General features: G+C 40.7%; 1 protein-coding gene and 2 long non-coding RNA genes across 9 annotated transcripts; all 3 read right to left on the reverse strand.

The window, feature by feature from the left end:
• Window positions 20711-153520, reverse strand: LOC110259442. The gene is made up of 4 exons (XR_002341852.1): window positions 147614-153520; window positions 70228-70382; window positions 60405-60514; window positions 20711-20828 (listed from the first exon to the last, which is right to left on the reverse strand). It is a non-coding gene; the product is annotated as an uncharacterized LOC110259442 (long non-coding RNA).
• On the reverse strand, window positions 154360-202349 carry TRIM36 (tripartite motif containing 36). 6 transcript variants are annotated; one of them, XM_021084641.1, is made up of 11 exons: window positions 202045-202275; window positions 188516-188750; window positions 185433-185462; window positions 181179-181504; window positions 177580-177726; window positions 173067-173162; window positions 169753-170006; window positions 169375-169499; window positions 164193-164483; window positions 160305-160602; window positions 154360-158645 (listed from the first exon to the last, which is right to left on the reverse strand). In XM_021084641.1, the coding sequence occupies exons 1-11, from the start codon at window positions 202105-202107 to the stop codon at window positions 158291-158293; spliced, it is 2220 nt and encodes a 739-aa protein (XP_020940300.1). In that variant the 5' UTR covers window positions 202108-202275; the 3' UTR covers window positions 154360-158290. The 6 variants fall into 6 exon arrangements, with proteins under 6 accessions (XP_020940300.1, XP_020940301.1, XP_013850491.1 ...); XM_021084642.1 differs by lacking the exon at window positions 185433-185462 and adding an exon at window positions 182289-182309 and having other exon boundaries at window positions 156546-158645; XM_013995037.2 differs by lacking the exons at window positions 185433-185462; window positions 202045-202275 and adding exons at window positions 182289-182309; window positions 190695-191030 and having other exon boundaries at window positions 156546-158645.
• On the reverse strand, window positions 218788-230277 carry LOC110259443. 2 transcript variants are annotated; one of them, XR_002341853.1, is made up of 3 exons: window positions 228435-230277; window positions 224561-224692; window positions 218788-220402 (listed from the first exon to the last, which is right to left on the reverse strand). It is a non-coding gene; the product is annotated as an uncharacterized LOC110259443 (long non-coding RNA). The 2 variants fall into 2 exon arrangements; XR_002341854.1 differs by lacking the exon at window positions 218788-220402 and adding an exon at window positions 220416-221957.

Here is a 235260-nt window from a genome sequence, read left to right on the forward strand (position 1 = left end):
AACTTCAGCCCTACTGAATCAGAACATCTGGGGATGGGCCCAGGAGTCTTCACTATAACAATTTCTTAAGCATGCCAAAGCTGAGAAGCACTGGTCCAAACCATCAGAGGCTACTCCAGGCTCCAGAGTGTTTAAGTCAGACAAACAGAATGACAGCTAAATATATATTAGAGAGAAATGAGAAAAATGTCTAAGTCATAACAAGTACAATCACAGATGACCCAAGGAACCAGGAAGCTCCTTCCTGGAGGAATTGATTAGAATGCTAGAGAAGACATTCAACATCCCATGACTGGTAAAGTTCCTTCTAACCCTGAAGATTTTTTTTTTTTTTTTTTTTTTTGTCTTTTTGCTATTTCTTTGGGCCACTCCCGCAGCATATGGAGATTCCCAGGCTAGGGGTCGAATCGGAGCTGTAGCCACCGGCCTACGCCAGAGCCACAGCAATGCGGGATCCAAGCTGCGTCTGCAACCTACACCACAGCTCACGGCAACGCCGGATCGTTAACCCACTGAGCAAGGGCAGGGACTGAACCCGCAACCTCATGGCTCCTAGTCGGATTCGTTAACCACTGTGCCACAACGCTAACCTGAAGATTTTGACCATGACTCACATTTTTTTTTCTTTTTTTTTTTTTTTTGCTTTCTTTTAGGGCTGCACTCGTGGCATATGGAGGTTCCCAGGCTAGGGTCGAATCAGAGCTATAGCCACCAGCCTACATCACTGCTACAGCAATGCCAGATGCGAGCTGCCTCTGGGACCTGCACCACAGCTCTTGGCAATGCTGGATGCTTAACTCACTGAGCAAGGCCAGGGATCGAACCTCTGTCCTCATGAATACTAGTCAGATTTGTTTCTGCTGAGCCATGACAGGAAATCCCTTGGCCATGACTCACTTTAAATATCTACTGATCTCTGATTATAAAATAGAATCCATCTAGAGAGACTATAACTTGTCTTTGAATTGTCTGAATAGTGAGACCCTGTCCAGCCCAAAGAGAACACAGAAGGGCTCATGCTCCCACATCCCAGTGGCAAGAGAGGATTTTTTCTTTTTTGATGTTTGCAGCTGCCTTGGCCACTCTTAGACCTCCCTAGAAAGCCAGGGAGCATTGGATGGGCAGCCTAAGAAGAAGCATGGACTTGGATTTTTCTAAGGGGGCACAGGGTATCAGCTGCTTGCCCTAATAAAAGTTCTCTTTCATGGTCCCACATCCAATGATTTACTTCATCAGATCCACCAAGGTTGTCCAAATTATGAGCTGGATCACAGAACCCAAAAACCAAACCAAACATATAAATATTTAATGGACAGGTAAAGAAAAATCAAAAACTAAAATAAAAATAATCACATATGAACATCAGCATGAGTTCTTTTTTGGACAGGATAGCATTTCTCCCAAACAAAAAAAGACTCTGGAGAATGTAGAAAGGAAATAAACATTTCTCTTTGATCTCTGTGCTTGGCTACAAGGATAACTCGTAGAATATTTTCCAGTGACTCAATTGGGAAATCCTTTTTCACAGAAATAACACGTTACTTCAAAAGAGTTTCTAAATCATTTGATGAGAGTGACCTTTCATAAAAAGCAAAATCAATCCTGATGTTTCTCATTCTCTCAAAATGATTGGCATTGCCTGCAAGCACTGAAATGATTTGTTTCCCCTTGCTTCTGCTTAAATCCAATGATAGAAAAAAGCAATAAAATGCCACTGACAAAACAGCTGTACAACTCTCAGTTCTTATGGAAGGGCAATTTTCACTCATAAAGTAGTTTTATTTTCATTTAGACCCATAAATGTACACACTGGCTGTTAGAGGATGACTGTTAATTTCCAAGTTTGTTCATAAATGTTCTGAATGAAGAAGTGTGAAGAGTAAGTGATAGGATGTAATAGGCCTTCGCAAAGCTTGCCTGATTCAGCATTTTTTTTTTTTTTTTTTTTGTCTTTTTGCCTTTTCTAGGGCCGCTCTCAAGGCAAATGGAGGTTCCCAGGCTAGGGGTTGAATTGGAGCTGTAGCCACCGGCCTACGCCCGAGCCACAGCAACGCGGGATCCGAGCCACATCTGCAACCTACACCACAGCTCACGGCAGCGCCAGATGCTTAACCCACTGAGCGAGGCCAGGGATAGAACACACACCTTCATGGTTCCTAGTCAGATTCGTTAACCACTGAGCCACAACAGGAACTCCTGCTTCAGCTTTTTCATTCTTGACGGACATATTAAATTGTAAACACCTAAATGCTGGCTTTATTTCTCTTCTGCCAAAAATAACTCCTGAGTCTTGGAAAGTTTAAAATCTGTTTGGTAAGCATATAATCATCCAATTTTATAAAGCACGGGCCTTATTTAAAACTAATGTAGAATTTGTCCATTTCTTCTAGGTTTTCCATTTTATTGGCATATAGTTGCATATAGTAGTCTCTTATGATCCCTTGTATTTCTGTGATGTCCGTTGTTACTTCTCCTTTTTCATTTCTAATTTTATTGATTTGAGTCCTCTCTCTTTTTTTCTTGATAAGTTGGCTAGGGGTTTATCAATTTTGTTGATCTTTTCAAAGAACCAGCTTTTCATTTCATTGATCTTTTCTATTGTTTTCTTTGTTTCTAGTTCATTGATTTCTGCTCTGATCTTTATGATTTCCTTCCTTCTATTAACTTTAGGTCTTGTCTGTTCTTCTCTCTCGAGCTGCTTTAGATGTAAAGTTAGCTTGTTTATTTGGGCATTTTCTTGTTTCCTGAGGTGGCCTTGTACTGCTATAAACTTTCTTCTTAGAATGGCCTTTGCTGCATCCCATAGGTTTTGGAGTGTCATATCTTCATTGTCATTTGCTGCTAGGTATTTTTTTAATTTCCTCTTTGATTTCTTCAGTGGTCCATTGGTTGTTTAGTATCATGTTGTTGAGTCTCCACATGTTTGTGTTTTTTGCAGATTTTTTCTTGTTGTTGATTTCCAGTCGGATAGTGTTGAGGTCAGAAAAGATGCTTGATAGGATTTCAATTTTCTTAAAGTTACTGAGGTTGGATTTGTAGCCCAAGATATGATCAGTCTTAGAGAATGTTCCATGTGCACTTGAGAAGAATGTGTATTCTGTTGCTTTTGGATGGAATGTCCTATAAATATCTATTAGGTCCATCTGGTTTAATGCATCATTCAGGGCCTGTGTTTCTTTATTGATTTTCTGTCTGGTTGATCTGTCCATTGCTGTAAGTGGGGGGTTAAAGGCCCCCACTATTATTGTGTTATTGTCAATTTCTCCTTTTAAGGTTGTTAGCAGTTGCCTTATAAATTGTGGTGAACCTGTGTAGGGTGCATAGATATTTACAGTTGTTATACCTTCTTTTTGGATTGATCCTTTGATTATTATGTAATGTCCTTCTTTGTCCCTTAAAATATTCTTCATTTCAAAGTCTATTTTGTCTGATATGAGTATTGCTACTCCAGCTTTCTTTCGATCCCTGTTTGCATGAAATATTTTCCTCCATCCTCTCACTTTCAATTTGTATGTGTCCCTAGAAGTGAAGTGGGTCTCTTGAAGACAGCATATATATGGGTCTTGTTTTGGTATCTATTCAGCCAGTCTATGACTTTTGGCTGGGTCATTTAGTCCATTCACATTTAAGGTAATTATTGATATGTATGTTCTTATTGCCATTTTATTAATTGCTTTGGATTTGCTTTTGCTGCTCTTGTTCCTTTCCTTCTTCTCTTGTTTTTTTCTGCCTAGAGAAGTTACTTTAGTATTTGTTGTAAGGCTGGTTTAGTGGTGCTGAATTCTCTCAGCTTTTGCTTATCTGTGAAGGTTTTGATTTCTCCTTCAAATCTGAATGAGAGCCTTGCTGGGTAGAGTATTCTTGGTTGGAGGTTTTTTCCTTTCATCATGTGGAGTATATCATGCCACTCCCTTCTGGCCTTCAGAGTTTCTGTTGAAAAATCTGCCAATAGCTTTATCAGGGTTCCCTTGTATGTTATTTGTTTCCTTTCCCTAGCTGCATTCAAGATTTTCTCTTTAAAAAAAAAAAAAAAAAAAAAAAAAGGAGTTCCCGTCGTGGTGCAGTGGTTAATGAATCCGACTAGGAACCATGAGGTTGCGGGTTCAGTCCCTGCCCTTGCTCAGTGGGTTAACAATCCGGTGTTGCCGTGAACTGTGGTGTAGGTTGCAGATGTGGCTCAGATCCCGCGTTGCTGTGGCTCTGGCGTAGGCCAGTGGCTACAGCTCTGCTTCGACCCCTAGCCTGGGAACCTCCATATGCTGCGGGAGTGGCCCAAAGAAATAGCAAAAAGACCAAAAAAAAAAAAGATTTTCTCTTTGTCTTTAATTTTGGTCAGTTTGATTAGTATGTGTTTCGGGGTGTTCCTCCTTGGGTTTATTTTATATGGTACTCGTTGTGCTTCCTGGATTTGAGTGAGTGATTTCTTCCCCACATTAGGGAAGTTTTTGGCTATTATCTCTTGGAATATTTTTTCTGTCTCCTTCTCTCTCTCTTCTCCTTCTGGCAGCCCTATGATACGGATGTTGGTGCATTTCACATTGTCACAGGGTTCTCTGAAACTCTCTTCATTTGTTTTCAATCTTTTTTCTCTTTTCTGTTCTGCATCCGTAGAAATGGACACATTGTTTGAAAAGTACAATCTTCCAAGACTAAACCAAGATGAAATAGAAAAGATGAATGGACCCATCAAAAGAACTGAAATTGAAACTGTGATTAGAAAACTTCCAACAAACAAAAGTCCAGGGCCAGATGGCTTCACAGGCGAATTCTATCAAACATTTAACACCTCTTCTTCTGAAACTATTTCAAAAAATTTCAGAGGAAGGGATACTCCTAACCTCATTCTATGAGGCCACCATCACCCTGGTACCAAAACCAGGAAAAGATTCCACAAAAAAAGAAAATTATAGGCCAATTTCACTGATGAACCTCAATTCAAAAATCCTCAACAAAATACTAACAATACATTAAAAGGACTGCACATCATGATCAAGTGGGACTTATCCCAGGGAGGCAAGGGTTCTTCAATATCCAAAAATCCATCAGTGTGATACACCACATTAACAAACTGAAGAATAAAAACCATATGATCCTCTCAATAGAGGTGGAAAAAGCCTTTGACAAAATCCAACACCCATTTCTGATAAAAACCCTTCAGAAAGTGGGCATAACAGGAACCTACCACAACATGATAAAGGCCACATATGACAAACCCACAGCAAACATCATTCTTAATGGTGAGAAGCTGAAAGAATTCCCACTGAGATCAGGAACAAGACAAGGATGCCTGCTCTTGCCACTACTCTTCAACATAGTTCTGGAAGTCCTAGCCACAGCAATCAGAGAAGTAAAAGAAATAAAAGGAATCCAAATTGGAAAGGAAGAAGTAAAACTATTACTATCTGCAGGTGACATGATACTGTACCCTAGAGAATCCTAAAGATTCTACCAGAAAACGGTTAGAGCTCATCCATGAATTTGGCAAAGTCACAGGATACAAAATCAATACACAGAAATCAACAGTGTTTCTATATACTAACAATGAAAAAGCAGAAAAGGAAATTAGGGAAGCAATCCCATTTACCATCGCATCCAAAAGAGTAAAATACCTAGGAGCAAACCTACCTAAAGAAACAAAAGACCTATACTCTGAGAACTACAAGCCACTGATGAAAGAAATCAAAGATGACACAAATAGATGGAAAGATATACCATGCTCATGGACTGGAAGAGTTAATATTATCAAAATGACTATACTACCCAAGGCAATCTACAGAGTCAATGCAATCCCTATCAAATTACCAAGGACATTTTTCACAGAACTCAAACAAAATATTTTAAAGTTTGTTTGGAAGCACAACACACCCAGAATAGCCAAAGACATCCTAAAAAAGAAAAATGGAGCTGGAGGAACCAGGCTCCCAGACTTCAGACTATACTACAAAGCAACAGTCATCAAAACTACATGGTACTGGCACAAAGACAGAAATATAGATCAATGGAACAGGTAAGAAAGCCCAGAATTAAACCCATGCACCTACAGCCAACTAATCTAAGACAATGGAGGCAAGGATATGCAATGGAGAAGAGACAGCTTGTTCAATAAGTGGTGCTGGGAAAACTGGACAGCCACATGGAAAAGAATGAAATTAGAACACTCCCTAATACCATACACAAAAATAAACTCCAAATGGATTAAAGACCTAGACAGAGGCCCAGACACTATCAAACTCCTAGAGGAAAACATAGGCCAAACACTCTCTGACAGAAACGACAGCAACATCTTCTCAGACCCACCTATCAGGGTATTGACAACAAAAAGAAAAATAAAGAAATGGGACCTACTCAAACTTCAAAGTTTCTGCCCAGCAAAGGGAACCCTAAACAACACAAAAAGACAACCCACAGAATGGGAGAAAATCTTTGCAAGTGAATCGCCTGACAAGGGATTAAGCTCCAAAATTTATAAACACCTTCTGCAGCTCCATACCAAAAAAACAAACAACCCCATCAAAAAATGGGCAGAAGATCTAAACAGACAGTTCTCCAAAGAAGACATACAGATTGCCGAGAAACACATGAAAAGATGTTCAACGTCACTCATTATTAGAGAGATGCAAATCAAAACCACTCTGAGGTACCACCTTACACCAGCCAGAATGGCCATCATCCAAAAGTCTACAAACAATAAGTGCTGGAGAGGGCATGGAGAAAAAGGAACACTAGTACACTGTTGGTGGGATTGTAAATTGGTGCAACCACTGTGGAAAGCAGTATGGAGATTCCTCAGAAAACTAAACATAGAACTACCATTTGATCCAGAAATCACACTCCTGGGCATCTATCCAGAGAAAACCACAACTCACAAAGACACATGTACTCCAGTGTTCATTGCAGCACTATTTACAATAGCCAAGATATGGAAACAACCTAAATGTCCATCGACAGAGGAGTGGATCCAGAAGATGTGGTACATATACACAATGCAATATTGCTCAGCCATTAAAAAGAATGAAATACCAGCATTTTTTGCAACATGGATGGACCTAGAAACTATCATGCTAAGTGAAGTCAGCCATACAATGAGACACCAACGTCAAATGTTTTCACTGGCATGTGGACTCTGAAAAAAGGACAGACTGAACTTCTTTGCAGAACAGACGCTGACTCACAGACATTGAAAAACTTATGGTCTCCAGAGGAGACTGTTTGGGGGGTTGAGGATGTGCTTGGGCTGTGGGATGGAAATCCTGTGAAATTGGCTTGTTATGATCATTACACAACTACAGATGTGATAAATTCATTTGAGTAATAAAAAAATGAAAAAAAATAAAACTAACGTAGAATGTTTAAATGGGAAAAAAACTAGATATAAAGGGAAATAATTTGCTGGAAAGAAATCATTTCAGTTGATATTTTTTTTAAGAGAGGAATTAATCATGACTTTTTGCTTGACTGATTTATTGTCATTTAGCTTTTTTCCTATAAAAAGGGATGGCTATATTATTTTTAAAGTGGCAACAAAGGATTTTATACATTCACCATCTGGGAACATAAACAAGGTAATTCATTGAGTCAACACAGTATCAACTGATGTGGTCTGGTCTCCTCACTGATTCCAGAATTGTATCTCTAAACACTGGTTAGGACAGGTCACTCCCACTGTCACTTCCCATCAAGCTCAGGAGAAAATTCAAACACAGCTGCGTAGCATTCAAGGGCGTACTTGACAATCTGGCCCCATCAGCTTTCTGTCTTCCTCCTGTGCCATTCCCCTTCTCCCCACACACAATTTGCACCCCAGTCACATTAAACCATTCTCTGTTTTCAAACATGTGCATCATCCCTATATTTACCACTCACTCTGCCTGAATTACACTTCTTCCTTCAGAATTTGCTCATCTTGTATCTCAAGAGTAAAGTGTAACTAAGATTCTTTCTTGGTTCTCATACTGGATATCACATGCAGAGGTTTCTTCATAAATCTCTCTCTCACCAAACTCTGAGCTTGAAGGACAGAGCCAATTGTTCTTCTTCCTCTTTTTCTTTGTAATTTCAATATCATCTGCCAGGTAAATGTCTCAATAAATGTGTGTTAAATGAATGTGTAATTAAATAAATGAAAGAATCAGCTATGAGTGCATTACTAGAGGCCCCTAAAATGTATAAACACAATAGGCCAGCCTAGAAACTAGATGACTTACCAGTAAATTCAACAGAACAGGAATACTTAGGAAAAAACCTACTACTAAGTATTTCTTATGATGACCATATTATTAATGGCAAATGTCAACAGACTTTTCAAATAACAAATATCCACTGCTATGACAGATACACACACAAAAATTAAGTAACATGATCCCTGTCCTTAAAGTCTCTTCAGAACACTATCTTATAAACTTTACTGTATGAAAATAAATCTTTCAAAATTGTAACATAGGTCCACTTTCAGCCCTTAAGTTTTCCCTGGTGAATTATTAAAATTCATGTCTTCCTGGGACTCCAAAGAAAATAATATAAAATAGACAAGGGCCTGAGTAAGAGGTCCCGTACTTGTCAACTTGCTATTTTGTACCTTCCTACAGAAGTAAACGGTTCACTTCAGACCTGAAGGATGAAATTAAGTTGGAGAAAGAGTTAAGACAAAAGCATTCCAAGGATATGGAATAGCAGAATGAAAATCCTTTTTTTTTTTGTCTTTTTGTCTTTTTGCCATTTCTTGGGGAGCTCCCAAGGCATACGGAGGTTCCCAGGCTAGGAGTTGAATCGGAGCTATAGCTGGCAGCCTATGCCCGAGCCACAGCAACACAGGATCTGAGCCACATCTGCAACCCACACCACAGCTCATGGCAACACCAGATCCTTAACTCACTGAGCAAGGCCAGGAATCGAACCTGCATCCTCATGGTTCCTAGTCAGATTCATTAACCACTGAGCCACGATGGGAACTCCCCGGAATGAAAATCTTAAGGTTAGAAAGGTTGGTCTCTTTGAGGCCCGGAGAGAAGGCAGTATGAGCGGAATAGAGTAAGAAAAGATCCAATGACCAGAGATAATTAATGTCAGAGATCAAACCACAGATCCAGGAAGCTCAGAGAACACTAAACAGGATAAATGCCAAGAAAAATATACCTAGGCATATCATATTCAAGCTTCAGAAGATCAAAGATTTTCTTTAAATCTTGCATAAACCAAAGTATAAAAATACTATGAGCTAGGGAGTTCCCTTGTGGTACAGCTGGTTAAGGATCTGGAATTGCCACTGCTGTGGCAAGGGTTAGATGCTTGGCCCAGGAGTTTTCATATGGGTGCAGCCAGAAAAAAAAAAATTACATCTTTACCTAGATAGGAGCAAAGATAAGAATTACATCCAACTTCTCTTCAAAAATCATGCAAGCAAGAAGACAGTGGAGTACAATATTTAAGATGTTGAGAGGAAAAAAACCCACCGACCTAGACTTTTGTATCCAGAGAAATCATCAAAAGTTAAGGAGAAATAAAGATTTTCTCTGACCAAAGAAACAAAGTGTTAAAACAGCATGATGTGACTAAGACAAGAAATTAATATTCAGATATCTAAAAATTCCAACAACTCAACAACAACAACATCCCAATTAAAAAATGGGCAAAGGACTTGGACATTTTCTGAAGATTTATTTATTTATTTATTTATTTATTTATACTTTGATGACTTTATTCTCAAGAGAGTGCTCACCCCTAAAAGTCTAGTTTCCATCCTTCACCATACAGTTGATCCTCTTTATCCATTTTGTCTTCCCTCCACACCCCTTCTCCTTTGGTAACCACCAATCTGTTCTCTGTATCTATTTGCGTGTGCTTATTTATTTATTTATTTAAAATAGTCCACATATGAGTGAAATTATACAGGATTGTCTTTCTGTGTGTGACCTATTCACTTGGCATGATACCCTCAAGTCCCTCCATGTTAGGGCAGTGGCAAAATTTAATTTTTTTTTTAAGTTTTGGTTCTTATATTAATCAGCTTTTGCTTCATAACAATCACAATCTTTTGTGTATGAGAGAGAAGATTACGACAGATTAGGTAACTGTTCAGCAGATATTTACTTCTTGGTTTCAACTTGCTTTGGCCAAAAGAACTTGAGCAGAAGTGACAGTGCACCAGCTTTGAGCCTAGGCCTTAAAAGGCATTAAGTATTTCCACTAGCCACTCTGGGAGTTTCCAATATTTGCATAATAAAACTTGTCCTAAGCATCTGTTGGCCACCATCAGAACCCCAGGTAGAAAAACATGAAGAAACAGCCTGAAGCAGAATTACCCTAATGGATCTAAAGAATTTATTTATAAGTGAGAAACATATGCTTATTTTTTTATGTTAGTGAGATTTTGTGTTTGCTTGTTTTGCAGGGAAAAGTTAATTTAATATGGATACCAAGAAGTGGGGTGCTGCTATAACAAAAACTTAAAACACGTGTCATTGGCTTTGGGACTGGGGTGGTAGTTAGCAGGAGGAGGCTGGAAGAGGAAGGTAGACATTTTATATAGTAGCAAAACATCTGATAAAACTTTTTTTACATTACCTGCCTATTAGAATTTTTGTTATTGTTATTATTTTTTAATAGTTATTTCCCAATAGAATTTTTTTTCTACTGTACAGCATGGTGACCCATTTACACATACATGTACGCATTCTATTTTCACACATATCATGCTCCATCATAACTGACTAGACATAGTTCCCAGTGCTACACAGCAGGATCTCATTGCTAATCCATTCAAAGGCAATAGTTTGCATTAACCCCAAGCTCCCCAACTACCCCACTCCCTCCCCCTCCCCCTGGGCAACCACAAATCTATTCTCCAAGTCCATAATTTTCTTTTCTGTGGAAAGGTTCATTTGTGCCATATATTAGATTCCAGATATAAGTGATATCATATGGTATTTGTCTTTCTCTTGCTGACTTACTTCACTCAGGATGAGAGTCTCTAGTTCCATCATGTTGCTGCAAATGGCATTATTTTGTTCTTTTTTATGGCTGAGTAATTATTCCATTGCGTGTATATACCACATCTTCCTGATCCAATCATCTGTTGATGGATATTTGGGTTGTTTCCATGTCTTGGCTATTGTGAATAGAGCTGCAATGAACATGCGGGTACATGTGTCTTTTTCAAGATAAGTTTTGTCCGGATACACGCCCAAGAGTGGAGATGCTGGGTCAGTGGTAGTTCTATGTATAGATTTCCAAGGTACCTCCATACTGTTCTCCATAGTGGTTGTACCAGTTTACATTCCCACCAACAGTGGAAGAGGGTTCCCTTTTCTCCACACCCCCTCCAGCATTTTGTTATTTGTGACTTATTAATGATGGCCATTCTGACTGGTGTGAAGTGGTATCTCGTGGTAGTATTGATTTGCATTTCTCTAATAATCAGTGATGGTGAGCATTTTTTAATGTGCTTGTTGGCCATCTGTACATCTCAAAAAAGATTTATTAAATGGTGAGTAAACACATGAAAAGATTCTCAACATCACTAATCCTCACAGAAATGCAAATCAAAATCACAAGATACCACCTCATACTCATTAGGATGGCTACTAAAATAAAAAAGAAGACAAAGAACAAAGAAAAGGAAAGAATAAGTGTTGGTCATGATATGGAAAAATTGAAACCTTTTGTACACAAAAAAATGCCATTAAGGAAAAATGAAAAATAGTATGCCATTATTGAAAAGAGTATGGCAATTGTTCAAAAAATCAAACAGGTAATTCCACTTTTGTGTATATGCCCAAAAGATCCTATGACCCCACTTTTGTATATAAGTCCAAAAGAACTGAAATCAAGGAATATGAGAGCTATTTTATACCCATATTCACAACTGACAAAATGTGGAAGCAATCCAAGTATCCATCAACAAATGAATAGATCAGAGATATGGTATACACATACAATGGAATATTATTCAGCCTTAACAAGGGGGGAAATTATGACACATACTACGACATGGGATGAACCTTAAAGACATTATGCTAAGTGAATATAATAGAAAATACTGTATGATTCCACTAATATGAAGTACCTAGAATAGTCAGACTCATGAAGACAATAAGTAGAATGGTGGCTACCTGGGGCTGAGGAGAGAGGGGGAATGTGAGTCTTTGTTTAATGAGGTTTTGTTTTGTATAGAGTTTCAGTTTTACAAGATAAAAAGACGTGTGCAGATGAATCAGGGTAATAGTAACACAACAATGTAAGTATACATAATACCACTGAAGAGTGTGCTTAAAAATGGCTAAAATGGATGATTTTATCTTATGTATATTTTACCACTATAAAAAAATCCTAAAAAGTAAATGCATAAAAATAAAAATGTATAAAGATAAAATCATGTGTATAGGATGATTTAAATAACATAGACTAAAAAAGTTAAAATCCTAGGGGCAAATGCCCAAAATCTTGACAGCCCATCTTCTTAAGGAGTAGAGTTAAAGCTACTCTTTTAAAAACTCCATTTATGTACTTTCTAAATGGTTTCTAATAAATTTTATTACTTTTATAGTAAAACAAAGAGGAAAATTATGCACTTAATGGACTACCCACTTAGCAGAAACATATATTCAACATAAGGCAGAAACTGAGGAGATGCTCATAAAGAGCTAAAGGGCAGTGAGGAAAACAATATGGACATTAACCTGAAATTGATGAGGTAACTCAAGTCTCTCTCTTTGAGCTGCATATATACAAACATAAACATCATTCTGGGTGTAATAAGACTCTCAGACCTATTAAAGTCAGGGGCAGAGGGAAAAAAACCAAGGTCACCAACATGACTTGGGTTGTTGGAGATAAGAAAACTCAAGACCAAATGCACAAAAAGGGAGACCTACTTTTTTCTTCCTTGTATTTTAAAGAAGGCCTGTACGTTTACCATCATGCTGTTTCTAAGAAGTCATTAAAGTTGAAAACTTTAATGTCATTAAAGCAGTGAAAACTATATATAGCAGCCTAGGACCCCCAGCAGTAAGTCAGCAAACTCATTACTTATGATGAAATGCCAGAGGATCAACAAGAGAAAAATGATTCAATGAAGAAAAAGAGCCCAAGCTGACCAATAGGAAGGTGAGTTATGAGACTGGGAGGCAATCTTCTCAAGGTATGTAACGACTACACTGTTTGAAAGCAGGCTAGGAAACAAATCAAATTACTTTTTTAATATCTGGTAAGCATTTTTATAACAGCCTGAGTAATAGCAAATTCAATATTCCTCTTTCTATTTATAAATTCAAGGTCCTGTACCAGGCAGGAGAACTGGTTGGTGGACACTCCTTTGTACAACAGTTTATCCTCAGACACCCTAGCTTAGAGCACAGCTCTGGTGAACTATGACGGATATCTTCCTTTTGCTGGGAGGTGACGGGGAAAGACAAGGCAAGGAAGCACTCCCAAAGCTCTGATGCTCTATCCTTAATATCTATCAAATTCCTAAATATACTCAACCTTTGACCCAGCACCTCTACTCCTAGGACTACATCCTAAAGAATGTAGCCATTACATTAGTGGACGAGTGTTGTTCATGGCAGGATTTGTAGTAAAGGCAAACACTTGAAGTCAACCTAAATGCCCATCACTTTGAGAATGGTTAAAGAAAACATGAACTGTTCAAATTAGGAATACTACACAGTCATTAAACAAAATCAACTATATTTATATATTCTTTTTTTTCTTTTTTTCTCTTTATGGCCACACCCACAGCATATGGAAGGACGTTCCTGGGCTAGGAGTCAAATCAGAGCTGCAGCTGCCACAGCCACAGCAATGCCAGATCCAAGCTGCATCCTGAGTAAGGCCAGGGATTGAACTTGCACTCTCATGTATACTATGTCAGGTTCTTAATGCACAGAGCCACAATGGAAATTCCTTTTATATTTATATATTCCTACATGAAAGGACGTCCATGGCAGTTGTTGAATTAAAAACTAAATTTTTAATAACATATACAATGTAATCTCATGCATTTAAAAAAGTATACATGTGTGTGTATTTAAACATGGATATAATTGTGTGTGTGTATATGTATCTGTGTATATATGACTGAACAGAAAAAAGTAATAAAAATAATAGCAAATACTTATAGCTTTAGCAATAACAAATTATTAGCAATAACACTCAGGGGAGTCATTATGGGTAAGAAAGGATGGGGAGAGGCTACCCACGTTTAATTTATAACCTTACGTATTGATTAAAAACTTTTTCCAATTCTGAAAAATTTAAATGTTTCAAACATAATTAATTATTTTAAGTTTAGCTCTTCTAAAATTTCCTAACAATGTTCAGAAGTAAAGCTTAGGAGTTCCCGTGGTGGCGCAGTGGTTAACGAATCCAACTAGGAACCATGAGGTTGCGGGTTCGATCCCTGCCCTTGCTCAGTGGGTTAAAGATCCAGCGTTGCCGTGAGCTGTGGTGTAGGTCTCAGACGCGGCTTGGATCCCGCGTTGCTGTGGCTCTGGCGTAGGCCAGTGGCTACAGCTCCGATTAGACCCCTAGCCTGGGAACCTCCATATGCCGCGGGAGCGGCCCAAGAAATAGCAACAACAACAACAACAGCAACAACAACAAAAAAAAGACCAAAAAAAAAAAAAAAAAAAAGAAGAAGAAGTAAAGCTTAGAAGACAAGCCTATTACAAAATTAAGAAATCATAAAGAACCATATTATTCTACAAAAAGTCTACAAACAATAAATGCTGGAGAGGGCATGGAGAAAAAGGAACACTAGTACACTGTTGGTGGGAATGTAAATTGGTGCAACCACTGTGGAAAAACAGTATGGAGATTCTTCAGAAAACTAAAAATAGAATTACCATTTGATCCAGCAATCTCACTCCTGGGCATCTATCCAGAGAAAACCATGACTTGCAAAGATGTATGTACTCCACTGTTCATTGCAGCACTATTTACAATAGCCAAGACATGGAAACAACTTAAATGTCCATCGACAGAGGAGTGGATCAAGAAGATGTGGTACATATACACAGTGGAATATTATTCAGACATTAAAAGGAAAGAAATAACATCATTTGCAGCAACATGGATGGACCTAGAAATTATCATGCTAAGTGAAGTCAGCCAGTCAGTGAGACACCAACATCATATGCTATCACTTATATGTGGACTCTAAAAAGGACAGAATGAACTTCTTTGCAGAACAGACAGGGACTCACAGACTTTGAAAAACTTATGGTTTCCACAGGAGACAGGTTGGGGATGGGGGCATGCTCTGTGGTTTGGGGATGGAAATGCTATAAAATTGGGTTGCGATGATCATTGTACAACTTTAAATTTAATAAAATTCACTGAGTAATTAAAATAAATAAATAGGGAGTTCCGTCGTGGCAGAGCAGAAACAAATATGACTAGGAACCATGAGGTTGGGGGTTCGATCCCTGGCCTCGTTCAGTAGATTAAGGATCCATCATTGCTGTGAGCTGTGATGTAGGCCACAGATGTGGCTCAGATCTGGCATCTCTGTGGCTCTGGCATAGGCTGGCAGCTACAGCTCCAAATAGACCTCTAGCCTGGGAATTTCCATATGCTGCGGGTATGGCCCTAAAGGGACAAAAGACCAAAAATAAATAAAATAAAATAAAAGTAAAGGAGGCCCAAGTCTTAGAGAGGAACTTAGAGAAAAACTCTGTATACACACAGCGAGATCTCAATGAATAATGTGTTTAATAAATGGGTGGATGGGCAAGTGAATAGAAAATATACATTTATAAACTTGATGCTCTTTAGAGTAAGTTTGGAATAAAAGAAAATAACCAATAAAAAAGAACCATATTATTCTAATATATGTAATGTATGAGAACACTTGAGCTCATTATGAAAAAAGTCTTCTAGATAACTATTGCTTTTATTAAGTCTTCCAAGACCTTTAAAAACCTGCAGAATCTTTACCCAAAAGGGGAGCATAAGTTAAATAGCAGTTTCGTGTTTATGTAGCAGAGCCCCCCTATAAAGCAGGTCCTGGTCTGAGCTAGCTCACGATTTCTCTGAAAGAAGGAAGAAAATTTACCCACATTTTCCTAGTGCTGACAATAGCCACAATAAACTACCTATGATTAGTGAAGAATGCCATAGTTACAAGCACTGTGCCTACAAATGATCAGCCCTCAAACATTTATGGACTGGAAAAGTGAGTTGATTAATGAATGAAAGAACAAACAGATACCAGTTCCGCTCAGAGACTGCTGGCCTCCCTCATGTTCGAGCCCAACACATTAGATTTGACTTGTTTGTCGGGTATGACCCAAACATCAATCTCAAGTTCGGTTGCATTTATAAAGTACAGTGGATAGGTCATTATGGCTTATGCAAGAAAGAAAACAAGTCTTCACAGACTCCCTACATAAGCTTCTCTAGTTTATCAGATGTTCGAAGGCAAGTATCTGAATTTAAGAGCAAAATCAGGAAACTTACTTGTAGGAAAAAAGACAGGTGGTACATAAGCCTATTGGGTCAAAGCAGGAAAGGCCAGTTGTGATTGTCTACAAGTAACCATAGCAGTCCAGTCCCAGGAAGACTGCTTCGGCACCAGGAGATCTAATCATTTGCAGGCCTTGGTTACTAGACATGAGATCAACATGACAGGATGAAGCATGTTCCTGATGAAGGAGAGGCCCTTCATTAGTCATGGTCCCTGATATTAGGAGGAAAGCAGAAACATGACAAAGATGATAAAGACCAACTTGATTTGCAGAAACTTGGGAGAGTTCATGGCCCTTATGATGCCAATAGGCAAGGGCTAGGGATCAAAGCCATTTTAAAGAAGAATATTTTGACAAATTATGTGTCATTTTAGAAAAAAAGTTTCTGTTATCAACATATTACATTCTGTTCCAATTTCAAGCACCATAACAACGTGCATCTTATGAAGAGCAGAGAGCTATTATTAGCAGAAAGAACAGCATCCCAAATTCAGATATGCCTAGCTGCTTTTTGAAAGCTCTCATTTTTCCTGCACTTATACTAATCATGGAAATCTTCAAATCTAGAAAAATAAAAACTCCAAAGGAAATGCTTTGGAGGTGTGCAAATAAAATTAGAATGTATTTTAAAGTAATAAATATATCAGTTAATTCATGTGCCAGATAAAATAAATCAATAATACAAGGGAGGAGTTCCCTTGTGGTCTAGTGTTGTCACTGCTGTGGTGCAGGTTAGATCCCTGGCCCAGGACCTTCCACATGCCATGGGCATGGCCAAAAAAAGATAAAATAACACTAATACAAGGGGGGAAAGTACTTCTAAATACCCCCCAAAATTGTTCTTTTTTCCCAATGAAATCTATATTTATTGAACACCCATAAATTTGCTAGGTAGTGCCCTAGACTATGAAATGGAGAGTAAAACACATTAGCAACAAAGATGGGGGGTTAGAAAAATAACAAAACTTCTATAGATACATAGGCAAAGGAGACAGGCAATTCCCAAAAGAATGCATAGCCTAAAAAAAAAAATACAAAAAACCTGATCAAGTAGTGATCAGAGATATAAATTAAAATCATAAGGAGATTGTTTTGGTTACAAAATTAATAAGGATTAAAAATGACAAACATCTTTGTTCTTAATTTTACTCTGAAAATAGCTTTGGGCATCTGTATTTCATTTATTCAATTTGCTAAAATCAACATATTTCAAATTTTAGCTAGGTACTTAATTATCATTGGTAATTGCTTCTGATTAATTACTATTGAATTTTCTAACAAAGCACTGAATTTACTTAATCTGATTCTGTCTTACTTTCCAAACCAAATAATCTTTTGCTGTGTTGTTTTTAATATACAGAAGCTGCTTTTTTCCAGAATGCTCAAACACATCCCACTCTTTGACCTCCTAGATAAATCTCTCTCTCCGTGGACTTTAAACAGTGTGCCTTTCTTGAGCTACAGCTAACTCAACTCCCTTCAGTAACTCAGAACCCTTCTCACCTTGAATTATCCCCTTTATAGATAGAGTTAAGCAATTTAACATAACTGCTATAAATTAAAGCACATCCATATTCAAATAAGCATAGCCCATGAGAATATTCTTGGGTACTGTTTATAGATCTAGAAATAAAGTCGCAGGGGCTACATTTTCATTAATGCAATGGAATTACACTCAAAGGAATGGGAGTGCCAGACGCTGGGTGGGAGGCTGGAGAAAAGGAGATCAGATCAGAACGCATCTGTCTTTCAGGCCTTGAGCAGCTTGATAGGGAGACGCACACGCTCACTCCAGAAAAATCTGTTTTAAGTTTCAGAAGTTCCTGATATGGCAAAGTAGATCATGTCATAGATTTTCAAAGTTCTTTCTCTTAGTCTAGAGCATAATTCTCCAGGTGCATGTGGGTGGGACACTCCTAAGGGTGGTGGTATGAGCTACAATGATGGGGTGAGGAGAACATGTAGCTTGAAAAAGCATGTGATACACCTTCTAAAGTAGAAAAGATGGGGGCAGAGCTGCAGCAAATGACTCATAACCCAAGGTGTGCTTTGTCTAAGGGGCAGCCTATGTGCAGAGGAGCAAAAGAGCTGAGGAACAGAGCTCTTGATAGTTAAGATTGTCTAATTAGGACGTTTACCTAGGTAGATATTGGAAATATGCCATCCCCAAGCAAAGAGTTCTGATTTTTCAGAACCTTTTTCTGAGTTATCAGCCCCATTAGATCATTCAGGCCACAGCTGAGCCTAGGCACAGTTGTAAAGTGTGGCTTTGGTACAATCCCACCTCTTCTATTAGGGATCATTTCAGTCCACTAGGGGCCTTGTCTCTTCCTTCTCTGGTATGTAGCTGAGCTTAACATAGAATGATATTCTAAGATAAAAGTGATTTGAAATATGATAGTTAACAAAGATGAGTACCTAGATAAGTGAATTTTTGGGTCTATATATGTTGACATAGGGTGTAAAATTGTAAGACACTGTCATAGCAATACATAGGGAAACAAAAAGCACAAAAGATACAGGAAAAATATTTTTTTTTTTGTCTTTTGTCTTTTTTGTTGTTGTTGTTGTTGTTGTTATTGTTGCTATTTCTTGGGCCGCTCCCGCGGCATATGGAGGTTCCCAGGTTAGGGGTTGAATCAGAGCTGTAGCCACCGGCCTACGCCAGAGCCACAGCAACACGGGATCCGAGCCGCATCTGCAACCTACACCACAGCTCACGGCAACGCCGGATCGTTAACCCACTGAGCAAGGGCAGGGACCGAACCCTCAACCTCATGGTTCCTAGTCAGATTCGTTAACCACTGCGCCACGACGGGAACTCCGGAAAAATATTTAAAGAAGTTTCTTGCACAAGAGAAGCAGAGATGATCATCCACTACAGAGTTAAACTATATATTCCATAGCCCAAACGAGGCCAATATTGATTTGCAAAATATTTATACCAACACTCATCCCAACTAGGTATTTATGGCAGGCTTTATTTACCTAAAAGTTCATAAAGCATCAAACTTTCTGGCTTGCCTATTACTAGTTGACCATCCTTCCACAATTTTTCATCATCATTCTGCCATAGTTTCCTCATCTGTAAAAGCTGAGTTGACAATAACATCCACCACAACTATTTTTCATGATGACTAAGTATTAGTAAAGGCAAAGAACTAAGTACTATATCTAGCTCATAGTAAGCACTCAATAACTGCTAGCCATTACTACAGCCAACGCTGGAAGTACCCTCAATTTTTGTATCTTTACAACTCTTTGAGCTTCTCAATTCAATTTTATTGTTATCTTAATATGCGTTTGCTTTAAAAATATAATTGACTTTTATATGTATTAGCCATTTATTATTTTTATATTGGAAATTATTCACTTCCTGTCATTGTCCTCCTTTGTCTTTAAAAAAAAAACAAAACTGGTGTATATATATTTTCCTAAGTTTGAAATCTAAATTTTTAGATACAAAAAATTATTTTTAAAGTATCATCTCATAAAAAAGAATTCAAACAATACCTTTTTCAGATATGAAATCTATTTGAAGTTATCCCAAGACACGTAAGGTATTTTAAATATAAAGAAACTGAAGGCCAAGGCCTTATGGCTATAAAATAAAATCTGAAAAATACATACATATCCTTAATGGGATTTTGTTAGAAAATACTTTCAAGTTGTTTTTACAGAACTCCTATCAATAAGGGCCTGGAAGTATGTATTTCACGATTACAGGATGCTGTAGAAATGCGTAGTATCACATTACCCCTTCATACTCAGCTCAGGTTTTCTTTAACAAGACTAGGTCTTCTTTAAGAAGACTCCTCTCTATGTGAAATGCCACAAGACTCTCTATTTCAAAGCAAATGCACATTCTCCAAAGTGCCTGGCACACAGACAGCATTAGAACAGTCCATTATAGCCTCGTTCTGGTAGTTCACAGAGCAAGAGCACCCAGAAATTTGCATGCTCTATAAATAACTTCAGAGGAGCTGTTTCTTCCTTTATTTTTTATAATTACAAAAGAAAGGCAGAATCTCAATTTAAACAATGCTAGATAGGACTTTATCTTAAATCAATAAATATCAATAAAGCTAATGTACCCATCAAGCTCAGTTTCCAATAAGGTTTTGAAGCTTCTAGTTAATAGTCCATAAAAACCCTATCATTATTTTTACTATTTCTCAATAAAATATAAAGTGTTTTGACATTACACACAATAAAAGCAAGGGCCAGACAGAATCAATTACCTTCAAGCTCTAGCATCCATCTGTCAGCATAAAGATACTTAGATGTCCTCAGTAATCCTTTGTAATTTCATTCAGTACTTGCTGTTGACCCAAATAGTTAATGATTGCCTTCTACGTGCTGAGACTGGAAATACACAATAAATAAGATAGTTATCATCTATACCAGTCATGGAATTGAGGGGCTTGCAGGGGAGGCTGGCAATGATAACACAGTAAGAGAAGTTAGGAGGAGTTTCCACCCAGCTCCTCAGAGAAGTAAACTCCAAGCTGAGATCTTAGGAATATAAAGAAAAGTCAGCAAAGGGAGAAAGAAATTTCAAGTACAGGGAAATGCAATTGCAAAGGTGGTGAAAAGAAAAACTAAAGCTTTTTCAATTTTATGTCTCAATACAACTGGATAAAAAAAAAAAAGGGCAAGAAACAAAGCACTCTCCTTACCCTGAGGAGTTTATAGTCCAGGTGGAAAAAAAGTCGAGAAATCAGGTTATACCAATCAGTAAATCATTCACAAGTTATGATCTATGTAAAGCTCTCCAAGAGAAGGAAGTGTGTGTGTGTGTGTGTGTGTGTGTGTGTGTGTGTGTGTGTGTGTGTGTGTGTGTGTGTGTGTGTGTGACATATATGTCAATGCTTTTTAAGATCACTTAATAATAATTGAGTTTTGGTGAAGTGAAACCATAAACTTTGGAACTGGACCACCTGAGTTAAAATTCCTGTCCCACACACTCAAGATTCAGCAACCTAGGGAAATTTCTTCCTTCTTCCCTTAGCTCCTTCCACAGGTATAGAATGAGAGCCTCAATGGGTCTCCCTGGAGGAGGTCCTGGAATAATACACTGAACAAGATGTGCTTCCCAGGCTTCAAAGATCTCACAGTTTTGTTGATAATAAATCCAGGCAACTTCGATTTGTTTAGCTACTTACTAAACATGAAGCAAACTGGATGCAGCGAAATCAAATAATAACAACATAAAACAAGATAAAAAGAACTTAAGCTTAGGGACAAAAAAAGCTGGTAGCGTTATTAAGTAGCAAGAGATAAAAAAGAAATTATATCAAAGGGCTCAGGAAAGAGCTCTTAGCTTTAGACACTTTTTGAAGCTTCAGGATAGATTAAGATTTACCGGGAGTTCCTGTCGTGGTGCAGTGGTTAACGAATCTGACTAGGAACCATGAGGTTGCGGGTTCGATCCCTGCCCTTGCTCAGTGGGTTAATGATCTGGCATTGCAGAGAGCTGTGGTGTAGGTTGCAGACGCGGCTCAGATCCCACGTTGCTGTGGCTCTGGCGTAGGCTGGTGACTACAGCTCCGATTCGACCCCTAAGCTGAGAACCTCCATATGCCGTGGGAGCGGCCCAAGAAATAGCAAAAAGACAAAAAAAAAAAAAAAAAGATTTACCGATAGTAAAAAGAGACAAGGGTCTAGGACAGTATACAAAAGTGCAGATTTTAAGCAACGGACAAAGGAAAAGACACCCACAAAGAAACCTGAGAAAGAAGAAAGGGGGGAGGAAAGAGAGAGAATGAGCACTAAGAATATGGTATTACAGAATCCAGGAAAAGATGGAGAGTTACTGCTTGATATATACAGAGTTTCTGTTAGAAGTAGTGAGAAACTTTGGAAATTGATGGTGGTGAAAGCAATGCAAATGTAGTTAATGTCATGGAATTGTACACTTTAAAATAGTTTAAATGGAAAATTTTATGTTACATAAATTTTAATACTATGAAAAATAGCAACAAAAAAATCTGAGGAAAAGAGTGTTACAAGGATACTGGTCAAATGTTGTTGCTCTTACAAGTTTTAATAAGATAAGGAATAAAAACCACCCTTTTTTTTTTTTTTTTTTTTTGGTCTATTTTAGGGCCGTACCCACTGCACATGGAAATTCCTAGGCAGGGGTCAAATCAGAGCTGTAAGCTGCCAGCCTACACTATACCCACAGCAACATCAGATCTGAGCCATGTCTGCAACCTACACCACAGCTCACAGCAACGCCGGATCCTTAACCCACTGAGAAAGACCAGGGATCAAACCTGCATTCTCATGGATACTAGTCAGATTCATTTCCAATGAGCCATGACCGGAACTCTCCTAAGTGGATACACTTATGAGAGTGTCATCAATAATGTTGGTCTATGTTTCAGAGAGGATGGGAGAGGAGTCAGGATGCAGTGGGTAGAGGAATAAATGGAGAAGTAAGGTCGACAAACATAGACAAATCTTTAAAGAGTTTTGCCTGAAAAGAGAAGAAAGATGGAATGGCAACTCAAGTGGACCCTCAATTAAAAGATTTTTATTTCATTTGTAAGATTAAAGTGGTTGAGCATGTCCTTTACTGTAATGTATTCTTACATAAAACTCTTACCTCTAGGAGTATATTTGAGTAGAAAGGTGGATAAAAATTCCTTATTGAGAAAACCATCAATTCCAAAAACACAAAAGAGTTAAGAGTGAGGCTAGGATAAGCAACGAGATCCTGCTGTATAGCACTGGGAACTATATCTAGCCACTTATGATGCAGCATGATGGAGGATAATGTGAGAAAAAGAATGTATATATGTATGTGTGACTGGGTCTCTTTGCTGTACAGTAGAAAACTGAAAACTGTAAACCAACTATAACGAAAAAAAAAAAAGTGAGGCTAGTTTATCAACTGCCTTTACTCCAGATAAATAGTTGTCTCTTCCATTCCTAAAGGATCTCCAAATAAGATTCATCAGCCCTTCCCATTAGTCTGTCCAATGGTGTAGTCATCCATAAAGATAAGACCCTCCTTTATCAAACAGAAATCTCTACATGCAGTTTCACTCCACTTTCTCTGGCTCTGATCTGCACAGTGGTATATTAAGGACATTTGTTAAATGACACCTCAGTCATTGACTCTCAGATTAAATAAGCCCAGCATATCAGTTCTTTCTTCCGGACTTTATCTCTAACCTATTTTTCAACTCTCCTTCCAGGCTTCGTCCAATTTCTCAACAATGCTCTTGTTAAATCAATACCCGTCTTTTTATTTCTGCTTCCCTTCTTTTCTCTGAAACATCTGTCAAATTCAATGTTTGATTATGTTTCAATCAATCACTTAGGAGTTGCTGAGAGAAGCTTCCCAACCAGTTTCTTGCCTATGTAACCTGTTTTTGGGGAAATTTTAAAACTTGGTTCTCATTGAATTTCTTCCTTCAGCAAATTTTGCAGCATATGTCTCCTGGTCATGCTCTAGTCTCAAATACACATTATGAATCCATCCATTTATTCAGAAAATATTTAGGGAGGCCATTCTATGTGCCAGAAGCCCTAACAGGCACTGCTTTTACAAGAAAGAACAAAACAGACACAGAACATGCCCTATACTCTAATGAAAGAAATCAAATGTTAACCCAATTACCACACAAGTACCTATAAAATTGTAACTTTGGTAAATGGAATGATGAAGAGTTGAGGCAGTAGGAGAACTGAAAATAAGAGAATTGGACCTAGTTATTGAAGTAAAATAGCCTTCCCTAAGAGGCAGTGATTGTGCTGAAACATGAAAGAGGAGTAGGAGGTAATAGGCCTAAAGAATGCATGAAAGAGAGAGTTAGAAGGGAGAGGAATCAGTATGCAAAAAGACCCTGTAACCAGACAGAGTGTGAGGCACAAAAGAGATTGAGAGAGGCCAGTAGTTGTGAAAGAAGACTCTAGGGAAAAAATGCCATGTGAATTGGACTAGAGGTGCAGGAGGGTGTTGTTAAGAATTTTGTTCTTTGAAATTGGCACTCTGGTTGCAGTGTTTAGGGCTGAATGAAGGTGACTGAAACACCATTGAACACCAGTCAGGGGACAATTGCAGTAGCCTCGGGCTGACGTAATGTTATTTCAAATTAGGATGGATGGAAAGAGGTAAAATTTTAGGAGGTGGAATTGATAAGACTTGACAACATAGTGGAGGTAGAAAGTGTGATGGAGGGGTAGAATGATTCCTGGGTTTCTAAACTGAGCAGCTGAATGGAGAATGGTGCTGTTCTTTGAGATAAGAAACATGGGAGAGTTTGATGTGGAAGATGGGATTGGTACAGTCAGAGTTGGAAGCTTAGCTTGAGTACCTCGCAGAAACTCGGAGATGACGGTGAAGAGATGGAGAAGACAAGTTTGGTATGCTTTCCTCTGGAGGCTCACAAGGTCATTTTAGGCCATATACACATTTTATGTTTATAGCTATATATTTAATTTAATGTGTTGTGACAAATGATTTCAGAACTATCAAGTAGAATTTTATGAGTCCATTTAAAGTCAATTTTTTTTATTTATTTATTTATTTTTTTTTTTTGTCTTTTGTCTTTTGTTGTTGTTGTTGTTGCTATTTCTTGGGCCATTCCAGCGGCATATGGAGGTTCCCAGGCTAGGGGTGAATCGGAGCTGTAGCCACCGGCTACACCAGAGCCACAGCAACGCGGGATCCGAGCCGCATCTGCAACCTACACCACAGCTCACGGCAACGCCGGATCGTTAACCCACTGAGCAAGGGCAGGGACCGAACCCGCAACCTCATGGTTCCTAGTCGGATTCGTTAACCACTGAGCCACGACGGGAACTCCTAAAGTCAATTTTAAATTAAAATAATGATAGTAGAGGTAACACAGGATTGGAGAAATATTGTATGGTATACAAATATCATACAAGTAAAGTTTGGAAGCTATAGCAGGATGAAACACCACCCTTAATTTAATGAGCCACTTTAGAAAAATAACAGTAATTCATCTCACTGAAAGTTTAGACATGTTTCTAAAATATGTGTACAGACACTTATAAAAATAAGAGAAAAAATTCAGGGCATTAGAAGAGAAAGAAAGGTTTATATACCCTTAACACATTTCCAAAATTTTTCCATTTACAAAGAATCTCACCAAAACTTCTCCAATAATCCATAACTACAAATTTGAAGGTAACTGCTCTAGTCTCACATAAAGAGACTGCTTTTATCTTATAAAAATAGCTAAGTAGTTGAATGGCATTTCAGTCAAAGGAAGGTGAAGAGAATTGCCCTGCCTGGACCTTACAGAATAACTGCCTTTCAGAAGATGGAGCACATAAGTTAATTCTGTGTGTTTAGTGGTATGTGTCCCAGTCCTACTACTGTAGCTGAATGGAGAACTATATACTTGGGCTTCGAAAAGGCTAGAGTGGCACAGGTAACAAAAATAAAAACACAAATGGGACTACCTCAAGTTTTAAAAGTTTATATATTAAAGAAAACAAGCAACAGAGTGAAAAGGCAACCTACAAAATGGGAGAATATATTTGTAAATCATATATCTAGTAGAGATTAATATACAGTATACCTAAGCTCCTACAACTCAACAGTAAAAGCACCCAACACATACCTAATTAAAATATAGCAAAGGATATGAATGGATATTTCTCAAAAAAAGGGTACACAAATTACCAACAAGCATTTGAAAAGATGCTCGACACTACTAATCATTAGAGAAGTGAAAATTAAAATTACAATAAGACATGATCTCACATCCATTATATGGACATTATTTTTAAAAAAAGAAGAAAGACACTGAAGTGAGGTCAGTACTACGGTAGCAAGGAATGTCTTTTTTTTAATCCATCCCTAAAACAACAAAAATTTGAGATTCATCCACTAATAAAAGTGCCTCTTTGGGGAGTTCCCATCGTGGTGCAGTGGTTAACGAATCTGACTAGGAGCCATGAGGTTGTGGGTTTGGTCCTGCCCTTGCTCAGTGGTTGAGGATCCGGCGTTGCCGTGAGCTGCGGTGTAGGTTGCAGACGCGGCTCGGATCCCTCATTGCTGTGGCTCTGGCGTGGGCCGGGGCTACAGCTCCAGTTCAACCCCTAGCCTGGGAACCTCCATATGCTGTGGGAGTGGCCCAAAAAATAGCAAAAAGACAAAAAAAAAAAAAAAAGTGCCTCTTTGGGAGTTGGTGGCACCATATACCAAGGAACTCTGGAGGACTCTCACCCACCTGTGTATCAATAGGCAGAGAGAGACCTCCATGACTGTGATCCCTGCAGTGGCCTGTGAAGCACTTCCAGCTCCTCTCAGCCTGTACAGGAAGTAAGAAAATTAATTTGGGCAGTCATTCACAGGCAAGAGAGCCTTTGTAGAAATCTAGGTTTCCAGAGAGGTTCCAGCAATCCATGGGGGAAAAAGTATGAATTTGGAATAGATAAAAGAAAAACAGCTTTACTTTGCATGTATCACGCCTCCCTCAAGTCATCAAAGCTTAGAATTAGGTAAGATTTTCTTGCTCTGTAATTTTTCCTGTGAAGGATAAAAGGAGAGCAGATGAGTGAATACTTGGCTTTCCCAGCTGTTTAGATAGCTGTCAAAGAGATACATTTCTCTCTTGCAGCTCAGATGTTCCATGACTGGGACTGGGGGAGAAGATTAAAGAGCGGTAGATAAATTCTCAGAGGACATTAAAGAAACATGTTTCCTGCTGACTGCATTGTGGACTCCACCAGGAAGCCAGCCCACAAGCCACTGGGCAATCATCACCTATGGGTTCCCCCAACCAGTAAGTGAGTACACCCAGTGCTCCTCATGCCTTACCCACATTGTGTACCAGTTCCCTGTGCACACTCCCAAGGGTGGCACCAAGAGTGAGCTTTGGAAGACAGCTAGGAAGCATGCGCAAAATGTTGGCCAGGGTTTATAGGCCAGGGAGAAACTGCAAACTTTAGCTATAGTGTCACCTTTAAGAAAGAAAATAGAAAAGATCAGCAGCTAGATATAGGTGTGTTGTAGGATCAAGACATACAAGTTTAAGAATTCTGCCAAAACAGGGAGCAGGAGGCTGAAGCAGGTATGTCTATACAATGGCTGAGAAACCTTCAAAATCTCAAATAGATTGATAGAAAGTATTTCTCCCCTAATGTCAGTTAGTAAAGATTATAGGAGGTGAATACTATTTCAAATGTAAAGACAGCAATGCAAAATTCCAAGGAACATGAAAAATCCAAGAAACATGACATAACCAAAGGATTGCAATAATCATCCAATAACTGAAACTAAAGTCTTAGTGAGCTATCATTTACCTGATAAAGAATTCAAAATAGCTGTTTTTTAAGGAAACTCAGTGAGCTACAAGAAAACGCAGAAGGACAATTCAATAAAATCAAGTAAATAATACACCAAAAAAAGTTAATAAAGAGATAGAAATCATAAAAAAAAGAACCAAATAGGAATTCTGGAGCTGAATAATTCAACAAATAGATGAAAGCTGAAAGAGAGAAAATCAATAACATAATAGACCAAACAGAAGAATCTGTAAGTTAGAAGTTACAAAATTTGAGATTACCCAGTTAGAGGATAATAACAACAATAAAGAATTAAAAAGAATAAATAAAGTCTACAAGACACCACCAAGAACTAACATATGAATAATATGAGCTCCAGAAGGAGAAGAGAAAGAGAAGGTGGCAGAAAGTTTATTCCAGTAAATAATTACTGAAAACACAGAGAAATGTTTGGACACCCAAGTTTATGAGGCCATGTCACCCCCTCATTTCAATCAAAAATGATCCTCTCCAAACACATTGTAATAAAACTATCAATAATGAAAGACAAATAGAGACTCCTAAAAGCCAAGAGAAAAAAGAAGATTGCAACCTACAAAGAAACCCCACTTAAGGCTATCAGTGAATTTCTCAACAGAAACTTTACAGGCCAAGAAAGACTGGGAATAGTGCATTCAAAGTGCTGAAAGAAAAAAACTGCCAGCCAAGAATATTCTATCTAGCAAGGTTATCCTTCAAAAATGAAGGAAAAAATAAAGATTTTCCCAGACAACAAAAACTGAGGAAATTTATCACCACTAGACCTTTCTTACAAAAAAATGCTGAAGTTAAAGAAGACTAATTAGTAAGATGAAAATATATGAAAATATAAAACACACTGGTAAAGGTAAATATATAGTCAAATTCAGACTATTCTAACACTCTAATATCATTACAGTAGTTATTATGGTTAGTCATTTAACTATAGTATAAGTTTAAAGGACCAAGAGTATAAAAAATAATTACTATATTTTATATTTACTATCAATTATAGCTGTTCTAATTTGTTAACAATACACAAATTTAAAAAGAGGTAAATTGTTGGAGTTCCCATCGTGGTGCAGTGGTTAACGAATCCGACTAGGAACCATGAGGTTGCGGGTTCGATCCCTGCCCTTGCTTAGTGGGTTAACGATCCGGCGTTGCCATGATCTGTGGTGTAGGTTGCAGATGCGGCTCGGATCCTGCATTGCTGTGGCTCTGGCGTAGGCAGGTGGCTACAGTCCGATTCAACCCCTAGCCTGGGAACCTCCATATGGAGGAGTACCCAAGAAATAGCAAAAAGAGAAAAATAAATAAATAAATAAATAAATAAAATAAAAAGAGGTAAATTGTGACATTATAAAAGTGGGGGAAGAATAGAGTTTTTATGTACGATCAAAGTCAATTTATAATCAGTGCACATATATTATTATATCTTATGTTTTATATAAGCCTCATGATAACCACAAAGCAAAAAACTTTGTAGATTCACAAAAAAAAGAAAGAGAAGGGAATCAGAACATATAACTACAAAAGTGATTTTTTACCAAGGAAAGCAGCAAAAGAGGAAAGAAACTGCCAAACAGCCAATAAATAAATAAATAAATAAGATGGCATCGGGAAGTTCTTAACTACCAAAATTACTCTAAATGTAAATGGATCAAATTCACCAATCCAAAGGCACAGATGGATAAAAAAATAATGAGATTCAACTATATCCTGCCTACAAAAGACTCACTACAGCTTTAAGGACATGCATAGGCTCAGTGTGAAGAGATGGGAAAAGATATCCTATGCAAGTGGGACCCAAAAATGGGTAGAGGTAGCTATGCTTGTCAGGCAAAGAAAAAAAAATGGTAATAAGAGACCAAAATAAAAAGTCATTACATAATAAATAATAAAGGAGTCAATTTATCAAGATATAACAATCATAAACACACACACACCAAATACTGGAGAACCTAATTATAGAAAGCAAATACTAACAGGTCTCAAGGGAGAAGTAGAAAACAATGTAATAATAATAGAAGACTTTGATGTCCCACTTTCAATAATAGGATACCAAAATCTTAGAGATTTAAAGGATTTTACCACAATCTGTAAACAGAGAGAATTCAGGATATGACGCAAAGGAGGCTCTTGTTCATGGAGGAAATACAGAGCTCATGTTGTTAGGGGAAGGAGCCAGAATGGGAGGATCAAATCAAGAGTAAAGATAATGCTTGGGTCCTCTAACCATAGGGGATCAAGAAGATAGAAACCTCAGGTAGGCTGAGAGGGAAGCCAATATCAGTAGGATTCTGAGTTCAAATTTCCCTTGTGAAGGCAGCCCAGAAGAGTAGAAAGGAAAGTGGTGCCCCCAAGACTCCCTGGCTTCTAGGTTATATAAAGGGAAATTAAAGTTCCCTTAATACTCCAAATGGAAGAAGTGGAAGAGCACAAAGAAGATGGCTAAGGCTAGAAACTGAGAGCTTGTTAAGGTGAAGGTTGTAATGTCCACACAGCAAAGGGTGCAGGAGTCATAATCTAGAGGAGTCAAGATTTGGAGGAGTCATAAATAGATCTTGGGGGTTGCACATCCCTGGAAAAAGCTAAGATGATGCCTATTCTGTAGAAAGAGCTATTTGAGCTCCTAAGCTATGATCATCATACATACTCTAAGCAAGATCAAATACTACCCATTGTATACACAATAGAAGTGATTACAGAAGTCAATTCCTAGAAACCGAGTGAGACAAACTGATGTCAGTAGGAGCCAAGAGAGAGAGACAGTCCTTAGATCAGACTCACTGTGCCATGCCCCTCTAATCCAATAGGTTAAATAAATTCCACCTGTGTCCTGATCTTCATGAAAAGAAATAAAAAGAAAGGGCAGGGGAGTTCCCGTCGTGGCACAGTGGTTAACGAATCCGACTAGGAACCATGAGGTTGCAGGTTCAATCCCTGGCCTTGCTCAGTGGGTTAAGGACCCGGCGTTGCGTAGCTGTGGTGTAGGTTCAGACATGGCTCGATCCCTTTGCTGTGGCTGTGGCACTGGCCAGCGGCTATAGCTCCGATTCGACCCCTAGCCTGGGAACGTCCATATGCCGCGGGAGCGGCCCAAAGAAATAGTAAAAAGACAAAAAAAAAAAGAGAGAAAGGGCAGGGAGGAAAGCTCTGAAAAGCTAACGAGGTACCCCAAAGAGACTAAGTGTACCTAAAAGAGACTATTTTGAACTGAAAGAAATGGCAACATTTAAATGGCAAGTTTACTCTCACCTTCCACCCCAGCTGGTAGAGAATACGGTGTTTTAGAGCAAGATTCATTTTAGAATTTAAAGAGATTTATTTTCTGTTTGTTTGCTTGCTTGCTTGGTTGTATGTCTGGATTGGCCCTACTACATCTGTTCTTGTTTACTGATATTTTCCCAGCAACCACAGTCAAATGCCAGGTGTTGAGTAGGGGCTAAATAGAAATTGGGTGAATGAATGAAGAGAATGCCCTTATCTCACTTTTCATCAAAAACTCACTTCATGCATCACCTTCTTGAGAAAGCTACCTTGACCCTTTCATGTGCTCTCCTGGCTGGAGGAAGCCCCTTTCCTCTGCATATTCATGGTATTCTGTGAATACCTGGGACATAGCATGTATCTCCTTGAAGTACAGTTGTTTTTCTCCTCCTCTAGACTGTAAACTTCCTGTTTCATTTCTCTGTCTCCTCCTGATATCATTAAAACATAACTTTGTTAATTCACTAATTTACGAGTGAATTCCCTGTGACTGGAGCAACAGGCTCAGGAGATGAACAATCATGGTTAAAATAAAAGAAGGGAGGAAGAACTGATCAGTGGCCATGACTGGAGATGGGGCTTTTCACTGTATGGTCCCACCACACCAAGATAACCATAGCGTCATCTAGCCCATCTTCAGAGCATCCCAGAGTCCTCTGGCAAGTTCTAGGACATGAGGAGCATGGCATGATCCCACCTTGGATACTCACATCATCCTAGACAATATAGAAATGGGCCAAGGGCAATCACAGAACTCAGGAAGATAAAGCACCTACAAAAAGAGATGATACCTACACACATGCTCATATACAATGAGACAAGGCAAGTTCACAACATCATTATTATTCTCCAGCTACCGCTCACCTGGCAGTTCTCACACCTCTTTGGCAAGGGTGGAGCAAACAGACACTGCTCTGAAAGGAAAGATATTGTGTCAAAAGGCTGCCTTTTCTTCTACATTTCTTGCATTTCGCTCATTATTTTAAAATTCTGACATTTATTATTAATCAGTTTCATCCAGTTTGAGATCCACATGACTAAGCTCTTATTCAAGCCAATTTGAATTAATTTGGCAAGTATAACTTCACCAAGCATGTGCTGAACAAAATCTAAATATATCAGCCAAGGAGATAAGCAGTCATAGCTCTTTAGCTGTAAAGACATGTGACTGTGATTGCATTTGGGAGTGGGGAGACACTCGATAAAGCCCTATCCAGGTTTCTACTGCTGTTTGAAGACGGATATATTTTGGATTGCCATTTTTTTTCTAGAGAGTGACACTGTCATATTTTTCAAGATAAGCAGTTCTCAAAAGGTGCTTCTTCATTCCTCACAAATGTAATATGGTCTTTGCTTTACCCCAACCTGCTGCCTTCCTGAGTTATCTTATGCTACATTCATTTTCTGTGATTTTTTTATAACATGTATGGTTTTCGTGATGACCACGCAGTGTTCTGAACAAGATGTGTGGTCATGAGTTTGCTTCAGACTTCCTTAACTCTCCCTTGTTTTTGATTTTCACCAGATTGTACACAGTTTCATGGCATTTGCACTGTGGGGATGGTGAGACTGTACATATTTGCTATGGAAAGCTCCTCCCACAGATGTCCCCTGAGAATCCACTAAGTAGGAGCTCGTGTTCTCTCAGAAAACCATCTTGGATGCCAGGGAGTTACTGTGAAATATTTGTCACTGCCTCCCAAGTTCTTCCTGTTCAACTAAGAAATTCATGCCTGCACAATACTTTGCATTTGCTGGGGTGTCACAAAAGCTGGAGAACAGAAGGGAAGCTCTGAAACCACATATTCCCTTGGATCCTTTGCTGGGAAGGGAAACACTTTAGACAAAAACAAGCCCTTCATGCTTCTCACACTCCCCTGTGCAGACAGATCTTATGAATCTTCGGATTCTCCCTGCTGTCACCTTGGCTCTTATCAAACCCAACATTCTCCCTGGTGGACGCATTTTTAATGACTCTTCAGCACTGCAGCCTCTTTTCCATTTCCTTATACTCTGCTGCATTCAAAACCCTCAAGAAGTTTCTCAACCCTGTAGTTTCATCCTGCCACTGGTTTTGAAAAATGGAAGATCAAATCTTTCCTGCAGAACCTGAGATACCAGCAATTAATTCTACTCCCAAAATAGCCCCAAACCCTATAATCAATCAGCAGTACTACCAGGCACTGTGAGAAACACAAAAGGAACATAAAACATAGTTCCATCTTCTAAGAATTTATAGTTTATCTGAAGAGGTAAATAAGAAACAAGGGAGAAGGTATGGCAGCCAGTACTCAGCGATGTAAACTGTGGGTACAATAGTTAGAGAGAACATGGGAAAACCTGCGCCTCTGGGGATGCTGGAACTGGAGCTGCCTTCATGGTGACAAGTCTTTTTTAAGCTTGAAGAGATGGGGTATTGGACTGAGCAGAGAAGATGGGGAGAACACCTGAGATGCTAAGAACTATGAGAACAGAGGCCTGGAAGCAGGGGAGAGCATCACCTTGGGAAGATGAAGGGGTCAGCTGGACTAAACTTACATTTGTGTACGACCATCTGGTTTTCCTTAGTGGGCATTTTCCTGCATTTTTGAACTCATAATTTTGTGCATTTTTGCCTTTCAGGGATATTGTAACCTATGGGTTTTCAAAACAGAAAAACCCTGGACTCAGATCCTGGCTCTATCCATTACTAACTGTGTGACCTTGGTTAAGTTAATTTAAGCAATGTTTTTATTTTCCTAGCAGTTCAATGGAGATAAGAAAGGCATGTTTTTCAAAAGGTTATTGGGAAAGTTAAGTTATAAGCTTATCAACAACTTCACACAGACCCACCACACAGTGAGGGCTCAAAAATATTCGCTATTTTACTAATGAATTAACTTTAGTGTTTGCTGCTAGTTTTCAGATTAAGGACCCTGTTGTAGTTCATTTATTCTTACTGGATAAAAAACAATGCATCCTCTGTGACCCTTTCATTGGTCCTCTGAGCAAAAATAGCTTCTCGCTTCTGAATTTTCATAGCATTTTTCCTATACCTTTATGGTTCTGATGATCAGATTTGGGGATGCTCACAACAAGGTTTTATCTTGCCACTGCTAGCCTCCAAGTTCCCTGACTGCATGATTGAAACAAAATGCTCTTGGCTTTTCCAGAAGCACTTAGTCCAGTACCCACTTGCGCATAGTGGGCACATTATGTGGCACCTAATAAGCTTTGAGACCCAAATTCAATAGTGAATATTGTTGAGCCAGATAACAGTCTTCTCAGAAATTCCAAAGAGCAGAAAATGATTGTGTGTTTTCTCCTTCTTTCACTTTTTCTTTCAAATGAGGCTTTGCTGACTTTGATATTTCCAGACAGCTAGAGAACAGTGAGGTTAAAGAGTTCCTGGAGAAACTTGATACCTGTTCCCTAGATTTGAGAAGGGGGTGCACATCAGATACTGGTGCCTGGCTATGTCCTGAGAGTCTGCTGGAAAGGCTGGATGTCTTGTCAGTGCTGTTGCCTTGGACTAAGTGGATCCCAAGAGAATAACTGGGCTTGAATCATCTTAAGAGGAGATCACCCAGGAGGACCACATGCTGGGAAGTGTTGTCCTAAGAAGAAAAAAGACTAGCTATAAGGATAGTATTTTATATACTTACTACCAGTAAGACACTAGCACCCAACAATTAGTATGGTCTCCAGTGAATGATGAAATATGCAGTACAGATTCACACTGGCTAAATATTAATCTGGCCAGAAATATTATCTAGGGAACAATAACTGGGAAGGTGAGGGTGGATTTTAAGAGTCAGCTACTAGAAAAAGTCTTGGTATAGGAATCCATAGTGGGAAGGTAGTAAAATAGCCAACCAAAGTGCCCCAAGAGACAGCCAGCATTTGGGCAATGCAATGAAGACTGTATTCTCCCCTGTCTGCTCTCCCTTTGTACTTGCCAGCCACAAGAAGGAGAAATTGTAGAGTGAGGAGAATAAATGAATGAACTACATGTAGTCTTTCTTTTGTGCTGGTTGGGGAAAGTCTGAGTCACAGCCTACGCTGGAGAGGGGCAGGGAACTTTTGAATATATCAGGTGATGACCTTCTGATGTTCATTTCATATGAGACAATTCAAAAGTTGCTAAAAAAAAAAAAAAAAACTCTGGAAACCACCCAAGATACTATCTAGAAAAGAAGGGAGATGGCCTTAAAAGTGGGAGTCAGAAAAATTAAGTGATTTCCTAAGTGCACGCTTTTGCATCCAACCTTTTCAAAAATCTGATTACAAAGCAGCAAGCCTTTCAGGAGGTGTCATGTAAGAATTTGGCACTAAAAAATCAACTGTTTTTCATCTCTTTGTTGATACTTTGGCCAATCAAATAGCAGTCCAAGAGTGTATCTCTGGCATTTACTACAGGACAGATGAGAGGAGTACATTTTCCAACGTTATAGAGAGCAGGTTATAATGTGCATGAAGTGGGAAGAATAATTACTCTCTTTACAGTGTCTGAGCCAGAGATGAATATTGACATCAGTTCTTGGATATACTTAATTACCCTCTCTGATACCTAATTTCCACTGTGTGGAGAATACTTTTGGTCAGTGCTGAGGTGGAGGCAGAAGGGCAAAGCCAAACAGCATTCCTGTTTTAATAAAACCATTGGCTTCCCCAGAGCAGCCATCCCTGATTCTCTGAGAGAAGAAAAAGAATGGATATGATGTAGAAGAAAACAGGGAAAGAGAAAAATGATAAGGTAATTTCCAGTTACTTCATTGCATTTAGCATGACCAGGGTCAAAATTAAAAATTTCAAGTAAATTTTGAACAAGAGATAAGATCAACAAAATCACTAATACTGGCATTTTTATTTGGAAAGATTAGTTTATATTCAGTTCTTCAAGTGATGACAGTTCTTCAAGATATTTTTCCTCCCAACAGGAGTGTGACATTGTACAATCAGGCATCCAAAGTCAGAAACTGATTAAATCTATCTCCTCATGATGGCTCTTCCCTCCTCCTGCCAGTAACTATATAAAAACTAATTCAAAACATCATTATATGACAAATACTCTAGAACACTTAAATAAGATGTAAATCATATATACTATGGCTCAAGCAGACCAAAATTTCTAGAACAATCTTTAAAATATACTGATGGAATTTGGCTGGGAGAAGTGAATTCTCCATAAAAGAAGAGTGAATCACTTTAGGGCCTCAATGTCCTTGTTCAACATTCCTCACATATTAATCCTGTTGGCACACTAGGTGAAGTCCTGATACAGCTAAAAGGGAAACTGTCTTATTATTATAAATGAAAAGTTGCGGTAACCATAGTAATGACCTATGCATAAGAGTAACTCCCCAAAATGTCCACATCGTAATTCCTGGAACCTTTGAATGTGTTATATTACATGGCAGAGGAATTAAGGTTGCTAATCAGTTGGCCTGGAAGGGGGAGAAGAGCAGCCTGGATTATCTAGGTGGGCCCAATCTAATCACCTAAGCCTGTAAAAGTGGAGCAACTTTCCTTGCTGTGCTGAGAGTAAGATGTGAGGATGAAAGAAGGGTCAGAAAGATGCAAAGCTCCCAGCTTCAAAGACTGAAGAAGAGGTTACAAACAAAGAATATGGTGGCCTCCAGAAACTGGACTAAGCCAGGAAAGATTTTTCCTTACAGCTTCCAAAAAAAAAAAAAAAATATATATATATATATATATACATATGCAGACCCACCAACACCTCAACTTTAGCTCAGGCATCAATGTTTTAGCCTAAGACCTGTGTTGGACTTCTGATCTTCAGATCCCTCATTGCTTTGTCTGTGATGTAGGCCAGCCCAGCTGCAGTTCTGATTGAACCCCTAGTCTGGGAACCTCCATATGCCACAGGTGCAGACCTAAAAGCAAAAAAAAAAAAAAAAAGTTGATTTTGGTCAAATTTAGGTCTCTAAGCAAAATAGAAAAAAAAAAAAGAAGAAGAAGAAATGGGTCAAAAAGGAAGTGAAAATCAAAGGAAAAGAAGTATAAACAAAATAAGATTCCATGATAACGGGTATGTGGTGTAATTATAATTTAATGCCTTTCCTCTCACTTTTCTCTCTCATTCTCTAGCTGTCTCTGGTTCTGTCTTTTATGTATATTACTTCTATCTATCCTCTTTTACTTAACTAATTCTATAACCGAGAATTAAAATACACTTGTGCTATAAGTTGCATTTATCAGATTTATCCTATTTCTCCTATTTTTAATTCTTCAGGTGGATTATGGAACTTTTCTTTCTTCCCATGAATGTAGCCCTCAATCCATTTTCCCTGGGAGTTGAGGTTCCTCACCCACGTGCTACTTCCTAAGGGAAATCAATACAAAGGGCACATGGTGTCACCCAGAGTGACCACAGGCTGGTTACACAGAAAACCATTTGAGTATTGCCTTACTTGTATTTTCCAGAGAACAGAAGGTGACAAATTTATTCGGTAACTGATTTGCCTGGATATCTTTCAACTACATATTCTCAAAGGGAAGATATTCTAAGGGAAACAGGAGACACGGAAACCCTTTCCTTCCCACCACCAACCCCCACAAGCAGAAAGTCATGAAAGCTCAGTCAGTTGCCGGGTCTCAGCTGCACTGCCATCATTTCAGATCAACCCCATCAATACCAGATGGACCACCCGGATACATGCTCATTAGTCATATGTTTTAAAATGAGCCCAGCTCTCACACCCACCCGATGGTGGCAACGGAAACGATTACTCTGGGCACCATGACTGTGACTGTGAAAGCAACTGTTTGGTGTTAAGTGATTTGCATAGTGGTGGAGAACTCCCAGAGTCCTGTTTTGGGGAAGTCTTTCCTGTTACTGCAAGTTCCACATGTAGTGCTAGTTCCTAAGTGATGGGGAGCCATAGAGTGAAGCAGGTCACCCTGCCTATTTGAGGGAACAGTGTCTCTCGTCACCCTGAACCCCTCCATTTAGTCATGTGAGCTCTTAAAAGCAGAAGGACTAGCTGCTCTGGAAGTTTTCATGTCATGGGTGATGTAATCAGACCCCAGGACAAGATCTGAGTACCCACTCAACTCCAAGAGACGTATGAGAACAATATGACTGAAGAAACATCCCTACACTCTAGGTGCAATGCCTTGGCTGCAGTGTACAGGGATTGGAGGGGGGCCATATGGACAAAGGAGACCAGTCAGGTGGCTGATGGACTCTTCCCAAAGAGGCACAATCAGGGCCTGAGGAGGGCCATGGGTTTGAGTAGACCAGATACAGCTGACTATATAATGGCAGGATGGTTGGCAGAGTGATGGCCCAAAGATGTCCTTGTCCTAATACCCAAAATCTGTGAATGTCACCTTCTTCGGCAAAAGGGACTTTGCAAATATGATTCAGCTAAAGATGCTGAGAAGGGGACATTATCCTGGATCACCCAAAGGAGCCCAACCTAAGCTCAAAGGTCTTTGTGTGAGGAGGCAGGAGAGCCAAGATCAGGGAAGGTGATCACAAAAACAGAGGTTGGATTGGTCAGGGGCACAAGCTGAGGAATGAGGGCAGCTTGGAGCAGCCAGAAAATGCAAGGAGCACATTCTTTCCTGGAACCTGCAGAAAGAATGCAGCTCTGCCCACACTTGATTTTGGACCCATTTAAGACTTCTGAGCAGAACTCTAAAATGATAAACTTGAGTTGTTTCAAACAAAAGAAAATAAAAATGTCCCTATAGCTTCAAAGTGAAAAAAAAATAAAAATAAAAATACAGTTTTTTCCCTTCCTTCTACCCAGTAGGCAAGCAATGTTTTTTTATCTTCCACACTTAATTCTTGAAAAGAATGGAGCTATTTGTTTTAAAATTCTTTGAACATGGGAAGGAACAGTTAAAAAAAGGTTTTCTTCAACTTCATGGTACAAAGTATTTTGTGAAGATACAAAGGATTGAAAGGAAGGTAGGTTCTGCCAGTGGCATAGATCAGTGCACCAAACCTTTTCAAAGCTCCAAAAGTCCCTAGTACCTTCTCATAAAACTAGGTGTGGATTCCCAGGTATGGGACCTGGAGATACAAGCTAGAAGTTCATGGTCACATTTCAGAAGGTAAACTTGGGGTGAAACAAATAGACTCTTTTAAGCAAATAACTACCGGGCTTCAAATGTAACACCATTTGGACAATAATCAGTTTATCAGCAACAGTTATACTAGAGAGTTCAGAAAGGCCTCCCCAACACCTTGCATAGTATAAGAAAACTTCCATTTTGTATATAACCCATGAAAGTAAAAGGGGACCACCAAACATGCCTAAAATTCAATTTCTTATCAGATAATTAAAGACTCAGAGCCAAGTATGACTTAATAGAGAAAAATAAATATTAAATTTCTTGCACTGAATTATAGTGAAACAAATTCCTGCCCTTTTAGAAAAAGATCAGGATAATCCTATCCTGACTCAAATCCCAGTACAACACTCCCCAGTTACTTTTACTGAAACCCTTACATTCATTCTGTTCTGTCTATCCCATCTGAACCAATCTCCCTTTGATCCCCTTTGTCCTAGAGCCTTTCACTCAAGCTGATGATTAGCAAACAATTCTACATACTGAATTTCTTCTTGGAATAACTCTTCCACCTTCTCATTTAATTGAAATCTGATTCTCTCTTGAGAACAAAGCATCCCTGGGTAGCCTTCCTGATACAAGCTGTTCTTAAGTCTCATGTCGTAGTGGGCAGGTTGTCCTTCCCGCTTCTCAATGCCAAGTCCATTCTGTTGCACCTGCCATCCTCTTACAAAGCCCCTACTCTATAAGCTATTCTATGTCATCCCACTTACATACCACCTTGTTCCTGCCTTACAAAGTCCTTTGCATCCCAACTCCTTTTATCATTTTTAACAACACGCAAAAAGAGGGCCTCACTGATATGCTAGGGCACTCAATTTCTTGACTTCCTTATTTTGTGATATGACTTTATTTCAGCCTCCTATTCTCAGGGTCAAACCATGATTGGATCTTGTCATCACCAGAAACTGTACAACTTAGACATCATGAATGCAAACATTTCACTCTCTAGACAGGTTCCTCTCCTGCTAGCCCACTTCCTTAAGTACCACCATTTTTCTTTTCTTTTCTTTTTTTTTGAGTACTACCATTTTTCAATGTGTCAACCCCATTATGACATAAAACCCATTGGTCCAGTAATTATTTTTCTCTATCCAGAGCCTCACCTTCCATTCACTTTCCTCCTTTTTCAGCCTAGATGACATGCTCCGTCATTACAGTCATACCATAATTGGTGTTGGCAAACACCATGCAACCATGCATTTCCTTGTCCCCTCTCTCCCTCCATCATACCCACCTGGAAAAACCCCATTCTGGACACAAAGCAACCATTCATCTTTCTGTGCATGCACCCAAATAATATTGCCAAAGAAATTTAAATAAACAACCAGGAAGCATGGTTTCACTTTAAATTCATATTCTCACATGCAAAAAAATTTCTCAGCTCCCCAGAAATTCTACTCTTTCCTACAGTAAACTTGAGTTCTGATTCTCTAAGATTACTCTTTCACATGTTCACCTGTCTCCCCAAATTTCAACTCCGCTCTCTCAGCCTCAGATGTTGACCTTGCCTCATACTTGATGATGCTTCCTCATTGTTACACCACCAGATCTACAAATCTTTGCCACGTGCACACATCTTCTCCAAATGCCTCTGTTTCAATTAAGGACATGACTTAGTCTTCTTTAAGATTATCCCAATGTTTTCGCAAGGGCTTTGGTTACCATCATTATCCAGCAATGTCACTCTTTCTCCCTCTACTGAGGATTTCCGGTAGTATACAAAATGCTCCAATAGTTCTCCTTCAAGAGCAAGGAGGAGGAGGAGGAAGAATCAAGAAAACTACCCTCCTTGACATACCCTGCCAGCCACTGCTTGTCTTCATATGCAAAATTCACTAAAGAACTGCCTGTACACATAGTCTTTACAACCTGCTTCCTGTTCACTCAGTTTTCTTCCACCTGGCATCTTGACCACTCCCTCATATGGTCTACTTGTTAATCATGTATAGGAAAGCTGTGGGTTTTTGTACCTTCATTTTGATTTACTCTCTTGGAAGTACAATTCTCATGTCACCAGATTCTGTTTCAGTTTGCCTAGAAAAACACAACATCTGCATATATATGTGATTTTTCTTCTTTCCAATATAATTCATATTATCCATTTTGTTGTCCTTATTGCATACATTAAGGTTTCTAGTACAAAGTAGAATGGCAGTAATAAAAGCAATTAGAGGGCAGGCACCACTGACTTATTTCTGACTATAAAGAGAATGCGTTTTGTGTGAATTTTTAAGTGTTTATTTTGAAATAATTTCAGATTTTAAAAACATATATATATTTTTATATATAAAATAAATATGGTATATTTCCACCCCATTCTCATCCTCTATACAGTTCTGTTTCACCAGGCCTTCCTATGTTTTTTGTGTGTGAGTATTTTTTTGGTGTGTGCCAATGAGCAGATACACAGATATTATCTTATTTCCTCTTTTTTACATGAAAGGTAGCATACTATAGATACTCTTCTGCCTTTTATATTTTTCACTTAACAATATACCCCCAGAAATCATTCATACTTTTATTCACAGAGATTCTCCCCATTAACTCTCCATTGTGTGGAGTTCATTTGATTTACTCAATCACTCTTCTACATATGGATATTTAAGTTGTTTCCTTAAGTTGTATTTAAAATTTTTTTAATGCTGTCATAAATAGCCACATGCATATGTGTATTTTGAGCTCTGGGGAGGTATGTCTTCAGGTAAATTTCTATAAGTGGGATTGCTGAGTCAGAAGGTAAGTAAGTGCACATATAATTTTCTTAGATTTTGCTCAATTCCATTCCAAATAGGATGTACCAGAGTGCATTTTCACCAATATGAAAGTGGCTGTTTCTTACAGCCTCATCAACAGTATTTTTAGTCATACATTTTCAATTTTCACAAATAAGGTTAAGGTGAGAAATGGTATTCACAGTATAGTTTTAATTTGCATTTCTATAATTATGACTGAAGTTGTAGAGCTTTTCATTAATTTGAGGGTGATTTTTATTTAAAAAATCAGTTTAATATCTGATTTAATAGCTCACTTTCCTATCAAATTTTTGTATTTATTCTCTCAGTTTTTCAGAGCTCTATATTTAATACGATATTACCCTTCAACTACAACATATGTTGAAATATTTTTTTTTCAGTTTGTCATATGGCTTTCGACTTCATGGTGCTTTTGACATATCAATTTTTATATTTCTATGGTGAAATTTATCAATTTTTTCTTTTACAGCCTCTGGATTTTGAATCATAGTTAGAAAATCTTCCCTTATAGCCAAGTTATAGCTTCATTTTTTCTTCTTAAAACTTGCATTCATTTGGAGTTTATTTCCATGTGTGGTGTGAGTGAATGACCTAATTTTATTTTTTCCAAAAAGAGTAAATAGTTTGTTAAGCACTATTAATTAAAAAGTAGTTCTTTGACTTGGTCATTTGAGAGGTCACCATTCTCATATGCTTAATTTCTTTATATACTTGAGTCTTTTTCTGAAGTTTTTAATGTTCTTTCACGACTCCCATTTGTTTATTTATGTACTAGTATCACGCTGCCTTAATTACAGAGGCTTTATATATGCTTTAATGTCTGATAAGATTAGTTTCCCTCATGGTTTTTCTTTTTTGTTGCTTTCCGAGATATGAGATATTCGTGTATGTTTGTTTTTCCAAATGATATTTAGAAACTGTCTAGCTCCAGAAAAAAACATTGGTATTCCTATAAGGATTGTTTTAAACTTATACATGAATTCAGAGAGTCATCCTATTCAAGATTACAGTGTGTCTGTCATTATGTTCAAGGACACTTGAGTTTTCCAAGAGGATGTTGAAGTTCCCTCAAATAAAGTTTGCACGTTTCTTCCAGATATTTAGTCTTCTCTGTTCCTATTGTATATTGGGTTTTCTCTACCTTTATAACCTCTAACTTATTTTTTATATGTGTGGATATGAAGACCAGCTCTTCCTGTATATTAATTTTGTAACCTGGCACTTTACTACATTTTTATTGAGTTAATTTTAACACTGATTCTTTAGGGTTTTCCATGTATGCAATGATATTGTTGGAAAATTGAAATAGTTTTACTTCTCCTTTACCAATACTTATTCCCTCACTGATTTTGCTTATCTGATTACATTAGTCAATATCTCCAGTATACTGTTGAATAGTAGTGGAGATAATGGGAATTCCCTACATTGCTCTCTATTTAAAGTTGTTTACTAATAATCTTTGGTACTTGAAGGATAGCTTGGCTAAATGTAAATTTTTAGTTCACATTTTCACACTGTTGAAAATGCTGCTCCATACATGCCTTGTTTTTTGAGAAATTTGATGCCAGTCTCACTCCTTGGCTTTTGTTATTTGATCCTTATGCCTGGATGCCTTGAGGTTGTTTCACCTCTAAGTCTAGTTTTTTTTCTCAATTACATCTTTTGGGGGGGCACACCCACCACATATGGTGGGTTAGAGGTCAAATCAGAGCTGTAGCTGCCAGCGCACACCACAGCCTCAGCAACCGGGATCCAAGCCACATCTGCGACCTACACCACAGCTCACAGCAACGCCAGATCCTTAACCCACTGATCGAGGTCAGGGATTGAACCTGCATTCTTATGGATACTAGTCAGGTTCATTACCACTGAGCTATGATGGGAACTCCAGATATGTCTTGGAGTTAATTTTTCTGGGTTAATGTCTACATATATCCAGTGAGCTTTTTAAATATGCAGATCTAGATCTTTTTTATTTCTAAAAAGTTTTCTTTAATTAAGGTTTAGATGTCAGTTTGTTTTGTTACTTTGTTTCTCCTTCAAGGGCTTTAATCAAACATTTGTTATTTCTTCTTTTTCTGCTGTTTGTACCACTTCCTCTCTGACCCTTTTTGCTTCTAGCTTTATCCCATTTTTATTCTCTTGTTATTTTCCATCTTTCTTGAATGCTTCTCGTTAAATTTCCTTTTGAGTCTATTCTCCTTTGGGCAACTTGTAATTTATACTTCATTTGTGAGATGATTTGATCTTTTTTCTTCTATTTCTTTCATGAGTTTAATCAACTCTCTTTTCATTTCTTCCTTTGATTTTGACTATTTCTGTTTTTAAGATTTGTATTTCTGACTCAAGATAGGCTATCATAATCCCCCAATTCTTGTTTAAGCACATTTCATCAGTTTGGAAAGATGCCTTATAGTTCTCCTACACTTCTTGGTTACTTTGTTTGAACAGGGGAACAGTCATCAGCTGAGGTGACTGATTCTCATTTTTTCTCATTCATTCTGCTTTTTCCTCTTCGTTTTTCAGATTTGAGGTGGTTTTCTAGGTTCCTAACTCAAAAGCACTATCTTCTATAAGTGAGCAAAGTCCAGTTTCTATAGTAGATGGGTTCATTGTTTTTGTTTATTATTTTTATTTTGGATTTTAGGTTTACAGAAAAGTTACAAAGAGTTCAGAGAGCTCCTGCATACCCCTCAGCCAATTTCATTTTCCCCAATATTAACTGTAAAAACTAAGAAAAAAATTGGTATGTTACTACTAACTAAACTCTGAACTTCATTTGAATTTCACCAGGGTTTCAACTCTTATGTTTTTCTGTTCCAAATTCATGCAGGTTACCACATGACCTTAAGGTCTGCAGCAACTTAAAAAAGTTTCATTTACTCATAGTTTCTTAGTATTTGTTTAAATGGATCATTATTCTTACCAAATGTTTTCCACACTTAGTGAGGTGATAAAAGAGATGGTCAATTAATATTTCTTCGTAAGTTCTTTAATAGAGTGATCACATCAATAGATTTTTTAAGTGGGACCTTCTTCCATTACTATAATAACAGCTATGTAGATCACAGTACATTGGTCTTTTAATTCACTGCTAAGATACGCTTGTAAGTAATTCATTTCAGATTTGTATACCTATGTAAAATAAAGTATTAGGTTCCTCAAATAAGTTGAGTATCATGCCATGTTTTTCTCTGTTCTAGAACATGAAGACTATCCTCACCTTGAAGTTTTGGAAGACTTTTGAAGCTGCCTGAGCCTTAAGAAGATATTACACATTTTAAATGCTATCTTTGATTTCATACTTAGGTTTTCTACTACTTCTTTATCCAATTTTAGTATTTTGTATTTTCAAAACTATTTTTAATTTATTTAATGTTCAAATTTATTGGTAATATTATACATACTTGTAATTTTTAAAAAATTTTTGTTATATCTATAATTATGTCCTTTTTTTTTTTTTTTTTTTTTTTTTTCTTTTTGCTATTTCTTTGGGCCGCTCCTGCGGCATATAGAGGTTCCCAGGCTAGGGGTCTAATCGGAGCTGTAGCCACCGGCCTATGCCAGAGCCACAGCAACGCGGGATCCGAGCTGCGTCTGCAACCTACACCACAGCTCAGGGCAACGCCGGATCCTTAACCCACTGAGCAAGGGCAGGGACTGAACCTGCAACCTCATGGTTCCTAGTCGGATTCGTTAACCACTGCGCCACGACAGGAACTTCCCAATAATTATGTCCCCTTTATATCCTTATTGTTGTTATATTTGTGTCATCTCTCTATTTTCTATATTAAAAAAAAAAAAAACTAAAGAAAGTAACTGGCTGGGTTTTTTGTTGTTACTGATCTGCTCCTGTGAATTTGTTTTTGCATCTGTTTTCTATTCTGTTTGGTTTTTATTTTTCTCCTTATCTGATATGACCCAGCAATTCCACTTCTGGGCATATATCCAGATAAAACGTTCCTTGAAAAAGACAAATGCACTGTATATTCATTGCAGCACTATTCACAATAACCAAGACATGGAAGCAACCTAAATGTCCATCGACAGATGAAGGGATTAAGAAGATGTGGCATGGAGTTCCCCTTGTGGCACAGTGGTTAACGAATCCGACTAGGAACCATGAGGTTGCAGGTTCGGTCCCTGGCCTCGCCCAGTGGGTTAAGGATCCGGTGTTGCCATGAGCTGTGGTGTAGGTTGCAGACACGGCTCAGATCCCACATTTCTGTGGCTCTGGTGTAGGCCAGTGGCTACAGCTCTGATTCGACCCCTAGCCTGGGAATCTCCATATGCCACGGGAGTGGCCCAAGAAATGGCAAAAAGACAAAAAAAATAAAATAAAAATAAAGAAGATGTGGCATATATACACAACGGAATACTACGCAACCATGAAAAAGAATAAAACAATGCCATTTGGAGGAACATGGATGGAACTAGAGGCTCTCATACTAAGTGAAGTCAGAAAGGGAAAGACAAATACCATATGATATCACTTATATCCGGAATCTAATATATGGCACAAATGAACCTTTCCACAGAAAAGAAAATCATGGACTTGGAGAAACAGACTTGTGGTTGCCAAGGGGGAGAGGGAGGGGAAAGGAGTAGGATGGACTGGGAATCTGGGGTTAATAGATGCAAACCACTGCATTTGGAATGGATAAGCAATAAGATCCTGCTGTATAGCACTGAGAACTATATCTAGTCACTTGTGATGGAGCAAGAAGAGGATAATGTGAGAAAAATAATGTATGTATGTGTGTGTGTGAGAGAGAGAGACTGGGTCACTTTGCTGTACAGCAGAAAACTGACACAACACTGTAAACCAACTATAAGAGAAAAATGAAAATATTACTAAAAACATTTTTTCTAATTTATTTTGCTTTCTCTAACTTCTTACATTGAACACGGTTCAACTAATTTCTATTTCTCTCATTTGCTAATATATGTTAAACATTTTCTTCTGCTTACCATTTGATCATATCCCAAAGCAAAAAATTTTAGATATACTGCATTCAGTATTGTTCATTTTTAAATACTTGGTCATTTTATTTTTATAATCTCATAAACCAAAAATCATTTTAAAGGGTTTTTATAAAGATTTTTGGGGATAGGACCTAATTTTGTTGAGAATGTCTACTTTGATTGTGTTGGAGACAGAGAATACAGATTGTGTGATTTTTTCCCTTTTTTACATTGGTTTAAGTTTCCTTTATGGCCTAATACATGATCTGTTTGATAATGTTTCACACTAGAAGTATATACATATGCTGGTCATCAAAGCTGTTTCCTCTTCTTTCTATACACACAGTCATATTATACTTCCCAGCATCCTGTCCAGGCATATAAGGCCAAAGAATGAGGAAGAAAGAATTTTTTCCACTTCCAAGTCTTTTGCACTTTGAATCTACTGGGTTCATTTCTCTTAAGGCTTGAGCTGATGAACACAGAGACCTTAGAAGTCAGACATTGAAAGGGACAGAGCCACAAGAAACGAGTCAGATCCCTACTTCACCTCTTGGAGGAGAGCCACCAGTCGATCATAAACACCCACTTTGAATCTTACATGAAAAAGAAATAAAATTCTATTCTGTGAAACCACTGAGAGTTTGGGGGTTAAGTGTTACAATCTATGCAATATACTGACTAAAAAGATGCTGTCTCTTATTGCTAAGGTTTGAGGTTGGTATTGGCTAGAGCATGTCAGCTTGATCAAAGCTCCCAATTCCTTCCCCTGTAGTCTTTATATTTACAACCTGTTAATTGCCTTCTTGGCATTCGTCATAATGTGTTCTATTGCATGTCAATCTCTCCTGATGGATTACACCTAATATGGGGTTCACAGGAGTTCATCCCCAAAAGGCAAAGGATATCCTATGTTATATACAAGTCTATATCCAGTTCACTGCCTTGTACCTTGTAGATGTTCAATAAACATTTCCTGATGGATGAATGAAGGAACAATGACTGCTAGACCAAGTCTTGTGTGGAAATCTGTGTTACTTCTCTGGTGGCTCCTAGGAAGTCAAATTTATACATTTGTGCTTAAGTGTACACTAAAAGGATCAACAGTTAGAGGTTTAGGGGATGTCTACAGTGGGAAAAGAAAGAATTCCAACCAGATTGTTAAAATGGTCATTTAAATGCACAGTGAATCTTTACCACTTCAAATATCTGCCTTTGCCACAATTCTCTCCACAGAAAAGTCTGGAGAGAGACAGGGGAGCCATCCTTTCCAAACCTTAATTTCCAAAAATAGAACAGAGACTAAGCACCAGGGACCATTTGCAAATGCATCACCCACTCCTCAAAACCAAGTGAAGCAGGACTAGCCTTCAATTACTTAAAAAACCAATCCAGATAATAAGGGCCTCTGACATATGGACTCTTCACTGTCTCTCTTATTATACTTTAATGATGACTACTCTGCAAACAAAAATATACTTCTCTCTCCTAGCTTTGTATCTTCATGCCTTGCTCCTGCTTTTTCCTCAGTCTGGAATGTCCCACCATCCCCACACCTTTATACTTCTGTCTTCTGATTTCCTATCTGTTCTTCAAGGTCAGGAGTTCTTTCTCCAATTCTCCCAGCCGGAAATGAACTTCTCTCTTCTGCTTACTCAGATCAGTTACTTTATTATTTGGCTCAGATATGGGGAGTTATTAAAGACATCAGTATTTAATATGTGACAGTATGGATGATATTAAAATGGGAGTCCTGTGCTATATAGTTACAAGAGTCCAAAAAATTGTAGGGAAATTTTATAGCAAATATGTGTACTTAAAAGTATGTATAGTGGTTTTAAATCTGTTATACATAAAAATTTGGCAAAAGACTTGAACAGACATTTCTCCAAGGAAGATATACAGATGGCCAACAAGCACATGAAAAATGCTCAAATCACTGATTATTAGAGAAATGCAAATCAAAACTACCATGAGATACCACCTCACGCCAGTCAGAATGGCCATCATTAATAAGTCACAAATAACAAACGCTGGCGAGGGTGTGGAGAAAAGGGAACCCTCCTGCCTGGTGGTGGGAATGTAAACTGGTACAACCACTATGGAGAACAGCATGGAGGTACCTTAGAAATCTATACAAGAAATACCATATGACCCAGCAATCCAACTCTTGGGCATATATCTAGACAAAACTTTCCTTGAAAAAGACATATGCACCCATGTGCTTACTGCAGCTCTATTCACAACACCCAAGACATGGAAACAACCCAAATGTCCATTGACAGATGATTATATTAGGCAGATGAGGTATGTAGACACAATGGAATACTACTAGGCCATAAAAAGAACAAAATAATGCCATTTGCAGCAACATGGATGAACAGAGACTCTCATACTGAATGAAGTAAGTCAGCAAGAGAAAGACAAATACCATATGATATCACTTATAGCTGGAATCCAATATACAGCACAAATGAACCGTACTACAGAAAGAAAATCATGGACTTGGAGAACAGACTTGTGGTTGTCACGGGGGAGGGGGAAGGAGTGGTATTTGGGGTTAATAGATGTAAACTATTGCCTTTGGAATGGATTAGCAATGAGATCCTGCTGTATAGCCCTGGGACTATGTCTAGTCACTTATGATGGAGCATGATAATGTGAGAAAAAAGAACATATACATGTATGTGTAACTGGGTCACTACACTGAACAGTAAAAAACTGACAGAACACTGTAAACCAGCTATAATGGAAAAAATAAAAACCAGTATATTAAAAAAAATGAAACCTCATTTAGTTTGAAAAAAAAATATTTCTCACCACATGCTCAGAGAAAATTTTTGAAAACATAGTCCAGATATAGGGAAAAATTTACAAATGGTTAATGATCAAATAAGAGGAATGTGAAAATGGGATTGGTGGTGGCCTTGAAGGAAGATTTCCAAACTTAGGGAGGGAAAGTAAGCAAATAGTAATATAGTTGAAAGAAGGTTTAAAATAAAAGCAGAGAATCATGTGAGGAACGAGTAAGAGATGGGAGCTGTCAGCACTACTAAAGAGGATTATGAATTCTCGGGAATTATGCCCAGATGTAGGGGGTTGAAAGGAGTTGACAATTGACTTCTTCCAGAATTGGAGATGTATGTGGAGCTGCTATACAGCTGGATCCTTAAGGCATACTTGGGTCAAATGTGAACAAATTACTCCTGAGAGACATCACCACTTTTTTTCTTACATTGTCCTCAAGGCCACAGCCAAGTCATCTCACCTAACAGTCAGGACTAAATCAGTCTAATTTGAATCATGGTGATAAAGCTCTCTTAATCAGAGTTATTTGTGTGTCTCCTCTCTTTCCTTAAGAAACTCTTTTTCATCCCTCTACCCATCACAATACATACGTATCTGTGTAACACTTGAAGTAAGTCAATTAATGTTGCCCTTGGAGTGTTTAGATATTGCTCACATGACTTCAGCAGACACTGCAGGAACGCTTTAAGAACTTACATTATAGAGAGATTAAATTTTAACACTGGAAGTAATAGTAGACATGTTCAAGGTCTGGGATGCAAAAAGTGATTTTTATCATTATTCCCAACGGTGACTGACTGCTCCTGACTGCTTGGCATTCTGCTTGAGAAGAACCCTAAGGTAATTTCCTGTGGAAAGAGTGCTGCAATGTATTAGGGATGCCTGCTAGGGAAAAGAGTAGCTTCCATGCTGTGTGTATGCCATTCCTTATATCTAGGATAATACCTCACTTTACAGATATGAGTTTTAGAGAATATGTGTTCAAAGCCCAATAGCTACTTAATGTCAAAGCCAAGAAAACCCAGGTCTCCTGTATCAGTGCATATATTTCATTTTTTAATACTGGGACTAAGTTTTTTATTTGTTTTTTTTTTCCCCCTCATGGACAATTCAATTTTCCCACAGTATTAACCTCATTGTTTGGACTTTTAAAAAAGATTGATGAAGAGAATAGTGGAAATCCTGAACTAAATAAAGATTTAGGCGTACTACTATGTCCACATACCTAAACACAAAGCTACTTTTTTTTCGGGCCATGCCTACCTACAGCATGCAGAAGTTCCAGGGATAGACCAGGGATATCCAGACCAGGGATAGTCCCAGCACTTCAGCAGAGACCCTAACTGCTACAATGACAATGCCAGATCCTTAACCCACTGCACCACCAGGGAACTCTGCAAGCTGCTTATTTTAAAAGACAGCTATAAAAGATGTTAACCTAGAAAGGAGTGTCATTCTTCCCAAAAACTAATGTATATTAGTTATCCATGGTTCTGTAATTAATCAATCCAAAACATAATGGATTAAAACAACAATAATCATTTATTAACTCTCATGTTTCCATGGGTCAAAAATTTGGGAGTTGCTTGGCGGGGAAGTTGAGCTCACTCTTAAGTGAGTTGCAATCAAACAGCGGTTGAAACTGGATCATATCAAAGCTGGGGTTATCTAAACAGAGATGTGAATAGTTGGGGCTGGAATACCTGGATTCCTTAGGTATCTTCTCTGTCTCTATGTGGCCTCTCTACACCATCTCTCCAGCTGGGTGGCTTTAGGGTACCAAACTTCATAATGTCAGCCAGGGCTCTCGAGGCATGTGTACTGAGAAAAAGAAAACCTACTGGAAATTGTCCTACTTTTAATAATCCAGCTTCAGGAATCAAATAATGTCACTCCCACCACACTCTGTCAAGGCAGTTACAAAGTCCACCCAGACTCCAATTCTCAAAGACAATGTGGGATGGGACATATAATCTGCCATGAAGGATTAGTAAGAGTCCACTCTGCATTTCAGGGAAGAGTTCAAAGCAACCATAAAGTTATATTCTGGGAATCAAGATAAGATTGTTAGTTATCTCAAATTGGAGTTGCCACAGGGCAAACAGTAAATTTGAACTTCAGATGGACAGTGAGTAACTTTTAGGTATCAACCACGCCCCATGCAATATTTAGGACATACTTATTCCTCCAAATCATTCATTGTTTATCTGAAATTCAAATTTAGGTAAATATCCTGCATTTTTATTTGTTCAATGTTGTAAGCCTGTCCCAGATTGACTCAAACAGTCAAGGAACGATATTTTTCTATCAATGTGTTCAGACTAGAAGTGAGACAATCTTATCATCAGTGTCATCATTATTTTCCCAATTTGTCTGGATATGGTGACAAAAGTGCCTTATCTGAAGCTGCTTTCATCTGTAGGATGGAACACTGACTTCTATGTTCCAAGACTACTGTGAATTTGGGATCATTGTCTTTTTAGCTCTCTGATTTCCCAGAGTTTTCTGTTTCAATATTTCAGCTGTGCATAAGCTGATCTCCTGGCACCGGTTTTGTTTCCTGACAGGCAACATTAATTCATTTTCACATTCACACTAAAATCACTTCTCTCTCTAACAACAACAATAATGGTGAAAGCCCATTTGGAAAACAGCTTGATGGAACAGCTGCTTCATACTCATTATGAGTCTAACACTTTCTCTAATTTGGGGGAAGGGATGCCCACAACTAAAAGTATATTGAAGTTCAGGTATCCAGTAAATACTGCACTTCTTTTTCTCATGTATTTTTCTACTCATGCAGTTAATATACAAACTGTTCAGTTTTCATACTATCTTAAGTAACTTCCTAAAATTTTCACTACAATTCCAGGCCTATCCAATCAGAATGTCTTGCCTTGTCTCCCCCATTATTCCCTAAGTTCGGAAGCTGCCTTGCATTTCCAAAGTCATCCAAAGACAGGTTTAAATGTTTCCCTTTCTATAGTATCATTAGCTCTTGTGCAATTCATTCTGTGTCGCCAAATTAAGATTTGAGACTTGATATATTCACTAACAAACTAAAAAACGAATTTGGCATCATGTTCTTCCTTTGCCCTATACAAGTACAAATCGTGATGACTCACCTGATTTTATGTTGTCATGGGAACTATCAGAGTGATATACTACCGCTTGTAGGAAAAGGTCTTGGAAGCAAGTAATACTGCAATGGGAGTTCCTGTCATGGCTCAGCAGTTAACAACCTGACTAGTAACCATGAGGTTGCAGGTTCAATCCCTGGCCTCGCCCAGTGGGTTAAGGATCTGGTGTTGCTGTAAGCTGTGGTATAGGTCGCAGACATGGCTTAGATCCTACAACGCTGTGACTATGGTGTAGGGCAGCAGCTACAGCTTTGATTCAGCCTCTAGTCTGGGAACCTCCATATGCTGCAGGTGCAGCCCTAAGAGGACAAAAAAAAAAAAAAAAAAAGATAATGCTGCAATGAACATAGGGGCACATGTATTTGTCAGATATATGCCTAGGAGTGAGATTGCTGAGTCATATGATAGTTCCAACCTATCTACAAAACAGAAACAGACTCACAGACATAGAGAACAGACTTGTTGCCATGGGGGAATGGGATGGACGGGGAGTTTGGGGTTAATAAATGTAAACTTTTACATTTAAAATGGAGAAGCAATGACATCCTGCTATAGAGCACAGGGAACTATATCCAGTCTCTTGAATAGACCATAGTGGAAAATAATATGAGAAGAAGAATGTGTGTGCATGTCAATGTACGTATGTGTGCATACACACACACACACACACACACATATATGAATGACTGGGTCACTATGCTGTACAGCTGAAACTGACACACACTGTAAATCAACTATACCATAATAAAAAATATATTTTAAAAAGATAATACTAAGCCCCTCCAAAGAATTCACAGATAAATCCAGCTCTCTTCTTTCACTGCCACAACAAACTACATAATAGACGCTGCTTGTCACAACTCAACATTCATTGTGTTCTTTTTCCTTAATAACAATTTTATTTCTCAGTTTTATACAACTATCCACTCCTTCCCACCACGTGCCGTAGGGAGAACTGAGGAATTCAGAGACCCAACACTAAAACCAGTCATGATGTATCCTCATGCACACTAAACTCAGCTCCTGATTCATTTAAGTCAAAAAGAGAATGGTATTTCCTGTCCACTGCTACTGGTCCAGGGTAGGCAGGTGGACATGGAGAGGCAAGTAAGGAGCTCCAGTAACATGAAGGTCACCCTGAGGTATTATTAGAAACAATCTTGGGATTAATGCAAAACTAAGACCAGCAAGATGGACAGACAGAAGAACCTGGGTCTTTGATGACATTACTGAGCCACTGCTTTCTCCTACACCTGAAGCAAATATAGGAGATAATAAATCCTCTGATTGGCAAATTGTTTTGAGTCAGAATTTTCCAATTCTAGCCGTTAAAACTTCCTTATTCATAGAAGATATAGAAAGGGGGATGCAGCCAAAAAGAACAAAAATGTTTTCAATCTTTCTCCCAAGTCCAGTTCCCTAATTCTCTTTTTCAGAAGGTACCTAATCCACTGTAGCCCAGAATGCTGTGGTGGAGTTCAGTTATGGTTTACTATTATAAAGGAAAGCCTGAGGCATAAACAGCAGACAATACATTGATGACGCCCCATAATGTCATGTGACCCAACAAAGTGTCAACCAGTAAATTGTCTGACTCTCTGGGCTTACATTTACCTGTATTGCTGGTATCTACTTGACAGGACTGTATTTTCAGGATTCTCCCATTGCAAGTGTTAGAGATGCTAAGCAAAAACATATTGACTAATACAATATGAAATATATTGGCTAACACAACTGAGAAATACAGAGACTAAATCTAACTTCAGTTACAACTAAAGTTTTTTATGATATTGTCCACTTTTTTCCATTCAATTTTCCTCTTAATTGACTTCATCTTTCATTCACTTTTTCACTCACTTGACTTCATTTGATCAGGCCTTACCCATGTGGTAGCAACCATGACCCCCTGGCAGATCCAATTTTATGTATCTCTTATGTTTGATGCAGAGACCACTCTTTCTTCATCAGCATTTGGATAAATCTCTAAAAAGGAATGATTGCTTCTTTGGTCATGTTCCTGTTTCAAGCAATAGTGATATTATGGACTAAATTGTGGACTCCAATATTCAGATGTTGAAGGCCCAGCCTGCAATGTGATTGTGTTTAGAGACAGACTTCATAAGGAGATGATCGAAGTTAAATGAGACCATTTAACAGTGGGACCCTAATCCTATAAAAGATGAAGAAAAGAAACCAGAATGCTTTTTTCTTTCCACTCACAAAGAAAGGCCACATGAGCACAGAGTGAAGTGATGGTCACTTACAAGCCAAGAGACGAGGCCTCAGAATAAATCTACTTTATTGGCACCTTGCTCTTGGATGCCCCAGCTTCCGGAACTATTAGAAATAAATTTCTGTTTAAGGCACCCAGCCTTTTATATTGTTTATGGCAGCTCAATATGCTAATACAAATAGTAAGAAAATAATAAAGTTCTAAGTAAAAGAGTTAATTTTAAGGAAGAGTTGATATACTATACAGACATTTTCTAAAAAATACAGAGGTTGCATTTTTCAGTCACCATCTTAAAGAGCTTGGAATCTACATAATTGAGTCAGGACAATGAAATGGAAAGTGGGTGGAATCTAAGGTCCTAGCCCTTAAAAGCATTCCAAATCCTCTAGCTCTTTTTTCCCCTCACCAGAACTTCAGAGGTCACATATTTGGATGTCAGAGCTACAAAGTGGAAGGAGGCTGGTTCCCTAACATCCAGCTTTGAGTAGAGTTTCCCAATCCATATGAGACTGGGCTGTAAGCAAGAAAACATCTTTATTTTAACAACTAAGAACTCAGGATTTATTCATCACAGTACAGCTGAGTCTAGCATAACTATTCACCACGACAGAACTAAACTACTAAATAAGGGTAAAGTGTAAGGAAGGAAGTTAATTTTAAAGTCTGTGCTTTGTTTGAAAGAACGGTGGCTATAGCGACTGACCATGGATGTTTAAAACAAAAAGAATATGAATATAATTTCAAACAGTTATAGGGAAAGGGGAAAATAAATAGAACCAGTCACATTAAGCCAGTCATACTTAAATATTTAAGGTGAAATATGATATCTGTGATTTGTTTTAAAATCCTACAATAAAAAGAGAGAGAAAAGCTAAATAAGGTATATGTGGCAAAGTGTATGCGAGAAGAATATGGGAGTTTATTCTACTTTTATATACTTGAATTTTTTAAAATAACAAATTTATTTTTAAGGAGTTCCTATCATGGCTCAGCAGTAATGAAACCGACTAGTATCCACGAGGACTCAGGTTTGATCCCAGGCATCACTCAGTGGGTTAAGGATCTGGCATTGCCATGAGCTGTGGTGTAGGTCACAGACTGCTTGGATCTGGCACTGCTGTGGCTGTCATGTAGACCGGCAGCTGCAGCTCTGATTCAACCCTTAGCCTAGGAACCTCCATGTGCTGCAGGTGTGGCCCTTAAAAAAAAAAAAAAAAATTAAGTCCAGAAAAGGGGTGAAGGGTAAGAAAATGAAAAAAAAATCACAATAAAAAGAAAGCAGAAATAGATGCTTATATCAATAATTCTAATAAGTATAAATGTACCAATTGTACTAACTAAAAGACTTTCAGACTGGAATGAGGGGATGGAGAGAATGAATAAAACTAAAATACAGCCATACACTGTCTACAACAGAGACAACTAAAATAAAATGATACAGCAATACTGAGAGTAAAGAAATAGGAAAAGATATGCCAGCAAAAACTAACAAAGAAAGGTGGGAGTTCCTGTCATGGCACAGTGGTTAATGAATCCGACTAGGAACCATGAGGTTGCAGGTTCGATCCCTGCCCTTGCTCAGTGGGTTAAGGATCCGGCGTTGCCGTGAGCTGTGGTGTAGGTAGCAGACACGGCTCTGATCCCGCCTTGCTGTGGCTCTGGCGTAGGCCGGTGGCTACAGCTCTGATTCGACCCCTAGCCTAGGAACCTCCATATGCCTCGGAAGTGGCCCAAGAAATGGCAAAAAGACAAAAAAAAAAAAAAAAAAAAAGAAAGAAAGGTGACACTGATGTATGATGAAATAGATAAAAGTGTTATTAAACATAATAGACAGTGATGAGCCTACCCAATATCCATTTTTCCTTTCTTCCTGATAGAACCCGCCCTTTTTGAGTTACTTAAATTTCTACTATGGGACTTAGAAGAATTTGATCTCATCCCCAACTCAGGGGGTAACAGTGATTTGTGTCTGCCAATCACTGAGATCTTTTTCACCTGCCAGTGATTGAGCAGTAGACACTCAATCCCCCCTTTCTAGGCGTCAAGAAGTAAAGAAAAGCTGCTGGAGAGCATCTGGGAAAGATTTTCTCAGGATTAAAGAGATCACTGAAAAATGTGATCCCTTCCTCCCTCTGGATATTATGTGCAAATATGTGGCCTGCATTGACCACAGTGACCATGAAGGGAGCTGGCCTGAGAGCAGAACACCACACTGGGGATAGCAGAGTGAGAAATGAAGGGAATCATGTTCCTTGATGAAACCATCAAGCTGCTAATTTAAAAAACCAGCAGCCCATCCTACATTAATCCATGTCCTCTGAAAAGGAGATACCAAGACAGGATTAAATGTGCAAGGCATTTATGAAGGAAATGGGAGGGACGTGGGCAAAGCTGGAAGTGCCATTGAACTACTACACAAGTCTGACTCCTGAGGGAAGGAAAGAGGGAAGAAAGCTTGGATGAAAGTGTCCAAGCCTGTCTGGGGGTCCTTAAACCAAAGCCGGCTGTCTAAGAAGTTCCGTGTCTCCCAGAAATGAGCCGGCCAAAGCCTCCTCATCATGCTCAGTCACTAGGGGGAGCAGGCTTTGGGAAGCATGGCTTCCATGAAAGTGCAACAGTGCTTTTCAGAGAACAGCAGTGAACATTCTTGGTTGATCATGCTCTCTGTAGTTAAGTCTGCAGGGCATGTTTTCATGGCTCTCATTCCTTTATCCCTCTCACCCTCTGTTGGGGGGAATTTAATCTAAATAAGGTAATGAGATTGCTAACTATTTAAGCCAAATGTACCTGACTTACTATGAAGAGAGTCACCATACAATGATAAAACAAGCAGGCCACAAAGAGAACATAACAATTCTATATTTGTGTTTGCCTAGTAGCATAGCATCTAAATATACAAAGGAATTGCTGCCAGACTCATGAGAAGACATTAACAAATCCACATTGATCTTCAATATTTTAATACCTCTTTAAGTGATTTATAGTTTAATCAAATATGCTATTATTAAAGATACAGAGGAGTCAAACATCATAATTAGCAAGCAAGCTCCAAGCATTCAACATATTTGTTTCTTGTGCACATAAAAGATTTTTAAAAAGTAAGCATGAAATAGCGAAAATCGATCAATAGCAAATGTGCACTTTTGATCCAGGTACATAGGGAGAAGTAGTCTATTTTTCTACTCTGTGAAGTGTAAATTGTTCAGTCTTTTCAAAGGGAATATTGGCAAATACCGATCAAAATATAAAATACATATACTTTTTGTCAAAGCAATACATGTCAGGAAACATGCAAAATAATAGGGAAGTGTTTGTACTGAAAAGCCAAAATCCCCACATCCACTCCCCATCTCTACTTTCCCCACCACCATCCCCAACCCAAGCATCACCTTAGCTGTTTCTGTTTTGGTTCTTTGCTCATATAGTTTTTACTTTCATAACTCTGGGCAATATGCAAACCCACTCTTCTTGATTTATCATTATTAAACTATTAACTTCACAACTTAGAAAACAATTTTTTCCTAGTTTAATACTTTTTCTACTTTTCTAAGCAACTTACAAGAATATACAGATATAGATATAGGTAGAGATAGATTGATAGACAAAGATTTTAAGAGTTATTAAAAGCTACCTTGCATATTTTACTTAAACCTACTATTCTATTAACTTTTGACATGAGCCTTTGATCCTCACTTGGAACATGAAGATATTAGCCTATTAACCCTTTCCCCACCTTTCCACACCCTCAACATACACCAGCCTACATTAGTTGCACTTGTACTTCGAAGTCACCGATATTTTTACCTGTTACATTTTTTGAACTACAACAAAAAGACAAAGCTTTAATGCTTTTACCATAGATATGATCTAAAAATTAGCATCTTAAAGGTAGGAAGCTACCTCTGGGTAAGAAAAGGATATAAAGAGAAAAGCACTGGCTTCACAGGACCGGGTTCTAAAACCACCTCTATTTCCAACTAACCATGACTCCTGGTCCTGGATAAGTCACTTCTGCAGCCCCCTTGCTTCATCTGTTAAATGAAGGACCTGGCCTAGGCTGCTTGTCCAGATTCCTTCATCAACATAAGGAAAAGCAAAAATAAAATGGGATTACTTGATTCAAGTACCAAAAAGGAAAAGTACACCCAGAACACAGAAAATAATTTGGGGCTTGAAAAGAGTATGTCAACAGTGACCTTTATTCCTACATTGAAGTTTGATTTGTTTCTGCTCCAGTGGTATGCAGAGATGGCATATTCAATTCTTTCAGTTAGAAAAATTAAAATGCAAATATATGTAAATTATGGACATTATAAATGAGAACAAGAAAGAAAAATAAAATCCTGATTACGGGTTGGCTGAAGGGACATTATCAGAATCCCGAAATGAAACCCAAAAATCCATGCATGGAGAACCACAGCCAAGATAAATCCCCACTCTCGCCCCTGCATTTCTAAGTCACCACCTGGAATCTGCCATCAGTGCTCGGTGCTCCTGGCTGCATTAGCATTTCATATAAGTAGGAGGCACAGAATCTCAATCCACAAAACTCAAGTGTGCCAAAATGCAACTTTATTTTCTATATATGACCTAACTTTCTATATCAAACTTTTCATTACGTCTTTTGGCAAAAACTCCCACCAGGTACTTCTGGGTAAAATCAAACCAGTCAGGGTTTTCTTAACCCTTATCCCTGGGATTACAGTTAAATTGCAAGGACAAAGAAAGGGCGAGACTGTGATACTTAGCATCAGAGAATGGGAAATGACCTTTGGTCATGGTCTCATCTGTCTACACTGATATCTACTATAGCGTCCTAGTTCCTTCTAATAACTGACTGGCACCTGTCCCCCACTGTCATTGCAGAGCCATGCACAGCCCAGATGGTCCCTGGGCAGCCACATTCTCCATGCTAGCCATGATGCTGCACGCCCCTACCCCACATCCCGATGAGAGGCTTCCCCACATCCTGGAGGCTCCTTCAGTTCTTTCTCTTGCCCTGTCAGCAGGTGTGTGAGAAATTTTTAGATGATCTCCCTTGCCAATTACAAGAAACCTGAGAGCTGTCTGTATACAGCTGTCAGCGTTTCAATTCTTCTGCCTTCGCCACACAGTGAGGGGTGTCGGGTACCCTATGACTTGTTGTCTCTCCTGATCCTTCAGTAGGAAGGACAAGTCTCCCCAGGCTTTGTCTCTCACTTCTTTAACTTTCCCCTGTGAAAAAGTCCCTTCTCAGAAGTACCCACTGCCACATCCAGCCCTCTTGACTCTCTTCTGCTTTACCAACATCCTCAATTTACACGCAAAATAAGCAAGGCCCAGAGAGGTTAACAGACAGCCCATGACCACAGCTTATTACCTTCTTGACTCCAGTTTCTTCTTTACTTACCTATCTATCCATTCATTAAGTACTTGTTAAATTCCAATAATTGCTATTCACAGAGTACAACACAATATTACTTCTTGCAAGCAATTCACAATTCAGGGAGGGAGGCACAGCTGTAAAGAGATAATGACAATACAGTTAATTAATTGGCCAAATATATATATGAACATGTGACATGATGGCTCTTGGTGGATATTCCCTGGATGTTTCCCTACCAGAACCAGAACTCCCACCCATCCTGACACTTTCTTCTGATAGGAAACAGAAGATTAGCAGACTGAGCATGAGCAGTAATCCTCCTAAGTAGTCAGTAAAATCCTAACACCTTTTCCCAGAAAATGGGCCACATATATTCAACAAGCAGAGGAAATAGTGCTGCCTAAATATCTCTTACCTGAAGTTTTTCTTTTATGAATTCCTACATGATTTTTTATGTTAGTATAAAAGAATCAATAGAAAAATTGTCCCACAATATCTAAAACCACATAAGTGCACAGTGACTTAAGACAGCCACGGATCCACATTTCTGCTGTGAGGGAAAAAAATAAAACTATTACTTTTAGAATGGATAAGCAATGAGCTCCTACTGTACGGCACGGGGAACTATGTCCAATCTCTTGGGATAGAACATGATACGAGATGGTATGAGAAAAAGAATGTATATATATATATATATGTATGAGTGGGTCATTTTGCTGCACAGTAGGAATTGACACAACATTGTAAATCAACTATCATTTAATTTAAAAAAAAAAAAAAAAAGGTCAGGACTCCACCCTATCCCCACTGTGTACAAGTAGCCCAGTTAGGTCTGCAGACATTTCACCATTCAGTATCACATCCTCTCTCTCCAAGGCAGTGAGCTACAGCAGTTCTGAGGCCCAGAATAGATCAGGCAGTGGGCAGAAGCAAAGAGGTTAATGTTTTACATTACTTTGTACAGGTCCAGTTGCTTAGAATTTCTGACTCATTGAAATGGGAAGATTTAAAGTGTAGTCTCTCTCAGAGAAGGAACACAGCCCCAGCACCCTGAAGACCAGAGAACAGTGGCCCAGAAGAAGGAGAGTGCTGCTCTCATCAGATAAAGGGTGAGCGAGTAAGTGGACCAGTGGGCTGGAAGTGAAATGGCAGCAGAGGGAATATTATCAAAGGAGACGCTCCTGATGAAAGCTTTACCAGTTCTGAAAGGCAGCTCTCAAGGCGGATGGCAGTAGGAGGCTGTTGTGAACAGGAGCTTTGGGGTACCCCAAGGAGAAAAATGAGAAACTACATCATGCATAGAGTCCCAAATCAAGCTCAGATTACAGTCAAAAAGTAGGTACACCCCAGGCCGCCTCCAAGAAGCAAGCACGAAGGAATCAACCAGATAACTACATCCAGTTATGGACACCCATTAAGACATAGGGGTACTTCCTAGTACAGTAAAAGAAAGAGTGGCAGTTAAGGGTGCTTCAGGAAGGAGAAGTGGGTAGAAATAAGACTACAGTTGGACAGGAGAGGACAAGGCCGAGACAAACAGAGAAAATGATTGAGATGAACAGGAGGTACAGAACAAGAGTCAGTCTATGTTCCCTGGAAAGAACGACTCGTACAGGACTTGCTTTAGAGAAATGGCAGCATTGGAAAGACACCAGGGCAGAAAGGATAGGAAGGGAGAACAGTGGGGAAACAAAGAAAAGGGGAAAGCATAGAATATAAGTTGTGTGTGTTCAGAAGACTTCAGAGAGGACCCAGAGGAAGTTGGCTAGAACCAGGGAAGAGGTTGAAAGGAAGGGAAGGAAAGCCATCTACAGGAAGCTCCAAAAGTCATAACTGGAAAAAGAGCAAAATTGCAATGTGCTGACAGATGTGAAACCTGAGCAGACAGGGAGAACCTACCACTTGTTTTATTTATCATAAGTCTGTGAAGATCAAAGCCGATCACAGACGTGAGCAGGCCATTGAAGTTATACTCATAGTTATAGAGTTGTAAGTTACCGTTGTATGAGCGTATTATTAACAATATCAATAAAACATATCCATTATCTAGAAGCTACCAAAATTTAACTGAAGCACATGAACTTGAGAGCAGCCTTTTTTGTGCTTCCAGCACTTAGCACTGAAGCGCAGAAGCCATTAGCGTAGGGCCAGACATGAGCTCACTCAGGAAGTCAGAGATTACATGGCCCAGGGGATGGAGGGCCCACCCACAGGTTAGCAGAAATTCAGTCCTCATCCCCAAAGGATACCTCATGCTCTCCACACTTCCTTCAAAATACCTCATCCAAATCCCCAAGGCCCTCACAGCACCAAGTGCCAGACATGGCTGATTGTCTCCCAAATATGTTCTCTCTTTTGTCCTCTAGTTGATATTCCCCACCCCCCGACAATTTTAGCTTGACACATGGCTGACTAGCTCAAGTGTCCCTTTCTCAGCCTCTCTTGCAGCTATCTGGGCCACACGACTATGTTCTGATCAATGGGTTGAGAGACAAAGTGACCCTTGCAACTTACAGGTTGTGCCCTCTGCATTACTGCCCTTGACACCAGCTAGAACATGGTTACGATAATGAGAGAACCACAATAACCAGCTCAGGTCATAATTTGGGAAAAGAGCATTGAGGATGGCAGAGCAATAAGACAGAGGGAAGCTGGGTGCTCAATATTGTGAAGCCATAATATCTGGCCGGTACTGCCTATGTTCAGATACAAGAGAAAAGTGCATTGATGCATTCTTTAAGCTATTGTTATCTGGGACTTTGTTAGCTGCCCTACTGACGACTAAAATAAACATTATCTTTTACATCCTAAGCATGTATCTCTCAATCCATATTCTCAAATGGGCAGGAAATGTGAGTTAATTTTTCATTACATCAACTTAACCTCTATTTCAAGCTCCATCTAATTTGATGGAGGAAAAAAATCACCCCAATCAAATTAGAATTTTCTCAGCCAATCAAGGTTTTTTCCACTAATTTAGGATTTTCTTCACCCCCTGTTCCTCTGAGAGCCTTTAGTGTCCAGATATGAAGAGGGACTTGTAAACTTGGCCCATGACAGATGTATGCTGGCATCTTTCAGGTTGTAATTTGGCTAGGTATATAAATGCCTCTAATCCTCACGTCCATGGGATACCTCTTGACAGGTCCATACCCCCACACCCATGAGGGCCCTCCAGGAGTACTGGCCTTTTCTCATCTCTATCCATACTACTAGCAGCCACATGGGACATAACATCTTACTGCTCCCACACCCATTCAGAGTGTTTCATCTATACTTGTGTCTTAGGGCCCCCTGCCAGGGAACCCCATGTGGATGTCTGATCCCTGCTCTTTCATGTTCCAATAGCAAAGGACAGCTTGCACCTTCCCAGGGAGGGTAAAAGAATGCAGGGAATAGCCCCGTCTATTCTTCTTTTTTTCTTTTAGGGCCACACCTGTGGCATATGGAAGTTCCCAGGCTAGGAGTAGAATCAGAGATGCAGCTGCTGGCCTACACTACAGCCACAGCAACAGTGGATCCAAGCCACCTCTGGACCTACACCATAGCCTGTGGCAATACCAGATCCTTAACCCATTCAGCAAGGCCAGGAATCGAACCCACAGCCTCATGGATACTATGTCAGGCTCTTAACCCACTGAGCCATAATGGGAACTCCTGGCCCTCTCTATTCTTGAATCCATAAACTTCCCTGGTTATTTTCTTATCACCTTCTCCACCAACTCCTAATATTTCAAATAAGAAAGACACACACCAAGAATTTGATAACTGCTGTGAAAATCCACCTTAGAGTAACTGAGGCCTAACAGCATTATGCTATATTTGGCAAAATAATACCCTATTCAGATTTTCAAAATTTACAGTTCACCAAGCCCAACTCAATGTTCATAAATTCATGCTTGGTGAAGCCTTTCCACTAGACATCTTACATTCCTCATAACTCAATTATGTGTGACTACTGACAAAATTCATGCATAATATATCCTGGCCCCCCCCAAATAACCATGTTAATATCCTATATCCATGAATGTCAGGCTTGCTTATGTGTGTCTGTTAGGGTTAGGGAAGGGAGGAAATTTACATGTTTAAAAATTCACCTTAAGTTTCATCTACTTTTCAACATGGGCCTGGATCATAAGCATGATATATTAAAGGATATTAAAGAGAAAATGCACAGGGAGTGAGCTCTCTGACCACCTTAACATTGGTGACTTTTCTTCCGCTTTACCTGGGCCCCTGTCATGGGTATACCCTGAACTATGCCATCACAGGCATCTGTCCCTCTTCCCAAGTCCCACTTTCAAACCTGCCACTCTCTAATCATGACTCTTACTCTTCCAGATTTTCTCAAACTCTTGATGACCTCAAAACCACCCTTTCTCCTGAGCCATTAGCTAATTGTCCATTAACTTTCCTTTTGTTTTCATCTATCCTTGATTCTACGGCACATCATTATAATCACTCCCCTGCTACTGTCCTCAGCTTATTGGCTGCTGTCTCTCGGTCTGCAAACCTTGCCTGGGAAATCCTAGTCCTCTGAGTTTTACCTTCTATCTTTCCAGGGCCCTCACTTGAGCAGCTGTTTATTGCCAGAGAAAGTTAATAACTGAGTTCATTCACTAATTCGGTCATTTGATGCATATGTCTTTACCATCTACTATTTACCAGGCCATATTTTCAGGTACCATGGAGACAGTGTTAAAGAAGAAAGACTAGGTACTTGCTTTAAGTAGTAATGGACAGGCCTCACCTGTAGTTTTTAAGCTCAAATCTGCTCTCTGGAAAGGCCAGCGATCCCCTGCTGGGTTTCTTGCTGGCCTGCTTGCCCACCATCTGATTTGATCATTTTATACCTTCTGCTTTCTTTCAAGTCATCCAGACTCCCTGTTCTACCCATATCCTCACCTGATTATCTTGCCTTATTCTTCATCAACAAAAAAGAGACAAACTGACAGCCACAGGCCTCATCATATAGACATCTGTCTCCCTTTCTGTTAACAAAAGAAGTTTTCCTGCTTCTCTGGAAACCAATTCCTTCCCCTATGCTCTGGACCAAGGGCTTTTTTTCCCCCTTATTACCTCTCTGGAGGAACATTCCCATCATATGCAAACACGCTCTTTTAAAATCCATCTTTTGGGAGTTCCCATTGTGGTGCAATGGTTAACGAATCCGACTAGGAACCATGAGGTGGCGGGTTCGATCTCTGCCCTTGCTCAGTGGGTTAAGGATCTGGCGTTGCCGCGAGCTGTGGTGTAGGTTGCAGACGCGGATCGGATCCCATGTTGCTGTGGCTCTGGCGTAGGCCAGTGGCTACAGCTCCGATTGGACCCCTAGCCTGGGAACCTCCATATGCTGCAGGAGCGGCTCAAGAAAAAAACAAAAAAAGGAGTTCCCGTCATGGCGCAGTGGTTAACTAATCCGACTAGGAACCATGAGGTGGCGGGTTCGATCCCTGCCCTTGCTCAGTGGGTTAACGATCCGGCGTTGCCGTGAGCTGTGGTGTAGGTTGCAGACGCGGCTCGGATCCCGCGTTGCTGTGGCTCTGGCGTAGGCCGGTGGCTACAGCTCCGATTCAACCCCTAGCCTGGGAATCTCCATATGCCGCGGGAGCGGCCCAAGAAATAGCAACAACAACAACAACAACAACAAAAAGAAAAAAACAAAAAAAAGACAAAAAAATAAATAAATAAATAAATTAAATTAAATTAAATTAAATCCATCTTTTGAATGAGGTACCACCTCACACCAGTCAGAATGACCATCGTTAATAAGTCTACAAATAGCAAATGCTGGAGAGGGTGTGGAGAAAAGGGAACCCCCTGTACTGTCAGTGGGAATGTAAACTGGAGAATAGTATGGAGGTATCTCAGAAAACTTAATATAGAACAACCATATGCTCGCTCTAGCAGTGCCACTCCTGGGCATACATCCAGACAAAACTACAACTCAAAAAGATACATGCACCCCTATATTCATAGCAGTACTATTCACAATAGCCAAGATGTGGAAACAGCCTAAATGTCCATCAACAGATGAATGGATTAAGAAGATATGGTACATATTCATGATGGAATATTACTCAGCCATAAAAAAGAACAAAATAATACCATTTACAACAACATGGATGGACATAGAGATTCTCATACTAAGTAGAGTAAGTCAGAAAAAGAAAGATAAAAACCATATGATATCACTTATATGTGGAGTCTAAAATAGGACACCAATAAACATATCTACAAAATAGAAACAGACCTATAGACATGGAGAACAGACTTGTGGTTGCCAAGGGGGAGGGGAGAGGGAGTGGGAGGAACTAGGAGTTTGGGGTTAGTAGATGCAAACTATTACATTTAGAATAGATAAGGAATGAGGTCCTGCTATATAGCACAGAGAACTATATCCAAATTCCTGGGATAGACCATGATAGAAGATAATATAAGAAAGGCACGCACGCGCACACACACACACACACACACACGCACACATATATATATGAATGACTGGGTCACTTTGCTGTACAGCAGAAATTGGCACAATACTGTAAGTCAACTATACTTTAATTTAAAAAATTCAACTTATAAAAAAATCTTTTGAAAGCCCTTTTTCCTTAGCCCAATCAGAACTTTCTCAAAAGAGATGTCTATAGACAAATTATCAACTTTTCATCTTATGCACTCCTCAACCTGTTCTAATATGGACCCAACACAATACCACCCAACCCAACCCCAGCTCTGCTGGAATGGCTCTTATCACAGTCACCAACTCTTTCTCCATGTGGCCTAGTACCCTGTCTTCATCTTCCTAGACCTCTTGTCAGCCTGCATCTCAGTTGATAATTCTCTCCTTCTTCAAATATCTTTCATCTCTTTTCCACTCTCTCCAAGATTTCCATAGCCTTTTAATTACTCCTCAATCTCCTTTGCTGCTCTTTCCCTGAGCTTTGAAGCATTGTGTTTCTCTAGGCTCTCTTCTCTCCACACGCATTTCCTAAGTGATCTTGTACTTAATGTGGCTTTAAATACTGTGGTATATGAGTCAGCAACTCTCAAATTTGTATCTCAGCTCAGACCTCTCCTTTGAGCCCCAGATTCACATATCCAACTTCCCACTCAACATTTAATCTTTCTACAAGTTCTGTCAATTCTAATACATAAGAGACACAGATCATTCAAGTCAGTTCACTTTTCTTCATCTCTACTGCTCTCATGCCAAGGCTGAGACTAAGCTAACACTATAGTTTCCTGTCTTTACACTGCCCTTCTTGACCCTTCCTCTCCCCCACATTCTTCACTCAAAGCCAGAGCAATCCCAAGGTATAAGTGATAGTATGTACTTTTTCCTACGCATATAAATCCTTTAATGGCTTCCCTTTTGTGGGATAAAATTTAAGTTCCTTATCATTGGTTGTAGTGCCCTGCATGATCTGGCTTGACCCATCTCCAACCTCATCACTTATCTTCACACATGCCATTCCCTCCTTCTGGAATGCCCTTCTCTTCTATTCTTTACATGGCTAGTTCCTTCCATTCTTCCTCAGGTATAGAGCATTGTTCCCACTCTATTGCCATCACTTCCAGTTGGTTTCCTTCACAGTACTTATTATAATTTACAATTATTTTAAATAATTAAGTTTTTTAAGCAGCCTGTATTTCCCATTCAAACACCAACTCCTTATAAGCAGGCATATGTCTACCTTGTTCATCACGGTATTTCCAGCATCTAAACCAATGACACCAACTCAATATTAAATCATACATTTGCAGAATGAATTAAAAGAATGAGTGAAAAAAATATGGCAGCCGTAAGGGTGTAGTACCATTTCCACAACTATTAAAATCACCATGTAGCAATAGCCTAATACCTTATGAATCCTAGCTGTGGCTTCATGGTCTTTTGTAAGAAGAGGTTTTTTTACACAGCCTTTGTGATATGTGGCTCTCTAGGTTTTCAGGGGGTTTTGTTTGTTTGTTTGTTTTTGTTAACATAGAGCATCATTTATCAAACCACCGGTTAGTATTTTGTTATATGTAAGCAAGTAGATTAGAAGATTCAGAATCCATTCTAAGTCTCCAAGGTGAAGTTTCCGGGCATCTGAGACTAACACAGACCCTGAAAGCACACCCTCCTACACATATAAAAAAAAGCAACTATTTACCAAGCCCTTACTCTGTGTCAAGCACTGCACTAAGCCCTTCACATGTACAACACAGTTCTCACAACAACCCAGTGAAAGGGACCTAAGATTCTCCTTTCTTAGATGAGGAAACCAAGACTTCGCAACTTGGTGACCATATCCAAGCTCACACAGGGGATGAGCAGTAAATCCACACTCTTCATCTTTTTGCTAGCCCTCCTCCCCAGGTCTGCAGAGATGCAGGGGACACAAATGTAGGGAGAGAACTTAGGGTTCTCTTCAGGATAGGAGAAAATGCACAAAGAACTCAATGCCCCCAGACTCCAGCCTTATACTTTGTAATTGTCCTGTCTTTTCACAAAAGTGGGTCTTCAGTAGTGAACTGACTATTTTCTTTTCCAATTTACCTTGCTGCTTGTTACACAAACCTAATGTCCCACATTGCACAAACGTCCTGAGGGACCCCCTAGTATGTGCATCCTTGGGTCTTTAGAGTCAGTTTTTCCTTTTACAGAAGGTTTGAAAATGACAGGCTGACAATAGCTGTATTCCTGTCACCCAGAAATGTGTTTACTGGGCCATTTTCCAGAACACACCCCACAGAGAACACATGGGGCCAAGAGCCAGGTGTGCTCCCTACAAACTGCATCTCTCAGCCCAAAACTGCACAAGGACAAAGCCTGGCAGTTAGCAGGCACTAATGAGGCTGGAATCAGAATTAATTTTAAGCAGATTTCCTTTAGCCCATATTTTGCTCTCTAGAAACCCATTTGTTATCCGCCAGTGTCCTTTCATCATTTTATTTGGTTCACATTCCGAGCAGGCAGGCTAGGAGTAAAATCAATCAGAAGTGACATAGATTTTGCTCCAGACAGAAAAGAGACGTGCGGGAAGAGATCACTGATCATTACATATTGTAAGCTGAATATGGGTATGTGGAGCAGTGGTCAGATTTAATAGTTGATGTCCTGCTTTGGTGACCAAGTATTAACAGTGATAACTAACATTTACTGACTGCACTTATTGAGGATATCTTCTCAAGTCTTCTGCATGCAGTAATTCTAATCTCCACGGCGATCCTATGAGGTACCATTATTATTATTATTATTATTATTATTTTGCTTTTAAGGGCCGCACCTGCCAAAGTTCCCAGGCTAGGGGTCGAATCTGAGCTGCAGCTACCGGCCTATGCTAACATGGGATCCCAGCCACATCTGCTCACAGCAACACTGGATCTTTAATCCTCTGAGTGAGGCCAGGGATCACCAAACCTGCATCCCCATGGGTACTAGTCAGATTCGTTTCCTCTGAACCACGATGGGAACTCCCGATGTGGTACTATTATTATCCCCACTTTACTGATGTGGAAATTGAGACTCTAAAGACTAAAATAATTTGCCCAATGTCCCATAGCCAGACATTGGTACTGTAAGAATTAAAACCCCAGACCCCAAACTCTTAACCCCTGACCTCCCTTGCCTCTCACAGATATAGAATCAAATATCTATAAATATCAACCTGGAGGGCCTTAATTCTAAATGCTGAGTCATTTTGAAAGGGCATTCTGAGCTCAGTTATGAAATCATCGTTCTTTAGAGTTAGAAAGAGCCCTAAAGTGGCATGTGGAAGAAGGGGGAGGTTTATCCTATTTACTTGTTAAGAGAAATAAATGGAGATTAGCAGATAGCAATGATAGGAATGTAGATTCTTACCAAGTTGACGAAATTGATTGATCCAAACCATCGAAGAGGATTCTCGAAAGTGTCACAGGTGGTTTCGTGGGCCAAACCTCTAAGTGGTACACATCATTTCTGCTCTCATTCCACTGGATAGGGCTCAGTAACGATGATCCTACCGTATGGCCCACCTATTATGGAAAAAGGTAAGGAGGGATTTTGTGTACAGGAAATTTTCCTTTTGGCTCCATTAAATTTTCCTCTTACTCGAGGCTATTTTCAAAAGTCATTGAGAGTCCAATGAGTACTTTTTTTTTTTTTTTTTTTTTTTTTTTTTTTTTTTTTTTGCTGGCTTTCTATAGATTTACGTAGTACTGCAAGTTAGTGATGACTATGGTGACTAAGAAAAAGCTGAGAATTCTCAGAGAAGAGAATCTGAAAATAATGTAGGCTTTTCTAAATGCTATAAGGAGGGGCATGGTAACTGCTGGAACACCAGACAAATCTGCTTCAGAGACTCTAAAAGAAAGCAGCAGCATGTTATTATAGGTATAATCCCTGAGAGAAAAAATCATCAACTCCCATGCTCATTACTTGAAGCCCCAAAGCCCCTAATCCTTCTAATACATCCCAAGTTGTGCTTACATTTGTGCTTTTTCTGAGTTCCTCACCAAAAATAGAGAAGACTGTAGGTTTAAAACCCATTTCAGCTGCTTGCCAGTGAAAAATGGCAGCACACAGCCAATGGTTATTTTTGGAAAATCCACCCTCCCCTAGAGATGAAAACCAAATCAGATGGTTTTTCCACTTGATCAATTTTAAAGCATAGAAGTCGGGGGAGGTGTGTCTCAGTAACAGACTTTAAGTAGGACTCCATTAAAAATTTACAATTTAATAAGAAATGGGGCTTGTCTCACAAAGATTTGTATCCAAGCCGTCCATCTACCCACTTTGCTTCTCCCCAAAGACTGAAACCCTGACATACAAGGGCTTTTTCTCTACTCTTTTCTGTTTCTCAATATTCTCTCTTCATCTCAGAATTGAAGAGGTCATTTTTTTTTCTGAATATAAAGAGAACAAACAAGAGCACTCCCCCATTTTCTAGGATGCTCTGCACTACCAAGACAAGGACGTGTCTCTTCCTTCCCAGGACTGAGAACAATGCTTTTGGTCTCGGAGAGACAGCAGTGAGTAATGGCTTGGAGTGAGCTCTTAATTTTCTGCTCAGGAATTGAACCTGGGCAGCCTGGCTGAAATCCAGGAATCCTAGCCACTAGATTAGCTAGAGGCTAGAAGCAGAACTGCCCTGATTCTTGCCCCCTGTTGAAAACAAGAATGTTTCAAGGAGGCAAAGACTGTAAAAACAGGTATAAAGTTTATTGTTAGAGTCATAGTACAACATGTGAGAGAGCACACAGAGAAGGAGTTTATTAAGTCAGAAGCAAAGCAGTAATACACACCCTAAAGAGGAGGCATCCCTCTCAGTGAGGAGCACCGCACAGCAGAGAGGTGATTTAAATCACTTACATAGCACGTTCTTCCCGGTCTTTGTTTACCTTTAGCCAGTTATTTTATTTTTTCACACCTGACTGGATACAGAACCCTCCCAATATGCCTTCGCATCTTCTTATTTTCGTTTTGTTGTTGTTGTTTGTTTGTTTTTTTGTCTTTTTAGGCCCTTTTTAGGGCCGCACCTGTGGCACGTGGAGGTTCCCAGACCAGGGTCTAATCAGAGCTGTAGCGGCCAGCCTACTCCACAGCCACAGCAACACCAGATCTGAGCCACATCTGTGACCTACACCACAGCTCATGGCAATGCCAGATCCTTAACTCACTGAGCAAGGCCTGGGATCGAACCTGCAACCTCATGGTTCCTAGTCGGATTCGCTAACCACTGAGCCATGACGGGAACTCCTGCCTTCACATCTTTTGGCAAAGATGGATTCCAGAGCAAAGGGTGCTGGAACGGTATCACGATTATTTATCACCAGGCACCTTCTCCCTTTTTGACCCTTAGGAGCCTTACTGAGTATGTGTAATTGCGGAGGTCTCCTTGACCCCAGAAGGGATTGAAGCGGTCATCTTATTTTTCTACTCCAGCAGAGCTCAGCTCCTGCCATTAACTTTTTCCTTGAAGTGTCAAAGAGAAACAAGGTCCAGTTTACTTAGCCTAACAAGTCCCAGTTGTTCTCAGGCCAGGGTCCCAGTCCTAATTGCTTACTAACTTCTGATTGAAAACAGTATCTTGTTTGAAGAGAGAACCTTGAGTTTGGGGAAAGAGCTTAAGTTGAGGCATCAACCAACTATAGAAAAAACTAGGTTTCTTCTATAAAATGGAAAATTATATGGCCACTTGAAAATCACATTCCAAAGAACTACTAATGAGACCTAAAAACAGTAACTACTCATTGCAACTTTTTAAATTTCTAGTCGTAAAATACTGAATGCTTTTTAATTTAAGGTTGAAAACACTAAGTTTGGCTTTCCTTAATGAATCATGCACAAAGCTTATAATGATTTGTCAGTTTAAACATATCCTGCTTTCTATTGTCCTTGAAAAGAAAGGAAGGCTGTATTCATGATGAGTAGCTTCCTAGAACTCAATTGTTATTTGCTTTGTCAAGGCAGTTTTCTACATCACCCCTACTCACTAATTTGTGAATAAAATTGTAAGCATAATGAAAAGAAATCTAGCTGCTATACAATGCTGCCCAAATATATTGCTAATGTTATGTGGAAGATTCTACCTAGTTTTATCAATATCATTTCTATTCTTTCCTTCCTCTTGTCTACCTAGTGACATGATTAAGATTCAAGCTATAATTTTTGCTCATATGAAAATCAGGGCAGGAGTTCCTGTCATGGCTCAGTGGTTAACAAACCCAACTAGGGTCCAAGAGGATGCAGGTTCCATCCCTGGCTTCTCTCAGTGGGTTAAGGATCCAATGTTTCCATGAGTTGTGGTGTAGGTCACAGACGCAGCTTGGATCTCACACTGCTATGGCTGTGGCGTAGGCCGACAGCTACAGCTCCCATTTGACCCCTAGCCCAGGAACCTCCATATGCCCCAAGTAGGCTCTAAAAAGACAAAAGATAAAAGACAAAAGACAAAAAAATCAGTGCAAATTTGCAGTGAGGATCAAAACAGTATTGGCAGTAAAAACAGCAGCATTTGTATTACTTTAATTTGCCCATGAACTATGATCTTACCATGCCTGATTCACATGTCAGCCTCTATTTTAGAAATGAGAAATCTGAGTCATAGGTTTAGATACATTCCGCAAAGTCCTACACCTAGTCAAAGATGACTCTGGGTTTAAACTGTAGAACTCAGACCTAGCATTCACACTGCTAACTCTAAAGTAATAACTACCTCATAATTTTAGTGAGAAGGAAAAGAGAGAGAGTGCTGAGAAAATTAAATGTCTAGGAGTTCCTGATTGGCTCAGTGGTAACAAACCCGACCAGTAATCATGAGGATAGGGGTTTGATCCCTGGCCTCGCTCAGTGGGTTAAGGAACTGGCATTGCCGAGAGCTACTGAGTAGGTAGGAGACTCGAATCAGATCCTGCATTGCTGTGACTGTGGTGTAGGTCAGGAGCTGGGCTCTGATTTGACCCCTAACCTGGGAACTTCCACATGCTGTGGGTGTGGCCCTAAAAAGACAAAAAAGGAAAAAGAAAAGAAAAGAAAAATACATGTCTAATCTTCTTACAGAACTATCCACCCCAAAACATAAGAGAAATTAGCCAGGAAGTAAATCTAATCTTCACTCTCTAGGCCACTATTCTCAGTGGGAATTTGAAATCTATTCATTGATGGACAAACACTATTTTACCTTTAGAAATGATGCCCCCCCCCCAAAAAAAAGAAAAAAAAAACTGAGAATGAATCAATAAAAGCCCCTTCCAGTTTAGCACACAAAATAAATTCAAAAGAATAAGTTAATTTCAGAAGTTACCACAGCACAGAGATGACCACCCCTCTGGTCTTACCTTTCTTGCAAAGCAAGGAAGGGGAAGACTAAATAGAAAATTATGGCCATAATTTCTAGCTGATTTGAATGAAAAATAGCTCTTGAAAAAAATAAGTGGTAAAATAGGCCGCAGGCTCAAATTAGAGATAGTGTCTTGGAAAGCATTCACATTTTCAATGAAGAGACAAATTAACCATAAAATCAACATTAGCCCAATGGTTCCAACTCAAGAAGAAATAAAAATGGGCCAAAGACCCATCAGCTATAAGCACATGTAATCCAGACTGTTTTAACAAATGGGACAAATGGAAGAATGAGGCTAAAGAGCTCCAAGGCCTGAGCCCAGTGTAACCCACCACAGAGACACATTGGGAGAGGAGAATGCATAGAACAACGAAAGTAGATGGGCCAGGAAACAAGGATAAGGACAATAATGGGATAAAACTGGCCTATTACCCCAATTTCACTGGATTTGCTCAGAAAACCATTTTCCAAAAACAACACTGAACTCAATCTGAAGAGGTGAAGGCCACATCTACCCAAGGGGTAGAAAGCATCAGGACAGAAGAACAGTGCTAGCCAGAGGCATGGGAAGAGAGAAATATCCTGAAAGGCAGCATCTAACAGTCAGAGATCCAGTGGGCCAGGGAATAAGGATGGAAGAAAAGGTTTGTGCTGGATTCCAAACTTTGCTCTATATCACAGGCCTTGTGGGGTTGGAGGGGTGAAAATCATTCATTACAGTACAGGTAGCCACTAGGCATCATGTCCTCCTCACCCAGGCCAGGAGTCCTTTTAGAAAAAGAAGACATTAACCAGGCAATAACCAGGCAACACAAAGAAAGGTTTTGGTTGAAGAAAAAAAAAAAAAAGAGGGAGATTTTTCAGCATCAGGTGAAGGACAGGCTGGCTTCATCTGTTTGCTAACTTTAGCCCTTTATAAATGGAAAGGAGTTATTCCATTTCCACTGGAATCAGAAAAGATGAAAGCAGCAGCAGCTTTGGAACCTCAAAGCTTTGCCTTGGAAGCTAAGACTCCCATTTCTTTTTCTTTTTCTTTTTGTCTTTTGGCTTTTTAGGGCCACACCCAAGGTATATGGAGGTTCCCAGGCCTACACCACAGCCACAGCAACACCGGATCCTTAACCTACTGAGTGAGGCCAGGGATCGAACCTGAGTCCTCATGGATAGTAGTCAGGTTCATTAACCACTGAGTCACAACGGGAACTCCTGCTCCTTCTTCTTTAGTCACATTCATGCAAGTATTCATTCCTTCAACAGACCGCTTTTGAATGCCTGCTCTGGGACAGGTCCAGTGCCAGACACACAGAAACATCAAATAGCTACCACTCATCCAGAAGGAACGTACATTTGTTGGAAGTACTGAGTCCTCATCCAAATAAATGCCCTATAGTTCAAGGTAAAATGTATCAACCACTGATGAAATGTAGAAGGAAAGAATCATGGCTTTCCAGGGAAGAGAGCCGGCCAGTTGAGGAGGGGAACTTGAGTCAGTTTCTGAACCACATCTTCAAGGAGGAATACAATTTCTCCCAGCAAAGAAAGAGTAAAAGAGCATCCTGATAAGAAACAGAGCTTGAACAAAGACTAAAGATGAGGAAATAATTAAGGAAGGTTAGAGAGAGGAGTAATTTGCTTTGGCTATCGGATAACCCAGAAAACAAGTGAAATGAAGCTAAAGGGCAGAGCTCCTAGGAAATCAATCCAAGAGAATATGATAGATGGGCACTAAGCATTTTTTTTTTCTTTTTAGGGCCACACCTGTGGCATATGGAGGTTCCCAGGCTAGAGGTCTAATTGGAGCCACAGCTGCCAGCCTACACCACAGCCACAGCAATGCCAGATCCAAGCTTCATCTGAGACCCACATCCACAGCTCAAGGTAACACCAGATCCTTAACCTACTGAGCAAGGCCAAGGATCGAACACGCAACCTAATGGTTCCTAGTCAGATTCTCAGATTTGTTTCTGCTGAGCCATGATGGGAACTCCTGGCACTAAATATTTTTAACTGTGGAATTGATATGATCGAGCTCAGTTGTAAGGGAAAAGGGCTTGGTGGCTTTAAGGGCTGGAGAATGCAAGTGAGGAGAATCATACATCTATTTCAGCAGGAAGTGATAGATCTAAGAAGGTGCATCAGGAATCAAGGGAGATGGCAGGGAGAGGCAGAAAGGAGACACAATCTACTGGACTTGGTGGCTGTGGTGATCATTCCAATTCTTCACTACTCCCTGTAACCAAACTCTCAGCCATGCGAAGCTGCAGTCACTCCTACCAAAAAGGTGGGTTCTACCTACCTTTTGAACCTGGACTCAGTGGCAGGAGGCAGAAGGGAGAGAGTTTCTGTTTGATCCCAAGCCTCTAGAAGTCATGCATGTTTCTTCTCATGCTCTATACCATTGCCTTTGCCATGAAAACATACCCAGCTAGAGCTGAGTCACCTGTTGCCTTAGCCAGTACAGACCCAGGCAGAGAAGTTGAGTCCAGCCAAGATCAGTAGAGTCACCCAGCCAGTCTGAACCTGAGCCGAGACTGAGGAGCAATCAGCTTGGGACTGGGTGCCACTAAGTCTTTGTGATTGTGTATTGTGGGTAAATGACACAGTAACTGCTACAAGAAAAGGGAGAAGGACAGCATGGCTTGGGGAGGTTGACAAATAAAGAGGATGACACCAGAATCTATGTGTGCATTCAGAAGGGTTTGTGCCTAGGACAGTAATGGCAGATAATAGGGATACAGGACGCCAAGTTCCACCATTAGAGCAATATCCTTCTAGATTGATGACAAATAGGCTAAAGAAATTGTTTCAAATATACAAACTAAGGGGTGGCAAACTGTATCTTGTGAGCCAAGTTTAGCCAACTACCTACTCCTGCAGGTAAAGTTTTATTGAAACACAGTCATGCTCATTTGCCTGTATTTTCTATACCCTACAACAAGAGTTGAGTAGTGACAGATACAGTGTGATCTGTAAGTCCTAAAATATTTATCCTGCCCTATACTTTCATGTAAGGGACCAAATAAGGGGGGTTTTTTTTAAACGCAATAGTTTCCTAAATGTACATCAGAAAATGTATCCTAAAAGAGGAGAAAGTAAATCTTCAGCAAGGACGTTCTTTCTTTCTTTCTTTTTGCTTTTTGGAGCTGCGCCCATGACATTTGGAGGTTCCCAGGCTAGGGGTTGAATTGGAGCTGTAGCTGCTGGCCTATGCCACAGCCATAGCAACACAGGATCTGAGCTGCATCTGTGATCTATACCACAGCTCAGAACAACACCAGATCCTTAACCCACTGATTGAGGCCAGGGATCGAATCCACAACCTCATGGTTCCTAGTCAGATTTGTTTCCACTGCGCCACAACAGGAACTCCAGCGTAGGCTTGCTTTAAACTGTGCCCCTTTCTCTCTTTACTAGGTTCACAGTGATGTGATATGCTCATGGTATTAACAACATGATGTGTTTCAAGGGAAGAAGTAATGAATACTCCAAATCTTGAAAAGGTGGTGGAAGAATACTCCCAAGAGAGTTAGTCTACTTCTTACCTAACCCTCTGTTCCTTATGACTAGTTTCATGGCATGGCTGATTAGATTAGCATTGAAAAGATCCAGCCTCACATCACGTATGGGTAAGTTCAGAGAGAATCTTTCTCTATTTAAATAAGGAAAAAAGGAATATAAAAACTTGATTCGTTGATTATGTTATGAAGGATAATACATAAAATGATAAATGCTTATTATTTGCATTAAAAGCAAGTATTATTAGTACAGTATGGAGGTTCCTTAAGAAACTAAAAATAGACCTACCATATGGTCCTGCAATCCCACTCCTGGGCATATACCTAGAGAAAAACATTAATTCAAAAAGATACATGCACCCCAAAGTCCAATGCAGCACTATTTACAATGGTCAAACATGGAAACAATCTAAATATCCATCAACAAACAAATGGATAAAAAAGATGTGGTACATATATACAATAGAATATTACTCATCCATAAAAAAAGAATTAAAGAGTTCCATTTGCAGCAACATGGATGGACCTAGAGATTATCATTAAGTAAACCAAAGACAAATATCGTTATGATATCACTTATATGTAGAATCTAAAACAAACAAAGAAAAGAGAGAGAGTTCCTGTTGTGGCTCAGTGAGTTAAGGACCAACAGTTGTCTCTGTGAGGACACAGGTTTGATCCCTTGCCTCACTCAGTGGCTTAAGGATTCAGCTTTGCCACAAGCCGCGGCATAGGTCATAGATTTGGATCAGATCCAGTGTTGCCGTGGCTGTGGCATAGACCAGCAGCTGCAGCTCCAAGTCAACCCCTCTCCCAGGAACTTCCATATGCCACAGGTATAGCCATAAATAAATAAATAAATAAATAAATAAAAAGATACAAATGAACTTATTTCCCAAACATAAAGAGACTCACAAACATAGAAAATCAACTTATGGTTACTAAAGCAGAAAGGGGGGTATAAATTAGGAGGATGGGATTAACATGTGTACACTACTATATATAAAATAGATAACCAACAAGGACCTCCTGTATTGTAGAAAGAACTATACTCAAAATTTATAATAACCTACAAGGGAAAAAAAATCTGAAAAATAATGTGTGTGCGCATGCGTGTGACTGAATTACTGTGCTATACACCTGAAACTAACATGATATTCTAAATCAACTATACTTCAATAAAGTTATTAAAATAGTTATAAAAGAAAAAGCAAATGTTATTAGTATACATGTTTTATTCTATTAATAAATGACTTCTCATTCTTTTTAAAGGTTCCAGAATCCATTTGGATTTTGTAATTACGAAAGAGTATATTCTAGATAGAGGGCTGGGATGGGGAGCCCTCCCAGTACAACAGGAGGCTTTGCATCCTGCTGGTTGTGGGGGGCAATCATAAAAATGGCTGAAAAGCAAAGCTGGTAGGGACTTTAAGACAGGCTGCAGGTCCTCCACTAGTAAAAGGCATCATGGCATAACTCAAAGTGTGTGGGACTTAGGGAATTCCCATCATGGCTCCGAATCCGTCTAGTATCCGTGAGGACGCAGGTTCAATCCCTGGCCTCACTCAGTGGGTTAAGCATCCGCATTGCCATGACATGTGGTGTAGGCCAGCAGCTACAGCTCCAATTGGACCCCTAGCCTAGGAACTTCCATATGCCTCAGGTGTGGCCCTGAAAAGAGACAAGAAAAAAGTGTGTGGGATTTGGAGTGAAACTCCAGCTTTACACTCAGAAGCAATCTGCACCATCTCTCAGCACCTCAGTGTCCCCACCTGAAAAATACTGGAGTGATAACAACTTTACCCAAGTTACCTCACAAAGCATTCATAAGAATCAAAATAGATACCATATCAAACATACATTAGAAGAAATTAGGCACCAATCAAAAGGTATCTTTAGAGACATTTATCAATGTGTGAGAAAATAATAAAAGGAATTAACTATGCAGAAGAAAAATTTTAATACTGGATGAAGCTAAAGACGTGACCTTTTAATAAATAGAAGGCTTCTCTCAGCACATTCCAACAAAAGGGAAAATGTATGAAATAATCTCAACTCTTAATAAGCTGGATTTCTAAAGCTGGCGACTAATTTAGATGCAAATCATTGAAAACATCTGCCAGTGGTTTCAACCAAGTTTATGTTGATCACATTTCTAATTGTGGTTTCTTAGTGAGCCAGTTGACTCATCAAGTACATCAATAAAGTGACCTATATAGGAAGTAATTTGGAAATTATTTGGGAACTGTTCTGTGATTGATGTCCCCCAAGAGTTTCTAATTAGCCGTTAGAAAGCTCCTGAGGTTATCGATTGCTGTGTACTGTCATCTAAGCAATGGTTTGCTCATTCAAGAGGAGCTAGTTCAGACTATGTGCAGAAATTATATCCCTAGGTAGGTTTTTTAGTTCTTTGGTGAAAAGGATTGTGAAGTAACTCCTGGGATGAGTTTATATATATTATACATATAACATCAGAGCTCCCTAAGGACAACCTTATGAACAGTGCTGGGAATCAGGACATCCGTGTGCAGCCACTAAGCAGCTATGTGACTTCAAGAAATGTATCACCTCTCCGGCCTCTTTTTTCTCATTTACGAACTGGGGCATCTGGATCCAGTTCCATCCTTGGACCTGAGCACGATGGGCTTTGTCCTGATCTCGACTCTGGATCTCCTTGGCCACACCCTCCCTTCTCCCACCTCCAGTGGAGTGGGAAGACCATGGGGTCAAGGAAATCTGCCTACCTGGAGTCTACATTTTGCACTAGCTAGTCATGCTCTGTGTCACTGGGATCCTTGAATTCCCTGCACCATGGCTACCATCCTGCCTCCAGAGCCAGTGTAGATCGCTTTCCTAGGCACACTCTCCAAACGAAGGCACATACCCCATCGTGTCAATCCTGGGCCTGAAGTGTGCCCAAGGGACAGCCATGGGCAGGCAGTGTGGATGGAGTTTGTACATGTGAGTTGATGAATCCACATATGGCCATGCAAGGACCCTAAGGAATCAGGTGGTAGGGGTGCTGTGGTAGTTTCCCCTGTGCTGCCACATTCTGACATTAGACTCTGAGCATCTGAATTCCAGATTCAAAATTGGTGGCTGTGAAGGTGTCTTGTCAAGGTGGGAGAAGAGAACATCTCACTTACAGTTTGTCAGCTTGATTTATTGCTTGATATATTTAGACAATTAGTATTCATGGGTCCCCCTCTGTATTCTTACCCTAAGCGCCACAAATGTGACAGGTGTCCCTGGGCAGATCACATCTCTCTAAGGTCCTTCCTGGCTCTAACTTATTTCAGAGAAAATAAAAGAACATTGAGACTAGAAACTTCTCTGTTTATACCTTCACTTTGTTCAAACAACTCCTTGAGCAAACTGCTTACATTTTCTGAGTATCAGTTTCTCCATGTGTTAAAAAAAAAAAAAAACTTCATAAAGTAGTAATAAGGGTGAGATGATATAATCTATTAAAAATTCTGATTCTTACTGGGTCCTTAACACACACCAGCTCTCTACTCTGGGAAAAGATAAGACACATAAAAGGGTGAACCAATCCAGTAGTTATGTTTTCTGGTATTTACTCAAACAAGTTGAAAACTTATGTCCACATAAAAACCTGCACACAGATGTTTATAGCAACTTTATTCACAATTGCCAAAACTGGAAAGCAACCAAGATGCCCTTCAGTAGATAAATGGATACACATGCACTATCGAGCCAGGAAAATCCATGAAGGAAATTTAAATGCATCTAAGTGAAGGAAGCCAATTTGAAAAGGCTACACACTGCACGATTCCAACTACATGATATTCTGGAAAACACAAAACTAAAGAGAGAGTTAAAAAGTCCAGGAGTTGGGGGGAAAGAGAGGTAGACAGGTGGAACAGAGAGGATTTTTAGGGCAGGGAAAATACTTTGTATGACACTCTAATATACATGTCATTGTATATTTTTCAAAATCCATACAATGGACACCACCAAGAGTGAGCCATGATATAAACTCTGGACTTTAATTGGTAATGATATGTTGATGTAGGTGTATCAGTTATAACAAATAACAAATCTGGTGGTGGTATTCATAGTGGGGGAAGCTGTGCATGTGTGTGACAAGGACTGTATGAAATCTCTATATTTTTCCTTCAATTTTGCTGTGAAATTACAAGTGCTCTAAAAAAAAATTGTCTATCTTTTTCAAGAAAAAAGGGTGAAGAAATTAAACCCTATTATAATGCGTACACACTGTCCCTCATTTCTCCTTCAACAACAATGAGATTCTGCAAAGAAAGGAATTATTCCAAAGATCAATAACAACGCTTTTTGTCTGAAATGAGGAAATTTAGCTCATCAAAAAAAGAAAGTCATTCAAATTATGAAGCAGATGTTCTCTACCAGCTGTTTGCAGATAATCTCACCAACAGTGTCAGACACAGAGATCCAGAAATACAAAGATGCTAAAACAGCAGTAACTCAGAGCAGAGTTTAAAGCATGGAATTTAACCCTTAGAGGCTGTGGGGGACTTTGCCACTGCTGGTTACAGGGGTCTGAAATCAGTTTTAAACTGGAGTGAATGGGGTCAAGATTTTTTCCCAATGAATCTAGGGATCAGTGCTTATATACTGTTTTGATTAACATGCAGGGTTTTTTTTTAAGTCATCAATATTGGTTAGTCGGGGCTAATGAAATTACATCCATGCCCAATTCTCAGTGCCTTTGAGATGCTAAAGTGACTAGTGCTGCGTGGGGAACAAGCTGAGCATACAGGGAACAGAATCAACCCAGCCGTTTCAGTGCTCTCTTCCGAGGAAAGGGTGCTACAGAGTATTCCACCTTCCAAGTTGTCTGGGACCCCATTCTTCAAGGAAAACCCCAGGTTTCCCCAGATCCATTCATTGGGATCTTTTTTTTTTTTTTTTTGGCTTTTTGGCTTTTTGGCTTTTTGGCTTTTTAGGGCTGCACACTCGGCATATGGAGGTTCCCAGGCTAGGGGTCTAATTAGAGCTGTAGCCGCCAGCCTATGCCACAGCCACAGCAATGCCAGATCCAAGCCAAATCTGCAACCTACACCACAGCTCACAGCAACGCCAGATCCTTAACCCACTGAGCAAGGCCAGGGATTAAACCCGAAACCTCATGGTTCCCCATCAGATTCATTTCCACTGCACCATGATGGGAACTCCCATTCATCAAGATCTTAAACAATGAAATAATATAATGTTCAGCAACACGACATTGTAAATCAACCATACTTTGATAAAAATAAAATTTGCACACACACACACATTGCTCTGCAAAGTGCCCAGTGGCCTGTGTGTTATTGAGGCTAGAAGGATGTCATATGAGTCCTGGACAAACAAAATGCATAGAAAGGAGGACATAAACTCCTCTCTTTTTTTGACTTAAAAACAGAAGACACAGAGCTAAAATAAGTAATCAAAGACACACCTAAGTATCTCAGATATACATAAAAATTCTGGTAAAGCAATGCAAACTTGCAAGGATGACTTAGGAAAGCAACCTAAAATAAGGTGGTCAGGTGCACTGAAAAACCTCTCAACCTTCCTGTAAGAAATAGTCACTATTCCAATGCTGAATTGTAGAGCTGATCCAGTAGGGGTGTTTTAAAGGCTCTGAAGAAACAAATGAAAAAAATTTGGATGCTTAGGACTGATTATTCCTCCTTGGGAACAGGCCCTGTCTGATAGCACAGGATCTATAATTAACCATGTAAGAAGCATGGGTCAACCTCTCTTCCCACTCAGCACTGGTCAAACTTTTACTAATTGCCCCATTTGGGGCTCAACAACTAAAGGGTGATACTGAAAATGTGGAAGGGGTCCAGGAAAGAACAATGAAAGTGATTAGGAAATATTCCCCCATGAGGAAAATATAAAGAAACGGGGTTTATTTAACCTAGAAAAGAAAAGGCTCAAGGGAAACTTAGCAATTTCCTTTAAATAGATAAAGGCTAATCTAAGAGTGACATGAACATGATTGTTTTCACTGTTAACAGTTTAAGAGAGATGATAATGTAGCAGAAAAAATTAAGTGAGGTATTAGGGAAACTTGGTAAGATCTGTGAGCTATTGAAAATTAAGGAAGACTGGGAATAATTTTTTAGAGACATTTAAGAAGAATCCTCTAGTGATGCCTTGCACCTTAGGGGGAAAATGGATGAAATGAGTTTCTAAAATCCCGCCTCTGAAATCTGAAGTATTTTTAGGACAACTAACAGTGCCACTCCGTATGTATTCTCAATACCAAAATTTATTCATAAGGATCCCAAGAAAGTACACACCTTGCATTACGAGTGCCAATTAGTCAAGTAAATAAACAATAGAAGTTTTGGCAAAGCAAATAAAAGAAACATACACCATGCTAAAGATGACATTCAAAAATGATATAAGAAAATGTATAACTAGTTCACCATCAAGATAAATCTCTTATTTCAATAACCTCCAATTGCTTATTTCATCAACTCAGCAAACTCAAGCAACTGTGAAGTCAAAGGTTTCTTCATGATTCATCCTGGAATGAAGTTCTACTTGGCCTTGCTATCCTCTCTCACCTGAGCCAATGCCAACTGACTGACCCACTTCTTTCTTTCCATCTTTATACCTCATCATGGTAGAAATGCAGGAAAACAAAGACAAAGATCCCAAAAGCAGACAGAGAGAAAAGATAGAATACCTAAAAGAAATGAAAATTAGACTGACAACTGACTTTTGGACAGCAGCAATAGAAGGATGAGGACCATAGAATAATATTCTAAAGTCTATAATTGACTCAACTAACTATAAAAACCTTTTATAAACTAAAACTGAGCAAGTTTATCACCAATAATCTCACTAAAAATTACAAATGATGCTTTTTTAAATGTACTTGAACCTAGAAGGACCATAATGCAATAAAAGCAAACTGCTTTTCACATAGCTAGGGGACTAAACCTGGAACTTCTGGGGACAACCCACACATGCTAAGAGCCTATGCAAGAATCAAATCAACAGGAGAAAATCAAAGGTACATCAACAGAGGAAAGAGATTCAGCCTAGAGCTCTGGAGCCAGCCATTTCCCTGGAGTTTTTAATCATGTGAGACAATAAATGTTTTTATGTTTTTTGTTCAAAACAGAGACAATGTGGAGCATAAAGTGTAAAAATGTAAACTATGACAAAGCAAGTTATAAAGTGAAGCTTACAAGATAAAAAACTTAAAAGGAATGTAAAAAATGATTTTGTTTGGGTTACAAGATTTTTTTTAAAATTTCTTTTGTTGCCCAGGTAAGAGAAGAAGAGGGAAGGAAATGACAGGGAAAAGGAAAAATAATCCAATAAAAGTGTTCATAATGCAAGTCTTAAGTGTGAAATAGTGATAAGGTAAGGGGAGGAACAAAAATGGCACTCAGATTTCTGGCCTCAGCAGCCATGGACTGTGGTGCTATACTTAGAGAAATGGGAAAAAGTAAAGGACAGTCAGGTTTTGTAGACCAGAAATTAGGATTTGGAAATGTATAGTCTTTCCAACTACAAAGGTGGAGAAAATATATATGTAAGTGAATATCTAAAGATAATTCAGAACTAAAGATGGAAACTTAGGAGTGCAGTAAGACAGTATTTGAAGTTTCTAGGAGAAGAAGAGAACACAAAGAGGGAAGGGGAAGAAAGAAAAGGGAAGAAGACAAGAGTTCAGGATAGAATCTTGATAAATTCTTAAAATCACAAGGACAGGGCAGAGATGGAAGAGTGGGCTAGAATAGCAAAAGAAGAGCAGCCAGTAAAACTGGCAGCAGAGTGGGGTGGAGCAAGAATTAGAAGAGGGAGACATTAGCAAAATCAAGAGTCAAGGGCTGAGTGGTTTTAAAAGTGCAGCAGAGGTTAGTAGATGCAAACTATTGCATTTAGAGTGGATAAGCAATGAGATCCTGCTGTGCAGCATAGGGAACTGTATCTAGTCACTTGTGATGTAACACGATGGAGGGTAATATGAGAAAAAGTGTGTGTGTGTGTGTGTGTATGAATCACTGGGTCACTTTGCTATACAGCAGAAAGTGACAGAACATTGTAAATCAACTATAATAAGAAATATTTTAAATAAATAAAAGTATGCCTATACATTCTGTGATACTGTTCTCTTCAGGTAGAGCTTAATTTTCTTACCCTTAAGCCTGGGCTAGACTTAGTGACTCACTTATAGTGAATAAAATAAAGCAAAAATGACACTGTGTGACTTCAGAGACTAGATCATAAAAAGATACTGCAGCTTCTGTCTTGGTCATTTTCTGTCTCTTGCATCACTCATCTCAAGGAAAGAAGCTGCCCTGTACAACCAGGCAACCGAGGGAAGAGACCCACACAGCAAATATCTAGTGCTGTTAACAGCTACATGAGTGAGTCATCTTGGAAGTGAATCCTCTCACTCCATCAAGCTTTAAGATGATCAAAGTCCTAGCCTCACAAGAGACCTTAAGCCAGAATCAACCAGCAAAGCCACTCCTAGACTCGTGACCCTCAAAACTGTCACCCTTAGAAACTGTGTGAGATAATATATCTGTTATTTTAAACCACTGAATCGCATTAACTGGTTATACAGCAGAAGATTAAAAATAAAAGGGAATGCAGGAGTGGTAAAATGCATCAAATGCTGCAAAGAATTCCATACGGAAGAGTAGGTGAGAGCCAGATTGGAAATGGGTCAACAAGTGAAGGAAAGATGAGATCATGGAGCTAGTATATATTTCTCTTGAGAAGTCCAGCTGAGGAGAAGCAGAGAAATGGTGCAGTCATCTGGCAGAGGACCAAGAGGACAACTGAAGTTGCAAAGCCTCAAAGCTGAGAGGGTCTGGGATCTAGGGCAAAAGTCGCCGACTGAGGAGTTCTGCTGTGGCGCAACGGGGTTGCCAGCATCTCTGCAGTGCCTGGAGGCAGATCCCACCCCCAGCTCAGTGCATTAAAGGATCTGGCATTGTCACAGCTATGTGGCTACTGCAGTAGGTTGCAACTGCAGATCTGATCTGATTCCTGGCCCAGGAACAACGTATGCCATGGGGCGGCAAAAAAAAAAAAAAAAAAAAAAAAAAAGAATAAAAACAAGAAGAAAAAAAACTCTATGGCTGATTTGTGACAGAAGCAGAAAACCTCCTCTGCCAAGATAGGAGGAAGGCCAAGAAGACAGGTGCAAAGGCAGGTAACATTTTAGATCTATTTAACACTATTTTCCCAATAATAGTAAGGTGAGTAAATCCTTGTCTGAAGTCCCTCACAGGCAGGCATTGCCTCTACTTGAGGACATCTACCCTTCTACTCACAGTCCGCAGGGGTGTCTTGTGCTCCCCTCCCCCGCAGGAAACTACTCCTGAATCAAGACAGCATAAATCTTCACTCTAACATTAGCAGATTCAGGTAATTATTTTTATTTTATTTTTTAAGGGCTGCAACCTCTGCATATGAAAGTTCCCAGGCTGGAGAGTCAAAGAATTGGAATTGTAGCTGCCAGCCTACACCACAGCCACAGCAAAGCCAGAGATCAAACCTGCCTCCTCATGGATTCTAGTCATGTTCATTTCTGCTGAGCCACAGCAGGAATTCCTACATCTTCTTCTAAAAGATACCCAACCAAACATACCATCTTTCCCTAAATATGGTATTTGGGATGAGGTGGGGCTGGGGCTTTCATTTCACATTTTGCACATATTAAAATATATATAACTTTAAAAAATTACTCAGGACCGTTGAAAACATCTATTATATTTAAAATATCATTTTTTTGCCTTAGATAAAATTCCAATATAAATAGCTAGTGATCAGTTTATTAGAACTACAATTTTGTAGCTTCCATTGTTTTTGCCTTAGGTCAATTCCCTTTCCAATTCCACTTTAGCTGAGAAAATTTCTCAGCAGCAGGTCCTTGGTTGTTACACAACATGACCCTAGTAGCTATTTCTGGTTAATAGTTTTGGTCATTTCAATGGCTATGAAGTGTCACAAGTTGGCTTAGAACAGTCCCATCCTGTCATCTGCCATTACTAAGTCAGCTTGATCAAATCTCAGATTCATGCACAATATTCCATTAGTGACATGGAGATGGGGGACCTAAAGCCAGAACCCAGCCCATTCCTGGAAGCCAAGTGCACATGCTTTGGGCAGTGTTTCTTCTCAATTTTCAGACTGTGTTTACTTATTCCCAGGTTTTTGAGCATTCTTTGGAAGGGCTTTGCTTCCATGTATTACTTATGAACTCTTTATCTCCCTTCAAATACAGACTTGAGTTTCTCCTGTGAGAACAGCAGGAAAGATCATCTTGTGTTGGTGCCTCTTTCTGAGAGTCACTCAGAAATGCTGCCGAGATTTCTTCAAGATTTCTTGAAGATCTTGCATCTGGGTCACTGGCATGGTCTTTATCCATGAGAACCCAGACAGAAGGACACAACATTTTAGGATCTTTCAAACTCAAAGGCAACATCAAAATACATTCCTCGAGTAGGTCAAGACTTAAATTTAGTGAAATATTATAAACCACACTGAATGTCTCTGTGAGAGAGATCTGAGTATCAGATCACTGATTCTCAAAGTCAAATCCCCAGAGCAGCAGAAGCAACTGAAAATTAGTTAGAAATGCAAACTTTGCCCCCAACCCAGAGCTATAGAAGTAGATACTCGGGAGACGGGGCCAGGCATGTATGTTTTCAAACACACACACACACACACACACACACACACACGCCTTCCAGGGAATTCTTATGCTTCCTAAAGTTTAAGAGCAAATGACTTAAATTTAGATCACTCAGTGGCTCCTCCTATCATGGAACCTAATGCTGAAATTTTGACTTGGGATGTTTAGGAACCACCTTTCAGAGAACAATTCTGTAGCCAAAGAGAATGCCTATTGTCTCCTTGTGCACTGAGAGAGCTGGATGACTTTGCGGAGGTTTTAGATATCAGGAAAGGAGGTGAGCAGTCACTGTAATGGCAGGGATCTCACACACCTCCCATTCCTGGGGAAGAATGAGTAATGGTTCTTCTTTTGGAAAGGGGAGGCTTTAAAAAACAACAATGGTTGATACTGCTGGTGTGAAACATAAAGTGTGAAAAAGAAAAGGCTTCAAAAACATCAGCAGAGACTGCTGATTTTGTTCTTTTGTTTTTGTTTCTGTCTGCCCCTTCTGAAGGCACAGAGGGAAACATTTGTGTTTTGGACTCTAAGTTGACAGGAGCTGTGGCAAAGGGGAATGTAGGGCCATCAAGAGGAGGACTGAACCATTTATTCAGGTCTCTGGCATCACACTTGCAGCACACAGGCTGAACCCCACAACACTGAGAGAAAGTGTCCCCTGCAGTTCCAACCCAGATTGGCCTGAAAACCAAGCCCCACCTACTAAATCTAATCCATTCTCTTACTTTAAAAACTCGCTCATTTTTCTACTTAGTAAGCTATTTCCCAAAAGTTTTTTAGAGATATAATGAGGATGATAAATAATAAGCACATATGGCATAAAATATGGAACTACTTCTGTCAAACAGCAAAATTGCACCTGTATTGATACATTTGGGTCTAACAAAGAATCATGGACTAGACAGAGGAAAAAAAAGTCACCTGGGAACCTAGTAACAGTCTGATATATTGTGTTAGGCCATTCTGGACAGTTTTCATTTTTACAAATGCTCATATCTCTCATCCTTTAGGTTTAGATAGTTAAAAAAAAGAAAAAGAAATTTTTAGGTGTAATTAATATACAATAGTGTATAAGTTAAAGGTGTATAATACAGTGGTTCACAATTTTGCAAGGTTACCCTCCATTTTTAAGTGTTACAAAATATTGGCTGTAGTCCCCATATCGTACAATAAATCCTGGTAGCTTCTATCTAATAGTTTGTACCTGTTAATCCTCTACCCTGATATTGCCTATTACCTCTACATCATCACATTTTAGGACATCCTCCCCACTTTTCTTTTAGCCTTTCAAAGCATGCTTGGCCTGTTTCATAGTCTTGGGCTACTGGTTAAGGTTAAGGTAGTACAAAGCTGTTGTCCTTACTTCTAACTTCAGATGCCTTTTTGTCCCAACCTCCATTCCTTAGTCCAATTTTATCACCACTTCTTCACCCAGCTTAAATTGTTTCCCTTAAACACAGTCCAAAATGATCTCACCCCTGAACTTGGAGTAACTGGTGTCTGCATAATTCACTCGACACTTAGCCGTATAGTTGTTTTAGTACATCTCTTCTTCCATTGATTTCCCTATATTCTGGGACAACATTTAGATACAATCTTCAAGAACCCCAAACTGTTTATTATATAAATTGTCTCTCTCCATGTTTGGACTTAACCAAAGAATATTTTATGTTTCGCCTACGGGCACAAATTCCAAATATTGTGGCTGGAAGAATGACCCATTTTATTCTAACTTGTCAGTTTAATCTTTTGTTGTTCATCAAACTATCTGGATGAATTTTTTGCTTCAGTTCCATTTAACACTGGGTGTACAGCGATGTCTGTGGATAAAACAAAGACGAATAAAACAGGGTCTTCATATAAGCAACTTGCTTTCCACCTGCGATTGCCTAAATCCAACTCTGCTGCAAAAATCAGGAGCACTCTACATAGAAAGCAAAGACAAATAAATATTTGTGCCTGGAAGTTCTCTATTTAAAGTATTGGGCTGAGAACGGAGAAAAAAGCAAAAAAATAAAAAATAAATAAATAAAGTGAAGGGTCCTTGAAGAAGGAAAGAAAGGATCAGCAATTACAGGCTGCTGCCAGTTCCTCCCAGAACATGGCTTGGTGAGAAGCTGAGCACCATCCAGCGTGCTGAAGTCAGAAACAGCTACTCTTCCCTCTGGAAAACTGGTCCTGTGCTCTAGGGAACTCACGCTTGGATTATTGTGATAGTCCCTTAGCAGCGCCTCCTCTGCTTTCTATTTCTAGCTTATAATTGGCTCAAAATGCAGCCTCAAAGCTAATTTCTAGTCCATCTCCAGAGCGGCTTGCATGACTTTCATTTTCTAATAAGCATTACTCCCTTTTACCTTATGAAACGGGATTCAGGTATCAACTTTTATATTCCAAGTCCTTCAAAAATTGCCCTGAAAGCACTTAAATGGCTCTATACCCATTCTACTGCCAAACCAAAGGGTGAGGTCCAGATGTGGACCTTGTGAAAGATTTACATCTGGGCTTAAGGCTACCTGCAGTTCTCCTGCAGCAGCTTTACCAAGTGGAATACAACATCAGTCAAAACTGGGTCAAGGGCATCTTGCTGCATTCTCAAATACAACACTGCATTATGATGTCATTTTCACCTCACCCATCCACCCTCTGCTGTTATTCTGTCCAAAGTAAGACTGTAAAGTAGAGGAGTCTAAGTAAGCGAAGCAGGGAGTAGAAAGAATATAGACTTCAGAGGCGCACTGTCCTGGTTTTAACCTGAGCTATTAGAAGCACCCATTCATTCATTAATATATTGATTCCGTAATTAGTGTTTTTTTTTCCTTTTCATGGCCACACCTGTGGCATATGGTAGTTCCTGGGCGAGGGGTCGAATCCGAAATGCAGCTGCAGCCTGTGCCACAGCTTATGGCAACATCAGGTTCTTAACCCACTGAGCCACAACAGGAACTCCTGATACAGTAATTGCTGAGCATGTACTATGTGCCACAAAACAAACTGGATGCTGGAGTCACAATAATGAGTAAGATCTCCTCCCTTCTTGCATTCATGAAGCTCCAAACAGGCAGAGGATCATTTCAAAAGAGGGTGGTGGGCGCTCTGATGGTGGAAAGCAGACCAAATTCTGAGAGCACAGAGTGGGCACCTCCTGTGGAACCTAAATAGGGGGGCTTCCAGCAGACACATCACCTAGGCTGAACACAAAAGAAGCCTCCAAAGATGAGAGAAGACGAAGAAACACCAGAAGTTTGTTGTGGTTGAAAAGGGGTGGGTAGGAAAGAGCCTAGCAGAAAATATGGTGGAAATAAGGGCTTCCTTGCTATCCTAAGCTGTCTGGAGTGAATTGTGAGCATCATGGTAACTACTAGGCAGAAGAGGGAAAGACAGAATCAGAGGTTTGTCTTTCAAAGGCTCATCTCACAGGTTCATAGAGAAAGAATTAGAGGGAAAGGGAGTCTCAGAAAAAAAGGGGTTGGTGGGAGGCTGATACCAAATCGAAGTGATAAATGTTAGGGATGCAAACTAAGGCCCTGGCAGAGGGGAAATGGAAGGGGGGAGCGGGGGTAGAGAGTGTGTTAGGAACCAGAATCAGGAGAACCTGGATACAGGTTGATGTGAGGAAAAAGAGAGGAAAAGGAGGGAGGAATAACTTCCAGGTTTCTGAGATATGCAGCAATGTCATTCCTACGAGAGAGACTCCTGGAGCCCATGCGTATTTTGGAAGGCCAATGAGTTCAACTTTGGATGTGTTAAAGTTGAGGTGCCAATGACACAGCCAGCTGCAGGGGACCAATGGGCCTGTGGCTAACTCATCTAGACTTCAGAACAGAGATCTGGGCCGAGCCTACAGACATGAGATTCATCAGCACACAGGTGGTGAGCGAAGGTGAGTAGCAGGTGGAATTGTTCAGAGCAGGTATATACAGAAAGAAGAAAAGAACGACCCAAGAAACATCAGTTTCAAGGGATGTCCAGAGGAAAACAAGCCCAAAAGGATCTTGTGAAAGAGATTCTAGAGAGGTATTGAGAGGAAAAATTTCCCTCATAAAATGCAAAGAACACAATATACCCCACAGGATTGTTGAGTGAATTAGATAATGTATGATGTAAAGCCATCATAATATTCCTGATAGACCAAGTACATAAGAGGTGCCCAATAAATGTTAAAGTTCATCATTATTAATGTTACTTTTTATAATGAAAATAGGGCATGAGTTTTCCTTAGGTGTTTAGGTACTTGCCTGTTTTTTTATAATACCCGTTAACACAGATCAACCCTCTGAAAATATGGAGTATGGTTTATTGCAGGCTGGGATGAAAACCTTTAAGCGAAAATTGCACATGTCTATTTTACATGATACACCTGAAAAAAACAAATGGAAACATAAAATTCTGATGTTAAAAATATGTAGTTTAATAACCATATTTTCTCTTCAGTGTCTTCTGTGACTGTATGTAGTCAATTGATGGCAACAGCAAAGTGATTGTACAAGGCTGAGAAATGAAAAAAGTCAATGACACTAGCCACTTAAGGAATGGCTACAAGTGGCAGAGGAATTGTCTGTAAATATGTGGCTGAGGGGTTTTGGAAGCATCTCCTTTATAAGGTGTAAGGCACAGAGCACACACTGAATAAATATTCATCAAATCAATGATTGAATGTGAAAGTCAGGCACACAGTCGACTGTTGGATCCCATCTCCTGGGCTGCACATAGGGGCTTTACATTCAATCTGTAAAGTGGACCTTATTCTCTTTTCCCAAGAAACTGCCCTAGGTAGGTTCATGCCATTATCATCCACCCAGATGAAGACTCTGTGTGCTGCTCCCTTCCTCACTCCCAAACCACCACGTCCCATCCACATGACATCCTGAGAGCAGCCCCACTTTCCAGCCAAAGTCAGGGCAGCTCCCCTAACACCCCACCACATTAGTCCCCTGTTTAATGCCCCCAATGGCTCTGCAATGCTGCAAGAAAGATCCCAAACTCTTTGATGGTAGGCATCAAAGTCCAACCTAGCTCGTCCCCAACAAGTCTACCTGTTCTTCAGTCATGCTGCAGCCTCTGAGGCTCCCTGGAACCTCCAGGTTTTTCACACAGCCCTGTCTTTGTGAAGGGATTTCCTTCCCCACTCATCTTTCAGGACGCCACCTCAGACACACCTCTTCGCCAAAACCTTCCTGATAACCACATTTTCACACCACCATATATAAAGAGAACTCCTCCCTGGGCTGTACCTTTGCTCTGCCCTGCACATCACAGCACCTACAGTATTTTATTGCAGTTACATGTACAAGGATGTGTCTGCCTTTGAAAAGATTAATTATTGGATAGTAGAGCCACCTCCTACTCACCTTTATTTTCTGAACTTAGCACAGTAGCCTGGTATAGAGTAGGTGCCCAATAAATATTTGCTTGCATTTATATCTTATTTATTATTTATATATTAATATTGTTATTTATTATAGTGGATCTTTTTATCTGATGACCTAGGTCATTCAATAGTGTTCTGAGAATGGAGTTTGAGTAAAGCAGTTCTAGAGACTTGAAAGCTTTTCTCACGTTAACAAAAGTCATGATTCTGGACTTCAAATAATGCAGAATTCCTAGATCCCTCTCTGGAAACATGATAACCACCTCAAGATAAATTCTTCCAGTGAAGACCATCTGGTTTCTATAGTTTCTAATTCTGCCTGAATTACAATAATCTACACTGTGTGTAGGACATGTAAAGAAATTATTTCGGACTAAGTATAAAAATATATTGGAGTTTTAAGAATAAAACTATAAAACCCTATTAAGGGACATAAAAGAAAACTTGAACCACCTAAAAACAAAATAGGCAAAGGAGGTAAACTAGGTAATTCAGAAAAGGAGACTTGCTCATATAAGCAGTTAGAGGATTATAAACTGACAAAGATTAAAAAGCCTGATCACGTCTGGCACTGGTTAAGTAGAAAAGCAGGCACTGTCAGTAGGAATGTAAATTCACATAGCACCTTTGGCGGGAAATTGACAATATCCAAAAAAAAAAAGAAAGGAAATGTTTATAATTTTTAACTTACCACATTTCTAGGAATTAATCCTGTAGAAATACCTGTATGAATGCAAAAAGTACGTGTAGAGGAGTTCCCATCATGGCTCCGTGTTTGACGAATCCGACTAGAAACCATGGGGTTGCGGGTTCAATCCCTGGCCTTGCTCAGTGGGTTGGGGATCCGGCGCTGCCGTGAGCTGTGGTGTAGGTTGCAGACGTGGCTCGGTCCCCACATTGCTGTGGCTGTGGCGTAGGCCAGTGGCTACAGCTCCGATTGGACCCCTAGCCTGGGAACCTCCATATGCCGCAGGAGTGGCCCAAGAAATGGCAAAAAGACAAAAAAAAAAAAAAAAAAAAAAAACATGTACACGGCACGAGTTCACACTGATTAAGATGGCAAAAAAATTGGGAATCATCACACAACCCTCATATGTCACTAGCTAAGTGACTTTTGGTACATCTATGAAGAGAACTCTATACACTCACCAACATGAAAAGGTTCTGAAACAGAAACATGCCTAATACAATTATGCAAAAGAAAATTATAGAATACTATTAAATGACTATTATAGACTAATACTATAAAATGCTTTCACTTAAAATAATTATTTGTAAACAATTTTTAACTTCAGGGTAGTATTGGGGCACTACCTTCAAAATTGTTGTCACAGTCTACACCACTTGTGCTAATAATATCTACTTGTCTCTTAAAAATCGATCAATTTTTAATGTAAAATTTTAATTTATTTATTTTTAAATTTTAATATAAATTTTTCTTGTAAGAGAAAAACAGTAGTATCTATGAAATCTTGAGTTCAATGTGTATGTTTTTCTGATATACCTAGAAAATAAAGGTAGAATATTAAAATAAAATATGTTCAACCCAATACCACCTAACATCACCTCTAGAGTGTGCCGCTAATATTTCACATTCTACACCTTGAGAGCCAGTGCAAGTGTTGCTGGAAAAGACCAAGTAAATGTGGGCGTTGCACCAAACTAATAGCCACAGGGATCTGGGGACCGGGAGAATGTATTATAAACAACTTTCATTTTTCTCCATTACAGATGTCTGGGATATTTGGGGTTTTATCGTGAGCACACAGAGCCTTTGTACTCAGAAATTAATAAATATTTATTTCAAGGTTTCTCTGTCTTGGATTACCCGTCAGAGAAACAAATATCACTCTAACCAGACCTAAGACGACGTGAACAAACAGCAAATGCATCACTTCTGAAACGAGGCCCGCGCAGAGCTCTAGCTGCAAGGTGATGGCCACCGTCTAAATGTCGCAGGCAGGACTGGCATGTGAACCTGAAGGATGCATCTGTTCGCGTGGACGGCTCAGTAATGAAGTACGCCGCCTTCCACAACACTGGGAGTCACCAAGAAAATAAACTCCTATCAGGACTGGGGAGGATGTGCTGCTGAGCGCCAGGCTGCCCTTTGCAGGGAGCAAAGGCGTTTACTCCTGCCCTGGAAGATCATCGCCTCCAGCACTCAGGCTGGGAAAATCAGAGTCTGTACCAATGCAGCAATATAGCAATGGGAGAAAGGCTCAAAAGAGTGAGGGAAGAGGCCAGCGATCCGCTGAGTCTGTACAGCTCCGTGCTCCCCCCTTCACCACGACCCCTGCACAGAGGACAGAGACTGGAATTTTCCACCGCTGCAAACTCTCTCCCTTCTGCACACAGACAGCTCTGCTCTGTTCGCTGCATCTCTAACCTGAAATACCATGTTAAACAAGATGGGTGGTGACACAGAGGAGAATGTGTGCCTTCCCCTTCCCCTCCGGCTGCCACTGAAAATTCCGTCAATGGAGTGAGTCCCAAACCATTGTTACTATGCGAAGGTGGGCATCCTGATAAAATTGCACATACAAGTGCAGTTGTAAGACAAACAACATGAATTTCTTCCCATCTCAATTAAACATTTCTGTATGTTTTGCAACCAGATACACCCAGGACTTGAGGTATAAGATATTGGCAAGTGACCAAAGAGGAATGTATGATAACAGCAAACACCTAGAAAAGACTGGCAATTCCATAGTCAAAACAAAGTTGCTGGACTCCCCACTGTGGCCCAGTGGGTTAAGAACTCTACTAGCATCCATGAGGATGCTGTTCCATCCCTGGACTCGCTCAGTGGGTTAAGGATCCAGCATTGCCACAAGCTGTGGAGTAGGACAGAAGATGTGGCTCAGATTTTGCCTTGCTGTGGCATAGGCTGGCAGCTGCAGCTCCAATTCAACCCCTAACCTAGTAACTTTCATATGCTAGGGGTGCAGCCCTAAAAAGACCCCCAAATTTTTAATAATTATTAGTTAAATTGCATATTACATAGCTATTCTATGAAAGTACATCTGTACAAGAATTTTAAAGTACACAAGTCCTGACAAAATATGGTAAGGAGCTGGTGGTTTTTTGAGTAAAATTTCCACGAAAATAAATATGAAAAAAAATGATTAAAATAAGAGAAGGCTTCTCTTACATACTGTTGTCATCATACAAAATTACTCTATTAATTAAATTAACCTGACACTGTCATCCTTAAAAGTCAAGTCAAGACAAATACAGTTCTTTCTCAAACATCAACACTTAACCACTCTGATTTACTAGAGCACAAGAAGGGGCCTCCAACTTCCAGCCCCCTCTGGTTCTCACCTTAATTGCTTCTGGACAGAAAGGCAAATCCTAAGAGGTGACCACTTCTGTGCTCTGGGTTGCAAAAAATAGTTATCTGGCTTTAAAAATCTTTAAATGAGATTATCCTCAAAAGACAAAAAAAAAAACCAAAAAAACAGTGTTTTTATTCTCTGGAAATGTTCTCCCATCTGTAGAAAATTAAATGAGACACAGCCATCTCATTAGAGAGGCAAGGTAGGGGTTTACTGACCTTAGATAAAAGTTAAAACACACTTTCAACAAAATATAATGTATGTAGAGTCAATTTCCTTCAAATGTTTTTGCTCTTGTTTTATTTTAAAAACCAGTTCTAGAAAATGAACTAGAGCTTGACAACCACTCCTTCATTCCAACATTTATGACTCACCCTACTACGTGTCTGGCTAAGAGTTGGGGACTCTGAACTGGATGACGTCAAGATGAATTGACACTAAAGTAAAAGACAGGGGAACATGTAAATAATTAGAATGCATCGAAATAAGTGACATAAAAATATATGTGGTCAATTTCTATTCACTGGGCACTTAGGGGGTACATCATGCTGACATCCTCATATTCATTATCTCAGTTAATTCTCTTACCTCTTTTTAACTATGTATCACTACTGAACTTATTTTACAGATGAGGTAACTGATATAAGGTAAGGTACTGAACCAAGATTACTCAGTTATCAAGGGCTCAGCCAGAAGTGGACCTCAAGTGTCTTTGGCTCCAGTTCTGGGATCACTGGCTGGACTGGGAGGGAGTGGCAGGAAGTGCAGTGAGGTCAGGTCAGAGAATCCTTGGATGTCATGTTTAGGATTCTATTTATCCTTCAGTCAGGTGGGAGCTACTGAAGTACCACAACCATGGGAGAAATTTGAAGAAAATTTCTGCATCGGTGTAGCTAATTGTAGAGAAAGACACTTGGATCAGGTTGCCTTCTAGGCTATGGCTATAAACTCAAGCAGGGCTGGAAAAAAGGCAACAGAATTTAGTGACTGGAGGTGTAAAGTGTTGGATGGAGACTCTAAATACCATGACTTGAGCACCTGAATGGACCAGAAGTAAACAACTGTTACAGGGAAAGAGCAGGAAGAGCTTTGGAGCCCTGGTGTTCGAGGGGGACAGTGGACAAGTATGAGGTCTCGTGGGGAGCATGTTGAACTTAACCTTTGTGGAAGAGACATCCATTGGGCAACTAGAAATACTACTCCAGAGGGAAGCAGCAAGAACTGCAAGAAGACAAATTAAGAAATCATCAGCTGATTAAGAAATCAAGCGCGGAATAACTCCCCAAAAAGACACAAGGGAGGTTTCTTCCACCTCTCATATCTTAACTTCCTTTCTCTCTGATTTTCCTCCCCTTCTTCTGTCTTTAACTGTGTTAACTTATCAAAGAATTATGGTAGGTCAAAGCACCCTCCAAAGACTCCTGCATCTTCGTCCTCAGAACCTATAATGAGGTGCCTTATATGACAAAAGGGTCTTTGCAGAAATGCAGAGCTGAAGGATACGGCCACCACTGATTCCATTCCGTGCCAGCTGGATGCCTCCAGCACAGGTAATGTGAATGTTAGATGAGCCTCTCCTGGTGGCAAGAGTGAAGATTTGAGCATGAGCTTCAGGAGACAAAACAAAAAATGTTCACTAATTTCGGAAAGATGAACTCCAGGTGGTCCTGCCCAGCTTCCCAGAAGTTGGGGCTTGGGTCCAAAGCTACAGCAAACAACAAGGGAGTACTCTGCCTCCTAGTTGTAGGTCATCACCCCCTTGTGTATTATATTCATTTTTCTCAAAAACTAAATGGGGAGAAGCAATCAATTATGGACATTCCTGAATCCCATCACATGGCTCCAATTCCCTCATCACTTTCAATAAGCAAGTAGTAAACCTGAAATTCCAGACTTCTAGCAGGAATACAAACTAATATGAAACACGATTCATTCAAAAGACCTCTGACTCCTTTAGAAGAAATCCATATACATAAACCCAAAGCATCCTCCTGATGACCAATACTGAAAAGCACAGTTCTCACAAGGTCAAAGGAAGACACCTGGTGACTTCCACACACTCCATTCTTCACAGTAAAAGTAAGTGGTAATGCATCCTTCCTCCCCGCAAATGTGCTTTATCATTGAGTCATTTACAGTGGTTCCCAGAAGGACACATAAGCTATCAGGGAGTTCTCGTCATGGCTCAAGGGTTAACGAACCCGACTAGTATTCAGAAGGACATGGGTTGATCCCAGGCCTTGCTCAGTGGGTTAAGGATCAGTGTTACAATGAGCTGTGGTATAGGTTGCAGATGCAACTTGGATCATGCGTTGCTGTGGCTGTGACATACACAGGCCTCAGCAACAGCTCCAATTCAACCCCTAGCCTGGGACTCTCCATATGCCATAGATGCAGCACTAAAAAGACAGACAAAAAAAAAAAAAAAAAGAATTGGCTGCCAGCCCAGGGGCTATTGGATTTCTCCGCCACCTTAGCTGAAGGATTCTACAGGCAAATTCTTTCAGGGCGCTCAGTGACATCAGAGGTTACATAAAGCAAGCATCCAAATAAATGATTATTTAAATTTCCTATAAGACCATCAAAGCCCAGTTCCTGGTCTGGGAGAGGGGAGGAGATGGAAGGATCTGAATATTCTGTCTTTGGCAGGTGACAGCTTATTATTAAGAAAGGCAAGGTGTCAAAGACTTGACACTTTTTATTACCCCTTTCATTGACTTCATCTACAAGCAAATGCACTTGACAGCCTTGTATCGGAGAATACCGGGTCACATACCTAAGAAGAGAAACCAGTTCAGGAAATAGATTTATCCTCCAAGCTTGGATGAACGTGAGCTCATTGCAAAGGGGATGCCAGTGGGCTGGAAAAGGATATGCCTCTGAAATGAGCTCAGATTGACAGTGTTTATAGGCAAGGGGAAAATGCTCACATTCTAGTGTGTTTGAGGATGTCAGCAGAGGTGGACTCAGTCAAGGGCAGAACAGCTGGAATCTGTCCAGACCACACAGTTGTTTGGGATGGGGAGTGGGGCAAGGAGGAAGGCCTTCAGTTCTCTGACATGTTCACAGTTGGATAGATGCAGCGCTTCTATGTCCAGAGGCATTTGAGGCAGCCACTGGGCATCTCCACAGATGCATAATCAACTGGAAAAATTTCCATAAATAATCAATGACTCCTGTCTCCCCTGGTGGACTTACTCACAGAGCGCTAAAAATTAGGCTCTTGTCCAGAAGATTTTCTGACTAGTCAGAAATCTGACCACTCCTGTTAATAGATGCAAACTATTGACTTTGGAATGGATTAGCAATGAGATCCTGCTGTGTTGCACTGGGAACTACGTCTAGTCACCTATGATGGAGCATGATAATGTGAGAAAATAGAATGTATACATGTATGTGTAATTGGGTCAACATGCTGTACAGTAGAAAAAAAATTGTATTGGGGAAATAACAATTAAAATTTAAAAATCTACTTAAAAAATAAATAAAAAGCAAAAAAAAAAAAGAAAGAAAGAAAAGAAATCTGACCACTCCCAGCCATTGTCCTGGTGTTACAGCCTAAGGAAAGGGGACTTTTAGGAATCTTATTTACACATAAAATGGAATTTGTGGAGACAAAAATCCTGAAGGTCTCAGGTGGCTACAAGATCAATATATGATAAATGTACATTAGAGTTGATCAATCGATCAATCAGTCTTCAAGAGCATTCACATTTCCTCAAGTACAGTGGATGAAACATTGAATGATGTTTCCATTGTTTGTTCTCTTCCCAGAAACTCATTTTAAAAGAGTCACCATTCTTTTTTTTTTCCCACTGTACAGCAAGGGGATCAAGTTATCCTTACATGTATATGTTACAATTACATTTTTCCCCCACCCTTTCTTCTGTTGCAACATGAGTATCTAGACAAAGTTCTCAATGCTATTCAGCAGGATCTCCTTGTAAATCTATTCTACGTTGTGTCTGATAAGCCCAAGCTCCTGATCCCTCCCGATCCCTCCCCCTCCCATCAGGCAGCCACAAGTCTTTTCTCCAAGTCCATGATTTTCTTTTCTGAGGAGATGTTCTTTTGTGCTGGATATGAGATTCCAGTTATAAGTGATATCATATGGTATTTGTCTTTCTGGCTCATTTCACTCAGTATGAGATTCTCTAGTTCCATCCATGTTGCTGCAAATGGCATTATGTCATTCTTTTTTATGGCTGAGTAGTATTCCATTGTGTATATATACCACATCTTCCAAATCCAATCATCTGTGGATGGACATTTGGGTTGTTTCCATGTTCTGGCTATTGTGAATAGTGCTGCAATGAACATGCGGGTGCATGTAAAAGAGTCACCATTCTTTAAATCTTCTAGCTCTTTGTTAAACATGCACCTCTATGTTCACTGCAGCACTATTCACAATAGCCAACACATGGAAACAACCTAAATGTCCATCAACAGACGAATGGATTAAGATGTGGTGTATACATATAGAATGGAATACTACTCAGCCATAAAAAAGAACAAAATGATGCCATTTGCAGCAACATGGATGCAACGAGAATTCTCTAGTGAAGTAAGTCAGAAAGAGAAAGACAAATACCATATGACATCACTAATGTGGGAATCTAAAATATGGCACAAATTAACCTATCTATAAAACGAAAAGAGATTCACAGACACAGAGAACAGACTTGTGATTGCCAAGGGAGAGGGGGGAGGGGTGGGAAAGACTGGGAGTTTGGAGTTAATAGTTGCGAATTACTACATTTAGAGTAGATAAACAAAGAGGTCCTACTGTACACAGGGAACTATGTCCAGTCTCTTGGGAAGAATATGATGGAAGATAATATGATAAATAAAAGTGTGTGTGTGTATATATATATATGATTTACAATGTATATACATATACACACATGTAAATGTGTATATATATATGACTAAATCACTTTACTGTACAGCAGAAATTGACAGAACATTGTAAATCAACTATACTTTAATAAAAATTAAAAATAAATAAAGAGAGTCACCCTAGTGTGCCTTCAGCTGCTGATAAACTGATAACTCCAGCTGAAACTACCACAGATGACACTGAAATGTGTTCACTTTAAATAAAAGCAGTTCCGAAATCTGGCCATCCAAGGCCTGTGATTCACTTGGCTTTGTCCCTCTCCATGTGTTGCCTTCGTCCTCCAGATGGCTGGGAGAGATCTAAGCTTCACATCCAGACACAGAAAAGTCCAAAGCAGAACTGTGCCCCTTCTGATGGCTTCCACTGAGGAAGGGGGAAACCTCTCCAAGAAGCCCCCAGCCCTGGGGATTAACCAGACCTGTGATCTGATCCTTCCCCTAAAGAATACCGCACAGAAAGAATGGGGTTCCCAGTATTGTCAGAGACTGATGAGTATCCACCACTAGGGCTGCAAGTAGAGACAGCTTCTCCTGGAGCACATGGATGGATGTGTGAAAGAAGGATGGTTGCCAGAACAAATGCAGCTCTGCTGGGAAGGAGAAGGAGGAAATGGCTCTCTGGTTGGCTGCCAGAGGTGCTTGCTCCAGGCATTCATCAACTTTCCTGTATGCAAGGGAGGGTGACAGAAACATGCTCTGAGAGGTAAGTTGCTTAATTCAATTCAGAGCCCATTTCTAAGCGAAAGTTTACAACTAAATATCTCTGAAAGTTAAGGGTCCCTTCATTCGATATTTCTGACCAGATTATCACAGAGCAGAGAGATCTTTAGGTCAGGTCTAAGCTTTGGCAGCCTCTGCCACCCTCAGGACCTCCACGGCCAGCATATTCCAGGCATCAAGTATGAACCTCTGCGGAGGCCTCCAGCAGCAGCCTGTGGAGAGTCCTGAAAAGTAACTCATACAAAAACAATGGAGAAACAAGAGTTGTTGGCTCAAAGAAAGAAGATAAGGGTGCACAGCTGGTGCCTTCTAGACTAAAAGATTAACTTGTCCTGTGTATGTCTAGATTTAAAAGCTGGATACTCTGAGCACAAGTTTCAGGAAAATAACATTTAGTGCAATATAAGTTTGAAGTTATCAACAACCAGAAATGCCCAAAAATAGTGTGAGCTCTCATCAAATGCAAAGAAGTCCTTTTCACTAAAGGAGCTCGAGTAAGGCAGGTGACAAGGAAACCAGGAACCCAGGAAAAGGAGAAACATACTCAAGGTGTTGTAATAACAGTATGACCCATTTTGACACCAAGCATAATGACATTATCTTAGAACACTCAATGAGTGCTTGATTGTCATGTATGGCATGCACTTATTTTAAGTTTTTTCAATCTGAAAAATATCTTCTCTACTAAAACTTATAGCCAGGAAGCTCCTGTACATTAATGAAGTTAGGAGATGGATTCATTTCCTCTGTGTGTCTGTGTAAGTTGGCAAAGAATGGCCAAAACCAAACTCATCTTCCCCGAAGTCCCCACCAACTCTTGACTTCCCTCCCTCACCACCATCCTCCTTGTCACCGAGGAGTAAGTCTTGGAGTCATGGCTCCTTTCCTCTCCCTCCTCACCTGCCTCCGACCAGCCAGCAAGCAAGCCCTCTGAATGTAGCCTCCACCATGCCTCTCACATTCATGACTCCCTTCCTTTCTGAGTGATCCCCCAGCCTGGTTCAAGAGGATAATTACCTATCTCTTCAATTTAGGCAATAACTTCCTAACTTGTTTCTCTGACCCAAATGCACTTCCTAAAGTGCAGTTTCAATGACATTATTCGTCTGCTCAAAAATTTCCAACAAGTAAGGGCAGCCAAGCCTCCAGAGACACACATTATCTGAGAATAGCAGGGTCTAATTAAGGTACAGCCCACACATCCGGAGTATGGGGCCTAGTGGGGACGGCTGTAAACCTGTGACTGCTGTAGGTCTGCCACTCTTCCCCCTTCCAAATGGGAATATAAAATGGCTCTGCAATTATCATTGAGGGTTGTGGGCAAAAATCTTATCTCTTTAGTTCACAGGACCAAGGAGACCACTGACCCAAAAGAAACTGTTGCGGATCACTGGGAGGTCCTAGACTCAGAGCTAGGCAGAGTGGCTGGATTCGTTTGGATTGTTTCCCTTGAAGAGAAGGTAACTATGATCTATTGTGGAAAGATCATTGGAAAAGCAGACTAAGAAAATTCCATGTGTTGACAAAATCCCATTTAGCATCCTTTTTCCTGAGCACACAGGAAGACCACATTTCCCAGCTGCCCTTGCAGTGGGTTGGGGCAATATGACTGGATACTAGCAAATAGGCTGTTTGCAAAAGTCAAGTAGGACACTTCCAAGCCTGGCTCTTAAAAACATCTTGTAGTTCTATATTTAGGTTTTTTAAGGACCCTCCATACTGTCCTTCATAGAGATTGCAACAATTTACATTCCCACCAATAGCATAGGAATGATATCACTTACCTGGGGAAGCTAATAAAAATGATACAAAATAACTTATTTATAAAACAGAAACACACTCACAGATTTCAAAACCAGCCTTATGGCCACCAAAAGGGAAATCATGAAGGGGAGAGAGAAACTGGGGGAGCAGGACTGGCATAGACACACTACTACATATAGAATACATAATGGGCAAGCACCTGCTATATAGCACAGGGACACCTACTCAATATGCTATAACAGCCTATATGAGAAAAAAAGAACATATAAATATGATTGATTCACTTTACTCCTGAAACTAATACAACATTGTACATCAACTATACTCCAATAAAGAAAAAGTGTTTTAAGTTAGCACATGGCCATCATCTACATGTTTTACCTTAATCACCAAAAACTGCCATTCTTGACCAAAAATGAATCTCGCCAAGCTTGAGGCTTTTCCTTCCTTCATCAAACATAGAAAAAGCAGAGGATACCTTTTCCCTTAAATGCGTGAAGACATTTTTACCAAAGAAATTCAAGTAAAAAAGTAGCTCAAGTCGTTAAAAAAAAATTTTTGTTGTTGTTTTGAGTAGCTCAACTTTAAAACTCACAAGGAGGAGTTCAGAATAAGGAGACTAGTCCTTACTAGTGTTAGACTATCTTTAATTTTTGGTTTAAAATGGTGAGTTTTCAACATGTGTAAATCATCAAATCTGATTATGGGAAGTAGCAAAACTTACTAACCCAAAGATGAGTATAACTTGAAAAATGGCACTGATTTGTTCACAAAGAGCATCGTAATGTATCTTTAAGTAAATACCAAAATCAAAGGAAAAGCCAGTTCCTTAAAGCAGAGAGGTGGTGATTTTTAGACTGAATTGTCAGGCTACAGTTATAATTGACCACAGCAGAGACTCCCCTCTGTGCTTGTATGTGGTCCTATGAAGCCTCTTTGTATTGCCCCTTAGAATCTTAACCCCCATGTTACCAGAATTACATTTAACTCCATATTCCATTTCGAACTTTCAAGTAGACATAGACAAAGACTAACAGAAGCAAATCAGCAGGTGAGGCAAAAAAAAAAAAAAAAAAAAAAAAGAGTTAAGCAGAGATAAAGTCACAAGAATAGAGAGAAAGGAAGAAACTGGGGGGAAGAATAAGACAAGGGAAGGTGGGTAAACAGAGAAATCCATTATCAGCATCCCTCATGGGACCAGGAAAGGAAATAGAAGGAAAAGGTAAACAACTAAGAATGGTCACGTGGAATCTGCTGGGCAGAAACGTTTCCTGAGTCTGATGTTTTATGAAAAATGACCATCTCAGGCTTTTGTTTCTGTCTTATACCTGGTAGGGCCACAGAATGTGGGAGTGGGAAGGTCCCAAATACCACACCTACCCCTATCTGATGCAGAAATCTTTTTTTTTTTTTTTTTTTCCTTTTAGGGCTGTACCTGCGGCATATGAAGATTCCCAGGCTAGGGGTCAAATTGGAGCTACAGCTTCTGGCCTATGCCACAACCACAGCAGTGGAAGATCCGAGCTGCATCTTCGACCTACACCACAGCTCACAGCAACGCTGGATGCTTAACCCACTGACGAGGCCAGGGATCAAACCCACAAACTCATGGTCACTAGTGGGATTCATTTCTGCTGCGCCACACTGAGAACTCCTGATGCAGAAATCTTCCTAAACATCCCTAAAATGTTTTCCTCCAGAACTGGAGATTGGGCATCCCAGTATTATTAAAATTATGAAATTTCAAATTTCTCCTATGAAATTATCAGAGTAAGACTGATAATTTCTTGCTTCCTTCCGACCTTCCTTTCATTCCTTCCTTGTTCCATCCCTCTCTTCCTTCCTTTCCTTTCTTTCTTCCTTCCTTTCCTTTTTTCCCCTCTAATATAGGGGGCTTCTCAGCAAAGTTACAGACTTCCAGATTGGGAAGTATAAGTTGAACACAGTCAAAGAGGGGAGGACTAACCAAGAGAAGTTAAAAAAAAAAAATTAGCAAAAAATTCACTAAAATACAGGGTTGCTTTCACGGATACTAGGTTTAGGGAAAGAGGTGGACCTATCCTGGACAAAAGCTTTAGCTGCTGTTAATAATTCCTCAGGGAACTTGTGTTCCACCCTTGACCCCCCTGCTCTTTTTGCCCCTAACACTCTGTGTTGGCTCTTACCTCCTGATCCTCACTCTACTGGGAAGACTTAACCTTCCTTATTGGCAACAAGGACAGGGTGATGACAGTTGTCACTGACCCAATTCAATTCACAAAAGCTACTAGAACAGGAGTATAAATCCTATATTCTCCCAGTCTAGGGGTTTCATCCAAATCAAGTGATCGCCAGGGAGAAAGAAAGGACAACTCAAATACACAAAAACATTCTCCTGCGAGTTCCTGTTGTGGTGCAGCAGAAACGAACCCAACCAGTATCTATGAGAAGGTGGGTTCAAACCCTGGCCTCACTCACTGGGTCTGGGATCCCCCATTGCCGGGAGCTGTGGCATAGGTTGCAGATGCAGGTTGTTTCTCAAGTTGTTGTGGCTGTGGTGTAGGCCAGCAGCTCTAACTCCAATTTGACCCCTAGGCCTGGGAACTTAAAAACAAACAAACAAACAAAAAACCTCCTTATTTTATGGATACCAAGCCAGCAAGAGATAAGATAGGTTACAATATGGAAGGAGTTCCAAGAATGAAAACTCAATTTTGCCCTTTGTTTACAACTCCAAGACCACTACCCACTCTGACCACACCCACAACCCTCTGACCACACCCACAACCCTCCCAAATTCCTTTCTAGATCCTTCTCTGAGGTGGAACCAGTTGGACCAAATGCTGTCCTTTGATAACTATTTTTTTATTTTTTTACATTTGACTTGTCTTCTTATAATATCATTTTTCAGGAAGAAACCTCTAATCCCATTAACCAGGGACCCAGCAGGTATCATCTTCTCTCTATTAAGACCTCTGTCCGGGAATTCCCGTTGTGATGCAGTGGAAATGAATCCAACTAGTATCCATGAGGATGCGGGTTTGATCTTGGGATCCAGCGTTGCCATAAGCTGTGGTAGAGGCCGGCAGCTGCAGCTCCAATTTGACCCCTAGCCTGGGAACTTCCATATGCTGCAGGTGCTGCCCTAAAAAGCAAAAAAAAACCTCTGTCTTATCTGGCCACTTTGAGTATTTATGTCATCCTTAGATTTACAAGAATTCAGTTCCAAGAATTCTTTAGCCTGCTCCTCATTATCTTGGTGAACTGAGTATTTCAATCTAACTTTAAAAATCCCAAGTACCAAGGTCCACTTCCCCCATTTTTTAACAAGGTCTGTTACCAAATACCAAACAGTAACAGCGGTAGATCCGCATACCACTATTGCTTCTATTTTGACACAACAGATGTCCTCCTCTTTGTCAGAATCTATCACTCTGCCGGAGCAAACCCATCCAAGCATAGTGTCACTATTGTCTTTAAATGGATGATAGCCAAGTCTTTATCTGCAACACACATCTTTCTTCTACATGCCAGCCTCAATTTTCAGCTCTTTAGCTGACATGTTCCTGAGCCTTCTTGCTTAACTTGGCCGCCCTGGGAAGCAGAACCTGAGATGGAGATTTCCACGTGGTCGTTTATTGAGGGTGTCCCTAGGTATTCCTGCAAAGGAGTGAGGTCCCCAGAGATGGGCAGGGAGAGGTTGAACCGTAATGCAAGCCCAACAAAGGCTGAGTCAGTCCCACAGCAACAAGATGAGCCTTCAGATTCGGGCTTTGTATCCGGAGATCTCCCAGCCACTGGTTGTAAGCTGCCCCCAGGAAAGGAGCATAAACTTGAGTGCAGCAGTTCCCTTCAGGGCAATTCCCAGGGAGGAATTCAGCTACCAGCCATGGCAGCCAACTTCCCAGACAGCTGGGGAAATGAATATCTAGCAGCTTTACCTCCTCCTGAGGATTAGAGGCAGCTGCTCCTGCTGAGACTGTGACTTCTTCGCTTGCCTCATGCTATCTTGGCATGAGAAGCCTCAAGTAACTAAGTGTAGTCATAGCTTGAAGTTTAATAGAGACTCTTCTTGACATTCCTGATGGAAACCTGTCCTTCTGGGAGCCAGGACTTTTTTTTTTTTTTTTTGCTTTTTAGGGCAGCACCTGAAGCATATGCAAGTTCCCAGGCTAGGGGTCCACGGAGCTGCAGCTGCTGGCCATAGCCACAGCCATGGAAACTCGGGATCTAAGCCACATCTGTGACCTATGCCACAGCTCACAGCAACACTGGATCCCGGACCCACTGAGCAAAGCCATGAATCGAACCTGCATCCTCATGGATTCTAGTCACATTCATTTCCACTGCACCACATTGGGAACCCCCAGGAACCAGGACTTCTAAATGCATGGAGCCCAGCGTTGTAGGGACAAGAAACAGAAATTCCCCAAGTGGGTCTCAGGAAGGGATGGCAAGAGGGTCCACCTTGTACTTCTCCCCCCCTTGGTTTCCAGACTCATGTTTTCTAACTTCTCAGGATATTATCGGTTGCTGGTTTAGAAGAAATACTACTTCCTGGAGGATAAGCCCATCCTCGCAAGGTGTTATCTCAAAGTTGGTGCCACAGCTGTGCCTTTGAAAGGCCTCTCTGCTGCTCTCTTTGGCTGCAGCTTCTAGGTGGGACGGGATGTTAAGGCTGGAGGTGCAGCACGTGATGAGCACAGCAGGTCCCATGGTCAGGGATGTACTGCTGCACTTCTTTTCTGTAGAGTAGGTCCAGGTGGTATATCACAATAATGCATCCAAACTGAACTCATCCTCATTTCTACCCCCACGCCCAATCCACTCCACATCCTGTTTTTCCCATCTTGTCACAAGCAGACTGCCAGGCTGCTCAAATGGGATGTTCCCAGGCAGGCAGTGCCACAGCCTGTGAAGCCCTGGCACCTCATCCTCTCTGGCACACGGTTCCATATCCCAGAATATATTCAAAGCCTCCTCCGGGAGCAGAAATTCCTCTCCAAGATAAGTGGTTTTTAATAGCATCACTACATAGAAACAACAAATATGTTATACAGTAGGACAAGAAATCAGATGAGTTTAAAAAAGAAAAGACAACTTCAAATAAACGTGGTTTTAGCTGATTTGGACTGGAGGTCCAGAAGCCAGGTAAATGGGTGCACTGTCCTTAGAAATTATTTAAGAGAGGGAGTTCCTGCTGTGTCTCAGTGGTAATGAAGCTGACTAGTGTCCATGAGGACATGGGTTCGAACCCTGGCCTCACTCAGTTGGTTAAAGAATCCAGCGTGGCCATGAGCTGTGGTGTAGATTGCAGATATGGCTTGGATCCTGCGTGTCTGTGGTGTAGACCTGCAACTATAGCTCCAATTTGACCCCTAGCCTGGGAGCTTCTATATGCCACAGGTGTAGCCCTAAAAAGGCAAAAAAATAAAATAAAATAAAATAAGGGAATAACTGGTTTGATAATTAGCACTGGAGTGATAATTAGGAAATTTGAAATCTAGAATTGGATTTTCGATGAATAGTGATATAATTTAGTTAAGACATTTAACTTATGTCCTCATTTTCGCATCTCTGACTCTACCTACTAATTTCTATTCAATGCCTTCCTTGGATGTCTCAAAAGCACCACAGACTCAACATGTCCAATATCTACTTCATGATCTTTCCCCAGTCCTTTTCTAGTATTTCCAGTCTCTGCAAATGGCACTACCACCCGTTCAGGAGCACTGATCAAAAAATTAAGAATTCTCCTTGACATCTATTTCTTCCTCAATCTTTATATTAAATCCACAATCAAGCCCTGCTAATTTTACTTTCCAAAATCAGGATGGATGACTAGAATTCACCCATCCTGTCCATCTCTTCAACTACCACCAACACCCGCCACCCCAACCCTCATCCCAGCCACTTCTTTTCTGGACCAGTTCAGGAACATCTCAACTGCTCTACTTTTGTATACTCTGTCCCACCCCATCCTCCTGAGATTCCAGACAGTAAGTACAAATGCCCCACATATGCAGACAGACATAGACAGACAGACAGACACACACACACATCAGGTGAACCCAATATAAACAGATTAAGCTTCTCAATAACAAATCCCAAACTATCACCACAGCCTCCTTGTTTAACATGACCTAAGAGACAAGATACAGCCAGGCTACTGCTCTCCTCTCCAGCCTAGTCTGAAATCAAACCCCCACTCCCTCTGTCTTCTGAAAATGTTCCTCTGTTATGCACTGAATTATCCCTCACCTCTGACCTACAGAAAATTCAGATGTTCAAGTCCTAACCCCCAGCATGTCAGAATGTGATTGTATTTGGAGACGGGGTCTTTAAAGAAGTAATTAAGGTAAAACAAGATCCTATGAATAGGTCCTAATCTGACATGATTGATATCTTTGGAAGAAATCAGGACACAGTCACACCGAAAATATAGACGTGTGAAGACACAGTGAAATGATGGCCACTGAAAAGCCAAAGAGAGGCCTCCGAAGAAATCAACCCTGCCGACTCCATGACCTCTGACTCTAGAACTGTGAGAAAATAACTTTCTGTTGTTTAAGCCCCTCAAGCTATGAAGCTTTATTATGGTAGCTCTAGAAAACATCCCCCCAAGCAAAAGTCGTAAATCACATACAAAAATGATAGTTATTAATTTCTGGGCACCAGCCCTGTGCCAAGATCTACCCTTGGCCCTTGTTCTGTTATCCCACTGTTTCTCTGACAAAACCACTGTGACTTGTGAGAAGGAACCTGAGAAGTTCATGGATTTGCAGAGACCACCCTGGCTCTGCTTTTCCACACAGGCCCCGGCTTTCTGAGGAAAACTTGCTCACTATTTCTAGACCTCTCCTGGACAACCTGGACTATTGCTTAAAGCATGAGCATTCTAAAAAGCCATGTGGTGAGTTCTCTCATGGTGCAGCAGGTTACAGATCTGGCATTGTCACTGCAGCGGTTCAGTCAGAGACTGTGGCACAGGTTCAATCCCTGGTCCAGAAACTTCCACCAGTTGTGGGTGTGGCCCAAAGACAAAGCTATATGGGAAGTTGCAGAGTGGCTCTCGGCCCAGCTGGTGGAACCCAGGAATTTACTGTGATGGCCGTGGAGGGAAGAGGAAGGAAGGAAGGATAGGGGGTGGGGGTGGCGGGGTCCTTGCCTTCAGGGAGCTCTGCCATCTAGATCACGTCTCCCACCCACCCTCCATCCTACTCTTTCTGTTTACCTGAAGGCAGGCCCTCCTCCATGAAAGGACAGCTAAGTGGCCATGTAAAGCCATCAGAGGAATGAGATACTGTGTAAAGCTGAGCCTCCATGGGTGCACTTACATCTGTTTCCATCCTGCATTTGCCTGGGAAATTCCCCTGCTTTAAGGTATTGCTTGAAAGCACAGCATTTAGAGTTGTCTCATCTCAATACTACTTCTATCTGTGGGAATTTGAGCGAGCCATTTAAATTCTTTAAAACCAGTTTCCTCACTCGTATAAGATGAGTAATTATAATAACTTTATCATAGGAAGATTGTAAAAATTAAATGAGATAATATGTGCAAAACACTCACATAATACCAGCAAGGAGAAGGCTTAAGTAAACAGTATCTCATCAATAGAATGAGAAAACACACTCCCACACGAGGTCTGTCTCCAAAATGGCAGCATAATTTCTTACTTGTTTGGGGTATAATCTTGCAGTGGACACTGTCCACATGCCTCCCATATCCGCTCAGTCTCCTTTCACTTTTCTGAGTGCCTTTCCCCTCCCCTGCCCGCTGGCTTCTCTGGTCTCTGACAGTTTGCACCTGCACTTCTCTTAGGTGCTACCCCAGGCTGATGGATGGGGGTACAGGAGTAGGACAAACTCAGAGTTCCCTGGTGGGGTCAGATAAAAGATGAATCTTTGCCTGAAATGTCATCCTTGCTTGACTCTCGCCACTTCCCTGTCCTGCCTCTCCACTCCCTCACCCGTTTCTCCTGGGAATATTTCCTCAATAAACCTTCTACCCATGGACTCCTGTTTCATGTGCTTCTGGGGAGCACAGCCCAGGAAGGATCCCTTCCTTCTCCCTCCTTCCGGGAGGAAGATTGACAGCCTTTTCAAAGCTCCAGCTCTGAACCCTGCAGAAGAGGTGGAATGGTGGGCTTGAGGAGACGGGGTCTAGGCATTTAACCCTTCCAGGTTCAGGAGACTGGTCCTTCATCAACGCAACCAGTGAGTCAAAAAGGACGTGGGTCAAAGTACTCTGTTTTGAAACCATCACATTGGAAAATTGGAAACCTGAGAAATAAATGTTCTTACCTTTTTGGCTTCTTTTTCTGAGCCTTCGCACTTCCATCCATGAAGCTTTTACACTAACCATTTTATCAAGGAGATTATGGGAATGCCTGTACTTGTATCTTAAACATTTTTTTTTTTCTTTTTAGGGCTACACTCAAGGCATATGGAAATTCACAGGCTAGGGGTCAAATCAGAGCTACAGCTGCCAGCCTATGCCACAGCCACAGCCCAAGCAATGAGGGATCCAAGTCTCATCTGCCACCTACACCACAGCTCACAGTAATGCTGGATCCTTAACCCACTGAGCGAGGCCAGGGATCAATCCTGGACCCACATCCTCATGAATACTAGTTGGGTTCGTTACCACTGAGATACAACGTGAAGTCCTTAAACAAAGTATTTTTGAGTTAGTGTATTTTCCTTCTACACATCTTCTTCCCCCATGTAGCCAACTGTCATAAACTATGATGCAACAAATCCCAGTTGGTACTTGGTCAGCTAGAGCACAGCGACAAGCATGTCATGGAAACCACAGGGTCTCTATATAAGGTGTCTCTACTATCACAGGAGCCAAGGTCTCAAGGTCTATGACCACCCAGGAGGCTCCATTCTTTCTTCCCATTTAACAAATTTAACAAATGTGTACTGAACACACTCTGGGCACCAAGCTCTCAGTCAGTGAAATTGACAGTTTCTACCCTCATGAACTTAAAGACAAAAATAATAACCAAGCAAAGAATTGTTAACCACGCTAAAGGCCAAGAAGGAAAAAACCCAGGGAGCCAGAAGGCATATCACAGGGAATCTGACCTGGGGATGAAGGAAGGCATCCCCAAGAAAGCTAGCAAAGGAGGGGTGGGAGTAAAGGAGGTACAAGAGCCCTGAAGGAATCATGTGCAAAGATCCTGAGGCAGCGACATGACTGCACGTTAGAGGAAGTAAAGGAAAGTCAAAGGGCCTTGAGCACAAGGTCAAACGAATGTGGTGGGACATGGCATGAAGACCGGTGTCACAGGCCTAAGGACCAACAAGCACTCTCCCGGCCACCACCCCCTGCCTAACTGGATCCCCACCCCCACCCCTGAGAAGCACCACCCTCCCTCCCTAGCAGGTTTGCTTGGCATCTGAAATCCGGTTCTTTCCAGGTGGTCCTTCCTGGTGTCAGCCACCTTCAATTTCTGGTATTACCTCCAAGTGCATTTTATCATGAACGGATACAAAGGGTGTGGGGCTCTGATGGTGGAAGGGAGCTCCAAACACAGAGGGCAGAGGCTTTCAGCACAACATGGAGTAGTCAAACCATCAACAATCAGTTTCCAGTGATAGCGACTGCGGGGCCATGTTGAGGAGCTGTGAATTATACCCTCTCCTTTCTTAGCGTAAATAAAAAGCACTCTTGCAAGTCCCTTCCTCTGGTTTGCTGGTAAACCACTTATCAAGAGACCTCCAAGCACTGGATTTTTTTTTCCCTCTCATGCATAGCATTCAGTATTTACGCTTTATAAAAAAAAATGCAACTTTGCCAACAATACTAACATAAATGTGAAGGACTCTCTCTCTACTGTGAATAACATCTGCGACAATGAGGAAAGTTCAAGGGAAAAGAGCCTCAGCTGTAGCCCTGCAGAGATGAAAGCGAATTCAGGAGAGGGAGTGGACCTTGAGATTCCGCAATCTTGAAAGGCAGCATTATCTTTTCACTCCAGTCCGTTTAAAATCCTCACATGATGTTTCAGGGACAGGAGCATTAATGAGTCAGTGAAGCAAGTCACAAAAACCCCAGATGGACCCCCAGCCCTGTCTGTATCCAGCTGACCCAGAGTGTCCTTCTGCTTGAGCCACCCCAGCACACCCAGCTGAACCCCGACCACCAGAGGGGAAGGTCGAGATTAGTGAAGACTGTGCTGCTCAAGAGACAGAGGGAAAGGAGACAAAACAAAAACTGTCTGAAGATACCACTTAGTCAAATTCATTAGAAGTTAGAAAATAAGAATAAAAAAAAAACAAAAAAAGAAGGGCAGAGGCTTTTTCCACCCCAAAAGAAAGGCAGTACAGAGTTGCTTGAGGCTTATAGCATTTAATTTTTATCTTGAACCAAAGTCACTCCTTTTTACTCTCAGTTAAAAAAAAAAAAAAAAAAAAAAAAAAAAAAAAAAAAAAAAAAAAACAGCTCAAAAGAGAAAGGAGATTCAAATATCCTAATTTATAGCGTGTTTGCTGAGGCTTCCCCATGATGAGACACACACACACTACAGTTCACTATCCATCTTCAACAAAGAGACTGCCCATCTCGGGGGTTTTCCAGGCCGCTTGGCAACCCTGTACTCAGCCATTTAGCTCAGCCCTTTCTTCTCACTCCCCACAGCAATGTCCAGCCAACCTTGACACAGGTGGTCCAGGAGACACACCCAGCTATGTTCCAGGGCACTCTGCTGGGATAGCCAGCACAGTCACCCACACTGATGCTTTCCCTCCCACTCCGCCCATGATCCAGAGTCACGTGATAGTGGGATGCAGCAGGGGCACCCTCCATAAACGTGGTACCACGTACCAGGGGTTTATGCAAAATCATCAGGCAATGGGTCAAAAAAAAGGCATATGCTTCTCCACCCTGTGTGAGCTTGACTGGAGCCCTCTGCCCCCAGAGAAAATAAATTTCAGAAAATCACAAGCTTTCTTGCCCTGACAATGAGGAAACTAATGGAAGAAGATGACAAACAAAGATAGCAAAGACGCAGCAGCTATGGATGTCAGGGAAAACTGTGGCTGGGGTCAATGGTTTAAAATAAAACTTGGAGGAAAGAAAAAAAGGAAAGGTAGCCAGCTTAACTGCTCAAGGCTTTGAGCACCAACTTGACCTTGTCCAGTTCATACAGGGGCATCGAGGGTCAGCCTCTAGAGCACCACAATGATACTCTAATCCCCACTTATGGAGCACTCCTGGCACACCAAGCACTGCTTAAAATGCTTTACCTGCACGCTATCATTTTTTTCTCACAATAACCCCACAAGGTTGGTACTTTCATTACCTCCACTTCACAACTGAGGCTCAGAAAGTTCAAATAAATTGCTCCGGATCACACAGCCAGGAAGCACAGACCTTCAAAACCAGGACTGCCCACCTCCAACCAGGACTAGGCCTTGTTCATCTCTGCAGCCTGGCCACCACCCCAGAATGTCAGGAAATGTGGAACCGAGATGACACAACACAGCTGCCTCCAGCTCACATCACTCGGGCCCAGGTGTGTTTACAACGCCTGCCTGCTAATCATGATGATCAACTAGCAGGGGAGGGAGGGTTGAGGAGAGGACAAAAGCCCCCCTCTGTTCAAAGAGTAAGTAGACCTAGGCCAAGTGGTGCCCAGACCCTTCGGTGTAGCAGAAGCACAGACTCCCAGAGTGGGGCCAGCTTCCAGCTGTCACATCCACAGAGCTTAGCATTCCTATAGGCCAGGGCAGACGTTGTGACACTCTGAAGGGAGAAATGAGAATCCCTCTTCAAGGAGACCTACCCTCCACTGCAGGGGAGCAGGGGGCTGGTGTTCAGGAAGCACATAAAGGCGGCGAGCTGACAAGGGACAACCTGCAAGAGGCCACAGCTCCAGCCAAACCCCACTCCTTGCCACAGCTCCCCGGAGATGCTACATCAGGGAGCACAGAAGGTGCCTGAAAGGCCAAGGACACACAGCGGTGGCAGCAGAGGCCCCAGCAGACTCAGCAGATGCCTGATGAAGAAGTGAACAAGATAAGGGATTAAGAGGTGCAAACAACTCTGTAAAATAAATACGCTACAAGGATATATCGTACAGCACAGAGAGTACAATATTTTATAACAACTAAAAATGAACCATAACCTTTAAAAATTGTGAATCGCCATGTTGTACACCTAGTTATATAACATTGTACATCAATTATACCATAATTTTTTTAAAGTTCTATGAAAAAAGGAAAAAAAGAGTGAACAGATTGCAAACAAGATCCGAGACCTGGATGTGTCTGCCTCAAAGCACTGCATGAGGTGGATCATTGGCGTTCTGCTCGCCTAAAGCAGGAAGTCAGGGCCAGGGTTCTATGTGGGCACTGGCTCTAGAAAATTTATTTCTATAAAAGTGAGAGATTTAAAAAGCGAGGTGCTGGAGTTGCCACCATGGCTCAGTGGTAACAAACCCAACCAATATCCATGGACATGAGTTCAATCCCTGGCTTCGCTCAATGGGTTAAGGATCCGGTGTTGCCATGAGTTGTGGTGTAGGTGGCAGACGTGGCTCAGATCCCTCATTGCTATGGCTGTGGTGTAAGCCAGCAAGTGCAGCTGTGATTCGACCCCTAGTTTGGGAACTTCCATATGCCGAGGGTGCGGCCCTAAAAAGACCCCCCCCCAAAAAAAAGAGGTGCCTTGGAGTTTCCTGGTGGCTCAGCAGGTTAAGCATCCAGCACTGTCACTACTATGCCTCTGGTTACAGTTGTGGTGAGGGTTCATCCCTGGCCTTGGAACTTTCTCATACCACAGCATGGCCAAAAACAACAACAACAAAAAACCGAGTTGCCTCATCTGAGCTCACACAGGTCAAAGAGAGAAACAAGGTAAGAAGTCCAATCTCTAGGCGGCCCTCCACAGGCTCCCCTCCCCCCAGGGTTTCCACATTTTCCTGAGCATAGAGTCATCTGGGACACTTGTCTTAAAAATATCAGTTCCTGGGCCTCACTTGGCATTTACTGAATCTGAGTCTCCAGGAGCCAAGGCATGTGTATTTTTCATAAGGACTGCAGGTCCTTTTAAGAATAGTGATGCGAAAAGCAACAAAGAGTCCAGGACCTTCTTGCAAAGGCCCTGACATTAGACACTCACCCGCTAAACAATTTTGAAAGCTATTATCCAACTCAAATGAATATTTAGTGGTTTCAGGTTTTTAAAAAAAATTAAAGTACCATACAATGCAAAAGTCATCTTTGAAAGAAGAATAGCAATTCAACGAAAATGGACCACTTAGCAATTATTTTTCAAAGCCAGATGCTTTTGAATAAAACCGCCAGCTGAGCAGAAACGGAAGGCTTGTTCCCTTGCATCCCATGTGCTAATAAATGCGCTAATAAAGAAGACTTATTTGGAATGCAAATAAATGTCAAAGAATAAGCTCACTCGAGACCTGACTGTATTTTGAGAGACTGTGTTCTCTTAGGAACATTAGACCTGAAATTAAGAAAAGTAACTGGGGAGTTCCCATTGTGGCGCAGCGGAAGCAAATCCGACTAGGAACCATGAGGTTGCGGGTTCAATCCCTGGCCTTGCTCAGTGGGTTAAGGATCTAATGTTGCCTTGAGCTGTGGTGTAGGTCGTAGACTCTGCTTGGATTCTGCGTTGCTGTGACTGTGGCCCAGGCCAGCAGCTGTAGCTCCTATTTGACCCCTAGCCTGGGAACCTCCATATGCTGCAGGTGAGGCCCTAAAAAGCAAAAGAAAACAAAACAAAAACAAAAATGAAACAAAGTAACTGAATCCCCTGAGGAAATAACCATGAAAGAAAGATCTTGATCCTGGGCCTCCTGAGGAAGGCTGCATCACCCAAGTCCTACCAGAGGGTAGATAGCAGACTCTCCATTCTGTCTAGTGGCTGGCCTGCAGGAGGCTGGGGGAGGGCTCTCTGAGGAAACAGGCAGGAGAGGGTGATTTCAAGTCCTTGGGCTAATAACCATGTGGAACTATGTGTCACATTAACTATGTGTCCTTGGATAAGTAATTTAAACTCTCTGAGTCTTGGCTTCACCACCTATAAATTAGGGTAATATTGAAAACTCACTTTCAGGATCATTCTAGATATAGCCAAAGCTCCATCAGTATTCGCCAGTTTCGCTATTACTTTTATTGTGAAGTCTCAGTGTTACTCATCTTTTTAATTAGCACTGGCCTGGTGTGGTCACCCACCGCTAAAATATTTTCTCTTCCTGGCTTCCAGATTTGCCTGCAGACCTGAATTTTCCTCCAGAGCTGGTAACATCATCCACATCAGCATCACAGCTTTTTAAAAAAAAATCTCTCAAGGGAGTTCCCTGGCAGCCTAGTGGTTAGGACTTAGAGCTTTCACCACTGCGACCCAAGGTTCATTGCCTGTTCTGGGAAGTGAGATCCCACATCGAGGTGCTGCAGACTGAGGCAAAACAAACAAACAAAATCTCTAAAGAATTCCCTGGTAGTTCAGTGGGTTAAGGATCTGGCATTGTCACCACAGCAGCTCCAGTGGTACAGGTTCGGTCCCTGGCCCTGGAACTTCCACAGGCCACAGGCACAGGCATAAAAATTAAAAATCAAAATTAGACAGAAATAAATAAATTTAAAAATCTCTCTCCAGGCAATAGGTTGCTCTGAGTTGCCCAGGGATAAATAAGTGCTCTGAAGGGGAGTGGACTGGATTTTTCCATATTTATGCTAAAATGTCAGATCTTATAGGTACACTTCCTATGAATGGGGTTCCTTCACTCACCATTCAGCTAAGTCTTACTTTTCCTTTAAAACCCCCAAAGGGAGGCCTCAGAATATTCACTGCTCCCCATGGTTATGCCAACATAGAAGAAAGCCAAGGGACAAAAAGACCTGTACATGCTCAGAAAATCGTTTCTGCATTTCCCCAGTGAACTCACATACTCTGTTTTATTTCATTTAAAAAACAAAATAGGAGTTCCTGTTGTGGCACAGCAAAAACAAATCCAACTAGTATCCATAAGGATGTGGGTTTGATCCCAGGCCTCACTCAGTGGGAGCTGTGGTGTAGGTCACAGACACTGCTTGGATCTGGTGTTGCTGTGGCTGTGGTGAAGGCCGGCAGCTGTAGCTCCAATTTGACCTCTAGCCTGGGAACCTCCATATACCTGGGGTGCAGCCCTAAAAAGCAAAAAAAAAAAAAAAAAAAATTAAGTAAGAGACATTCTACTGATAATCTTATCCAGCTCTCAGCTCACCCTCTATCTTCTCCTACCCCCCGCTACCCCAGGAAAATACAAATGAAAACGTATTAAGACCAAGTTGACTCCAAACTGGCACCACTTTCAGCATTCCCTAAAGAACAATGAACTCAGTAGTTGGGCAGCTACCAAAGATAAGAAAATTACCAAAGTAAAAAGACCAATGTCTGTCCCGAAGCAGGCTGAAAAAATCCCCTGCCCATCTGATTTTTATTTCACTTTTCATCCAGATGATTTGGCATCATGGAGACACAAGGTTTTACTCTGTTTATATTTCCTGCCTTCAAAGGCAATTTAGAAAAGATACATTAAAAAATTTTTAAAGCTTATGTCTTAATGAAACTCCCATCACCCAAGTCTTGTTACTTAGATTTGGCATCCCAAACTCTTGAGTCTGATACTTGAATTCTTTCACCAACTTTCCTAGACCCCTAAAAGGTGGAAGTTCCACCATATTTCCTTCTTCTCTTGCAGATATTTTCCAATGATGTTTTAAGGTGGTAAATAAACTGTTATAGAAATTGTCTGAATGGCATCGCCTTATTGGAGACCAGGTGAGTCCCTTTGGAGTCATTCACCTTCACTCTGCTCTGTGAGGGCACACTGTAACCATAGCCCTGCTCCCAGCCCAGTCCTTAGGAACTGCTGGTCCAAAGACAACAAGAACAAGGGTGTGGGCGGATTTCTATGAAGTCATCACCATAGCCAGAGAAGCCAAGTACAGGCTGTGCTCAAGGTGGGTGAAAAGCTTCTTTGGACTCCAAGTACAGCACACTTCACTTTCATGAAACATTACTGGGATGTTCTCAGACAATCAATGATGCATTTGATTCCCACCCTAAGATGCCCAAAAAGGCAGTGATGAGAAAGTCTAGCAGTTAGCTAGCATATACCAAATCCATGAAAATCACAGGAAGTTTAGTTCTTCAACCTGCTTGCTGTTTTCAAGCTCAAGGAACATGAGCTTCTGTTTCTGTTTCTCTTCAAATAAATTAAACCGCAGACTCCAGGGCCTACCACTAGAGCCATCTGATTGCTTCTTTCTGCTTCTCTTGGCCTACAGTCTTGCTGTGGGGTTAGGATGGATCAGAAGACCTACCACTCCCCTGATGGAAATAACCTCACTGAGAATATGAGAAGAATTCTTGGTCGTTTTTCTAAAACCAAAATGAGCACTTGATGCTGGGAATAGAATAAGTATTCTTACTGTTCTATCTCAATTAATGTACTCTTGCCTTGCCTGGAAGTAAAATTTATAATATGATTTTAAAGCCGTAAACTAGATTAAATATCTCTAAATTTAATAACTGGCTCCACAAGCAAAAACAATAAGGGGAAAAAAATAACAACAAAAAAAATCAATTCTAAAAAATTGTCCTACAGTTAAGACTCTAATCTTCTCGCCCATTCTCTCTGGATGGGAACAATGCTGGGTAGGCTGACGTGTTAGCTATCATTGGCAAGTGTATTCTAACAGAACCCAGGCAGCTCCTGGAACAAAAATCAGTTCATTCATTTGGTAAAAGGAAGCACCCAGCTCTCCTAAGGTCCAAGTCATTTGAAACTCTTCCATTCCCCATTGAACTTGTCAGCTCAGTTGGCACAGGGAGTGAAGACATGATAAGTTATAAGAAACAAGATTCACTTGCCTACTGCTCTTCAATAATGTCCTCTCCTCTCCCTTCTTTTTTCCTCCCACAAATCCCTTCCTGGACCTTCAATTAGCAATTTCCTTGAATGGACCCAGAGTCCCTTAGAACCGAGTGGATGTTCGTGAAGATGGAGGAGGAAATGGGACCACGTTACAGGAGACAGCCACAACTCAATTCTTAAGCCAATGAGGTTACCTAACCTCATTCCTCACCTTGCCAACACCCATGGGTGGCACAAGATGAACAGGGCTGACGCTAGGAAGCCATCTGAATCCCAATAAGAGTAATTCATGACTATTCAGAGTCCTTCAGGGTTCAGAATTGCTTTTCTGACACTTTTTTCTGAGGAGCAAATAAAGTCTTCAAAGGAAGTAAGATCTTATTGTCCTCCCTGGGAGAGAAGAGACAGTTATAATTCCCAGTGAGGAAGTTCTAATGTCAAACATATCCATATAGATGTAGCTATCTAGATGAATATATAGGTATAAAATATATAGAAATAACATTTTTATATAATTTTAATATTTTATAAATATTTGATTAAAAATATAATTATATAAAGTATATTTTGTATACTATATATTTTATATATTATATGTAAATGTATACATGATTTATATATTATGTTTTATATATGAAATGTATATAAATAGGTATAAAAATATATGCAGATATGGGTATATAGCTAGATCTAGACAGAACTAGATATATACAGAAAGACTGATAGATCATAGGTAAATGATTGATTGATTGATTGATTGATTGATAGGAACCTACATAGATAGATCAATTAACCATCATTCCAAGGACATCAGTACAGAATTGAAAAACAGAACTTCAGGTTTGTAAACAAATGAGGGGGCACAGAGGAAGCCAAACCTAAATAATACTAAGCTGCCTCCTAAAGGTTTTCGGGGAAAATACTTTTCTTCTCAAATATTATCAGGTGGAGAACACTTGAAGCCAAACCAAATAACACTGAGCTGCTTCCCAGAGGCTTTCATGGAAAAATATTTTTCTTCTCAGATCAAATATTATCATATGAAAAATCCAACAGCCGCCCAAAGAAGATCACAGTCAGTTACAGGAACCCACTTTACCATCAACAAGCTTTTGCTGTCCTCACTGCCCTGTCCTGGCAGATCATCCTGTGGTGTTTGAGAACAAAGCAGATCCAAAGGTTACGGAGACCACCTATTACAACTGGCCTCTCCTTTGTCTCTCTAGGAAGAAATCAGCTCAAAAGCAAACCATCTTCCCCATCTTAACCTGAGACTTCTCAGGTTCCACTTATGAAGGACCAAACTACAAAGGCAACAGGACTTCCCGTTGTGGCACAGCAGAAACGAATCTAACTAGTATCGGTAAGGATTCAGGTTTGATCTCTGTCCTTGCTCAGTGGGTTAAGGATCTCGCGTTGCCATGAGCAACGGTGTAGGTCGCAGACACGGCTCAGATCCTGCATTGCTGTGGCTGTGTGTAGGCCAGCAGCTGTAGTTCCCATTGACCCCTAGCTTGGGAAACTCCATATGCCACAGGTGCAGCCCTAAAAAAAAGGGGGGGAACAGGAGCATGACCTCCATAGTCTGAGAACTGGGTTCCACCTCCTCATCCTAGCAATAGGACAGTAAGCTATTGTCTACTTCATAGTATTATTATGATATAAAATTAATGCATGTAAAGGACTTAGCCCACCAAGCGCAGTATATTCTGTCATACCAGCAATAGTTATTATCTTTATTAATAAAGTGATTATAATGCTTATAGCTAAGATTCTGTAAATCTTGATGGTGTCATGAAAATTAGGAGGTATGTTCAAAAGAATTTCCAGGACAATTTCACTTTCAAATATCTCATCCTGTGGTCAAACATCCAAAGCACTGTCGTAGTAACTAGGGAACTCATTGAGAGAGATTGCAGGTTATTTGTAATGAGAGAAGGAAGGAAGGAGAAATTGAGAGAATGCAGGATCTTTGAACATGGTGGTTCCCAAACTGGAGTTCCTGAACCTCTTAGAGATTAATGAGCACAGTCTTTTTGTATACCTAAAGTCTTAATAAACATCTTACCAACGACACAGCCTCAAATGCTAAAATACAACCAGCATGTTAGACAAGTATACTGAATGCTTCAGTGGAAAAGGAAATGAGAAATGTTTTCATAAATATAGCTTACTATTGAGGAGCTTGTGACCAAAAAAAAAAAAAAAAATAGCAAGAAGAAGGGTATTTAGTGATAGAAAACTTAGGAACCACCATTTCAGATCAAGTTCTTCCATGGCCCCAGGGCAGTGGACCCCAAAGCCAGGCAGGCAGTTAACCTAGAGACGTTCTAGTCTATCAGTAACCTGCTGTGGAGTTTTTGATCCACAGAACAAAAGGAAATGCCACTCTCATAAATCCTCCCCAAACTCCTTTTATAGCAAATCAGCAATTGCTTTCTTTTCAAACCACAAAGTGATATTTTCATAGCACTCGCTCAATAAAATCCTGTTTTGACAGTAAACAGGAAATATAAAAATGTGTATTTTAAGTGAAGATGCCGGCCTCTGTTTTAATGGATAACACAGCTGATGTGGGGCGTTTTTTGGTTGGTTTGGTTTGGTTTGGCTGTACCCACAGTATGAGGACGTTCCCAGGCCAGGAATCGGACCCAAGCCACAGCTATAACCAGAGCCGTAGCAGTGACAATACTGGATCCTTAACCCGCTGAGTTACCAGAGAACACCATAGCCAAATGCCTTGAGTGGGATGGTGTTTCTAACAATTACTTTCCAGTGAGGCCTGAATTCTCCTCTCGAGTTCTTATCCTTATGCCTCCCTCAAACCACGTACCTTTGTTATCTGGATTCAGGAAGATCCTGTGGCTGTGGGATAGTCTATCTCTATGGGGCAGAACTGTCTATGGACGGGGTGGAAGGTTCCATCTCCATCCCATTTGTGCCTACCAGCAGAGCTTCCACATAGCACATGGCAAAGAAGACTGCAGATTCCCCCAAATACATAAATTTACAGATTGACCATCATCATCAACTCTTAGGTGAAGGTCACCAACAAATTGGATCACAATAAAATCAGAGGCGTGAGAGTTCAAAACTGGAATGTCTGTATGCCAAGTCAGTGACTTAAGAGACAGCTGTGACACTCAGCACACCTGCACACAAAAGAAACTCTATCCTGGGATCTTCAAGCCTTTCCACAGCCCAAGCTGGTGTGTAGGTCTGAGGGGGTGATGCTATTCACCCCAGAATCGAAGAGTTGGCTGGGAAGCCAAGAAAGAGGAGGAGAGTGATGTCCCCTTCTTTGTGTCTGCCCTCTATTGTGGCTTCCTTATTTTCAAGTATATCTGGGGGAGTTCCCTGGTGCCGCAGCAAGCTAAGGATCCCACATCGTCACTGCTGTGGCTCAGGTCGCTGCCATGGCTTGAGTTCTAGCCCTAGCCTGGGAACTTCTGCATGCCACAGTGTAGCATAAAAATAATAAATAAAAAATAAAAGTATCTTTGGAAATGCTTTGAACATACTTCTGTATCTCCAGCCAAAATGAAGCTAAATATGTACGGACTAGAAAACACTGTATCATTACTATCTGCATAAAAAGACAGAGATAAATACTGAATACAAAGCAATGTGCACCCTTACAAGTTAAACATGTTTCTTTTTCTTTTTTTGCTTTTTAGGGCCGCACCAACAGCATATCAAAATTCCCAGGGTGGGGTCAATCAGAGCTGTAGCTGCTGGACACAGCCACAGCCACATGGGGTCCAATCCTAACCTACAGCACAGCTCACCACAACTCCGTATCCCCATTCCACTGGGCGGGGCCAGGGATCAAACCCAAGTCCCCATGAATACTAGTTGGATTCATTTCTGATGCACCACAACAGGAACTCTGCTAAAAACTGTTTCATTGCCATCTTCAAGGTGCTGTACTGAGATATGCTCAGAATATTCGCACCCACTACCAAGAAGGAAAGATATACTGGACTCTTTAGAGAGATGGAAAAAAGGGACGTACCCTTCCAGGGTAGACAGGTGCTTAGTGATGTTTTCTCCTATTTATTTCCTCTTGTGACCAAAGATTAAAAAGATCTTTTTTTTTGCCTTTTCATTCTGCCTTAATAAATGAATAATCATACTAAAAGATACCATTTATAAAGCACCTAGTCCATCCCAGGAACAATAATATGCCTTCTCCTTTAACTTTGACAACAAACTTAAGGTATTATCACCAGAAAAGACTCAAGGAAGGTGTGTAAACAGCCACACCTCACAGTCCTAGGAGCTGCCAGAGCTGGAATTCAAGCCCACATCTCTTTGTCTCCAAATCCCAAGTTCTTAGCACGTGCCAAGATGTGCCTGCCAGGAGGCAGACTGGCAGACCCAGAGTTAACAGGATTATGGGGGCTGGTGCCTGGAACAACCCCAGACATGCCTTTCCTGCTTTGTCGTGCCAGCTCCTGGTCCACACTGCCTGCCATACTCTCCTCTGCCTCCCTTTCCCCCAGTGGCCGCGTGGCTGGCTGCCTACACCCACCAGAGTCCTGGCTTTGACTCAATGAACCGACTCCAATCTCTCTGCTTCTGACCTCAGGGTCTAGTGTTTGGTCTGGTTTATCCCAAATCCTCACCTCTAATCGGAGCTTAATCAACCCTCCCAAAGCAGTTTTGTCCGTCAGGCCAGAACGCTATCTTGTGAACTGGATGCCAGAAAAAAATCAGCATGTGGGAGATGAGAACGTTTTCATATTAAGGATTTACATGAGAGAAAGACATAGATACAAACACACTTATTTAAAGAAAAAAAAATACAGCTAATATTAACTGGTCTGAGGAGAGACGCCCCCAGGAATCCTTCAGTTTTCTTCAGAGAATTCATCACAGCGCAGCACCAAGTCTTGCAGGGGAAAACCCGACTGCACACAAGCCCAAGTTCTTCCTGTTTTTTCCCAGGCCTAGCTTGCCACCTACTGGCAAGAAGCAGGAGCAAGGATTCAGGAGCAAGGATCCAGGAGCAAGGACGGCAGGCGCTGAACCAGACGGCTGCCCTCTGCCAAATATTCGAGTCCTTGGATCTTCCAAGGCCTGGGTCTGCCGAACAAAGGGTAGGAGCAACGGAGATCCTCTATCCCAAGCTGCTGCCAACTTCTGTGTCTCCCTAAAGAAACACTAAGGACAGGGGAAGGGCCTTTGTGTCCTTCAGTGGCAGAAAATTTCCTTCCATTTAAGAAACTGCATTTTAAAAAAGCATCAGACATAAAGGGCAAAATGTGAACACTCCAGAGAAAGCTCCAGATGAGAGTCCAGGCTGACGGGATGGAGCACCCACAGGCCCACGTCAGCGGTTGGGGGGGGGGGGGCAGTGAACAAAGCAATAAGAAAGCAGTTCACAGCTCTTCCCAAAACTTGAACTTGTGAGCCCCAGCTTGAAGGAATGTTCATAACATGCTAGAGTCCAAACTACACCCTAATGTTAACTCTTTTACTCACCTTCAAATGGAAGAGTCATCTCTGAAAAATAATATCCTTGCCAAGCTCGTATAAAATTAGAATTTGAAATATTAAACATGTCAAAGACATATCATGCAAATCTGATTTCAAGGTCTTCTTTGTTGAGGCTCGTACCCCACAATATCCTGAACATTTCATAGCAGTGAGCTCTTCCAAAAATGACTTTCTTTTTTCAAGTTTTGCTTTTGTTCCCTGATCTTCCCCACATCCTGAGAAAAGATGAGAACAAGGAAGAAAGACTGGCTAGTCCACCTGACAGCCCTCTGCCTTCACTTGTTGGGTAGTGGCCTCATGACCCTTTTTTTTTTTTTTTTCTTTTTTGTTCTTTTTAGGGCTGCACCCAGGGCATATGGAAGTTTCCAGGCGGGGGGAGGGGGTCGAATCAGAGCTGGAGCTGCTGGCCGACACCACAGACATAGCAACACCAGATCAGAGCCCTGTCTGCAACCTACACTGCATGCAGCAACACCAGACCTTTAACCAACTGAGCAAGGCCAGGGATTGAATCCACATTCTCATGGATACTAGTCAGGTTCTTAGCCACTGAGCCACAATGGGAGCTCCTTCATGAGCTTTAAATAAATATTAAATGTTGGGGTCTTTTCTCTATTTAAAATGCATGTGAATTTCAGGTTAATTATGACTGACTGACCATATGCATCCATGTCCTTTTCCTCCCAACCCTCAGCTAAAATGACAATGACAACATTTAAAAGCCATGACTTACAAGGACAAAGAGAGTGAGAGAGGAGGTCGCAACAGACAAAAGATCCTAGCGCATTTGCAGAAGGCTGAGGACTGGTGGGCATTACAGAACAGCGGTATTTCCATCCAACTGCCCGTAAGACCAGTGCCGCAGGGCAGCACAGGAATCCAGTCTGCAGAACCACTGAGAGTTGCTGTGTGTCAGGAGGCCCCTGGAATCAAAGGCAGGGAAAGTGAGGAGGAGAGGAAAAGGGCTTGGTTGAAAGTCTAGAAACAGAGTAGCTGAGAGCCAGCCCCCACCCACCCAAACCCATCCCCACAAAGCCAGGCGACTACCTTTCTCACCACCACCAGGCTCCCTGCCCCACCCTCATTGGAGAGTGAAGTTTATTCTCCAGAGAAGCCAAGCATGAGAGGTTCAAAATGCTGGGATTCCAAGCACAGCAAAGGAACCTGGTGTTGCAGCAGGGAAAGAAAGAGAAAGAGAGAGAGAGAGCAAGAGGGAAGGAAGGAAGGAAGGAAGGAAGGAAGGAAGGAAGGAAGGAAGGAAGGAAGGAAGGAAGGAAGGAAAGAAAGAAAGAAAGAAAGGAGGGAGGGGAGAAAGAAAAGAAAGAAAGAGAAAGAAAGGAGGGAGGGGAGAAAGAAAAGAAAGAAGAAAGAAAAAAGGGGAGTTTCTATTGTGACTCAGAGGATTACAAACCCACGTATTATCCATGAGGATTCAAGTAGGATCCCTGGCCTCACTTAGTGGGTTAACGATACTGCTTTAAAAATAAATTAATTAATTAATTAATTTAAAAAAGACTTCAGAGTGAACTCAGCCCCCTCCTTCCCCTTCACCCCAGGTTTACATATCACTAGGAACCCAAACAGTGTAACACACTAATTATTCACTTCTTCAAAACTATGTCATGATCATTACTGATTTAACCAAAAATTGTGGAATAACTAGAGGGAAGATTGGGAGAGTGACCGCAACAGAGAGAAGAGAACCGAACTGGAGCCTCAATTCCTATCACAGAAGTCTAGCAATAATGTGAAAATGATACAGCTTAAATTGTGGTACCATAGACACACTGCTTATATAGAATAGACGGGTAACAAGGACCTACTCTATAGCCCAGAATAAACTGCTCATTACTGTGTAATAACCTATATGCAAAAAGAATCTGAAAAGGAATGGATATATGTACATGTACAACTAATTTACTATGCTGTACACCTGAAACTAACACAACTCTGTAAGTCAACTATACTCCAATAACATTTATTTGTTAAAAAATGAAAAAACTTAAAAACTTAATGTGTGTAAATACACAGATGAACACCAAAAGAAACCTTTGAAAGGGTGTAAAGCAGTTCCTTCTCCAATGAGTCAAGGAGAGAGAGAGAAGGGGGACGCTGACCTTTGTCTTTATAAGACCAGTTGTCCTATGTTATTTTTAAATTATGTCCATGTATTATTTTGATAAGTATATTTTTTTGGTCACGCCTGGAGTATACAGATACTCCCCGGCCAGGGATCAATCCCACACCACAGCCGTCACCAGAGCCACAACAGTGACAACAACAGATACTTAACCCACTGAGCCACCAGGGAACTCCAAAGTAAACATTTTTAAATGAAAATAACTAATTAGTTTCATCTGGCAGAGTTGAAAAAGTTGTGGGAATGGATGGTAGTGATAGTTGTACAGCAATGAGAGTTTACTTAATGCCACTAAATTCACCACTTAAAAATACTCAAAAAGATAATTTTTTTCTTTTTATGGCCCCACCCTCGATACATGGTAATTCCCGGGATAAGAGGCAAATCGCAGCTGCTGCAGCAACATGGGATCCTACACCAAAAGCCACGGCAGCACTGGATCCTTAACCCACTGGTGAGTCTAGGGATCAAATTCACATCCCCATGGATACTAGTTGGGTTCTTAATCCGCTGAGCCACAACAGGAACTCCCAAAAGGTAAATTTTATGTTATGTATTTTTATTACAAAAAAATGTTAATTAAAATAGTATTTGGTAATTAAATGAGGGATGACTGAACAGTCCACCATTAGTTGCCACTTACACTTTGCACCAAAGACTTTTTTTTTTAAATATGAATATATGAATAAACTTAGGGGCTCGGGATAGTTGGTCCAGGGCATTTACTAATTTCACTCAAAAATGATCAGATGAGGAGTTCCCGTCGTGGCGCAGTGGTTAATGAATCCGACTAGGAACCATGAGGTTGCGGGTTTGGTCCCTGCCTTTGCTCAGTGGGTTAACGATCCGGGATTGCCGTGAGCTGTGGTGTAGGTTGCAGACGTGGCTCGGATCCCGCGTTGCTGTGGCTGTGGCATAGGCCAGTGGCTACAGCTCCGATTCGACCCCTAGCCTGGGAACCTCCATATGCCGCGGGAGCGGCCCAAAGAAATAGCAAAAAGACAAAAAAAAAAAAAAAGTTATCAGATGATACAATAAGTGCTAAACTGAAAAGGACAAGAACAATGGAAGACACATTTCGACCTCAAACCGTCTAGAGTTGAAGAGAGGGAGAAGAGCTATCAACAATGTAGAAGATGTGGTCTGAGGAGTTCCCGTCATGGCTCAGAGGAAATGAACCCAACTAGTATCCATGAAAACATGGGTTCGATCCCTAGCCTCACTCAGTGGGTTAAGGATCCGGCACTGCCGTGAGCTGTGATGTAGGTCTCAGAAGCAGCTCAGATCTGGTGTTGCTGTGGCTGTGGTATAGGCCAGCGGCTACAGCTCCAATTTGATCCCTAGCCTGGGAACCTCCATATGCTGCAGGTGTGGACCTTAAAAGACAAAAAATAAAAACTTGTGGTCTGTGAAAACACAAGGATGGCATGCCTCAGAGCCCCCACTCCATGAGTGCCTCTCAATGCTAAACAAAAACTGGAAAGAGTTAACCACTATAGTGAGGTGGTAACAACGTTGGGGAGAAATGTACTTCCACCTTCCACCGAAGGACCCAAGAAGACTTTGCAGAGGAGTCGCCTTTTTTTTTTTTTTTTTCATTAACTAAAGTATAGTTGCTTTACAATGTTGTGTGAGTTTCAGGTGTACAGCAAAGTGGTTCAGTTATACATATTTATGTGCACATACTCTTTTTCAGATTCTTTTCCATGATAGGTTATTATAAGATATTCAGTCTACTGCAGTAGGTCCTTGTTGGTTATCTGTTTTACATACAGTAGTGTGCATATATTAATCCCAAATGCCTAATTTATCCTTCCTCCAACCTCTGCCTTCCCCTTTGGTAACCGTAAGTTTGCTTGCTGCTGGGAGTTTGAGGTTAGTAAATGCAAACTATTACATTTAGAGTGTAATCTCTTGCGATAGAACATGATGGAAGAAAATATGAGAAAAAGAATATATATGTGTGCGTGTGTGTACTCAGTCATACCATATATATGTGTGTGTGTGTGTGTGTGTATATATATATATACACGCAGTTATACATACATATATATGTGTGTGTGTATGTACCCCAAGTATGAGGTTTGCCTTCTTTGCTTATGCTGCCTGTATAGATACCACCACTGGAGAGTTCATGGAGTATCTGATTCACCAGCATAGGATCCCATATAACTTCTTGGAGACTGAGCCCTGGTTACCCTCCCTGAGCCCTGGTTACCCTGGTTAATGCCACCTAGGTTTTCTTCCTTCTCCTGTCTCACTTTCCCCTTCCTTCCAAGAGCTTCCTGGGATCACCACCCACATCAGCTTCTTACACCCAAATCCTCAACTAAGGTCTACCAAGGGGGAACCCAAGCTAAGACCAGAAAGTAAGGGAAATTTTGATAGATCCAATTAATAGAACAATACGCAGTCCATAAAAATGATAAATGGATAGGAATATGAAAAGATGCGTGTATTGTAACATTAACTGTTTGTTTATTCTGTTTACAACCACAAACGTGTGAAAGCATATGCTCAGAGAGGGACTATAGAGATTTACAGCTTCTTTGTTGGAGCTGAAGGAAGAACGTCTTTCAAGGAGGGAGAAAAAAAGCATTACAGTGTTGGGGGCTCTAACAGGAGAAGGATGTTTTGACTTGTGTGTGCAGTGCTGTTCTCAAAGTACTTAGCAGTCTCAAAGCACAAGTCAGTGGAAGAATACTACCCTGCTGGGCATGGCCAGTCCTTTCCCCTAAAGCAGCTTATGTGCTTTTTCCCCAGAGAAGGCTGGGAAGGCTCAGCTAGATTCTGCTGTGGCCAAACTCACTGTAGACAACCTTTGTAAACCAACCCCAGGTTGACCTCTGTGTTGGGATACTTGGTACCAAACTCACTACCCCACAGGTCCCAAGCAACTCTTTTTTTTTTTTTAAATGATTTTTCCTTTTTCCATTATAGTTGGTTTATGGTGTTCTGTCAATTTCTGCTATACAGTGGAGTGACCTAGTCAAGCATATACATACATTCTTTTTCTTACTCCCAAGGAATTCTAACACATCTTATGAATCCAAAAGGGGCAGAAGGTGCCTACGCCACAAAAATCATCTTCTGTGGCTTCTGTCATTGAAAATTTTTTTACTGAGAGAAACTGGATCAGCATATGTCATAGAGAAGAGACTTGTAGTTGCCAAGTGGGTAGGGGGTGGGGGAAGGGTGGATTGGGAGCTTGGGATTAGCAGATGCAGGCTCTAACACACAGAATAGATAAACGGCAAGCTCCCACTGCATAGCACAGGGAGCTATATTCAATATCCTGTGATAAACTACAGTAGAAAAGAATATGGAAATATATATATATATTATACAACCACTTTGCTATACACCAGAAAAGAACACGACCTTGTAAATCAATTATACTTCAATAAAAAAAAATTTTTAAAGAAAGATGAGCATATTCAGAAGGCAAACCATCAACAAAAAACATTAAAAGATTTACCACATAAAAATGTAAGATATTTGGAGGACAAAACACACCAGAAAAACAAAGTTAAAAGCTAAACAAAACACTGAGGGGAAAAAAAAAAAAAAACCTGTAATATATACTATGACAAAGAGTTAATATCCTTAATAAGTAAAAACAGGAGACAGATGGTGAACAATCTTTATTCATAAGCTTCACCAATATATTTGCCTTGAAAGAGATTGTCAGCTCTCAGCAGATATTCAGAATTCTATGCTGACTTAAGAGAAAACTTTAAATGATTTACTGGTAAAAAGAAATCAGCATTTATCAATGGCAGTGGAATGGCTAGATTTTGTGAAGGAATACAGGAAATTCACTGCTTCATGTCCACAGTTTTACACTGAGCAAAACAAGAAAAGAGAATTATTAGGTTGGGGCTGAGGTAACCCTGTGATATGGGGCTTTTCAAAAGTTCACCAAGTCTGAGCAAGCTATGGAGAAAATAACTACTACGGAAATCATTCAAGAATAGCTCTGTTTTTAATAAGCTAATGTTTTGACAATTCTATAGGTTTGTTTTGGCAAGCTTGGAAACCTTCGGAAAGTCAAATGTGAGCTAAGTATTTGAATGAAGTAAGAAAAACAACCCAGCCCAAGATTCCACAGAGCACAAAGGAAGCAACACCTTGCAAGCCTCAGAGACTGGCAATCACACAAGAAGCAGACAAGCAATACTGTCTTTGAGGGACCCTAGAAGCTTCCAGTGGAGATCAGGTCCCTAATTCCCTCACCAAAGTTCAGCCTTTGAAATTCAATTCATAGAGATCTCAGAGGCCTTTGGTTTCTTATGCCAATGGCGACAAGACTAGCAATCCAAAGTCATGGCCAACGACTGCCTTTGGGAGAGGATGTTTTTCAGAGGCAGTGCCCCAGGGAAGGAGAACAGAGATAGGTGCAGGAATGGAAAACTGACAATGGAGACCTGGGAGGAGAAGAATCCACAATTGGAGCCATTCCAGTTGAGCCAGCCGGCCTTTCCCTGGGAGCACAAACTCACAGGAACCTCTGGAAGCTGTATTGATGGGAAGAAAACACCTTGAGATTCCAGAGTAAGGTGATGGCGCAAGTGTGACTGGCTGGCTTTGGTAAGACTCACTTGAAACACACAATCAACAGGCAAAATCAACACAATCTTAACTCTTGCCATTCACCCTTAGCCTCTGGGGCCTCCCCAGAATTTCACCCACTCACCCTTCGCACAAATTGAATGAACTGCCCAGCCGGTGGGCCAGCAACACCACCACAGCCGCTGCGTGCCCAGCTCTGTATTTGCACATCGTGCGGGGTTTTAACAATGTCAACAGTGGGTCACAGATGAGTTAGCAAGAAAGCTTTTCTAAGAAAATTGCAGAGCCTCCAGATGCTGGGCACCTCCGAAAACTGCTTTGTCCTGCTTTGAACTGAGCATTCTGAGCAGCCAAGAATCTCCCTCATTCTAAACCACCTCCCACTAACCCAGGGATATTTGGGCCATTTCCATTGCCTTTTGGGGAGATCTCCCTTGTTCCGAAACCAAGAACACCAAACTGTAAAGAAAAACTGCCATTCTTTAGCACCTACCCGTGTCAGGCACTGGAAAAGGCAATTTATATTCATCTAATCCTCAGTTCATCTCTATTTTGGGTAATTGCCACACCAAAAAAGGGTGCTTATGAGGCTCAAACCCATGCCCAGTGTCAGCAACTGGGGCAGAGCCAGAGAGCAAAGAAAAAGACAAGCTAACTGTCACTAAATCTGGGACCTTTTCCACTTCATCACTCTACTCTCAGGTTTGTGGCTATGGAAAAAAAAAATGCACCTAAACTGGGCTAAGGTCTACAAAAGTTCACTTAACAATAGAGGATCTTGGAGATCCTACTGTGTTGCAGAGGAAATGAAGCCAACTAGTATCCACGAGGATGGGGGTTTGATCCCTGGCCTTGCTCAGTGGGTTAAGGATCCAGTGCTGCTGTGAACTGTGGTGTAGATCACAGACACAAGTTGGATCTGGCATTGCTGGGGCTGTGGTGTAGGTGGTCAGGTGTAGCTCCAATTCCATCCCTATCCTGGGAATGTCCATGTGCCATGGGTGCAGCCCTAAAAAGTTAGTAATAATAATAATAATAGAGGAATCAGGTATACTCATGAGAACTTTCCTAGGGGCAAAAACAGAGAAGTGGCTCTTGCACTAATTCAATATCATCAATACATTCACTCATTCAACAAGTATTCATGGAGCTCCTACTATGTGCGAGAGAACGTTCTAGGTGCTGGAGATGGCCTGGCTGGAGACAAAAATCCCTAACCTCACAGTTACGTCTTAGTCAGACAGAGAGAGATAATAAACAAAAATGATCCATGACCCATGGAGATGCAACAGTAGGCCAAGGGGAGAATGTGAGTGATTTGTGGGGGGGGGGAGTGGCCAGGGAGAGCCCCCCCTGGGAGATGGCCCTCGAGCAGAGCCCTGCCTGAAGCAAGGAGGGAGCCACCCATGGGGCTGGAGAGGAGGGTGTGGGCTGGGGACCACAAGTGTCAAAGCTTTCATCTGTCAAGTTCCAGAGGCAGAAGTGGGAGGGAGTGTGGGGCAGGACTAGGAGATGAAGACAGAGAACCAACCCTGGGCCAGGCCATGCAAATCCACGTAGCCTACCTCAGAACCCTCCAGAGGGCTGGTGGACACACAGGTTGCTGGTCACTCTCAGAGTTACTGTTTCAATAGCTGGGGCTTGAGAAAGGGCATTTCTAACAAGTTCCAGATGATTGTGAGACCACTGGCCTGGGGACCACACTCTGAGAACCACTGCTGTGGAGCCTTGCAGGTCATGCTAAGATTTTGAATTCAGTTCTGAATGTGTCAGGAGGCCAGTGAGGGGATTCCAAGCAAAGGATGAAAGAAAACTTTCTGTCAGAGGCAGGGGTAGAAATAGGGTTCCAGCTGAGAAGCAAAGACAATAGCTCAGGCAGTGATTGGGATCATATTGAATTAACTAGGGAGGCTGGAGGGGGAGGGGCTGCACGTGGTCAGACTGAGACTATATTATGAAGGTAGGACTGACAGCACTTATCAACAGACTGACGGGTATGAGAGGCAAAGAGCAAAATCAAATGACCACTCCTTGGTTTTAGACTGACCTGCTGAGTAATGGCAGAAGCATTTGCTAACATGGAGAAGACAGGTTAGGGATTGGGTTTCATTTTGAACATATTGATTTTTTTTTTAGTACACCTGCAGCGTATGGAAGTTCCCAGACTAGGCGTCAAACTGGAGCTATAGCTGCTGGCCTACACCACAGGTCATGGCAACACCAGATCCTTAACCCACTGAGCAGGGCCAGGGATTGAACCTGCATCCTCATGGATACTAATAGGGTTCATTTCCACTAAGCCACAACGAGAACTCTGAACATATTGATTTTTTGAAATGCTCATTGGAATCCAAGGAGGACAGCAAGCTCTCTCGCTAGCTCTGGGAGAGGTTCAGTCCAGATGCATAAATTTGGGGGCATCATTTTCTAACTGGTACATGCAAGGATGGAGCTGGACATGATCACTAGACAGCAAGTGTAAACAAGCAGCAGACCAAGTACTGAGCCCATGGCACAGAAAGGAGACAGAGAAGGAACTGCCTGTGAAAAGGAAAATCCCAGGAGAACACAACGCTGTGGAAACCAAGAGAAAAACTGTTTCTCTGAGAAGGGAGTGACCCTGTCCCCATAAGAGTTATGGGAGGATCATATGGTTCTTCTATATTTAGTTTTCTAAAGAATTAAACAATGGAGTTCCCATCGTGGCGCAGTGGTTAACCCATCTGACCGAACCATGAGGTTGCGGGTTCGATCCCTGGCCTTGCTCAGTGGGTTAAGGATCTGGCGTTGCCGTGAGCTGTCGTGTAGGTTGCAGACATGACTCAGATCCCGCGTCGCTGTGGCTCTGGCATAGGCTGGCGGCTACAGTTCCGATTCGACCCCTAGCTGGGAACCTCCATATGCTGTGGGAGTGGCCCTAGAAATGGCAAAAAGAAAAAAAAAAAGGAATTAAACGATGGCATTTACAGCAACATGGATGCAATGAAAGACTCTCATACTAAGTGAGGTAAGTCAGAAAGAGAAAGACAAATACCATATGATATCACTTATATGTGGAATCTAAAATTTGGCATAGATGAACCTATCTATAGAACAGAAGCAGACTTGCAGACATCAAGAGCAGATTTGTGGTTGCCAAAGGTGGTGGGGGGAGCATGGGATGGACAAGGAGTTTGGGGTTAGTAGATGCAAGCTATTACATTTAGAATGGATGAGCAATGAGGTCCTGCTGTATAGCGCAGGGAACTATATACAATCTCTTGGGATAGATCATGATGGAAGAAACATTAACAAAAAAACTTGCTTTTTTTTTGGTGAATCATATAAAATAGAGTTTACCAGAGTTCCTAGCTTTGCTGGGTACAAACCCATAGCAATAATACAAACAATAGGGTGTCTTTAGGTCAAGTTGTATATTTTATGTATCCCAAGTACCAAGCATAAGGAAACAATTATTGGTCAATTATGCTAGAGCAAAGACTGAACTGTCTTTATATTCTCTCTGTAGAAGATTATATTAGAGAATTTTATCACACAAGGAGACAAAGAACATGCAGAACCAAGAAAGGTAGGGAAAAATTTATTTAAAGCTACATCAGATGCTTGACTAATAAATATATATATACATATATATTTGCATTGTGTTATGTTTATAGTATTTACAAGCTTTTTTTTAAATTTGCAAATTACTGTGACTTATCTTCTCATTCTACCTACTTACTTTCATGCCTAGTTTTGTATTCATAATTTGATATTCTTTTTTTCCCCTTGTTTTGTCCAATTGTGGAATATGGGGTTCTAGGGCCAGGGAGCAGATCTAAGCTGCAGTTGCAACCTATGACCCAGATGCAGCAGTGCAAGATCCTTAACCCACTGTGCAAGCCAGGGATGGAACCTCTATCCCAGAGCTGCAAGACACCACCTATCTTCTTGGCCTACAGGGGAACTCTTGATACTCTTTTGCTACACAGGCTTCCCCCCGCCAACCCCAAATCATGTAAGCTTCAGGTCCACAAAGCCTGCTTGCATCCATCCCTGAATGTAAGAACAGAAATATTCAAGAAATGGTGGGACCAAGAGAGGTACCGATAGCAAGTATGAAAGCTCTTCAGTGGGGTATTTTAGGAGTAAGGGCAAGGAAGCAGGGGAATTTCAAATGGAAAATTAAATTCCAGGCAGGGTGCCTGGAAAATGATACCACAGAATGTCTCTCATCAGTTGCCTAGAGATCTTTGGCTGTCGCATCTACTGCAGGTTTCAGTAGATGACTAACAAGGGAGTCAGGAGCTTGGAAGATAGGCCACAGCTAACTGGGCATCACAGAAGAGCTTGTGTCTCCAGAGTCTCCCCTGGTGCCAGCTTTACATTCTGACCTTGTGTGGGCACCAGAGAGAAAGGGACTTTCAGTAAGGGTTGTATTTTAAATGACCTTGGACGCACATTTTAGCGGTGTTTTAGCCACTGTGAAATTGTATGGTTTTTGTTCAAGTAAAAGAGCCTGTTCTGAGAATTCCCCTCGTGGTGCAGTGGAAATGAATCCAACTCGTACCCATGAGGACGTGGTCTTTGATGCCTGGCCTCGCTCAGTGATCCTGGGTTGCCACGAGCTGTGGTGTAGGTTGCAGATGTGGTTCGGATCTGGCGTTGCTATGACTGTGGCGGAGGCCGGCAGCTGTAGCTGCAATTCGACCCCTAGCCTGGGAACTTCCATATGCCGAGGCAGCAGTCTTTAAAAAAAAGAGAGACAGAGAGAGAGACAGAGAGAAAAAAAAAAAAGAGCCTGTTCAATCAAAATCTTAGAGGCATGCCCAAAGTTTATCAGAGAAGAAAACAGAGATCAAGGAGCTGTCAGAGCTGGGGTCTGGCAAGAGCCAGCTTCCTGCTTCATAAACAGCCGTCTTCGTGCTGTGTCCTCACGCGGTGGAAGGGGTGAGGGAACTCTCTGGGGCCTCTTTTACAAGGGCGCTGCTCTCCTGCATGGAGGCTCTGTCCTCAATCCCCATCACCTCCCAAAGGCCCCACCTGCCAGAACCATCCCCCTAGGCGTTGGCACTTCAATGGACAAAGGTGAGGGGGAGCACAGCAGCCAGTCTAGAGCAATCGCCTTCATGCATCATGCCCTGCAGCCTTAGTGAGTCATCCTTCTCCTGGTCATTTTAACTTCCTCACCTTCCCCTGTCCTTCTCACTTCCAGTGAGTTTCCCAGACCTCACTCTGCCAGGGGACTGCCTGTGGCCAAGGTTTCTTACTCACTGAGGCGGGGGTGGGGGGTTTGGGGAGGCCTCTTCTCCCCACGAATTTAAGAGATTAGTCAAGAGAACATTTGATTCACATTGTATCCTCAGCGCCTGGTTCCAGGGGCTTAGCTGGGGGTATCAGAAGGAGGAGGGGGCAGGGGTTATATTGCAACAATAGCAGATCCCCCCAGACATTTCTAATACTGAGAACTGGAGAGAACGCAGCATGTCCCTTATCAACTGACTGACTCTCAGATCCAGACCTACCCCTCACCACCTCCTGCCTGAGAAGGAAAAAGGAACCGTACTTTTTTTTGCCAAGTGGCACAGCTTTAAGCTTCCTGGCCATCTCCTAATGTACACACAGCTTCTCACGGCTTCCAGACCTCGCTGTGGCCAGTGAAGCGGGTGGTAGAAGGCATCTCACAGCCAGCAGCCTGCAGCAGCCCCTGTCAGCATCCTCTGACACCCTCTGGCCCCAAGGCCTGGCACCTCCCTCGAAACAGCTTCCCTTAGCATCCCAGAAGATCTATTTCTGGCAAGTTCCACCAATGTGGCACCTCAGTGATTTCTGCAACGCGGAGTGGGTCGTGGCAGCACCTTCTCCAGTGAGGTCTGGCTCTCAGCCCTGAGACTCGACTGGGGGGCAGGGGTGCAGGGGCAGAGGAGGGTCTTTTCAGATTTGCTCCCTCCTTCAGGGCTCTCTCAGCCCTAGGGGCAGTGGCTATTTCCCTTAGCTGCTATTCCTTAAAGTTCTCTTTGTTCCTGACTAGCCATTTCCCTACCTCTCCAATCCCCAGTAATAGCTGATATTTGCATTTAACTTTTCCTTTTCAAATTACTGTATGGCCTTTGTCCCCTGCCCGATACAGGTGGTCAGAGGGAGGAGCCATTTTAACATGCTTGCTCTCCTTGATAACAAAGCCCAGACTGGCCTTCGGCCTAGCCAGTTTTCTGAGTTAAAAAACTAAATCCACTATCCTGACCTGGTCTACAGAATCTAACACCCAGCGATATGTAATACAAAGTCTATAAATGATATAAAGACATTATCATCCATGAAAAACAACAGATTCCACATCCTGATGGCAAGATTCATGCCACCCAGTAAGCAGCCACTTACCACAGATGTGAAAGAAAACCTAACAAGCCCAAACTCGTCACTGAAATGAGATGCTCCATCTAACTTCTGCCTTATAGTTGCATAAGGTCACCGTCTCTGGAAATGTCCATGCTTGTTTTCCAACCAGTACCCCAAATGGCAATAGTTACTGCTACAGATTTCTCTTATCCTGTGTAATTACCATGAATTCTTTTGAGCACCCATGAATAAGACAAAATCAGGGCAATAACCTGGGTCTTTCGGGCTAACAAGAAAAGCTCACAAGTGTATGAGCTGTGGTTTAGGTGCTCCTGGCTGGGCTACATTTCAGCACTAGGGGGCAGTGTCCTCATTTAAAATCTGCTCTCCACTTGCACACACCTAACACCATCTTGGTTGGCTTGATTCCTTCCTACTAGGAGGAAGATGGGAGGAAATAAAATACTATTCAGAGTTTGCTTGAGGAAAGACTTGCTCTCCAACTATTTTGAAAACTCCCAAGAGTGGTTACTCAATTTTCTCTCTCTCTCTCTCTCTTTTTTTTTTTTTTTTTTTTTTTTTTGGTCTATTATAGCCGTACCCACGGCATATGGAGGTTCCCAGGCTATGGGTCAAATCGGAGGTACAGCTGCCCAGCCTGCGCCACAGCCACAGCAATACAGGATCCGAGCCTTATCTGTGACCTACACCACAGCCCACGGCAACGCCAGATCCCTAACCCACTGAACGAGGCCAGGGATCGACCCAGGTCCTCATGGATACTAGTCAGATTCATTAATCACTGGGCCATGACAGGAACTCCCCAATCTGATTTTTACCAGGGCAATTCAAACTTACGGTTCCAGTGAGAACAAATCAGTAAGCAAAATCCAAAGCCCTTGTCAGCCTCTACTGTCATTTGTCTATCAATTATACTCGGACACAGAATCTAAAAGGAGAGAGGGTGAAATTAAGTGAAATTTCTCCCTGACATATCCAGATTTGGTCAGACAGATTCATTCTATAGCAAGAAAGGGGAGAGGAGAAGCGATTTGTTAAGCTTCTCTTACAGGGACCACATGAAAAAACATACTTCCTGCTTCCCCAATGCTTGGGAAACATTCTCATTGTTAAGGGTAAAAGGCCCTCCTCCATTTCTAAAATTACAAAAAGGGAGTTCCCATCGTGGCACAGTGGTTAACGAATCCGACTAGGAACCATGAGGTTGCAGGTTTGATCCCTGCCCTTGCTCAGTGGGTTAACGATCCGGCGTTGCCATGAGCTGTGGTGTAGGTTGCAGACGTGGCTTGGATCCCGAGTTGCTGTGGCTCTGGCGTAGGCCAGTGGCTACAGCTCCGATTAGACCCCTAGCCTGGGAACCTCCATATGCTGCGGGAGCAGCCCAAGAAATAGCAAAAAGACAAAATAATAATAATAAATAAAATTTTAAAAAATAATAATAATAAAATTACAAAAAGAAATACAGGTCACCCAGGATGCCACTGAACAGGGCCAGACCGCTCCTTAGCCAAGCTCTGTGTTGGGAGAGTAACAGTGAGGTCTATGGAAAAGTCAAAAATTAGGATACAGGGATGTATCTAATACACAATTAAAATTGTTAAAATTATGAGCATCTACTTTTCTGCTAAACCTATTAATCATGTTACCATCACAACAACCATAAATTCCAGGAGGTAATAACGACCTCAAGGACCTTCCATTTGAGTGGAGAAGTGAGCAGAACAGAGTCTGATACCAAAACTCACATGTTAACTGGCATTATGCTGCATCCAGAAGTTTTAAGAATCAGAGACCGTTAGGGGTGAGAGGGGCTTTGCAGGATTGTCCAGGCCAATAAAACTTCATCACCAAATGAATTCTTAAGCAGAGTTTCACACATTTTACCAAAAATAATTTTTTACTATGATGATGATTACATTTTTTTCATATGCTCAAATATGCAAAATGTGTTTGGCTTTGTTTTTTTATTTTTATTTTTTGCTTTTTTAGGGCCACACATGCAGCATATGGAAGTTCCTAGGCTAGGGGTTGAATCAGAGCTTCAGCTGCCAGCCTAAGCCACAGCCGCAGCAACGTGGGATCCAAGCCATGACTGTGACTCAGTGGTGTCACCTGCTCACCAAGCTATGGACCCCACCCAGGTCAGTGTCTGAGAGGAGGAGTGTGCCTTTCTAATTTGCACAAAAGCACCCCATGACTAGCCCAGTCTCTGGAGGTAAAATGCTTTATGTGATTTATTTTGTTTAATTTTCATTTAATTAGTACAATTTTGTCAGGTGGTTCCTATCACATCCATTTCACAGCTGAGGAATCTGCCTCAATCTAGGTTTTCCACGTTACACAGCCAGTCCGTGGTAGATGCTTAGACGCTAGAGACTCGGGTTCGATTCCTGCTTTATCACTGACTGGCTGTGTAACATGGGAAACCTAGAACAAGGCAGGTAATCAAACCTGTATGGTCACAGTGTCAATTTGACGTTCATATACAGTCCCAGGGAGAACAGTTGCCCTGTGATCTTTCCAGAGCCTGCAACATGCACCTTCCTCTCACCTATGCTCCAAAATAAGTATAGAAAATTGAAACCAGGAGTTCCCATTGTGGCTCAGTGGATTAAGAGAGATCTGATATAGTCTCTGTGAGAATGAGGGTTCAATCCCTGGCCTGGGTCAGTGGATTAAGGAGCCGGAGTTGCCCCAGCTGCACCACAGGTCACAGATGCGGCTTGGATGCTGTGCTGCCGTGGCTGTGGCACAGGCTCCAGCTGCAGCTCTGATTCAACCCCTATCCTGGGAACTTCCACATGCCTCAGGTGAGGCCATAAAAAGACAAAAAGAAAAAAAAAAAACTGAAACCGAATAAATTGGAAGACTTGTTGCACTAGCCATTTCATTACAAAACATTACATATAAGAAAGCATATAAACCAGCGCATAGTTTAAGGTATACAGTGAACACCCTAGAATGACCACCTGAGTCAAGAAACCACCAGCACTTCAGAAGATGCTTTTCTATTAGTTGCTTCCCAGTCCCAACTTACGCCTTCATCTCTAGAAGTAACCCTAACCTGACTTCGATGTTACGGGTTTATCTTTATACTTAATATCCACATATGGTTAAGGTATTCACTGAGCATCTTCTAATGTGAACCAGGTTCTCTGTTCTAGGCACTTGAAATAATAATAATAAAGATTCTTCCTTCCATGAGGCTTATGTTCTAGCAAATTTGTGGTAGTTGTAGTTAATTGTCATTGTTCTCCATGGTAACCTACACGTAAGTATTTCATCATTTCTTTCTTCCTTCTATGGTTGTTTCCAGTTTGGGACTATGAGCATTCTCATACATGTATCCAGATGGGAATGAAATCTCTAGGATTTATACCTGTGAGGAGAATTGCTAGGTCAGTGGATACACAAATCTTCAAATTTACTAGATAAAACCATTATCCAAAAATGATAAACAAAATGATCGACCATCTAACCAGCCATGTGCAAGTTCCTTAACCCCCGATCTTACAAATACTTGTTATTGTCAGACTTAAAATGTTTGCCAATCTGATGTGTTAGTGATATCTCAACATGATCTCATTTTGCATAGCTCCAACATGTATTAGTCTTCTGGATTTCCTTTTGTGAAGTGTCTACTGAAGTTGCTGCTCAGTAACCATGAAAATACAGGAGCAAGATTGACCTTGAGTATACAGTGATACTTCTGGGGACTCCAGTCTACAGGTTAAGAGTCATTATAATTTAGTTGTTATTGTTGACATGGTGATGGTTGTACAACAGGCTGATTGGGTCTGGAATTTTTGAGCATCTATTACATGCCAGACAATATGCCAAGCAAACTACAGTGCAAACTCATCTCAAAAGGTAAATTCCTAGGTAATTGTTAACAGAAAGAATATGACAGTCTAAGGAAAACTTTATCACATCCAAGATATTGGTCAAGCTCAAACAATAAAATTAATAAATTACCAGGACATTTTTTCCCTTTCTTTTTTGGCTGTGCCCATGGCATGTGGATGTTTCCAGGCCAGGGACTGAACCCATGCCACAGCAGCAATTTGAGCCACAGCAGTGACAACACTGAGTCTTTAACCCACTGAGTCATCAGGGAACTCAAAAAAATTTCTCTTTTCTTTGAACAAATTCTGTATCAATGGACACTTAGTTATAAGAGAACAAAAAAAATAGAAAACAAGAAAAAAGTCTCACTTCCTCAGTCTAACAAGATCAAAGAGTTGCCCATATTATTGAATGGATCCAACAAGTATATTCCACTGGGTGAGAGAATTATGGAGAAACCCCAGAGGTTTACTGGTGCACTTTGATGAGCAGGGCTCTTATCTAAATTATCTTCAAAGAAAAAAAAAATTAAATGGTTCTTCTTTTAAAATGATTTGCCTGGTTGTGGAAAGCAAAGGTCAAGTGCCCTGGGAACTGAAGCTTAGTTTTGAGGTATCATTGAGACATCCAAGCATCCATAGCAAGTAGGCGGTTAATAAATGGGATTGGAACACAGACGAGAGATACTGGCTGGAGATGATAAACTGTGGAACCAAGACTGAAGTCAGGTGCAAAGATGAGAGCGCCTAAGAGCTTAGGATAATGTGAGAGCCGAGGCTCCACCACGTTCCCAGTGTGAGTCAATTAATAGACTGGAATCACAAATCCTAAAACACCACAAGCAAACACAGATGGTCCAGAATGACTCAAGATCCTCTTCCAGAATGTCAGCAGGATAAAAATGCAATGATCTCTCTCTATTCTTCCTCTAAAGACTTAACTGTTTGTAAGAGAACTGATCCCTTCAAGTTAACTAATTTGCAATCCAATGCAATCTCCTTAGTAAAGGAGACCAGAAAAGGCAGCCTAATTTCAATTGACACTTTTATAGTACATGTAAGAACCTAATCCTTCAGTCTGCATCTCTTTCTCATGCTTGCACCCATTTCTTCTATTAATGCAAGTGTAGAGTCTTCAGATGTCTACATTCAAATTTAAGATCATCTAACTGTCCAAGGCTGTCTCATGTCCTTAGAGGGAATCGAGATTGGATGGACTTGGAAATATCCTTAGAAAAATGATCACTTGGGGAGAAGGCATCAAACTCATGGGTCAACATAATCAAAAAATATCAAAATCCATAAATTGTCTAGGTCAATTACATTCATAGATTAATTAGAAACTGACATAATTGATTCAAATAATTAAATTTTATTTCATTTATCTCCATCATTTAAATATTTTGAGCTATGCTCAATGTGATTATTTAAATCAATGCTTTTGTCATTTCAGTTGCCCCTAAATCAAACTATACATCAGTGGAAAGCTGACATATGGAAAGAAGGAAGTTAATATAGACTAGAAATTTTTTTTTTCTTTAAAGAGAGGATAGTAGATCAAAGGGATAATTTAGATAAGAGTCCTTTTGACATCTTCAGCTGCTCATCAAAGTACCCCAAAAAACCATGTCAGCAATTCACCATACCACATCTGAAAGGCTAATAAATCACAAAGAATGATTTCTGTGGTAAACTCTCCACCTGTGGTAAACTCTCCACCTTCCCAGCTCCCATCAGCGTTGTTTAAATTCTGGCTCATTTGCTCTCATGGATTTTGCCAATGATGTCCTTGTTTGGCCCACCTTCTGGGTCCACTGCCTAGGGACTGTACTGAGATATGAAGAACTTTCAAGCGAGGGAGATGAGTTCCAAGCCCAGATCTGCTATTCATTAGGGAGTAGCTTTCACAAAGTTTCATAACCCTCAGAACCAGTTTCCTCATCTGTAAAATGAAAACATCCCTATAGTGTAGAATTTGTAAAGATTCGATGAAGTAGTATATGCCTGGCATATAAGCACTCAAAAGATATTAATTCCCTTCTACCTTCACAGACTGGGAGCAAATGTCACAAAGTCCCAATTTCTCTCGGAGCCCCTGCGGTTTCTCCATAATTCTCTCTCTTTCTGCCTCCTCTAGGGCCATTCCTGCAGTACATGGAGGTTCCCAGGCTAGGGGTCGAATCAGAGCTGTAGCCACGGGCCTATGCCAGAGCCACAGCAACGCGGGATCTGAGCCGCGTCTGCAACCTACACCACAGCTCACAGCAATGCCAGATCCTTAACCCACTGAGCAAGGCCAGACTGAACCACAAACTCATGATTCCTAGTTGGAATCATTAACCACTGAGCCATGGCGGGAATGCCACAAATAACCTTTTAAAGTATAATTTTCATTTTCAAACTACAAACAAAGGAACTGAGGACAGGTTGAAATACTATAGAGGTTGTTATGGCTCTTGGTTGAATTAAAACTGTTAAAAAAAAAATCCTTCAAGAAATTAGGAAAATTAAAGAGAATGCCACTGAGACTATTCACACATTAAAATCTTTTCTGAAGAACATTTTATTTTAGGGTAAAGGAAAAGGCAAAAAAAAAAAAAAAAAAAAAGACAGCTTTGGGGACTGTCACCAAAGTACACACTTCTCTCCTAATGGCTGAGCAAGGCCCTACTTAGAATAATGCTACACTTTGTGGATAATGAGATTTTCCCTTAGCTGGAATCTTCTAATTCCATCTATTTTAGAATTGATTATATAAACCTGAAAATTGCCTAAGAACAGGATTTCCCACCAGCAGAATCCTTGTCAAACCATTTGCATTATCAACTTCACAGGCAGGGTTTCTTTAGAAAACAACTAAAACCTGAGACTACTAAAGATACGGAAAAGACTGAGGATTTCTCATCTTCCCAATACATCTCATCAAAACTCTATGTGAGCCCTAAAACACTCAAAGGCTTTCAGAGGCAAGGCAAGTTACAAAGGTGAGACTTGACCTGAAACAGAAGGGCACGTGTCCTGCCTCAGAGCAACATGCGTTCAAGTTTTGCTTGGTTTTTGTTTTTTACAAGATAGCTATTTTTCCCATTTACAAGTGAGGACACAAAACAAGCACGGTCACATTCCTCCTGGAGTGGTCACTTTCAAACCCCTGTACCAAGGACATTCTTCCACATATTAGGTACAAGAGACTACACAATCTATTGATCCAACAATTAAATTCTATGCAGTCATTTAACACTGGTTCTCTAAGAGTTCATGAAAGAATCCATTTTTTCAATTATTGCCATCATTTTATTTGTCAACATACCTCAATATTTAAATGAGTTTCACAGAAAAGTTGGGTAATGGTTCAATATTTAGATGTTGGGAAAAGTGTTGAGTTCAAATTGCCCTCTGCCACAGATTAGTTTTGAGACCCTAGGGAGGTTATTTCATCTCTGGATTCTTAGTTTCCTCACCCGGGGGAAAAAATGGGGGAAAATGTGGAAGATGATACACTCCTCTAAGAATATTATAAAAATTACACTTAGATCTGTATAAAGCAATTAACCTAGGTCCTAGAATGTCACAATCAATAAATGACAATAATATATTCAAACAAAATTTTAGCGAATTGTGGATATATTTTTGCAATTACCTCACTCTGGTATTATCAAGAATGAAGGGTTATGTTCAAGCAAATTCTACACAAGACACTCTGGAAGATACATGCTCAGATTGATTGGTTTGTTTTAAATGGGTGAGGTGTCCTATAACCTCTGCACTTAATTTGAGAAGACCAAACTCACTCTCTTTTACTGTATGACCCCGAATCTTGAAAATTTCAATTAAATGTTTGTGCAAAGTGTTGCTCTTTAAAAGGTCATTTTGGCCTTACCTGTGCATCTCATGAGGCTGACCTCAGAGGATAGCTCTCGTTCCAGTTGAGTCGAGCCTGCTAAATTTTCAGTTCAAACTGACTTCGGCTCTGATACCTCCTATCCGGGTTCCCCAGCAGTACACATGCGCAGAAGAATCATCCTGTTTTCGACAGCCTAGTCGCTCACACTGTGATTCGTGGGTGAGCACCAATGCCTTCACCTGGAGCTAGTTAGCTCCATCACAGCCCTCCCAAATCAAAATCTGCATTTTAACTAGATCCCCAGGTGACCCATATGCATGTTAATGCTTGAGACTGCGCTGCCCCACAGCATATGCTGCTTTTTAATTAACGAGACCATCAGTAGGTTCCAGGAGCCACTGAGATGTACAGTGAACGAAGTTTATCTGAGACACCAAGTAGGTGAGACAGACAAGTAAGTCCTTTCTCTTCGTGTTTTACGTTCTCGTGCTCATTGTTACGTTAAGTGCAAAAAAACACACCTGGATCATATTATCTTCATCCCATAGCACAGTTCGTTGAATTAGCCAACTGGTTGAATTATACTTCAAAGTTAATTATAAGGGTGCATATTATATGATTCATTTACACGGCATTCTGGAAAAGGTAAGAACTACAGCGAGAGAAAACAGACCAATGGTATCTGGGGGGCTGAGGAGTGGGGACAGATTGATGATAAAAGGATATGGGGGAATTTCGGGGTGTGATGGAACTGTTCTATATATTGATTGTGGTAGTAATTACATGACCATATATATGTGTTAAAATTAAGCAACTGTACACTGCCAAGTATAAAATTGACTGTATTTACTGTATTAAACTTCAAAAATTTTTTCTTAAAAAAGAAAAAGTTAATTATTCATATACAGAAGCCCCCCCCCCCATCCACGGGTTGGCTTTTTGTGGTTTCAGTTACCCCTGCTCAACCAGAGTCCAAAAATATTAAATGGAAAATTAAAAATAAACAAGTCATAAGTTTTAAAGGGTGTAATCACCTGAGTAATATGATGACACCTCACCCTGTTCTGCTCCATCCTGCTCAGGATCCTCAACCATGACATCGTCTGCTTCTGACGTCCAACCACGAATGTCATCATGGATCACGGATCCAAGATCACCTGAAGCAGACAATCCTCCTTCTGACATGTGGTCAGAAACCAATAGTAACATAATGATACAATGCCTATGTCATTCACGTCACTTCGTCTTATCACGTAGGCATTTTATCATCTGCCATCATCACAAGGATGGGTACAGGAAAATAAGATATTTGAGAGACCATTATCACATAACTTTTATTACAGTATATTGTTATCAATGTTATGTTTTACATTGTTGTTAATCTCTTACAGTGCCTAATTTATAAAACAAACTTCATCACAGGTAAGTATGTATAGGAAAAAACATAGTACACGTAGCAGTATCTGCAGCTTCCAACGCCCACAGACAGTCTTAGAACATACTTCCTGTGGATAGAGGGGCTACTGTGCCTCTCCGGTTTGGTTTTGGACATTACAAGCAAATGATAGCAGTTGAATACACTATGATTCCACAGTACAATTTTTTTTTTTTTTTTTGTCTTTTTAGGGCCACACCCGAGGTATATGGAGGTTCCCAGGCTAGGGTGCAAATCAGAGCTGTAGCCACTGGCCTGCACCACGACAAAGCCAGATCCGAGCCATATCTGCAAACTACACCACAGCTCACAGCAATGCCAGATCCTTAACCCACTGTGTGAGATCAGGGATCTAACCCATATCTTCATGGATCCTAGTTAGACTCGTTTCTGCTGAGCCACAACAGGAACTCCACAATTTTGTATTCAGATATATTCTTTACCATTTATAAAGGATATCTTGTGAGGTTAAATACTATTTTCAGAAACACTATTTAATAGCAGAATGTGTGTGTGAAGCCACCCCATAGTAAATATTTCCTACACAGAAGACACTGTGTTAAGTATTTTGTATACATGATCTAATTTACCTAAGTACACAGCACTAGAATTATTTTACAAATAAGATGGTTACTTGTCTAAGATCACATAGTTATTAAATGACAAACCTCAGCCATAAATCCAAACCAAAAATCCACAGTAACCACTACTACTCTGTCCATGTGATTCATAGACTTCTCTGTGAAATTCAGAGTCCTATTGGCAGTAAATGCTGTGAGAATTCCTGCAGTCAAAAATACATCAAATATCAAATTTTGCTTAATGGAGTAGAACCCAAACTTTTTTGCTCATGGAGTCTTCTCCTTTCCCCCAAACCTATAAATATTTTTAGACCAGCCTTCAATTGTACCATGGGTATTAGCCTTTATAACATTTTTAAATGTTTTTAAAATGTTTTCAGAATTCTCTGTCACTTGACAGTTTTGAGGCCTATTAGGGACACTTAAATTCAAATGCTTACCTGTCAAATTTATGGGCAGAATTGGTAACCCAAGAAATTTTACCGGAAAATAACTTCTGGAATATAAATATTTCCACTTAGACATGGGCTTTAAAAATGGAGGGACCATCTAGGGCACAAAGAATTCAAATGGGTAATATTTAGCTGTCACAAATTGCCTTAAAACACTCAGATTTGGGAGTTCCCGTCGTGGCGCAGTGGTTAACAAATCCGACTAGGAACCATGAGGTTGCAGGTTCGGTCCCTGCCCTTGCTCAGTGGGTTAACGATCCGGCATTGCCATGAGCTGTGGTGTAGGTTGCAGACTCGGCTCGGATCCCGCGTTGCTGTGGCTCTGGCGTAGGCTGGCAGCTACAGCTCCGATTCGATCCCTAGCCTGGGAACCTCCATATGCCGCGGGAGCGGCCCAAGAAATGGCAAAAAGACAAAAAAAAAAAAAAAACACTCAGATTTGGAGTAAGTTAAAGATCTGGTGTTAGCACTGCTGTGGCCTGGGTCACTGCAGGTTCAATCCCTGGCCTGGGCTGTGGGGGAGCCAAACAAACAAATGTTCAGATTTTGTCAAATAACCTACTCACCAAATACAAGTTCAACTTCCTAGTAATCCTCCCCCCCCCAAAAAAAAATCTTCTACCAAACAAAGTACATCTACACACTATACTATAGTTCCATCACTGGAAAACAAACAAAAACCTTAAGAGTCAAGGAGTTATTTCCTAGGGTGTTACAAAATGAAGATCTGGAAAAGATACTAACTATATGAATCTATCATTTCAAAAATAATACTTTATCTAGTTTCAAGATGGTTAAGTCCTATCTACCTCTTCCTCTTGAAAATCACCCCCAAAATGAACAAGAAACTGAAAATTCCAACTACAGTGTAACTAAGAGCCCTGAAAACTTCAAACTGTAGTGAAGAGAGAGCAGTAGAGGAACAGCAAATGCCTTAATGAAAGAAGGTCAAATCTAAATATTCGCTGAGGAAGAAGCCCATCCCTGAGAAGCAGGATGCTAAACCCACACAGACCCCAGACAAGCTAAGGAATTGTAGACACCTTGTACACAAAGGCAGAGATGAGTCACAGGGCCAAAAACCAAGGGAGATTCAAAGTGTTGGGATAAAAAAGTAAAAACCCTACCCTTAAGAAGCTCACATTTTAGAGGATGCAAGCAAAAGTAAAATTTGAAGTGTGCTTTGGAAAACAAAACAGGGAATGGAAAATGTGGGGAGTGGGGGACAATTTAGATAGACTGGTAAGTGATTCTCCTTGTGAAGCTCATATTTGAAAGATAAAGTTAGGGATTGTGTGGATATTTGGAAGAGCAGGAGTGGTGTGAAATGTTTGACATTTTTGTAAGGCTCCCTCTGATTTTTCAATTGAGAAAAATGGTGCGAGAGAGGGCTTGAGGCCTAAGATTGTCAGTGCTCACTCATGTCTGGTTGTCTTCCTCCTGAGCACTCAGAAGATAGCATTCTCATGCCTGGTGGTTGGCACCATGCAATTAGTTCCAGCCAATAAAACATGAATGGAAATCATTGCTGAGGCATTAATATCTGTTGGGCTTCCTCCCTGCTCTTTTCCTGCTCTTGTAACTTTAGAAACCATGTGCTAAGAAGGTCGTGTGATAGAATATAGCGAGCCTGATCCCTGTATCATCAGTGAAGGAGAGCCTTTACTGATCTACAATAGACTCTATGAGAGCAAGAAATAAATTGTGGTTAAATTCAGAGGTTTCAGAGTTTGTTAGTAGTAGAATTTAGCATTCCAGCCAATTCATGGCTAGAGAGAGAAGACCCGCTAGGAAGTGATTACAATGATCAGGTTAGAATGCTGGTAGCAGTGGAGGTGGGAGAAGTTGGATTTCGGATATTCTGAAAGTTGCACCGATGGGGATTGTTGTAAAATTGGTGTAAGCAGCAGGTAAAGCTCACCCTTCCAGTTTCCCAGCTCTAGCCTCTGTTATCAGATGATGGTCCTCTTTCCCACCCCTCTCTCCTCCACCAGGCCCACTGCCGCCACCGCCACCACTCGCCTCCAAGGAAGAGAGAACATAGAGTTTCTGAAGAAATTTGGAGGAATTCCTTCTTTAGGGACACTACGTACATAAAGGTTGTCACCCCCAATCTTTGATTCCTAAGGACCACTAACCAGAGGATTAAAGCACCCTTCTTTGGAGAAAATGAATATCCCCAGAAGAAAGACTTGTAGACTTATTTGGGGGTTGGGGTGGAACACAACAAAATCCACCTTATCCTTTAAGGCATAGTCAAGTCCAACAATCAATAATCAGTGCTGAAAAAATAGCCAAAATTTGCAAACTCTTGAGAAAATCCTCTGATACGAAAGGCAGAAACAAAAAAGTAGAAAACTGAAAGGAATAAGTAGCATAGAGAGGAAATAAAATTTCAAAAAATAAATATTTAAAGTCTAAGAGTAATAAGGAAAATACTACATCAGTGAAACAAGAACAAGATGCTATCAGAAAGGATAAGAACATGAAATAGTCTAATATTCTCACTAGTAGGAAAGTTTCAAAAAGTAGTAAGGCAAACCTAAGGGGAAGAAATCACCAAAGAAATAATATAAGAATACTTCCCAGAACTGAAGGGAATAAACAAATTTCCAAAACATGCAACAGGGAAAAATAACCCATACTAAGAAACATTATAAATGTTTAAAACAACAGCAAGAAAAACAGCAGCTAAAAGCTTCCAAAGAGGAAAAACGGGTCACAACTAAAAATCAAGAATCAAAATGGCATTGGACTTTAGTAGCAGGCTGAGTGCTAGTAGCCAACAAAAGAACACCTTGGAAACAAAAACATGATTTCAAATTGTTAAGTGGAAGGTTAGAATAAAGAAATTTTAGAATACAAGATTTCAGGAAATCCCACCTTCCAAGTCTTCTCTCAGGATACTTGCTGGAGAATACGTTTAACTAAAACGAGAATATAAACCAGGTAAAAGAAAAACATGGAATTCAGGAAATTGGGTTCAACTTAGAAGGATAGGTTATTCTTGGTGTAAGGGCACAGGGAAGCCCCCAGAGAGCTATGTAACAGGCCAAGGAACCAACCAGTCCATGTTGGAGCAGGAGGACAAAGAAGAGCCAGAGAAGAGATTCCCCAGGAAAAATAAAAATATAGAAATATGTTTCACCTATCAAAATGCCATATTAGAGGTATTTCAGAGAGGTTTTGGAAGATGTAGGACAACTTAGAGCACCAAAGATAACTAAGTAATGATATGGGCAAATTTTAACTCCAAGAAAAAAAAAAAAAAAAACTTGTATAAGAAATGTCGACCTAACAGTCGCACTTAACTGCATACTGAACAATATTTACTTAGAGTTAAAATCCTCATCAAGTTCCTGATGTGGCTCAAGTCGGTGGTAACAAGCCCAACTAGTATCCATGAGGATGCGGGTTCCATCCTTGGCCTTGCTCAGTGGGTTAAGGATCTGGCGTCGCCATGAGCTGTGGTGTCGTTTGCAGATGTGGCTTGGATCCAGCATTGCTGTGGCTGTGGAGTAGGCTGGCAGCTGTAGCTATGATTGGACCCATAGCCCAGGAACTTCCATATGCCACAGATGCAGCCCTATAAAGCCAAAAAAAAAAAAAAAATCCTCATTTAATATTACATAATGTCAGTAAGTAGGGTCTAATATTATTAGAAGAAAAGGACCATTAAAATAAGTACAGAAGAATCTAGTAAATGTACAGACTCTAGGGAACTGGAAGAGGTATAAGTGGGGGATTCCTCTGTTTTTTGTTATGCATCTTTTACCATTATTTGACTTTATAAACCCTGCACTTAGTAATTTGGAGATATGTAGGTATTACTTAGGAGAGAGAAAACATTTTTACAGCAGTACTCAGTCAGAAATCCAGTATTGCTCCAGTAGTCTTAAGATCACATGACAGGTATACTACTCCAAACAACATTAGCTCTGCGCCTAAGACCCATGTCTTAGGAGAACAAGACTTAGAAGAAAAGAAAGCAGATCTTCAGAGGCAGTCCTATTATCTGGCCAGTGAGCACAGACAGATTCAAACTGCATTTGAATCACATCCCAATGTAAACAAAACCAAGCAACCCTTTTTAGGGGGGCTGCACTCAAGGCAGGAAGAAGTTCCTGGGCCAGGCAGTGACCTGAGGCACACACAGGAGTGACAATGCCAGATCCTTAACCTGCTGAGCCACCTCAGAATGCCCCAAGGAACTTTTTTAGGGCTTCTAAAAGCATGTCCTCTGGCATTTGAAAAACTAACAAGCCATTGAGTTCAGATAAGATAAAAAAAGAATCTAGGAAAAAGGGAAAAGAATTTTATTTAAAAGTATTGTTTATTATCCAACAGCAGTCAGACTATGGTCTCTGGATCACTTATGGCACATTTCCATTTATGGTGACAGTAAGTTACAGTCTTACTTCTAACATGCAGGTATCTGTCTGGCCAGAACTTTAAGGACAGTTTTTTCTTAACCATAGCACTGAATCATTCTTCTCCTTTCTCCATGAGATGGCAAACTCTGAAAAGAAGCCACTCCTTTAGTATCAGAGGTAATCTTAGCATAGAATGGCCAAGAGGGAAGAAAAAGACCAGAAAACTGAAAGGGAAAATGCATTCAGCTTTCCAAGTCTTTAGGAACAAAAAGGATTGTTTGTTTGTGTGTTTTAACATTTTAGGATATTATCAATACCCTCATTTAAGCCCCCAGTGCAATGGCCAATAGCCTCCCTTCGTTTCCCTCAAATATACCAAATTCCTCCCAATTGTGCCAGTTATTGTCCCTTTATGCCACCTCCAGATCCCTGCCTTCCAGCCTCTGATTATGATCCCTGCTGTGTGCATCCCTAGAGAGTGCTGGCTGGCTGGCTTGCTGCCAGGTGGTTTGGTCAACAGGCAACCCCAGCATATCAGGTGGAGGTTCTTTCTGACTCCTTCCATTCTTGGCACCACATCTTTGGCAACAGCTGCCTCCCAGAGCAACCCTCCCTTCATGTTCCCACTCTCCCTGAGATCGAATTCCCTGAGATCTCCCTGAGATGGAATTCCCGTGTCCTTCCTGCTCTAGAAGCAGTAATGGCTTCAGGCTGTGGTTAGTCCCTTGCAGCATCTCACCACTGCTTGTTTCTTCAAGGCTGCCTGTATCTCTAAGCAGCTTTCATTAACAACTTCTCACTTGAACCAGCTGGGATAGTTCTAGTACCAATCACAGCTCGGATCAATTCATGATCTCCAGCATCCATGCACTTCGTGTTCGGTCTACTAAGCATGCTCTTCACTTAGCCCTTTCTTTGCACACAGGCTCCAACTCAGAGGGGCTTCCCTGACCACCATATCCAGTATTAGCGCACATCTCAAGCACTCTTAGTCCCTTCCATTTTTATCATTTCTCCTTTCTAAAAATCAAGCTCTTTTAGGAGCTTTTAGGCAGGAACCTAACTAGGCTGTCTTGTTCACCTTTTACCCAGTGCAGAGCATGGAGTCGAACAACAGCAGGAGTTAAAAACTTGTTAAATGATGTAGTTCCAAATCAAACTGTAAAAAAACCTAAATTCCTTTCATTTTTAAAGCAGAAGAGTCCCAAGATAATCTCTGACCCTCGGGATGCCATTCCCATAAGCAGGTAAAACATTTAAAATGAATATATATCTGCCTGGTAGAACATAATGTCTAAAGAGCATTCCTGCCTAAAACACTAGCTTTCATAGTAGCAATCCAATGTTTGACCATATTCCTGTATGGGATACACCCTCAGCGCCTATCAGAAGATGGGCTAGTCCAAAGATTTCACAGGCTCAGATTGCATTCAAGCCACAGAGGGTAGCTCCAATTCCCACTCCTTTCAAGAAAGCAACTCCAAACATGAGAATTAAGGTATTATGCCCTATCACAGGGATATTTCTGAGTTTACTCTTACTTATTTTGCAATTAAGACCCATCCAACAGTAGTAACAATTCACTCTGATTCAAACATATCAACTACTAGAACCCCATTACCTAAGAGTATGAATATTAGCAAAAGGGCCATTCATCTGATCACAATCTGATCAATTATGGATCAGAAAAGAAATATTAGACAAATTGATCAACTGAAGTACAGTTGGTCCTTCAATAACCCAGGTTTGAGCTGCATGAGTCCACTTAGACAGGGATGCTTTTCAGTAAATAGGCTCCACAGTACCACACAATCCCCAGATGGTTGGATCCTTGCAGGTAGAACCGAGGACGCACAGGACCAACTGGAAAGTTGTACTTGATTTTCAGCTGCATGGAGGGGGTCACCCTTAACCCCACAATATTCAAGGGTCAGTTTAAATTAGTTTATGTTAAGCTCTTCTAATGATCACTTCCACAAGAATTAAAGCTAGTAAATGCCCCCAATAATTTTATGTAAAGCTCTAAGTTAATATACTCAGTCAAATATCTTTTCATAAACCGTTTCCATTTTCCATACAAACACACTGAGAATTCCTGGAATGCAGATTTCAATAATTACACTTGACTTACTTTTAATTTTTATTAAAAATGAAAGAAGCCCAGAACAATTTATATGCAACTATACAACATTTTAAGCGGTTTTCCTACTCCTATTAAAGCTTTATACTTAAAATGTCTACATGATATGTGCTTCACAGGCTTAAGACTACCAAACTTTACCACACATGTGACTTTAGCAGCTTTATTGCACAATGATCCACAGAACACTGCATATGTGTTTAGTTCAGCCTATGTCATAAAGTGCTATTCAGAGGTGGGAAAGTAACAAAGCTTACTAAACACCAAAATTGTCCATGATATTTTCCTACTCAGGTCAGGTAAAAAAAAAAAGCTAATTTAGTGCTACCAGCCTAAATAACGGATTTCCATTTTAAAAAGTATATTTATAATGAAAAAGAAAAAAACAAAATAAACAAAGAGCTGAGGGTTTTGGTTAGTCAACTGAAATACATCAAAAACATTCAAAAATGATTAATGCTAAATGCCTAACAATCTAGTTTCTGAATACCCAACTTCAAAAAAAACCTAACCAGCTTAAATAAAACCACCCAAGAAAGAACATCTTTCAAAAATGAAGATAAAATTTAGATAACATGTAATTCCACAAATTCAAAGAATCTGCAATTTTTAAAAGGGTACACACAGTCATTGTGATTTTAATTATTATCCCTAAACAATTAAATGTGTATTTTAACTTATCTTACAATGCTTACTACCAATGAGCCATAGAAAATGCCATACAGCTGATCAGACAGTTAATCCTTCACATTTTATAGTATATGTAATGACACTAAAAATAGATCATGAACTTTTCAAATTTGTAAACATAAACCAGGACAATCTGATATGTAATAATTGGGCCAAAAAAATGAAAATTACAAGACAAAAAAGAGAACAAAAGAATATGATAATTATTAGTACCTTCACTAATGTTTATGAAAAATAATTCTCTGTATAAGCTCAAATATTTTCATAGAGCAACTAACAAAAAAATTTGAAGAAAAATATTTCCCAAAAAATCATATGAAGTGAAAAGCTTCATGTTTTAGCCGAGAATTTGGTGTTTCCTGCAAGAAACCATGTTTTCCACACATGCAGGTATGGGCGTTACAGCTAAGAGAACTCTTAAAAATATCCTTAAGAATACAGTTTGTGGTCTTAAAAAAAAAAAAAAAAAAAAAAGTAGTATTCATTTTCCAGGCAATATATCCTTAATATTAAATACATAATTTTCCATTTAAATATACTACCTTTTCTATGGCCTTTTTCTTTTTAGCTATATCTATACCTTTGTTTTCCTATTAGAAACAAACACATGACACAATGCTTAGTACTAATTTCTATCCATAAGGCTTTTAAAAAATATCTTCTCTTAGGACATAAACATGATATTAAAAAAAAAAAAAACACAAAAGAAGAATAAATATTTTTGCAGCCCTCTGTCCCCCACCCCACAAAAAGGAATGTAGTATCAGCAACACAAGCTGACATAAATAAATGGATTTCCCGTGCATAAAAAGACAATATCCAGTTAACCATTTCGGTGTTAACTAGCATAGAGTATCTTCTCCCCATCATTTGTGAAAGGCAGAAAGGCTGTTTAGGTTTGCTTTGTTTTAGGAAGAAACATACACAAAAAACAAGTGTGGCGACAGAACATTTAGATGACATGTAATTAGTTACGAAGGTTAACACCAAGGCATTATTTTGCTCACATTTTTTATCCTTAAGTCACATCAGATGCTTAAAACTACATGTTCTCTTGGTATTCTAGATACTTTGCTGTGATGGGTTCTTCAAGCTGGATTCCTCCACTGCCCATTAATGCAAATGCTGGATACATAGTATGCGAACAATCCACTTGGCGTTCATAAAGGCATTTCATGTGATCCATATCATAGAAACCCACTTTGCCTTTATCATAGTCGAGGAAAACCCCTATACTTGTTGGCATGGGAAGAACTCTATTTTCAGGTTCATTAGAAGAAGTAGGTGACTTGGGTATAAAAAATTTCTTCATGCCTATAGTAACTAATGTAAAGGGTTGTGAAGAATCAAAACAGGCATCTTCACTGCCGCTGTCATGCCCACTGTCTTGCTCGTACCTAAAACACAAAATAGAATCTTAGCTGTCTCATCATCCCCATGCCTTCAAGTAGCTTCAAAACATTTTCACAGTATACACTGAGTTAAAATAATTTGTACATCAAAACCTTTCTGTTAAACTATAATCACTTAAAAACCTAAGGACTACACACTGCCACTTAGAATTATACCACAGATTCAGCCCCAAATTCTCATGAAGTATCCATTTTTACCTAGATATATATACAGATGAGAACCTTAAAAAATTAATAATTTTGGTATATCAAAAAATAAAGCAAGGGAGTTCCCATTGTGGCTCAGCAGTAACAAATCTGACCGTTTCCATGAGGATGCGTGTTCAATCCCTGGCGTTGCTCAGTGGGCTAAGGATCCAGCGTTGCCATGAGCTGTGGTGTAAATCACAGATGTGGCTCAGATCCCACATTGATGTGGCTGTAGCTATGATTCAACCCCCAGCCTGGGAACTTCCATATGCCATGGGTTCAACCCTAAAAGGCAAAAAAAAAATTTTTTAATAAAAAAATAAAGCAGGGGGAAGAGAACTGAAGTGACTTGATAAAGATTAAATATTTATTGCACAAAATCATATATGAAAAAATAAAAAATGAAGACAGGCCCCCTAATCCATGAAATTACCAGACTAAGTAAAATTAACGGATACTGCAAAATAATGCAGGAGAAAAAAGCATGTTTCCTTCTCCCCTCTAAGAACTGTATTTCCTGGTTGGAATTTCTGTGTGGATCTATGATGTAAGCAAGTATTATGAAGAGTCCCCCTCACCCCTTGATTATAAAACAGTAGCACCTTAAAAGAAAATTTTGATACAGAGTTTCTTCCACTGTTTTCTCTGTGCCTAGTTTGGTTCTTACATATTTGTGATCTAACTACATGAACAATTTTAATTGGGTCTTTTCACTTCTAACATTTCTCATGTTATAAACTCTTTTAACATTATTAGTAATAATCTACCAAGTAGACGTACTATTATGTTTTAGTAACTATTTCCCTATTTCAATTTTCATTGTTATTTCAACTTATCATCTTGGTGCTAAAAGTTCTTCCTATCACTCAGACTGGTGATCTGGGATTTCTGTAGACATGAGTGGTCAAAAATGGTTTGTCTGGACTGGTTCACACTACACCTTCCAACGAAACTGAACAGTACAGTCTCAACTAAGTGGTCAATCTCTAAAAAATAGAATTCTTTGTCATGGAAACACACTGACCATGACTTAATTCTGTAAACACATACGGGACAGTTTCAAGTAACTGTATTCCTTAACAAAAGAGCAAGTTAATTATCACAGTCATGAAATATGGCATTTAGAGGTATTTCGCTATTTACATAATTTTTAATCACATAATTAGGGTGACTGATGTCAAAGACTTCTAAATTCTAAATTGCGAAGCTACACAATAACCAAGAGGAACCTAAAACAGGCTCATGTCCTCATAGCATCCAAAATTAACTGCTGAATCTCATTATTCACTGACTCCTTTTCTTAGCCAGCCACACAAGCTCGGCCCAAACACCTGAATCTAAGAAATGCATATTCTAAAAACTAAATATTCTAAATGCAATAAGTAAACCCAGGTCTATTTTCTATGGTTAGTTTTGAAAGAATCAGATCAGAATCAGATCAATAAAAGAATCTACCTTGGACTAACTGCATCGCGGGGAGACCGAAGCCATTCTTGGAGTTTATCACTGGAAGCAACTCCCACTTTTACCAGGTAGGAATATGGTTCCACTCGGAAGGCCCAAAAGTGTTTTCCTTTTGTAATTCCAACATCTCCAATGATGTAGTCCAGACTTGTGTAATAACCCACTTGGATCCGTTCTGCAGCAAGCAGAAGGTTAAATCCAGCTCTGCTCTCTACGCGGTCTCTCTTCAAGTTCAGCAAGAGGTGTTCATTATTATAGCCACATTTCTCATCAAAAAGGAAGCTGAAAACTGTTAAGAGAGTTGACAATTAGCCTGCAAATTATTTATTAGCATTTCTGCAGTTCATGGCTAAATTTGACAGGTTTTTCAGACAGAAATGATTAAAAAGAAACAGGAAGAGGATTACCCTAGGCAAACAATGACAAACCAAAACCCCAACTTAGAAATAATTTCCACTAAAGTACCTGAAAATCTTCAGAAATTTCCAAACAGAAGAAACATTTTAAATGTATGAGAAATTTATGAATGTAGCCCCTTGGAACAGATTCAGCAAATCTATCATATTTTACACAATTGAATCTGTCCTTTCATCTCTAATATAAGAGTTGTACACTTTCAAAAATATCTATATGTTTTCTTAAAGTTTTATTCCAAATTTTAGAAATCTGAAAAACACTGGCAATTTTAATAAGGTCTTTCCCTTACTAATTAAGATGGCAGACATGAGAAAGTATAGAGCATTAAGAAAAAAAAAAAAAGCACAGGCTTTGGGTTCAGAGACTTGGGTTTGAGATTCCAGCTCAAGCATTTAATCAGGGTTGAACCTGAACTTTAATTATTATTATTATTATTATTATTATTTGGTCTTTTGTCTATTTAGGGCTGCACCCGAAGCATATGGAGGTTCCAAGGCTAGGGGTTGAATCGGAGTTACAGCAGCTGGCCTACGCCACAGCCACAGCAATGCCAGATCTGAGCCGCATCTGCAACCTACACCACAGCTCACAGCAACACCAGATCCTTAACCCACTGAGAGAGGCCAGGGATCGAAGCCCCTTCCTCATGGATGCTAGTCAGGTTTGTTAACCATTGAGCCATGATGGGAACTCCTGAACTTTAATTTCCTTAATTACAGAATGGCGATAACGACTTTCCTAAGTCTATCAACTCAAATTCATTAAGCCTAACATTTACCAGATGTTAGCCCCAAAAGTAGAAATGATCCACATGGCATCGACAGATGAAGTGATAAAGAAAATGTTGTACATACATACCGTGAAATACTATTCAGCCTAAAAAAGTAAGGAAATTCTGATACATATACTACACGGGTGACCCTTAAACCATTCACAAAAGATCATATTAATCCACTCACATGAGACACTTACACCAGGCAGATTCATAGAGGCAGAGGTAGAACAGAGGTTACCAGGTTCTGAGGGGGAGGGAGATGGGGAATTATTGCTCAAGGAGCATAGCGTGTCAGGTTTGGAAACATGAAAATGTTCCAGAGATTATGAATGGTGATGGTTGCACAACACGGTTGAATGTAGTCAATGCCACTGATCTGTACACTTAAAAATGGTTCAAATGGAAAAATGTTAACTATATTATACCACAATTTTAAAAGACTGCTAACAAAGAACTCCTACTGTGGCGGAACGGGATTGGCAGCATCTTGGAAGTGCTGGGATGTTGTTAAATTCCTGGCCCAGCACAGTGGGTTAAGGATCTGGCATTGTCACAGCTTCAGCTTAGACTGAGACTGCAGCTAGGATATGATCTCTGGCCCGGAAGCTCCTTATGCCTCTAGGCAGCCGAAAAAGAAACAGAAAAACTGCTAACAAGCTAAAACCATTCTCCATATGTGATGTTGAGATGTGACCATTCTTCCAGGTTATATCTGTGGTCCTGGCATGGTAATTCATGCTTGCTTCCTTTCAATCTCAAAACTCTTCCAGTTTGCAAAATAAGTTTAGATGGTCACCCTACTCATACGGCTTCTCTCAGAAAAAAGGCAGACAGCTTTTAACATTTCCTTTTCTCCTCCCCCCTCCACTTTGTCACTGAAAACAGCAGCTACTTCCAGATTTCTTCTTTCTTCCACTTCTAGTTCAGAGGGACTCAAAAAGAAAGCAGAAACTGCATAAGCTATAAAATATTTACTTAAGTCTTGCAAATGCATCCTGAAGCTCTTTTGGGTTTTATTAAAATTCAAGAAAAATAACTTTAGCCAACCCTATTAGTTGTTTTTTTTTTAATTAGCCACAATGTATATGAAAAACAAAGAGTGAATAGTACACTCTGGACCAAAAGAGAAGGAAGGGGAGAGCATACAAAATATAGGAACAGGGAGTTCTCTGATGGCCTAGCGGGTTGAGGCTCCTGCGTTCTCACCGCTGTGGCTCTGGTTGCTGCTGTGCAGCATAGGTTCAATCCCTGGCCCAGGAATTCCCACATACTGCCTGTGTGGCAAAAAAGAAAAAAACAAAACAAAACAAAACAAAAAACCCAACAGAGAACCTGAAATAAACGTTGCAACTCTCATTTAAAAAAAAAAAAAAATATATATATATATATATATATATATATATATATATATATAGAGAGAGAGAGAGAGAGAGAGAGAGAGAGAGAGGAACATAAGCCACTACAAACAGGTAGGAGCAACAGGGTCTAAAAGCCAAGTGCAGGGACCTCTAAGGCAGTGACCAACAGGGCAGAATGATTTTTCCGCTCACCAGAATGAGCACAACTTTGGTTCTAAATGTCCCTTATCCATGGAAATAGCACAGTGAATATCAACTAGCCTGTTAAGTCTCTCATTGTATAAAAAATCGGTAACATTCTATCAAAACAGACACTGTTGTTTTGTTTTTAATTTTTTTTTTTTTTTTTGTCTTTTTGCCCTTTCGAGGACCACTTCCTACGGCATAGGAAGGCTAGGGGTCGAAGCAGAGCTGTAGCCGCTGGTCTACGCCAGAGCCACAGCAACTCAGGATCCGAGCCGCGTCTGCAACCTACACCACAGCTCACAGCAACGCCAGACCTTTAACCCACTGAGCAAGGCCTGGGATCGAACCCGCAACCTCATGGTTCCTAGTCGGATTCGTTAACCACTGCACCACAACAGGAACTCCAAAACAGACACTGTTTAAGTAGCACCAGCCATTTTTAACTTGGAAAGGGAAAAACGAGGGTTGCTGGGCAGGAGCAGCTTTTAGTATGGAGAAAAAGCTATCTGTGTGGTTCTTTGATTGATTGATTGATTTTTGCCACATCTGCACCATGTGGAACTTCCCAGGCCAGGGATCGAACCCAAGCCACAGTAGCCACCCGAGCCACTGCAGTGACAACACCAGACCCTTAACCCATTACATCACAGGAGAGTCCCATATGGTTCTAATACATGCCTTCCAACCCCATGAGCTAATCATCACTGACTTAGAAAAGCCAGACAAGTCAGAATTAGGTAGGTAGAACTATACTTCATGTTATTGTACCATTTTTAAAATATCTGCTGAGATTCTATGTGAATAGAGATTTCTATAAAGTGATCAAAAAATAGAGAATTATATTAAAACCTAAGTAGCATTTGTTATTTTAATCCCAAATTAACAGCCCTGCTCATTCAAATGTCTTTACGTTTTTCTATCTCTGACGTCAGTCAGAAATCTAATCCTGTTCTCAGGCAACATGGTGAAATTCAAGTATTCAGTCTATTTCTAAATCTCAGCTAGGTATGGAATCGAGTTTTCTAGACTCTTTTACAATAAAGGTGGTTTAATGTAAGTCTACATGGACACATTAACTGGCTTATTTTTTTTATCCTGGTCTCTTTCAACCCCACGTTTTTCTGTTCCCAGCGTTCACATTACCTGGAGCTGGAGGAGTATGAAGGATCAATTCTCTGCTACAAGGACTGCAGATGGAGCCCTTGTAGGCTCTTACTCTGAAGGCATAGTTACAATTGCTTTCAAGATCCGAAATAACTTTACTTGTGCCAAACACTTCTGTCTCATTCCAAGACAACATTTCTTCATCTCTATTAATCTTCCGATACTCGAGGACATAGCTATCAGCTTTATCCTTTCCTGGATGGTACCAATTTATCAAAGCATTGTTATAAATTTTGCTCTGTTCCTCATTGATCTCTGGCACATCTACGCCTGAAAGAATTATGAAATAGAAAACAATGTTAAAATACTATTTCAGAACCCTTTTCCTCAGTAAAAATGGTATATTGACAATACTTCTAGGATTACTCTACTATCCAAGAACTTTCTAAATGTATAATACTGTGTATAAGAAAAAGAGTAATTCCTGCAAATACAACAACGTCGCAGACTCTGAGGACATGCTAAGGGAATAAGCCAGACATAGAAAGACAAATATTGACTGCGTGGTTCCCCTTATGTGAAGTTTTGTGGGTTTTGGTTTTGGTTTTTTTTCTTTTAAGGGCCGCAACAGCAGCATACGGAGGTTCCCAGGCTAGGGGTCTAATTGGAGTTGTAGCCACTGGCCTACACACAGCCACAGCAACACTGGATCCAAACCATGTGTGCAACCTACACCACAGCTCACGGCAACAATGGATCCTTAACCCACTGAGCAAGGCCAGGGATCAAACCTGTGTCCTCATGGATCTTAGTCGGATTTGTTAACTGCTGAGCCACGACAGGAACTCCTACTTGAAACAGGCATATTCATAAAATGAAAGATTGGAATGGTTGTTACCATAGGCTGGGGGCCAGGGAGAAATGGGCACTTAGTAACCAACAAGCATAATGTTTCAGTTAAACCATATGCACAAGCCTTCAAGACCTGCGGTACAGGGGTTCCCATTGTGGTTCAGTGGAAATGCATCTGAACTATGAATCTAAACCATCCTCACATTGCTGGGAAAATCTAGCAACCGTGAGGATGCATGTTTGATCCCTGGCCTCACTCACTGGGTTAAGGATCTAGCATTGCCATGAGCTGTGGTGTAGGTCGCAGACATCGCTCGGATCTGGCGTTGCTGTGGCTGTGGTGTAGGATGCAGATGTAGCTCCTATTCTACCCCTAGCCTGGGAACCACCATATGCTTCGAGTGCAGCCCTAAAAAAAAGACAAAAAAAAGAAAAAAAAAAGATCTGTGGTATGACACTGTGTCTCAGACAACATTACTGTACTGTACACCCAAAGTGTGTTAAAATAATAAGACATCAGGATAAGTTTTATCACGATAAAATTATAAAAGAAAAATCAAGATTTTAGAAGCTATATTTATGTTTATAACTGAAAGGGGAAAGACAAGAGATAAAATTAGTAAGACTCAGTTTTACCTTTATGTATTAACTCTGAAACACTGTGTTAAAATTTTTAACCATAAACCCTTCAATTTCCATCTACTGAATAACAACCCCAAACTTGAAATTTCTAATATATGTCCTCCTATGAATATATATTTTTTTTGGTCTTCTAGGGCCACAGCCACAGCATATGGAGGTTCCCAGGCTAGGGGTCCAATTGGAGCTGTAGCCACTGGCCTACACCACAGCCACAGCAACGCCAGATCCCAGCCGCATATGCATCCTATACCACCACTCACGGCAACACTGGATCCTTAACCCACTGAGCAAGGCCAGGGATAAAACCCACGTCCTCATTGATACCAGTAAGGTTTGTTAACCAGTGAGCCGTGACGGGAACTTCCCCTATAAATAATTATTTATTTATTTATTTATTTATTGGCTTTTTGCCTTTTCTAGGGCCGCACCCACGGCATATGAAGGTTCCCAGGCTAAGGGTCGAATCGGAGCTGCAGCCACTGGCCAGTGCCACAGCCACAGCAAAGAGGGATCTGAGCCATGTCTGAGACCTACACCACAGCTCACGCAACGCCGGGTCCTTAACCCACTGAGCAAGGCCAGGGATCGAACCTGCAACCTCATGGTTCCTAGTTGGATTCGTTAACCACTGAACAGTGATGGGAACACCATATAAATAATTACTTTAATAAATGTTTTAACATCTAAGTTTGGTGAGTATAATAAATAAGCTTGAATAAAACATTACATAATTTTTTTCTTATTTTTTTTCCACAGAGTTGCAAAGCAATTTAAATGACTTTTTCTTGGTATAAATGAGGTATGTATATTTGTGTGTGTGTGTGTGTGTATGCCACACCTGTGGCATATGGAAGTTCTCAGGATTGAATCTGAGCTACAGTTGTGACCTACACCACAGCTGAAGCAACACCAGATCCTTAACCCACTGGGCCGACCTGGGGATCGAACCTGCATCTCAGCAGTGACCCCAGCCACTGCAGAGACTGCCTGATCCTTAACCTGCTACACCACAGCAGGAACTCTAAACAAGGCATGTATTTTTCTAAGAGAATCAGAACCTACATAAAACGTACACACAAAAATTAAGTAACTCAGAGATAATCACTTCAACAGTTTTGTACAGCTCCTGCCAGTATTTTCCTCCCAGTGGCATTCCACTATATGGATGCATCAGCACTAATTTTTAGAAACATGCTTCTAATTTTTCACTAAAAACAATGATTAAAATATCACAGCTAAATGTGCACATTCATAATCCTTTCCACAGACTAAATTCCAAAAAGCTTAACTGCTCTGGTCATATGCTAAGAATAAACTGTAAGAGTACATACACACACACACACACACATATTTATGTGATCAAATGACAGAGAAATACATGCAATGAAAAGTAGAAGTCCCCGTCTTCCCCTTATCCTCCAGCTCTTTATAATCAATAGTCAAGCATAAATATGTCTCTGTGTGCATTTGTGCAACTAAATGTTACGCAGCTATGAGATCAGAAAAGTCATCCAAACTACATTTTTGGTTTTTTGTTTTGCTTTTTAGGGCTGCACCCATGACATATGGAAGTTCCCAGGCTGGGAGCCGAATCAGTGCTACAGCTGCTGGGCTATGCCACAGCCATGCCAGATCCGAGCTGCGTCTGCAACCTATACCACAGCTCGCGGCAACAGCAGATCCTTAACTCACTAAGAGAGGCCAGGCATTGAACCCCCGTCCTCATAGATACTAGTCGGATTCATTACCGCTGAGCCATCACAGGAACTCCCAAACTACATTTTGAAGTTAAAAAAAAAAAAAAAATCTAGTTACAGAATAACACAATTGGTATGCCCTACCTTATACCCCTTTCTTTTTTTGAAACAAAGCTTACTAAAAAAATTGGCATGCAGGAAAAAATGAGGAGAGCATCCACCAAACCAGGAAGCAAGGGTACTACTTTCCATTCCAACCCATCCATGTTACTGGTTCTTTCTATGCGCTGGCATAACCCGTGATGAGCCACCCTCAAGCTCATCTTTCCAAAATCTGTTAGGGGGTCCCCAGGGGAGGGAGGACTTTGTGCTCCTTGGTAAACTAGCATATAGATGAAAAACAATTCAAGTATACATTGTGAAAAAAAGGGGGAGCACAAACTATGAAACAGACTCAGCATTTCAAATACCACCACATATTTGGAAAAGCAAGATCATCAGAACAGACAAGATAAGTCTATAACTCAAAGGGGATTCAGGTATTGATTTGAAGAGAAAAGCAGTCACAGTAATAATCCTTCAGAGTTTTTACCTTTCAACAAAACAAATTTCCTTTGACTGAACAAAAATCTACACATCTATACCTATATGGTCTTTAAATTCTAAGTATTCTTTTGCAAGGACTAACTGCTCGCCATGACCAGAAGAGGAATGTGAGGGAGATGAATAAGGTGTGAAGAGAGAAAGGAAAGAAGGCCTCCCTACTGGGCAGCAGCAGAACACAAACAGGAGCAAATGTGAGGGGCTAAACTGTGTGCCCCAAAATTCACATGATGAAGTTCTAGCCCCTAGTACCTCAGAATATGGCTTTATTTGGAGAGAGGGTCTTTAAAGAAGTAACAAGGTTAAAAATCAGGTCATTAGGGTAGACCCTAGTCCAGGATGACTAATATGGCTGGAACCCTTACAAGAAGAAATCTGGACACACATACGTATAGAGGGACAACCTCCACCTAGACACCTGAGTGAGGCCTCGGAAAAAACCAACCCTACCAACAGCTTCATCTCAGACTTCCAGCCTCTAGAGTCCTAAGAAAATTAATTTCTACCCAGTCTATAGCAGCCCCAACAAATGCTGCTCTAGGGGAACTCACACACGCACAAAGAATTCCCTGACAAAGATATTCAACGGGTGGAGTTCCCACTGTGGCACAGTGGGCGAAGGATCTGAGTTGCTACAGCTGCTGTATGGGCTGCAACTGCAGCTTGGATTTGATCCCTGGCCCAGGAACTTCCATATGCTGTGGGTGTGGCTGAAAAAGAAAAAAAAAATGTTCAACAGAGTATTGCTTATAGCAGATAAAAAGCAGAAAGAGCCTGTCGCTCAGAAGGAAAATTTGCATAATACAATACTATATAGAGTTAAAATACAGCAGCTGTAAACCAGAACTTCATGTATTAACAAATATTTATCTAAAACTTGAATTCTCAAAAAAGCATTTTACACAAAAAAAATACAATGAGATGCCATTCACACAGTATTCAGAAACATACCAACTAAGATAATCTAGCTTTTGTGCATAAAAATATGGTTATAGGGGAGTTCCCGTCGTGGCACAGTGGTTAACGAATCCGACTAGGAACCATGAGGTTGCGGGTTCTTTTCCTGCCCTTGCTCAGTGGGTTAAGGATCCGGCGTTGCCGTGAGCTGTGGTGTAGGTCGCAGACGCGGCTCGGATCCCACGTTGCTGTGGCTCTGGCGTAGGCCAGCAGCTGCAGTTCCAATTAGACCCCTAGCCTGGGAACCTCCACATGCCGCAGGAGCAGCCCAACAAATGGCAAAAAGACAAAAAAAAAATATATGGTTATAAAAGCATAAATGGGATATGAATTTAGGCTATGATGGTCTAGACAAGTGAGATGCCGCTTTATATAAGGTCAAACCGAAGAGAATTTGTGTTTCTTTGCCCAGTTCGAACTAAAGAACTAAACAGACTAAAACAGCGAGGGTTTGCCATTACTAAACTTACCACTAGAGAAAAAGGACAATTCTCCAAGCAGCTCTGTTTGTTTAGAGGTATTAACAACGTAGTCTTCAAAGGAAGTCTGAGCCGCAGGTCTAAAACTCTTCAGGGATTCTGTAGCTTTCTGGATTCTACAGACAGATATAATACATTTTATACAAAAAAAAAAAAAGAAAAAGAAAAGAAAAGATTCTTTCAAGAGGCAAATCAGATCAAATATGTGCAACATGATTAAGAGAAGAAAACCTCACTCGACATTCCAGTTACGAGTGAAACAAGAGGTAGGGCCCACAAGAGCATTACGAGCCCCTCAGAGCTACTGCTCAAAACACAGCGGCATCTGAGGACAGGGTCCTGAAGAGATTCTTGGTCAAAACCAAGTACCTGAGGTGGAGCTGTTTTGCAGTCTGTACAAAGCAGGACTGATCTGTCTCCTTCAGCACTTCCTGAGCATATCCCACGAGCCCGCTGTTCTCCAGCAGCCCCTGATACTCTTCCATTTGAGTCTGAAATTTGTCTAATCTGAGTTTCTTAGATGTATCAATTGCTTTCAAAACAGACGATTTCCTCTCTTCTAGGACTTCAAAGAGCTTTTCAAAATGTGTAACTGCTTCTTCTTTAGCCCGCTCTCCATTACACTGTTTTAAAACAAGCGAAGTGTTACCTCATCTGCTAAGACCAAATGTCTTTGCACAGCAGAGCCAAAATTCAACAAGACAAACCCAAACGCTGCAAAGAAAAAGATTTTGTCTCTTTGAAGTTTTCAGAATAATTTGGCATCAAATACACTTAGCTAGGAATGATCAGCAACTTTTAGACATACTTTGTAATTTTATAGTATTGTTTTTCCTTAAGCTTTTGATCTCTAAAGCCCAACATTCAATTTGTATACAAAAGAACTTGACATAGAAATTAACTGATTTAATTAAAGACACAGGAAATACAATTCAGTAGTTATTTATATTTATTCATTCCTAATTCAGGAAACTTTACCATTCCACCATATTCCTTTTCTTTTAAAGTTAAATCCCAGATACGAAACTAAAAATAAATTATATAAACGTACAAAAATGTAACTCTTCTCTTAAATTACTATTGTCATGTATAGTTATAATTTAAGTTGTAATTTAGTTCATATTGATTTAATTATAAATTATGCAGATTAACTTCTTTATGCTTGAGTTTTTCTCTTCTGAAAACTGGGGATAAGACAGACCATTTAGGTTTTTCCAAAGACTGAAATACATGATTTATATAAAAAGCCCACCACAGTGTCACACACTCAATGTTATTTTCACTATACACATTCTTCTACTTTGTCACCTTGTCATAAAATTATCCTCTCTGTAGTGCTTGTTAAACATTCTGAAGGTCCATAAAATCAGAGAACTTGAGTTTGAAAATAAGACCAGCAAAGCACTCACGATCACTTGTCAGAATAAACTCACAGCAGCAATCAACAGAAAAGAATCTTCAAGAACATTCTTTTTTTTTTTTTTTTTTATGGCCACACCTGTGGCATATGGAAGCTCCCAGGCTAGAAATCGAATCAGAGCTGCAGCTGCCAGCCACAGCCACAGCAACACTGGGTCCGAGCTGCAACTGCAACCTACAGAACAGCTTGCAGCCAGATCCTTAACTCACTGTGTGAGGCCAGGGATTGAACCCACATCCTCGCAGAGATGATGTCAGGTTCTTAACCCACTGAACCACAAACTCCTCAAGAACATTCTTAAAAGCTGACAATATATGGTAGAAGTGCACTGCAAATTTGCCAGTGGCTTCCGGCCAACATTTATAACTAAAGGAAATTTCTTCCAGATTTCCTTCTGTTTCCTAACCCCCATAGCCAATTTTTTAAAAGCAGGATGGGAGGAGAGAATGGTGGGTGGTGACATTCTGGTAATATTTCAGTGACACATCACTTTAAACTCAGCAATGTCATTATACATAAGGCAGATTTTTTTTTTCCAGCTAAGTATAATTATGATAAAAGAGACAGGAGTTCCCACTGTGGCATAGTGGATTAAGGACCCAACTGCAGCAGCCCAGGTTGCTGCAGAGATGATGGTTCTCTCCCCAGCCTGGTACAGTGGGGTAAGGATCTGGCATTGCTGCAGCTGCAGCTCAGATCTGATCCCTGGAATGGAGACAACTTCTCTGGTACAGAAGATGATTCTTACTGATAATCCTAACAAATACAGCTTAGGTCAAAGGTATGAAAACAAGTTTAATAATTTCTCCAGGATCCCAAGGAATCAGTGTCTACATGAATATTTGATGCCTGAGTTCCTCAGTTTTCAATCTACTGAATGATAAAAACAAGCACTGGGTTTCCTTATCTCAGAAGTAAAGGCTTTTTGACCAAAAGAATCGATAAAGACAAATCTAAAATGACCACAGACACAACCCTTAAAGCAACCTAGGTGAACGTTATCTAGGTGATAATCTGCTGTGTTGGGGGATTACAGCAAACTGAGAGAAGGTCAATCAGATACAAATACAAAAAAAACCAAAATCCCACTTTTAAATTACATGTAAAATGCAGTCAGTGCATATTGGAAAATTAATACTAAAAATTAAAGCACTTCTCATAATATGGTGTCAATTCACATAATTTTTCAATAATTTTAACCCATTTTTGAAAAAAACTTCAAAAAACAGTCTCATATTAGCCAGGGTATTTTTATATTTAGTTAAAACTTTTAAAGTGATCAAGAGTAATGGTCCTTCAACTTATTCCAAATAGAGAAGATAACTAGGTATCAAAGTCAGTGAATATTTGGAATTTTAAAATAACCCAGTTCTATCCTCTCTCGCTGTATTTTAAAAATGCTATCAATTTCTCTAATTTTTTTACTTAAGTATAATATGCAAAGAGAAAATATGCATGTAAGTGTAAGGATCAGTGAGTCTGTGAACATACCCAAGTAACCAGCATCCAGATTGAATAACAAGACCAGCATCCCAGAAGCCACCCTTATAACCTTTCCAGGCACTAACTCTCCTCCTCTTCAACAGCTCCAATCCTGAATAACACAGCCTAGTTTCACCATATTTGGAACCACACAGCATCTGCTCCTTTGCATCTGGCATCTTCCTTTCAATATTAGTGCAAGATTTACCTACATGGTTGCACAAAGTTGTAGATATTCGTTCTTCATTGCTATTTATATTCCACTGGGGATGGGCATCTGAACACTTCATTTTGTGGCTATTATAATTAATGCAGCTATGAACTTCTGGTGAACATATGACAGGTATATACTTAGGCATATCTGGAGATTTAAATAAACCTGGTCCTATCAACATATAGCACATTTTTTCAAATGCAATCTGTTACTTTTGTAAAATATAGATATTTATAAATGCTATAATTTTCCCTGTATTTCTACTCGAGACCTTGTTAACTGCCATGTAAAGAGTTAGTCATTCTTTCCTCTATATTTCAGCTTTGCACAGTAGCAGTAACCTAGCCAACAAGGTTTATATAAGGCATCATTATTGCTAATTGAAAACTCTCCTCTGAGTTTCAGTATCATTTAATCACTACCCCTATCAGCAGTGATCACATAGCATTCTACTTGTCTATATTTGTTTTTCTACTCTCAGCTCATTAAATACCCTCAGGATATTATAATGAATAAATGAACATCTAGATGAATAAATGAAAAATAACAAATCAGCCTACCACTTACCTCTGTTTCCTTCATTAACAAGTTTAGTTCAGAAATTTGACTCTTCACTTGGCTCTCCTTGCCAATAAGGTAATCAATATCTTTTGAAAGCTTTTCCTGTTGGAACATATTAGAAACACAAATAAGCAGAAAGAGAATTACAACAAAGGTCTTGAAGAATTTTTTTTAACACAGTATCCTTTTTAGCTTATGATGAACAGACAGTAAAATCAACTACAATAATTATTATCATTAACCTGGAGTCACTGGCTTGAGGAGGCCCAAGGATATATGAGACATTAGAAACAGATTAGAAAAAAGAACAAGGAAGTGATACTCAGATTAGTTAAAAATCCTCCATACATATATAGCACACTTCTGTGGTCTCATCATCACTCCCAGAACACTTCCTCCCAAGTCTTCTAAGTAAATGGAAGAGCTGCAATTCAAATCGTGTTATCTTCATCAGATTTTATAATTCTCTCTCACACACACACCCACACACATAGCAGGAAAAACAACAAAGACCCTTCCAAAATACTCTTCATAGTCCATTCCAGCCTGTGTTCATTAAACAACTACACAGTACATGATAATGAAATACAGATTTACAGATCCAGTGTTGCCGTGAGCTGTGGCGTAGATCACAGATGGCTTGGATTTCACGTTGCTGTGGCTGTAGCAGAGGCCGGGGGCTACAGCTCTAATTAAACCCCTAACCTGGGAACTGCCACATATCATGAGTGTGGCCCTACAAAGCAAATATATATATACTTATAAAAATTAAATGTATATATATATATATTTGTAAAAATAGTTAACTTCCAAAGCTTATTGAATAGCTTGTTTATAAAACAGTCACTTCAAAACTGGTATAGTTTATCTTAGAGTAATGTCATAGGTTTCGGTGAGGTCACTAGTGTAGCCCAGAAAACATAATATGCCTGAAATACATTTTGATATATTTACAAAATATAATACCCTGAAGCACAATGGAGTACAAAGTTGCAGCAAACAACATATTCTGAGTCTAAGCAAGAGTACAGCCATCAAGAAAACACCACCCAAGCTGCAGTCCTGACAAGAAGATCTGAGCATTTCTTGGTCACAATTGGTGACCAGTGTTGAAAAGGATTATTAAGAAAATAAGGAGTTCCCGTCGTGGCGCAGCAGTTAACGAATCCAACTAGGAACCATGAGGTTGCGGGTTCAATCCCTGCCCTTGCTCTGTGGGTTAACAATCTGGCGTTGCCATGAGCTGTGGTGTAGGCTGCAGACTCAGCTCGGATCCCGCATTGCTGTGGCTCTGGTGTAGGCTGGTGGCTACAGCTCCAATTCGACCCCTAGCCTGGGAACCTCCATATGCCGCGGGAGCGGCCCAATAAACAGCAAAAAGACAAAAAAAAAAAAAAAAAAAGAAAAAAGAAAGAAAGAAAATAAGAGGGGCAGAGATGCAACTTTTAGGAATTAAAAGAGTCTGCTTCCTACATTATCTTCCTCTTTTTTTTTTTACTTAGACTATAAGAGAACGTATGTAGAAATCAAAGTTACGGGGCTCTCTGTCAGGACCCATCTTTAACTCTTGGGACACCCAGCAACCAGACACAGTGAGTTTGCTTAATGGCTCACTGGAGGAACAGAACAAAGACCTGTTAGACAAACAAGATTTCTGAGGACTCAAGGCAGGATGGGTCCAAGAAGGAAATCCTGTGGGATATGAAGAATAAGAAAGGATATTAAAATCTTGCATCTTAATTCAGCATTTTACAGACAGGGAAACCAAAGCTGAGTACAAATATCACATAGCCCATAGCTGAACTAGAAACCTCTTCACTGCACACTAACCATGATGCCACAGGCTGAGAGCTACTTCCTCAGCAGCAAGCTGCAAGCAAGAAGGTAGTTCCTCCAAGACCACCACTGTCAGGCCCAGGTAGGGGCCGGGCGTGCAGGGTGTGAGTGCTGGTGTTTAGCTACAGCAGCAAAGAGAGGAATTTGGCTGCTTAAATTGAAGTAGGGCTTAGTGCTAAATCAGCTTAAGTTAGAATTGTTAGCCTAGAGAAGAACAAAGGACAGAATTCAGAGGTTCCAGGGAGCTGTGATGCTTAGACCAAGTCTGAAGCCAACCACGGCCCTTATCTGAGATGGTTCAGTCCTCTGAGTCCCCTGAAACCTAGGCAGTCTGTATTAAGACTACTGTCTTAACCAAGAATCAGTGTGTCCATTTATTCATAGGCCTCCAAAAGGCATATGTGACAGACACTGATACTGGGCACTTTATCCAGGGAGTTCATCTAAGGCAGGAGGTCAGTTTAAACCCTTTACTTCTATTAGGACCCTAGTTCTCTGGGAACTGATCAGAGGCTGAATTCTCAAAGACCCCAAAATTGCTCAAAGCTTTCTCTCAAGCAGTAGTTCTCAAATGCTGAGAGTTTATGAAGAACACGGAGGCCCAAGCTCCTTGAAGTAGGACAGGCTGGCCTCTGTACTTCTACCAAGTGTTCCAGGTGATTCTAACGCCCACCAGAGTTTGAGCTCTCTCCTTGTAGCAGTCAGTTAAGGAAAAATGAAAATGATAATATAGACCTGTCACCTAGATCATGAAGCCATCCAGCTTAAAATCTAGAACCAAGTGAAAAGGAAGAAGATCCATTTGGTACTTTTAGCAATTCTACACAATTTTATCCTTCCTAAAAAGTGAATAAATTGAAAAACTCCATTATGGAGTCAATTTTTATTAAAGTGTTAAAACATAAATGAGAGAAGTTAACAACAGAACTCAAAGGGTAACTTAAGTGTATGTTATCGTCAAAGACTGATTCCAGGTAACAGAAAACAACTTCTGGACAACTTGCATAAGATCAAACCAATAAGAAACAAACAAAAAAGGTGTCAAAATTTGCAAATACTGGTATTGCCACCATGGGGCACAAGCGAGAAATAAAGACTAGGTTTAGTCTCTTACTTGAGACAATTAAAAAAATAACAGAATACATGAAACAGTTCTTAAGACACTGGACCTCAAGAAACAAGGGCCAAGCCTCTGAAAGATGAGAAATAAGACAAGCCTATGCTTGCCCCAGCTTATTGTCAGGAGTGGGCTTCCCAGGCCTGGTGCAGAGAACTCAAACAGGGCCTAGAACTCCCATGAGTTGAGGAGATGAAGCTGGGAGTCTGGGGAGGCCAGAGTTTATAAAGCACAACACCTAAGAACAGATAAAGAGAAAGATCTCCAGAAATTTACTAGGCCTTCCCCCCCTTGCTTATTCAACAGTTTTGATCAGTTCATATATGTGAACAAACTGCCACAGGCCAGGGAAAATATCACCCAAAAGGATTAGATGAAACAATTTCAGGAGCTCACACAGGCTGAGAATAGTGCCTGTTCCCTGCTAGACAAAGAGAGAAGGAAAAAAAAAAAAAAAAAGCCACAGGTGCAGCCCTATAAAACAAAAAATTAATTACTTAATTTACATTTTTTAAAAACTTCAAAATTCACAGGGCACTGGGAAGACTAAACAAATGATTTTACTTCAATAGATAAAATTCATCCTAGAAAAAATGCTGCTCTGACCTGCCTAACAAAGCTTAATATTAATAGCAAGACTCAAAAGGAACAAATTATTTCCAAGTAACTTAATCACACACCAGAAGAAAACTCTAGAATATCTATAGGAATGCAAAAATATCCAGTATCCAAGAAGGTAAAATTTACAATACCTGGCAGCCAATCAACAGTTTTCAGGTATCAAAGGAGGAGAATACATTCATAATGAGAAGAAAAATCAGTCCAAACTGACGTAATGACACAGATGACAGAATTAGTAAATAAGGACAGACATCAAAACAATGATACCCACAACCCACGTGTTCAATGTAGAGGGAAGACTGAGCAAGACAAACATACAAAATTAAAAACTGCATATATGTAAACTAGATACAGGCCAAAAAGTGCACACATACATAGTGTTGAAGACAGAAAGGAAACAAAAACTTAGATGGGTGGTAAATTTATGAATGAATTAATTCCCTTTTAAAAAGGAAAAAAGAATGAAACAACAACAACAAAAAGAGCATTATACCACTGCCTGTTTGGCTGTGGCTTATCAATCAAATGTGAAAGTTTTAAAAGGGCTGTCTATAAGGTTGATAGGCAGCAATTAAGTTTTAGCCCATACCCATCTGAATAAACAAAAATGTTTATACTAATTCCACTGGCAAGCAAGATGAATCAAGTGTCTTAAAACAGCTACTCCTCTTCAAAGTGTGTCACTCCCCTGCCCACATTCAGTGTCAAGGCACTGGGCTCACCTGGAGATCATAATGAAGTGTCCTTCAACCCTCTCCTTCCTCAAACCTCAGAACCACACATCAGCAAGGCAAGAAGTTAAGTTGCCTGATCACTAAGTAACACTTTAGATTATTAACTCATTCCAGCAAAACAGGCCACACAACATGCCATGATTTTATAAAGAAAAAGGTAAAGGTCTGAAGGTAGAAAGAACCAAAATTTAGTTCTGCAAGTCAGTCCTACCTTTAAGGTTTTGTAGGCACTGCTCATAGTGGTTACGCGGTGATTGGAATGGTTACCACCCAACTTACAGAGATGACACACTGGCCTCCTACATAATTCACAGTACATGTTTATTCTCTCTGTTTCATGTTCTGGGCACATTAAGATCTATTGAATAAAGAAGAAACATGTGGTTAAAGGTCTTTACAGCTTACATGCACTTAAAAAATTTCAAGTAACTGAATGAACTCCCAAAACATAAAGCTAAGGTTTACAAAATCACTAAAGCCATTTAAAGTAATAATAGTGCAGAAAGAAATAAAAGCTTTTGGTACATTGTATGAAAATTCTCTACATGACAATGACTGATTTTCAGCTTGAGAGTTTAAACGGTCAATTAATTTTATGTAGATGTTAGTTCTCCTAAACTTGATAAGAAGGTGAAAATTTCTTTCCTATCAGACTTAAGTGAAATGCTTAAACAAGCTAGAAAGGCTCTGTGACCACAATGAGTAGGCAATTCTTAATAATCATGATCAATACTTTTGTAAGGTATCAAACAAATAACTTACTAGAACCCAGGGCCTCACTATCCCCACAAGAAATCTGTTATTAAGAGAGTCTTGGAACACTTTGTAAGCTTCCAGATGTTTGCTTTTCAATATTAACTGTATACACATTGACCAAATTTAGAACTGTATTTTCCTGATTTAAATTTCTAACTTTTTATTTGCTCTGTAAACTATCATCACAGGCAAACTGAAAATACAATATAGCTGTTTTCATTTGAAAGAAAGGATTCTTTTAAATTAGTGCCTTAATGAAATCAAAAAGTTGTCCATTATTCCAAGATTAGATTTTAAGCAATACAACTGGACTGATAACTCAAAGAATTTTTTTTAATTCCATTGTGCAGCTCCAGGAGAAAAACTGGAAAAGATTTCAAATTTTTAAGCATGCCCATATTCCTACATTCTCAAAGCCATTCCATTTAAAATAGAATAATATAAAGTTTGGCTTTTGCAAGGAATGCAAGAACTCAAAATTATAAGGCAAATATTCTGTAGGATAAAAGACACTTTTTATAATTTTACTATAGTGAATAACACTAATGACTTGAAGGAAAGACTTTTCTCCTCAATATTACCTGTTCACATTTGGTTCTCTCTTATTAATCCTAGATTTGATTTTCAATTTCATGAAATTCTTAACTCATAAAAACTCAAGCACAATATAATGCATTTAATAATCATAGATGTATGCATTTAATAATCATACTTTCATGACAGAAAAGTACAAATCAATTTAATATTTTAAGACACTAAAACAACAGGTTGAAGTTACAAATTTTTAAAAATCTATGATCTTGAGAATTTAAATGATAAGGAACATAATACAGAATTAAAGAGTATTTGATAAATCTATTGCATAAATTAAGAAAAAAAAAAGTCATTCAAAAAAGTATAAGCAGGAGTTCCCGTCGTGGCACAGTGGTTAACGAATCCGACTAGGAACCATGAGGTTGAGGGTTCGGTCCCTGCCCTTGCTCAGTGGGTTAACGATCCAGCGTTGCCGTGAGCTGTGGCGTAGGTTGCAGACGCGGCTCGGATCCCGCATTGCTGTGGCTCTGGCATAGGCCGGTGGCTACAGCTCCGATTCAACTCCTAGCCTGGGAACCTCCATATGCCGCGGGAGCAGCCCAAGAAATAGCAACAACAACAACAATAACAACAACAACAACAACAAAAGTATAAGCACAGACTATTCTTGTTTTAATTTACAAAACCTACAGCATTTAATATGATGTGAGAAATACTCAGCTCATAGTTTTAAGATAATTTTGAGGATTCTTTTTTTTCCCTAAATTCTCCAGAAATATCTTATGCTCAAGGTCTTTTGCTTAAGAACGCAAATAAAATTTATACTCACACATGTTGCTAGGTTGTAAGGAATAAGAACATTAATTGAAAGAACCAATTACAGTTTTTTATTTTTTTTATTTTTTTTGCTCTTTCTTGGGCTGCTCCCGCGGCATATGTAGATTCCCAGGCTAGGGGTCCAATCGGAGCTGTAGCCACTGGCCTACACCAGAGCCACAGCAACGCGGGATCCAAGCCGCGTCTGCAACCTACACTACAGCTCACGGCAACGCCGGATCGTTAACCCACTGAGCAAGGGCAGGGACCGAACCCGCAACCTCATGGTTCCTAGTCGGATTCGTTAACCACTGCGCCACGACGGGAACTCCCAATTACAGTTTTTTAAATCTATGTAAGTCAGAAAGCATGGAGTTTGGCGTGAGCAGATGCAAACTATCGCATTTAGAATGGATAAGAGGAGTTCCTGTTGAGGTTCAGTGGGTTAAGCGGCTTGGATCTGGTGTGGCTGTGGCTGTGGTGTAAACTGGCAATTGCAGCTCCAATTTCACCACTAGCCTAGGAACTTACATATGCTGCAGATTCGAACCTAAAAAGCAAAAAAAAAAAAAAAAAAAAAAAAAAAAAAAAAAGAATGAATAAGCATGAGACCCGACTGTCTAGCAAAGGGAACTATATCCAATCTCTTGGAATAGAACACGATGGAAGACAATATGAGAAAAAGAATGTTTATATGTCTATGCCTGGGTCACTGTGCTATACAGCAGAAATTGTCAAAACTGTGAATTACACTTCAATTTAAAAAAATGAAAATGAAGAAAAATTTTTTCAACATCCTGCTTTTCAGTCATATAGCAGGTTTAAAGAACAATATTTATTTGACAAGATAATATAATAAATCACAATGTATCCTTCACTTAGCCTCAACAGTTATCAACAAGACAAATCTGTTTCACCCAGAACTTCATTCATTCATAAGGTTCTTTTGAACAATTTTTTTTTTTTAAGGCCACACCCACGGCATGTGGAGGTTCCCAAACAAGGAGTCAAGTTGGAGCTGTAGCCACCGGCCTACTCCACAGGCACAGCAACACCAGGTCCAAGCCGCGTCTGTGACCTACACCTCAGCTCATGGCAATGCCAGATCCTTAACCCATTGAGCACCACCAGGAATCAAACCTGCATCCTCATGGATACTAGTCAGGTTTGTTAACTGCTGAGCCATGATGGGAACTCCTTGAACATTATTTTAGATATTACCCAGAATATTTAAAAAAGGCAACTTCTACTTCAGATACCATATAACCATTATATCATAAGGTTCAACTATTAGGCTATAATAACTATTTATTTATAATACAATGTTGGTAACTAAAAATGTTTGAATGTTTCCCAAACAATTCCTCTAGATCATTATGGACTTGCCATACTAAAGCACAAAAGCTTTTAAATGATTTCAATCTTAGAGAGTACATCTCAGACAACCTTTCCGTTATTATTCGGGATTACTATGAACTTTCATGTATTGTATGACATTATATTGTAATGGAGTGAACCGTAACACTGCCTTCTAAGCTATGGAGATATTTAATAACATACTAAGTAACTCCAACTACTAGGCCTTAGTTTCTCCTACCGGCCTTTATTAAAGTTATTTCCTTTCTTTCTGCCCAGTTCTAGACATGCTATAATTTAGTTATCACACTAAGTTTAATATTCTAACTTAAAAAAAACTTCACTTACCTTGGGTCTAAAATTTGTAGTTGGGCCCACATACTCATGCTGAGCTTTTATAGTACCCCAAGGATGATAAATTTTGAAGCATTCGTTGCAGTAGCTTGCACTACAGTCCATGCAACTTTTTGTGGATTCTTGAGGTGGTGGTTTACAGAGGTCACACATAATGGCTGTGGCTGCCCTTGCTGCCTGCCGATATCTTTCAACAATAGTTTCCAAAGTGAAATTTCGAAACAGACCATTGATTCCCCGTTCTCCAAGATCCACATCATGCTCACAGCCAGGGCAAGGAAAAGTAGTTGTTCTAGGGGTCAATGAATTGCGCTTCCAGCCTGTGTAATTAGTAAGTCCTTGTTTAGTTACATCAATTAGAAAACGAAAAGAATGAAAAACAAAGTCATGTTTTCAAAAGATACACATCTACAAATATTTTCAAAATCATAATACTCAGAGTGGCTCCATATGAATCAATCTGCAGTCTGAAAATGCTTTTTTAAAAATGTTTTCTCCTTGGCATACAAAAGGTAAACCCAAGATACTAAACAATTATCAATCAAAGAGGAGAGAAATTATTCTACAGTAAATCCCATATAAAAACCAGATTAAATCAAATAGATATGTGGACAAAACATATAATACAATACTACAGAGGGTCAGGACCTTTTGAAATTACATAATATTTTAAGTTGTTTTTATATATCATACCCAAATGTATTTGGGCTTGCATTTAAAGGAGCACAGCATCAGCTGATTGATAGGAACTGAGTTTATTCATAAGAGAGCAGGAGTCCTTAATCCAGCCAAGGTCCATGGACTGACTCCACGAAGATTCAAATAGTTTGGTAAACTACTTGAAATTGTATGCAAAATTTTGCATCTGTGTACCTCTGCACATTTTCTAAACAATCCACAGGTCTTATAAGATACTCAAAATAATAAGCGACCACAATATTGTTAAAAAACACACACACACACATAAGAGGGCATCCCACTGTAGTATTGTTTTATCTGAGAAAATTCAATAGGCAAAAATCATTAGTTAATTAAGTGCAATTTATAAAAGAGGGAAAAGTTCATTCATAGACCTAGAATCTAGTGACTTTAAGAGGGACCAACCATTTAATATCTTCTTATGACCTGAAAAAAAGAATCATTAAGATTACTTAATTAGTGAGCCAAAAGGTTCCCCAAAAATATTACAAATAATTTACAATATATACAATCTATTGAATGACCTTAAATGTCACACTTTTCTTCAGTATTATCCTGATTTTAACAAATCAAGAAATCAAGACATGACAGTCCTTCCCCACAGGTTCACAAGACTGGGGTGGTCTGTTTAACACAGGTGCATGCCTGTCATGGTACTTCCTTTTCTGTATAAATTTGCTCTGAGCATGTAGCCTTGGTTACCCACAAAATAACTCCTTAAATGTAAACACAAACTTCTTAACCTACAGTCTTCTTTCATACTACTATGTATCCAGTACCAAAAATGAATGGTTAAACTTAGCATAGCATACATTTAGAAAAGGTCTATTAATATTGCCTTGGCAACTTACTATCATCACTGAAGACTGTCTTCAAAGACATCTAGCATGATATCACTACAGGTAAAATTCAGCAATCAGCCCATGATTTTATTCATTTGAAGTGACTTTAAAGCATGCTAAACAGCACTGGGCCCCCAAAGCTACTTAAGCAACAAACATGCAGCTGCCATTATTTTAAGTTTTAAATATTTTTAAAATATTTAAAGATATTTTTCATCTTTAAATTGTTAAACATACCATAAAAAGCATACAAAAAAAGCTGCCCCATAAAAATTTGAAAGTCCTGTATCAAATACACTCTTGTAATAATTATACAAGCATGCAACACAGTCCAAGATTTTTCACACCACAGCAGGCACATAATAAAATAAGCAGCAGAGCTACTTTTAAAACACATGCCAATGAAAATTTCATTTAGTGAAAAAATTCTGGAAGTGATATACTGCAGTGGTCAAGTTTAAACAAATGGAAATTCATATTTAACTGCATGCCTCCACACATGAACTAAGTGATGGAAATTAAAGTGAATAATTTCAACAGTCAATGTTTTTAAAAAATGGATTATTGGTTTATGAATTGAAGGCTGTGAACAAGTGAGTAATGGGAAAAAAACAAAAGTACACTATGACAATAAAATCATGCTTTAATATGTACACTGGTGACACCCAAATTTTGGTCTTCATGTTCAAAAATTTTTTTAAAATGTTTCATTCCTTTTCTGTAAACCTCTTTTGTTTTCACAATAAAAATGCAAGGTGTAAAGCATCATATGAACTTTTTAAATCAGACAAAATATTAAATCAATATATCATGGCTATTTTTCTAAACAGCTCTTAAAAGCCCTCAAATTTTTCCATGAATGCTCAAGAACTTACATTTTGTTTCATCAGTCTTAATTTCTACCACTGCTTTCATCAAAGCAAGCAATGGAAAATATGTTCCGGGCAATAAAGAAAACAGAACAGATCTAAGGATATTCTGAGAAGTAAACCTGACAAAAAAATCAGGACAGTAAAACTAAAGTGTAACAGAATCAATTTTTCTCTATAGCTCTGCTGTCTAATAGAGTAATCATTAAATTCAAATTCAGCTCCTCAGCAATAGCAGTCACATTTCAAATGCTCAAGAGCTACATATGGCTAGTGGCTACCACCTTGTATGTTGAAGGGTCAAACATTTCTAAAATCATAGAAAGGTCTATGGAATAGTAGGGGATAGTACTACCCAACAGCATGATATAATGGGGTTAAAAAGAAATGATGGCTTAGAAAGGTAAAGAAGCAACAGAGGCCAGTGATGCAATTTTCTATGTCAAACTTCATTTGTGGGGCCAATAATACTTGCTAATTATGTAAACACTGTCACCTTACAGAATCAATTCTTTCCCCCATACCTTAAAGAGAGATTAAACTAATTAAGCATAAGTCATGACACAATTGTAAAAATGAAGACAAAAAAATTTCAAATTGGTTTATAACAAAGACCCACCCAAAAGTCAGCTATCATTCATATGTTTTACCATGTGAATTATCAAAGAGAATACTAAAGCATTTTAAGACAAAGAGAGTCAATTCACAACACGTTCCAAATCTGTCATTCTGGCCACAGACAACTTCCCCACGGTTACCTCCTGGCCATTTAGTGGACTATTTATCCTCAGTTTGGACATTCATGCTGGGCGGATGCCTTATGCTTCCACCTTAATGTTTCTTTGGGCCCATTCTGACCATCTGACACCTTTGAGTTGCATTTACTCTTCCAGTTACATTTACCCTTTGAGTATTAGCCTTTAAATCTGCAGAAACTTTTCCTTGACTACCCTTTGAATCAAAAGTGGATAATAAGTAATTTTTTAAGCCAACTGTTCTTACACTTAAAATTCTTAGTGACCCACTAAAATCTGTTAGAGAAAGGATGACCTGTGGCTTCCAGAAGTGGCTGTAAGATTTTAAAAGTAAGGAAAACAGAAAAGGGATAACTTTTTGGCTGTTTATTTTCTCCAGTAAAATTTAAGGTATCACCAGCATCCCCCCAAAATAGCCAATTTTACTTTAAAGGTCAACTGGAGTAAAAAGAAAAAAAAAGAAAAGAAAAAAAAAACCCAAAAACAAAAAACTTATTGTAATAAGATAGATTGGTCCATATTTCACACAAAAGTAATGTTAAATCATTTACTCACAAGTGAGTAAGACCTAGATGTTAAAACTGTAAAATATTAACAAAAAAGACACCATATGCATAAACAAGTTGAGATTATGTTATTAACTACACAAATACCTTTAAGCAAATTTTTAAATACATTGAAAAGTACTGGCTCATTTAACCTCCCCAAGGTAGCAGTATGGCTGTTATCATAAAGCTTTGTTCCATTAAGTAAATGTAAAAGGATTTTTAAAGTAACATTAAAAAAAAAAACGAGGGATGTCATTTTCTTTAAAAATATCCCATCATGGATGTGTGTATGTGTGTGTGTATGACAAAACACAAGCACTAATAATCAGAGCTCCCTTTAAAAAATCAGAACTTGCCTGGAAATTTAGTCCTGTTGACCTTTAAGTCATCTCAGCCCAATTTGTTCACATGCTACATAATTTTGAAGACTTGACCACTGATATTTATTAAAAAAAACCTTATCTATATAAAGGTATATAATTTAAATCTAACACTATACTGCCTGCGGCCACACAAGCAATAAAGCATTTTCTACCTCTCCACCCCAAAGATCTCCGTTGTGATGCTGTGAACAATGAACAGAAAGCTGGATTTAGAATTTAATTTCAAAGAGAAGATTCACAACTTGTTAACAAAAGATAAAGCAGTAACTGTGTCCCACATATAATGCAATTATTGAATTAAGAGTAAAAAAAAATGTGCTTTTCCTGGTACACACAATATTTACATAAAGCTACCAATGTAAACCATTCATCAAGCTTAGCACAGTTCAGAATTAACCACTATTGGTGCAGTACTTAAGAGACTTATACTTCACTCTATAGATCTGTATTTTTAAACAATCATACTTCTGGTAACTGTCAAAAATACAAAGTAAAAATCAAGCATTTTTTTGTGTTTGGCTTTTTTAAATGACCTAAATCAACAAAGTAGGTAAACATGACTAAAATCAATTGTATCTTTCTGATAATACGAAATACAAAATGAAAGGAAAGCTTGCATAATAACCAAAAAATGAACACAAATATAGCTCTTATTTTTGCACAATTTAACATGCTAATGATATACACACCAATCTTACTCTCTTTTCAAGGCATCCTTTTATTTTAAAATCTGTCAAATGAACCATGCAATGTTATTTGAAAGGAGTATGTACAAAAGTCCCACGTCTTTTTTTTTTTTTTCATTTTTTTTTTCATTTTAATGGCTGAACCGGCGGCATATGGAAGTTCCTGGGCTAGGGGTAGAGTCGGAGCTGCAGCTGCCCGCCTACACCACAGCCACTCGGGATCTGAGCTCCATCTGCAGCCTACCCCACAACCTGTGACAATGCCAGATCCTTAACCCACTGGGTGACAGGGATCAAACCCACATCCTGGAGTTCCCGTCGTGGCGCAGTGGTTAACGAATCCGACTAGGAACCATGAGGTTGAGGGATCGGTCCCTGCACTTGCTCAGCGGGTTAACGATCCGGCGTTGCCGTGAGCTGTGGTGTAGGTTGCAGACTCGGCTCGCATCCCGCGTTGCTGTGGCTCTGGCGTAGGCTGGTGACTACAGCTCCGATTAGACCCCTAGCCTGGGAACCTCCATATGCCGCGGGAGCGGCCCAAGAAATGCCAAAAAAAAAAAAAGCCAAAAAAAACCCACAACTACTTGCGTCCACTGGGGAATGTGAGGGGAGCTACAGACAAACATAAACAAATGGGTGTGCTTGTGTTCTAATAAAACTTTATTTAAAAAAAAAAACCCACATCCTCATGGACACTATTTTGGGTTCTTAACGTGATGAGCCACAATGGGAACTCCACATATCAATTTTTATTTTCCAGTAGCCATATTAAAAAAAAGTGAAATTAATTTTAGTAACACATATCTAATATATCCAAAAACTATCATTTCAAAATGTAATATGAAAATTATTCAAGAGATACTTATATTCTTTTTTTCATTCACAAGTTGCAAGTGTTTATCTCAACTCAGACTAGCATGTTTCAAGCACTCCATGGCCACACCTGGCTAGTGTAGTGGACAGAACTGCTATCTCTGCTGTGAAGATAATCAGAGTACTACTACTCTTCCACTAGAGAGCTAGCACATTCATCCCTTCTCCATGTTACTTATTCTTATTTCCTGTAACTACTCTTGACAGAAAATTTTTCTAACTTGCCCCCTCTTCAGGACATAATCCAGCTCAATAGGTAGGGCTCTTCCTAAAAGAGAGGGAGGAATAACTCAGGAAATCTATTTCTGATCTTTGCCCTGGGTGGAAAAAAATGCCATCATTACTGAATACAAGCCACTATAGCATGCTTTGTACAAATCTTAGAGAAGGGGTTTGTCATTCAACAGCCACTCCACAAATAATAAACATCTATCAAGTACTGTGATAGGTAAGTTCCTGAAAACAGAAACAGTTACTGCATTTCATCTGTATTTCATTCCGACTTTATCTGTATTTCATTCACCCCTCATATCGATCACATAAAAACTAACGAAATCTGAAGAGAAAAAGCCTATATAAAATACAGAAATACACATGTGAGCTCCATCTAATGATAAGTAGAAATACTATTAAACTAAAATTCCATTTAATGGTCTGTGCTAAATATTAATATTTAAAAAAATGAATTTTCTTTGTCAGTCAAGCCAAGGCCCCTAACTAGCCAATGAGGATCTACCAATAGAATGTGAATTTTTATCTGGTAGAACGATTTCAAGCTATCACTGTCTTTGCTCCCCATCCTCAGCATGACAGTTTCCTAACAGAGAGGAAACCATAGAAGTGATGACCTCACAAAGAGCATAACCCTCTCCAACCTCACATACCCTGCACTCCCATAGTTACCTAATGCCCCTTTCTTTGTACATACACGTAATTTTTATGCGTGCAAAATATCTTCCAAGCAAGTGGTGATGACCACTTAAAGAAAAATTCTTATTTTTAGGATTACTATAATATCACTCCACTCTCCAATGGAGCACACAGACACACATACAGCCCAAGGAGATTCCCATACCATAGCATGGACCAAAAAAGATAATATTCTCTACAATGCAAATGAGGAGGAAAAGATGCTTTTCTGATTTAAAATAAATTTTTTAAACACGATTACGAAGTTATTCCTCCTATACTAAGAGGGAGAAAGGGACAGAGTAGACGAAAGGATTAAACTGAAAACCTCAAAGCCCAAATGGGAAGAGAAGCCCTTAAGTTTGGTGCAGAGGACTCGTCACTACATAATCTCATCCCTTCATTCTGCATATTTATTTACCTAATACCACACACAGATGGTTCCCTAGTTAGTGCTTCAGTAGTCCATTATTTCATTCCTCATACATAGGGCATCACAGGGCCAGAACACTCCCTAAAACACAGACACAGTTAATAACAGCTTTAACACAAAGCTGGTGTTTAATATCCAATATCCACTTTAAGTGCATACTAAAAGACAATAAAAGTTCATCTGCCATTTTAAAAGAGAGAGGGGTTCTTTTATTACTGCAGTTCTAGTCACCTCGAAAGATGACACCCCCCCCCACAATGACAAAAACAATTTGCCTTCTGCCATTATCACTGAATATATAACTAAGCTCCCCACCCCAGGTTCTGCCACATACCTGGTCTGCTAATTCTGTCAATTTTATCCATGCTAGGGGAAGGAAGCCGAATTCGAGGACTACTCTGATTGGAGTTGTCTGATCCCACTTCATTGAATGAATCGTCAAGCATCAGTAAGAGTTCTTTTACACACTTATGACAGATACTATGTTGACAAGGGAGAATCAGCGGGTGGGTAAACAGCTCCTTGCATGCTGGGCAAATGAGCTCTCTTTCGATATTCTTAATGGTAACCTTGAATTGAAAAAAAGAAATCAGCATTAAAGGCTTTTAGTGTGTAAATACATTAACACGCCTATACCTCATATAAATATATGTGCTTACCTTTCAAAAAAGAAAAACATATTTTTTTAATTTGAAGTTTCTTTTCGGCTATGAACATCTATACCATTAACCCCTCCCTCCTCATCAACCTTTGCCTAAAGATAAAGGGTCAGGAGACGGTTTTTAAAAAAAAATGAAGTTTGAGAAAAACTGGAAGAAAATATTAGGGGACCATAACAGTCAATCAACAATTAAGAAGTTATTCAAATCATTATTAACTCACTTACTTAGGACTTCAATGAAATCCTGAAAGTAGATTACTTCAATAAAAACTAAGAATACAGCACTAAGAACGGGACTATTCCCATTTAGCCAATTAATTCTGTAGATTGGCAAGTAGCAAGAGCTGATAAAACTGGGTTAGCCATTATGTTCGTGAAATCTACTTACAAACTGAACTATCAGCAATTTTCTACATTAAACGTGACCATTTTCCAAAGGCTACAAGTGTAATGCAGGTAAAATACTTGAAGTTCTCAGGCTACATATCAAGGCATTTATCTTAAAAGCCCTTTATGAATACGTAAGTGGTGTAGAAGATTACAAGGAATCAAAAGTGCTCTCAATATTACAGGCTTGCATTATTTACAATGAGAAACATTCAGACTCATCACAACTAAAAAGGACTGACGACCTCATACCTTTACAAGCATTTCAACTACCGGAAACACACAGGAAGTTAAAACTGAATGAATTAACTTGTTTTAGTTAAATTAACACGTTTGTGAGTCTATTTGCCCTGAAATGACACAACGTTTTTAATAATCCCTGACTGTAGCACTTCAGCCACCTGGCTTTATCACTGTCAATGGCTCTTGCGTTGCAGCATTTCTTGCTGCATCACTCAATATTAGTAAAAGTCCACATCATGTCACAGTTTTAGTAAATTTGGAAGACATCCACACCTCACAATTCACATCGAAGAATACAGAATATTCACATTCTATCTCATTTCATTTAAAAAGATGTGACATCTAATTCAAAGGGAAATACCGTCTTGAATGCCCAAAATAGGTTCCCAAGCCCCACTTTATGGAAGGTTTGCCTTCCACTGGAAGATCTAAAATCATTTTCACTTTTCTTGTACACAGAGTAATGCATAAGCTTTCTAATCACCATAGATATAAAGCACTTCTTACGCAAAAGAAAAATTACCATTCATTTTACATTCATTGAGGGGAGGCAATGTGATTAAGAAGCAAGTGATGTGGCGGTTTCCCAATTAAGGTATTTCAAAATAAATTAGGTTCGACGGAAAACTAACAAGTTCGAAAGATCTGTATATCCAAACCCTTGAAAAACAATAACACTTGCACCCCGACAGCTGTTGATCAGGCCCGCCTCCCGCCAGAAGGCAAAGCCGGGGAGGAGCCTTTGATCACGGCAAAGTCTGGCCGGGCCCCCAGGAGTCTGAGGGGGCCTCCAGCGCCCGCCCCACGGCGATGCCAGACAAAGGGCGACCGCACACGCGCGGGGCACGCGCCCCCGGCTGCGACTGGCGCCCGACTCCCTAAAGCGAATTAATTCTACAACCTGAACACCATTAAAGAGCCCCGCCCAGGCTCCTCGAGGAGCTCAGGTGGGCGATCACCTCACCCGAGTGGCGCCCTCTTCCGGGCCCAGGTGACCCCGAGTCCGACCCTCCCCTCCCAGGGGCAGAAAGGGGGCGCCCCGGGTTGCAGAACCTGGCGCCGGCCAGGGAAGACGAAGAGGAAGCAAGGCCACCGCACGCCAGAACTCGCTCCTCCGGAGGAGAGGCTTCCTCTCCGCTCAGGGCAAGGAGGAAAGAGGGACCCAGGGGCCCCGCCGCGCCGCCATCGAGGCATGGGGCGGCCTTCCCTCTACCCCACTCACCAGCGAGTCTGAACCATCCCCCTCCATGGTAGCCTTCTGCCAGGTGTCATCAACGGCAGGGTCCAAACAGGCAGACGGGCGGCCCTGGCCAGGGTCTGGTGGGAGAGTCCCTACGTCCGCCGTGGAGCCTCGGTTCGGTGCCGGAGGGCAAGCTGGTCAGCCGGACCCGGCCAGCGGACCGACGCGCCAGGAGGCGGCCAGGGCGGGCGAAAGCACAGGCGCGGAGAGCCGAGCTTCGCTCCCTGCGACGGCCCCGGGAATGCCGCCCCGCAGCTGGCTTCGGCGACGGCTCCTGCGGACTGCGGCTGGGCTGGCCGCCGCACAGAGACTAGGGCTAGGGCGCCGCGGAGGGCGGGGCCGGGGCGGGGCGGCGCCGTCGCCCGGGCAACAGCGCCCACCGCACAAAGGGGGAGGGGCCGCGGGCTGCTGGGAGACCCCGAAATTGAGTCCCTAGGAGGGGGTGTGGCACGTGGCGAGAGCCCCGCCCCCTCCGCCCCCGCCTCTGCCCCGCCCCGCCGCCCCTCACTCTCACCCAAGCCGCAGCCATCGCCCCCTGCCGGGGTGGGAAGGGGCGGAAGTGAGGGCGGTGAAGGAGCTGCGGAGACCGAAGGCTGCGCCAGGGCGGGGCCGGGGTGGAGCCAACCGGCAGTGCGGCGACCGACTGCAGACCTGACCACGGCCCCGCGCCGACCCTATACCTTTCAGTTTGCTTGCCGTGTGTTTGGGTAAAGCGCGGGGCAAGCCTCACAGACAAGCCTCATTTCCTGACTCTAGACGGGGCGGCGGGGCGAGGGCAGGCCCTAGCCGCCTTCCCCGTGCCGTCGCACCCAGCACAGAGCCGCGTGCAGGGGAGGCGACAAAGGCGAGACGCCGCTCACCCCACCGCTACCCAGGCCGGGGCTTTCCCCTAGTGGGTCCCTGTCCCCGCCTCGCTCCCCTCCTCTCCTCTTCCGGCCCGATTCGTAGGGTACGCTTCACATTCCTTGACTAGTCACCAACCACTCATATTCTGCTTTCTGCTTCTGCTTTTACACACCAGGGCGCGTCGCTGTCACGCACGACACGATCTTAACAAGTGGAGGGGGGGACAAGCCGCAGGATAGGGGTTTCTCCCTCAGAGTATTGGCCGGGAAGTAGAGACCGCAGCCCCACGTCCCGCCCAAGGTGTGCATCCTGCCCCCGCCGCCGCGGCTGCTACTCTGCGGTTTCCCCCAGGGACCGAGGGTGCAGTGAAATCCGGACAGCTGTTCTTGAGCGGCTCCGGCAGCCACGCACCCACGCGGTGGGCGCCGACCCACTGTTCTGGCGAGGATTCGCCAGTGCAGAGACTAGCCCCGTAGAATTCACCTGCTACGGCTCGAACGCGTTTCTTCCAGTTTTCAAGGCAAACCAAAAACAAATTAACCTAGGATTGCTAAAAGCTGTATTATTAGATCACCCCAGTGCCCTCGCAGCCGGCTAAATGATTTCATCTCTTACGTATTGACTGAGAATACCGGCACTCTAAATATCTGGGTGAAGGGACCCCAAAGCTGTTGCGCAAAACGCTGTTTGGGTTTTGAAATGCTTCCCGCTTTTATTTTCTATTTGAGAGAAATCTCTGGCTGCGGCAAGTTTTACCAGTTTAGCAGTGTAGAATTAAGAATGGCAAAGGACCACAGCAATTGTTTTTAACGGAAGATCCTCAATTTACAGAGGAGGTGCAGAGAGGCGAGGGGGATGCCTTGCCAAGTAATAACTGGACTATTCTGATCCGGATTAGTTTCTTGGCCCCACAAACTGAAGTTGAGACTGCTTCCCTCCTACGGGTTCTGATGAGTCCTAATCCGGAGAGAAATGTCGAAAGTAACCAATGACTGCGTAATTTAGTTCCTATATAGTGTCCTACACCATGTTCTCATATAGTTTAATATCTTAACTGTTAAAAAGCATTGTAAGTCAATTTCTGTTTGTAATACTGGTCTTGGCATTCAGTAATACACCTGTGGTGGTAATCTCACATTAGCACACTTGAATAGTGCTTTGGTTCAAAAATAAAGTACAGAGTAAAAGAGATTAGAAGGCTTCACTAACATGAACTAAAGAAAAAAAAAAATTGTACAGACAATATTTGGCTGAAAACAAATTCCAAAGTGCTTCCACTATGCAAATCAAACTCCACTGAGTTATTGTCCACTTGATTCTCAAAATTCAAAAACTATGATAATACACTTGGTAAGAATGTGGGAGACTAGGCATTTTCAGACTTTTTTGTAACAATATAGATTGGTCCAGTTTACTTGAAGGGAAGTTTTGCAAATCCTATCAAAAACTTTAAATGCTCATACCTTTAACTAAGCAATCCCACTTCTAATAATTTCCCCACTGAAAGACTTGCATGTGTGCACAAGTGTGTACAAAGATCTCATTGGGACTTATTTTATGGAAACTAAATATCTACCATCCATAATGTACACCCATGCCATGGAATACTACGCAGCAGTTAAAATGAATGCACTGGTGAAAAGGGATTTCTAAAATAATAGTGTTTTTAAAAGTACAAAGCCATATGGATTCTGTATACTGCCACTTTGGGGAGGGGGAGACACAAGCAGTCATATTGCTCACCTAGGCAAAAAAGTAAATAAAAATTAGTCTGAAATAGAACACCAAAAAATGGTAATCATGCCGCAAAGTTAAGGGAATGGAGTCAGGTGTGGAAGACACTTTTCATCCACAGTGTTTTGGATTGTTTGCATTTTATAACATGTATAATATGTGTGTCTTTTACTTCTAGAAACTTTCAAATGTAATTTAATCCATACACTTTTAAATCTACATTTAAACTATTTAACCTATATACTTTTAAAAGCAGAACAGGGGAGTTCCCGTCGTGGCGCAGTGGTTAACGAATCCGACTAGGAACCATGAGGTTGCGGGTTCAATCCCTGCCCTTGCTCAGTGGGTTAACGATCCGGCGTTGCCGTGAGCTGTGGTGTAGGTTGCAGATGCGGCTCGGATCCCGCGTTGCTGTGGCTCTGGTGTAGGCCTGTGGCTGCAGCTCCGATTCAACCTCTAGCCTGGGAACCACCATATGCTGCGGGAGCGGCCCAAGAAATGGCAAAAAGACAAAAAAATAAGTAAATAAATAAATAAATAAAAGCAGAAGAGGGGAGGGGAATATTGATAAGTAGATAGCAAATATGAAAACCACCATTACAAACCACCACTCACCCACCTGCCTAGTCATTTCTACTCTCCTTGGCTGCCATGAGTTGGGTCATCTCATCACTTTTTCTCAACCCATCTCAGCTTCCCATTTGTCAAAGATACCAAGATCTTTTTCAGTTCTTCAATGTAAAATCCTGTGGGTTGTTTTTTTTTTTTAATCCTTCCTCTCTCTTTCCCCCATACTTTTTTCTGACAGCCTTCAAATCCCCTTGCAATAACCCAAAATGAGTCTAGTACAGTATACGGGGCCTAGAATTACCATGCTGCTTCTCAGTTGACATCGGGAAGCTTTTGAAGGTGTTTCAGTAGGAATGACATGAAAGATCTGTTTGGTTGTGGCTTTTAAGTCATTAGTCTCCCAATCTGTATTGCATATACCATCCCTTGGTGCCTACCCTTCCCCAATTTGGAGAATCCTAGCACCTTCTTTTCCAATTTTCTTTTTAAAACTCAAAAAAGAAATTCATCAAATTCAACTCAAGGAAGCCTTTTCTACATCACCCCCTCCAGTGCACAGACCTTCAGTAATCTTGCCTACATTATGACACCTTATGCTTGATGGCCACGTGTAATTGCTCTTCTATCACAGGGGTGTGAGTTGTCTCGAATTTATCCGCTTCATGAAGTCCAAAGGGTCAATTTCTCCTACTTCACCTGCCAACAACTGCCACTCCCAAAACACACACACACACACACACACACACACACACACAGACACACACACACACAGTTTATTTGGGTCTGGTAAAACAGAGGCTCCAAAAATGTTCATCACCTCATACTTAAAATATAAACCTGATACCCTTAGGCTATACACTGTTCACAAATGTGACCTATTCTCTTTCCACACTGACTCCTAATACCCAACAGGAGATTAAATTCCTGGCCGAGTCAGGTCCTAATGGCCATAAGGCATAATTCAGTCAGTGCCACGAGGCACCACTGGCTCTTCATCTGTTTGATCTGAGGTCAAATATCCAGAGTACCATTCTGTTAGTATGTCCTGAACAAGAACCAGCAACAGGGTGACATGGCCAACATACTGGTAAACCTTGCCCCCTGTTGGGAACAATCTGGATTTTTCAATTAAAAGGGCCTCTGGACTTAGGGGAAATAAGGAAGGTGGCAATGAAGTAAATTACTGAAATAAACCATAGGGCTTTACAGTAAATGGGCACACACACCAGTTACGCTGCTGGGTATCAGGAGCTTACAGGTGAAGGGACAATAAATGACATTAATCAATGATTGACCCAGGCCTCTGACAGGCCAAGCCTACCTGTCATAAAGTGTTTCTATGGGAACAACCTCAAGGGAGAGGAGTCCAGTGAGCCAGATCAGATTTCCATTGCAGAGCCAAATCCTACTCATCTTTCAAGCTGCCCATTTTGTTGTTGTTGTTTTTGGGCTGCACTTGCGGCATATGGAGGTTCTCAGGCTAGGAGTCGAACTGGGGCTACAGCTGCCTGCCTACGCCATAGCCACAGCCACGCCAGATCCGAGCCTCATCTGTGACCTACACCATAGCTCATGGCACTCCGGATCCTTAACCCACTGAGCAAGGCCAGGGATCAAACCTGTGTCCTCATGGATCCTAGTCAATTTCCACTGAGCCATGACAGGAACTCCTCAAGCTGCACCTTTAGAGCCTCCATCCTTTATTATTCTAGTTTTCATCCATCAGCTCCCCTTTCACTGAACTCTTGCAGCACTTAAGAGTCTTATCGCTCAGTTTAACATAATTGCATACTCTCATTTCATACACTCATGTTTGATGTTTTGTAAGCCTATTTTCCCATCCATTTCAAGCTTTTGTTTAAGTGAAAATCCAGTAGATATTTATCTGCTAACTGGTAGCACCCAAGCAACAACTAGAGCGCTGATGAGAGGAACACAGAGCAAGCTTTTTCCTCCTAATGGAAGGAGTGTACTGTCTGCAAAGCAAAGGGGTTCCTGAGCCAACTGGGGGTTTGCAAAGGCAAAGGAGCCCCTGTTCAACTGGGGGTGAACTACACTGATAATATTTACAGGTTGTTATTAGGTCCCCTTTGATGACATTATTCCTACACTTAGGGTTGCTAGGTCTAGCAAATAAAAACACAGAACACCCTGCTAAATTTGGAAGGCAGCTATGCTTATCACTCTACCACCAACACTCCCCTACCCTGTTAAGTTTGAATTTCTGATACATAATACTTTTTTTTTTAAGTATCAATATGTTTCAAATATGGAATGGGTTATACATACAGGAAAAGAAAATTATGTGTTATCTGAAATACAAATTTAACTCTACATTCTGTGAATTATCTGGCACCTGTACCTCCTGTTAATGATCCCAGTTTACCTATAAGGTGTCTCAAGACCCAACCCTTGTTGTCAAAGTTACTACATGTAATAGTTTTCACCTACTGAGGGCCTTGTATGTGCCAATTACGCTATTAGGAACTTGCACAAAATATTCATTTAATCCTTGCAATGACCCTGTGAAATGGGTATAATCCACTTGTACCCCTGCAGAGGGGACGTGAAACAATCTCAACTTTTCCCACCTCTACCTGAGATTAAGTTATACCCTCAAGATAGCAAGAGCCAAGTGCTTATAAAAGTTCTTGACTCTTTCTGTGCCTCAAACCTGGGTCTCACAACAGCATCCCTACTGCATGCGCTACCCAGGTAAATCTAAAACACGTAATTTACAATTTCATAGAAAATACAATTTAAACATTCTTCAACAAAGTAGTTTTAGAAATAATCCTCCCCTCCAATTATCTGTTGAGCAATGTAGTAAAAACATCAGAGGAAAATTCTGCTATCTATTGAAATTAGCTGTTTTCAAGCAATATTGCTAATGTCTAAATCATCTCTTTGCCTTTCCCACTGTCCACAGCACACACATTTTACCCAATCCCAAGATATAAAAAAATATTTTAAAGAATACTTTGCAGCAGACACAACCTTAGTATTACCACTCAGTTTAGATTCGGTTGTGTGAGCAACTATCTATTGCACCTTCTGAAACAGATCATTTGGTGGTATTTTTGTTTTGGCCCCAGGAGATTTTTAAGACTTTACATCAGTCTAGATCAGAGGACCTTCTAAATGTAGTTCTTTCAAAGTATAAGCATCTTCTTGTGCACAAGTGAATTTTGTGCTTATAAAAGTTCTTGACTCTTCTGTGCCTCAAAGATATTCAAAGTTAAGAGGAGTAGGTCACCAAATAATGGAATCATTGCCTGTTTCTCCATCAAAATTAAATAAAATCTTTCCAAAACCTCTGTACTTTGTTCAAAATACTGTACTCTTTGGACATGCCTGAACAATAACTATTGAACTATGGGAAACAAAAGGCACTTTCTGGCTATGAATACATAAATATAAATATGTTTAAACTCTAAGTAAAGAAATATACTAAGTTTAAATTCTTCTATGCTCCTTGTCATCAACTCTTCATTGTATGATTCTAGAAAAGTGTGTGATGGTGTGAAGAAATGTATGAAGATGATAAAAATTAAAATTAACAAAGCAGGAGTTCCCATCCATTTCAAGCTTTTGTTTAAGTGAAAATCCAGTAAGTAATCCGACTAGTAACCATGAGGTTTCAGGTTCGATCCCTGGCCTCGCTCAGTAGGTTAAGGATCTGGCATTGCCATGAGCTGTGGTGTAGGTCGCAGACCCAGCTCGGATCTTGAGTTGCTATAGCTCTGGCGTAGCGGCTACAGCTCTGATTAGACCCCTAGCCTGGGAAACTCCATATGCTGCAGGAGCGGCTCAAGAAAAGGCAAAAAGACAAAAAGAAAAAAAAAAATAAAAAAAAATTTAATAAGGCACACCTTTCTAGAGACCAAAACAGTTTGAAAATACTGCTCTGTGTAAGATATTGATCACAGATTTGGAAAGCTCTCTTTTAGTGCAAAAAAAAAAAAAAAAAAAAAAGTTACAAAAGAAAAACAAAACAAATTTAAAAAAAACCTCAGAAAGCAGCTCAGAAATGTTACAAATTTCTGCTATAGTGAAATATTAGGAAATCCACTTCCATTGATTTTTAAACCTCTTGAGAATTATAGGAATTAACTATATTGTTACAGGGTATTGTTTGACAAACAGAAAGATCACAGTGGTAGAGGTCACTGCATATTTTAAATCTTAAAGTAAGCATCACAACAGAGTAAAATAAGCTGATGGAGTTTGTCTTGTGGGTTTTAGGTTTCCCTAAGATGAAAGGCTCACCTCCCACATTCAGAGAACACAAAAGTTAATTTCATTTGAAACAGACACACAGCAAACTGCTGCCACTAGGAAATGCAGTGTATTAGGAGTAGGAGTGAAGCTCCACCTTTTATTTTGTAAAACTTTCTGTAAAGTTTGAATATTTTGCAACAAGCACTACTAAATGCTGTAAAATGTTAAAGCCATCAGAGAAAAGTGAAAGAAATTATGATGATGGTCAACCCACTAGTCTCAATTTTAAAAAGGAGCCAGGGCTGCACCCTTCACATATGGAAGTTCCCAGACTAGGGGACCAACCCAAGCTGTAGCTGCTTGCCTACACCACAGCAATGTGAGATCTGAGCCACATCTGTGACCTAACACTGCAGCTCACAGCAATGCTGGATCCTTAACCCACTGAGCAAGGTCAGGAATTGAATCTGCATCTCCATGGGACTAGTCAGGTACACTGAGCTGCAACAGGAACTCAGACAAGTGTTTTAATTTTCATTTCGTTCAAAATATTTTTAAATTTCTCTTGAGATTTCTTCCTTGACTCATTTGTTGTTTAGAGGTGTGTTGTTTAACCTGCGTATATTTTGAGATTTTTTTTCCAGTTCTTTTCCTTTCTTTCTTTCTTTCTTTTTTTTTTTTTTTTTTTTTTAAGGAAACTGGTCATTTATTTTTTAAAGTTTTCCCACAATCTGGATTTTACTCTTGTTTGACTGGGCTGTGATTTGACATGCTTTTCCAGTCTTTGTAATTCCTATAAATTGGAAATTAGACTTGATCAGATTCCGATTTGATGTTTTAGTTAGTGTCCTAAATTTCTTAAGGGTGTTAATAAAGTGTGGTTGGCTTTTGGTTTTCATGGCCATAAAATAAATAAATTAAGAAATAAAAAGGAAGGGCAGGAAGGGGCAGGGGGTAAGAAGGCAAGGGCCTCTGCTTTTTTTTTTTTTCCCCTTGCTCTTTTTAATTTTCTCTTTATGGCTGCACCTGTGGCATATGGACGTTCCTGTGCTAGGCGTCAAGTTGTAGCTGCAGCAGCCAGCCTAGGCGACAGCCACAGCAGCGTGGGATCTGAGATGCACCTGTGAACTAGACTGCAGCTTGAGGCAACGCTGGATCCTTAACCCACTGAGCAAGGCCAGGGATCAAACTCACATCCTTCCGTAGACTATGTAGGATTCTTAACCCACTAAGCCACAAAGGGAAATCTTCTGTTTTCAAATTCAGTGAGCTTGGCACTATTAGACCCATTTCACATTATTCTTTACATTTCCAACCTGAGCTACAAAGTAGAACCTAACTCCTCAGAGGAAAATAGAACAAGTTAATCTCAAAGGTCTGCTGTCCCACGGCTCCTACACAGAGAGGTAGTCCATGTTCAAATCCTGTATAATCATACATATAGGGAGAGTTTTAAATAGAGTTGGGGATGGCTGGAGTTGTGAGGAGAATGGGCAGAGAATAAGCTTGAGTTGAAATGGTCAAGCTGCTACTTCTGACCCCTCACCCTGCCAAATTAAAGGCAGAGAGAGGAAATGTCCTAAGGTCTTACTGTGAGAGCCTGCTTTTCAACCCCAGAGATTTCATAAGGACACCTGCCTGTCTAACTTTGGAGGGAGGTCAGCTGAGCTCTTGCTCCAGCTTTTGCTGCAGGCCCAGTGCTGAGGCCTAGTGAAGAGGGTCCTAGTGAAGAGAGATCAAGGCAGAGAAATGCAGTGGATGCAGCCAGAAGGTTATGTGGTTTTTGTTTTTTTTCATTACAGTGACCACATCGTGAAACACAATGCTAGCTCTGAGAGGTTTGCTTTTGTTGATCTGACTTTAATGAAGAAGTTTGAAGGGTTATGGTTCTTCACTTATCCGTTTAGTGTTTATGGGAAGTTCAGCAGCCTGCTTCATAATCCTTGGGTTGGCAACGCACAGATCCCTGAGTCCCACCACAAAACTATGCTCGAATTTCAAGTTTTGCCTGCTATTGAAGGGAAGTTTTTTTTGCTTTGTTTTGTTTGTCTTTTTTAGAGCTGCACCTGTGATATATAGAAGTTCCCAGGCTAGGGGTTGAACAAAAGCTACAGCTGCCTGGCTTCAGCCTGCGCTACAGCCAAAGCAGCGCTGGATCCTTAACCCACGGAGCGAGGCCAGGGATCGAACCCATGTCCTCATGGATACTAGTTTGGTTTGTTACTGCTGCATCACCACGGGAACTCTGAAGGGAAGTTTTAACCAACTAATACAATTCTGGCTTAACTCTGAACAAAGTCTGAGCACCATAGACCTAAACTCACCTCTTAGGCATCCTATTCCCAATCTCATCAAAAGCGGTCCATTTATTTTGTAACCAACAAAGGGCATCCTCTTTCCTCCTCTCCCACCCACCCTCCTCCAGGGTTCCTGGGCAGCCAGGGTCCTGATGTGTGCTTTAGACAGCCAGGCTCTGTCCCTCTGGTGGCAAGCCTCCCCCGCTCAGAGCCAGCACTTCCTTCCGGACGCTTCTCCACACAGCCTGTCCCCCAGAGGGTGGAAAGAGCTGTGGTGCGCACCCCAGGCCCAGAGAATGGCCATGGGGAAGCTGTTTAGGGCTTGGAGTAGCTTGGAGACGCTGGCCAGTATGTCCCTACGCATGGCTGAAGGCTCCTCGAAGAGTAGGAGGGGGTCTTTGAACAAGAAGTGGAACCTGGCTCCTCCACTTGTATTTCTGGTCTGGGGTGTTGATGGTAGGAACCACCCCTACCTTCAGAAGATTAATAAGTATTCTGTTTCGGATGAGTGTATTCCGTGTTTGCAGAGCACGAGAGAGAATTCACCCGGGGTGCTGGGCGTTAACCCGCTCCCCAGCCTCAAGGGAAACAGCAGGACTGTCTGGCCTTAAGCATCTGCAGAGTTGAGGTTAGTTAGTGAGGTATGAGAATGACGTTTCAGGTGTTCACATCAGGGCTGCAGATAATCCTTCTTTCTGATGACCTTGCCCAGGGAGGCCTTTTCTCCTCTGTGCCATTATTATCTTTTCTTGAAACTCCAGGTGTAGAGGACAAATGCAGCCGCTTTCAGCTTTAGGCGAACCCTGGTAGACAGCGCACCCCGCAGACTTTGCAGACTTTGCATTTCCCGACACTTCCCGCCTGCAAATCACTTAAGGAGCCTCTCCAGGCACTTTCTCGGTTGCAGCGGGTAGGGCTGCCTCCTGCAAGGCTTTCAGTCTTGGCTCGGCGCCACCCAGCCCGGCGGAGGGCGTGGTCACTAGGAGCTGCCCACTGCGCCAGCCTGGGTTTCGAAAGGACTCCCGGACAGGTGCCCTGCTGAAATCCGGCGCCTTAGCATCTCCCTCTGCACACCAAAGGAAGGATGCTTTAAATGTTCCTAGCCTGGGACAACGGCCAAGGACCTGGAAGGAGGGCTAAAAAAGCTAAGGCCAGGCGAACTGGGCTTCTGCCCCTGTTTATCTGCCACACGGTCGGAGTGCGCGCTGAACCCAATCCCATTCTTCTCACCTATTCACCATCTAGTCCGACCCTCCCTCCGTGTTCTGTGCCTGGACAGGCGATGTCACCACGCTTGGGAGCTCTGGGTGCGTCGCGGAGCCCTCCTCGGCCAAAGCCTGACCCTTCTCCTCATCCTCGCAGACTGATCTCCCGCCCCTTGCGGTCCCAGAAGCCCCCGCCTTCACCCAGCTGGCCAAGACCCTTTTGGCTCATTTCAGAGACGCCGCTCAATTCCAGGGGAAAAAAAAAAAAAAAAAAAAAAAAAAGCGGCTACTTTGCATTCTGCAGCTGCTGGGACACACAGACTGAGAGCGCGGCCCTGGGATTCCAGCCCCGCCCTCCCCGGCGGCGGCAAGGACCCGGGACGCCCACAGCCTCGGACCAGGTAGTGCCCGGGGTGGGGTCCCAGGCCTGGGCTCCACTCCACGCGTCCCAGCACTTACCTTGCCTCTGGCTAGCAATTCCATGATGTAGCCAAATTCACTTATCTCCCCCGACTCGGACATGGTTACGACCCTTCACAAACTCTGGAGGACCGAGGCGGGTGCATCGAATTTGTTTTTTCTGTCTTTCTCTGTTTTTAGTCGGAGTTTTGCCGAGCGCCCGCTAGTATGCTGTTAACGAGGAAAAATAACGCAGAAGAAAAAGGCAAAAAGCGAGGTTCGGTGGGATGAAGGCCATAGAGGGCTCCGGGAAAGCCACGTCCAGCGTTCTTAGTCTGGATTGAGCTGTCGGGACAGGACGATGTAACGGAACAAACGAGGGCGGCGACCGCGGTGGCGGCGGTGAAATCCTCACCAGGCGGAGCCCGGCGCGGAGGCTCCGCCTCCTCGGGGGTCTCTGCCCGCGCCTCCTGCCGGGGGTCTGGCGGCTGCAGAGACAAACACCCACACAAAAGCCGGTCTGGGCTCCCGGCCTCTCGCCGACCCAGCCCAGTCATCCACTGGATGGTTAAAGCTGTCCTTTATCCGATGCCAGGACGGACGGTAGCTGTCCGGAGCTCTGGGCGGCGCGAGGACCAGGAAAAATCCCCACCCCACTGTCTGGAGGTGCGAGGGCAGAGAGAATGAATGCAGAGCAGGGACAACAAAGGATCTGGCTGACAGCGCCGGAAAAAAATAAATAAATAAGTGAGAACCCAGGAAACGGCAACGACGCATCTCAAGTCAGCCTTCCTGAAATCCAATAGGTAACAAAGACCAAGCCAGTGCTTCTGAGATGAGAACAAACACCAGGATTGTGTTTTAAACACTCTAAGTGTGTAAGGTCGATTGTATCTCTATATCCTCTTGATACTCAACTTTCCTTTAATTAAAAACAAAAACAAAAACCCATTCCTGCCAGCAAGATACCTGGAAAAACATTCTCTTAGTTACAAATAACTCACTTTTCCTATTATTCATTTCACTGATTGAGTTAGACATTCAGTGAATGTTTCTTATTTTATACTTCTTTTTAAAATAGCAGATCGCCTAGGAGGCTGCAGCTGAATTGGCCTCTCAGTCTTCCCCCTGCTTCCTTCACACCTGACAATCTTTGCTTCTCTTGAGAAGTTGACTGAACAGAGTCAGGCCTACTTTATTCTTCCACGACAAGCAGTCCTTTATTTTTCTTGAAAAGGAGCTGAGTGATGAAGGCATGAATTTTTCTTTAAAGCATGATAATATGTGAAAATAGAACATGTACATGTATGTGTAACTGGGTCACCATGCTGTACAGTAGAAAAAAAATTGTATTGGGGAAATAACTACTAAAAAATAATAATAGCAATAATAAAATAGGGAATTCCCATCACGGTGCAGTGGTTAATAAATCCTACTAGGATACCATGAGGTTGGAGTTTCGATCCCTGGCCTTGCTCAGTGGGTTAAAGATCTTGTGTTGCCCTGAGCTGTGGTGTAGGTCAAAGATGCAGCTGGGATTCCACGTTGCTCTGACTGTGGCATAGGCCCGTGGCTACAGCTCCGATTAGACCCCTAGCCTGGGAACTTCCACATGCCACGGGTGTGGCCCTAGAAAAAGACAAAATAATAATAATAATTGAATTGGACACAACTGGAACATGTACTGCAAGAATGAAACCACTTCCCTTGGTGGTTTTTCTTGTTTGCCTTTTATTTGGTGATTTTCTGATTTCTCTTGTCTAGAAATCCAAAAGTATATAAGGATTTCTTTCTTTTGCGTGTGTGTGTGTGTGTGTGTGTGTGTGTGTGTCTTTTGAAGGCCACACCCGCAGCATATGGAGGTTCCCAGCCTACGTCAGAGCCACAGCAATGCCAGATCTGAGCCGTGCCTGCAACTTACACCACAACTCACAGCAATGCTGGATCCTTTAACCCACTGAGCAAGGCCAGGGATTGAACCTGTAACCTCATGGTTCCTAGTCAGATTCCTTTCCACTGCACCATGATAGGAACTCCAAGGATTTCTTTATTTCCATTTTTCCTGCACACCTCTCCATAAAGCTCCCATAAATTTGCTCCTTGATTGTTCTTCCATCAGGCCTTTGCTCCTTCCTCAGTGTGTTACTTTTCTTCCTGAGGTGCTGATAGCCTCTCAGAGGGAGCAGCGAAAGCTCATGTGCTGGGTTGGGGCTCACCCAGGTAAGACGCAATCATGTCACTGCTTGTATAGAAGCTCCTTGTCCTTTTCAAGTGCTGTAGAACCTTGTGTATATTCTTTGCGTCTATAAGAAAAGCTAAAGAGAATTCAAATAAGGTCCGTAGCATCCATGAATAGATTCCTTCGTAATGTTAGCAATACTTGACAGATTGCCAGAAAGAGGTAGTGCTTTGAAAGACAGAGTTTTTCACAGCCAGGAGAATTCAAGCACATCGTAAAAATCACAACATTAGAGCCAAATAACTAGTCTTAAGCATGCATTACCAGGAGGAAGGGAGAGACAAAGGAATAAAAAAAGCCAATGTTTCCCCTCAAAAAGCTTTCCCCCAAACCCCATCCAATGACCTCCTCTTATATCTCCCTCGTGAGAACTAAGGCATATGTCCACCCCTAGCTACAATGAAGGCTGGGAGGGTGACTATTTCCCTCTGGGAACATTGCCACTACAAACAAAATCAAGGCTTTATTAGTGGGGAAGAGGAAGAAACAGGTATTGAGTAGGGAACTGTCAGTTTCTGCTCCTCTGGGGCAAGTCCATTCAGTTTCCTGCGTTTCAGTTTTCTCTTCTGTAAAATGATTGGTTTTGCGCTAAATGGTCTCTAACCTCGTCCTGCTCTTAATGCTAATATCTCCAATCTAAGGATCCCTTTGCCATCTGGCAGCTCTAGCTGCTCTTCTTTTCCCTGGAAAAAGTGGCTGTTATAAAAGATCTGCTGCTAGCAAAATGGTAAGTAATCACTTACTACTCCAGAAAAAACATTCTTAACAGTTACCTGGCCTGGTGGATAAGACCAAGATGGGGTGAGGGGCAAAGTTCTTAAAATCAGCTGCTGCAGTGACAGGGAGTGGAACTGCCCATGAGAGTCCAGATCAGTGTCCGCAAGTAGGACACTGAGCATTTACTCAGATGCCTGGTGGTATTTACCACTTTATTTTTTTAATTTCTATTTATTTATTTATTTTACTAATGCATCTTGTGAATGTCTCCACAGAATGGGCACAGCACAGGGCAATCTCATGATCACAGCATCACTTTTTGCGGGGGTGGAGGGACGCATCTGCAGCATGTTGAAGTTCCTGGGCCAAGGACTAAACCCGAGTCATGGCAATAACAATGCTGAAGCCTTAACCTCTAGGCCACCAGGGAACTCCCTTTACCACACTTTATTTAGTCAGTGTGTAAATAGCATTATGGAGCATTAAAGACCTTTCAAAGATGACAGGCATACACAATGAAGACCATATTAACATTTCTCCTGAAATTCTCCATATGGACTTCAAAGACACAGGGTCAGTCAATATGAGCCACAATAGGAACTCAAAAAAGCCCCAATTTTTTAATAGCTTTATTGAGGTTTGATTTATGTACCATAAAAATCCACCAGTTGTACATGTACAGTTTACAATTTTTATTAAATTATGGAGTTGTGTGACCATCTCATAATCCAATTCTAAAACACTAGAATGTCTCTCCATTTATTGAAATTTTCTCTGGTTTCTTAGCTGTGCTATATAAGCTTTTAGTGTTCATATATTTTGCACTACTTTTGTTAAATGACTTGCTAACTATTTCATTATTGTGAGTGAAATTGATATCTTAATTTCATTCCTGGGTTGGTTGTACTCAGAAATGCAACTAATTATTGCATAATGAGATGTATCTTGCAAAGTTATATAATTCATTAATCTATAATTAAGAAAGTTTTGCTTTTTTCTTTCCAATCTGTAAGCCTTTAATTTATTTTTCTGGACTTATTGCTCCAGTTAGAACCTCCAGCATAATGTTGCATAAAAGTGACAAGAGATGACATTTTTGCCTTTTCCCCAAAAGTAAGAGAGAAGCATTCCATCTTTAACCATTAAGTATTGGTTTAGCTACATTCCACAAATTTTGATACATTGTGGGTTTATTTTTATTCATTTAGAAATATTTTCTGATTTCCCCGTGTGATAGGCTTTTTAGAAAAATGTTGTTTGATTTCAAAATTATTCTAAAGTTCTAAATAATTTAGATTTCCCATATTTTTCCTGTTTATTTCTAAAAATAATTTCATTTTAAAAATTATTTCAATATTTTAAAAATAAATATATTGAGGCTTTTTATGGGCTAATATTGGAGTCTGCAAACTTTCTCTTAGTGGGTGAGATATTAATTAAGCATTTTACACTTGTAGCCATACGACTTTTTTTTTTTTTTTTTGGTCTTTTTTGCTTTTTCTAGGGCCGCTCCCATGGCATATGGAGGTTCCCAGGTTAGGGGTCTAATTGGAGCTGTAGCCGCTGGCCTATACAGAGCCACAGCAATGGGGCATCTGAGCTGTGTCTGGGACCTACACCAGAGCTCAGGGCAATACTGGATCCTTAACCTATTGAGCAAGGCCAGGGATCGAACCCGAAACCTCATGGTTCCTAGTTGGATTCATTAACCACTGCGCCACGATGGGAACTCCATAGCCATACAACTTTTTGTACACACAGTTTATCATCTCTGATACTCATCATTTCCTCCTGTTTGTAGTCATTTCCTTTCATTCCAAATCGTTCATTAGTACCTTTGTATGACAATCTGTTAGCAATGAATTTCCTCAACAATACGTTAAAAAAAAAGTGGATTAGGCTATTTTCTGATAAACATTTATTTACAAGAGTAGGCAACTGACTAAGCATCTGAAAAGGTGCTCGACATCATTAGTCATTAGAGAAATGCAACCCCAAACCACAACTGATACCACTGCACATGTATTAGGACACATACAGTTTTTAAAAAATGGAGAGTAAGTGATGTGATGATGTGGAGAAACTGAAAGCCTCATACATAGGTAGTGGGAATATAAAATGAGGCAGTGGGAAACAATTTGCTGGTTACCTCAAAAAGTTAAACATAAAATTACCAGCATTCCCACATCTAGGTAGATACTCAAAAGAACTGAAAGCAAGAACTCAAAGAAATACTTGCTTGTACATGAGTGTTCACTGCTGCACTTTTCAAAATAACCAAAAGAAATAAACAACCCAAGTGCTGATCAACACATGACTCGATAAACAAAATGTAGTATAAATATATAATGGAATTCTATGTATTGATAATATAGAATGAGTTTCTGATATATACTACAATATGAAAGGACCTTGAAAACATTAGGCTAAATGAAACAAACTGTACACAGAGGACAAGGGTGGTATAATTACAAAAACTTATAGATAATTATGTAAAACTTATAGAAAATGTCTAGGTTAGGTAAACTCATAGGGAGAGAAAGTAGATGAGGGGTTGGAGGGACTAGGGAATGGAAATTTATTTGGTTTAATGGGTATAGAGATTATATTGTAGATGTCGAAATTTTGGGGGTATAGATAATGGTGATAGTTGCATAACATTATGAATATAAATAATGCTTCCGCATGGCACACATGAAAATGGTTTTAAAAAATTCAGTGTCTGGCCCTTGGGTTGTAGTCTACTGACTCTTTCCTAAAATATCATCTGTTTGGGGTCATAATCCATGTGTGTTTAAAAAGCATATGTATTCTAGGAGTTCCCTGGTGGCTTAGCAGTTAAGGATCTGGTGTTGTCACTACTGTGCCTTGGATCACTGCTGTGGTGTGGGTCTAATCCTTGACCTAGGGACTTCTGCAAGGCATGGATGTTGAGGGGGGTTGGGGGGGAAGCATGAGGAGATGTGGATAAAGAGGCGGGAGTCAGACATGGCACTCACCTTCTCCCAGAAACACACACACAAAAAACCATCTACATGTAGAACGATTCACACAGAACATCTAGTGAATGCCAGCAGAAGGCCTTAAACCTCTATAAAGGGCAAGAAACCCTCCACACAACTGGGTAGAACAAAAGGGGGTGGAGAGAGAGAGAGAGAGGGAAGGAATCAGGATGGGACTAGCATTCCTGAGAGGGAATTGTGAAAGAGGGAAGGAACCCACACACTGGGAAGCAACCTAACAGGTAAATCAGCCAAGATGGAGGGATCTCAAAAGCATCAGAGAAAAGTGCAGCAGCTGCACTGAAGAAGGCAAAGCAGAGAGAGAGCCACACAGACCATCAATACCACCTTCTAGGATACCACAGCCTGAGATGCTCAAAAGAGGGCTGGGCCATGAAGGTCAGTTCCAGGAAGAGGACTAGGGTCAGCTGTGTGTAGACAGCCTGAGGGGCTAGGCACCAGTGCCTCTAGAGCTGCAGACCTGAGCACCACAGTTGAGGGAATTTGGGAAGACGTTTGGGCCTGCAGGAGAAGCATGGTATCATTGTTAGGAGGGCAAGAGAAAGAGGGGGGTACCGCCATAGGAATATGTTTCTCAGCACATGTGCAGACTCTCAGAGGGTGGGGTTATGGGTGGTGAAGTGCCTCTTACATGGGTGATGGCCTCTCTTGCATGGACTATGGATGGCAGCACTCCTCTGTGGACTAAGAATGTCAGGAACTCTTCTGTGGTCTACAGGTGGCAGGGGAAAAACACTACATTCATCTCAGACTCCAGAGATGGGCATGGCCTGCCACCAGTAGGGGTATGTGAACAGGCACAACCTGCAGCCCCAGTCAACTCAGAGGTAGGCATGCAGGAGGGCAATGCAACTGAGCACCATCCATTGTTGCTCTCACTTCCTTGGGAATATAAACACCCTGCTACTGCCACTGCCAAACGCTCCAGGCACCACCTATGCCTGCCTGAGGGTCACTGACACTTCCCAGGGCCCAGCAACTAGGAGCAGCCTGCACCACCTTTCTGTAGGTTCTTCCACTGTCAAGGGCCCAGCAACCAGGCATTGGCTACTAGCCCTGCCCACTAGCCCTGCCCAGTGCCTCCATCTCCCTGGAAATACATGCAGCACCCTAGCAAGGCTGTTATCCTGCACACACTGAGGAAAGAGAGAGCAAGCATCCAAACCAAAAGCACCCCTCATGCCAAAAATAAATAGTAAGCCCTCATAAAATACCCAGGAGTGCTCACACATGTACTATAGCCTTCCAAGACTATAGTACTTTCCCCCCTAAACTCTCAGAATAACAAAATATAAGCAAAAAGAAGAAGCTCAGGAACCATTCCCAATTAAAAGATCAGGACCTTTCCTCTGAAGGAGCAAACAACAAAACAGACCTCTGCAGTCTAACAGATACTGAGTTCAAAAAGGAGATAGTGAAAATACTGAAGGAATTAAGAGCCAGTATGAAGGAATTAAGAGTGGATATGAACAGTAATGCAGATTACCTTAGAAAGGAACAAGAAAATGTAAGGAGGAGCCAAGAAAAATTAGAAAATTCATTTGCAGAGACATGAGCTGAGTTAAAGCCATTGAAGAACAGAATGAATAATGCAGAGGAATGTATCAGTGACTTGGAAGATAGAATAATGGAAATCAGACAGAAAACCAATCAGGACATCAGACAGAAAACCAAATTAAAAAAAAAAACATGAAAGTGATATAAAAGATATGTGGAATAATATAAAATGGGCCAATCTAGGCATGGTAGGGATTCCAGAAGCAAAAGAAAAAGAAAAGGGGACTGAAGATATATTTTAAGAAATTATGGCTGAAAACATTCCAAATCTAAAGGAAACAGACACGGACACAGAAACTTTTTCAAGTGTACATGGAACATTCTAAAGGACTGACCACACAGTGGGGCACAAAACTAACCTCAACAAATTTAAGATTATAGAAATTATTTCAAATATCTTCTCTGACCACAATGGCATGAAAATAGAAATCAACCACAGGAAAAGAAATAAGAAAAAATTGACTACAATCAGATTAAACAACATGGTACTAAAAAACCAATGGGTCAATGAGCAAATCAAAAGGAAAATTAAAAAATACCTCCAGGGAAGTTCATAGCAATACAGGCCCCCCTAAAAAAGAAGAAAACTCTCAAATCAAAAACTTAATCTACCACCTAAAAGAACTGGAAAAAGAAGAACAAACAAAACCTAAAGTCAGCAGAAGGAAGGAAATCATAAAGATCAGAGAGGAAATGAATAAAATAGAGATTTAAAAAACAATAGGAAAAAAAATCAATAAAACCAAGAGCTTGTTCTTTGAAAGGGTAAAAAAAAAAAAAAATTTTGACAAAACTTTGGCCAGACTCACCAAGAAGAAGAGGAGAGAGAGAACTCAAATAAATGAAATAAGAAATGAAAAAGGAGAAATCTCAACAGATACTGCAGGAATACAATAAACTGTAAGAGAATACTATAAGCAATTATATGCCCATGAATTTGACAACATGGAAGAAAAGGACAACTTTCTAGAGACATACAGCCCTCCAAAACTGAATCAAGAAGAAATACATCAAGTGAACAGATTGGTTACTAGAAATGAAATTGAATATGTCATAAAAACACTCCCTACAAACAAAAGGCCAGGACCAGAGGGCTTCACAGGTTAATTATATGCAACATACAAAGAAGAACTTATACCTATCCTTCTTAAACTTTTCCAAAAGGTTGAAGAAGAAAGAATAATCCCAAATATGTTTGTGAAGCCACCATCACCCTAATACCAAATCCAGACATAGATACTACCAAAAAAGAAAATTATAGGCCAATATCTTTCATAAATATAGATGCAAAAATTCTCAACAATATTTTAGCCAACCGAATCCAACAACATATAAAAAAAGATCATACACCACAACCAAGTGGGATTCATCCCAAATTCAAAAGCATGGTTCAACATACACAAATCAATCAATGTCATACACCACATTAATGAAAGAAAAGTCAAAAATCCCATGATCACCTCAATAGACGCAGAAAAAGCATTTGACAAAATCCTACATCCATTCATGATAAAAATTCTTACTATAATGAGTATAGAGGGAATATACATTAACATAATAAAAGTCATTTTTGACAAACCCACAGCCAATCTAATATTCAATGGAGCAAAGCTGAAAGCCTTCCTGATCAAATCTGGAACAAGACAAGGGTGCCCACTCTCACCACTTTTATTCAACGTAGTTTTGGAAGTCCTAGCCACAGCAATCAGACAAACGAAAGAAATAACAGGTATCCAAATTGGAAGAGAAGAGGTAAAATTGTCACTCGATGCAGTTGACTTGATACTATATATAGATAACCCTAAGGACTTCACACAAAAACTACTCAAACTGATCAACGAATTCAGCAAAGTAGCAGGATACAAGACTAACATTCAGAAATTGGTTACATTTCTATATACTGACAATGAAATATTAGAAAAGGAATATAAAAAATACAATAGCTTTTAAAATCACACCCCCCAAAATTAAATACCTAGGAATAAACCTGACCAAGAGGTGAAAGGCTTATATGCTGAGAACTATAAAACATTAATCAAGGAAATCAGAGAGGATTCAAAGAAGCAAAAAGATATTCCATGCTTCTGGATTAGAACAATTAATATTGTTAAAATGGCCATACTACCCAAAGCAATCTACAGATTCAGTATAATCGCTATGAAATTACCCATGACATTTTTCACAGAACTAGAACAAACAATCCAAAAATTTACATTGAATCATAAAAGAACCAGAATTGCCAAAGTCTAAGGAACAAAAACCAAGCAGGAGGCATAACTCTCCCAGATTTCAGACAATATTAAAAGCTCAGTAATCAAGACAGTGTAGTATGGGCACAAAAACAGACATACAGACCAATGGAACAGAATAGAGAACCCAAAAATAATCCCAGACACCTAGGGTCAATTAATCTTTGATGAAGGAGGTAAGAATATCAAATGGGAAAAATAGTCTCTCTTCACCAAGTGGTGCTGGGAAAACTGAACAGCTGCATGTAAATCAATGAAACTAGAACACACCTCACACCATGCACAAAAATAAAGTCAAAATGGCTTAAAAATAAGACAAGACACCATCAAACTCCTAGAAGAGAACACAGGCAAAACATTCTCTGACATTAGAAGTTCCCATCTGGCGCAGCAGAAACGAATCTGACTAGGAATCATGAGGTTGTGGGTTGGATCCCTGGCCTCGCTCAGCGGGTCAAGGACCTGGCATTGCCGTGAGCTGTGGTGCAGGTCGCAGATGAGGTTCAGATCTGGCATTGCTGTAGCTGTGGTGTAGACCGGCGGCCACAGCTCCGATTAGACCCCTAGCCTGGGAACCTCCATATGTTGTGGATACAGCCCTACAAAGAAAAAAACAAAAATACATTCTCTGACATCAACCATACAAATGTTTTCTTAGGTCAATCTCCCAAAGCAATAGAAATAAAAACAAAAATAAACCAATGGGAGCTAATTAAACTTTAAAACTTTGCACAGCAAAGGAAACCATTAAAAAAAAACAAAAAAAAAAAACAAAACAAAAACAAACAAAAAAAAAACCCAACCACTACAGAATGGCAGAAAATAGTTGCAAATGATACAACTGACAAAGGCTTAATCTCCAAAATATACAAACAACTCATACAACTCAACATCAAAGAAATCAACAACCCAACTGAAAAATGGGCAGAAGATCTAAATAGACATTTCTCCAAAGAAGACATACAGATGGCCAGCAGGCACATGAAAAGATGCTCAACATCACTAATTATCAGAGAAATGCAAATACAAACTACAAGGAAGTACCACTTCACACCAGTCAGAATGGCCATCACTAGGAAGTCTACAAATAAGAAATGGAGAGGATGTGAAGAAAAGAGAACCCTCCAACAATGTTGGTGGGAATGTAAATACAACCACTATGGAAAACAGTATGGAGGTACCTCAGAAAACTAAATATATAACTACCATATGATCCAGCAATCCCACTCCAAGGCATATATCCAGACAAAACTTTCACTGATGAAGATACATGTACCCCTATGTTCACTGCAGCAATAGTCACAACAGCCAAGACATGGGACAACCCAAATGTCCATCGACAGATGAATGGATTAAAAAGATGTGGTACATATACACAATGGAATACTACTCAGTCACAAGAAAGAACAAAGTAATGCCATTTGCAGCAATGTGGATGGAACTAGAGACTCATACTAAGTGAAGTCAGAAAGACAAATACCATATAATATCACATATCTGGAATCTAATATATGCCACCAATGAACCCATCTACAAAACAGAAACGAACTCCTGGACATGGAGACAGACTTGTGGCTGTCAAGCAGGAGGAGAGGGAGTGGGAGGGACTGGCAGTTTGGGGGTAGTAGATGCAAACTATTGCATTTGGAGTGGATAAGCAATGAGATCCTGCTGTATAGCACAGGAGCTATATCTAGTCACTTGTGATGGACATGATGGAGGATAATGTGAGGAAAAGCATGCATATATGTGTATGATTGGGTCACTTTGCTGTACTGCAGGAATTGACAGAACATTGTAAATCAAGTATAATAGGTTAAAAAAAAAACAAACCATGTGTATTCCGCTACTGGGGGGAGTGTTCCATGAATCAGGTAAACCTGGTTTTCTATCGTAGATCTTTTCTTCTTCCATTACTCCTTTACTATATTCCTTTGTATTAAATATTTTTGGTTGATTTTTAATAAAATTTCCATCTCTTAATAGTTATTCTAGGAATTACAAATATTACCTGATCACAATATACTTTAGGTTAATAGTGACTTAATACGAGTAAAATGGTGCAACTTAATAATATAGCCCCAACCCTCCTCCTCCACTGTCATACATATTATATATATACAGCACCTATGTATGTTATAAACTCAAGAATACATTCTTAAAATGATTGCTTTACGAAATCTAAGAAGAGTGTTCAAATCCCACTTTCTTTGAGGTGAAAAGAATATTGCTATCTTCTAAAAGTTCCCTTTCTTCAGAAGTTTATCACATACGATCTTTGGCTCAAACTGTTCTGGGATGGTTTAAGGACAGAGGATCAATTCTTGTCTCTGATTTTTCCCACATTGGAAAGTTGGAACTGCATGCAGATATTCTAAATTCATCCTCAGTCACAGATGGTGCTGTTATTTCTCTAGCAAGCGAGACCTGGCCCAGGAGGAAGCCTAAGATGGCTCAACAAGGCTCTCTTAGGAGCCCATGGCCCCCTAAGATACATTGCTGAGCACATGGACCTGAATGTCTGCGTCCCATGTCCCTTCATACCAACAACATTCATTCATTCATTAAATATGACTGACCACCTCCTGTGTGCCGGCAGTGTGCTGGCAGTGCAGATTCAGCAGTGAACAAAATACACAAGGTTCTTAAAATATAAATGTCCTTTTAATACCATGCTGTGTTTTGAAAGCTTAAATTTTGTATTAGACTTTCTGATACTGAGGTAATATGATCTTGGTAGAGAGGGCAGAACCTTTTTTTCCTGCAAGGCACACTGTGAAATGATACACCACTTCTTTCCTAGGAAATGAGATATGCAAAGAGATCATCGGTTTGTTTGTCATTAGATATGGTAGAACTATACTGGGTAACCAGGCTTCTCTTAACAGAGGTCCTGACCACGTGACCTGCCCCATTCTCAACCTGTTCACCTGGGGCCTAATTCCTTGGGGAATGACACCTACTGTAGGTACGGGTAAGCTAGGGTTAAGAGAGAAACTGCCTCTGATCAATACAGCTGCAGCATCATCATAAATAATTTAACCACACACTCCGTTTTTAGTTTCTTTGATCTGCTTCTCTCATCATGCCTGATTGTGTTACTGCCACAAATGTTTGCTCTTTGGGAGGCTGAGGATGTTTCGGCAGGACCTCAGTCATTTGCTGGGGACAAAGATCCACCTCATATTATTCCTCCTGCCTCAACATCAATGGCTTTTTTTTTTTTTTTTAACCATCCTGAAGCATCTCGAGCACATTGTAGCTCTGAGATGTTAGACGCTAGAGATAAAGGAAGTTCCTTATTAGTGCTGGTAATGAGATAAATGGGTTAGCTCTAAGGATCATCTTTCTCTAGTTCCTTACTTATTTTGGAAAGTCATTTTGTGAATGTTGGGGGAGGGAGGACATGAGGAGGAAGGAGAAGGGATAATTTTCAGGATCTCAGATTTGGATCTGGTACTGGTTTTGGTGGCAGTGAGTAGGGAGAAGGGGGTGTTTGTAAGAGAAAGTAATTAGTGTAAGATCATTCAAATAGCAGAGTTGATTGCCTCTGGCAAAACTGATAAAATATAGCTATTGTTCTATTTTGCCACCAAGACATATTTTAAAAATCTTCTTCTTGGGCCAGTGTTCCTCAACAAAGAGCCCAGATCATATCTCCATTAATTTGAAGTTAAAAATATTAAAAACATCAATATAGGCCACTGATGTATTGGTTAAGTATTTGCTAGGGTTTTGAGCGTTGCTGTTCTATTACAGAGGAGTGAAATAATCTGGAAAGAAGTTTGAAGAGTAGGAAAAAATGCTAAGAAATGGAATTTATAAGCATCACACTATAAAAATAATGCTGACTTTGAGTGGCAGAGGACAAGATTTTGCCCAAGAGATAGGCACATTTTCACCTACAAACTGGTCAGCCAAGGAAGAGGGGAGCTATGGTGTATTTTTTTTTTTTTTTTTTTTTTTTTTTTTTAGGGCTGTACCCAAGGCACATGAAGGTTCCCAGGCTAGGGGTCTAATCCGAGTTACAGCTGCCAGCCTACACCACAGCCACAGCAACACCAGATCTGAGCCGCATCTGCGACCTACACCACAGTTCACAGCAACACTGGATCCTTAACCCACTGAGCGAGGCCAGGGAGCCACCCTCAACCTCATGGTTCCTAGTGGGATTTGTTTTTGCTGCGCCATGATGGAAACTCGATGTTCAGTTTTTTTTGAAAAGCACCTTTTTCTGAGTAAGATTGGGCACAATGGGAAACATGCTGAGAACTGTATCTATTAATCTGTTTGCTGCTTTTGTGCGACTGCCATCTTGACTCCCTTCCCACAGAACACTTTCCTCCAGAGTCTGGCTACTGGTGCTGCCTCCCTTCTTCTTATTGCCTCTGCTTTACCCCATCTGCTTATTCAAATTTATAATCGAAGTGCAGGGATCTGTATCTTTTGTGGTGTGAAATAGACAAATTCTCTTTTAAGGACTCAAACTGTTTTTGCGGCCCCTTCCTTAAAGCCCACACCTGGTAACAGGTCTTCAACTGCGTCTGGAAGCGCCCAGGAGCTCCAAGGTTCTTCCCACAGCTACTTGTGGCCACGTACTCTGGCAAAGGAAAGTGAGGAATTCCATAGTATGACTGGCTTGGCCGGTGTCATAGGGTAATCAGAATTAGGAACAAACTGAGAATAAATCACAGTACCCCAGCCATAGCCTTAGGCTCTAACTCTGCACTCATAGCTGTTTACTGAGACATGCACAACTGTGAATTCTATCAGGGGAAACATTATGATGACATTTTTCCATTGTAGCCAATTCTCCTATGATCTTCTTTCTAATGCATTTCTGGAATATAGCTACAATATTCATAAGTATTTCCTTAGAGACACAGCAATAGAGCTACATTAATATAAATAAAAAGAATATTTTCTACAAAAATGTCTATTCTAGAGTAACATCAGGTTGCTAGTATTGCACAGAAGCATTTCGGAATATACTGTTTAATCTTAAAAAGGAAAATTGTTGGTATCTATTTTCTAGTATCCTTAGATGTAAAGATTCATGATACAGGCTTGGTTGTGTGTAATGTATACTTAGTTGAACTACTTTATATCTCATGATTCCAGGAGAAATTTTGTTTCTTTTTTCAATATAGCAAATTTTGTTTACCTGTATTAAAAAAAATACTTTCTCTTTGACTGTACTCACTGAGTAATAAATGCTAAATAATTTGTTACATATTACCCCATTACTTTATTAACCATAAACAAAAATGACTATCACATATAAAGTTTCCAACACCCATTAAGCCCAAAAATACACAGCCAATGAATGAATGAATGAGTATATTTACTTTAAACTGGAATAAATGAGGTCAAAAGAAAGATTTTAACCATAATCATATATAACTCAAGAAATTCTCTGAAAATACGATTCAAATATTATTTTCCTTTCTTTCCTTGAAAGGCAAATAAAAACTTTAAGAATTTCAGTCTTTGCAAGGGAAATCTAAGAGTAATGAGACTAATGTCTTGTAGATTAAAAAGCTTCAGATTAAAATTTCAGAATAAAAATAAGGAAGAAGAGTTCCCATTGTGCTCAGTGGATAAATGACCCAACTTTGTCTCTGGGAGGATGGAGGGTCCATCCCTGGCCTTGCTCAGTGGGTTAAGGATATGGCATTGCTGCAGCTTAGGTAATAAACATCACTCAGATCCAGTGTTGCCATGGCTTGTGGCGGAGGCTGCAGCTACAGCTGCAGCTCCTATTCGACTCCTGGCCCAGGAACTTCCACATGCTGCAGGTGCCACCATAAAAAGAAACAAAAAGAAAAAAAGGAAGAAAATTCTTTCATGGAAATATCACTTCTTTCTTTTACTTTTAATTGCAAGAGTCTAAAATCACCATTTAAATCTATAAAGTTACAAAATCTCATCAGTTATAACTCAAAATTGCAGAGTAAAAAAAAAAAAGCTGGAAATCTCAGTACAGTTCTAACTTTTAAAAATTGGTATACACCACTGCAAGTGGGAAATAAAAACAATAATACAGCTTCATCTTCACCTGCCAGCAAAACCAGAGTTCTAGTTGGCGCATGAGTCCAAAATTTATTTTCTCTTCCTTCTTCGTTACAGAAGCTTGAGAGATATGCCCAACTTAAAAAAACAAAACAAAACAAACAAACCAAAAAACCCCAAACAAATCACATTTCACCACCTACTTTGCAGGAGGGGTAGCTAGTGAGATGTCATCAGAAGCTGTTAGGCAGCGCTTCGAGAAAAGCCCTCTGCCAACTCCACATCTTCTACTTAAAACGAATCTGATGCCTGGCACTCCAGTCCCCACCTTGGACTCCTGAGAAGCTGAGAAGTCATGTGCTAAGATGACTGGAGAAGAAAAAGGGACGAGCCCAAGTCTTTAGGAATCGTGAGCCTTCCATTCGGCTTTGGACTACCCACCTCCCACCTTCCTTTCCTCAAGAGAAAATCAGACCCTAAATTATTTAAGCCATGTGTTTGAGTTTTCAGTTATAGGCTAGCAAACTTTGTCCCAAAGGATAGAGCTGCATTAAAGCTATTTGACCTTTAGCTATTCATTTAATTTCTCTGTATCTCAGTTTACTCATCTATAGAGATAGCCACAATAATAGTACTGGCTCAGAGTTGTTACAAGGATTAAATGAATCAATACATGGAAAGAGCTTAGAATCAGAACCAGAGCAGACTGAGCACTCAATGAATCCTGGCCATTACTATCATTTGCTTGCACCATCCATAATATCATACCTGGAGTATATACGGGAAAGGAGAGGACGGGAAATCATTGCATTCGTTTCTTTCTTCCTCTCCCTCTTTTTTTTTTTTTTTTTTCCTTTTTGCTTTTTAGGGCTGCACCTGTGGCATATGGCGGTTCTCAGGCTAGGGGTTGAATCAGAGCTACAGCTGCTGGCCTAAACCATAGCCACAGCAATGTGGGATCTGAGCTTTGTCTTTGACCTATATTGCAGCTCATGGCAATGCCAGATCCTTAATCCACTGAGCCAGGCAGGGATTGAACCTTCATCCTCATGGATACTAGTGGGGTTTGTTACCACTAAGCCACGACATGAACTCCTGTATTAGTTTCTTGCCACATTCTTGAGAGATAGAGACCTGGGCAAAGAGCTTAATAGAACCCAGATGATGCATACTTCTCAATTAACATCACTTTACAGTTACCAAGCACTTTCAGATAAGTGAGTTCCTCTAAGCCTTACCAGAGTCTGAGATGAGGACAGATATTGAAGCTTGTATGTGTTTGTTTGCAGGTCATTAGCTGACTAGCTCAGTGGCCAGAGTCCAAGTTCCCTGTTTCAGTAAAGGCCAGTTGGTTGGGTTCAATTAATGGCCCTAGACAGTGCAGCAAGTTTACACATGTTAGTGAAGAACCTAAGGGAGCATAACTCAAGCCACGCTGGAGAAACTGTATGCTGTCTCCACCTGCCAGCAGGTGCCTGTGGGTTTTCTGTTTGTTTTTTTGTTTTGTTTTGTTTTTGTTGGTTTTTTTTTTTTTTTTTTTTTTGAGATCTTTTTCGGAAATCTGACTTGTTCTTTCTTTCTTTCTTTTTTTCCTGGTTTATTTAGAAGGCATCTGAGCCTTAGGGTTTTAGCTCTAGAATGCCTCCCAGATTAGCTCCACCCTAATCTTAATAATGATGGTAATAGCTGATATGGCCTGAGGCACTCACTCTGAGTCAGCACCATTGCAAGGGCTTATTCTTATCATCCTGTCTGATCCCCAGGAAAATTTACAAGGCAGGTACTCTCTTACCCACCCTTCAGAGAAGGTTGCCCTGAGCCACAGTGGAGTGACTTGCCCGTAGTGGCCAAAAAGGCAGTGGCAGAGCCAGGGGACAGCCCATGCTCTTATCCAGTGCCAGGTATCTGTCTTAGATTCGCAGACTCTCAACTTTCTGCCTTTACTCTCCAAGCTTCAGCCCCTATGGAGGGAGGGTGTGGGTGTAATTCTCTATCCAGGTGCCTCTGATTGTGGCCATATTTTTATCACCTGTTATTCCATAGTCCACTCCTTCTTTACTCCCAAAGGATGATAAAATCCATCAGGCAGGGCCTCTCCCAGGTGAGATACAGAACTGTACTGTTTTTTTCTGGGCTGGGGGCTTGTTGCTTTTGGTTGGTCCTTCATGAGAGCTCATTGTCAAAAGCCCATGAGACTCTCTGGGCTGTGGCTCCAAGGCCACTTCTCCAGGGAGATTTTTTTCTGAAGAGTCCATTCCTGCTAGTGAGAGCCAATCAAGGAGAATGATTTCCTCTAACACATGCTAGAATAAAGTCTATTTCCTTGATCCTAACAAGCGCTATCAAAGTACCACTTTGAGGGAGAGACAGGGGGAGATTGGAAGGAATTGATGCAGAATTTGTAAAAGTAAAAAAGTCTAAAAATCACATCTGTGTTCTCCCCCCAACCCAAAACCCAAGTCTAATACTGAGAAAACACCAGACAAATCCCAACTGAAGAACATTCTACAAAATACCTGACCATTATTCTTCAGGTCTGCCAAAGCTATGAAGAAAAGTCTGAAAAGCTGTCACAGCTGAGACCTGACAAATACATGTAATGTGGCATCTGTGATGGAATCCTGGAATAGAAAAAGGACCCCAGGCAAAGCCTTCAGAAATCTGAATAGAAAGAATAATAACAATAATAATAATGCATTAGTATTGGTCAATTGTAGCTGCTAATATAAGAGGTTAATGATATGGGAACCTGGGTGCAGAATGTTTGGGAACTGTCTGTACTATCCTTGCAATTTTTCCGGAAATCTACAACTTCTAAAATAAAAGGTTTCTTTTAAAAAAAGAAGCAAACATGGGCAATGTCATCAAGTCCTATCATATTTATGACCTTCTGTGGGGCTGGCTGACATGCTGTCCCCTCATCTACAGAAACCCTGAACTAAACACCCTGCCTCTCCTCTGAAGAGCTTTGGGCACTCTCATAAAGAGAGGCACTCAGTTATTATTTGTATGGATCAACGTGGCACATTTTATGATCCCTGTGTTATACCCCATATATAGATATGGCACAGGCAATGGTGTGCTAAAGGTCACCAGAATGGGGGCAGAGCTGGGCGCGGAGCCTGACTGTTTACTTTTCCTGGTACCACTGCAGGCTGGGCAGGGAAACTGGCTTAAATGAAATCCATTGCATTAAATTCAACTACGAGTACTGTAAGCACTGGGAATTCTTAAAATGAATGAGATTCAGTCCCCGCCTCAAGGGCTGCGTGGTGTAGTTAGGAAGAGACAAATACATCAATAGCTATTTTAATACATCAATATTATTTAGCCCTAGAAAAAAAATCTCAGCCTGAAGTTCAGTTGCGCCTTGGTTAGAGAAAATGTCTTTCTTGGCTCCTTAAGGGCCCCACTGCATCTGATTTCTTGCAACCCCAAAGAAGAGTCAATTGGCGGCAGGAGTGGGACTGCAGCCATGAAGCCCCTTTTCTGGCAGGGCATAAATCTTATATGCAGTGGCCCAGACCTTGTGAGAACCTGAAAGGGCTTTGATACACAGGAAAAGCTAAAGAGCAAAGAAAAAAAAAAAAAGCAAAAATGTTATGATCCCAGTAACTTGGCTACTCTTGTGTCTCTGAGGCATACATGGGGAAGGGCGATCCGTGCAGGCTTTTCTGGACTGTGAAATATGTTGGGACTCTTAGGAAAGCTTGACAAGCCCTGAATTTCACATACTGATGTTTTTAGTGACTGAGGAGCTTGTTGGGACTACATAGATTAATGCTCTTTTCTGATACCCTTTGATAGTGGGGCATAGGCATTTCTTGAGGTTGTGACCCCCTCCCAGGGCCCCTTTCCTTCCTCTGAGAGGGTGAAGGAGCCGTGGTAACTCTGGGCCTCTAGGCCATGGTTTGAGGTGCTGTACAAAGCCCATTTTGCCAATGGGGAGATTTTTTTCTCTTGCTTTTTAATAGTCTCTGAACTAAAGAAGCAGTTTCCTAAACTGAGGGTTCCAAAGCAACCATCTCTGCTTAAGTTTTCCTCCATGTATTTTTGAAATTATTTCCTCCTTTTCTAAGGTTTCTGAGGATGCGAGCAGCCAGCTGTTGGGTCCTCATCTCTCTGCTCGGAGTCTTCTTGGTCACCACAGCCCCGCCTCTTGTGTCCTAGAAGTCTCTGCTCGCAAAGACAGATGCTCAGGTCATGACCTGAAACAGTTAACATCCCTCCCTTCATACTCATTTTCCTAAACTCAGAAGAGGAAAGACACTCTATTTGCTTGGCTTTTTTTCAGCAGCTGGCATGGTCTCACAGGCTGCAATTCTTTGGTAAATTACACCAATAATTGTCGAGGCATCAGGGGGAAATTGGTCTTTTATAAATTCTTCCTCTTATGAGTCTTCCTAACAAGGTAGAATGGACTTAGCCATTTAAGACTGAAAAAGTGGTGCGTGGAAAAGGCTGGTTGAGGTACATGTGGAGATAAGTTTATAATGCTCTTGAGGAAGAAAAAAGGTACATGTGAGAATGTAGTTTTTAAAGTGGATGCAGACCAGCTAGGGATCTGTGTATTTTAAGTATTTGTAAGGAAAAGACAGTGATCAGTATTTAGTCTTACATTTTTTAAAAGGTGATTTAGTAGATGGTTGTCATATCAGAGGTTTTCGGTCTATAACTTATTTTGATATGATTGAATTTCTCTTTGCCATAACTTTATTACAGTTTAAATATATTAAATCTTGCTAAGATAGAGCATAATCTTACATCTGGCCTGAAGGTTAAGAAATGGGTTTACATGCCATCCTGCATTTTGTGAAAGGGGCCACAAATCAGAGGCATACAAACAGAATTACTTTGAAATGATTTAGAAATAGTATCTACACTATGGTTGTGGGAGGAAATCGCTTTCTGGCAGAAACGGCAAGATTCCGTGATTGATTTATCCAATAAGCATGACTTTCATTCTGACCACGTGCTGTGTGACAACCTGAAAACTCAAAGATGAATAAACCAAAGCTGCTGACACCAAGAGCTCACAGTCTGCTTGAGATGCTGGATAGCAAACAGGTAATTACTGCCCTATGTGGGAAGGTCTATAACAGAGGCACATAATCAGAACTAGAGAGCACCAGGGCGGCAGGAAGACTCTATGACGGGCCCGCATCTTGCTCTGCCTAATTCAGCTGGGGCAGGTGACACTTGACTTTTAAGTTGACAGAAGAAGGATAAGAGTTGAGAATTAAAGGCAATGGGCATTTTAGGCTGAGAGGCAACCAGTGCAAAGGAAAGAACAGAGAGAGCACAGTGCCTTCAGATATATGGATACTTCACTGCGGGTGGGTTGGGGAGAGGCAAGGGACCAAAGCGGAGGCTGGACAGAGGCAGGGCTTAGCTCTCCAGGGCCTTATGCAGCACACTAAGGAGGTCCAGGTCACCTTCTGGACAACACTTCACAAATTTTAGTGTTCACACAACTCACTAGGAAGCTTGTTAAAACAGATGCCGGTTCAAGAGGTCTGAGAGTCAGCTTTTCTAAAAAGCTCCTGGGGATGCTCCTGCTGCAATAACGTGGTCTGCAGGCTGCACGTAGGTAGCTGATAATCAGCAGTTCTAGCACTTGGAATGGATGACCTGCATGCTAAGATGTGATACTTCATCTCTTTGAGAGGAAGGGTTTAGGGGTGAGACCTGGGCCAACATCCAGGATGTTGGATTCTGCCCATAGGCTGCCTCCTGATCTTACTGTGGGTGCCCTGTGAATAGTATTTTCTGTGGCTTCTATGATGTGAGGAAGGTAGAGAAGCAAAGCCAGTGGGAACAAGCAGGTCTGCACTGTAAGAACCACCATCTGGTTTTCTCCTGAGAAACCACAGTGTTGCAACAAGTAGCTCCACTTATTCAAAGTGGCTGATGTGGGTTATTGGTGTGGCTCAGAACCTGACCTCCTCAAGCATTAAGTGTTAGGAGACTGAAAGCTTGGTTCCAATTCACCTCTGCAGGGGACTCAGTTTAACCTGCCTGGGGTAGTGTCTGTCACAGCCCAGCTCTACCAAGCTCACAGGAGTGGTGGAATTGAAAAATAAGAATCTTGGAGTTCCTGTAGTGGAACCGCACCGGAAACGAATCTGACTAGGAACCATAAGGTGGCGGGTTCAATCCCTGGCCTCGCTCAATGGGTTAAGGATCCAGCGTTGCCATGAGCTGTGGTGTAGGTTGCAGATGCGGCTCGGATCCCGAGTTGCTATGGCTCTGGTGTAGGCTGGCGGCTACAGCTCCAATTTGACCCCTAGCCTGGGAACCTCCATATGCCGCAGGTGCAGCCCTAAAAGGACAAAAAGACAAAAAAAAAAAAAAGAAAAAAAAGGAAAAGAAAAATAAGAATCTTGTATTATAACCTTCTTATTATTGTCTAACTCTTTTGATGGGTTTGAGGTGTTGTAAGTATCTCTACTCCTTTCTCAATAGAAAAGATGATTAAACCAGGCATTTTTCCTAATCACTGGTAGTAGAAATCTGGAATAGGAAAATGCCAGGCTGTGTCAAAGAAATGAAAACTTGAATTTGTGCCGAGTCGATTGGTCCTGGGACCCACCATCGTGTAGAAGTATGTGAGAGTAAACCTTCACACGTATGTGTTTGCATCTGCAGGTCCATTTCTAGAACAGAAGGGCTCATGCTTTGCCTCTGCAGAAGACTGCAGAATGGGGGTCGGTGTGAGAGGGAGAGCCCAACAATATCCCATTTATCCTGTAGAAGACTTTTCTGATATGATTGCTTACCTTTTAAAAAAATCAGAAAGACAGAAGTCTCGGTGGTTGAAAAGCGTGAAGGTCCTTGCAGCACTGATTTGGGCAGTAACCATCACTTTCCTCCTGGGGCATTGAGTCTTGAAGCTCTTTTTGTTCTGGGTGCTTAAGGGGAGAAGATGAAAGTCATCAGGTCTCCTGAAGCTAAATTACCCAGAGCCTGGGCAAATTATTAAGGAAATCAAGCTGTAGAATAAATGCCCCATAAGTCAGAATTTTTTTACAATTGTATCTGCAGTTGACAATTTCTACCTTCTCTTCAGACAACAGCGAAACGTAATTGAAATGAGATGTAAGATTACAAAATAAAACATAATGCTGGAAGGAAAGACATCTTTCTTTCTCTTCTTTTCTCTTTCTTTCTTTCTTTCTTTCTTTCTTTCTTTCTTTCTTTTTCTTTCCTTTCTTTCTTTCTTTCTTTCCTTTCTTTCTTTCTAAGGCTGTACCAGTGGCCTATGGAAATTCCCAGGCTAGGGGTCCAGTCGGAGCTGCAGCTGCCAGCCACAGCCACAGCAACTCAATCTGAGCTGCATTTGCAACCTACACCATAGCTCATGGCAACACTGGATTCCCCGACATACTGAGTGAGGCCAGGGATCGAACCAATGTCCTCATGGAGACTAGTCGGGTTCATTACCACTGAGCCATGATGGAAACTCCAAGACATTTCCTTTTAACACAGGCAAACATCTTCTTTGATGCCCCTCCTTCCACCTTCTCTCCACCCCCTCCCCCCAAACATACTCTCACAAAACTCTGGGGAAAAGCACATTCCAGGTAGATGCTATAGTGACTATTAACATTTAATGGATAGCTTCCATTATGGTATTATATATTTATAAGCAGAGAAGGCTGGTGTCTTCCATAAATATTAAACATTCAACAGTTATAACCCAGGTTGCAATCTCCTCTGACTTAAGTAAAATCTCATTTTAGTGAACCAGAGTGAGCTTTCTGAACTCATTTAGACACTGAAGTAATGCCTAGCAATGCCTGTGATAGAAGTGAAAGCCGAAATAATTTGATATGGAGCTCTGCGCTCTGCAATCTCCTCTCCTCTTACGAGGTAGGGCAGTGTTTGAAAAAAACTTAAAAGCAATGCTTCCTGAAACTCATTTGTCCCCTTACATATTAATGGGCCGTCTACTTAGAAATTCTTCCTGAATTTTTGGGTTTCAACTATGAGGGATATAGAGATAAAATATAAATGTTTCAATATCATAACTAACACTGAGCCAACCCCCACTTCCTCAGTGTTTACAATAAAAACATCTTGTCCATGTGAAACAGCCTCACCTAGGTAGGTCTGACATAGAAAATCAAGAGTTGCTGGGATCCTTACCTTGTTTTTCTCTTTTCCAAATCTGCAGATTTCTTGCTACAGATGAACTTTGAGGCCTGGTGGGTCAGGGCAGAGGGAGGTGTGTATATATCTGATAAATGCCTCCTAAAGACCCTGCTCCTAACTACTACTTAAGAGGCATATATTAGCCTGAAATCACCTGAAGATCACCTACTCTTCATGAAAGAAGGGGTATATATATATATATATATATATATAATTTTTTTTTTTTTGGTAGGGCCGAACCTGTGGCATATGGGCGTTCCCAGGCTAGGGGTCAAATCAGAGCTGCAGCTGCTGGCCTACGCCATAGCCACAGCAAAGCAAGATCCAAGCCACACCCATGACCTACACTGCAGCTCATGGCAACGCTGGATCCTTAACCCACTGAGCAAGGCCAAGGATTGAACCAGCAACCTCATGTATACCAATCAGCTTTCTTACCACTGAGCCATGAAGGGACTCCAGAAGGGACATTTTGAGTTATTTAATATAATGATTCCTAAACCTGGCTTCTCATCATAATTACCTGTGGCGCTTAAAACAAAAAGATTTCTGTCTCTACCACAGACTTCTAAATAAAAAGCTTTGGAGGTGAGTCTCACTACAGTCTTTTTAAAGTGTAGCTCTGAATTTGTCAGTCTAAATTCTGAATGTGTCTCTAAAATGTGAGAAAAAAAAACTGTATAACACAAACCATGGTCATAACAAAATTAAAAATAATTATTTTAAAATCACCTGATAGCTAGTTCACAATCATATTTCCCTAGTCTTCTCAAAAATGTCCTTTAAAAGTTTGTTCACATTAGGACCCAACCCAATTAGGTCCATGTGTTGTTATGTCTCCCCATTTCTTTTAATCTAGAACAGTCTACCATATCCCTCTCCCTCCATCTTTTTATGTCATGGGCTTGTTCAGAAACCAGATTTGCCTTTATGATGGGCTCCCTCTGACGCGGCTAATACCTTCCTCAGCTTCCTCGTGGTGCCACCTTACTTTCCCCCTTTGAAATGGAGAAGGACCCTATGGACTTCCCCGCCACGCCCTCCGTCTGCCTTTTGTCTGCAGAAAAATTTTAGCCAAAGAGTAAGTTAAGCAGAGAAGTGAGAAAATGCAGAAGCCAAGGAAAACTGTCAATAAGACCAAATAAGTAGTAATAGTTTAGTCATTAAACAAAGTTGAGGACCTTTAGTTCCTTCTCAAGAGCTATAGATAATTTTCTGAGCCATATCCTTTGAGCTGTTTTATAGGATACAAAACTCCCACCAGGTGGAAGAAGTTAATTACACGATGACCAGACTGCAGCCATGACATAAACTGCCACGATTCCAAGAACTGACCTCAAGGAAATGGGAACAAACTGACCCTGGAACCGAAGAGTAACTGTAATTAAAACAATCAAGATAATGCTGATCAGACCACTGCACAACCATTTTCAGGATGACTGTCAGAGCTGACTGCTGTTTTGCATGTAGCCCCCTCCTTCTGCTGAAGCTGAAACTTCCCTTTAAAAGCTCCTGCCCACTGATTGTCAGTGGGAGGAATTGGCTTTTGGACACCCCCAGTTCTTGCCCGCATCCAAAATAAATCAAACTTTCCTTTCCACCAACCTTGCCTCTTTATTGGCTTTAGAGCAATGAGCAGCAGACCCCACTTTGGTTAATAATTTCCCAGGTGAGGTCAGAAATTTGGTCCAGGAGTTCCCGTCGTGGCAAAGTGGTTAACGAATCCGACTAGGAACCATGAGGTTGTGGGTTCGGTCCCTGCCCTTGCTCAGGGGGTTAAGGATCCGGCATTGCTGTGAGCTGTGGTGTAGGTTGCAGACGCGGCTCGCATCCCGCGTTGCTGTGGCTCTGGCGTAGGCCGGTGGCTACAGCTCCGATTCCACCCCTAGCCTGGGAACCTCCATAAGCCGCGGGAGCGGCCCAAGAAATAGCAAAAAAAAAAAAAAAAAAAAAGAAATTTGGTCCAGCAGAACGATTAGATTCAGTCCTAGGATACTTCATAGCTATTACTGTTACCTCACGTGGTACAGGAGGCCACACCATCTGATTGTTCTACTCTTCTTCCAGACTGCAGGATTGCTCAGTGGATTCAGGTGCTAGCAACCAGAGCTTGCCATTTTAAAATTCCCTGTCAGCCTTGCTCCTAATGATTTTAGTATCCACTGGTGAAGCTTTTTGCCTAAAATCTGTGAGCATTTCTAAAATAATTCTTTTCTATCCTCATCCTTCTTTCTACATTTAAACTGAGACTTTTTTTTTTTTTTTTCCTAGAAAAGGGAACTTTCCCTTATCAACTAGGGTGATTTGTTTCCTCTGAAAGTGCAACTAAAAAAACAGGCAATATGCATGCTAGCTTTTTAGGGAAATGGGTTAATGCTCTAAAATAATTATTTTCCTGTTTGACAGCTCCCTGTCCACCCGGAATGCCATCTCAAAGTGGGTCTAGCTGCTGCCAGCCTGTACTCCTCTGCTCCAATTGTGCCTTCCAGCTAAGCTTACCTTCTCCGGTCACTGGGAGCTTCCTGGTTCCATTCCAGTCTCACGAGGCTCTGACGTTGCCAAGTTCTCTTTGTTTCTCACACAGCAATTCATTTATCAGTTCTATTATTCAATAAGCATTAATATTGTGCATGCTAAAAGTTTGGAGCGGTCCAGTTAGTGGTGGAATTAAGAGTGTGACTAATAAGGAGCGGGAAACGTTAAGATTCACCTGTAATCTTCACCTGCTCTCTAAAGCCAGTTTGAATAAATGCACAGCAAAGAGTTTAGCGATGTGCAAATCACCTTCACGTCAAGTCCTTGAGGACGGCCCCTCCCAAAACTCCACTAAATGGAAATTCTGGAGTTGGCACTGAATCTAAACCTTCCTCAGAACAGCTCTCTAGATATTTGACTATGATAAATACAGCCCATTTCTCCTTGCTACCACCCCCTCCCCCACAAAGCCTGATCTTCCTACTCCTGACTGTTTAGATAGGTGGTACCTTGAAACTGACAATGCTGAGCTCAGTGGTATCACCACCTCCTTTATTTTAGCTTCCCAACATCTATTAAAGTGCTACTTTACTAGGCAGGGATACTAACTTTGAAAAACTTGGATGTGTTATTTTTGGCTTTGCATCTCCTGTTCCACCAGAGGTTTGGCCTATTACAGCAAGGAGGAAATGAGCAGCTTTAGCGTTTGCAACCAAATAAGAATCATAAAGCTGGCCTTTGTCACTTGAGAAAGGATTCGTTTAGTTTAACTCCAGTTTACATGACAAGGCAATGGTAGAGAGAATTCAGGAAATGAAGAAGGGAGAGTCCCTGCCACAAACAGAAGGGAGAAATCTTATTACTCCCAGTCCAGTAAAGTGCAGAAAGGATGAAAGAGATGGGCAGAGGAAAGAGGGTGTGTGGAATGCCTAGTAGCAAGGTCTAGACGGGTGTGAAGGAAACTAAGAACATAGGGGCCGCTGGCCTGTCAGTACTGTCTTTAGATCTGGGTAAGAGGGCCCACATGCTTTAGAGGATCCCATTCCTGTGCTCCCCGTAAGAGGAGAGAGTGGTGGGCCCTTTGGTAGAGCTTGCCCCAGGTACCAGAGGTCCTGAAATGCCCACCTGAGCCCACTTCCAGAGCCCACATGGGGTCCTCTCTTGGATGATTTTTGGACTATGCTGCCATGGTGTGAGTACACCCTTGGGGTCCAGGTGTGAGGGTGGTGCATTGCCTTGGGGAGCTGGAGGTGATATGGAACTTGTCTCAGCATCAGGGAGCTCAAGATGTGGGAGGGTGCCTAGGGTGGGGAAGGGGGCTGGCTCTGGGCTGGGAACCCCAAGAATTCCAAGATGTCTTGATCTGCACCTGGCCTTCCAGCCTCAGGTTCCTTTGAGGCATTTGATAGGGTGATTTTGGTGGGGTAGGAGGCTGGAACCATGATGTGGGCAAAGATGGCCTGACTCAGACTGTGTGGAGTAAAGAGAAATCCTGTACTCAGATGGAGGTGGTGCAGGTGGCTGATAAGAGATCATCTGGGGGTGAAAGGGTCCCGTCCCCACCCTCAACACTCCCTCCAGGAAGAAGAGAAAGTGGCTTCGGATTCTGTGGGTATCCCTGAGGACAGCAGCGAGCCAGGGCTGGCAAGCCAGCAAGCCAGCAAGCCAGAGAGAAATCTTTTCCCTTTGCCCATTCTGCTCCAGCCCAGCAGCAGCCACTACCACATCATGGCCTGGGGTGGAAAATGAAATTAATTGTGCGTTTATGCTAGTCACAATTATTTGGTATGATCCACTTGCTTTTTCAAATCTGTCATTATGATATACTTGTCAAACTAGGATTGAACACAGTTTTCCTTTTTTTTTTTTTTTTTTTTTGGTCTTTTGTCTTTTTTTATGACCGCAGCCACGGCATATGGAGGTTCCCAGGCTAGGAGTCTAATCAGAGCTACAGCTGCCAGCCTATGCTAAGCCACAGCGACGTGGGATCTGAGCTGCGTCTGCGACCTACACCACAGCTCCTGGCAACTCCGGATGCTAACCCACTGAGCAGGGCCAGGGATCACACCCGCAACCTCATGGTCGCTAGTTGGTTTTGTTAACCACTGAGCCATGTTGGGAACTCCCTTGAACACAGTTTTCCAGTGTGATTTGTATCTCTTTAATACTTAGGCATGTGGTATGGGAAGTGGCCCTTGGACCTGCTTATCTAGGCACAGCCAGAAAAGGGGGGTGGTCTTGGGAGAACTAGTTTTAAATTGCCTCTCCATCCTAGGGGGGTCAGTAGCTTGGAAGTGGGAGGGGAGGTTGCTGGTTATATGAAAAGACAGTGCTTCAGGTGTAGGCCCAGGAGCTTCTGTGTAGGCCAAAGAGATGAGGTGGGGTGTGTGTATGTGTAGGGGGCTGGTGGGTGCAGATGTGGAGTCTAAAATCAGGGAGATTGGCGGAAGCCTGAGATTAGAACAAGAAGGCCATGGTGCTGGGACTGTGCAATCAAGCAAATGGCAGTAACCCACCTGGAAAGGCTGCATGAGACCAGTATCAGACACCTCAGTAGGTATCAGGGCGGGGACCAGACCAGAGCAGCAACCTGCAACAAAGGCCCCCACCAAGTGCACACAGACACCAAGGAGCAAGAGAAACAAACACGGACATCAGAGGAGACTGAGCCGGTTTGTTAGCTGACAAATTTAAATGCCTCCTCTCCTTAGCACCCCCTACCCTCGACAGCCAAAGTTACGGGCAAATGCAGATGAGATCCATTCGAGAAAATAAACGTTCTATTTTCAATTGCATAGCTGAGCATTCGTGACATTTCAAACCTACTACCACAGACTAAGATCATATTAGCTTTTTGAGTGGGAGTAAAAATCACATTCTTGAATCACCCTGAGTTTACTGTTAACTAAAACCTCTTTTGAAAATTTAAATTTGCAAATAATTACAGGGTTCTCCCTTGCTTCTCCTGCCCAAGCCCATTCTCCTGTCAGTGATTGGCTCTCAGATTTGAAAGTGCATCAGAGCCACCTGGATGGCTTGTTAAAACAGATTAGCTGGTCTCACCCCCAGGTTCTGATAGGAGTAGGTCTAAGGTGGCGGCCAGAGAATTTGCATTTCTGAAATTCCCAGGTGATCCCAGTGTTCTGGCTGCAAAATTTATAATTTAGGACTTACAAATGATTGTTGTAAGTCCTAAATTAATGGAAAGACATTCTGATTTTACTCTTACAGATACAGAACACATATCATTCACTCACACCACCTATAAAAAATGAAACTCCTCCCCGCGCACCTGCAACTTAGACTTGCTTACTACACGTGTCATCAAAAGGGAATACCCTTTTTCTCCCCATGCAGAATAAAAAAACTTTATTATAAACATCCTGTGTTGCAGAAGATATGAGGAAATTGGTGGGCTTATAACCTATTGGTGAGTTTATGAACAGTTACCAGGATTTTTTAAATCCAGAAATCGTCTAGGAACTCCAAAGGAAAGAAACCAAACACATGATGTTCACAGCAACATTTGTAAGTTAGAAATAACCTTAATATGAGAAATTTAAAAAACTTACGAAGTCATAAAAGTAATCAGTATTGACCAGTTATTCCTATAGACATTCCCATAGGCATATTTCTAAAATTTAACCACTGAATAATTTTCTACAGTATGTTCTGTAACAGATAAAAAGATACTCTATAACAGAATATCATTTGGAGTATTCTGGTGTGGTACTCTATTTTAATGATTTTTTTTTTCAGTTTGCAGACTGCTTTTCTTATATTATTAATTAGTTGTTCACATTTAGATATTGTCTTCATTGTTTTGCCTTTTCCAGAATGTTACAGAGTTGGAATTATATAATGTGTAGCCTTTTCAAATTGGCTTCTTTCACTTAGTATTAATGCATTTACAGTTTCTCCATATCTACTCATGGCTTGATAGCTCATTTCCTTTTAGAGCTGAATAATACTTATTGTCTGAATGCACCACAGTTTATTTATCCATTCACCTGCTGAAGGCCATCTTGGTTGCTTCCAAGTTTCTGCAGTTATGAATAAAGCTGCTATAAACATTTGTGTGCAGGTTTTTGTGTAGATAGAATTTTCAGTTCCTTTGGGTAAATACCAAGGAGCTTGCTTGCTGGACAGTATGTTAAGAGTACAGTAATCCTCCCTTATTTGAGAGGCGTCAGTTCCAAGACCCACAAAGTAAGCCTGAAACTGCAGTAATACCAAACCTCATATAGACTATGTTTCTTCTATACATACACAAATTAGCACAGTAAGAGAATAACAACAAGAGCTAATAACAAGCTAGACAAGTATAACAATAAACTGCAAACAAAGTTATGTGAATATGGTCTCTCTCTCTTCCTCTCAAAATATATTATTTTGGAGTTGCCTGGAGTGGTTAGGATCTGGCATTGTCACTGCTGTGGCACATGTTTGATCCCTGGCCTGAGGAACTTCAACCTGCCGTGACCGAGGCCCCCAAAAATCTTAAAATTTAATGCCTTTTCCATTATAATTAAGCACTTATTATTTTAATGATTACTTTCCTTCACCAGTTAGATATCTTATAAAGCTCTACCAAACTCCCTGACTTGCTCATCTAGGATTAAATGAGGGATAAATTAGCTTTAAGCTTAAACTCAATTTCTCCCATGAATTTTATGTGCCTTACATATTCTCATATACACATAAAAAAATCTTTTAATTTTGAAAAATTTGTAGACCCACAAGAAGCTGCAAACTGTGCAGAGGCCCCACATAGCCATTGCCCAGCTTCTCCAATGGTGACATCTTAAAACACTGCAGCAATTATCAATCAGTTCAGAAATCAATCAATTCACATATACTTTTAATGACAACTCTTAATTTAGTTAAAGCCTTAGTAGGAGCTTTGGTGAAATGCTATTAGAACTAAAGGGGCGAGAGGATGAACACCTTAGTCAAAGAATTACGACATGAAAAGAAGACTCCTGTTCTGGAAACAGAAACTTGCACTCTAGTTGCAGCATTGCCATATATACATCTATCTATCTATCTATGAAATTACAAATACATCATATTATATACATATATATATTTCAGATTATACATATAATTACAAACACATCAGATTATATATGTATATATTTCAGTTTATATACATACATACATATATATGTGTGTGTGTGTGTATATATATATATATATATATATATAAAATTTCAGATCTTGCATGTGTTCCTTCATCTTTGGGCCCCAGATTTATAATTGGTAAAACGAGGGTGAGGAACTAAGCTTCTAACACATTTAAAATCTGTGTCAAGGTAGCATGCACAACATTCTTATAAAGCAGTGTGGCAAGAGCAATCAGATTTTAAAATATGCACACTCTGTCCTAACCATTCACATCTATAAATTTAAAGAATCTCATAAGTAGGCAATAATACATTTTCAAGTATCTTATAGCAGTATTTTTGTAATTGTAAAAAATAAGATTATGACATATTTATGCAATGCAATGCTATGTAACTGCTTAAACAAAGTATGGGATTCCCATCATGGCTCAGTGGAAACGAATCTCACTAGTATCCATGAGAATGCAGGTTCAATCCTGGGCCTTGTTCAGTGGGTTGAGGATCCAGGATTTCTGTGGGCTGTGGTGTAGGTTGCAATGCGGCTGGAACCCAGTTGCTGTGGCTATGGCACAGGCCAGTGACTACAGCTCCCATTTGACTCCTAGCCTGGTATCCTCCATACGCTGTGGATGTGGCCATAAAAAGACAAAAGAAAGAAAGAAAGAAAAAAAAGTAAAGTATGGATATTGAGAGACATTTATAATACAACATAGAATGGAGAAAAGTTATACCACAGCCTATATAGTATCTCATATTCATAAGTATAGTTGCATATGTATTTTTTAAGTATGTCTATGGTACTGGGATGCCTAGTGCTCAGACCTATAGATATTAAAAAAAAAATCTACATGTGTATGTATGCAGAGAGAGGAAAAATGATTAAAAGTCCCAAGGATTTATACAACAGTTACAGTTATCTCTAGAAAGTATAGTCTGGGAACAGAGGTAGGGAGAGGACTCACTGGCTTTTCTATTTTTTTTTTTAATCAAAAGAATAATAAACACTCATTGTAAAAAAAAAAGTTCCAAGTGAAAAAATCTACATATTCTTTAAAAAAATATGTATCTGAACAACTGAGCACTGGTCATTCCACTTCCACTTATATAAAGGTTAATTTTTTCAATGATTGAGATGCTCCCTGTATTCTAATATGCCAACGGGTCTATTTCTGGAATTTCTCTTATGTTCCACTATTCATGTGTCAAGACCAAACTTTTAATCATGCCTCCATGATTCAAGGGTATGTTTTAATAGTAGGGCTATTTCCTCTCACTATGATTCTTTTTCAGTGTTCTCAGTTACTCTTCTTTGTTCTATCAAATAAAAACAAAAACACATGATAATTTTTATTGGGATAGCATTGCATTTATAAACTAGCTAGGAGAAAAGTACATCTTGATGTTGTCCTAAGAATATAGTACATATATATCTTTTCCCTTGTTTAAGAGATTTACCTTTTTAAGTTTCCTCATGTAAGTTTTGGACATGTCTTAAGTTTACAAGCTGAGTCTGCAACCTACACCACAGCTCAGCAACGCTGGATCCTTAACCCACTGAGTAAGGCCAGGGGTCGAACCTGCATCCTTATGGGTACTAGTCAGATTCATTTCCACTGTGCCACAACGGGAAATCTGTTCATTTTTTTACTTTTTTCAATAATAAAGGGGATCTTTTCTTCAAGCATATCTTCTAACTAGATTAGGTTTGTATATATATATAAAGT

Source organism: Sus scrofa, chromosome 2 (assembly GCF_000003025.6).
Source record: "Sus scrofa isolate TJ Tabasco breed Duroc chromosome 2, Sscrofa11.1, whole genome shotgun sequence".
NCBI classification, from domain to species: Eukaryota; Metazoa; Chordata; class Mammalia; order Artiodactyla; family Suidae; genus Sus; species Sus scrofa.

Excerpts from the sequence above, each read along its gene's own strand:
- TRIM36 (XM_021084641.1), bottom strand. The coding sequence starts at position 202,107 with ATGTCCGAGTCGGGGGAGATAAGTGAATTTGGCTACATCATGGAATTG. Across the intron at positions 188,751-202,044 it reads AATTGCTAGCCAGAGGCAAG|GTTACCATTAAGAATATCGA; the intron begins GTAAGTGCTGGG and ends TTTCAATTCAAG. Across the intron at positions 173,163-177,579 it reads GTGCCTACAAAACCTTAAAG|GAAAAGCTTTCAAAAGATAT; the intron begins GTAGGACTGACT and ends ATGTTCCAACAG.